This window comes from Pipistrellus kuhlii, unplaced genomic scaffold (genome assembly GCF_014108245.1).
Source record: "Pipistrellus kuhlii isolate mPipKuh1 unplaced genomic scaffold, mPipKuh1.p scaffold_m20_p_2, whole genome shotgun sequence".
Taxonomy (NCBI): Eukaryota; Metazoa; Chordata; class Mammalia; order Chiroptera; family Vespertilionidae; genus Pipistrellus; species Pipistrellus kuhlii.
In genome coordinates this window covers 151489371-151777728 of record NW_023425515.1, presented here as the reverse complement: position 1 = coordinate 151777728, position 288358 = coordinate 151489371, and the positions used below count along the sequence as shown (strand labels likewise).

At 41.7% G+C, this 288358-nt stretch overlaps 3 protein-coding genes, 1 long non-coding RNA gene, 1 other non-coding gene and 2 pseudogenes across 13 annotated transcripts in view; 3 read left to right on the top strand and 4 right to left on the bottom strand.

Moving 5' to 3' along the window:
* LOC118724238 overlaps positions 1-11273 on the bottom strand; it is a 21596-nt gene extending 10323 nt beyond the window's left edge. The window contains exons 1-2 of the long non-coding RNA XR_004989527.1: positions 11160-11273; positions 881-886 (exon numbers count right to left, since the gene is read on the bottom strand). This is a non-coding gene — a long non-coding RNA (uncharacterized LOC118724238). The remainder of the gene's footprint in view (positions 1-880; positions 887-11159) is intronic.
* Positions 11274-15037: 3764 nt separating this feature from the next.
* AK4 (adenylate kinase 4) lies at positions 15038-76026 on the top strand. 2 transcript variants are annotated; one of them, XM_045584502.1, is made up of 6 exons: positions 15038-15053; positions 15561-15837; positions 49404-49523; positions 70310-70482; positions 72748-72866; positions 74624-76026. In XM_045584502.1, exons 2-6 carry the CDS (start codon positions 15693-15695, stop codon positions 74736-74738), a joined length of 672 nt encoding a protein of 223 aa, XP_045440458.1. In that variant the 5' UTR covers positions 15038-15053; positions 15561-15692; the 3' UTR covers positions 74739-76026. The 2 variants fall into 2 exon arrangements, with proteins under 2 accessions (XP_045440458.1, XP_036299749.1); XM_036443856.2 differs by lacking the exon at positions 15038-15053 and adding an exon at positions 15164-15261.
* On the bottom strand, positions 31051-31659 carry LOC118722423 (annotated as a pseudogene).
* Positions 76027-84255: 8229 nt separating the features above from the next.
* Positions 84256-85057, bottom strand: LOC118722422 (annotated as a pseudogene).
* Positions 85058-100467: 15410 nt separating this feature from the next.
* Positions 100468-231574, top strand: DNAJC6 (DnaJ heat shock protein family (Hsp40) member C6). 8 transcript variants are annotated; one of them, XM_036443850.2, is made up of 19 exons: positions 100468-100679; positions 185521-185671; positions 186991-187040; positions 187144-187292; positions 197287-197409; positions 200372-200505; positions 201059-201253; positions 202167-202284; positions 204074-204153; positions 205310-205503; positions 205618-205698; positions 208688-209122; positions 211447-211581; positions 215888-215956; positions 216962-217096; positions 223343-223606; positions 226313-226455; positions 228256-228432; positions 229293-231574. In XM_036443850.2, exons 1-19 carry the CDS (start codon positions 100565-100567, stop codon positions 229392-229394), a joined length of 2850 nt encoding a protein of 949 aa, XP_036299743.1. In that variant the 5' UTR covers positions 100468-100564; the 3' UTR covers positions 229395-231574. The 8 variants fall into 8 exon arrangements, with proteins under 8 accessions (XP_036299743.1, XP_036299745.1, XP_036299746.1 ...); XM_036443852.2 differs by having other exon boundaries at positions 100469-100679; positions 216962-217081; XM_036443853.2 differs by lacking the exon at positions 100468-100679 and adding an exon at positions 112206-112409.
* On the bottom strand, positions 131220-131349 carry LOC118725139. Its single transcript, XR_004989880.1, has one exon. It is a non-coding gene; the product is annotated as a small nucleolar RNA SNORA9 (small nucleolar RNA).
* Positions 231575-232393: 819 nt separating the features above from the next.
* LEPROT lies at positions 232394-247013 on the top strand. The gene is made up of 4 exons (XM_036444757.2): positions 232394-232505; positions 236888-236963; positions 241532-241718; positions 244764-247013. Exons 1-4 carry the CDS (start codon positions 232490-232492, stop codon positions 244878-244880), a joined length of 396 nt encoding a protein of 131 aa, XP_036300650.1. The 5' UTR covers positions 232394-232489; the 3' UTR covers positions 244881-247013.
* Positions 247014-288358: the final 41345 nt, after the last annotated feature.

Here is a 288358-nt window from a genome sequence, read left to right as displayed (position 1 = left end):
AGAAGGTATTGATTGATTCACTCAACAGCAATTTTTAGCATCCAGTTCCTATTGCAGCATCTGGAAATACAGGCTGTATAAAGCAAACAAGGTCACTTGGACACGGAGAAGAGTAGGCTCTTCTAGATTTGAATCTGCTCTTCACTAGCTGCATAATCATTGACAACTCACTTACTGTACCTCGGTTTCAATCCCAGTAAAACAGGGATGATAATAGCACCTTGAAGGGTCCGGGTGTTAAATTATAAAGGAGTTAGCAATGTGCCTGGCACATGGTAAGCACTCAGTAAATGCTAGCTAATGAAGTATTTTTTCCTGAAGCTTGCAGTCTAATGTGGAGAGAAGAGGGCAAGGATATTTGCCTGATTTTATAAGTAAAAAACCCTGAGGTCCAGAGAGGTTATAAGTAAACTGCCTAAGTCAAATAGATAGTAGGGATGAAGGTGAAACTTCAAAGCCTACACACTCTCTGGCTAGCCCTGCAGACTCTTTCATGGGAGTCTTCTCTAGGGCATTCCCTACTATGAATTCCATGGGTTTTGAAGAGTTTGCAGTGGAGGACTTAGAAAAATCCAAGAAAACCATTTATAAGCCCCCAAAGCCCTTCATATCTTGGGTCTGTCCACTGCAAAGTCTAGCCTCTGTCTCTTTGGGTAAGCTAGTACATCCCTCAAACCAGTGGTCAGCAAACTCATTAGTCAACAGAGCCAAATATTACCAGTACAATGATTGAAATTTGAGAGCCAATTTTTTTTAAACTTAAACTTCTTCTAATGCTACTTCTTCAAAATAGACTCTCCCAGGCTGTGGTATTCTTTGGAAGAGTCATACTCAAAAGGCCAAAGAACTACAGATGGCTCTAGAGCCGCAGTTTGCCGACCATGGCCTCAAATCATCAAACAAGTGACCTGGAAGGAACTCAGAATGAGTCTCAGGAAACATGCCATGCTTGGAGGTGGTGACTGCCATTGACTCACTATAATATCAATTGGCCTTTTGCTTGTTTGTTTGAAATTTTGAAACTGTGTCATGATCTAGGCCAATGGTTGACAAACTGCGGCTCGTGAGCCACTTGCGGCTCTTTGGCCCCTTGAGTTTTCTAAGCAAAGGCCAGCTTAGAAGTACCTTAATTAAGTTAATAACAATGTACTTACCTATATAGTTTAAGTTTTAAAAATTTGGCTCTCAAAAGAAATTTCAATCGTTGTACTGTTGACATTTGGCTCTATTGACTGATGAGTTTGCTGACCACTGATCTAGGCACTTTTGTATGTAATGAGATTATCAGGTCAAGCACAACGGTCCCTGACTCTTCACAGTGAAATCAGAAACTCTAGCACAATGTGTTATATCCTATGATAAGTGTGATATAAAAAACCAGCACTAGGAGTTCTGAGGAGGACGTTCTTAGTTAAGAGCTATAAGGGTGAGATTCCAGAGGAGGAGATGGGTAAACTGACTTTGAGGCATGAGTAGGCACCCTCTCGTTGGATAAAGGGTAGCATATTCTGGTCCTGAACAAAAATCCTGAAGTCTGGGAGGGAAGGAGATGGAAGGGGCTGGAACACACCATTTAGGGGAAAATTCTGTGGCCAGGCAAAAGGTGGTGTGCCATGAGAGAAGGGACTTCCTTTACTTGTCCTGATGTCTAAAATGGTGTCTGACACAGAGTTGGTACTCATTTGTTACTGGTTGGTTAATGCAAAGCTAAAATATTGTATCTATTCCCAGAGATTCTGACTCAGTGGATCTGGGGTAGGGACAGGGTGCTGGTGTGGTTTAAAAAACTCTCCAGGTGATTCTCATGTACTTCCAGGCTTGGTACCATTAGAGCCATCTGCGGTTCTTTGGCCCCTTGAGTGTGGCTCTTCCACAAAATACCACAGCCTGGGTGAGTCTATTTTGAAGAAGTGGCAAGAGAAGAAGTTTGAGTTTAAAAAATTTGGCTCTCAAAAGAAATTTCAATTGTTGTACTGGTGATATTTGGCTCTGTTGACTAATGAGTTTGCCAACCATTGCATTAGACTAATTGAATGGGCTCAACCAGTGGAGATGAGAAAATGTGTATTTATAGTTTTCTGTGGGTCAGAAAGCTAAATCTTTGAAAATACCTAAATGAAAGTACAGTGGGATCTTATTTATTTATTTATTTAATTTAAGTGACAACTTCCTTTTTTTTCTTCTTTATATTTTATTGATTTTATTTTTTTTAACAGAGAGGAAGGGAGAGGGATAGAGAGTCAGAAACATCGATGAGAGAGAAGCATTGATCAGCTGCCTCCTGCACACACCCCACTGGGGATGTGCCCACAACCAAGGTACATGCCCTTGGCCAGAATCGAACCTGGGACCCTTGAATCCACAGGCTGACGCTTTATCCACTGAGCCAAACCGGCTAGGGCAGAACACAGTGGGATTTTAAATAAGCCTGGCAGGTATGGTGAAATATTAATGGTAGCATCTAGGTGATATGTTTACAGGTGGGTAAATAACTTTAAAAAATTTAGATGTATTTTAAAAGATTTTTTAATTTTTTTTTTTTTTAATGTTGGAGAAAGAAATAGCTTGAGCCAGAGATAAAACAGGAATTGAGTCTCACTGAGAAATGGAGAGACATCATTTTAGTTCAGCCTTCTTTGAAGAGGCAGAGAGGAGCAGCAGAAGCCTTCCGGTGCAGAGGCAGCGAGTGCTGGGCTTGTGTGGCATTCTGCTTGGCTGCCGCAGAAGCCGGCTGCTCTGCGGAAAGAACCCAGGATGTCCATTCAACTGGGGTCAAGGACTGTCGTTAATTGGGTAATGCCTGTGCACCTTCGTTTCTTTACCTGCTTACATGAGAGTCATGTTAATAGCCGTTTTACATACAGAACTCACAGAGCAGCTGTGGAGATCAAATGGTGCAAATGGCATGGATCAAATGGTTTTCAAAGACGGACACAAAGACTTTCCAAGAGGTAGGACAGCAGAGAGCATTTTAGAGGAATCAGTTCTTGGATCTTGTTTTCCAAATGTAATTTTGCTAGAAAAGATTTCTCCGAGAAGACGCTGTGTGTTGAGGTGTTATGCCAGTTTTCTTTCTCAATTCCACTTTCAGAACAGCCATATCCCACTTGATAAAATAAAAAGATTTATTTGTCCCCATCCTATTATGTACCTTGCACAAAGACCCAAAGAGACCATTCAAAACACTGGGCGAGGCTAACGCTTTTCTGGTCCAGACAAGCATGCACCCAAAGCAGGGCTTGTGTTTTTTCCCTGGCTTGTCCACATGCTGTGAAGAATGAAAGGCAGCATCTGGAATGGTCTATTTTGCCCCCGTTGTGATGTTTTGAATCCAGTTACACAATTTTTATTTAACTACCTCAGCCTTTCCATTCCCTGACTGTTGTCAAAGAACCTATCACTTCTGACAGAGAGTCTTGTGACAGCAGAAACACACACACAAACAAAAACCCCTAAACAAAAGTGGGACATTGATTAAAAAAATATTCAACAGAATTATATTTTATATATTCTGTTTCACTCGGGAACAAATTCTCTGCAGGGTTCTCCTCACTCTCCTTTTCTCTCTCTCTCTCTCTTTGAATTCAGAAGTGAGATGGTTGTCATGGGGATGTGTCTTAACATGTTTATTTGAATAGAAAAATGTAGTCAGATCTTTTCTGACAGAAAAATATCTGATTTGGCCGGCTGGTTTGACAGTGAGGGCTGACTTTGGCAGTTAGGTGGTAGGTGAATATTTTCCATAAATCAAATGAGCTGAAAATACAGCACCAAGATTTTTGAATAAATTATATTTAAACTACATAATTTAAGTGAGAAAAATTCCTTGCCAAAATTGTTATTAACTAAGGTATTTTGCAATTAATAATGGTTTTCATTTGCTAATCCTTTCTAAACATATCTGGATAATCAAAAAGGCTGCATGTGGAAAAGTAACAAGTATGATTTAATAATCATTTGAAAATTCCTGAGAAAGCTTTTTTGATGAACCTCCCAGAAATCCAAAAAGGTGAATGACTGAGATCACAAATCCTTTTTCATGACTGGGTAACAAAGCCTTTTGCAAGTCAGGTGCTTGTAGTCATTTTTTGCAACAGAATTAAAGGAAGAATCAAGTTTCAGCTAGTAGTTGACTAAAAAATGCACATTAATGATAGGTCACTCCATGAGTTTTGGAATATAATTTGGAAGGTGTTCAAAAAATTGAATGATATTGCTATGACAAAACTCCTCTTCCCAACCTCTAATTTATGTGAACAAAGTTTCTCAACATATATTTATATCATAAAAGGATATATTCTGCTGTTCAGTCGATAATATGCAAATCAATTGAACAGCAGAACGAACAGTCGCTATGATGCACACTAACCACTAGGGGGCAGATTCTCAATGGACTGCCAGAGGGCACAGGCCAGGCTGAGTGACCCCACGCCTCTCAGTGCACAAATTCCATGCACCAGGCCTCTCGTCAATGATAAGAGAGAATCATTGATCAGCTTCCTCCTGCACATCTCCCAAGGCATGTGCCCAGACTAGGAACCAAACCTGTGGCCTCTCAGTGCATGGGACAATGCTCAGCCAGCTGAGCCACACCAGCTAGGCAGGGAGTATAATTTAAAAGGTGTACCTAGCCAGGACCGGTTTGGCTTAGTGGATAGAGCGTCGACCTGCGGACTGAAAGGTCCCGGGTTCGATTCCAGTCAAGGGCATGTACCGTGGTTGCGGGCACATCCCCAGTAGGGGGTGTGCAAGAGGTAGCTGATCAATGATTCCCTCTCATCGATGTTTCTAACTCTCTATCCCTCTCTCTTCCTCTCTGTGAAAAATCAATAAAAAATATATTTAAAAAAGATAAATAAAAGGTGTACCTTGTTGGAGAGTCCAGTATCAGGACTGTCTTCTGAGAGTGCTCATGTTGTTTGTATAATTTGTCTTTCACATACTTTCATATTTTTGAAAACAGACATCTTGTCCCACATAGAACTTCTCTTCTTTGTGCTGAATATTCTGAATTACTTACTCAGCCATTCCTTAAGTAATATGGTATTCTACTAGAACTAGCACAATTGTGTGTATTTTGCTGCATGAGTAAGAAAGAGCATAAAGTTCTCCTGTTCATCCTCAAAAGATTTATAAATAGATAACAGATAAAAATATGTTTTTCTTAATGAAATATAATAACTAGAGGCCCTGTCAACGAATTTGTGCACAGGAAGGATCCGAACCCGCCCGCCCTGATCAGGTGATCGTGGGCAGAGCTGGCCAGGGGGAGAGGCGTGGACTGTTGGCCGGTGGCCCTGCCCCCTGGTCAAACTCCTGGTCAAGGGGAAAATTTGCATATTAGCCTTTTATTATATAGGATAAGAGCTAATATGTATAATTATAAATATTATTATGCTATATACTAGACTTCATTTTGAACTACACTAATCCCTAGGAGTTCTTGAATGATCCATCAAGGATCCCCAAAGAGGATGATACAGAACTTTCTACATAGTAGATTCTACTTCTGTCCGTCAAATATTCTGATTTCCTTCATGAAATAGCCCTCTCCATTCTGTTATCTCAGTAGTAGCCATGTGACTTACTTTAGCAACTGAAAGTAGAAGCTTTAAGAGCCAGAGTTCCCCATGTCCCTTTCTACTTTGCCACCATGGTCAGCAAATGACTTGAATCCCAAAGAAAGGTGACTCCACCTATATAAAAAAAACTGAACCATGATGGACATGTAACATGAGCAAGATATATATTTTTATTGTTGTAAGCCACCAAGATTGAGGTCATTTGTTATCACAGAACAAGCTAGCTTGTCTTTTTTGTTGTTGTTGTTTTGTTTATTTTTATTAATTTTAGTGAGAAAGAGAGAGGGATAGAGAGAGAAACATCAATGATGAGAGAAAATCATTGATAGACTGCCTCCTGCATACAACTCTTTTATTACATAGGATGTTTCTATGTCTCTCTCCCTCTCACTTCCTCTCTGAAATCAATAAAAATATATTTAAAAAAATAATAAATGAATAAAAAACTCAGGGCAGAGACAAATCACTGTGGCATGCCACTGAAGACCTTCCCTTAAGTTCCTTGTGATCAGCAATTTAGGAAGGTATAGGCAGGCACACATTGACTTATTTGTGCATCCTTTCCCTCTGCTATAAAATGTTTCTATTTCATCGATGTTTCTATTTCTCTCTCCCTCTCCCTTCCTTTCTCTCTAAAAAATCAATTAAAAATTATTATATTCCCTATCTACCCTTTAAAAAATGTTTTTATTCTAGAGAGAGAGAGAGAGAGAGAGAGAGAGACAGAAATATCCATGAGAGAGAGAAACATTGATCGGCTGCCTCCTGCACCTTCCTTCCCTGCCCCCCACCATGGGCATGTGCCTGCAACCTGGGCATGTGCCTGATCGGGAATAGAACTGGTGACCTTTTAGTTCATAAGTCAATGATCAGGGATTGAGCCACATCAGCTGGACCCTTTCTACCCTTTTGATTTGTCTCTCAAAATGACTAGCCCATAATAAGCCCTCAGGTAAGTGGAATCTATTAATATAACCTGGGCTGGGAATGTGAGCCAAGTTTGGGACTGGTGTGGTAGACAGGTGGTAATGGCAGTGGAGGAAGACAGCTGAACTTGACCCTAGCCTTCGTAGGTTGGCCTGTAGTCATGGAGTAAAAGACAAAGTGGGAATGCCAGTTGACAGCCAGATCGACAGTGAGCCACGTCAAAGCAGTCTGGGGGCAAGACCAAAACCTGGGACACAGCAATAATTTGGCAGGAGAAGACTGACAGATGAACTGGCAAATTCAGGAGGAAAGATGTAAGTTAAAACCTGTGGAGATTCTGGAAAAAGGGACTGACTAGTGGGAAGAACCTAGCTGTTGACATGAGTGGCTTTCTCCTTCCTGTTAGTATTTCTCTATATAATCTGGTGTAAAAATCTCCTGACAGTCTTAGAATCCTCTTTACTCAAGTACTAAGGAGACTGGGAAGAGTGGAGTGGTTATGTGCCTTTACCCTGATGCATAAGATCAAATCCCAGCTCTGCTTACTAACTGGCCAATGACAATGGTGGATAAGTCACCTAACCTCTTAGTAGTTTAATTTCTTTATCAATGAAATACAGAAATACAGTGTTACTCCAAAGGTTTCTGAATCAACATAGCACAGTGATTAAAGAGCATGGACTCTGGAGTCAGAATGCTTGGTTTATGTCCTTAATCTTCCACTTATGTCTATGGGGTTCAGGCAAGTTACCAGATGTCTTGCTTCAGTTAATAATCTATAAAGTGTTCACACACAATTGTTGGCTACCTATGGTATAGTACAGTGGTTGGTAAACCTCAGATCGTGAGCCACATGTGGCTCTTTGGCCCCTTGAATGTTCTAAGGCCACTTCTTAAAATAGACTCGCCCAGGCCGAAAACCGACTTCTGCGCATGGGCCACAAAGTTTCAATCGCACTGTACGTGCGGGCCTGCATGTGGTATTTTGTGGAAGAGTTGCAGTCAAGGGGTCGAAGAGCCGCATGTGGTTCGAGAGCCACGGTTTGTTGATCGCTGGTATAGTACTATATAATAACATATGTTCACACAATTATAGGCTACGTATGGCATAATACTATATAATAACATATATATATATATATATATATATATATATATATATATATATATATATATATATGGCCTGGTGCCTGAAATTCATGCGGGGGGGGGGGGGGGGCGGGGGGCGAGGGGTGTCCCTCAGCCCGACCTGCACCCTTTACAATCTGGGACTGCTGGCTCCTAACTGCTAGCCTTAGTGCCTGCTTGATCTCCCCTAACCACCTCTGCTTGCCTGTCTGATTGCCCCTAACTGCTCTCCTGCTGGCCTGATCACCCCCACTGCCTCTGCCTTGCCCTGCACCTGGGACCTGGGCTTCCTTCCCTCTGGCTAGCCATAGGCACCAAGGACCAGGGCCAGCTTTGCTTGGGCCGGCCACAGCCACCGGGGACCATCGGCAGGCGGCTTCACCTGGGCTGCAGCCACAGGTGCCCAAGATTGCAGGGCAGGCAGCTTGTCCCTCTCCTGGGCCGAAGTGCAGCTGCTGTCACCTGGGACCATGGAGACCGTGGGGGAGTGGCTTGTCCCTCTCCTGGGTCAGGCTTCAGGCACAGACGCAGCTGCTGGTATCTGGGACTGTGGGGAAGGCAGCTTGTCCCTATCCCGGGCTGCAGCCTGGCTGGTTCCCATCTCTCTCTCCCCAGTGTTGAGTGAGCCATTAGGCATGCATGATGACCATTTGCATATTAGCTCTTTATTATATAGTAGGTCCTCGGTTACGTGGGAGATCCATTCCTACTATGACACTCACATGGAGCATATACACAGCAGTAATGAAATGAAGCAGTAAAAAAATTTAAAAGAAAGATAACTTTCTGACCTTTACTTGTGGTAAATAAATAATAAAAAACATAAAGCATATACATATATACATACATACATACGTCAAAATGACAGAACTTTTTTTTTATAAATAAATGGGAGATAGCGAAGTAACCACAAAATGACGTATGTCTCAGTCCAAGGTAACCCAAGGACTGCCTGTAAAAAATTTGGAGACAAAGAGAGAGAGAGAGAGAGAGAGAGAGAGAGAGAGAGAGAGAGGGAGGGAAACTGGCTCGTCTGTAGCATAGCAAACACTCAATAAATGTTAATTATAAACTTTACTGCCCTTATTAGAAGACCAAACTTAGAAGACTTTCACAAGTGGGATCCTCTTTACCCACCCCACCTTGATGAGCTAGACTTGAGCAGGATAAACTCAATATTCAGTTCTTTTATTCAATTGGAGCAGAAAGAAAGTTGCACTTTTCCTGACAGTTAACTTTGCGCAGAGGAAAGACACACCCAAAGGCATCTGATCTCCAGACATGCCTACTAACCCCAAGGCAAGAAGGAATTCTACTCATGGTTGTGGTTAGAAAGGTGAGATGAAGGGAGGGAAAGGTGAGACACAGCTCTATTCATCCCTCTACATGATGTACAAACCAGAGCAAAGATACCATCATTCTATCATTATATTTGAAGGAAAGAACATAATGGATTGTTACTTAGCACCTCCATCATAAACTCTTATGCAGGAGCGATTTGTAAATAGTCTGTTGCTCATGAAGCATAAGGAGGCATGACAGGTAAACACAAAGAATGTTGATTTCTTTCCTCCAGTTCTTTTTGGAACTCCTCGGGGACTTGTTTGTTTGAGAGAGCAGGCATGTAAAATAAATGCTGCTGCCTCTTTTCAATAACAGTTAAGTATTTATAGGTTAATAACCATGTGGGCTAGTGAAATGTGGAGATAAAATGATTCTTTCACTTGTAAGAACAGACTATGATCACAAATAATGACATGTTAGTTCTTTATCCATATCCATTTATTCCCTCAACCATTTGGCTTCTTGAGTATTTAATGATTGCCTTCAGGCAGAAAGGAGCTAGGTATACTCAGGACTGAAGTCTTGTTTCTTTTCCTGTTATTTTCAGCTTTCTTTTTGAATCTTGGCATATCCAAGTCACTAGCCTTTCTTCTGTATATCCAGAGAAGCTTCACAGAGACAAAGAGAGAAATAACCATCCACTTATTTGTTCATCAGTGACTCACTCAGTCATTCAATGATATTTTATCTCCATGTCTGGACTCCATACCTAGCTGTGTAGAGGCCATGATGAAAAGATGAAGCCACTATATTCAAACATTCTATTGTTCTCACCAAATACAACAGAAATATGCCTAAAATTATTATGAAAAGTGACCAAGAGGTGATAGCTAGAAGAACTGGGTTTACTTTTTGAAGTAGGATCAGTGTCCTATCTGAACTGTGGTTGGGATGGTCGGTCATTTAAAAAATGCCAGTGAGCCGAAACTGGTTTGGCTCAGTGGATAGAGCATTAGTCTGCGGACTGAAAGGTCCCAGGTTCGATTCCAGTTAAGGGCATGTACCTTTGTTGCGGGCACATCCCCAGTAGGGGGTGTGCAAGAGGCAGCTAATCGATGTTTCTAATTCTCTATCCCTCTCCCTTCTTCTCTGTAAAAAATCAATAAAATATATTTTTTAAAAATGCTGGTGAGTTGCCGAAGCCGGTTTGGCTCAGTGGATAGAGTATCGGCCTGCGGACTGAAGGGTCCCGGGTTCGATCCCAGTCGGGGGCATGTACCTTGGTTGCGGGCACATCCCCAGTGGGGGGCGTGCAAGAAGCAGCTGACCGATGACTCTCATCGATGTTTCTAACTCTCTATCCCTCTCCCTTCCTCTCTGTAAAAAGTCAATAAAATATATATTAAAAAAAATGCTGGTGAGTTATATTAAATTACATTTCAAAGGTATAATTTGAGGTACAGTAGGGTATGTGACCTATATCCCTGGTGATGTAAGAGAAAATTTGGTATAGTATTAGAGATAGTTGTAGGTGGTACATGTGTGGTAGGTAGTTAGACGGATGTGAGCAGAGCAAGGACGATGGGCCAGGTATAGAAGGTCACCAGGGTGGAAAGCTGTAGAGAGCTGCCTGAGAAGGCACATGGACATTCTCTTAATTCTTATCAGCTGAGTCCGAGGGCACTGGCAGAATCCTGTAATCAGTACCGATTTCTTATCTTTATCCATGTGCTTGGAATGAGGAACAAATAGGACTTTGACTCACCCAGGTCTTGATATGCTAAATCTTATACCAAAAAATAAGGAACTTCCCCAGATTTTGATGAATGGGATCTGGGCACACCAAAACTCCTTTTGACCTTAAACTCCCAGTTGGAAGCCAATAAATATGCTGTGTTGTCTGTGGTGAGTGTGACTGTCTCTCCATCAGAGAGATGGCACCCACCTAGCTCCCAGCTTTATGAATCTATTTCTGCCTCTTGTCTCTTTCTTTCTCTAATGTTTTAATCCCCAGCTCCTCCCCTCAGGAACCTGTCTTTTTTTTCTGGGTGGGATGCGGAAAAAGGAGAAACACCACAGAAAGCCTCAGGGGCCTAGCAAGGGACAATCAATACTAGGGTGACTTTCCCCACCCTAGCATATTGCTGGTCATGACCTTTCCTCCCTAGAGATAACACCGGTGCCTCTACGTATTTCAGCTCTAGGCCAGGATAATTAATAAAATCAGCGTTGGCTGACATCAGATTCAGCTGCATTGAATAGTGACCCCTACCCTGGTGCTGGCCAATCAATCAATGGAGACCACAACCCTGAAAGGACACACCTGGAAAACTGCAGAATATTCTAGGATAGGGGTGTCGAACTCAATCAGAGAAGGGGCCAAAATCTAAAATCCAGCCTAAATCGTGGGCCGAACGGTTTACTGAACAGTCATAAACTCATTGTGATGGAAATGCAGCGGAGTGTAGTGATGACAGCGCGGTGCGGGCCACATTGCAAGGCCTGGCGGGACGGATTTGGCCCGCGGGCCTTGTGTTTGACACATGTGTTCTAGGAAGACCTTCTCCTGGGACCTCACCTAAAATCTCCACCCTTAAAATCTTGAGGCTGGAGGACCCAGTGTGCTCTCCTTCCTAGGAATATGTCCCTGCCTTCCCTTCCCTACTCCTCCCACCTCCCCTGCCTCCTCTGTGGCCCCGGTCACCTTACCATTGCCTTCCTCCCAAGCTCCAAAGGCCCATCTCTTCTACCTCTGTGATTTACCAAATAAATGTTCTGATACAGTTTGGATCTTGGCTCTGAATTCTTTCCTAGCCAGAACCCAAGTACCAACTTGGCCGAACCCAGTTATTTTCTGACCCCACTGGTCAGACACCTGGCGCTGTTCCCACTGCCTACAGCACTTGGATCTGGCTTTGGATAATATTAAACTGAATATTTAAAAGATGTTCCATTTCTAATTTCATTTTGAGTTACACAGTCACAGATAAACAAAGTCTCATTTAGATGCTATATGTCTTAAATACCTCTCTAACACTTGGTAAACAACCCACTTCCTTTATGTTTTAAATAAATTTTAAACTCAAACTCAATGGGTAGTCGGTCAATAGAGTCCAGTGGAATATGGTCCCCTATTTTATTTTTCTTGTGTCCATTTTAGTTTATCCTTTTATTTATGGTTTGTGAGTTATATATAGTTTCTTTTTCAAATAAATTATTTAAGCAAATTGAGTCGATCTAAAGAAACAGGATAAGCAGATCAGAGCCGAGGTGAAGTAAGGTCATGGCAAGATTATGAAGGTAGAATAGAAATGGCTGAAGTTTAACCAACAAGAGTGCTATGCTTGAAAGGAGAAAATCTGGGATTGAGTCCCTGCTCCACCACCTGCTAGCTGTGACCTGGGGCAGTTTACCTAACCTTTTCGAACCTTTCCCATCTATAAAATAGGAGCAAGAACATTACCTTCTTTGCAAGCTTGTGAGAACTGACGAAGGAAAGTGTCAATGTAGTGATGTTGCAGAGAGGCTATACCACTTAATGTGAAGTGTGTTGGGAGGAGGAGGGAGACTTCCAACATTAGCAGAATACTTATTACAGGTAAAGTGCAGGAGAGGATAATGAATAAAACTTGGCCGCCACCCTTAGAGTTTAGTTTTTCTACAGGGGAGACAAACACAGAGATGTACATTATTTTGCAGACTGTGATAAATTGTAAATGGGAATAAAACTATAGGCAAAGGAAATGGGATACATTGATTGCATGAGTATATGTGATAAGAATAGCTGCCATTCCTAAGGTCAGGGAGCCTGCTAGGTTCTTTGTCACATTAGCTCATTTGTTCCTAACAGTTTGGGAACTGAGATTGGAGAGGCTAAATAATTGTCCCATTTTTAATAATGGTGATAATATTTGTGGTGGAATACTTACCACTGTGGTACATCTTTTATGTGCATTATCTCATTTCAGCCTCATCCCCAGTCTATGGGATAAGTCTGTCTCCCTTGTACAGAAAAACAAACTAAGGATCGCAGAGCTCAAGAGGATTGCAAATTTAGTAAATGGTGCTGTTGCAGTCTAATCCCAGGGGTGTTTCACTCCAAAACCCATTTCGTCTGATTCTCCTGCTTCCAGTCAGCAGCTGAGTTTTGGGGCCTGATGTGACTATGCACAGGGAAGGTCCTTTGAGTGCTCTATTGTTAAATGCTAGGTTCCATTCCGGGCTGAGTTTCTCTACTGAGTTGACCTATGTCACTACTCCTCTTTCTGTTTCACAATATAATCTCCTGAAGTACAAAGTCCTAGGACCATATGAGTGGCAAACACCGCTCCACTATAAGGTGATGTTGGTAAGACATTTCAAAGGCAGGGAAAAGAACTGAGTGATGACAGGTTAAGGTTTTGGGGGAGGCTAGAAGCTGTATTTTCTGTAGGAACTCACAGAATTAATTTTTGATAGATACAAAGGGCCTAACATCCCACAACAGGCAGAGGAATCAAGAGACCACACGTCTCCCATGTTTCTCAATGCTTATTTCACTAGAGCAGTGGTTTTTAAAGTGTGGTCTTCAGAATCACCAGCTGCAGCATTACCTGGGAACTTATTAGAAATGTCCACCTTCGACCCACAGAATCAGGAACTGGGATGGCACTCAACAATCTGTTTTAATAAGCCCACGGAGTGATTGAGACAGGCTCAGGTTTGCAAACCAGCACATAGTATCTACTATAGATGATAAGGCACATGGCAGGAGAAGAGGGAAGATGTAACCCACTCTCCTCCCTGCCTCAGCTCCTCTTTGTTCCAGGTGAAGGGGCTCAGCTGAGGTCTACAGCAGCTTTGATACGTTAGAGAGAATTAATGCTGCCCTGGACTGGTCGTTCTTGTGTGCTCCCAGGTAGCCAGGCGCTAGGTGCCGCCTGGCTGTAGGTATGTGTGGAGAATAAGGGCTGCCAGGGGCAGGAAGAATAGGTGCTAGGCTCTTCCCCCACCCCAATCTCCCAATAGCCAGCTCTCCAGGAACCTATAGGAGGCTCCTCTCTACACTCCCTCCCCATCTGTGCGCCATGGTTGGTGGCTCAGAACCTTGCAATAGAGTCTCAAAGGCAGGAAGCCTGTGGAAGCAGGGAGGGACGAGAAGGGGAGCTGGTGGAATGCAAATGTATATAGAAGGCACCTGTTTTTCTCTGCCGGCTATTTTTACTTTATCCTGAAGGGACCATAATACCAGCGGTGGGGAAATAATAGAAATTCATTTGCACTTTAGCAATATCTCTGGCAGCTGTGAGGATGGATTGACAGAAGCCAGAGACCAATGGGCAGGCCGTTAGCACACTAGTCCCAGCGGGCAATGAAGGCTGTGTGGGGTGGGAGCTGATTTAAGATGCTATGGATCTGGATAGGCATGGGGAGGAGCGGAGAAGAGGGAGAAGATAGCACCCATTTGGACTTGATTAGTTGTAAGTATAGTGTCAATAGCTGGGCCCTGAAGTCCTGGAATCAGATTCCAATAGGATCCTGAGCGCAGGTGAGTGCTGGCCCCACCTCTTTCCTCCTGCCCCGAAGCCTTTGGCTTTGGAATCAGGCAGACGAGGGTTCAAAACACCCGCCGGAATGTGGCTTCCAGGAGAGCGAAATTCCGTCTCTGGTTTCAGCCTGTGTCTGGCACACAGTAGGCGCTCCATAAACGTTTGTTGAATGAATCCACGAATGAAAAATGAACGGCCACACGCCAGGCCTCCTTTCCCTCACCTGTGCATACCTGACCAGGCAAGGTCCTTGCCTAAGGAAAGCACCTGGCCCCACCTCGACGCATCGTCGGCCGCTCAACAAGTTGTGTTATTTCCCCTCCACAGTAGGTCGCGCGCCTGGACGACCCCAAGAGCGCTTTCTGTCTCTCGTGTCTTCCCACCTCCCTTCGCCCCTGAAGCCCCTCCTGGGTCTTGGGGAGCACGTGGGCCGGGAAGGCGGGGTGGCGGCGCTGTGGGCAGGGGAGCGAAGCCGGGCTCCCGGGCTTACGTGAGGCGCGGGCCCTGCGCGGACGCCGGGACCGGAGTGGGGGCGGCGGGCGGAGGCAGCCCCGCCCGGTGGGCTCCGGGCTGCGAGCGGTGGGGGCGCCGCGTCCCGGCCGTGGTGTGTGTCTCTGTGGCTGCTCCGGGCGGAGAGGCGCCGGCTCCGGCTCCGCGCGGCGGGGAGCGCATCCGTCCACCCGCGGCGGAGGCGGGCGCAGCGGCCACCGCGACTCCCGGGGATGTGACAGCCGCGGGGAGGGCTGGGGCGCCGGCTGAACGCCGCCCACGTGCGAGGACCCGGGCAAGGGGCTCAGCGCCCAGGCCGCCCGGTACGAGGGGCGACGGGGGAGAGGATGTGGGACTGGCTGGAGGGGGCCGGGCTGCCTGGCCCCTAACTCGGATGCGGGGTGGGGAGCGAGATGGAGGGATCGAGGTGGGGCTGCTCCGGCCCACCTCGGAGCCCCCAAGGCTGAGGGATGGTGCCTGGGGCGGGGACCGGGGACTTCTCCCGGCTCCCGGCTTGGGGCGCGGAGGGCGGGGAGGTGCGGCGTGGCGCCTCACTCCGCCTTCCAGCCGCCCCGCCGCGGGCTGGAGGGAGGGGCTGCCTTATAACTCTCCTTCCCCGCAGGGCGGCCGCCCAGTCCCCCGCGAGCGGAGCCGAGCGTGTCCGGAGCCGCCGGCGCAGGAGAAGCAAAGTTCCCGGTGCGTCCCCGAGGCCGCCGTCCGGCCTGCGCGCGGCTGTCCGCTCCCCGCGGAGGCGATGGCTTCCAAACTCCTGCGCGCCGTCATCCTCGGGCCGCCCGGCTCCGGCAAGGGCACCGTGTGCCAGCGCATCGCCCAGAACTTCGGCCTGCAGCATCTCTCCAGCGGCCGCTTCTTGCGGGAGAACATCAAAGCCAAAACCGGTGAGGGAGGGAGGGAGGGAGGTTCGGGGGACAAGGGGCTGGGTTGAGCCCAAGCGGGGTAGGCTTAGGCCGGGGAGGCTACACGGCTGATCGGAGGGGGGTTGGGGCTCCCCGGGCCCCGGGCGCCCTACCCCCGCCCGCGTGTGGTCGCGCAGCCTCCTACGTGCCGGGCCGCATGCAGCCGGTGGCCCGCGGCGGTGCGCCCGGGGAGAAGGCCGGCGCCCGCGGGGAGGCGGGTGGGCGGCGCGCGCCGCTGCTCCGCGCCCGGGCTCCTCCCGCCTTGGGGAGAAGCCGGGAACCACCGAGCTGTGGGAGCCGACAACGCCAAGCTCCTTCTCTGGCCCCGATCCCTTAAGGCAAAGCCGACCCCACTCCCCGGCGCCTCGCGTGGACCCGGGAGCCCACTCCGCTGGCCCGGGCCCCCGCGCCCCGCCGCGCGCCGCCCACCTGTGGGAGTCCGCCGTGCGCGCTGGGAACCTGTGGCGCCGCGGTGCCCGGAGCCGCGCGCTGTGCCAGCCCCTCCGTGTGGCCTCAGGTCTCCGGGCAGAGCCCAGGGTGGCTCTGAAAGGCCTGTCTGTTCCGTGGCCATTTGCTAAGGTAAATTCTCACCACAAGCTCCCCCCCTTCTCCAAGCCTGGGCCTGGCCGCGAGGAGACTAGATCTGATACATTGCATATTGAATCCAAGCCTGGGCCTGGCCATGAGAAGACTAGATCTGATACATTACACATTGAATCCAGTTTGCAAAGAGCTGGCTTTTCTGAGAATGCCTCCCGTGGCTAGCGTGATGATTTGGGGGATAAAGATCGCCTGATCTCCCAGGCTTTCAGGACAGCCCTCCTCCTTTTCTTTCCACCCCACCTTCACACGAGTTAATTAACTGGCATTGAAAGGCGAGAGGTAGCTGTTGTGCTGCCAGCGAGGTATGTAACCCTCCTGGGATGCAGATGCTTATAATTAGCAACTTCTTTATGAAAAGTTATTGCAAATGGGATACTTGACAATCGCTTCTCTTCCCCAATGTCCAAGGTGGTTATTATCCAGGGGTCTTTTTTATTTTGTTTTATTGATTTCAGAGAAAAAGGGAGAGGGAGATAGAAACATCAGTGATGAGAATTATTCATTGATCAGCTGTCAACTGCACGCCCCCTACTGGGGATCGAGCCCTCAACCTGGGCTTGTACCCTTGACCAGAAGTGAAGCCGGGACCCTTCAGCCCGCAGGGTCTACCCACTGAGCAAAACATTATCCAGGGATCTTGATTACCGAAGCATATAGTAGTTTGCAAAGTTAGGAATTAACCTATCTCAAAGACAGAGTTTATTATATCAAGCTGGTAGTATTTTCAAGAATACTCCCGTTCCCTCCCCGCCAACCTCCCCTCCCCTATCCATCCCTTGAAAGGAAGAGCCCTGGTTACACCTGAAATTTTCTCAGGGAGGTATAGTTACTTAAATTAGGTCTATTTTAATTTTAATACCACATTCAAATGCATCCTATTTCAGAGTTTGGGGTAGTTCTTTCTGTTTTGGGGGAGAGGAGTGTGAGAGGGAAGGCTGGCTTTCAAGGGTTTTGTGATGAGGTCCCTTGTCCATGGTAGGTAGATGAAGGCATAGTGAGGGGAGGAAATGCTAGAGTGGGACTGAGCCCATTTCTTAGCTTTCTCTATATCTGACATTGACTATAATAGTTTCCTTCTGGCATGAAGCACTTCACACCTTTCCTCCTGGGGCTGGTTTATAGGCTTTTTTCCTAACCCTTTTCTTATTTATTTATTTATAAAATGTTTTCAGTAATTTTTTATTTTTTTATTTATATATTTTATTGACTTTTTACAGAGAGGAAGGGAGAGGGATAGATAGCTAGAAACATCAATGAGAGAGAATCATCGACCAGCTGCCTCCTGCACACCCCCTACGGGGGTGTGCCCGCAACCAATGTACATGCCCTCGACCGGAATCGAACCTGGGACCCTTCAGTCTGCAGACCGATGCTCTATCCACTGAGCCAAACCGGTTTCGGCTGTTTTCAGTAATTTTTTAGAGAGGAAGGGAGAGGGTAAGAGAGACATCAGTTGGCTGCCTCCCCTTCCCCCCACACCAAGAATCAATCCGGTGACCTATTGGTGCACGGGCTAGTGCTGAACCAACTGAGACACACCAGCCAGGGCTCTTTCCATTTTTAAAGAAAATGTGATGGGAAAGGGCACATTTCTTTTTTTTTTTTTTTTTTTTTTTTTTTTTTAATAAGTTTTTATTGTTCATATTATTACAAATGTTCCTTTTTCCCCCCCCCCCCACCATTGCTCTCCTCCACCAGGTTCCCACCCCACCCTCTGCCCTTTCCCCTCTCCCCATTGTCCTCATCCATAGGTGCACAGTTTATGTTCAGTCTCTTCCCACGCCCCCCTCTCCCCTTTTCCCCAAGAATCGTCAGTTCACTCCCCTTCCATACCTCTGATTCTATTATATTCAACAGTTAATATTGTTCATCAGATTTTTTTTTAATTTCCTTGGTTTTTAGATTCACTTGTTGATAGTTACGTATTTGTTGTTCATAATTTTTATCTTTGTTTACCTTCTCTTCTGAAAGAACCCCCTTCAGCAATTCATATAATTCTGGTTTGGCGGTGATGAACTCCATTAGCTTTTTTTTATTAGTGAAGCTCTTTATCTGGCCTTCGATTCTGAGTGATAGCTTTGCTGGGTAGATTATTTTTGGCTGTAGGTTCTCACTATTCATCACCTTGAATATTTCTTGCCATTCCCTTCTGGCCTGCATGGTTTCTGTTGAGAAGTCAGCTGACAATCGTATAGGTGCTCCTTTATAGGTTACTACCTTCTTTGCTCTTGCTTCTTTTAATATTCTCTCTTTGTCTTTTGCTCTTGGAATTTTAATAATGATGTGTCTCGGTGTGGTCCTCTTTGGATTCCTTTTGTTTGGAGTTCTGTGCACTTCCTGGACTTGTAAGTCTAATTCTTTCACCAGATGGGGGAAGTTTTCTATCACTATTTCTTTCAGTATGTTTTCGATATCTTGCTCTCTCTCATCTTCTGGGACCCCCATAATTCTGATGTTGGTTCGCTTGAAGTTGTCCCAGAGGTTTCTTACATTATCTTCAATTTTCTGGATTCTCTTGCCTTCTAGCTTCTGTGGAGGAGTGTCTTCTGGCTCTTTATGTTCCAAATCTTTGACTTGAATCTTGCGATCTTCCCTTCTGTTTTTAGGACTCTGTAAAATATTTTTTATTTCAGACAATGTATTCTTTATTTCTTGTTGACTCCTTATTAATTCTAGTTGATCTCTTTTCATATCCTCATAGGCCTTATCCATCTTTTCTAGGAAATTCTTGAAAAACCTTGTAAGCGTAGATTTGAACTCTATATCCAGACGCTTTTTGTCCTCCATTTCTTTCATTTGTGATCTCTTTTGTTGTCTCATTTCGCAGTTACAGATGGGACGGGGTTTCAGGGTGGAGCCTGCAGCTTTGGCTTCTGTCAGCCCCGCCCTATGCGGGTCCTTCAGTGCTCGCTGCCGGCGCCTCTGAGAGAAAGGTGCCCTCGATTTTCGCCTGCTGCCAAACAGTCTATGCTCTCCCCCAATGAGCCCGGAACTGGGGTTCAGTTCAGTTGGAAGTGGAGTTGGAGGTGGCGTTCAGAGCAGTCTGGAGCCCCAGTCTCCTTCCCGTCAGGGCAATCCCGTGGCACAGCCGACCGTCCCTTCTCTGTGCGCAGTGTGCACACCGCTGGGACCTCCTTTCGCCACTTCCCCGGGGTTCTGCCTTACAGCCCGGCTCCCTATGGATGAGCCTGAGTCCCCGGGGTCTGGCTTAAAACTGGGGATCAGAGCAGTCGGGGGCCCAGCACAGTCGGAGTTTTATCTCCTTTCCGCTAGGGAACGCCCGCCAGGCACTCGGCCTCCCTCCTCTCCGGCTCTGTCCTCTCTGCGCGCCGCGTCTCCGCGTCTCCGTACCTTGGCTTTTCCAGCTCCTCCGCACCTCCTTCTGGTTTTCTCCTTGCTTCTCGCTGTAGAATTTCCAGTCAGTCAACCTTCCTGTAGTTCTGGGCAATGTCCTTTTTATATTTTAGTTGTATTTTATTGAAATTGTTGTGTGCGGCTGCGGCTAGGTGTTCACCTGGGCGCAGCCATCTTGGATCTTTTTTTTTGAAAGGGCACATTTCTGCTCTTAGAGGTTTTGAAAAATTTCCACTTGCTCTTTTCCTTATTCTCATTTGCTTCTTCATCTAACTTTCCTTTTCTCTGAATTTTAAATTTCAGTTGTTATTCTCTTTCAAATACTTTTCCCTCCCCCGTTTCTCCTTGGAATAAGAAGTGACTATGAAATGTTTAGATTACCTTTCCTTTTTTTTCTCTTGGGAATCAAATAATTTTTGCATGAACCCTTTTAGAGAAGAAAAATAAAGGACAGCAATTTGTAAAGTGGCTTATTTCTAGTAGATTTGGACACTGTTTTTGGATTATATTTCTCAGAAGGTCTAAGAGTCTTACTGCCTAGTAAATAAAACATTCCACAGTATTTATTTTTTTGTTACCTGCTGTTTTCTTTTAGCTCATTTCCTGGTAGAGAAGCACAACAACCCCTGAGTATGTACCCCCTTTATAGTTGAATGTTTGAAGGAGATGATGAAACAACAAAACCCCAGGAAATCAAACCTTGGGAGGAATTTGAATTGGAAAGGAGCTTGGCCATCTGCTCCGGCTTCCATTAGGGCACATCCCTGTCCACATGGCTCTCTGGCAGCCTCTGCCTGGTGAAAAGCTGCTCCTTCAGGGAAGAGCTGCTCTTTGCTTCTGGGAAACCTTCCTTCCTCCACCTACCCTGGCAGAATTGGCCTCTTTTCTGCACATATCTTGGTTCGGTTGCTGAGGTCACAGTTATAACAAAGTGCAACCTGTGCCAGTGTTTCATCCTATAGATACTTACTGAATACCTGCTATGTGTCAAACAGTGGTCTAGTGTTACCGGGGAGAAGAGGAGATAAGGATGAAATAGGACAACCAGTAGGTCTGGGCTGCCTGTCACTACTTGAGCCAATTAAGCAGAAGCAGAGTTGACTCATACATGGCATTTATTCCAATAATGCTGGCAGTATGGGAGAGCAGCAGGTCATCCCCCAAAATCTGTGCATCCCTCCTCGGTGAAGCAGACAAAAGAAATAAGAATGGTTATGCAAAATGGCTATTACTGGCAATGTGGGCTGGGGCAGGACTTGATTGGGCTACAAGGTTGTTAATATATAATAATAGGAGAATGGACTTCATTCCAAGTTTGACTTCCAGGGCCCAGGGGCATACAACCCCAGGTTAGAATGTACTTTCTTTTATTAGAACAATCAAGGTTAACAGCAAGATTTCTTATGTCTGTAGCTAGTCCCCAATATTTTATTTCTGCCCCTAACAAGGAGACTTTGGTTCTTGTCTTCCTGAAGGAAAGATTTCAATCAAGAGACAAAGTGTAGAAAAGTAAGCAAGAATTTATTGACCACAGCAAAAACATACTTAGGAGAATGAGACAAGGAGGAGCATAGGAGAAGCAGCAGGAGAGCCTAGGTTGGGCTGCTTAGCTCACCAGGAAGTCAGAACAGGGAACCTTGGAGACAAGGTTCAGGGAGTTAGTCTGGGATAAGTTGTCTCTCCCCATTGCTCCCCTGGTTGTAAGCCTCATGGGGTCCCTTAGAGATTAGGAGATACGTTTTTATTTCCAGGATTTATTTTATTTGGGGATTTAGGGGAAGGCTTAGAGTGAGTTAATAGAATACATTATTGATTTCAGGGAGAGGGAGAGAGATAGAAACCTCAGTGATGAGAGAGAATCACTGATTAGCTGCCTGTTGTCTCTCTGAGTAGGGTGATTTAAGCTATTTACCCTCTGGTTGGGGAAAAGTGCAAACCACTTATTCTTTTTCTTAAAAAATATATTTTTATTGATTTCAGAGAGGAAGGGAAAGGGAAAGATAGAAACATCAATGATGAGAGAGAATCTTTGATCAGCAGCCTCCTGCACATCCCCTATTGGGGATTGAGCCTACAATCTGAGCGTGTGCCCCTGACTAGAATCAAATATAGGACCTTTCAGTCCATAGCCTGAAGCTCTATCCATTGAGCCAAACAACTAGGGCTCATTTATTCTTAAGTATCCTTGGTTTAGGGAAGATAGGAATTAATAGGTGGCTGCAAACTGCTCTTTAACACTTTCTTAGTTTTCCTATTCCACTTGTCCTGGAATTTTACTAGCTTCTTGCTATTCTATGGCACCAGGTTCTGGGGGCTATAGCAATATTTGAGATGATTTTGTGCCCCTTGTCCTTTCTACTTTCACCATGTTTCAGTTCCCACTGGTAGAGGGATTTGCAAGCAAACAAACATAAAAGAGTTCAACAATGGGTCAGGAATTCTATGGACACTTTCCTCAGAAGGAGTCAAACAGCCACCAGCTAGCAAATCAATTCTGTTAATTAGCTCCGATTATTGGTAAAAGTTTGTACTTGCTATTTTGAGGGAGAAAATTTTTTCTTCTATCCTTTGTTAGAACATAGAATTGGCTTTATTAAGTACTAGAGGCCTGGCACATGGACTTATGCATGAGTGGGGTCCTGCCGCCTACCCTGAAGGGGCCCATCAGGCTGGGCCAGCCAGGGATTGGGGTCGGTTGATTGGCAGGCCCTATCTCCTGGTTGAACTTCTGGTAGAAATCCCTGTGGAGGGGACAATTTGCATATTAGCTTTTTAATATATAGGATTCATGAAGGGGCAATATCCCATCTAGCAACCAGAAGGGCATTCAGAAGGATTGGCTAAGGGAGCCATTAACAAAAGAAAACAGATTACTTTATCTTTTCTTTGGAAGGGATTGGGGATGGGGATCATGGAAAGGGTTTTCATCATGTACATTGTTTTTTATTTCTATATTAGAGGCCCAGTGCATGGCATTTGTAGGGTCCCTAGCTGCTGCCAGCTGCCTGTCGGTGCCTTTTTTCTGTGTTGACCCCTGGTCATAGCAAGTAATCGGACACCCAAAGGGACACTTTGCATATTAGGCTTTTATATATATATAAATATATTGGCCTTTATTTAAATAAAAAAATTATCTTCCAATTACAGTTGACATGCAATATTCTATTAGTTTCAGGTGTGCAACCCAGTGATTAGACAGTCATATATCTTGCGAACTGATCACCCCATAAGTTCAGTACCTATCTAATACCATACATAGTTGTTGCAATGTTACTGACTGTATTGCCTATGCTGTACTTTATATCTCCATGACTTTTTTTTTTTTTTAACATTTATTATTGATTTCAGAGAGCAAGGGAGAGAAGAAAAAGAGATAGAAACATCAATGATAAGAGGGAATCATTGATCCCGCCTCCTGCATGCCCCTTACTGGGTATCGAGTCTACAACCCGGGCATGTACCCTTCAGTCTGCAGGCTGATGGCCTATCCACTGAATCAAACCAGTCAGGGCTCCGTGACTTTTTTATAATTGAGGCTAGAAGCCCACTGCCTGAAAATTCATGCACTGTAGGAGGCGAGAACAACATGTGTCTGACCTGTGTGCTCAGACCAAACCTAGGTTATGTAAATATGCTTTACAAAGGCTATCTTCTATTTATTTTTCAGAGCTCCTCACATGTCTGTTCTTTTTAAAATATATTTTATTTATTTCAGAGAGGAAGGGAGAGAGGGATAGAAACATCAATGATGAGAGAGAATCATTGATCAGCTGCCTCCTGTGTGCCCCACACTGGGGATTGAACCACAACCTGAGCATGTGCCCTGTGACTGGTAACCGAACTGTGACCTCCTGGTTCATAGGTTGACACTCAAACACTGAGCACACATGCTGGCTGGGCTTATGTCTGCTGTTCTTAAAATTAATCAGCCTAAAATAATATCCCAAAGAGTCATATTTTGGTGTGACAAACTCTGCTTCCCTTCACTGTAGACTTGAGATTAGCCTTGTTAGCTGTCACATATTAGCTTTGCCTCATCTGCCTGGAGCTATGCAGGCTGAGACTTATCAAATACCTTACTTGAAGACTCACCCCAAATTTTTGGCTCACTGCATAAGTAAATAGAAAAGGGAGTTCTCTTAGATTGACAGGAGCTGGGCCCTCAGTCATAAGGAATATTAACGTGTGTGTGTGTGTGTATAGGATTGTTGTATGAGTGCATGTGCACACATGGACTCAGTTCCATTAACACTTTTTATGTGTAGTGAGAGCTTCCTTCATTCAGTGATGGTTGACTGGAACCTTCCTCTGAAGGATGTGAGAATCCTGTGCTAAGATTTGTACAAATAGTGGTGTATTGAAAATCACATTATCCTGGACTGGATCTATCTTAAGTGCAGGAAAGTTAGCGAATTTTTATTTGAAAGCATCCTGGATTTGGCTGAGGGAAAAGATGCTCAAGAGCAAGCCTGTTTCTGCTTTTACTTATTAGCTGCAGCTCTTGCTGGGGTTTGCAGATGGGACTAGCATTTTAAATTAGACTATGGTCTGAGTCTCTCTTCTCTGAAAAGATGACCTACTTCAGAGGGCTCAGGGTTGGGGGGTATTTTTAAAGGGTACTCATTAAATATAAGCGTGTCTTTCTGTGTAAGTGAAAACTTATATTTAAAAGATATATTGAAGGATAGAGAAGCTGTGTTAGACTCGAGAGACAGATTTTAACAATATACCTAAAACATATGGTTAGCCTTTGTGTACATCCTACAGGGTTCTTGGCTTATTATAGGATTTATAGAATAAGCTACTATATTCTATTTTTTTCCCTCCAGCTTGGTGAGAGCAGGGATGTAATCTATGCCAAGGAGTCTGACCAATTTTGAAGCATCTTGTCAGTCTGCAGGTCCACTCCACACCCCCTTACCTTCTGGTTCCTTTGAGAGTTTTCATATATTGTAGAGAACAATTTGTGACTTGAACGAATGGTTCCATGACAGTAGGTTTCAGCCACAGGAGCTGCTGAATCTTAGCATTCTTTCAGGGCTGTCATTTTTTAAAATATATTTTATTGAATTTTTATAGAGAGGAAGGTAGAGAGATAGAGAGCTAGAAACGTCAATGAGAGAGAAACATCGACCAGCTGCCTCTTCTTGCACACCCACTACCGGGGATGTGCCTGCAACCAACGTACATGTCCTTGACCGGAATCAAACCTGGGACCTTTCAGTCCGCAGACCGACGCTTCACCGCTGAGCCAAACCGGTTTCGGCAGGGCTGTCATTTTTTTAAAGTGGCTTTTTCTGAATAAAGCCATGCTTTTTAGAAGAATTAGTAAATGTGAAAATGGAAGTAATTGAAGAGGCAATAAAAATTATCCATAATACTAGTACCCTGACACCTGAAAATTGTTATTTTTTTTTTCTTTCCTGTGTCTTTGTTCCACTACCCCAAACAAACTAACTTGGGGTTATATTATTTGATAACATTTGCCCTCCCACTTAGATAGATGTAATTTTTAAAAAAAAGTATATTTTATTGCTTTTTTTACAGAGAGGAAGGGAGAGGGAGAGAGGGAAACATTGATGAAAGAGAAACATCAATCAGCTGCCTCCTGCACACTCCCTTGCTGGGGATGTGCCCGCAACCAAGGTACAGATTCAAACTTGGGACCAGAATCAAACCTGGGACCTTTCAGTCCACAGGCTAACACTCTATCCACTGAGCCAAACTGGTTAGGGCTTTGTCCAAAAAATTTTTTTAAATGGATTTTCTTTTATAAAAAGAAGGGAGAAGAAGAGAGGAACATCAATGAGAGTGAAACATTGATTCGTTGCTTTCTGCACAAATCTTCCCCTGCCCTCCTCCCACACTGGGATTGAGCCTGCAACCCAGGCATGTGCCATGACTGGGAATCATCTGGTGACCTCTTGGTACGTGGAATGATGCTCAACCAACTGAGCCACACTGGCCAGGACTTTTCTGTGTTTTTAAATCTTCTTAAAGCATTAAAAAAAAAATCCTCACCCAGGGATATGTTTTTTTTTTTTTTCTTTTTTTTTTAAAATATATTTTATTGATTTTTGTACAGAGAGAAAGGGAGATAGAGAGTTAGAAACATCAATGAGAGAGAGTCATGGATCAGCTGTCTCTTGCACATCCCCTACTGGGGATATGCCCGCAACCAAGGTACTTACCCTTGACCGGAATCGAACCCGGGGCCCTTCAGTCCCCAAGCCGACGCTCTATCCATTGAGCCAAACTGGTCCCGGCCCAGGGATATGTTTTTAACTGACTTTAGAGGGAGAGAGGAAGGGAGGGAGGCAGGAAGAGAGAGATGTGAGAGAGAAGCATTGATCAATTGTTGCCTCCCATACACATTCTGACTGAGGATCACACCTGCAACTTAGGTATATGCCTTGACCAGGAATCAGCCTACAACCTTTTGGTGTACAGGATGATATTCCAACCAATTGAGCCATATGGCCAGGGCTCTTCAAAAGCATTCTTAATTTCCATTATTCCATTTATTCAGCAGATATATTAAAATATATATATTTTATTGATTTTTTTACAGAGAGGAAGAGAGAGAAAGAGGGACAGAGAGCTAGAAACATCGATGAGAGAGAAACATCAATCAGCTGCTTCTTGCACATCCCCTACTGGGGATGTGCCCGCAACCAAGGTACATGTTCTTGACCGGAATCGAACCTGGGACCTTTCAGTCCACAGCCCGACGCTCTATCCACTGAGCCAAACCGGTTTCGGCTGTGTGCATATTATCTTTTAGTCCACACACAAATTTACAGAGCTCTTGTTACTATGTCACTTTGAAAATAAAAAAAATGGCCTCAGAGGTTGAGTTTCTTGCCGTAGGTCAAACAGCCAGTTGATAGAGAAGCTTGCATTCCAACTTGGGACTCTGTAGCTAGGGATAAAACTTCCCATGCTGCCATTCAGGTACTCCAATAACCAGTGAAATGTCCACTTCATGTCTCATACATGCCACTCTCGGACAGTGGACGGCAGGGAATTACTGTAGCCAGGTTATCCGCAGGTGCACAGAGGTTCAGCAGGTTCTTTAAGGGTAGGCTAGAGATACGTGGTTTGTTGTTGTTCTGTCCCCAAAACATTAAAAATCTAAAAAAGGAAACATCAGCTTCCTTCTCCCTCCCCCGAAAAGGACTATAAAAGGTCTAACAGAGAAACGGTATGTTATTGTGTGGAGGTAGAAGTTGCTTTTTATCATAACGGTGAGAGTTGTGGAATAATACCTGACTTTGGTATTTCATTAGTCAAGTGACAGGCCTTTCTGTGCCCACATTATGTGTAGGGAGCCATTGAAAAATAAAACATGGGCTCTCACCCACAAGACAATTATAATCTAAGGTTCAAGTTCTATGTTCTGTATTATGTTCTCATGAGTCATGGTGAGATATATGTGTGTGAGTGAAATGTTAAAATCATGGACCAGAAGGGGAGGGCATTGTCCAGATGTTACCTTTCTCCAGTAATGCCTTTCACACTCATCTCTTCAAGTCCCTTTTCCATTCATCACCTCCATGAGGCTTTTTCCACAGCTGTTGCAGCCTACATGTCATTTTGTTTTCTTTCTTTCTTTCTTTCTTTCTTTCTTTCTTTCTTTCTTTCTTTCTTTCTTTCTTTCTTTCTTTCTTTCAATATATGTTTTATTGATTTTTTTACAGAGAAGAAGAGAGAGGGATAAAGATTTAAAAACATCGATGAGCTGAGGCCGGTTTGGCTCAATGGATAGAGCGTCGGCTTGGGGACTGAAAGGTCCCGGGTTCGATTCCGGTCAAGGGCATGTATCTTGGTTGCGGGCACATCCCCAGTAGGGGGTGTGCAAGAGGCAGCTGATCGATGACTCTCTCTCATCGATGTTTCTAACTCTCTATCTCTCTCCCTTCCTCTCTGTAAAAATCAATAAAATATATTTAAAAAAATAAAAAAAATAAAAAAAATAAAAACATCGATGAGAGAATCATCGATGAGCTGCCTCTTGAACACCCCCTACTGGGGATGTGCCCGCAACCAAGGTACATGCCCTTGACCGGAATCGATCCCGGGACCTCTCAGTCTGCAGGCCGATGCTCTATCCACTGAGCCAAACCGATTTCAGCCATTTTCTTCTCTGACATTTCTTTTTATTACTAATCTGCACTTATAATATGGTATTCATCATCAGCTCCCTGTAAGATGATCTGTTTCATAGCTTTAGTTATAGTCTGTTGCCGTCTGAATAGGAAATCCATTAGTGGCAGATCAGTTCAACAAATTGTTTTAGCAGGAGGGAAGATGTGCTATATACAAGGGAAAATAATCAAGATAACCTTATCTTTCTTATGTCTTGGACCTTATATCTTGTGAAAGTACTACAAAGAAAACACAACAGTGCAATGCCGGATAGTGCCCAGAGCAGGCTGCTTTAGGCTGAGGAGTTGAGGAAGGTCTGAGCACTGAATGAGGGCAGGAGCCAGATGTGTGAAGATTTGGGGACAGAGGGAACAGCATGTGGAAAGAGCCTGCAGTAGAGTGAGCTTTCCATCGGTGGAGAGAAGAGGAAGCCGGTGTCTGGAGCCCTGAGGGAGGAGATGGTAGAAGATTTTTAACTCTCATTACTTCAGTGGCTTAGTAATTAAAATAAAATAAAAAATCAAGAATCTCAGCTTGGAATAAAATAAAAGCATAAGACCTCCTTTCCAGTAAGCTTATGGCTTTGTTTCAGTTTTCTAGGGTTTTTAGGAACTAAACAGTATGCATAACAATGAATGTGTTAAGTTTAATTATTTGTTCCATTGCTTAATGTCTTAGAGTTGGAAGGGATTTTAAGTTCTTCTGTCCAAGTGGCCATTCTGTGCTGGGGCCTTTGGATCCTTTCTATAGCAGCTGACAGCCAACTTGCCTCCTCTGGATCAGGCTCTTTCATTGCTGGACAGGTCTAATTGTTGGGAGATTTTTGCCTTGTACTGAGATGAAAGCCAACTTCTTGAAACTGCTACCCATAAACTGTCATCCACTTGTCCAACGTAAGTCTCTTGGAGCCACATAAATTCAATCCATTAGTTCTTTAGATAATTGAAAATAGTTGCTAGGCACCACCTTCCTGACTTTTCGGTTGTTTCCACCCCATCCTCCCTCCCACAAGAAAAGTAGTCCTAGTTCCCTCAACCATTCTTCCCATGATATCATTTCCAGATTCTTTTTTTATTAATTTTTTAAAAAATTTTAATTGATTATGGTATCACATATTTGTCCTCATCCCCCCATTCCCATCTCCAGATTCTTTTTTAGCCTGTTTCACTGACCCTTTTTTTTTTTTTAAGTTTCTTTATTTTTTTTAAAAAAATTATTTTTTAAAATATATTTTATTGATTTTTTACAGAGAGGAAGGGAGAGGGACAGAGAGTTGGAAACATCGATGAGAGAGAAACATCGATCAGCCGCCTCCTATACTCCCCCAGTGGGGATATGCCCGCAACCAAGGTACATGTCCTTGACCAGAATCAAACCCGGGACCCTTCAGTGCACAGGCCAACACTCTACCACTGATCCAAACCAGTTTTGGCTAAATTTCTTTATTGATTAAGATATCACATATTGAACCCTTCTAAGTTAAAAAAGAATAAAAGATATCACATATTGGTCCTCAATCCTCCATTCTAATCCCCCTCCCCCTCCCCACTTATGCCCCCACCCCCTATTGTCCTTGACCACTGGTTAAGATCATATGTATGCACACAAGTCCTTTGGTTGATCTCTCCCTTTTATCCCCACCCTCCCTCTGAGGTCCTATAGTCTGACCCATGGCTCCTTATCTCTGGGTCTGTTCTTTTTCATCAGTTTATGTTGTTCACCATTTCCCCTAGATGAGTGAGATCATGTCCTACTGGAAATATACTAATAAGAATAAAAAATGAAACAAGCAATAATCGTTATGCTGAAAGGCAAATGAATCAGTTTGTAATGAGTTTCTTTCTGGGCCAACAGCTCTTTTGAGACCCAATTTCAATGTCAAACAGTTCCTTATGTGTATATGTCAGCAAAGATATTTCAGTTCTGGGTGGTGGATCACTGACCCTTTTTGACGGCAACGTCCATCACCACTGACATCTGCCTAAATGTGGTGAGAGATTGTAGCTGAAATGGATTTATTTTTAAATTTTACCCTCTTTGTAAAAGAACACATTATTTGGGAGCTTTTGTGAACATTGCCCTGCAATGCACAGTGTAGCTCAATTAGCCTCCAAATACTGATAGTATTTGAGAGAATGTACCAGGGTCATCTCAGAACTTAATTACTGGCACCAGCTACTTTAGGCCACTCAAATCTGTAGTCCTGTCCTCTCTCTCTCTCTCTCTCTCTCTCTTTTTTTTTTTTAACTATCACTTTATTTTTTAAAATATTTTTATTGATTTCAGAGAAGAAAGGAAAGGGAATGAGAGAGAGGGAAATGATGAGAGAGAATTATTGATTTGGCTGCCTCCTACATGTCCCCCATTGGAAATCGAGCCCACAACCTGGGTATGCGCCCTGATCAGGAATTAAATTTACGAACCTCCTTGTTTATAGGTTGATGCTCAACCACTGAGCCACACTGGCTGGGCTGTGTAATCTTGGCCTTTTAAGTGAGGATCCAGACATACCTTCTCTCCTTGGCTCGTTCCAAAAGTTGGCTAAAGATTTAAGGGTTAAATTAGAAAAATTCCAGGAGTTTGGTGGGATTAACTCAGTGTAAACATTGCAGGGCATTGTTTGGAGGTGAATAAGTGAAGATTAAATTTGCCCAAATTGTCATTAATTATAGTTTATTTGGATTGTTTTCCACATATTAAAATTAAGGCCTGTATAGATTTATGCTGAATGCCTTAGTGATACAAAGCTCTGAGAGGCAGTATGGTGTCTTTAGAGCATGGGCTCTGAGCCACATAGCTGAGTTTGGAATATGACTTGGCTACCCTAGCTCTGTGGTCTTAGGCAAAGTAGCTGTTTTTGTTTACTCACTTACAAATGAGAGTAACTGTAGAGCTACTTTATAGGGTTTTCTGTGAGTAGTAAGTTAATACGAGGTGGCAGAGCTGAGGCAGAGTGTGGGCAGTCTTCTTGAGTGAAAAATTTAAGGGGGCACAAAAAAAAAAAATCCAAAATCCAATAATGAAGAAATAGTTTGAAGCAATAAAATGGGGGGGGGGGAATACCAATATTTTACTTTTTCTTTTTCTTTTCTTTTCAAATGATCTTTAATTGAATCCTTTTCCTTTGTAGTTCTTAACTAGCCGGACATTCCACTGCATCACTGTTGTTATCATCTATGATGTCATGAGGGTGGTGGTCATCAACATGGCACCCCACAAGACTGGGCAGTCCCCAGGATCTCTTTAATAGTTCCAGAGAGTTCTCTAGCTAAAGGTCGGTGCCGCATCTGTCGCAATGCTGATAATTTCATCGAAAGTGATACTTCCACTGTGCTTTATGTTTTTTGTTTGTTTGTTTGTCTTTCTTCTTTCTGTCTCTTGGTTCTTTGAGGGCTTTGATGATCAGGGCAGAGGCAGAAGGCACTACTTCAATCTGGGCCTGTCTGTTCTGAATGGTCAGTTTTGCTGTAATCCTCAGACCCTCCCAATCGCCTGTTGCTTTGAAGATGTCACCACCAACCTTTTTTGGAGACAGGCCCACGGGTCTGATCTTGGGGGCCAGGGCAGACATGGCACCCACTTCCCCACCGGTGCACCTCAGGTATACGACTTTGATCTCGTTGGGGTCGAACTTGGGCAGCATGGTGGAGGCAGCTGGTGTCACATGAACCTGGATTAGGGAGACCGAAGACAGTTGCACCTGAGCCTCCTCCGAGCTGAAAGCCGAAAGCAATATTTTACTTTTTATTTGCTGTTTTTTAAATTTAAATTTTTTTAATTTTTATGGAATTTATTTGAGAGACATTGGTTAATAAAATTACATAGGTTTAAGATGTACAGCTCTATAATACATGATCCATATATTGTATTGTGTGACCCCTACCCCATGTCAAGTCTCCTTCCATAACCATTTATTCCCCCTTACCCTCTTCTATTTCCAACAACCCCTTTTGTTTTGTTCATGCTAAATCCCTTAATCTTTTTCATCCAGCCCCCAGTCCCTTTCTCTCTGAAAGCTTTCAGTCTGTTGTCTGTATCTGAATCTGTTTGTTTTATTCTGAGTATTAGATTCCACATATGAGTGAAATCATATGGTACTTATCTTCCTCTGACTGGCTTATTTCACTTAGTATAATATTATCCAGATCCATCCATAGTGTCACAGAGGGTGAGATTCCCTTCCTTTTTAATTTTTTTTTTTATGGCCAAGTAGTATTCTATTGTGTAAATGTACCACAGTTTTTAATATCAATATTTTAAATAAATACTAGATTCAGTAGGACTGAGATTAAGGTATATTCAGGGAGTTGTACAAGTGCAGGGTTGGATCCTGTCTTTATTTAAAGTTTTTCATAGCCTTTCATCATGGTTATTTTGTATTAATTTTGATATTTTAAAATATTGCAGCAAAATGTTGTCTTGATTACTGGATGTGTCCCTGCCTCCCCTCGCTTCAACTCCCCCCCACCCCCCCAAGGTGAGTGCCTCACTCATCTCACCCAAGTAGCAGGCTGGTGCATCGGTGTTTGTTGTTGGTAGTGGGCTTCCAGCTGCCCTCTATGTCCTTTTGGCTGGACTAAGTCAGACTAACATGAGACAGATTAACAAGACAAGGAACCAGATTTATTGCATATGTACATATGGGGGTTCTTAAGAATAGGGGACCCAAAAACAGATGGGGCAGTTAAAAGCTTTTATGCCTTCAGGAGCTAAGGAGAGGGGGGAGGAGTTGTGATTTGGGACTTAAAAGGGCCGGAAGGCAATTCACATGGAGATTGAAAAGCAAATATTTGATAAATAAGTGTTTGCTGGGTCATCTTGACCATGGGAACTGGGAGGACTTGTTAGGTTCCTCCCTATCACACTTTGTTTGTATTAAGCTATAGTTATCTCTGATAATAATTCCTTCTTGGAGTAGATCCTCTCTCTAAATTTCTTTTAGACAGAGGGAAGGTCAATGGTTTTTATCGAGTTTGTTTCTTGAAAATAACCAGCTTAAAATGATCAATATCTCAAAAGGCGTATATATATATACATATATATATATATTTTTTAAATATTTTATTGTTGTTTTTTTTTTTACAGAGAGGAAGGTAGAGGGATAGAGAGTTAATAACATCAATGAGAGAAACATCAATCAGCTGCCTCCTGCACACCCCCTACTGCAACCAACATACATGCCCTTGACTGGAATCGAACTCAGGACCCTTGAGTCCCCAGGCCAATGCTCTATCCACTGAGCCAAACTGGTTAGGGCTCAAAAGGCCTTTTTTGGGGTGGCAGATGTTGTTTTATGTTAATTACAATGATATTTTGTAAAGGAAATGAATTCTAAGAGCCGAGTGGAAGGATTAATTTTCTCCCAACATGTTATTTCTATTCTCTCAGTGCCAGTCTAAATCTTATAATCAAGGTCAGTTTTAGGTTCTGAATGTCATGTTTCAAACTCTGCTGGAGCTCAAACCCCTGAGAATAAAAAATGGGAACACTTAGCTTATGTCTGGAGGAACCTAGCCAAGCCAAACAGCACTGAAATATTGCTTGTCCTTGATGGCCAAGGTTGTGAAAGACAGCCACAGATGGTGGCTGAGCCATAGCTGGAACTACTGTTAGTCTGTTCGAGATGCTCTAAGTGATAAGAGCCAGGAATCCACCCACCAGGGATGGGGGAGGTGGTGGGAAGTGGCGTTTCTAGTAGTTAAATTATGATGATAGAAATCTTTCCATAAATCTGGATCTATTCCAATTTGCTTTCAGTTATATAGACCTGATTATAAACATGTCTTAGAAATCTGTTTCATAATTAGTGGCTCTTGAAAGGCAGAAAAAAAAAGAAAAAGAGAAAAGAAAAAGTTGCAGAAACCATTTTTTAAAGCTTTATTCTTGGCAGTCCAAGTGTTACACAAAGGCAAGGCAGCTATCTGTTGGGGCATCATCCCTATTGCCGTGGTCTCTCCCTCCTTCCCTACAATTCTCTCTCTGATCCTTTTTTTTTTCTTTCTCCTTTTTTGACAGATTTATTCAATGATACTTTTCTGCACAAAATAGTAGAAATAGTTGCTCTTATATGATATTGTTGATGCTTTGTATAAAGTTAGGTAGAGGTGAATAAACTAATAATCATTGTAGCTGCTATCATTGGCTTTGGTTTAAATTTATCTGAATCTTCTCCTTTATTTTTTGTTTATTTTTTAAAATATATTTTTATTTCAGAGAGGAAGGAAGAGGTAAAGAGAGATAGAAAAATGATCAGAGAGAATCATTGATTGGCTGCCTCCTGCACACCTCCTACTAGGCACTGAGTCCGCAACCCGGGCATGTGCCCTTGACCAGAATCAAACCCGGGACCCTTCAGTCCATAGGCTGATGCTCTAGCCACTGAGCCAACCAGCTAGGGCTATCCTTTTGTTTTTAGATTTCAAAGAATGCACTTGAGAATTGGAATGAGTTTAAAACACAACTTTATTTTGTTGGCTGCTGCCTTGCTGTGGCGAGCTGACTCAACTGCATAAGTTTATTTTTCCCTTAAATCTTTTTATTGATTTTTAGAGAGAGAGAGAGAGAGAGAGAGAGAGAGAGAGAGAGAGAGAGAGAGAGAGAGAGATGTGAGAGCAGAACATCCACCTGCTGCCTCTTGCACGCCCCTACCTAGGTTCAAACCCGAAATCTTGGCATAGCCAAGATAGCCACACCAGGTTTCTCACATCAGGTCAGAGTGAGTTTGATTATTTTTAGAGACTCCAGGTATCTTCTGGCTTTGCATTAAAAACACAACAGGGTTGGGAAATTTTTGTCTCAAAAAGAATGTATGTCACCTTCTTTGTACCAATTTTTAGAGCACAGCTGTGGCAGCTGAGTTACTTATGCCTGCTTTGTTTTCCTTCTGTCATTGGGCAGGTGGAGAATGAGTGAAAGTTTTAAAGTGAGTCTAAAATTAGTATATCTGGTGCAGCCTTCAGTTTCCCATATATGCTATTTGGAATAGCAACATGTAGCAGAAGAGGAGACAGAGATTTGAGTACAGAAGAATCTTAGAGGTTGAAATCCAGGGGCCAGTGCAGTTTGATTCATGAAGGCAATATTCTCAGACATCTAGGAACTCATGGAATAGAAGCCATTGTGCAAATAGATTGTCTTACCCGGAAAGTGATCCTTGGTTTGATGGGCAGGGTTTAATGTTTCCTATTGAGTAATGTAGCAGCTCATCTCGAGATTAGTGAGTGAAGTAGGACTTCCTGAGTTGCAAATGAAATCCAATGCTTTCTCTTCTTTCCCACTACTTCTGCTCTGGGGCCAGTTTGGACTGAGTTAGAAGTTTGCAAACCAAAATCTTGGTTGTTAGTTTTGCATCATTATGAGGTGTTTCAAGGGATTGATTGCACAGAGTGGGAGTGATGTGCTCTTAGAGTGGGAATGACTGGTGACACTGGTTAACAGTCGGTGCCATATGGCTGGCCCTCCAGCATTAACTCTTGCATTAGTAAGATTTGGATCCCCATCACCTGCTTGGAAGGCATGTAGTATTCTACTCCACTCCACTGTCTATGCGCCTCTCCCTAATCACCTCTTTCTCAGATTTCATGCTTCTGGAGTGGAGTAGAATTCTTCACTTCTGCTTGCAAGTCTCTTGTAAGGGCTGCCCTTTCTGCACTCCTTCACCTGTGTTGGATACTACCTTTATTTTCCTCTCCTAAAGGACCCCCCATATAAAGTACTTGTATGGAGGATTTGTGGGTGATAAGGATTCTAGTCTGGCATATGTGAATGTCCCACGTTCCGCATGGTTGAGGGTTTGGGCTCTGGAAGAGGGGCTACATGCAAATGAAAAAGACAAGACGAAATAATTTGAAAATAGTTGGGGAGGGAGGGGGGAGCAGGCGGGAGCCCAGATCTAGAGGACTCCACTTGGGCACTGACCTGTCATCCTTTTATTCATTTTGGGATCCACCTATAGCCCTTAGGCAGGCAATTTCTAGTTATAGGCAGACTATCTTATTAGTAAGGATTTACATGACTGTCTGGTGGGAAAGTTGCTTCAGCTACCTTTGTCTGGACTAAACAGTGGGTGTGCAGCCTGACTATAGCAGGAGCTCAAAGGACACCAGCCTCTCGGGTTCGTTGTCCACACCTCTCTGTTAGTGAAGACAATGGGCGGCTTCCTGCAGGCATAGGCAGCCTCTTGACTTGTTTTATTAAACACCTCTGCCCTATGACCTGTCAGTCATTCCCTATACATTTTTCTAGCTCTGTCCCTCTCTCCCCTAACTTAGAGTTCGATTTGTTACTTTCTTGCACTTTTCCTTTCTGAAGAATTTGTTCTTTTTCTGATTCCCAGATTTCAATCCTCCAATACTTTCTTATCCAGAATAGTTCACATCTTCACTACTAACCCCTCAGTTGCATGCTCCATTCCCAGCCCTGGTTGGCGGGCTGGGGAGGGGTAGGGGAAGTACTTTGAGGCAACCAATCGATGTGTCTTTCATATCAATACTTCTCTCTCTGTCTCTCCCTCTCTTGTCCACTTTCTAAAATTCAATGGAAAAATAACCTTGGATGAGGATTAACAACAAAAGAAGACTGTTTCCCTTTGTCTTGGATAGACCCTCACGTTCAATGTTTATTACTTTTTTTCTTGCAACGTTTTATTTTGCTTTTCTTTTAAAGAAACAAAAAGAACAACCCATCTTTATTAATTTATTCAACTTAAAAATGATTGAAGGTTTCCTTAGCTCCTCGAGGCTTAGTGTAAGTCACTCAGGTGAACAAGACATGCTCTAAGGCACATGTGTCAAACACAAGGCCCGCGGGCCAAATCTGTCCCGCCAGGCCTTGCAATGTGGCCCGCACCGCGCTGTCATCACTGCACTCCGCTGTGTTTCCATCACAATGACAGTTTATGACTGTTCAGTAAACCATTCGGCCCGCGATTTAGGCTGGATTTTAGATTTTGGCCCCTTCTCTGATTGAATTCGACACCCCTACTGAGTCTAAGGTATTTAGAAGGAGAGGAGGCGGTTGGTGGAACAGAGGATTCCAGTGTGGGAGTAATTGGGAGGAAGAGACTAATTAATTGCTTGAGGAAATGGAGGAATGCTTTGGAGGCTGGGCCTGGGAAGACACCCGCTGTTGGCCTGTGTAAGAATGCAGCCTCTGGGATTGCACTGTCTGGGCAGCTGGCCAGCTAGTTGCTCAAGCACTACATATCTCTATTTCTTCCTCTACCACCAGCAACAATAATGGCACTGCCCTCTCAGTGTTGTTTTAAGAATTAAATGAGGTAATGCATACAGGGGAGTAGAGTAAGGCTTGGCCCAATGTTTCTGTTTGTTTTGTTTTTTGGTGTGTTTGTTTTAATTTTTTAAAATGTGACCAGTAATAATGTTGAAATACATTTTTCTCTCGGTCCAAGATGGAACCACATCACCACACTGAGACTTAGATAACTTTCATGTTCTGTAAATACTCTGCTTGATACCTTGGCTATTGTCAATATCTTGACTGCAAGGAACATGGGGGTGCATATATCTTTTTGACTTAATGTTTTCATTTTCTTTGGACAAATACCCAGAAGTACTTCCATTTAAAAAAATTTTTTTTGCGCTGGGTTTGGCTCAGTGGATAGAGCATCAGCCTGCGGGCTGAAAGGTCCCAGGTTTGATTCCGGTCAGGGGCATGTGCCTCGGTTGCGGGCACATCCCCAGTGGGGGATGTGCAAGAGGCAGCTGATAGATGACTCTCATCGATGTTTCTAACTCTCTATCTCTCTCCCTTCCTCTCTGTAAAAAATAAAAAAATAAATTTAAAAATATGTATAAAAAATAAAAATAAATATATTAAAAAAAATTTTTTTTTTTTGGGGGGGAACTTTGATGTTGTTATTCTTGCTGGGTGTTAAAGGATGATAACATGTCACCCTACCCAGTGGACCTTATGACCCCACTGGGAGCCCAGTCAGAAAAGAATATTAGCATCAGCTTTATGCCTCCTTCTCTTTCCCTTTGTTTGCAGGAAGGTCTGCTGCCAGCTCTGGTAGGCTGGTGAGCATGGCACATCTTTGGCGTCCTTGTAGCTCTCCACCAGAACACTGCTGGAGAGCTATGACTGAGGGAGGGAGGAGGGAGGGAGAAAGAGAGAGTGAGAGGGAGAGAGATGGAGGCCAGTCCCTCATGGCAGCAGTAGCAGCCCATCATCTGAGCAGATGGCACTGGAGGAAACAGCAGTTTCCCTGATCTGCAGCCAAGAACTTGCATGGAGAGGCAGCTGAAAAAGGTGTCTGGCAGAGCCAGACCCCACACCCTAGGCCTTCTGCAATGGGAAGGAATTTCTTTTTATGTTGCTTTAAAAGTGAAATTCCTCCCTGCCCTCTGAATGGGACTGGTAATGGGTTTGTGATAAGGTTATAGGGGAGGCAGAGAAAATCTAGAGAGCTCAAGAGATTTGAAGTATGGCCCTCCTCCTCGGGATTGAAAGTGCCTGGTGGACATCAAAGCAGACTAGCAGAACGTGGGCTTGAGGAGATGCTTAAACATTTTGGGTCTAAAATTCATCTGTGATTTTGGCAGACCTTTCAGATGACTTGCCATTTCCCACTTGTTCCCTTGCCCAGCGTCTGTTGCCTCCATCCCAATCTGCTTTTTCTCCTTTGCTGCTTATATAAGGCGGCACATGGTCCTACACCAGATGTTCATGGTGTACTTATGAATGTTCCTATTCTCGGCCAAGAAAATACTCCTGATGTAGGACATCCAATATTTTTCAGCTTATGTAACCCCAACTCTTTCATGATTTATTTAACAGCTTAAAATGGGATTACTGCACTGTTTTATTCTTTGAATCCGTGTGGAGGGTCAAATAGTAACGGACCTGCTGAAGGAATGAGAAAGCTTACGGAAGAAGAATCTGCTGGATAGGATTTGTGCTTCGATATTGTGTCACTGTCGTTCTCAGTAATGCTAGCCGCTTCCTTACCCATGCATATTTTTATCTTGGCTATTATAGAAACATACCCACTGCCAACACGTTTCTGGACCTAAAGTTACAAAATTAGATGGAGTGTAAATAACCAGTCTGGCTAGAGAGAAAAGAGCAAAGAGGTATCTCACAAAGCATTGGCCCTTATTCCAGAAAGTCTTCCAGGCAAGGAATGAGAGAATGCTGACAGATGATTCAGGTTGGAGTTCTGGTCCGGACTCCACTCCTCACATCTAGAATGGGTTTAATTATCCATGCCGTGGCTTCTCATGAAAGCAAGGAGAGTTCTTAACCTCTGAGGTCCCTTACATCACTGCAAAGGTGAATCTCATGATTAAGAGGACATTAGTGTGTACCCTGGCTGGTCTGCTCAGCGGTTAGAGCGTCAGCCCATTGATTGCAGGTCAAGGGCATGTACCTGGGTTGCAGGTTCGATCACTGGTCCTCAGGGCGTGTTGGGGAAGCAACCAATCGATGTGTCTCTCTCACATTGATGTTTCTCTCTCTCTCTCCCTCTTTCCCTCCACCTTCTACTCTCTTTAAAAATCAATGGAAAATATATCCTGAGGGATTAGCAACAAAAATAAATAAATAAAAGGGCACCAGTGTAGTTTGAGGCATACAGGGAAAGCTAGTCCACCTCACCTTCCCACCTGCCCACAAAGTCAGGGACAGGAAATTGGAATTCACCTCTGAGAGGATAGAGGTAGAGGGGTCCAGCTCTCTTGTGCAGAAGAGGAAGCTTGAGAGCACAATAAGTGAAGCACACTGATGTGTGCAGTCATGCAGAAGCAGAATTGAGAGCCAAGATTCTTGATTCCCAGTCTGATGTAATTCCTTGTATCATGCTGACTCTGCCTCATGATGAAGCCATTTCAGTGTTTTTAAAAGAGGGTTTTCCCATGATCAAAAGGCAGATAATAAGAATAAATCAAGTAAAATGGTACTTTCTATGTGGTATTTAAAAAACAAAGCAAAAGACTTCGCTGGTTTGCTCTGTGGATAGAGCATCAGCCTGCGGACTGAAGAGTCCCGAGTTCCATTCTGATCAAGGGCACATGCCAGGGTTGCAGAATCGATCCCCAGTAGGAGGCGTGCAGGAGGCAGCTGATCAGTTATTCTCTCTCATCATTGATATTTCTATCTTTCCTTCTCCCTTTCTCTCTGAAATCAATAAAAATATATGTTAAAAACAACAAAAATACCAAGCTCAGATTGATGGTTGCCAGAGGAGCGTAATGATGAGGCAAAATGAGTCAAGTGGGTTAAAAGGTACCAACTTCCAGTTATAAAGTAAATAAATCATGAGGTGTAATATACAGCATGGTGACTATAGTTAATAATACTGTATTGCATATTTAAAAGTTGTTAAGAGTAGATCTTAAGAGTTCTCATCACAAAAAAATAATTTAACTGTATGATGACACATATTAACTTTACCTATTGTGTTGAATATTCTGCATTTAAAATACAAATATCAAATCATTATGTTGTATTCCTGAAACTAATTTAATATTTTGTCAATTGTACCTTTATGAAAAAAATCACATAATTTTTTAAAATCTTACAATTAGTGGAAAAGAGATAAACATTTGTACTTTACATAAATTTGGGTTCAAATCTAGGTTAAAAAAAATTTTTTTTTCTATTAACCTTTTGACTTAGGAAACGATTAATTACATAGGTCATAGATTCAAATAATTTGAGCTACAGTTTCCTTGGGTTAATATTCTGTATGATAGGCTAAATATTGTCCCCTAAGATTAATAGAAACAGAAAGGTGTTGAAGACAGGTGTACTCTGTTTGCAGTCACTGTTCCTCCCGAGAGACATATGATCACTGAATTGGGGATCTTAGTCTGATGTGCAAAGGAACAAAGAATGAATAGGATTCAAGACTTGATTTATAGTTTACCAGGAGCCCAGCGTGTGATTTGAAATCACATGGTGCTGCCCACCCTCGAGTTGCTGGTCTGGCCCTGCCTTGCTCCCCGGACCCCACAGCAGCCATGGCCGCTGCTGATCAGAACCTCCCCCAGTGCAGGCATGTGGAGGCCCCTGTCACCCTATTCCCACCCCTAACGCTGCATGCACAACCTCCTCCTGTCTGGTCGGCCTATTACAGCGTCCGGGTTAATTAACATATATCTCTATTTTTATATTTATTTTATAGTATTATTTTGTATTAAATAAATTATAAGCCTATCCTTCTTACCTTCTTTAGAAATAGTTTACAATCCCTAATGTCTTGTGATTTATCAGAAAACCTTTAGGGTAAAGATTGTCTGTATCACCCAGACACCCAGTAGGAGAGTCAAAGACTGGCAGCATGGGATTTGGGTGGTCTAGTTTAGTATAAATCCTCACTGGGGGTGATAAACTTCCTGTTTCTTTTGTTAGAGAATATTTTGGAGTCGTAAACTCAGACATCTTTAAAAGTTGACTCATACACATTTTGTGGGCGTTTAAAAATGTCAGATAACTCCAGGAGGAGCGAGCGTCTCTTGTAGGAACAGATCTTTCTTGTTAGGAGGTCAGGCTTGGGATCCAAATGCAACCTGTGGAAATGCTCTTTCTGAACCAGCTTGAATAGGCTGAAGCAATCGTGAGAACTAAATGTTCATGTACGTAGACTGATCAGATAACAGTGTTGCTTAATTCAATACATTTATTTTACTCAGTTGTTTAAGGCCTGCCTGGCAAAAATTAAGATCATAAGATAACATTTAAAGGAAATAGTGAGGCTCATAATCCTCATTGTGTGGTTGGGACGATTTTTCTAAGTTTTTATTGCCTTAAAAGTCACCACTATGATTGTCATGACTGTTGAACAATACAGTAGATACAAGAAACGACAGGAGATGCAGTAAAAAGAGTTTCATCTAATTTGTTGGACCTTGGGTACAGGAAAACAGAGCCCAAAGATAATGATAGTATCTTCAAATAGTATCTCAAGTAGAATGGCCCTTATTGATCCTTAAAATAGTCTCTGCCCTCAAGGGGATTATAATCTGGTAGGGAGGATATGTAAAGTATCTCCACTTACAAAGAAGAGTGAGATGTAGGTACAGGTACAACCACATAAGGTTGTACAGAGATGTGGCAGGGCACCTGGCTAAGGGGTGTGTATGGGGCCTGCAGTCCAGCTTGGTTCTGTCCACTTGTTTCCTGGCACACAGTCGAGTCAGCCTGGGGAAGTGGGTATCTTCCCAAAGAGGCATCTTTTGTCTAATCTGTACAGATCATTTATAGACGCTTCAGCCCAGGTTCTGGTAGACTGTAGAAGAAGGGATTACTACTCTGAAGGAAGTAGAAAATTCATGGCTCTGAGGTGATTGGCACATGTAGTACTTGAAGGGGTGCCTCATTCAGCCAACTTTTGCTAACCCTTCAAATTCCAGCCCTAGGGTGGGAAGCTTTCCTTGGGTCTGAGCATGGATTGAGGTGTCCACCTCTGTATCTCTGTCCTGGGCACATCACATCAGAGCACTGTCTCCCTCCAGACCTGCCTTTCCTCCATGAGACTGTACACTGCCTGAGGGAAGGGAGCACAGCTTTTCTCAGCTTGTGCCTGGCACAGCGAAAGGGTCTGGGATAAAGGAACTCTGTGGTGGGAGGTGAGGCTTGTGGAATAGTGCTTCCAGGCCAGATGGGAGTGATTCTGAATGCTAGCCTAAGGAGTTTCCATGCCACCCTGTAGGCCAGGGAATGCATTGCTGGTGTTGGAGGAGGAAGTGACCTGCACTGACTTGTGAGTTGGGAAAGTTCCTCTGGAAGTTGTATGGAGGATGGATTAGATGAGGGAGAGCGCCCTGGCGAGAGGTTGACTAATTGGTAGGTACAGGATTGCAGGGTACTTAGAGTTTGGTAGGAAGTAGCTGCAAGGAAATGCATGCTGTCAATTTATTTATTTAGTTGAAGCTATAGTGCCTAAGAGAGCAAAGTGGTTGCACGGGGCAGGACCAGGTATTTCCCCACAGGGCATACTATCACTGAGTAGGTAAGTTTTGCCAGAGAAACTCACTTCTCACTATGCTCTTGTCCCTTTAGACAGGGGCTTCACTGTTCCAGAAGGTTAAAAGGTTCTGCACCCAACTTCCAATATTGGTGTGTGTGTAGAAGGGGCTGGGGTGGAGGGAGGGGGGGCAGTTTGCATATCACCAAGTAATTCTCCAGGACCAGCTAGGTGTCTTACATTTCAACTCAATTCTGACATTGTCTGGAGTGAGGGTCAGATTTGCAGTGGTCGGCAAACTTATTAGTCAGCAGAGCCTAACATCAACAGTACAACGATTGAAATTTCTTTTGAGAGGCAAATTTTTTAAACTTAAACTTCTTATAACTCCATTTCTTCAAAATAGACTCACCCAGGCTGTGGTATTTTGTGGAAGAGCCACATTCAAAAGGCCAAAGAGCCACATATGGCTCTCGAGCTGCAGTTTGCCTACCACGTGGTTAAAGGGTTCAGTCTTGTAAGTTCACCCTCTCATTCAGATTGTCAGGCCAGTTGGTCATCTGTGCTTCTGACCTAACTATAAATCAGAAGTTCCCACGACTTCTGCCTTGGGTTTTGCTGTGAGACCAGCTCACAGAATTAAGGAAATCCATTTACCTACGAGATTATCAGTTTATTACAGAATATATTAAAGGATAAAAATCAGCAGCGAGGTGAAGAGATACAAAGAGTAAGGTGCTGAACAAAGGAGCTTTTGTCCTCATGGAGTTTGGGGTTTGGCACGTTGAAGTGTTGTTCCCCAACCAGAAGCTCTCTGAACCCCCTCTTTATTTATTTATTTATTTATTTATTTCCCAGCCAGAAGCTCTCTGAACCCCCTCTTTATTTATTTATTTATTTATTTATTTATTTATTTATTATGAAGGCATATTGCATAGGCATTACTCATTGACTCATTGGCCTCTGATGATTGAGTCAACTTCCAGCCCCTCTCCCCTTCCAGGAAGTCAAGGGGTAGGAGTAAAAGTATACCCCTCTATTCATGGTTGTTCCTCTGGCAACCAGTGCCCACCCTTAGGTGCTTTCCAATAGTCACCCCATTATTATAAACCCAATTGTGGGAATAGGGCTTATTATGAATAACAAGACATAATAATTTGTGGGACCTTGGATACAGGAAATAATTTGAGATACTATTTGAAGATACTATCATATCATATCATCATATCATATCATATCATATCATATCATGTTCCCCATTTCACTTTTAGGGCTCCAGAACATTTTTAGGAATTAAGGAAAAGAGACCAAATATTATAATGAAAGATGCTCCCATTGCTCTTACTATTTAGGAAATTCCAAGGCATTGGGGAGCTCTGGGCCTCACTTTGGACCATATATATTTCTTATAAATCACAAATTACACATGTACTCTAACATTCAAAGTGCTTGTGTTCAAGGAAATGCTCACAAACATTCAGAGATAATGTAGTGTGACTAGTGGTAAAGAAAAGGAACTCTGGTACCAGCCTGCTTGAGTTTGTGTTCTGGTTCCACCATTTATTAGCTGAATTACTTTGGGCAAGTTATTTAACCTCTGTGCTTCAGTTGATTTATGAAATGGGGAAAATAAAAATTTAATCCTAGATATTAGGATTAAACGGGTTCATGTATATAAACTACTGAGAATAACACCTGCCACATAAGAGCAAAATACTATCTCCATATTTTTGAATGAAATTTGCAAAAGGGTATTATTCCAAGTCCTTTACCACATATTAGCCACATACAACTTTTAAAACAATCGTAGGTGATGGTATTACCTATTTACAGATAAAGAAACTGAAGCAAGAACACACAATGTGACCAGTCTTAAAAAGCCTTTACATGGCAGTGTCAGAATTTGAACCCAGGAAGTATGACTCAGAATGTTCTTCATACCTACCAATAGCAAATGTCACGGAATGATTAAAAACCGTATCTTTTTGTCATGAAGGAAAAGAAAGCATGCTTTTAAGCAAGGCCAACTGAAGGGTGGACACTGGACATCGGATATGAGTCATTGAGTTAAGTGCCGCCCCCCCCTCCTAAAATTAGGAGTTTCTTCCATAATTCTCACCTCTAAAGGTCTTTGGTATTAATCTCTAAACCAAGATTTTTTTTTTAACCCAAAGACATTCCTTAAAATGATCTCAAGGATAAATAGTTTAGAGAATGAAGTTTTTCTTTGTTTTATTAATCTTTTTTAAGTAACTACTTCAGTGTCAAAATATTCTTAAGAGTGAGGGGATAAAGAACTTATAGCTGGCAGAATCACAAAGCGATAGTTCATTTTGACCACTCCTCAGATAGTGTGTGTGTGTGTGCTTTGGCATTTTCAATGACCTTTTGAAGAAGGGCTGACACTGGGAGTGGCAGTGGTTTCTCCTGGTTCTAGGCAGCTTTCTGAAGAAATCAAGCTGTTTTTACAGGGTTCTTTTATTCTCAGTGTTTTCTGGCATGGACAATTAAAAGGACATTGCTCAGTGGTTGAGCGTCGACAGGGCACATGCCCAGGTTGCGGGTTTGATCTCTGGTGTGGGGCTTATGGGAGGAGCCAATCAGTGATTCAGGGATTCTCTTTCATCAATGATGTTTCTGTCTCTCTCTCCCTTCCTCTGAAATCAATAAAAATACTTAGAAAATAAAAGGACATTGAGTTGTTATCTGTTTCTGGTGATCTGGCTAGTCATCTTGGGGAATTTGCTGCTTTGTATACACTTGTCCAGTTCTGTCCAGTTTTCCCTTAAATTATAGGTGATCAGAACAAAAAAGACAATGTGTGCTTGTCTGCAGACTTTCTTTAGAATTTTACTTGAAAAATTGGAGCAGCCATGTGTTGTATCCAAATGTGCTAGCATTAGCGTTTACATAATAATATTGCTTTTCTTCCCAGCAAACTGACCTGGGAGGTGAAGGTCATGTTTCCCAGAATGGGCCTCTGTCTTCTGACCGTCGTTGTATTACTATTTGCTGTTAAACAAGGTCTTCATTTAGATGTAGATCTATTATTAAATCCATTTTGCTCTGGCTGTTGACCTATGCAGGTTTGCGTGATGGGGATTGAGAGATGTGGTGGAAGTTTGATTTTGGAATCAAATTGAGGACATGCCTATTCTGTCCGAGAGAGCCAAGGATGCCCAAAATAATTGGAAAACCATGTTGCCCAATCCAAGCCCAGTTGTCACAGTATTCCTTCCTAGGTGGTGTTTGAGTCTCCATTCAGACATTTTCTTAGGCAACTTCATTGAAACACTTGAAATTCCTACTACTAGTCCTAATTCTAAATCCTAGGCTTTGAATAAAACAATGCCCTTCCCATGTATCAAGTATCGGGTCATGGGTAAAATGTTATCATCTCCTTCTCTGGGTCTTCTCTTTTCCAAAGAACCTGCTATCTACTCTTTCCTCTTGGGATGTCTGGCGCCATTTCACATCTTGGTCTCTCACCTTGGAAGATGTGTACTTGTTTATATCTACCTTAAGGTTTGTTGGATGTGACCAAGAATAGGGCTCTGGGGCTGGTTGGCTTTGACCATTGCAGCGTAGGACAGCACCAAACTTGTCAGATATTCCAAGCCTACTATGAAAGTGATTTTTTTTCAGATACAGAACATACATACCCTACAGCAGTGGTCGGCAAACCGCAGCTCGGGAGCCACAAGTGGCTCTTTGGCCCCTTGAGTGTGGCTCTTCCACAAAATGCCTCGTGTGGGTGCTCACGCAGAGTGCGATTGAAACTTCGTGGCCCATGCGCAGAAGTCTGTTTTCTTCTGCCTGGGCGAGTCTATATTGAAGAAGTGGCATTAGAACACTCAAGGGGCCAAAGAGCTTCATGTGGCTTGTGAACTGTGGTTTGCCAACCACTGCCCTACAAGTATTACTTAAGAGAACTGAAAGCATATGTTCAGACCAAGACTTGTGCATGAATGTTCACTGCCGCATTATTCATCGTAGCCCTGAAGTGGAAACAAACAACCCAAATGTTCCTCAATGAACAAATAGCTAAACAAAATATGTTCTATCAGTACAATGGAGTACAGTAGTTGGCCATAAAGATGAATAAAGTACTGATACATGCTACACCATGAGTGAACCTTGAAATCATTCTGCTAAGTGAAAGAAACCAGACACAAAGTGCCACATGTTGTGTGATTCTGTTTATATGAGATGTGCAGGATAGGCCAATCTTTAAAGACAGAATGCAGGTTAGTAGTTGCCACATGCTATCAGGAGGAGGAGGAGATGGGGAGTGACTGCTAATGGGTTGATAAAAATGTTCTGGAATTAGGTAGTGGTGATGATTGTACAACACTAAGAATATATTAAAAACCATTGAGCTATACACTATAAAATGGTCAATGTTGTGTGTGTGTTATGTCTCAAAAAGCTGTCATAAAAAATGGCTGTTACCTTATATGAGGATGAAATGAAATGCCACATATGATACTTAAAGGCGCATAGTATATGTTAATGATCGCTAGTATTGCTTTTAAGGAAATTAATACTGCTTAAATATCAGTACTTTTCTTTACTGTCACCTCTCTAGAATATTACCTGTTACATAGTATGCAATCAATCAATATTTTCCCACTCATGTTCAGCCACATTCAAGAATGTGCTTGTCTTTTGTGTTCTGCTTCTTCAGGGAGTTATTGAATATGCATCTCCTGGGGCTTAACTGGGCTGCTTTGGTCCAGGAGGAGTGGAGTGATATGGAGCTCTTCACAGCTCATGTTTCAGTGTGTAAGTTGGAGTTAGGCGTAGACTCAGCCTTGAGAAGGAAAGGCTCTACCTTAAGTTCAAGGTGAAGGTGGGGGAAAATGATTCTTGATTTTCCCCACCCCCACCCCCACTCCCACCCTCACCCAGTAATATGATGCTGCTTTATGTTTCTATAAACTTCATTGGCTCATGGTTCACTAACAGTTCCCTAGAGAGCAGATGACTTAATTTTTTAAAAATTTCTTTATTGATTAAGGTGTTACATAAGTGTCCTTATATCCCCATTATCCCCCCAACACCCCCCCCCCCCCGCCCCCGCTGTTGTCTGTGTCCTTTGGTTTGGCTTATATGCATGCATACAAGTCCTTTGGTTGATCTCTCCCCCTTACCCTCACCCTCCCTACCTTCCTTCTGAGGTTTGATGGTCTGATCGATGTTTCTCTGTCTCTGGAACTGTTTTTGTTCATCAGTTTATGTAGTTCATTATATTCTATAAATGAGTGAGATCATGTGATATTTTTTATCTTTCTTTGACTGGCTTATTTCACTTAGCATAATGCTTTCCAGTTCCATCCATGTTGTTGCAAATGATAGGAATTCCTTCTTTTTTAGTGCAGCGTAGTATTCCATTGTGTAGATGTACCACAGTTTTTAATCCACTCATCTGCTGATGGGCACTTAGGCTGTTTCCAAATCTTAGCTATGGTCAGACCAAACTAAGATTTGGTCTGTAATACCTTAATCAATTGTGCTGCAATGAACAAAGGGATGCATATATCCTTTCTGGTTGGTGTTTCTAGCTTCTTGGGATATATTCCTAGAAGTGGTATTACTGGGTCAAATGGGAGTTCCATTTTTAGTTTTTTGAGGAGAAAAACAATGGCTGTACCAATCTGCATTCCCACCAGCAGTGTGCCAGGGTTTCTTTTTCTCCACATCCTCCCAACATTTGTCATTTATTGATTCAGATGACTTCATCTTGGTTAAATAAAAACTCAGTGCCTAGAAATTTAACCAATTTAAACTGATCATTTATTCTGCTGAAGCCAACTCACAAGTTCTACAAGTAAGGAATTGTTATTTTAAATTAAGTTAAAAGCATTTTTTCCCCTGAAAATAATTTTTAAAATTTCATTCTTTTATGAACTTGGCATTCCACTGATAACACTGACTTAGCTTTTTTTTACAATTATGTCAGCAAGGCGCTATTTGCTTATACTGAGGCTCCAGAAAAGATATAGACCTGTTGTGTATACTATCCAGCATTCTTTCTGGAAGAACAGTGGAAATGTTTTTTCTTTGGTCTCTAAGGAATGGTTGTGCTTCGCAGCTTCCTTCAGTCTTCTGTATACTAACTATGTCGTGTAGTTGGTCACTTTTCCTTGTTACCATAACTTGTTGGGAGGCTCAGTATCCTGTTTCTGGCTCACCTTCAGGGAGTCGCCAGAATTCCTCCCTGGCCTTTTGTGTACCACCCTCTTTCTAGACTCCAACTTTGTTTCCTACTCTTGTTTTCACATTATGTCTAATTTATATTCTTTTATGTTTATTTCTTCAAGAGCTGCTTTTGTAATTCTTTGGGAGGCAGTGCCTCCATCACCGTTAAAACTTTACTCTAAAACCTCCCCCTGCCCCCACATGAACCAGGAGGAATGGGAGAGAAGGCAAAACTGTCCAAAAAGAATTTGTAAGGTTTTTATTTTTATTTTTGAAGCCTTTTATGAGAATCTCTTTTCTCCGGTCTTTTTAACAGAAGTTGGTGATGTGGCAAAGCAGTTCATAGAGAAAGGCCGCTTGGTTCCAGACCACGTGATCACACGCATGATGCTGTCGGAGCTGGAGAACCGACAGGATCAGCACTGGCTGCTAGATGGTGAGTGGGACTCATGGGTAAGCTGAATTTCTGGGAATAGCTTGTTCCTAATAGAATTCCGTTATTGTTCCAGTTTGATGATGCCTCTTCTTTCCATGATGAAGTTGTTATAAGTATGTCTGAAACCAGAGGTTCTTTCATTCATAATAGGCCATAAAAATTTAAACCAGAAGTTACCATTTTTCACCTGTCAGATTAACAGAGATAGAGAATCTGAAAATCTTGTATTGAGTATGTGGGAAATAAGTGTTGAGTATACAATGCACAACCTTTGGAGGACGGTTTAACAGACTTCATATTTTTTGTTTCAGTATTTCTTTGCTAGATTTCTTGCCTAAAGATATAGCTTCAAGGATGTTTATTTTCAGCATTATTTATAAAGCAAGACATTGGTAACTATCTAAGTATCTATCATAGGAATGTCTCATATTTGGTATGTACCAATGTTATAATATGAATAGATCTCAACATAAATCGCCAAGTGTACAAAGCTAGTTGTAGTATAGTGTACATTGCATATCATTTATGCAAAAATAGAAGGATGGCATAATATTACTGTATATACTTAGAAACACATGCATAGCTGAAACCGGTTTGGCTCAATGGATAGAGCGTCGGCCTGCAGACTAAAAGGTCCTGGGTTCTATTACGGTCAAGGGCATGTACCTTGGTTGCGGGCACATCCCCGGTAGGGGGTATGCAAGAGGCAGCTTATCGATGATTCGCTCTCATTGATGTTTCTAACTCTATTTCTCTCTTCCTCACTGTAAAAAATCAATAAAACATATATTTAAAAAAAAAAAAAAGAAACACATGCATAAACTATCTTTGGAGTATAAGAAACTGGTAACAGTGGTTGACTCTGGGCAAGTATTAGGATTGGGAGACTTACTTTTCACCATGTATCCATACACCCTGGTACTGTTTGATGTTTAATATGTATTTAAACAATACATGGACCTGATCTGAAAACTGGGTGGTTCCTAACCTTTTTAGGCATTCTGGATCCCTTGATGACAAGTATGATATTTCACCCAAGAAAATACATACAGATGCTCACACACAAAACACTGCACAGTTTTATACTTGAACAAGCTGGAATTCAGAATCTTCTCCTTTAAGTTTGCTGATGAACATACTGCTTTCTATGAACAAAAAAATGGATTGTGAAATTTAGCTCAAACAAACCTCTTTCCACTGCAGGGCTGCTTTTGTCTAGTTCACACAGTGCACACATTTCTGTCTTAATTTGGTGAAACTGAAACCTCGAGAAGCTGACAGTTGAAACCTTGTTTGCCAGCTACAGAGAAACCAGAGGAAATGTCCCACATTCAAGCTATTAGGTTGCCTGTATTTTTCAGTTAAAGTCTAGAGCCACAAACCTCTAAAATGACTGATATGGGGGAGTATTTATTCTATGACATTGTTTCTCAATATATATATAGCATGCAGTCCTTTTAATGGCTAGATCAGAAAACAGACTTTGTGTTCAAATATATTTAGACTTTGTGTTCAAATATATTTCTGTTTAAATATTGATTGCTAACACTGTGTGTCGAGAATTATTCTGAACACTTGCAAGGTTCCATTACCTGCCCAGAATTGCTAGTAATGTCAAGGTTAACCAGTTTCCTTTACTTCAGGATTTTGCCAAACTTATTTTCTTTTTTATCCTCACTGGAGGATATTTTTCCATTGATTTTTAGAGAAAGTGGAAGAAAGGGAAAGACAGAGAGAAATATTGATGCGAGAGAAACCCATCGATTGGTTGCCTCCTGCATGTGCCACAGCCAGGGCCCCCGGCAGGGGAGGAGCCAGCCCTTGATTGGAATCTAACCTGGGACCCTTCCGTCTTCAGGCTTGCCAAACTTTTTTTTTTATTTTAATAATATATTTTTATTGATTTTAGAGAGGAAGAGAGAGAGAAACATCAATGATGAGAGAGAATCATTGATGAGCTACCTCCTGCACACCCCCCACTGGGGATCAAGGCCTCAACACAGGAATGTGCCCTTAGCCAGAATCAAACTCTTTAGTCCGCAGGCCGACGCTCTATCCACTACGCCAAACTGGCTAGGGCCAAACTTTTAATATGATCATGTGATTTAATGCTTCATGGAAGGAGACATTATGAGGTACTTTTAAATTTTACTTGACCCTAGAATCTCCTGCCTCATTCCCAACACCCATAGGATTTGTTCTGTGGAGCATTCTTATTTTTATTTTTATATATTTTTTGATTTCAGAAGGGAAGGGAGAGATAGAAACATCAATGATGAGAATCACTGATCAGCTGCTCTCCCGCACATATGACATTAGATTTGTGTCTCAGAGAGACTCTTTGCTTAGCAGCAGAGAAGGTGTAAGGTGCTTGGGCAGGGAGGCAGGTGGTGATGACTAGAAGCCAAAGAAGAGATTGGTAGAATAGTTGGTCCAAGGGATGTTGAAGGTCTGCATTTAAACAATAGCAATGTGATGGAAAGGAGACATCATCTGGGAGAAGAGTTTGAGCAGGAAGAATTGACAGCATTGTGACTGATGTTAGATACCACAACCCAGGGTTTTCTTTTATTGTCTTCCAAGCCTTTTGAGTTTCTTGGCTACCATCACTTCTTCAGCCAGGTTAACTTCTCCAGACACTATGCATTTAACTCACAAGAGTTAACCCTCCAATACTTCTTGGATAGGTATTTGCCATGACTGATAAACTTTGGCTCCACCACCATCTAACAGTAATTTCCCAAGTTTAAAATTCTTTAATGTAAGGCTTCTCAACTTATAAAGCAAACTTTTTTAGTAAACTTAAAAAAAAAATCTGTTTTAAAAGGGTATCGTCTGTGTTCCAGGTTTTTGGGAAGGTAGTCAGTGTAATAATAATTAATCCCAGGTCATACCAGGCTGCTCATTCCAAATCTCGGCTCTTTCACTTACTGGCAGTGTGTGTGACCTCGGGCAAGATACCTGGCCTTCTCCGCATCCTATTCTGCATGGCAAGTGGATTAGAAAAGGGTTTATAAGGATCAAGTGAGTGAATATATGCCAAGTGCTTAGAGGAATGTTTGCGTAGAATAAGTGCTATATAAGTTTGAGATTCTGCTGTTATTATTTATTCCTGATATTTCATGGTGACTTTATGAAGTGTTAGGTTCAAATGTAGATTTAAAAACGTTTAGCTATGTGAAGTCAAAAAGTCAGTTCAGCTATGGAGTGTTTTATATGTCTTTTCAGTGCTTTGCTTTTGCCATGACTTCCTCTCAGGGTGAAAAACTGAAGTTCTTTTACATCCTAGGTCTGTTTTTCATCAAGTACGTCAGTCTCCTAACTGACTTCGTTTGTATGTTTCTCCTTGAACACCCCATCTGGTCACTTCTTCAGTCGTGATTTTTCTGTAAAGCTCTGGAATAAATCCATTTGGCAGTGAGGAGTGTCAGGAATGCCGAGTTCTTGTGTTCAGCCTTAAACTCCGGGTGCAGGGCACATGCTCTCCCGAGATGTGCCTGTCGAATGTGCGGAAGGTTGCTGGGTGTGGAAAGGTCAAGCGAAAAATTCTGGATGATAGATGACTCATCATCTTGGTCCATATGGCTGTACAGAGGCATCCTGCAAATGGTGGGTGGAAATGAGTCCAGTGGATGCAAGCCAGGGGAACAGCAAGGGGGTTGGTTGGATGATGGGGTTGGTGAATGCTCTGTGGTTTGGTCAGCTGTGTCCTTGCTAAAAAAAGTTCAGCACCACCTCGCCTTCACAGTGTACTTCCCAGTTGGGAAAGAAACATTCTTTTTATGCATTAATATGTGTATGTATGTGTGGGTTTTCCCCTAAAATTTCCCTGGAAGTTAAAAGTGTGAGAGCAGTATTTAAGCAATGGTTTTCTTTAATTTTTAAGAAAAATATTCTACCAGAGGAATGTAATGCCCAAGATTTTTAAATTTGTTATAAGACCAAGTGTTTTTTAGTTTCCTGCTTACTGGGTGATCTTAAGGTGAAATAGAAACGAGGGAATAATAACCAGCTCTTTAAAACAAATACAAACTCCTTACTTTTCAAAAGAGGGCTGGCAATAAGAGGGGCCAGTAGGGAGGTTTGTGGTATTAGGCACTTTTCATTTCTAAACTTGAATGTCATCCTGTGCATTTAAACAGTAGTCCTAATTGATCGTCAGGTAGCAAGATATTCCAGAATTGCCTGCCAGATGATTTTAGGTGCAGTGACCAAATATTTTAAACTAGAGGCTTGATGCATGAAATTTGTGTACAGTGTTTTGTGTGTATTTGTTTTCCATGCAAAGGAGGGCAGTTGTGGACAATCAGGCCAGCAGGGAGGGCAGTTGAGGAAGACCAAGCCAGCAGGGTAGGGCAGTTGGGGGAAGGGGCAGGCCTGCAGGGGAGGGCAGTTTGGGAGGACTAAGCCTGCAGGGGAGGACAGTTTGGGGGGTCCCAGGTCTGCAGGGGAATGCAGTTGGGGGGGGGGGGCAGGCCTTCAGAAGAGGGCAGTTGTGGGCAATCAGGCAAGCAGGGAGGGAAGTTAAGGGTGAACTGGCCGGCAGAGGAGAGCAGTTGGGGGAGACCAGGTCTGCAGGGGAGGGTAGTTGTGGGTGATCAGGCCAGCAGGGAGGGCAGTTAGGGTTGACCGGGCCAGCAGAGGAGGGCAGTTGTGGAAAACCAGGCTTTCAGGGTGGGATAAATGGGGGAGGGGTGTAGGCCTTCAGGGGAGGGCAATAAAGGGTGACCAGGCCAGCAGGGGAGGGCAGTTAGGGGCAATCAGGCTGGCTGCAGAGCAGTTAGGGGGTGATCAGGCTGGCAGGCAGAAGTGGTCAGGGACAATCAGGCAGAGGCAGGCAAGTGGTTGGGAGCAGCAGTCCTGGATTGACAGACGGTTGGACATCCCTCAAGGGGTCTCAGATTGAAGAGAGTGCAGACTAGGCTGAGGGACATCAACCCCCCACCCCTGGTCACCCCCAACTGCCCTCCCTTGCAAGCCTGATTGTCCCCAACTGCTCTCCCCTGCAGGCCTGCCCCCCCCCCCCCCCCCTCAACTACCGTCCTTTGCCAGACATCTTGTGTCCACATGGGAAGCAGCCATCTTGTGTCTTGGAGTGACAGTCAATTTGCATATTACTCTTTTATTAGATAGGATTTATTGTCAAAGTTTGGTGTCACAGAAAGCAGACTTAAAGTTAGGAATTATAAGTGGAATATAACTTAAAGCCTTTTCAGTGGAGAAAAAGATACCTTTAGAATGAGAGTCCTCATTCATCCATGGTTGCTTGCTCCATATGTTCTTTTCTGCTGAGCAGTTTTGCTTTCTGGTGCTTTCAGTAGGAATTCTGGGATTTTTTTTTTCTTTTTCTTTTTCTAAAACAGACGTCTGAGCTGCTTGAATGTGTGCAGTGTTTTGTGTGTATTTGTTTTCCCTGAGGTTAGATGACCTCATATCCTGAACTATTTTAAGGTACATACTCACTCCGAATCCTAGGTGTCTAAATAAAGGCCGGCACCGCGAGACCAGACTACAGATGCTGGACCTGGAGTATTTTGTTCTGGCTTTGGAAATGAGTTTTATTGTGCTTTACATAACTGCTCTGACCTTATCCCCTCCATATTTTTCTTTCTGAATCAGATTACTCTGAAGAGTGTCAGATCCCACTGGGCAACACATGCCTACAGAAAAAAAGCCGATAATCACGTAACTCCTGATCACATCTTTGAAGAAATGCCAAGGGCAATTGTTTTTTCTGTTGCCTTTGTGAATGTAGGGTCTATGATAGGTTTACTTGGAAGGTCACTGAACAACAATAACAACAGAAAGCATCAGGCTTTCTCTCTCTCACCCTCACTTTGTGTGTATTTGTGTGCCTGCCCACATGTGTATGAGGGTAATACATTATGTTACTCATTTTCCTTCAAATGTGTAGTCCTGAAAAATAATACCATCAGATAACTTTTGTATCCTTTCCCCCCATCACCATTTATCCTCCCTATACCCTCTTCTACTTCCACACTACCCCCCCACCCCCCTCCACACACAATCTTTGTATCCAAGGTATTGTTAAGGCAATTATGTATATTCTGATACTCTGAATGCTGAATGGAGGATGGGAAGAAATTGGAACGGTTCCTGGAGAATGGAGAGCAATCATAGCATGGATGGGCCTCTGCTAGGCTACTGTGGCAGTTATGTCTCTGCCAAGCAGAGATTGAACAATCAGAATCGTTGATTCCTCACCAAGCTTGTCCTTCTGCCACACTCATGACTCACCCCTCATTGTAGTTCTGTTCGTTCATCAAACATTTTTTATATACACCTAAAAAGATGAAATACCTGTTACATTCTGGTTATTGCTAAAGTGACTTAAATATAGCTATTAATACATCTGACTTTGCAGTGGGATGGTGTCAGTGAAGAAAAAAAGAGAGGGAAAATTATTGGAGTGACACTAGATGTAGAGTAGACTCACCAGGAGTTCCTGATGATGTATGCAGCCAATCATGCCACAGATGGCATCTATTCTGAGAGATTAATGGCAATATTTTTTCAAAAAAGACATAGTATTCTTTTAAAAAATATATATATTTTATTGATTTTTCACAGAGAGGAAGGGAGAGAAATAGAGAGCTCTCTATGTACATGCCCTTGACCAGAAATGAACCTGGGACCTTTCCGTCCGCAGGCCGTCGCTCTATCCACTGAGCCAAACCGGTTTCGGCAAGACTTAGTGTTCTTGGTGAAAATGACAAAGTGGATGTGTGTATAATTAGTCTAAGTGCCCAGACATCACAGTGCAGCAAAAGGATGGGCAGGACCCGGCCCTCTTGGAATTAGAATCTAGTAGTGGCTCAATCTTTGAGCTACCCTAGGCAGTGAGGGTCATCTTTTATTTCTTTGATTTAAATACAAACTATATGAACTTGGATTTTACCAATTTTGTCAATATGAGGTCAAGAGTATCTAAATGAAAAGCAAGGTCTTTTCTTCATTCGGTTGGATTCCCTCCTGAGACCCTAATCCCATGTCCATTACTGATATATTTCTTTTGATTGATCTGATTTCTACCTTGGGATGAGGAACAATCTTAATATAGTAGACAATCCTGACTGTTTATTTGGTCTGTTTTTTTTTTTTTTTTTTTTTTTTTTTCAGAGAGAATGACTATTTAAGCATTAAGGGACATATGGAAAACATGTGTGTCCAGATATTTGAGCATACCCTTGAAAAACTTGGTTCTGAGATCAAAAGTGAATTGAGTGCACATTTTGTGTGTCCTGATGTGCTTGGCACTGGTCCATCTGAGGAGAGAAAAGCACTTGTCCTGACCTCATAGTCCAGGGGGAGCAAATGCTGCATAAACAGCTGCAAGTCTGGAATGTAGTAGGTGGTCAAATGGTAGATATGTGTTATAATTATTATCAATGTTAGGAGATAGAAATATATTTTTTATTTTTTATTTTCAAATTTAGACAGGAGATATTGTCTCTTTACAGTAGTAACCTCATGTACTTAATATACCTCCTTCTACCTACCTCCTTCTTCCAACTTTTGTTGGCTTTGTTATTAATATTTATTCTTCTGTATTTTTAATTCCCCATTATTTGGTCTTACATTAAAAAATTTAAATGAATGTTCTGTTGTGTTCTCTGCCCCCTTTCAAGCCCTCCCCGCACCTCACACCATTTCTCTGTTCATTTTGTTTTGATTAATCTCTTGGTGATATACCTGTGACTACTAGAAATCATTGCATTGTGCACTTTAAATTAATGAATTGTGTGGAATTGTATGTGAATGAAGCTGCACTTCTTTTTGGCCAAACATTTTGTTACTTAATTGACAGGATTTTTAAAGACAGTTTTTCCTTCCTTTTCTTTTTCCTTCCCTCCTTGCTTATGAGCAGCTATTGACATGAGGTTGCATGTTTGAAAACGTCTTTTTGTTGTTCAGCAGTCCTGTGTCCTTCAGAACTTAGTAGCCATTGTTTCATCTGCTCCTGGCCTGAATTATTGCTCTGTAGAAGCCTTGGGCCAGTCTAACCCTCGCCTCCACCCATTTTGAATAGCGTATTTTTTTCTATACAGACTTCCTGAAGAATTGTTTCTTCTTACAGAATGCCTAGTGTTCCCTCCTCCCTTCCCCCTTTACACAGTGTGTCCTTTTGATCCACAATTCAGCTCGTTGTTCCCTTTAGGGAAGTTCTCCTGTATTATATAATTTTTTAAAAATCCATATTGGATATCTGAATATTCTTTGTTTTTATTATATTTTGTTTAAATTTTTGTTCTGTGTTTCCTTCTGCCTTCAACCATGTTCAGATCTTTTACGTGAGGCTAGGGTTGAGCAAAGCTTTGTTCATATTCTATGGCTACTTTGTAATTTTTCTATCTGTTTGTGCCATGCATGCTCAAGCTGCAGAGCCTTCGCAGGTCCTCTGCCCTCTGCCTGTAGTGCTCTGAGTGCAGATATCCACATGGATTGCTGTGTTCAGATCTCTATTCAGATATAGTCAGCTCTGAGAGTCCTTCCTGTACCATCCTATCTTTCCATGCTGCCTCTATTCTTACCTTACCATCATGTGACTTTACACATTTATATGTATATTTGGTGTTGGCCACCTTCCTTATACCCTCACCCCCAAGGTAGGCCTCGGAAAGCAGATTATGTCTGTTTTGGCATGGCCATCTTGCCAGTACCTACAACAGTGTTTACTTTTTTTTTTTTTTATATATATAAATACTTTCTTTTATTGATTTCAGAGAGGAAGGGAGAGGGAGAGAGAAAGAGAAACATCAGTGATGAGAGAGAATCATTGATCAGCTGCCTCCCGCATGCCCCCTACTGGGATTGAGCCCACAGCCCTGCCTTGACCAGAATCAACCTGGGACTCTTCAGGCTGCAGGCTGATGCTCTATCCACTGAGCCAAACTGGCTAAGGCTACAACTGTGTTTGATACATAGAAAGACTGATAAATATGTGTCTGATGATAGAGAAGTCACACCTGCAGCCTGTCACTGAACCTATGCAGTGTGTCCTCAGCCTCTGTGTTTTCCTTGGAGCAAAAATATGGGCCTATGGTGAAATTATTTAAAATTCCTATTATGTTAACTTAGATACTATGGGGCCAGTCTTTCCCTCATTTGTTTATAAAAACTTATGTTTGAAGAACCAGCAAGCAGAATTCTTCAACAGAAGAGCCATTAAGAAAGGAATTTGCAGACAACAGATCCTTCCTTAATGCAGTGCGCCTCTCCCTCACTGGGAGAAGGGTTAAATGGTTTTAGTATACTGCCTTTAGAAGCAAAGGTTATAAGCTAGTGTTCACCTACGTCCTTAAACAGGAAGAACCATGCTGATGTCAGAGGCTCTCAATGCCATTTAGAAATTTCCCCGGAATGTCTAACTCATAGGAATTCATTATTTATTTTACGAAGCCTCGTCGAAGAGGCAGACATTTGGTGTAAAAACAAATTTTCTGGAATATTTATCTTCTCTTTATCAGTGAGTCAGTAAGTAGTGGTAATAGCATATCTAGGTTTTAAAATTATTTACCATAACGTACAAGCTCCTTTGGAGCAGGACCCATTTATTACTTAGAGTCTAGTAATGGAGGAGTCAACCAGTGTCTCAGGGGGGTTTCAGTGGGTCGGAAGTGGGTCCCAGGGCTCTCCGTGCAATGGAAATGTGGAACTCACAAAGTGATATGGTATGGCCTGAGCTCTGTTTGCCAACATCTGGAGCACAGCTGCTTCTTTTTCCCCTTCCGCCTGTCAATAAAAACTGGATGAAGTGGCATATGGATGTCTTAGATATTCTGTAAACAGATAAAGTAATTATAAAATGAGAGACAAGGTCTTCATAACACAGGTTTTGATGGGGATTACTTTTAAGAAATATGTATGTTTTTATTGAGTTAAGACAGAGAGGAAGGAAGAAGGAGAGTGAGAAACATCGGTGAGAGAAAATCATCAACGTCCATTGGCTGCTCACTGCATGACCCAGGCATAGGCCCTGGTCAGGAATGGGCCACACTGGTCTGGCCAATGGTGGATTACTTTTAACTTGCTATCGAGGCTTCGGGTTGAAAGCAGTCTTCCCTAACCCAACGGAAGACTGTGGAAGCATAACTGAACTACCTGCTTTCAACTTCAGCTAATCACTCGGTTATTAATTGGGATGAACCATGGGTTGCCTTTGCAATTTGGTTCTTGCTTTCCCAACAAACTGGGAAGAGATAGGTGGTCTCTTCCTTGTTGGCCCCAGATCTTTATTTTTTCAATTACAGTTTACAATTAGTATTATTTTTTTTAAATTAGTTTTAGGTGTATAACATAGCGGTTAGACAATCATAAACTTCACGAAATGTTCCCCTGATATTTCTAGTACCCCCTTGGGACCATACATAGTTATTACAATAGTAGTGACTATATTTCCTAGGCTATACTTTACATCCCCATGAGTATCTTACAACTACCAATCTGTACTTCTCAATCCCTTCACCCTTTTCACCATGTTCCCCAAACCTCGTCTCCTCTAGCAACCATCAGTCTGTTCTTTGTATCTATGAATCTGTTTCTGTTTTATTTGTTCATTTCTTTTGTCCTTTGGATTCCTCATCTCTGTGAAATCATAACGGTGTTTGCCTTGCTCCGGCTAACTTATTTCACGTAGCATAACACCCTCTAGGTCCATCAATGGTAAGACTTTGTTCTTAACGGAGGTAGGAAGGGGGCCTAATGTTGCGTGGCCTTTTCACAAGCTGCCCGTCTTAGGCGGATGCTGCCCTTCAGAATTGCCGTTTTGTTTTCATCGAGTGGAGGGAATGTGGCAGTGGACTCTGGCTCGGTGCCCTTCCTCTGGCGTGAATGCACTCCAAATTAGAAAAACAGAAGCGTCCTGGTTCTCTGTTTCCGTCCATCGCGACAGCTTGTTGCTGTGGCACCAGCTGCCCTTCTCTGGTGCTTGGTATGGGGCTGAGGGGAGCACTGGCCAGCACTTCTGGGAACTCAATGCCAGTTAGGAATGTAGTGACATCTTCCTGCACTTAGTGAATCTTTTTTTTGGGGTGATGGTGATGGTGGTGGTATCTAAAAATGCAACCTACTGTAGGAACCATAATTCCTGATAGAACATGCCAGATTTGGGGAGAAAGTTAACTGCATACAATTTTAGCTTTCAGTGCGGATTGGCTGTTTGATTAATCAGGACAGAGCAGCTTTTCTAGTCTAGGGATTTCCTAGCCTAGTACGGAACCATAAGGTCAGTTTTTCACACTCCTGGTGACAAATCAAGCGATGGAACAGTGTCATGTGTAGTTAATGGGAAGGGAAACAAGCTTTCTGTCTTTAAAATGTGATCTCTGTTTTACGGAGCCTATTGGTGTGGGTTTTTTTTGTTTTGTTTTTTTTGGCGTCCTCAACAATTATTAGACTATATGCTCTTAGAATAGGTTGTCTAAGGAAGCTGGAATATGCTAGTCATTTAGAAAGCACATCTTTTGAGGATTACTTTTAGTAAAAATAAAACCATACCAGACTTGGTTGCAGTTCTTTCTAAAAGGAAACATTATTAATGCTGCCACCTGTTGACAGAATTTGAGTGTGCATCTAGTCCACTGGGTCCGTAATCCTGCCCACCAGGAATACAATTTCAGGAATAAACACAGCCTCAGACCTCAAGGAGCTTCTGTTTTTTAATAGAGGCTACAGCAAGCACATTTAAAGAAGAATACACACCCTCAGCTGGAGCGGAAAACTCTCCTTGGGCTTACCAATGTAATCAAAGCCTGCCTACTCTAAATCACTTGAGAGATAATATCTTAAATACTTTTACACATGCATTGAAATACTTTCATGTTCAAAATGGCCATTCTGTTACAAGATTTGCACAGATCATGCTTCATTATAACACTATTGACCTGGTGCATAATTTGTGCACGTTGAAAGGAAATTAATTAGAAGGTGCCTGGTGGGATGGGACTGGGCAAGAAGGCTTGACATGCCCTGGAGTCAACCTTCCATGGTCCTTCCCCAGCGTCTGCGGAGTGGGTGGAGTCTCTCCAACTGGTGGGGTCCCTCAGCGTGGTCTTGGGGGATCTGGCCAAAATTGGCTCTCCAACATCTCCCGAGGGGTCCCAGAACGTGAGAGGGTACTCTGCAAAGTTTCTGTCATACCGGGTGTGCAGTAAACCAGATTTGGGGCCAACAGTGCCCCAGCAACAACATAAGCCATGGCTGAAGGTTTAATCACGTGGCCTTGGGAGGAATTGGGCTCCCTCCTCTCTGGTTTCAGGGTGCATCACCTGAGAACCATTGCTGCCAAGTCACTGCAGCTTGGCAACTCCTGCATTGAGCATCTGACCACTGGTGGTCAGTGTGTGTCATAGCGACAGGTTGGACAGTTGGACACTTAGTATATTAGCCTTTTATAAATATACTAGAGTAGGGGTGTCGAACTCAGTCAGAGAAGGGGCCAAAATCTAAAATCCAGCCTAAATCGCGGGCCGAATGGTTTACTGAACAGTCATAAACTGTCATTGTGATGGAAACGCAGCGGAGTGCAGTGATGACAGCGCGGTGCGGGCCACATTGCAAGGCCTGGCGGGACGGATTTGGCCCGCGGGCCTTGTGTTTGACACATGTGTACTAGAGGCTCAATGCATGAAATTCGTGCATGGAAGTATGTGTCCCTCAGGCCAGCTTATACCCTCTCCAGTCTGGGACCCCTCAAGGGCAGTTGGACATCCCTCTCATAATCCAGGACTGCTGGCTCCCAACTGCTTGCCTGCCTGCCTGCCTGATTTGCCCCTAACTGCTTCTGTCTGCCAGCTTGATCACCCCCTAACCACTCCCCTACCAACCTGATTGACACCTAACTGCTCTCCTGCTGGCCCAATTGCCCCTAACTTCTCTCCCCTGTCAGCCTGGTCCCCCCAAACTGCCCATCCCTGCAGGCCTTGTCACCCATAACTGCCCTCCCCTGCTGGCCATCTTGTGTCCACATGGGGCAGCCATTTTTGACCACATAGGGGCAGCCATCTTGTGTGTTGGAGTGATGGTCAATTTGCATATTACTCTTTATTATATACGTCTACTGTTTGCATATTACTCTTTTATTTGATACATCTACAATTTGCATATTACTCTTTTATTTGATACGTCTACTGTTTCCTTACAAATCCTAATATCCTAGCAATTCAAAGTACTAAGGAATTCCGTCTCAAAGCTGGAGTAGTTCTCTAGAAAAGAGCCTGGATCAGTGGATAGAAATTGTTAACTAAATGTATTTGAGAGCAAAATAATCATATCTCTTCCAAGTTAATATGACCATCTCATGTCCTGATGCAGGGACATTCTTGCTTGACAGATTCCCTCTAGTCTTGATACTGTGCTCTTCTGACATTTTCACTTTTCAAAATGTGGACAGATAATGATGGTTTAAAATGTGCTGGTCAGATTGTTCCTTATCTGACCTTTGTTCTTGGCAGCTAATCGATGTGAAAATTACACCTGTACTATCATAATTTGCTCAGCCCAATTTGAGACACTGGAGCTGCTGGGAGGCTGGAGCTGCCACATCTGCAGTTTCATACGGGGTGCCCTGAAGCCTTTGAGTTAGGATCTAAAGGCTGGAGAATCTCCTCAAAGTCTTGCAGACAAACAAACACTGCTATTCACTGCATGGAGCCTTTGCTAAATCAAGTGACAGAAAGCCTGACTCTAGACTGGTGACACTTCACCCCAAACTTTAGTGGGAGCCCCAGCCCATCCTCAGGGCCTTGATGACAACTCCAGAGATTAAGACACTACATCCACCTTGAAAATTATGCTGTTTGGGGCTAGTCACTTTCAAGTGTGCTTTCATCCCTGTGACACTAAATGTCTTTTTTGAATCCTCTTCCCATTAATGACTCTCCTTCTCCTTCTTCCTCCTGATTTTTGACTCTTTCACTGTCCCCTCTGGAACCCTCTTTCCTTATAGTTTTCTCCACGTGCTCCTTAGCTGTTTGCAGAAGGCTCCTTTTCTGCCTTAAAGGAAACCTGGTTTCCCCTTAGGTTGCGACTGTCTGTCTCTTCTGTTAAGATTCATTCTCCCACTGGAAGCTTCATGCTGCGGTGGTGGGAATTTTCTGTCTCCCTACTGCCTCTTTGGTCTCTGGCCACACTTTCTTTAGAGGTTAAGACCGTGGGCAGGAATAGGATAAACAAGTGACTGGTATTACTGAATCTGGAAAGAACTGGCCTCCAATTGGGACCTCCTTTCTTTGTTTTCCTCTCATGAAATGGTTTGTATCTGCTTAGAAGTGGTGTGAAGCTTAACCCACAAAATGGGGCCGATGAAAGAACTTACCACTACACTTCCACTATACTTGCCACTGAGAAGTTTGGTGTTTTTTTTTTATCAAACGGGGGAAATATTAGCTTGACCTGAATACTTTTAAAAATACCCATCCTGATCCTGTGCCTAGATGCAGCAATCTCGGAAGCCTGGGATGGAATGTGGACACCCATAACTTTTATGTTCTCCTTTAAATCTTCCCTACAATTTTTATGTGCTCCATCAGTTGGGAAGCCCTTGAAGTTGCGGAATGATTGATTTCTGTTGTTGGTACTTTGTAACCAGTGATTTTTCAACCCTTTTCATCTCATTGCACACATAAACTACTAAAATTCTGTGGCACACCAAAAAATATATATTTTTGCCAACCTGACAGGAAAAATTGGTATAATTTTGACTCATTCACACTAGATGGCTATTGTTGTGTTGAATATTGTTATATTTTTAGTTGACAAAGGGAAAAGAGGTCAGTGTCCATGACTAAGTGGTCAGGTGTTGCATATTGTAAAATGTCTTGGTGGCACACTGGCTGAAAATTGCTATTCTAAACTATTGAAATGGTTGCATTCCAATAATTTTAACTTTCCTTAGATTTTTGTATTTTCCATGGTTCTTTTAACTTGAACCTATTTTGAGGTTGGAAGGACATAAAAGCCACTGCCCTGTCAGAAGACCTCTAAGCCTCCAGAGTTAACTATTTTCTCTGTCCTTTGCAGTTCAGAATGTGAGTGCCCAGTAGGTAGGGGTTACCGAAAATACATTTCAAAGCTGTTCATTCTGAGTTCAGTTTATTTTGTATGTATGCGCATTTTCCAACCATTCCTCCAGAGGGCCCCCGACTTCAGAAACAGCTGGGAAGCTGAGCAAATTGGCTTGCAACCTCGTTAGACAAGAAACATTAGCCAGTAATAAGATTTGAGCTTTCATTTATTGGGACAACTCCTATTCTTTCCTACTCCTTTTTTCAGCTGTCAGCCTCTATCCGAAGGAGAGCAAACAATGTTTTCTTGTCAGGGTAGTGGCTTGTGATGCTAGAACACAGGACTATTGCGGCTGAGAAATCAGGCCTGTGGTAGCACGATCTTTAAAATTCTTTACTCAGACTTATCAGTATAAAAATGTTAAGTGTATACAACTTCAATATATAGAGATTTATGTGTAAATTATGTTCATACAATTTGATTATATACCTTACAAAATGTGTCTTCCAAACAGAAGCTTAAAAAGAATGAGGAAAAAAACACAATAGAAACTATTATTCTCCTTCTGTGCTCTAGTCAGGGCCACTGGAAGCTACTGCTTTACAAAATGGCCTTTTAAGAAAAGGATCTGAGAAAGGAACATTTAAAAAATATATATTTTTATTGATTTCAGAGAGGAAGGGAGAAGGAGAGAGATAGAAATATCAATGATGAGAGAAAATCATTGATTGTGCCTCCTGCACAGCCCCTTCTGGGGATTGAGTCCGCAACCCAAGCAAGTGCCCTTGACCGGAATTGAACCTGGGACCCTTCAGTCTGCAGGTCAATGCTCTTTTCACTGAGACAAACCAGCTAAGGCTGCAAAAACATTTTTAATACCAGCTGTCATCTTGAAGATTTGTGAAGAGTGGGTGATACAGAGAAAGGTGGGGTCTGGCAATCATTGAGAGAGTGCTTTCATGTGGAAGGCTCACTGCCTTCTCTTTATTGGGATTTCAGTGAAGAATGTACCAGTACCAGAAAGCTCATCTTCTAGGCCAGCATAGGGTGCAGTGTAGGGGGAGTGAGTCTAGACTAATAGACTAAACGAGTGGTCAGGAAACCATGGCTCGCGAGCCACATGCAGCTCTTTGGTCTCTTGAATATTCTAACGCCATTTCTTCAAAATAGACTCGCCCAGACTGAAAACCGACTTCTGCACGTAGGCCACGATGTTTCGATCACACTGTACGTGTGTGCCCGAACATGGTATTTTGTGGAAGAACCACACTCAAAGGGGGCCAAAGAGCCAAATGTGGCTTATGAGCCTCTGTTTGCCGACCACTGGACTAGACTAATAGACAGCATAGCACCAAGGCCTGCTCCCAAGGTTTTCTCTGTGGCATCCCCAATCCTGGATCTAGCGAGATGTTGGGGGAAGGAGTAGTTGAAAGGATCTGTTTGAGGGTGTGTGTGTGTAATATTGTAAAGGTATTTTCTGGGAAAGATAAAGGAGGCTTGGCTTTATCAAGACTCTTCTGAGTCTCTTTTCCCACCCTCCAGCATAGATTGAATTGAGCCCTGAGGGCCCATGTGGATCTAAATCATCTCCTTGATAACTCAGACAATCACATTGCTATCTTCCTGGTAGTTATTATATGTCTGGGGCCCAAGAACACAACCAGGTGCTATAAAGCCCCAATTATAAAACTCAGCTTGTTTTTAAACTTAATAATCAGAGAAGTTATTTAATAAATTGACATTTAAATCAGTCAAACCATTTCATTTCATATTAGAAATAATGTTATATATTGAGTTTACAGAGCTCAAAAGAGTAATATAATTTCATACGATTAAATTAGGGTTTTAAAATGAGTTAGACTGGTCAAATAATATGGTCCCTGAATGGAAAATTGGAAAAATGGAAAACCAGTGTTACATTCAAATGTTGGCCCACTGTGTGGCAGGCATTACTACCCAAGGCCAAGGTTTCCAAGGTGTACTTGATTTGGGCAAACACGAATTGACCTTCCACTTCCCTCAATGCCAGCTAGTCATAACTGGATCTAATAGAAATTATGTTGAGATTTTTAAAAACCTAAAAGTTAGCTATTCTTATTTTAAGAATTTTTTTTTTAACATTTTCATTAATTTCAGAGAGGAAGGGAGAGATAGAAACATCAATGATGAGCGAGAATCACTGATTGGCTGCCTCCTACACTCCCCACTTTAAAGAGCCCCACACTGGGGTCAAGCCTACATGTGCCCTGACAGGGAATTGAACCATGACTTCCTGGTTCATAGGTAGACACTCAACCACTGAGCCATGCCAGCCAGGCATAGTCAATAATTCTTTATTTTTTTCCCCCATTCTGAAAACACTATGTTCACAATTAGGGGGAAAAAAGTGTGGAAGAGTAGAAAGGAATCACACATATTTTGGTTGCAAAGGAAAGCCACCATGGACATAATTTTCCAGCATAATTTCCCAATGTGTGGGTGCCTTCATATGAGGGGGATGCTTAGCCAGAGGCAGTGTGACTGGGTGCTACCAGGTCAGAAACACAAGGTCTCTGTTGAATTTCTGTGTTGAAACCAGCCTGAATGCAAGCTGGGTCAGAAGAGGATAGCTATGAGGACATGAAAGCAGTTTCTTCTGATGCTATCTGTGAAGCTGGAACAACTGTTTTGCATAGGGGGAACACGTGTATACTTCGGGTCAGGCACATGAAAACCAGTGAACTGAGATGTTACCTGCAAGATAAGCCTTTTCCCACTTCTGTGTGAACTTGTTCTATCTTTCCTTGTCATGAGAATAGTGTTGGAACATACTGCATGTTTGGTTCTCTCTGTTGTTGTGTCTTTTTTTTGGGGAAGAGACGCAACTTAATTTATATCCCTTCTGTAATTCTAGTAAACACTATCAAAAGTTATATGCTAGTGCCATTGGATAGTTTACCTCATTGGAGAAATTAGAAAGGAAATCCCAAGGGAAATCCGGAACAAACTATCTATAGTGCAAGTTCAGTTTTATTTTCCCCCCAATTGATTGCAAAACAGTCCTTTGGTCAAATATAATAAAAACAAATGGCTAGAAGAATTAAAAATTCAACCCCTAACTGACTCTAGAATTGCTATGAAATTCCTGACTGCTTTTTTTTTTTGTTTCTGTACTTATTGTGACCCAGACTTGCCAATATTTGAATGTAGCAGCAGGGTAGTTGTCTTCAAATTTTCTACTCAGTAATCATACTTATTTGACTAGTCCAACTCATTTTAAAAGTCCTAATTTAATTCCATGAAATTATATTACTCTTTTGATCTCTGTGAACTACAACCTTATAATAAATATAAGCAAGTTTAACAGGGCATAAACTTTGGAAATATGGCCCTATACTAATTTGTCCATCTGTGCTGATTGTTTTAAGGAAGGTGTAGCAATGATCAAAAGTCCCTTATCTCAGGAAGTGATGTAGGGATAGAAAATAACACTAACAAATTATTTATAGTAATAAATAATAGAAAATAAAAAGAGTAATGAGATAGAAAATGGGAGGAGAATGGGGCTATTTTTAACAAATATATTTTTATTGATGTCAGAGAGGAAGGGAGAGGGAGAATGAGATAGTAACATCAGTGATGGGAGAGAATCATCGATCGGCTGCCTCCTTCACACCTCCCACTAGGGATTGAGCCCACAACCTGGGCATGTGCCCTTGACTGGAATCAAACCCAGGACCCTTCAGTCCTTAGGCCAAGGCTCTATCCACTGAGCCAAATTGGCCAGAGTGAGAATGGGGCTATTTTAAATTTACTATTCAAGAAGTCTCCCTGAGAGATATGCATATATGTCCCAAATGATAAGGAGTCAGATCTGCAGGAAGAACATTTTGGGAATACAGCAAGTGCAAAGGTCCTATGGCAGAGGTATTCTGTGGCACCTTCAATGACAGAAAAAGAGCTAATGAGGCCTGCAGAGAGCAATACCGAAAGTAAGCTGATGTGGCCGAAGGCAACTTTGGGCTTCCTGTCACTTGATAATAGGCAAATGAAGAATAAATTAGAGAAGGGTAGATAAGGAAAATGGTATCATAGGCAGCCTGAAAGTGAAATTGTGGGAACAGGTGAGCTGGATTGCAACTGGAAAACATGTAGAACCCAGGAAAGGCAGGAATTTCATCCATGACTTAAATAAAAAAGTCCTGCTATGTGGAGAGGAGGCAAGAAAGACTGTTTCTTTATGGGGAAGATGATTGATGTGGAGCCAGAGAGGGTTTTGGAGAGAGGGGGAGTCAATAAGGAAGGCTTGGAGGGCAGTACTGGAGTTTTCAGCAGCCGTTGGTACCTGAAGCTGGGGAGGATTTGATCACATTTAACCCATAAAGCACTCTGAAAAATCTTCACATTGATACCACTTTAGAATTTCAACACAGAACGTAAGACATTCATGATTGAACAACTGACTTCCTGCAGTAGGAAAAGGAGTTCTTTGAATAGCGAATGTTTCAGGGCCAGGAAGACCTTTCTTTACATTGCCATCTTGTTATTTCCATGGATGGAAAGGTGGAGATAGGCTGGTGTCCTTACCTGAGTGGTTTAAAAAGTTTATCTTCTGGATATTGCACTTCCTGTTATAATTTCCAATCAGCTTTCCATCCTCCTAACTCTCCTAAAATGTTGTAAAGGTCATTAAAAAAAAACCAAACAAACCTGATATTAGATACAGAAAGATTTCAGGAGCAGACAGCCTGAAGTGATTCTTCTTAGAAAAAAAATATACCACTGTGTAGTCCAAATTCACCCAGCCAAACTTGGAGTAACATTTAGTGTAGGTTAATCCCTGGGGGTAGAGGTAGGGGTGGGGGAGAGAACATAATTTGGAGTTACACACACTTTTTAAAAAAAAATATATTTTATTGATTTTGTACAGAGAGGAAGCGAGAGAGATAGAGAGTTAGAAACATCGATGAAAAACTGCCTCTTGCACACCCCCTACTGGGGATATGCCCGCAACCAAGGTACATGCCCTTGACCGGAATCAAACCCGGGACCCTTCAGTCCCCAAGCCGACGCTCTACATTGAGCCAAACCGGTCCCGGCCACACACACTTTTATGGAATAATATGCAGTGGGTCCTTGGGTTACGTCGGAGATCCGTTACTGTGGTGACATAATGCGATTTTCACCGTAAGTCAGAACCTACCTATATGAGCCCCTACATCACTCACATGGCGCACCTACACAGCAGTAATGAAGTGAAATAGTAAAAAAATTTAAAAGAAAGATAACAATTTCTGACCTTGTGGTAAATAAATAATAAAAAACATAAAGCACATATACATACATCGAAATGACAGAACTTTTTTTTTTTTTTAATAAATAAATGGGAGATGGGCCATGTAACCACAAAATGACATAGGTCGAGTCCGACGTAACCAGAGGACTACCTGTACTTAAACGTTTAGAGCTAAGAAGGCGCAAACACCGCTTTGACCCTTCACTTCTTTAGCGGAAGAGGAGCTGGGGGTGATGTAACTTGTCCAAGTCACACAGGTAGTTAAGAGCAAAGCTGGAACTGGAGCTGGGATTTGTCTAGTGACTTTTAGTTCATTGCACTTTCTACTTTTATCATGTGGCTCCTTAGCCCTGAGGACTCCAAAAGCTGGACCCACTTTGGAAAGTAGCCTTTTTTCTTCTCATTAATTTTGGGGGTGGGTTATATTTCAATGACTAATTGGAATTGAGAAATGTCTTGTGTTTGTTGTGTTTTGTTTGGCATTTAGGTTTTCCCATGACATTAGTTCAGGCTGAAGCCCTAGACAGAATCTGTGACCTGGACCTCGTGATCACTCTGAACATTCCATTTGAAACACTCAGAGATCGTCTCAGCCGACGTTGGATTCACCCTCCTAGCGGGAGGGTGTATAACCTGGACTTCAACCCACCTCTCGTGCACGTAAGAATATACAAAGTGCTCTCACAAACTAACAGGACAGAACCAAGACATTTTAGTTTTGAGAAGTGGATAAAGATAGGAAGGGACTATTGAAAAATGAGCAAATATACACAGCCAACCAATATTTAAGAGGCTTATTTACTAGTAGTTAAGGAATATAAATTAAAGTTTATAACATCAATTGCTGAATGGAATTTTAGAAAATTAAAACATTAAGGATGCCTTGCTAGCTAGAAGTTCAATAAAGTTCCAGTGAGTCTTGCTCATTTGGGCTGCGCACTAGTCTCCATTAAAAAAAAAAATGATATTCTTTTTAAAAAAATATATATTATTGATTTCAGAAAGGAAGGGAGAGAGATAGAAATATCAATGATGAGAGAGAATCATTGATTGGCTGCCTCCTACATATCCCCTATTGGGGGGATCGGGCCCGCAACCCGGGCATGTGCCCTTGGCCGGAATTGAACCTGAGACTCCAGTCTGCAGGCCAATGCTCTTATCCACTGAGCCAAACTGGCTAGGGCCTAGTCTCCTTTTTAAGTCTTCTTTTTAAATGTCAGTAGCTCTGGAATTTCTTTATCAGATTTCTTTCTCTTTTCCATCCCAAGAAGCTGCCAGCAGGGGAAAACACTGGGTGGGGAAGAACGTTCTGAAACGCATTGACGTTTAGCACAGATGCTTCGCATTTTGGCTCTGCCTAGATCTGCTTTTGCAAAGATTCTCATAAAATTTGAGAAGATTTAACACTTTCCAAAGACTGGGTTTCCCAAAAAGAATGCCTGCAGTTACATTGCCGCTTCCAAAGACGGCAGTAAAAGTGCTTGTCTGGGCCAACTCGACCAGCCCCTGGGGTCTGGGAGCTCCCCCAGAAGAACAATGCTGCTGCCCTAGATCCTCCTGCTCTTTCCAGAAGCAGCTGTATTTGCGGGTGCTCTGAAGACCTGGAAATGACTTCTGAACTTTGCAGCCAAACGTATGAAAAAAGAGGGGGATATAGGTGATGTGTAGCCTCTCCCCTCCCCATCGCTCGCCTGTTGTGTCAGGGTAGCAGCAGAGGAACACACACGTGGCTCACCAATAAGTCATCAGTGTAAACCCTACTTCATAAGAGCTGACATTAAATCTTCATGTACCAAGACCCTGAGCTGTAATGGAATTGTAGCGAGTCTCAAATTTATAGCCAGTTTCTGATTATCCAGTTGAGTTGCCTGAGCACTTTGGTTCTGCTCTAGCCTGCCTTTTGACAGATTTATTTCTTTCGACTATCTCCCCTGGTGCAAAATGGCCATGGACTTGGGAGGCAAAATTCTGATCTGTCCAATTTGCTATTTCTATGTAGGATTCCTAAGGAGGTTAAAATACATTAAAAAATCAGGGTTTTTTTTTTTTTTTTATTGTCATTTTTCAGTTCTCAGAATGTTTGTTCCTGATTATCATGAGTGTATGATTCATGCCTATTTTAATTTACATTTAGTAAGAAAATTCTTTTTTTAATCCTCTCCCAAAAATATTTTCCCCATTGATTTCTAGACAAAATGGAAGGAAGGGAAGGGGAGAGAAACATCAATGATGAGAGAGAGGCACATTGATCTGCCATTCCTCCACATACATTCCGACTGGGCCTGGGATTGAACCTGCAACCTAGGCAGGTTCCCTTGACTGGTAATCCAACCTATGGCCCTCTGGTCTCCGAGCTGATGGCTTAACCACTGAGCCAAATCGGCCAGGGCTAACTTACCTTAAGATAAACCATTATCTGATTTAGTAAAATAACCTGTGTGAGAGTGCTCTTAGAAAAGCTACATGATAGAATTTGAAAGTTAGCTGAGACAGGACTGAAAAGATCTTCTTGGTTAGCGCTTTCTCTGAGTAAATGAATTGTTTCCTTGAAACAGTTCATTTTCTATATTAAGAACTCAGGCTTTAGAGAGCATCTCCATTTTGTTGAAAGGTTGCTTGTTGGCAGAAGGAGGCTGCATGGAAATTTAAACTGAATTGATGGTATCATTTATCAACAGCACAGGAACCTGTTTGGAAAGATCTGAGAAGTTAATAAAGATTTAATGTCAGCTCTCATGAAGTAGGGTTTACATGCTGCTAAGAGTGCCATTTCTTTTCAAGTGCCTTCCCTGTTACCATTGGTGCCCAGGTATAACCATTATGTGGTGGGAATCAAAGGTGAAGACATGGTTTTCACAGGAAAGTGTTTTACTATGGAATGGCCTGACCGATGCCCATATTAACTGGTTTCTCTGGCATTTGTAGGGGGTTGATGATGTCACCGGTGAACGGCTGGTCCAGCAGGAGGACGATAAGCCGGAAGCAGTCAATGTCAGGCTAAGACAATACAAAGAGGTGGCCAAGCCTGTGGTTAATCTATACAAGTGAGTGCGCTTCAGTGTTTTTGTGGTAGTTGGCCAATTAGAGAGGTCTGGAGCCTTGTGGGAAGGGCCTTGGGTAGAAGTGGGGGGATGTTTCTTTCAGCGAAATAAGCCCTAAAAGCCTAGCACAGTGGTAGGCAAACTGCTGCTCTTGAGCCACATGTGGCTCTTTGGCCCCTTGAGTGTGGCTCTTCCACAAAACACCACAGCCTGGGCCAATCTATTTTGAAGAAGTGGCATTAGAAGAAGTTTAAGTTTAAAAAATTTGGCTCTTCATTGGCTTAAGGACTGGAAGGTCCCAGGTTCGATTCTGGCCAAGGGCATGTATCTTGGTTGCGGGCACATCCCCAGTAGGGGGGCATGCAGGAGGCAGTTGATTGATGTTTCTCTCTCATTGATGTTTCTAACTCTCTATCCCTCTCTCTTCCTCTCTGTAAAAAATCAATAAAATACATATTTAAAAAAAATTTGGCTCTCAAAAGAAATTTCAACCATTGTACTGTTGATATTTGGCTCTGTTGACTAATTAGTTTGCCGACCACTGGCCTAGCACATTCCCAGGATGAAATGCTGGAGTTGTTTGTGGGAGACAATGTCCAGTACAGGCTCTGACACCTGATCATCCCTGTCCAGTTGGAAATTGCATCTAGACTTAATGTCAAAATGTAAAGCATTATTTCAGCCATTTAAAAAGGAAAATGAAAATGCCACACACAAATATCTTATTCGGATATAAGATTAGAAGGGACTTTTTAAAAATATATTTTATTGATTTTTTTTTTTTTTAGAGAGGAAGAGAGAGGGATAGAAAGTCAGAAACATCGATGAGAGAGAATCATTGATCAGCTGCCTCTTGCACACCCCCTACTGGGGATGTGCCTGCAACCAAGGTACATGCCCTTGACTGGAATCGAACTGGGACCTTTCAGTCCGCAGGCCGACGCTCTATCCACTGAGCCAAACCGGTCTCGGCTAGAAGGGACTTTTGGCCTAGATGTGTCTGGAAGGAGTTTTACAAAGAAAAGCTAAAACTATAAGTTGTGGATTACAAATTCAAATGGGTAAAGGGGCCAGGCAGGTCCTGGAAATGAATGTCAACAGAGAGGGTGGTGGGGGGGTGGGGGAGGTAGGAGTGGGGGTATGCAGGGTCAGTTGAGTGACAGTTGAACTGTGTGGCTTCTATGCAGTTCCAGTCAATTATCACCACAGGGATCCCCCAGGCTCCGTGTGACCAGTGATTCCTGTTTTCCAAGAGAAGCAGACATCTGGCTCTTGGGTGGGAAAATTCCCGGTTTTTATATTAGCAACAATGAAACCCGTCTGCGGATCTGCATTCTGAACAGCAGTGGACAGCTTGTGCTGTGATCCATTTCTGGCCTTGTAGCCTCCAAACAACTTAGCCATCCTTTAGGTCAGAGGTTCCTGATCAGATTACTGTGACTCCTTCCATATTTTACCATCATGGCGGTAATTTGGGTTTTAGAGTACCAAATTTTGTCCGTGGTTCCCTTTTGAGAAATGTGTCGTGAGGCAGACTTAGGATTGTCCCCAAAGAGTAATGCTCTTCGATATGTTTTAAAGGGGAGGAGAACAGGGGGCACTGTGGCCAGCATGCCAGAATTGTGAAAGCTATGGCCTTGGTTAGACCCCACAGTGGGGGGTACTGATCACACGGGAAGGGGTCATTTGGGCACTTTGCAGCGTGGGATAGAGACTGTACAATGGTGCTGGCATTGTACCTACTGGGCTTTGTTTTTCAGGTCCCGAGGAGTGCTCCACCAGTTTTCTGGAACGGACACTGACAAAATCTGGCCCTGTGTTTACACGGTTTTCTCGAACAAGATCACACCCATTCAGTCCAGAGAAGCATGCTGAGCCTGGCCAGGGGAAGAACTCGGAAGATGTGATTTCTCCCCACAGGTGTTTCTGTTGTATGTGTAGTGTGGTCCCCAGTAGAAGCCAGCTGACATAGCTTGCAGTATCTTTTCTAGTTTAAAGGATGAACTGATGTGAAGACTGACGAGTGAAAGGAGGCCACGGAGAGGCTGTCCTCTGCCCTTTGGGAAGAAGGGTCGCCTGCACACGTTGAAGATGCCTCTGCACCCGCCCAGCAAGCCCTTCGCAAGGAAACAAGGACAGGCTGGATTTCAAATGCTGTATAACCCAAGCTCTAGCTGATTTCTGACCTTCATGTTGCCATAGTGGCAGCCTTTTTACATGTGGTGGTGGTGGTCTCTTGGTTCTCCCCCACCCCCTAATGGCTGTTGAACCATAGCACCAGTGGCCTGAGAATGGCCAGAGCTGTAGGCCAGGCTTTGTCCACGTTCGCTGGTAGATCCTCCCCTGGAGACAAGGAGGTTGAAGCCAACTGCTCGCAGTGGTCGCTTCTCTGACTTTGAGTGACTGTACCCACAACTCATTTTATTTTTTATTTTTTGGTTAAGAGAGGCATCTCCTTTGCATCCATGCTCCCTAGAAGCTCTGCTCTTCAGACATCCTGGAATGAAAGGATTTGGCTCCTGCTATTTTTATTAGATGGTTGCCTCCCCTCCCTTTCTCCCTTCAGATACTTACTGCTTTTAGCCCGCCGAGATTCCTTTGTAAGAGCGGAGAGCAAGGGGATGATGTCAGATCACCTGATGCACCAGAACTGAGCTCTTTGAGGGTCTACTTTACACTGCTGATCTGACTCGCATGGGAGGGCACTGTTCCTTTTTTGGCGGGGGGGAAGGAAGGGGGTGATAGTCCTTATAAATCCTCAAAGTAAGAAATACTCATCTACATAAATGTTAAAAGATCATATCTATGTACTAGATGTAATTAAGACCATAGGGAGTTACTGGACTAAAAGAATTGTTTACTTTTTATTCAAGATTTAAGAAAAAAAGTATTTTGAAAATGCTGCTAAATGTTGACGCCGACCGTGTTTTTCTCCCGTGAGTGAGGTGTTGGCGAAGGGAGTGGAGCCTGTGGGGTTGCCGGAGCACGTTGCACTAGCTGTGCCTAGACTAAGGACGACAGCTTTACAATGACGAGAAGACAAAATCTTAATTTTTTTTCTATTCCAAAGATTCTATAGGGTGGCCATAAAGTCTAAAAAGACAGACAACACTATTTTGTCATTCGCTGTAATATAACATCAATAAATCACTTGTTAATGCTTTGCTTGGTTTTCAGACTTGGTGGCCACCTTGTATAATTCTTGCTCTCCTCTGGGAAGAATAATGAAGTTTATTCCTGTTGCCTTAAAAAAATATATCCCTCTTCATGCATTGTGATTTTCCCCATCAAGGGTCCTTTACCGTTCATGGGAGGGCCTTCAGTGGACTTAGCGCCTTTGGCCTCTTTGGGAAAGGGAAGGAAATGACCTGATCCCTGATTCCATCTTTCTTCATCCTTCACTCCCATCTCCCTTCCAGGAAATAACAACTACAGCCTGTGACACTGTGTCCCACGGTGTTGCTGTTTCTGAGACTGCCCACCAACCAGGCTGGCCTTTTGCTAGGTGAGACCAAAAAAAGTCACACACCTTTTCCATGGTCTTTGGAAGACGATGCTTGTTTCATGCTCAGTGGTCTCAAAAAAATACATATTTCTGGTTTTCTTCAACACTCCTTCAATCATTTTGTAAAAAAAAAATTTGAAAATTTGAAAATATTTTGTGAAAAGTAAAATCCAAGGGACAGCTTTTCTTTTTTAAAAATAACTTTTAAAAATATTTTATTGATTTTTTACAGAGAGGAAGGGAGAGGAATAAAGAGTTAGAAACATAGATGAGAGCGAATCATCGATAACTGCCTCTTGCACACCCCCTATTGGAGATGTGCCCACAACCAAGGTACATGCCCTTGACTGGAATTGAACCCGGGACCTTTCAGTCCGCAGGTCGACGCTCTATCCATTGAGCCAAACCAGTTTTGGCAAGGAACGGCTTTTCTTAGTTTCTATTCTAAGGAGCCCCCAACACAGCTCCTTTACCGTTACGCAGAAATTGTTTGGATAGTCTGAGATTCCTCCCTTTTCTCACATGCTGGTTCTAACCAGCTCTCAATTCACTTTCTCTCCATTATCCTGACAGAGTCCCACTTGTTTAGAACTTGACCGTTGCTATGTTTAATACCCATTAACTTTAATGCAAGCATTAAATAGGTACCACTTATCAAAGGCCTACCGACTGACGTGCAGTTTCAGGGCCTTTAGTTGGGACAGAGATAGGTTTACAGCTGTTCATGGAAAATAACACAATAATAAAAAATGCAGGATCAAACTTTCATGCCCTCACAACTGTGACCCACACTGCAGTTCATCTTTCCAGCATCCTAGGAGATAGGCACAATCCCACATTTATAAGAGAAGGCAAGGTCAGAGAGGTGAGGGGTGTGGCCCAGGCCCCTGCTGCCAATAAACTGTAGCCAGGACTCAAGCTCAGGTTTTCCTGACTCTGCAGCCGGAGTTTGCTCCTGGATGTCAGCCATCTGTTTTCTGAGAGAGCTTGCTTGTTTTTTTTCTTTTATTTAAGAGTGGCCTCACATAAGAAATAGTCCCCTAAGTGACATTCCACATGGTACTGTTCTTAGTTTTCCCTTTGCTTACGCAAAGGAAGCTGCTAGAGGAAAGTCTGAGCCTTGATACTCCTCAGAAACGATTCATTTATAAACAAAATAAAAGGCTGTTACTGTAGGCTGGCTTGAGTCCTGGCTAATCTATGGAGAAGGGAAGCTTGTGTCCCTCACCAACTCTTCTGTGTCCATGATTTTGTGTCTTTAAAGGGACCATTACCCTTTAGCTACCCTCATTCATGTTGCTTGTTGCTCACAGGTAGGTCAGGGCTCTTGGGAGCCTCACTTCTTTCCTGAGATTAAAACAAAGCACTTGCTGTGACCCCAGACAAGGCCCTGATAAACTGGTCCTCCCTAAAGTGCTGGCAGGTGAACCAATGGTGAGTGTGCACCTAACAGGGTGACCCTGGCTTGACACCGTTGCTCTCTATTACATCACCAGGATTCTGAGTGCCAAATCCATACAGTTGCCTGCCATCTGATGTGGTGGGGCTGCTTACCATACACAGTTCTGGCCAATCGGGAGACTGGCTTCCTGTCCTCTCCACCTTCCCCAGGTCATTCCCTGTCCCCTCCAGGAGCCATGCTCAGATGTGTCCCCTTCCTTCTTTCCCCTCCTGTCCCCCTCCCCCTCCCCCCAACCCTCAGGGAAGAGAGGAAAGAAGAGCAATGAGTGAGAGAGGTGCTGCTGTAGCTTTTCTGCCACTCGAAATGTTGAGGCAATAATATTGGAAAGATTTTAGTTTACTGGAACCTACGTTCAGTATTTGACTGTAGCAGTTTGTCCAAACAATTCACTGGCATGCTGGGGGTATTTATAAGCATCACCAATTTCCAAGTGTTAAGGTATAGGCATTCTTAGCAGTTGCTGGTCATTGCTATTTCATGCTAGGCGCATTTCATGCATTGTCTAATGAAATCCTTAACAGTTACCCTAAATGATATTTCAATTATCTTGCCTCCTTGTATTTAAGAACGGAAATAATTCTGTTTACGTGAACTCTTTTCATGGACCTATAGGGATTAATCAGGCAATGAAAAGGGCCTTTTAGGTACCTTTCTTTAATGTGGGCTCTCCTTTCTCATTAGTAGGGAAAGCAACGTTATTTGCTCCCGCCTGGAACCTTTGTTTTTGGCCCTCTGGTGCTGAGACAGGAAATGGGCCCTCACGGGGTCCCAGTGGTAGTTGCACACTGTATACGTGGAGGGCACGTGTCTCATCTGTACTCTGCCTGTGTTACAGCATCTCGGGCGGCATCCGTACCTACCTGATGAATTTTGCTCATCACCTTTAACAGACAGCAGTTACATTTTCTTGCTGCAGTTAATTTTGCCGGAGAGGCCATTCATAAGGCAGATGATGTTCATCTCTTCCACTTCATTTTTAGTAGCTTCCTTGTGTCTGTTTGGTATCTTAAAAGAAGAATGTGGTCTTGTCATAAGTTGCCATCCCTCTCCACATATAACGGGCCCAGTCTGGTTTCCAGGGAGAAGTGTGCATGACTCAGATGTCAGGAACCCAGGAGGCCATATTTCAGCTGTGAAGAAATATCTGCTTCCTGCACCTGTTGAGGTACATTATAATTACAATTGTTTATAAGTGCCATATCTTATCTTTCTTTCAGCAAATTGCACAGTTCTTGCCAAAATAAATGCCATTATCTAAGTGGTGTGTGTGTGAGAGAGACAGATGGTAAAACATTTCCAAAAAGGAGAAAGCTCTGCTATGGCATTGATATTCCTTCCTTCCTTAGTGATAATTAGGCTATCCCAAGAAGTTCCGTATCTTTGAAATAAAATGATTCTCCCTGGGGTTGATTTTTTGCCTAACTCCATTCCATTAAAATTTCTTTCTTTATTTTGAAGCTTTGGATATGCAGGCAGAAATGTACCCAATAGAAACAAACTGAATTGTGTTTAATTTATAGAAAAGGGAAGAAAAACAAAAAGTCAGTCTTTATGTCAGCTCCAAGGCATCAAGGGTCAGATGGCCTTTCTAGTTTTATGAGAATTTGTACTACTGATTTTTATATAGTCTTGTTTTTTTTAGATGAACAGATCTCGGGGGGAAATTGAGTTCCAATGGCATTTCACTGTGATCCCTCTCAAGCTCAAATCAGTTCTCCAACCCAAGGACAACTTGTCTCTGGTTTGCTGCCCTGTGAACCCTCAGCTCGCTTTCCCAGAAGTCACGTGTTTACGATGAGTCAGTGCTTTCCCGCAGGGAGAGCTCTATGTGCTTAATGCAGACTATAGAAACCTAACCTGTAAACGTTCTAACTGTTCATTGTATTATTATTTTTACTTTCTTGCTTGAAGCTTATTCATACTTTTTGATTTGATAGAAATAAAGTTGTTTTCTGCTTATAACTAGTGAGTTCATTTAACATTTGGATAGCTTTTTACACTTGACCATCTACATCTTCACACAGATATCCTCATCCGTGCCACTGCAAGCACTCCATTATCCTCCAGCTTACCGATTGGGAAAATCGAGAACACGGTGTTGCCTGGATAAGTTGGTGGCAGGGCAAGAGTCTGAACCCGAGAGTCAGGATCCCCAGTCTCATTTTCTTTCCTGCTGCGCCATGTTGCCTCATTTTGTGTACCCTCTAGCACCTTGTTTGTCCAGCACTTTATTTTTCACATGTTCATGGACATGAAAACCTTATTTGTGAAACAACTGGATCATGGGAGCAGGTCACATCATCACATCCTACACAGATTCTATGCTATAGATTAGGAGACTGGATCAAAGTATGTGACTCTTAGGTTACAGCGTTTGGGGCTACCAGCAAAAGAAACCTCAGCATGCCCATCTGGTGGGGTTGGTTGGCGCTGGGGAGGAAATAGAGCCTCCACCGGAGGAACCCCCTACAATAGGGAGGGAGCAAAGCACTGGCTTCTCCCAGCCTCACACTCCCTTTTCTCCCGTGGGTGCAGAAGCAGCTGACAGAAGCCTGAAAACGTGTTCTACAGGTTTCCACGCCCCTGGAAAGTTGAACTGGATATGATGGCAACGTGGTGAATTGTATTAAAGTTCAAGCCCTTTTTGTTGTTGTTAATCCTCTCCCGAGGATACTTTTTCATTGATTTTTAGAGGGAGTGGAAGGGTGGGGAAGAGACCAAGAAACATCCATGTGAGAGAGACACATGGATTAGCTGCCTTCCCCATGCTCCCCAACTAGGGCAGGGATTGAGCCTGCAACCAAGGTACCTCTCCTTGATTGGAATCAACCCCAGGATCCTTCAGTCCGAATGCTGATGCTCTATCCACTTAGCCAAATCTCTGGGGCACGCCATTCGTATTTTAAGAGGATTTTTTATCTTTGCCCCATTGGCTTCTTGCTGGTGCATATGATTTGCTTTAGCCAATGGAATGTGAGAAGAAGTGAAGTGTGTCACTTTGAAGCAAAAGCCTAGGAGTTTTAAGAGCCATAATGTGGACACAAATCTCATTCTGCAATGAGCCTGGCAGGCTCATGGGGCTTTTCTTTCAACTCGGATCTTAAAGTGAAGACATGGAGTCTGGGATGCAGCCGATCCACAATGCAAAAATAAACCTTTGCTTTTATAAGCCACTGAGATTTGGTACCACAGCATATTTAGCCCAAACTGACTGATTGAAATGAGCCTAGTATATGTCATCCAGTTATGACTTTGATTCTTTATCAAGCACTATTAGGCTCTAGGGATGCAAAGACAAGTAAGACCTGGTTTTTACCCTTTACTTCCTCAGTCTCCTGGAAGAGATGGGCATATGATTACACAACTCTACACATAACCGTTGGATTTAGTCACTGGATTCTATCTGAAAGGACACGGAGTTGCTCTTGGCTGACCAGGTAGAGGCCAGAGAAGAGCTATTTGAGTTTAGTGATGCAGGAAGGAAAACCCAAGAGGAAGGTAAGGCAGGTCTGGGAGTTGAAGATAAGATTGAGTTGTATTGGGAAGTTGTGTGGACCTGTTCTTAACTGCACACAGTCCCGTCCTGTCTCTATGCCAGAAAATGATTCATCAGGTTTGCACAATGGCATTGTAATTGTACTAGCGGTCTGACTAGGATGTGGACATTCAACAAAAGGGAATGGTTCAAAGAGTCTCAAACGCCTCCAGGCGAGAAGTCTAGAAGCTAAATGACTGAAATGGGGACAAGTGTGAGGCAAGGGCTATGAGGAACTATTTCTAACTCGGGAGTCACTACTCAGCTCTGGATGATTGTTAGCACCTCAGGAATACTGCCCAAACATTCAATTTGTGAACAGAAACCAGAAATGTCTTCTTGGTGAAGTCTTATGTTTAAATGTTTGCAATTTAAATTTCATAAAACGGCACAGGCCAACTTATCCATGTTGGGGCTTCTGCATTAGAGACAGGAGGTAGGGATGAGAGTTTTTGTGACTAGATAGGTATCTATGAAGTAAGGAGGTAGGCGTTATAAGGGCAAAGTCTAAAGGGGAGAATTTTTTAGCTTTGACAACAATGACAAAATGCATGGTTATATTCTCTGCTTTGTCAGAGAATACCACCTATTCAAAGAAGTCACCTGAGTTTTTTACCCCAGAGTTAAATTGAGTGGGTTTTTCCCATATTCATTTCAGCCAGTTAGTACATAAACATCCAATACTAAATAAAAACCATACCTGTACTTTGGAGAAACTTATGTAAACTATATGTTTATGTGTGTTTTATATACATACTAGAGGCCCGGTGCATGAAATTCATGCACTGGGGAGGGTTTCTCTCAGCCCAGCCTGCACCTTCTCCAATCTGGGTCCCCTTGGGGAATATTCAACTGCAGCTTTAGGCTCAATGGATCGGGCTTAAGCCTGCAGTTGGACATCCCTCTCACAATCTGGGACTGCTGGCTCCTTAACTGCTTGCCTGCCTGCCTGATTGCCCCCTAACTGCTCCCTTGCCAGCCTGATTGCCCCCAACTACCTTCCCCTTTAGCTTTTCTGTAAATGGGAAAATTTCTAAATATTACCCATTAAAGATGCTATTCATTAAAAAAATTGCATTTCACTGTACCAACTGAAGAGAGCTGTCTTGAACTTACTATTTTAAGAAAATAGTAAGCCACCCTAATTCTTGTACCACACCTGTAGAAACACTTGGTCCAGGAAAATCCACATCTTGGAAATAAACAGAAAAGGGAAGTCAACATCCACACAAAGTTACTCTAAAAAGAAAATAAATTGAGAATAAAAATTCTTCAGCTGAAAAAAACAAGACCCAATCTTAAAGCCGAAGATACTATAGCATAACATTCCAGTGTGAACAAATGTTGTTAGACAAGCAATAACAGATATGAAAAAGCACCACAAATCATAAAATCACAAATTAAGAAGAGGATTGGGCACAAAACAAAAATACATAAAATAAAAATTGATTGAACACAGAAAAGAAAGTGAAGGAAAAAACAATCCTAATCTCAAAATTAGGATTAAATTAAAAGACGCACAAAAAAGTAAAAGTTTTAAAAAATATACAAAATAAATATGGAAAAGTGAAATGAAAATTTCCAAGATACTAAAACAAAAGAAAAAGCAAAAAGCTTAGAAAGCAAATATAGCTATAGAAAACAAAGATCTAACACAGATAATTAAATTCTCTAGAGAAGAAAAAAAAGTACATCAAAATCAAGATTAAAAGCTACAATCCAATAAAAACGTACAAAAACAAATAAATCCTGAATCTGCATATTGAAAAATATATAAAGTGGAATGATGAAATTGACTCAGTAACGTCAACATCAGAACATTCTACCATGTCCAAGAAAACTCCTATATGACTAGAAACAACAAAGAAGCAACATTTTCATCATGGAAGGAAATTCTGAATCAAGGATTTTATATCCAGTCAAGCTGACCTTCAATTATCAAACAAATGTGGCAAAAAAAAAAAAAAAAAAAAAAAAATGTTTATGGTTGTTGACTCTGGAAGAAGGGCACCAGAGGCAGTATTCCTTTAGCTTTTCTGTAAATGGGAAAATTTCTAAATATTACATTGAGGAAATTTTAAAAAATTTTAAATAAGTATTGACTTTTTATAGATCTCTTATTTCCTCCCTCTCCCAGCCCCTGACAACAACTAATTTACTTCCTGTCTATAGATTTGTTTATTCAGGACATTTTCAGTATAGAAATTTCTTTTATAAATCAAATCATACAAGTGGCCTTTTGTGACTGGCTTTTTCACTTAGCACAATATTTCTAGGTGTATCCATGTTTTACCATGGATTAGTACTTTCTTCTTTTTTGTGGCCAAATAATATTCTGTTGTATGGATGTACCATATTTTGTCCATTCATCATTGAACATGGGTTATTTCCACTTTTTTGTCTACAATGAGTAATGCTGCTATGAATATTTGTGTACACACTTTTATGTGGACGTATCTTTTTAATTCTTTGGGGTGTCTATATAAAAGTCAAATGACTAGGTCATATAGCAACTGTTTAACTTTTTAGGAATATCCAAACTGTTTCCCAAAGTGACTACACCATTTTCCATACCTACAAGCAATGAATGTGGGTTTCAATTTCTTCACATCCTTGACAATACTTGCTTTTGTGTCCTTTTGATTCTAGCCTTCTTTCTGTATGTGAAATGCCATCTCATTTTGATTTACATTTCTCTGATGATACTGAACATATTTTCATATTTCATTATTGGCTATTTGTACATCTTCTTTGGAGAAATGCCTATTTAAATCATTTACACATTTTATAACTGGGTTATTTGTTTTCATCATTGACTTGTAAGAATTCTTAATTTTTTTTTTTTGAGATTTGCTGTTTATTTTTATTTATTTATTACTCTTAGAAAATCTCAGTTTTGACTGGACTCATACTTAGAGGTAGAAGCTCTCAGAGAGGGCAGCCTATGTCTCTTGGCAATTTGTTCCTGGCATTTTTCTTTGGCCTAATCCATTCTCTTAGCTAAAAGTTTAGCATATTTTATTGCATTTTCCTTATTTTTTCTTAGTACCTTGTTTCTTTAGCATGACACATGGAGTAACAAGACACTGAATCTTGTGTGCTTTCATCCTAGGCTTCTTCAGACATCATCTTCTTCAGAGAGACTGAAAAGTTTGCAAATTCTGCTAGCTCTTTGGGCCCATACAAATAGTAGTATCAGTGAGACCAGGAATATCTCCCCCCACCCCACTTTTTTTGTTTTACCATGACCGAGCTGAGAATACTGAGATTGGCATCCACAATGCAAACCTCAAACAGATTTGTACTTTTCCCCCCCTAGCCTTCCTTGGTCTATAATAGGATTGCCCCTTACTAAGTAGCAGATGGACATGGATATGGATCAAGACACCCTGCTTCATGAGGAAACCTCATTTGTCCTTCCCACCACTAATTCGAACCACACATGTCTCCATTCTTCCCCCAGAGCATCAGCAGCAACTTCTATGGCCCCACACTTTTCATAAAAGGTACTAAGTTTGTATTCATTGACAACTTCAAGGAGTTTCTGGCAGCCAATGGTTAGAAAAGAGATGTTCAGCATCATCCTGAAGCATCCAACTGCCTCTGAGGTGCCACAAAAAAGAGAAGAATTCTTTATATATACTTTTATCTATACTAATATAAGGATAATATGCAAATTGGTCTGGACACCCTCACAGTAACAACCAAACAGCAGGCTGAATGGGGCAACCAGGCCAGCAGGGGGATTAGTCAGGGATGACCAAACTACTGAACAAGCAGACTGCATGGGGTGACCAGGTCAGCAGGGGGGTTAGTGAGGGATGACCAAACAACTGAATAGCAGGCTGTGTGGGGTGACCAGGTTGGCAGAGGGAGGCAGTTGGGGGCAACCAAGCCAGTGGGGGAGGGGTAGTTGGTGTTGATCAAACAAGCAGGGACAACCTGGCTGGCAGGGGGCAGTTGGGGGCAACCAGGCCCACAAGTGGAATTGAGGGGTGACTAGCGGAAGGGAGGGCAGTTGGGGGCAAACAGGCCGGCAGAGGGGGCAGTAAGGGGCAACCAGGCAAGCGGGGGAGAAGTTAGGGCCAATCAGGCCTGCAGGGGGGTCAGTTGGGGGTGACCAGGCTGGTTGGGGGGCGGGGGGGAGAGAAGTTAGGGGCAATCAAGCAGGCAGGCAGGTGAGTAGTTAGGAACCAGCAATCCTGGATTGTGAGAGGGATGTCCAACATCCCCTGAGGGGTCCCGGACATCCCTCAAGGGGTCTTGGATTAGAGAGGGTGCAGGCTGGGCTGAGGGATCGCCCCTCCATGCATGAATTTCATGCACCAGGCCTCTAGTCACCTATAAGATTTTCAACATTTTCTCTCATTATGTTGGTTATTTTTCACTTTTTTTTATCGTGTTCTTGAAAGCACAAAAGTTTTAATTGTGATACAATCCAATTTACCTATTTTTCATTTATTATTTATGGTTTTGGTGTCTAAGGAACAATTACATAAGTCATAGCCACATAGATTTGTCCCTATATTTTCTTCTAAGAATGTTATAGTTCTCACATTAAGGCTTTGGTTTATTTTGAGTTAATTTTTATATATGGTGTGAGATAGTTCGGGAGGGGTTTAACAATTCTTTTGCATGCGGTGATGTAGTCTTCCCAGCACCATGTGTTGGAATTGTCTTGGTACCTTTGTTGAAAATCAATTAACCATAGATAAATGGTTTTATTTCTGGAGTCTCAAGTCTACCTCATTGATCTATATCTCAAGCCTTATGCCAGTAGCTTTGCTATACATTTTGAAATAGAAAATGTGGGTTCTTCAATCTTATTCTGCTCTTTCAATAATATTTTGGCTTTCTCTGGCCTTTTGCTCAATGGATGGAAGGATCAGGGTTTTGATTCCCAGTCAAGGGCCTAAACCTTGGTTGCAGGCTTGATCCCTGGCCCATTGGGGCACATGCAGGAGGCAACCAATAGATGTGTCTCTCTCACATCAAAGTATCTCTCTCTCCTCTCCTCCTGCCTCCCTTCCACTCTCTCTTAAAACAAATAAACAAACAAAAATCAATGGGAAAAATATCTTTGGATGATGATGAAAAATAAGAATGTTTTGGCTCTTCTGTGTCTTTTGCATTCCTAGAAGAATTTTAGGATCAATGTCTCCTTGTCAATTTCTGCAAAAAAGACAGGTGGGATTTTGATAGGGATTGTGTTAAATCTGTGGATCCATTTGTGAAGTGTTGCTATTTTCATATGATCTTGTCTGATTCTGGGTCTTCCTTTCCTGTTAATCCAGAGGTTCACCCTGCTTCTTCTTCAGTCCCAGGATTTGTTTTGTTGCTCCTGCTTCTCACCAATGCACTAGAATGTCTGAGAGACTGTCTATGGCCAGCTTCCCAGGATGATAGTTCAGAGACAGGTCTCTGACACCCTCACTCCAGGACCTTGCAAAATCTCTATTCTCACCACTTTCTCTCAGTCTCTCTACTCCCCACCTCACATGGAAGTGTCCAAGGGTAGGGAAAATGACAAGTGGACAATCACTCTGTCCTCAAATCCTCTACTTTTCTTATTTATTATGTTTCTTCAAAGGCTTTATATATACCAGGATTCATTCTCATTCCAAAGGTTTTAGACTTTTGAAAACCAAAGCCAGGAGAAGACGCTCACAACCCTCTATATATATATATATATATATATATATATATATATATATATATATATATATATATATATTGTTTTTTTTTTTTTCTCTTCCTTCTCTCACTGTGGCAATGAGCATAAAAGAGCCGAGCTGAATAAACCAGAGAATTGTAACAAGGGAGGCATTTGCTTAATATTTCAAAATATTTTCTTGTGATATGTTTTACCCATACTTATATTGATGTAGAAGAAAGATCTGGAAAGGTATATATATTAAACAGTTAATAGTGACTGCCTCTGGGGAGGCCATGAAAAATGGGGAGCTGCACCTGCCATGTGCCTGGAGGGAAACAGAATTTGACATCTGTGAGCCCCATTGATGACTTCACATACTCCAAATTAGAGGCTCTGAAAAAGCAGCATGCACAAGAGGTATGCCTCTTTCCACTTTGTGCTTGATTATATATATGCTACCTAATAAAAGAGAAACATGCAAATTGACCATACCTTCACTACACCCACCACCCACACCCACCAGCCAATCAGGGAGAGTATGCAAATTAACTCAACCAAGATGGCGATTAATTTGCATATCCAGGCCAGAGCACAGACTGAAGACAGTGTAGAAAGAAGCCAAATGCTGCAGAAGGGAGTGAAGCTGCAGAGAAGCAAGCAAGCGGAGCAGGCCGGGAAAGAAGGGAGGGAAGCAGACAGGGTGGCTACCACAGCAGGAAGCCCTATTGCAGGAATCTATATCTATCTATATCTCTATATCTCTATATGTCTATATTTGTATCTATATCTCTCTATCTCTCTATATATCTCTATCTCTATCTCTATCTCTATCTCTATCTCTATATCTATATCTATATCTATATTAGAGGCCTGGTGCATAAAATTTGTGCACTTAGTGGGGGGCTTCCCTCAGCCCATACTACACCCGGACTGCACCCTCTCGTAGTCTGGGAGCCATCAGTAGGACATCCTTAGTGCTGCTGCAGAGGCTCCTACCACTGCTGCTGCACTAGCCAGCCATGAAGCTCAGCTTCTGGCTGAGCGATGCTTCCCCTTTGGGAGCACACTGACCACTAAGGGATAGCTCCTGCATTGAGCATCTGCCCCCTGGTGGTCAGTGAGTGCCATAGCAACTGATCGTTCTGTTGTTCGGTCAATTTGCATCTTAACATTTTATTATATAGGAAGGATATATATATATATATATATATATATATATATATATATATATACACACACACACACACACACACACACACACATGTTTTTATTGATTTTTATAGAAAGAGGAAGAAAGAGGGATAGAAACATCAATGATGAGAGAGTCATCCATTGGCTGCCTCCTGCCTGCCCCCTACTGGGGATTGAGCCGGCAACCTGGACAGGTGCCCTGACCAGCAATCAAATTGTGACTCCTGGTTCGTAGTTTGATGCTCAACCACTGAGTCACACCAGTCAGACTGCTTGTTGATTATTTACAAGGAGTGTGGGTATCCCCTGTCTTTCACCCTCTCCTGACTGGGTATATGATTAATAAGTAATGAATTCATCAAATGAGTTTCTGATCTATATTTAATTTCTAATTGGAATCTTCAGTGCACCCCTCCCACCCCCCGTATTTTATATTCATTATTTCAAACTCCTCTTGTGTTGAATTTTGTTTTTGTCACCAAAGCTATGAATAGTAAAGTAAACTGATATGTTCTCTCCTTCACCATTCTTGACTGTCTCTTGATTTTGGTGTAAACAGGGAGGTGAAGGAGGGGGAAAGCAAAGGGTTAGGACCCAGTAGAACATGTAGTCCCAGAACAACATTCCTGCCAAGACAGTACAAGGGAAGCAGATCTATGTATCTGGAGCAAGGTCACATTTGCTTCATGATATACAAGCCTCTGTTCTTGGCCTTGGATGCTTCAGTGACATGGAAATAAAATCATAGTGACTATGTGCACTGTTGGGAGGGATCGCTGTCTCGATAAAAGACTCAAAATTTCAAAAGACCTTGAGTCTAGGTCAAAACAACAAAATGTAACTTAATGGAAATGAATGCCAAGTCTTACATTTAGGTTTTAAAAATTCAGTTGCAGAGTATAGAATAGGAGTAACACAGCTTGTAACAAGTATTATGAAAAACACTGTGAGATTTTAAATGACACTATACTAGTCCAATCTAATGCTAAAAAACCCTCCATCACTGCCCCCTTCCCTGAAAAACAAAAACAAAAACAACAACAACAACAAAAAAACAGCAACTAATATAATTTTAGCTCCTAGAACAGTAAAGTAGAATTGGGTTCAGATTAATGGAGGCATCATATCATATCACTGTACTCAGCTTTGGAAATATTTCCAGATTTGTTGTTAATGAAAAATATGCACAATATGCAGCCTATGATATCATTTATGGGGAAAAAAGTATGTGTGTGTAATTTTATAAATGTAATCTCACTTTTCATCTTTAAACTATTCCTCTGAGACATAGTAATGTCCCAATTTTACAGGGGGAGAAAACTAAGTCACGGAGAGGCCACTAACTTGCCCAGAAGTGATCAAGTCTGAGCCTTTAATCAGTCTTCTCCACTGCTCCTAAGCTCCAGGTAGTCTAGGAAAGACAGGAGAGGCAGATTCTGAGGTTTCTTTGAGGAGAATGCGTGGGCCACGTCAGGCTGCACATTAAGATCCAGGTCAGAAAACATTTTGAGGCGGAGATGTTTCTTCTCCTAGGTATCTCCTTGGTTCCAGCTTCTGTCTGGTGACCCCAAACCCTGGATTGTCGTAACTCCTTCTTTTGCCCTTCTAGCCCAGAGCATTAGGGACTGACTTTCTACTGTTGTCATTCTCAGACTAACTCAGGACCGCCACTTCCCTGCAATAAAGTCTCTTTGTTCTGATTTAAATTGAAGACAGAGCACATATATTTGTTGAGAACCTACTCTTCGCCAAATCCACTGCTGACTGCAGGGAAACCTGTGATTTAAGCCCAGTGTCAGATGCAAGAATGGGGAGCCTTCGTCTGTGAAGGAAAGACAGATGTTTAAGCACATATTTTCAATACAATATGAAAAGATCTATGACAGAGCTATGTGTAAGGTTTTGTGGGAGCACAATGTCAAAGTCCATTGGCCAAGCAAGAGCAATGGCCATCTCATATATCTTCCATCTGTCCTCTGGAGGCCAGTGAATGATAAATCATCACATCTAGGCCTTTTGAGAGCATGGATTCAATTCCTTCTTGTTACAGAGGAGGATCTGCAGGCCATATTTCCTCAAGGTTGACTATCCCCCACCCCTGTTTGCATCATCCCTCTCTGCCTCATAAAAAGGATAAGAATCTGTAGGATAATAATCCCAACTGTTCATTGACTCTGTACAACTTTTGTAGTTACCTAGCCTCTCTCAGCCCCCGTTTATCCATTAATTAATGGATCAGTAATGACTCCCATCATTTGCCGTTGGCTCCCATTTCACTCATCGGGAAGTTACAGCCTTGCAGAGGCCTACCAAGCTCTCCTCAATCCCTCACTGTGGCAACCTCTTCTGCAGCAGACTTCCCCACCTCCTCTATCCCACCCACTCCTGCCCCCTGCTGTTCCTCAGCCCTACCAGGCTGCTCCCAAGCTCCCAAGGTGGGACCTTTAATGCAAGGGATTTTCTGCCTGAAATGCTCTTCCCTGCAGTGCTGATTGCTGGTTTATTTCTCACCCTTGAAGACTTTGCTCAAATTTTCCCGCTCAACCAGGTCGAACATGACCACCCTACTTAAAACTTCAGCCGGGCCTAAGTCCTCCCCACCAGCATTCCTAGTTCCTGCACCCTGCTCTACTTTTTCTTTTATTCATATCACTTACTTCTTCTGTCAAACTTCACAGCCTACTTACTTTACCTATTGTTCGCTGTCTTCTCTCCATAGATATAGGGGTGTCGAACTCAATCAGAGAAGGGGCCAAAATCTAAAATCCAGCCTAAATCGCGGGCTGAATGGTTTACTGAACAGTCATAAACTGTCATTGTGATGGAAACGCAGCGGAGTGCAGTGATGACAGCGCGGTGCAGGCCACATTGCAAGGCCTGGCGGGACGGATTTGGCCCGCGGGCCTTGTGTTTGACACATGTGCCATAGAGGAATGTGGGCTCCATAGAACAGGAATCTGTATCTGATTCATTCCCCATGGACCCCAAGAGTCTACAACAATACCTGACACACAGTAGGTACTTAGTTGATGCTCATAGGCTGCTATCAATAAATAAGTCATGTCTGAGCCCTGGCTGGATATCTCAGTTGGTTAGAGTGTTGTCCCAATACAACAAGGTTTCAGGTTTGAGATCATTGCATATCTGAGCATCAACCAATGACTGCATAAGTGGAACAACAAATCCATCTCTCTCTTTCCCTCTCTCCCTCCCTCCCGTTATCTTTCTCTCCAAAATAAATAAATAATATTTAAAGATTAAGCCATGTCTGTAAAGTTCTTAGCCCAGTGCACAACATCAGGTATTATAAAAAAAAACTCCGGCTCACACTTATTCATTGCCAGGTGCTGTTCCGAGTGTTTACACACAGCTCATTAAGTTTTCACAACAGTCTTAGGAAGTGGGCGCTTATTTTCCCATTGCCAGGTGAGAAATTCGGCGCAGAGATGTTAATGCAACTCTCTAATGTCACCGTGCCAGTAAACTTTAGTCAGAAACAGTGTGGCACCAGGGTTTGTGCTTTCAATAGCTATGCCATAACGTCTCTCTCAATAAACATTTTTAGGTCAATTTAAAAATGAATCAACATTTTAGAAGGCTTGAATTAGTACTATAACAAGGCATGTTATATCAACATTACGGTATAATGCATGCAGTAAGCACACAAACGCCATACTGGACTTTTCTACCTCTTTTTTCTTCGTCCCTTCACATTCCATCTTTGCACTTGCCACCTGCCCTGACAAATCTGCATTGCAGGAGAGGGGTTCAACCCACCCCTATGGTCCCCACCAGCTGGCGTCAGGCACAGGTGTGCCAGAAAATGATGTCTAGGGGATTTGTTCCCTTTAAAGTTCTGAGATCTTAAGAGTCAGTGCATTAGCCTACCTAATAAAAGAGTAATATGCAAATTAATCACCACTCTGCTCAAGCCACATCTACCAGCCAATCAGAGTGAGTATGCAAATTAATCCCAATCAAGATGGCTGCAACCACAGAGAGCAGTTGAGAGGCTCGGGTTTCAATAGAGTAAGCCAAGCTTTTCACACACCCTGGCTGGCCTAGGCCTCCACTCAAGGATACAGTTTCAATTATAGAAGATACATAAAACCAAATAAAAATGGCTGTAGCCATCGAGCAAGCAGGAGGCTTGGTTCTGCTCCAGGCTACAAATTTCAATTGTAGAAGGTAAATAAGTTCCAGATACTAGGGCCTCTCTCTCTCCCTCTTCTCCCTCCTCCACTTGGGTCGCCAGGGGGCATGGTTGGCCTGCAAACCACCACAGGCCCCTCTCCCAGGCCGACCCACATCCCACGGGAACCCCCACCTTGATCCGGGACACCCTTCAGGGCAAACCAGCTGGCCCCCACCCATTGCCTCTATCCTATCTCATAAAAGAGTAATATGCAGACTGACCATCACTCCAACAACACTCAAGATCCTGCCCCCATGTGGTCACAAGATGGCCAGCAGGGGAGGGCAGTTGGGAGGCAGCAGGCCTGCAAGGGAGGGCCGTTGAGAGGGACCAGGTCTTCAAAGGAGGGCAGTTGGAGATGATCAGGCCAGCAGAGGAGGAAAGTTGGGGGCAAACAGGCTGGCAGGGGAGCAGTTAGACATCAATCAGGCTGGCATGGGAGTGGTTAGGGGGTGATCAGGCTTGCAGGCAGAACCGGTTAGGGACAATCAGGAAGGCAGGCAGGCAAGCAGTTGGGAGCCAGCAGTCCTGGATTGTGAGAGGGATGTCTGACTGCCCATTTAGGCCCAATCAATGGGATCAGCTCTAAACGGGCAGTTGGACATCCCTTGAGGGGTCCAAAATTGGAGTGGGTGTGGGCTGGGCTGAGGGATCCCCCCCCCCAACCCTGTGCATGAATTTTGTGCACCGGGCCTCTAGTTTATTAATAAAACATTTGTAAGGTAGTATATTGGATTGTCAACCGAGCACTTTCACACGTGCTTTCATTGGAATCTCCCTGCATTCCAGGGTAATTGGAAACGTCCTGTTGTGAACAAGAAGGCAAATGTTATTATCCCCAAGTTACAGATGAGGAAAGTGAAGCTCAGCTAATGAAGTGACTGTGTGAGGACATTAAAATGGCAAGGAAACTAGGCTCAATCCAGGACTTTGTTACCAAGACTGGGATTCTTTTCACTTCATTCAGTGAGAGAGAGACACGAGGTTTAGTTTCAGCACCATAGGTGCTCAGGAAAGATTTCTATGACTTTAATGTGCAATATGATTGTTGCCTTTGGATGATTGTCCCCTTTTTATGCTCATCTTCCCGTTTAGTGGGCCTTTTGCAGAACCCCAGTTTCTGTGAGGAGAATACATTTAGCTTCTGCTCTCTATGAGGTCTAACCCCACATATTGTTGGATGGGGTTATTCTTTGACTGGTGGGGGCCTGTGCTACCTAGTCCCTGAAGGTGATTTCAAATTACTCTGCCCTCCTTGTATGTGTATGTCACTCACCCTTCCAAGAGGTGAAGCCTATGACTTCTCCCTTGAACAGCTGATCCTGTGTCTGAGTTGATCAATAGAATGTGCAGGAAGTACTTCTGGAGACTTTTGAGCCAAGGCTCTAAGAAGCCTAGCAGTTTCACCTTTCTGGGAGTGACAACCGCCCTACAGCAACATGCCTCTTACTAAGCTTTCCTTCATCCCGCTTCGGAGGAGAAGAAGAGGAAACACAAGAAGAAGTGCCTGGTGCAGAGCCCCAGTGCCTGCTTTGTGGATGTTAAGTGCCCAGGATGCTATAAATCACTGCCCTCCCTAGCCACGCACAAGTGCTGGTTTTGTGTTGGCTGTTCCCCTATGCTCTGGCAGCTGATAGGAGGAAAAGCAAGGCTTACAGAAGGAGGCTCTTTCAGCAGCATGAGATGAGTGGGGAACTGTCCCAAGAAACACATTTTGCAAAAACAATGAAAAAAGAAGCCTAGCAGTTTCAGCTTTTTTTTTTTTTCCTTCTGGAACCCAGCCACCATGCTGTGAGGAAGTCCAAGCAACCATGTAGAGAGGAACCAAGGCCCTTGGCGGAGCTCCCGGCTGATGCCAGTACCATCTTGTGAACCATGTAACAGAGCCATTTTAGAAGTGGATCTTTGAGCCCTGAGCAGCCTCGCTCACCTCCATCAGAGCAGAAACAGGCTGTCTCCTCTGAGTGCTGCCTAAACTGCAAAATCTTTTGCCAACAAGTGATTGCTGTCTAAAGCCATTGAGTTTGGGGATGGTTTATTATGCAGTGATAGATGATTGAAACAGATCTCCCAGAAGCCCTGAACACATTTCCCGTGAGCAGTTTCCCCTCCTTTCACACTAGACACAACTGCCGAAGATGTGGTTGGGAGGCTTTCTGTAGGTACTGCTCTTTATCTTGAACACATCATAATCTTGTCAGCTTGGAGAACTTCAGATGAAAAAACAAGTTTAAAGTGCAGCGTGCACTAATAACAGTCCTATTGGCATTGCCAGCGGGGTAACACAAAACACCGGAAGGCACTCAAGGTGACTTTAGGTGGTGCAGCTTTGTTTATATTCTGGAACTCTCTGTAAGGGAGGGTAAGTAATAGGAAGAGGCAGAATAAGACACACAGGCATAATAGGAGACCCAAAAAGTAATCATGAAGTTTGAAGAGTGTGACTTCCATCTAAAATTGAGATATTCCCATTTCTCTTTTTAGAAACACACACACACACACACACACACACACACACACACACACAATTATTTGTTGCAAAAGAAGGTGCCATTTGTTTATCTGTCATTGTCTCAATAGAAACAGTATTATAATAAGCTACCATTTATTGAATCTATTCAATGCTTTACACTTAATAGCTAAATTTAGCACAACCCTGTGAGGTAGGAACTACCCTGTTTTCCCGAAAATAAGACAGTGTCTTATATTAATTTTTGCTCCCAAAGATGCGCTAGGTCTTATTTTCAGAGGATGTCTTATTTTTCCATGAAGAAGAAGACGGTACACATTTATTGTTAAATGAAAATAAAGGAAATGTATTACCTGTATACAGTACGGTAGTACCGGTAGTTGTCAACACAAACCAGATAAACTGTGAATCCTCATTTATCAAGAATTTACTCATTTATTCAATGACAATCATGTCATCATCTTCTGGAACATCATCATAACAATCCAATTCCTGAATTTCCTGGTGAATTTCTTGTGACTCCATTTCTTTCAGAATCAGTGGACCAAATCTCTCATGTTTAGCAATAGCTCTGTCTTTAAATGAGTACTTCTTGTCAAGGCAGCCTGCTCGCAGTGCATTTTCAATGCAACTGTCAGTGATTTTCTCCCATGAATTCTTCACCCAAGTCACAACTTCTTGCAGTTTAGGTTCCACAAAGTTTCCATGTTGATTTCTCTCCATTCTATTTTCAATGTAGTCATTAATTTCCATGCGCAAATTGTCTTTGACTGGCTTGTTTATTGCAATATCAAGAGTCTGGAGATAGGCCGTCATTCCTGCGGGAATCATTATCTGATCTATTTTTCTTTCGTGAAGAAATGTCTTCATGTCTTTAGAGCGGTGAGTGCTGGCTGCATCCCAGACTAGCAGACCTCTTTGGCTCCTTTGCATAATAAGTGGCAGCATTAAATTGACCCACTTCCTTATAACTGCTTGTGAGGCCCAAGCTTTTTCAGTTTCAAGAATAAAAATGCCCAAAACACGTTCAATCTTTTCCTTCTTGCCCTTAGAAATGATTAAAGGTGGGATTTTAGTGCCATCCAGATGAATTGCCAAAATACAGGAAACATGTGCACTTTCATAAGCAGTGGAGGGAATGCACACTAAGGAGGCACCCCACTGTTCAATTGTTGTTTGAGATGATTGGCCCACAAACACTGCAGTTTCATCCATAGCAATCATGTTGGAAAGATTGTATTTAGAGAAGTCAGCATCATCAATAAAGGACTTGAATGCAAGTGCTCACTTAATAACTGGAGTATCTTCCAACCTAAACAATGTTGTAGATCTTCTTAAAGACAGCTCACTTCACTGAAGGAAATTATCCAGCCAGTGTTGTGATGCTTTGAAGTCTTCGGGGGCTCTGTCAAACTGTGGTGCCATTGCAAGGGCAAATTTTTGAATCTGAGCCCTATTCACAACCAAAGCCTTTGCTCTCCTGTCAACAACCCATTCACAGATCAGGTCTTCCAGCTCGGAAAATACTGGTTGATGATCTGATCCACACTTGCGCTTTTTAGCATTTCCCTTGTCCACTTGTTCAATGAGGTTACCATACGCTGCTCGCCATTTTCGGACCAATCAGATACTCAACATCTCTTTGCAGAAAGCAGTAAGATTTTGGCCCCAAGAGTCTTCCACGATTCCTTTCTTGTACTCCACGAAGTAGCTTTTTCTTTTTGTGCTCATTTCTAGGGGTAAAAAAAAGGAATTTGGGTATCAAGGTGATCACTTAAAATGACATGGAGGGATCAGAGGGGGGGAATCAAAATGGCACAGGAGAATCAGAGGGGGGATTACCATTTTAGTAACCCCTTTTGTTCCTCCTGTGTCATTTTGATTGCCCACTCTGATCCTCCTGTGTCATTTTAAGTGATCCCCCTCCCCCCACCCCTGTGCCACTGAACACCTTCACCAGACATCCCCCCTACCCCTTTATCAGACATTTACCCCCTGGGGCCTGCCTGGGGACTGTCACTGGACTTGCTGGGGCCTGGATCTGGGCTGGAGCAGGGTCTGCCACTGACTGAGAACCTTCAGTCATCATGAGGGCAGCCGTGAGCATCAGGTAGTGAGTGTTACCAGAGACAGACAAGCACTCACCACCTTCGCCGTGTCCCGTCCGCTCTAATCCTCCTGTTCTTCTACATGCATCTGCAAAAGTCTCCTCCTCTCTCCCGCCCCGAGCTCACAGCTCACTCCGACCTCTGCTCAGTCTCCACACAGCAGTGACGTCAGGACTCCACTTAATGTCACTGGTTGCTAGAGGCCAGTCGGGGCGGCCCTAGCGACCAGTTTATGGTAAATTAATTTTCATTCTGAGACAGAGCCTGGAGGGGCCTTATTTTCGGGGGATGCCTTATATTTCACACAGAAGGAAACCTGTAAGTAGGTCTTATTTTCGGAGGATGTTTTATTTTCGGGGAAACACGGTACTTATTGTCTTCATTGTGCAGATGGGAAAACTGAGACTTAGAGAAGTTAGGGAAGCTGGGTACGATCACACAGTAAGTGGCAGAGCCAGGATTCACTAAGCTTTCTATTTGGAAAGTCTAGGTCATTTTTCTTTTAGCCCCTTCCTCTCTTTCTCACACACATGTGCGCGCACACACAAAGAAGAATCTTGTATCTCATAGACTTTGAGGACTGTCAGTTTCATATTTCTGGATCTACCCAATAGCTTCATAAGCACAATTAAGTGAATAAAATTCAAGGTTTTTGTTTTGTTTTGTTTTGTTTTCCCCTTAAGCCCAGTGAGCCAGATGTACAAATAAGCGGGCTTGTTTTGCATGTGTGACATTTGAAAAGAAATTCCATGTTGCTGGTACTCATGAATGTGCCTCAGGGGCACTTGGGTGTTTCTGCTCCGATGGGAGGTCTCTCAGGCCGCATTCTTTTCCCATGGACTCGGAAGCCTGTGGGAGACTCCCCGCTGGATCTGCCTGGAGCAAGCTGTGACTGTGGGAGTCAGAGGCTTCTGGCCTTGTTTAGCTCCAGGCTGGACGAGTGCCACGGAATCACATGATGTTTGGACAGAAAGGGCAAACCAAAGAATGTTTCTTTCATCCTTCCCGGACCAGTGAATCTAAGCAGTGAGCGGGTGGGGCCCCCCCAAGGAGCTGCTCTGATGCACTGGATGTACCAGGACAGTGGAAAAAAAGATGGTTCTCTAAGCCCGGCCCACTGGGGACACTAACACTTAGCAGTATTCCAAAACCAGTTAGTGCGAGTCAGTTAGGGCATCCAGGGGAGGATGGTGGGACCCTGGAAGGTAACGTCTGTGTCATCTTGTTAAACCCCCTCCATTAATGGGGCTGAGGTGATGGTGGAGATTAAAATAGGAAGCCAGGAGGGGAAGGGACAGAACCAATATTTCCCGGATGGTTTGGGTAACCAGGACTAGGTTCTAGGTGCCCTAACCCCAGGGACGAGTAAGAAGTCAAAAAGACAGAGCAAAACCCTTGTCTAGGGCAGTGGTCGGCGAACTCATTACTCAACAGAGCCAATAGCAACAGTACAACAATGGAAATTTCTTTTGAGAGCCAAATTTTCAAAATTTAAACTTCTTCTAATGATACTTCTTCAAAATAGACTCACCCGGGCCGTGGTATTTTGTGGGAGAGCCACACTCAAGGGGCTAAAGAGCTGCATGTGGCTCGAGAGCCGCAGTTTGCCGACCTCCAATCTAGGGTATTAGTTGGTGGTATGTAGCCGCTATTCCTGACTAACTTTGTTATTTAGGTTATTTCTTCTAAGAACCTATTTTTTTTCAGACTTCAGTCTGGATGCCATGGTGTAGAAGAAAACTCAGCCTATTACTGACAAACACACACAGAGAGGACACCTCTCAATGCCCACCCTCTTTTTTTTTTTTTTTTTTTTTAAATATTTTTATTGATTTTAGAGAGGAAGAAGAGGGAGAGAGAGAGAGAAATATCAATGATAAGGATCGTTGATTGGCTGCCTCCTGCATGCCCCGTACTGGGGTTGGAGTCCGCAACCTGGGCATGTGCCCTTGACTGGAATCGAACCCACGACCCCTTAGTCCACATGTGTCAAACACAAGGCCCGCGGGCCAAATCCGTCCCGCCAGGCCTTGCAATGTGGCCCGCACCGCGCTGTCATCACTGCACTCCGCTGCGTTTCCATCACAATGACAGTTTATGACTGTTCAGTAAACCATTCGGCCCGCGATTTAGGCTGGATTTTAGATTTTGGCCCCTTCTCTGATTGAATTTGACACCCCTACCTTAGTCCATAGGCCAAAGCCCTAGCCACCGAACCAAACCAGCTAGGGCTAGACGCTCTCCATTTTTATCTGCCTCCACTGGTGATTTTAATTTTGACCATCTAGTGAAGTTATTGTCTGACATTACAATACAAAAATGGCAATTTCATGATTCAACCTAACATATCACCTTTATTAATGTTTTATATGTGTAACCTGACCCCCATGACGCTATGCTTCTTTCATTAATTAAGCGTAGATATTAATCATTTCTCTTTCATGAATATCATTGGGAGAGTTAAATAAGGTAATGTATGTAACATCTGGCCCATGAAAAGCAGCCCACAAACATAGCTATTATTATTGTAACCAGGCCGTAATAAAGGAACCTTGGTTTTGATCTTCCTCTCAGACTCTCCCAATTACAAGCAACACCAGGACAGAGACAAAATGGTGGGAACGGAGGCAAAGGGAGAATGGGAAAGGCCTCCCACCCCACAGGTGTGCTATGAAGCCGAATGACATGATGTAACAGTGCCCGGCCAGCACGGCCAGGGTGGCTCTGTGGTTGAGCATGGACCTATGAACCAGGAGGTCACGGGTTGGACTCCCAGTCAGGGTATATGCCTAGGCACATGCAGGAGGCCCTCGAACAATGATTCTCTCTGTCATCATTGATGTTTCTCTCTTTCTCCCCCTCTCTTTTCTTCTCTGAAATCAATTAAAATAAATAAATAAATAAATAAATAAATAAATAAATAAAGTGCTTGGACACAGAATAGGTTCTCAAAAGAAAAAAAAATCACGGCTGAGTCATAACCTGTTGCACGAGGAAAACATAAATAACTGCCAGACTTAAACATCGAACCTAATATGAGATCCTTCTCGGGCAGTAGTGAGGTATGAACAACTAGGGTTTAGGGCCAGGACTTGAGAATGGTCACCCTTTAGCAGGTGTGTGATTCTGGGCAGACTAGAGAAACTCTTGGAGCTCCCATTTTTATCGTTTTTGGGGCAAAAAAAAATCACACCCCTTGAGATTTTCCCTGTTCATTAATGATGCGTAGCAGTTCTTGGCTTCTGCATGCACATCTCCTGGACCAAAGACGAGCGGCTAAAGCCTCCCCCGTTAGGCGGCCAGGCACCAAGAGCTGCCCAGCCTGGCGCGGCACAGCAGCGCCCACGCCCAGGCCGGCCGCACCCCACAGGCGCCGCCCCAGCAGCTGTCCCCCCTCCTCCCTCCTCCCTCCTTCTCTCTTCCCCCCCCCCCCTCCCACCCGCCCGGCCGCAAGCTCCTCCCCCGGCGGCCGCGTCCACCCGGGAGGCGGCCCGGAGGCGGACGGCACCTGGCAGCGCGCGGGCGGCGGGGGCGGCAGCAGCGACCCTCGGGAGGGCGGGGAGGCGCGTGGGCGCACCGATGGGAGCCACTGAGCCCGGCGGCAAGAAGAGCCGGAGGCTGCTTTCCTCTCTGCGGCCCTGGAAGGCCGCCCGGCGGCTGTGGAGGACGCGCTCGGCTCCCAAGGCGGCACAGGGTGAGTGTGGGCGCGGCCGGGGGACCTGGGACTGTGCGCGGCCGGTGCCCGCTTCCCAGGGCGGCAGCGCGGGCCGCGTTCCCCGACCCGGACCTGCGGGCGGCGGGCGGCGTGGCCAGGAGGTCGGGCCGGGCGATCCGGCACCCCGACCCTCAGCCGCGGGAACGAGACAGGTCCCCGAGCTCACCCGGGGCGCGGGGTCCGGTGTCGGCGCTGTCCCCGCGCCCTCTCCGCTCCTCGGCCTCATAGGCGTCTCCCCTAGGCCCCGGTGTTTGCGGCTTATGGCCCGCAGAAGTCCCTGGCTGTGTATTTGGCGCTGGATCGCAGGGATCAGGGTGCTTTGGGGACACAATCTTAGGTTTGCATCCGCCGCCCCGCCTCCTCCCGCCCAGCACCTGGCAGGCACCTGCATTGCAGAGCCCGTTGGGGGTATGAATCTGGACCCATGCTACTACCTTCAAGGTCCTTCCCCATCAGACCCTCCCGTTTCCAACCTGCCTGCTGTGACTCCTTGTTATCTCGTAAGCTCAAGCCACAATAAACTATTTCCCAGACACATCCCACCCTGTTCTCACCAGGGCCTTAACTCACATTTATTCAGTCACTGATTCACTTCATTCATTCATTCATTCATTCATTCATTCATTCCATAATTTGTATCCTGCTCCCTCTGTGTGCCAGGGCCTGAGCGAACCACAGAGGCAAGGCCCCAGCTCATGGAACTACTTTTAGAGGTGGGAAGGGACATTGCACATATAAAACAGGTTAAAAATCTCCCCGTCATCTGGGAGAGGAGGAAAGGAAATGGCAGGTGGATAGGGAGAGCGCTCTCTCTCTCTCTCTCTCTCTCTCTCTCTCTCTCTCTCTCTCTCTCTCTCTTTCTCTCTCTCACTGAGGCAATGGAAGTCGAGATCTGAAGTCTTATTAGGAGCTACTCCAGTTTGGAGCCCAAGAGAGCAGTCCAGCCAGAGGGAATAACTGCTGGAGAGGTCCCTGTGTGTCCCGGGAAAGGGAGGGAAGCAGGGTCTGGATCAGGGTCTGGGTAGGCCACGATGAGGTGTTTGGAAGCCATTAATGTATGCTCTGCAGGGACATGACATGAGCTGCTGGCTCACCGCCTCCTTTCTATCTGCAACAGCCCATTCCTAACCATCTGTTAAGCCTAACCCGTGAAGCCTTTCCTGGGGTTCCTGCCACCTGTAACCCCTCTTTTATCATCTCATCACCCACTGGGCATGTGTTGCTGTTCATCTGTGTTTCAGATTCCATGTGACAGGCTCCCCTCGGCTCCCTCTCTACATTCCGCTTTAGGCTAGCTGAGGGCTTGCAACTTTGTAGATACCTGTTTGCATGTGTGTTTACATATGTGTGTTTACGTATGTGTCCTATCTTGTCCTTTCCATCTGTTTCCATCATCTCAGGATTCTTCTTCTGAGACACCCACACGCCTTGGCTTCTAAAATGGCCGATCTGAAGGGGGCAGAGGCTAGATTGCACCGGAGCCCTGTCGATGCTGTTGTTGTCAACCTCTCAACCCTCGGGTTGTTTTGAGGATAAAAAGAATGAATGAGTTAATAAATGTAAAGTGCTGACACATAGTAAGCATTCTACAAATAAATTTGACAAAGGGCAGAAATGATTATCTCCCGGATATTTATTGCATTAGAAACAAGCTTTTCTATTGTTGGTAGTTGTGGGGTGGGGGTTGGGGGGTGCGGGGGAAGGGAGGTGAGGGGAATGGGGGAGGGATTGGCACTGTCCTCTTGCGGCTTTCAAAGGATGTGTGATTACTTTCCTCAAGACAGCAATTAAGCTCCTTCCCCACTGGCACCCAGAACTGTTGCTGAAAATTAGTAGGACTGAAGGCTAACCACCAGTTTGTTTAGCTTGCCTGAGTAGTTGAACAGATTGGGAATTGCAACAAGTATTTTTTGAGTGATAATCACATTCCTAGTCCAGGTGTGTGTGAATATTTTCAGAAGAGGAATAAATGGATATTGCCACTGTGCTAAATCAAGTTACAATTAGTTTCCTAGTTTTGTAATTAAAAAAAAATATTTTTCATTGATTTCAGAGAGGAAGGGAAAGGGAGAGAGAGAGAAACATCAGTGATGTGAGAGAATCATTGATCGGCTGCCTCCTGTCCTCCCCCTACTGGGAATGGAGCCCGAAACCTGGGCATGTTCTCTAGATGGAAATCAAACTTGGGACCCTTCAGTCTACAAGCCGATGCTCTATCCACTAAGTCAAACCAGCTAGAGCAGTTTTATAAATTTTTTAGGAGAAAATGGACAAGTTTCCATTTATTTTATTTTTTAAAATGTATTTTTAAATTGATTTCAGAGAGGAAGGGAAAGGGAGAGATAGAAACATCAATGATGAGAGAGAATCACTGATGGGATGCCTCCTGCACACCTCCTGCTGGGGATCAAGCCCAAAACCCAGGCATGTGCCCTTAACTGGAATTGAATCTGGGACCCGTCAGTCCGCAGGCAGGCACTCTATCCACTGAGCCAAACCAGCCAGGGCCTAGATTTATAATTTTTAAAACGAGTTCTATACTGTATATGCAGCCAATCTCTTCTCTCTTCCTGTGTTCCTCTCCTAGAGTTTGCCCATTGCCATGCTTTGCCTCTCTTTCCTGCGTTAGGATCTTGGCTGCTCACTACATTTCTCTACGTCCCCATCCCCTGTACAGCCTGGAGGTGAGGTCATTATAATGTCTTTGTCATAAGACACGTTACAGTTTACAGAATAGGTCAACCACAAAATCGTGTTTAGATCTTGACAATGCACCATGAAGGAGGGAGGGCAGATGATTTATTTTTTCCCCCACTTACAGATGAGAAAGATGAAACAATTTAATAAATATCACCCAGCTGTGTGGTTCAGTGGTAACACTGACCTATGAACCAGGAGGTCACAGTTCAATTCCCAGTCAGGGCACATGCCTGGGTTGTGGGCTAAATCCCTAGTGTAGGACGTGCGGGAGGCAGCCAGTCAATGATTCTCTCTTATCATTGATGTTTCTATCTTTTTCTCCCCCCACCCCCTTCCTCTCTGAAATCAGTAAAAATATATTTTTAAAAAATTAATAAATATTATTCAATGAAGGAAATCCACATTCTAATTTCATTTGATTTTCTTAAAAGGTAGCCTGAATTTATCATGAGGGTGTCACCATCACTTTAGGCGTCTAGAATCGCATGCTTTAGCATCAGACAGACTACGCTTTGAATCTGCCTCTAATAAGTGCCATATTAATAAGCTGTGTGATCTTGGGCAGGGTACTAAATCTTTCTAAATCTAAAACTCCTTTATATATCATATGTGAATGAAGGGTGCTAATGCCTATGTCATCGTGTTACTGTGATGATTAAATGAGTTTATGTATATGAAATGCCTTGTTCATAGTGGCTCACAAGGTGGTGGTTATTTTTATTAATATTACTTCAGATCTTCCCACATATGATCATATCCCAAATATGTTCAACCATGGGGCTGGAAAGTTCAGTGGGCTATGGGAAAAAACCATGGCTAGAAGTTCCACTGGGGCAACTATCCCTTCTGGACTAATGAGAAGGCCTTCCATATATCACCATTCCTCTTTCCCACTCCCCGCCCCCCCCCCCCCCCCCCCCCCCCACACACACACACGCACACAGAAGGCTGCAGTTCTGTCTGTGAGAAGTAACAAATCTTTTGGGGACTCTTGACATCTTTTCAGCCTAATGCTGTTATGAACCAGAGCAGACATTCAATTCAGAAGTTTGTAATGAATGAATCCTCTAGGGCTGTGGTCGGCAAACTGTGGCTTGTGAGGGCTCTTTGGCCCCTTGCGTCAGGCTCTTCCACAAAATACCATGGCCTGGGCGAGTCTCTTTGAAGAAGAGGTGTTAGAAGAAGTTTAAGTTTAAAAAATTTGGCTCTCAAAAGAAATTTCAATCGTTGTACTGTTGATATTTGGCTCTGTTGACTAAGGAGTTTGCTGACCACTGCTCTAGGGGGTACATACAGGGTGTCCCCCCAAAATGTATACATACTTTAACAATTCTGAAAATGAAATGTATCTTAATGAACACTGCCTTGATCATTATTCAAAGTGTGTATTTACATTTTTTTGGGACACCTTATATATCTTCAAAGAGAATGAGTCTGAAATGTAACATTTCAAACATTGCAAGTATAGGATAAATACCTAGAAGGATAGTTAACTGGGCTAAAAGGTATTCACTTCTTTTTATTTTTTTTAATTTTATTTTATTGATTTTTTTACAGAGAGGAAGAGAGAGGGATAGAGAGTTAGAAACATCGATGAGAGAATCATCGATCAGCCGCCTCCTGCACACCCCACACTGGGGATGTGCCCGCAACCAAGGTATATGCCCTTGACCGGAATCGAACCTGGGACCTTTCAATCCGCAGGCTGATGCTCTATCCACTGAGCCAAACCGGTTTTGGCTGTATTCACTTCTTTAATTTTGAAAGATGTTGCTAAGTTTACCTCAGTATATTTTAACTAATTTACTTCCCTCCAGTAGTGTATGAGAGTCCTGGTTCCCTGCTTCCTTGTTAATACTGAATGCTTCCCAGCTTTTTAGTGCTTGCCAGCTTGATGGGTGTGAAATGGTACTGCATGGTTTTATATTGAATTTCCTTGATGAATAATGAAGCTGGAGATTTTTCACATCGGCCTTGTGTGATCCTCTCTGAAATGTCTGCTCGTGTCTTTTCCTAATCTCCACCCCCCTCACGCTCCCCCCCACCCCCCGCCTTGGAAGTTTGTCTTTTCCTTACCCACTTACAGGAATTTTTCAATAGTCTGGATACTAATCATTTACTGGCTTATATTAAAAACTTGAAAATACACCTAACAGTGCAAGTGTTTCTAAATGGGAATGTGAGCAAAATGTGCCCAGTGGAAATTTACTCCCCATATGCTTCCATCCTTTCAAAAAAAAACAAACAAAAAAAGTATTTTGATCAAATATCAAAGCTTTTAGGTGACAGAAAAGGGAGCGAGCAGCTGGTGGAAGGATTCTGTGAGCAGATTTGCCTAGCTCTCGAAGCCATGGTGTGCAATGGGTCTTGAGAACCTGCAGTTAGAAATTACCTCCTCCAAATCCCGCTGGGGGAAGAGCCCTTTCCCAGCTCTGGGCTTCCCTGGGAAGACACAGGTTGGACCTGGAGTCAGTCTCTATCAGCAATGATGCTTTCCAGGACAAGTTAGTTGGAGAAGAGGACGGAATACTTGCCAGGTGATCTGTGGTTTGTTTCCTCACTGCCATTTTTTTTTCTGGCCATATGTCTCTAAAAACAGATCACATTGAATGGAAATAATGATCACTACCTAGTGATATTGGAAAGACCAAATGAGATCATGAATGCAAAAGGCTATGTAAACACGTGGCATATTTTCTAGGCTCTGGAAGTAACTAGTGCCCTGACCCGCGGGGCAACAACGAGGGCACGTGGAAATCACCTAAGAGAATGAAGCAAACAAGGAATGCAAAGAACGGAGGCAAGACAGGGTTCTGATCAAGCCTCAAGATTTTTATTCAAGAACATCGGTATATAAGCGCTCAGGAGGGGAAGGGAGGGGCAAGAGAAGGAGTTGTCCCAAGGTGATTGGCTGGGTGCTGGGTACTTGTGCTTAGCTGGTTTTGGCGCTCTTGCTCAACCAGGAAGTGGAACTGACCAGAAAGCGAGACTGGACTTTTTCTTTATGGCTCCCGACAAACTGGCACTGCCAGAGTGGGAAAACCTTGTTGAACTATAATCTTTGGGCCCCATCCCTTCTCCTAGCACCTGTTGGCCATTCTGGTGCATGACCACAGAGCAGTAGTTTTCCCAGTGTGGTCTCTGAGCCAGCCTCATCTGCATCACCAGGAATTGGTTGGAAATGCAAATTATTTGCCCCACCCTAAGAGCTACTGAATCAGAAGCGTTTGAAGTGGGGCCCAGCAATCTGTTCTAAGGAGCCTTGCAGTAATTCTCACCTGTGCTGAAGTGGGAGAACCACTGGCCTGGTTCTCCCACTGGGTATGGGTTTTAAATCTTAACTCTCCCATTTGCCACTTGTGACACTAGACCCCTGTTGGGCTTACCAGCTCTCATCAATAAAAGGATGTGGTATCTCCCTCCTGGGATTGTGGTGAGAAAGAAATGATAGGAAGAATCCCAGATCTGCTACTTGTTAGCTGTATGTCCTTTGGCAAGTTTCCTTGCCTCTTTTTTCTCATCTAAAAAGATGAAATGGCCAAAACCGGTTTGGCTCAGTGGATAGAGCGTCGGCCTGTGGACTGAGGGGTCCCAGGTTCGATTTTGGTCAAGGGCATGTACCTCTCTCATGGATGTGGGCATGTACCTCTCTCATGGATGTTTCTAACTCTCTATCTCTCTCCCTTCCTCTCTGTAAAAAATCAATAAAATATATTTAAAAATAAATAAATAAAAAGATGAAATGGCAAGAGTTAACATATATGCACTGCTTACTATGTAACAGCCATTGCTGGCTTATATGTCCAAACAATTTAAAAAATATATCTATCATATGCACTGTCCCAAACCAGTGCATATGTTAATTTTATTTAATTTTTACAATAACCCTGTTTTACCATCTCTATTTTACAAATGGGAAAACTGAAGCACAGAGAGGTTAAGTAACCTTTTATTTTCTCTTTTTACTGTCCTTTTATTGATTTTAGAGAGAAAGGGAGAGGGGAGAGGGAGAGAGAGATGAAATCTAATAGATGAGAGAAAATCATCGATTGGCTGCCTCCTGCAGTGTCTAGCCTGGGGATCAAGCCCATAGCCCGGACATGTGCCCGGACCAGGAATCAAACCAAGACCTCCTGGTTCATAGTTCAATGCTCAACCACTAAGCCATGCTTGCAGGCTAAGTAACATTTTCAGAGTTACACAAAAGTTACACAGCTAATGAGCTGGAATTCAAACCCAGGCAGTGTGCTGTGTAGTGTCCTTGCCTTAAAGATAATACTTGGAAATAATTGGTTCTCAGTCCTTGTGTGATGATGGTGATAAGAAGGTTGCCTGAAGCACAGTAGGTACTTCATGGATTTTACTCCCTTTCCCTTGCCTTGTGGCCTGGCTTCAGGAAAGCTTGCTGAGCTTTCCTGGTAGTTGTGCAGCCCTCTTCGGCCCTGACTCTACTTAAAAACCGACACCCACCAGTGGGCCATTTTTCTCTTCTGACTCTTTTATGCTCACTTGGACGCTCTGAGCAAACCAAACAGGGACATGGCTTGATGGAAGAAGACTGGATGAGGCGGTTTAGGTGAAGCTACCCTCCAGTCATGGTCACCTCACCCTATGTGTCTTGGAAATGAATGACCAAGCCAGGAGAGGTTCCAGGCAGGTGGAAGCTCATTGGGTCTGCCTAATTTGGGATGCAACCTCCAAATTTCTTTTGCTCTCCAATTTCTAAGAGAATGTAAAAGCGTTTTTTTGTTTGTTTGTTTGTTTGTTTGTTTTTTAATTTTATTAATTTTCCACAGAGAGGAAGGGAAAGAAATAGAAGGGAAAGAAATAGAAATGTCGATGAGAGAGAAACATCAACCAGCTGCCTCCTGCACACCCCCTACCGGGGATGTGCCCGCAACCAAGGTATATGCCCTTGACCGGAATCAAACCTGGGACCTTTCCACAGATGCTCCATCCACTGAGCCAAACCGGTTTTGGCTGTAAAAGCTTTTTTTGTTGTTGTTTCCTTTTTGCACAGTTTTTCTTCAAATTAAAATCTACAACTGGGAAGTTTAACTCACAGTATTACAGCAACGTTTTGTTTTGTTTTGTTTTTTCTTTCAAAAAAATTTTTTTTGGGGCCTGGGACAATAAAAAGCTTGTTCTCTTTCAATTCAGGCCCCACCGATTGTTCTTAAAAATTCCTTTTGGTTTTGCTTTCAAGATGGCCTCCCCTGCTGGGCATGACTCACCAGCTCGGTGACTCAGAAGTGGCTTCTAACAAGACCAGGACTGTGCAGAGCAGGGAGGGGACGTGGGGGCCTGTGGAGCCCACCTGGAGCTGTCCCTGAACCCGGTCGATGAGGTGGAGCACCGTTTTCATGAATGCATGTTCATGTGGCCTTTGGTGCCTGTTTGTTTGAAGTCTGAGGTCTGCCAGAGACATTGCCTTGCTCTGGAAAGCTCCAATGCTCGAGTCCATCCTTGTCCCTCAACTGAATGTGGCCTGAGGGTTACTGTGGGGCATGACAGAGCTTAGGGAATGTACCTGACCTGGCTTGGAATGGCCACAGAATCAGGAGGTCTGTAAATATTGGGCCAGGAGGAAAAGTAAAGGTTCTTGTTATTTGGCGAGGTCTTCAAACATCTTTCAAGTTAATTTTTAAAATAAACTATCAATTAAGGATGGATAGAGAGATGGGCGGATATGCAATAAAGAAAATACAGCAAAATGTATTTGAAGAGGCAGTTCATGGTGCAATTCTCCCAACTCCCCCACCCCTCCCCCCCACCTTCTCAATCCTCATCCAAGGACATGCTTAGAGATAGGAAGAGGAGGGAGGGAGGGAGGGAGGGAGGGAGGGAGAAACAGAAACACTGGTCAGTTGCCTTCATACACTCCCTGACTTGGGATCAAACCCATAACCCAGAAATGTGCCCTGAACCAGGAATTGAACCGGCAGCCTTTCGGTGCACGGGATGGGAGCCACTCCGACTGGGCTCTTCCAACCTTTTTATGTTTGAAACTTTTCAAAATGCAATGTTGTGTAAAATGCCCCACACTCTCAAAAAAAAAAAAAATTACTTCCTCTTTAATATAAATAGCTACCCTTCTCACACTTTCTGACTCCCCAGCTTTGGCCTTTTTCCCTGGGAAGCCTGCTTGAGGCTGGGCTGAGGCTGGCGGGGGGTGAGCTACTCCTTTATGTCAAGGGCTTTGTATCATTCCTGATTTGTAATTCTCAGTACAGTAGCTCTGGCTAGTTATTATTTTCTGCATTTTATGAGGAAACTGAAGTGCAGAGGGGTAAACTTGCTCCAGCTTACCGGGTACTAATGTCAGTCTTAGAGCATCTATGGAGCCCTTTACTTTATGTGTCAGGCTGTGTGTTACGTACTTAACTTGCATTAACTTGTCTGAGCCTCTCTCAGGCCTAGGAGGCAGGTACCATTATTACCTCACCCGGGAATAGAGACTTAGAGGGGTGCAAGCACACGTTTCAGCTTCCTCTGGGGGCCAGTAAGGGGCAGGACCCATGTTTGAATCAAGTCTCTTCTGCTTTAGAGCCGCTGCCTCTCTCCGCAGGCCCGGGCCTTGGCATTCCTCTTCCTGGTTCAGTAAATCAGCATACCTTCTGGAACCCTCTTGCCCGGAGACCACAGCTCTTTGAGGACAGAGAATGTTTTGTTCAGCACTGTGTTGTTCCCAGTGTTCAGAGCAGTGCCTGGCACAATGAATATTTATCGAGTGAAAGGGTGAATGAATGGTGCCTTCTCACCACCTACTTCTTCTCTAACCCCCTCAGCCTCTAAGGGTGGGGTGGTCCTGCTAGGCATGTTGAGGCTGTGCCAGACTTGGTCCTTGGAGACAGAGATGCCTGTTCCTTTGACGTGATATGGGCCAACATGGCTCATTTGGTAGCAGCAAGGAATTTTAATGAGAGTAGATTTTCTTCATTGGTCTTATGCTGTCTGAGGTGCAGAAAGGTATTACCCCACTGCCAAGTAGAGAGGGGAGCAAAGATTAAATACTTACAATTTCCCCCAAATTTCTGGGAGTCCTTAAATTGTGGCAGCTAGAAACCAACTCTATAAACCCTAGTGCCTATGATAGTTTTCATTCTCTAGCTGTATTTAATATAGTAATGAACTAGTGAACACTAGCAATTAGTTCTTATAAGTGTGCCCAAGCATGTTGGTAATTGTATATTGTGTTTCTATAGTGCTGAGTTACGAAGTATCAACATCTGTTTGCCCTTTTGATCTTCTGAACAGCCTGGTACCTACAGAGGCAGGCCTGATTAGCCCCACATTGCAGATGAGGAAACTAGAGTCAGAGAGGCGAAGCCACCTGCCCTCCACCACTCAGTTAATAGTGGTAGAGATAGGCCTTCAACGCTCTTGCCTTAACTCCTGCTCCAGCAAATTTTCCACGTCAGTATTGTATTTAACCCAGCAATTTCGGGGGGCTGAGAGCAATAGGTATGTATATATATATTTTTTAAATTATATATATATATATATTTATTGATTTCAGAGAGGAAGAGGAGAGAGAGAGGGAGAGAGAGAGAGAGATACAGCAATGAGAATCGTTGATCAGCGGCTGCAGACCTCATACTGGGGATGGAGCCTACAACTGGGGCATGTGCCCTCAACTAGAATCGAACCTGGGACCCTTCAGTCCACAGGTTGACACTCTGTCCACTGAGCCAAATCAGTAAGGGCTATATTTCTTTTTATTGCCCATCATCCAACTTAGTGAGGCCCTCAACTGGGTCAGTTAATCTTTTTGGATATCAGTTTACCAATCTGTATAATGGGGAATAGACAGCACCCACCAGTGAGTGCACTGGAAGCAGAGGAGTTTATGAGGATTCCAAACTTAAAAAAACAATCTCAGAGTGAAGATGTTTGGAAGGGACCATAATGATCCTAACCAATTTTTCATAAAATAAGTTAAATATCAACTTAGCCTGGTTTACTTTATAAAAAATGGCACTTCTGCTCCTTCATAATTATGCTTCATTTTTCTCCATATTATTCATTGACATTCATTATATGTTTAAATTGGCTTGTTTATTGTCTGTTTGAATCCTTCCACCAGAGGGTAGTAGCCATGAGAGCAAGGACTTGGTCTGTTTTTTGTATTCCTGTGTTGACTAGTGCCTGGCGCAAATACCATTTAGTAGGAAGTAAGAGAGGGGAAAAGGGAGGGAAAGAAGGAAGGAAGGAATGAAGGAAGGAATCTTAGCTATGTAATGATTGAAAGTAAGCTTGAATTGGATGATTGAAAGATTCACTCAAAACTTCCTTGCCCTCCAACAGAGGTCTGGGATGCATGATCTGGTTTCCTCATACTCATTTCTGGCTCAGTGACTCAGTGGCTTAAAACCAATCAAAGCCTCCTAGAGTATCAACTTACCTCAGGGTGAAGTGGGTTCAGGAACCCGTGTCCATGCAGCATTCATAGGTCATTGCATTGTACTGTATGCTTCTATTGTAACATCTGAGAGCAGCTGGAGGACAGAGCCTGGTCCACAGAAAGGTAAAAGAAATGTTTTATGAATGCATGATTATGTAAGAGGAAACAAGGTACGGGGGTCTTCATTCCCCTCCAGAGTTAAGGTCTCTATTTGAAAACAAGCCCAGTGCATGACACAGACATTCCCCCTTGAACTTGAACCACATCTCTCCAGAGACAAGGAGGTGCTGAACAGCTGGTTTCTTAACCTCAGGGAAGGAAGGCATGCCCAGGCTCCAGATCCAATTCCATGCCATGTTTTGGAAGTTGTGTTTACGTCTGCCTTCACCTCTATCCTTTCGCTCCAGCATAAGCAAAATTATAACCCCGCACCCTGACTTGCATGCAGTTATCCGAGCCCCGTGCTCCCGGGTTGAGGGACTTCGCCCCCGAGACTGCTGTCTGTGAATGACAAATCGAAAGTCAGGGTTGGAGGATCGGCCGGACTTTCCTACCCATTTGCAGCAGAGGGAGGAAGGAGAGGATGAAGGATTCTGAAAATAAAGGTAAGGGCCCAACGGCAGAGGGGAGTCAAAAAGATGCTAGAGATGTGACTGCCCTCCACAGACCTTAATGTGTATTAATGGCTAGTTTATCATTACGGTGCATATGTCATTTTAACAGCCTTAGTTACATAATAAACACGACTTTTTTGAAGACTGGCTTCAAAAGAAATATCAAACATTAAAACGAGTGGCTTTTGGTTTCCAAATAGTGTGTCATTCCATTTTCCATTTTTTTTTGGTGTGTGACAAAAAACCGTATTTTTGCATTCTTCATTTCACCTTAGCCCAGGAACACATTTCCATTTCGCAGATTTCCTAATGCCAGCTATGGGGGTTTTGGGTAATTTTATACTGGGAGTGTTCACAGTACTTAACGGCAGGTTTTTCAGTGCATTATTGGAGTTGGAATATCTGATATACTTTGGACTTAGGTCGTTTGGGTTCTCAAGAAAAGCGATGGCTGAGGATCCCTGACTGAACATTCATCTTTTCAGGAGCGCCCCGATGGGGCGCTTTCCCTGACCTTCAGAACTGTTTACCTTGCAGAGAGAAATTCGGATGCAAACACCGCCCCCCCCCCCCATTCCGCCAGCTCCCACCCCCTAGATCCTCGGTCCGTTAACATCCCACCTCACCCCCTGTCACTCTAATTCCCAGGGAGGTTTGATAGAGGAGAGAAACGGCTTTAAATTCTGAGGCTGCTTAACATTTCTGCCGCAGTTGGGGGAGGAGCGATAGACCCCAAGGACTCAGGAGGCTCCCTGTGCTCCCTGATCCTGTTTCCAGGACAGAACCCCCCCCCTCCCCCCCTTCTGCTGCCTTGGTCCAGCTCCGGGGGCGGGGGCGGAGGCAGCGCAGGGGCCGCGGGCTCCCGGGCAGCTCCGGGGTGGCCGCTGGGCGGAGGACGCCATCTCTGCGAGCCTGTGCCCTGCCGCTGCTTCCTGAGCGCTAATTTTAGGGTTTGCCTGCTTCTCCCCTTTTTCTCCCCCTGCAGCGCCCCCGCTTCCCTCCTCGCACACTTTCGGTGATCCTCTCCCCGGAGCTACTGCGCATCCATTTGCACCGGACTGTGCCTGCTGCGTTGGGAGCTCGGGCGCTCTGCCCTTGGGGACCAACCAGGCTGGGGCTGCAGGTGGAGGCTGGCCCGCGGCTGCAGGCGGCCAAGTGGAGTTATTGGGGTGATCCCTGCAGCGCCTCCTTCCTGTGCGCAGGGCCTTGGCCTCCTGACCAGTCCCCAGCCCCTGTCGATAGCTAGTTATAAGATTCCAAATTAAAAATAAGAAAAACAAACGAAAACCGTGCACAGCCTGATGTCAGCGGAGAGATGGCATTTTAAGCCGCCACGCTGTTTGTAATGCAGGCTCTCAGCCACCCCACTGTCAGCAATCGAGGCTTAAGAGCGGGCTGGGGAAGCTGCTGTTGGTAGTAGTAACCTCTAGTAGTCTCTGGATCATTCATATGCACTATTGATCCATGTGGTTGGGATGTTAAAATTTTAATGAAGCAGCCCCAGCAGAGAAGAAAACAGCTATGCATGGGCCTGGTAAGTGGAAAGAGGGCCTGCCCACCCCCGTTTCTAAGCCAGCCTCTGACAGACAGACAAAACCTGTGTGTGTGTCAGAGAAGTATTTTAAATGAACTCAAGAAAAACATCGGCTTTTCCTGTGTTGTTTTCAGTGGCTGGAGAAAGGGTTACTAGAAAGAGAAAAATTGTTTATGTGCCATGTCATGCTAGGCCAGTGGCATGGTTTGGGGGGAGGGGGAGTGGGGGGAAAGGAAGGCTGTCTGAATGGGAGGCTGGGGCTGTGGTTAATGTTCACCATGGTTTGGAAGCGAAGTGCTCCCAGTTAACAGGCTGTTTTCAGTTTCTGATCCCAGCTGCTCTTTTGAAGTGAGGTGGTAGTTAGAACTTTTGTTTCACTTTGTTTGGTTGTGAGTCAGAATAATTAGGTTTCTGGCTTGTTTGGCCACAAACTCATTCATGACCTATTTGTTTTTTTGGATCTCGGTTTCCTTATTTCAAAAATGGGGAAATGTTAGACCAATTCACTGTTCTTCAGATTGTGGGCAGTAAAAAAGCCATGCAGTGAGCCTGAAGCAACATTTAGAAAGATGAAATTGGATAGAAAATGGTAGAAACTGTTGCACATGGTAAGGGTAAATATTATTTCTGGAAACTTCTGTTTTAGATATTTACATTTGTTTTGCTATGTAAGTATGGGCTCTATTGGTGTTAGATTCTGTTTCCCACTGTGCGTCCTCACTGAGTCAAAAGGAGAAACACTGAAATAAACCATAGGTTTTTTAATTTGGTTTGCAAGGAGCCTGTGAAATGCAATTGTATATGCATATCCTTTATTGCTTACATATGAGATATTTATAGTTTTCTTCAGATTTTCAAAGGTGCATAAGCCCCCAAACACGTTATAAACTATTATATTTTTTCCAAACCTCTTCCTAGCTAAACCTTTCATGCTGGAAGGGTTAAGTCCCACATTTCAAGTGTTGGCAGAGACCAGATGAGAGTGTGATGTGATGCAGTGTGTGTGCATGTTGAAGAGAGGGTGTGATCCTGCTAAACATACCATGAGAACCCTGTAGGTTTGCAAAGAATCAGTTGGAGATCTGAATATGAAACATAAATATACTAAAAATTAGAGTCTTTGTGCTGAAAAGTACTACAGAAAAATTATTAAAATGTTGTGAAATTTTCAGAAGTCAACTCTCCTTGTAAAGACCAAAAAAGGAAGAGAGGTAACATTTAAAGGGTTTACAGAGGCAAAAAAATACTCAGGATGTTGGTAGGAGAACTGAATTTTTATAAGCTACCATCACATGACTTATGTTCAGTAAATGTTAAAGTAGTTTAATAAATGTCATTCTTTGTCCTATTTTTGGTATATGTTGTCTTAAGACAGTTTGGTGAGGCTGACTTTTTTATTTTTTTAAAGAAGAATTTTCATTTTTGACATACATTTTTATTGATTTCAGAGAGGAAGGTAGAAAGAGAGAGGGATTAAAACATCAGTGATGAGAGAAAATCATTGATCAGCTGCCTCTTGCATATCCTCTATTGGGGATTGAGCCTGCAACCTTGGGCATGTGCCCGAACTGGTAATTGAACCATGACCTCCTGGTTCATAGGTCAATGCTCAACTACTGAGCCACACTAGCTGGGCTGAGGCTGTCTTATATAAGACACGTTGTGTAACATTTACCTAGCATATCTCAAAATGCTTTTTAAGCTAGAAAAAAAAAATTGTATAAGACAACTAAGAAGAAAATAGTTGAATGAGTTACTAAGTGGGTATTGGCAAACAGTACAGCTAGTTATAATAATAACCATAGCTCCTATTTAATTGACAACTAGTACATGAAAAGCTTTCTGCAAAGAGCTTTACATATTGTCACAACATTGGTAGGTAGGGGGTATTTTATATGTAAAAAAAATGGATTGAGAATTTTGTACAGTGGTACAGCTAGTAAGTAGCAGAGGTCATTTTATCTCCCAAACCATTCATTCGCATGGTAGACAAGGCTTGAGAATATGTAGCATGGCGGCTTGCAGAACTTTTAATAACATTTTCAACATCATTTATTATTAGAATTCATTTACTTATTATAAAAGAGAAATGTGAACCTTGGAGAATGATAGCTTTTGACTAATTTTCTAAATTGTGTTCATTTGCAAAGACATCTTAAGTCCAGCTCCAAATTTTTCTTTTATTTAGTAAGTTTTCTGAGTATTTTATACAACAAGGTTTTAGAAACAGATATGAAAAGATAAGAATGGAGAATTTGAAAATTTGGGTGGAGATTTTTTTTTCCTACAAGACTTCAGGACAAATAGTTCTTTCAGTTTTTCTGTTGTTTTTCTATATTTTATCTTAAAATAGCAAATGACATTTTGTAAGCAAATAAAATTATGGACAGCATATTTTAATGTGATAAAACTAGGATTAGAGCATTGGTCTATGCTAGTGGTTCCTGAAATAATTTGATTTTTTTTATTTTATTGAACTTTATTACAGAGACTGTTTGAAAATTTGACTATGGTCAGGTCCAGACTTTTAGGCCCTAAATATTAAAGATTCTGGTGTTCATACCCATGTCTGTAATTCAAAATAAAATAAGTATAAGGAAGTCCAAAAACATTGTGTGTGTTTTTAACCATCACATCCACTTTGAAACTTTTAGAGAATTCAGATTCTTTCCAGGATTTTTTTGTTATTGCTTCTTGTGACTGTGTGGGCTGAGGAAGTGATGTTTTGGCTGGGGTGATCTGTAAAATGGCTGTGATTTTCTTTTGGTTTCACAGCTAGTTTGTGATATAGCTGGTTTTACAGCATGGGCAAGTCTGGTGGTTCTCAAATGGGCATGGTACTACTTCCTGAGGGAAATTGGAAATATGCATTCCCTGGGAAGGCTCCAGAAATGCTCGATGTACTGGACTGTTCCAGATAATTCTGTCATATGACAATTTATCTAATGTTTGTGCAGCTTTTGAGTGTTTTGCTGAAGAGGTAAGTAAAAACCTTCTATAATTTTCTGAGCTTAGAACATAAGTTGGTTTTACATATGCTGAAATTACCAGGATTAAAATTGCTGTGTAAATTGAGGAAAGATTATACTTAATTTTGTTCAGAACACCACTTACCCAAACTTACCCAAAATGATACCGCTTGCATTTGACACTACAGTATAACACACCTGTCTCATTCAATGTACATACAAGTGCAGGTATGTGACTACTTTATTATGTTCCCTGATATAGTCCTGCTTGATTATTTACATATTGAAATGCATATTGTTTTATTATAAACTAGTGGTCCTGTGCATGGATTCATACACATTAAAGGAAATTAATTAGGAGAAATATTTTAATATCACTATTCGCCCTTTCTCAATAACAGAAGTGTCAATCAAATTCATGATCAGAAATATAAATTAGTACAATAGAAGAAATTTGCAAGTTTTCTTCAGAATAATCAGTGAAGAACCCATTAATGCAGCAATATTTGAAATTAGATAAATGGTTATATTAGGAGCAATTAAGTATTATTATTTGGAAAGAAAGAGTAACAGATATAAATGAATAGCTACTGCATACAGTTGTCTATAGTGCCTAGAAACCTTGTTGATAAACTTGATATTGTGGGTAAAGTACAAGTGAAGAATCAAGAATGATTCGACTCCTCTAGCATTCCCATGATGCGAATATTGGTATGCTCTAAGTTGTCCCAGATGCCCCTTACACTGTCTTTTTTTGCTCTTGTAATTGGGTGTTTTTTGCTTCCTTGTTTTCCAAATCACTGATTTGATTCTCAGCTTCCTCTACTCTACTATTGATTTCCTGTAAATTATTCTTCATTTCAGTTCGTATATCTTTCATTACTGACTGGTCCTATTTTGTATTTGATGTTCTTACTAAACTTATTAAGTTCCTTGAGCATCCTTATAACCATTGTTTTTGACTCTGTATTTGGTAGTTTGCTTGCTTCCATTTTATTTAGTTCTTTTTCTGGAGATTTATTCTGTTCTTTCATTTTCAATGTTGATTTTTATTTTTTTTAAAAATATATTTAATTTATTTTTTACAGAGAGGAAGGGAGAGGGATACAGAGCTAAAACATCAACGAGAGAGAAACATCGACCAGCTGCCTCCTGTGCACCTCCCCTCTGGGGATGTGCCCACAACCAATGTACATGCCCTTGACCTGAATTGAACCTGGGACCTTTCCGTCTGCAGACCGATGCTCTATCAGTGAGCCAAACCGGTTTCAGTTCAATGTTGATTTTTAAATTGCCAGTGCATGTCGTATGTACTGGCTGGTCGGTCAGTTGGATGGTCAGATGGACGTCCAGTTGGTCACTTACTTTTTATAGAAATAGATGTCTTTCACTTCTCTTTTATATTCTAGTTGGTACATTATATATCTTATTTTTTCAAATTTTGTATTGGGTAGGTTATTTTCTATTTGAATTTTGAGATACTAAACAGGGAACTACAAAATATGTACTATATTTACGTACATTTGTGTTACTTGGAGTTTATAAAATTACTTTATTTTGGCCTCCTTCACATATTGCGGACCAGTAGTTTTATTGCTAGTTTCACCCAGTGGCCAGATAAGTTCCTATTGAATGAGTACAAAAAACATTTTACATAAATATTAAAGACACGCTTTGAAATTAAATACTTATTGCATTTTGAAGTTACTTATTACATATTCTTATAAGCTAATATCTTTTTAAAGTATGATACTTTGTAAAACACTGTGTAATATGAAGTGAAAATTCTGTGATCTGTCTGAAATGTGTTAATGTTAAAAAAATTTGACCCAAAATTAAAACTTTTTGAGATTATACACTCAATTATATATTTAACTAGAGGCCCGGTGCATGAAATTTGTGCATGGAGGGGTTGTGTGTGTCCCTCAGCCCAGCCTGCACCTCTCTGATCTGGGACCCCTTGAGGGATGTCCCTCTCACTATCCAGGACTGCTGGCTCCCAACTGCTCGCCTGCCTGCCTGATTGCCCCTAACCACTTCTGCCTGCTATCTAGATCACCCCCTAACCACTCCCTTGCCAGCCTGATCGATGCCTAACTGCTCCCCTGCTGGCCTGATTGCCCCCAACTTCCCTCTCCTGCAGGTCTGGTTGTCCCCAACTGCCTTCTCCTGGTGGCCCAGTAATCCCTAACTGACCTCTCCTATAGGTCTGGCTGCTCCAACTGCCCTCCCCTGCCACCTAGTCACCCCAAACTGCTCTCCCATGCAGCCTGGATGCCCCTAACTGCTCTTCCCTGCTAGCCTGGCCCCTCCAACTGCCCTTCCCTTCAGGCCTAGTTGCCCCCAACTACCCTCCCCTGCTGGCCTGGTCCCCCCCAACTACCCTTCCCTGTAGGCCTGGTTGCCCCCAACTGTCCTCCCTTGAAGGCTTGGTTCCCTCCCAACTGCCTTCCCCTGCTGGCCTGGTCACCCCCAACTTCTCTTCTCTGCCAGCCCGGTCACCTCTAACTACCCTCTCCTACTGGCCTGATCGCCCACAACTGCCCTCCCCTGCCAGCCATCTTGTGTCCACATGCAGGCAGCCATCTTGTGTGTTAGAGTGATGATCAATTTGTATATTACTCTTTTATTAGATTGGATAGAGGCCCAGTGCATGAAATTCGTGCATGAGTAGGGTCCCTAGGCCTGGTTGGTGATCAGGGCCAATTGAGGCCTTCCAGCTGCCAACCGGGGCCTTCCTTCATTCCGCACCACCCCCTGGTGGTCAGTGCACATCATAGCGAGTTGTCAAATTCCTGTTCTCCTGGTTGAACTCCTGGGGGGACAATTTGCATAATAGGGTTTTATATAGATAGATAGTTCATTTAAAAATATTTAGATTTAATTATAGCAATGAGATTGAGCTGAGCACAACCTAGCCTCCTTTTAAAAAAAAAAAAATATATATATATATGTATATATTTATTGTAGAAGGCATTACATATGTCTCCCCTTTCCCCCCATTGATCCCTTCTAGCTCCCCCAACCCTGTCCCAGGCTTTCACCACCCTATTGTCTGTCCATGGACTATGCATATACGCATACAAGTTCTTTGATTGATCTCCTCCCACCCACCTACTCCTGCCTTCTCCCTGAGATTTGACAGTCTGTTCCATGTTTCTATGTCTCTGGATCTACAATATTTTATTCAACAGTTTATTTTGTTCATTAGATTCCACATATGAGTGAGATCATGTGATACTTGTCTTTCTCTGACTGGCTTATTTCAGTTAGCATAATACTCTCCAGGTCCCTCCAGGCTTTCTCAAAGGGTAAGAGATCCTTCTTTTTTACTTCTGCATAGTATTCCATGGAGTAAATGTAGCACAACTTTTAAAAAATATATATTTTTATTGATTTCAGAGAGGAAGGGAGAAGGAGAGAGGGATAGAAACATCAATGATGAGAGAGAATCATTGATTGGCTGCCTCCTGCTCATCCCACACCAGAGATCGAGCTCAAAACCTGGGCATGTATCTTGACGGGGAATCGAATAGTGACCTGGTGGTTCATAGGTCGACCCTCAAGTACGGTCCTACACCAGCTAGGTTGTACCACAGCTTTTTTTATCCACTCATCTACTGATGGGCACTTGGGCTGTTTTCAGATCTGAGCTATTGTAAATTGCACTGCTATGAACATAGGGGTGCATACATTTTTCCTGATTGGCATTTTGGATCCATTAGGATATATTCCTAGAAGTGGGATCATGGGATCAAATGGCAGATCCATATTTAATTTTTTTGAGGAAACTCCATACTGTTTTCCATAATGGCTGCCCAATCTGCATTCCCACCAGCAGTATACTCGGGTTCCCTTTTCTCCACATCCTCACAAGCACTTGTCATTTGTTGACTTGTTGATGGTAACCATTCTGACAAGTATGAGGTGTTACCTCATTGTCTTTTTCATTTTCATCTCTCTGATGATCAGTGACTTTGAGCATTTTTTTTTCATATGTTTCTTGGCCATTTGTATGTCCATTTTGAAGAAGTATCTATTTAGGTCCTTTGCCCATTTTTTTTTTTTTTGATTGTTTATCTTCCTTTTGTTAAGTTGTATGCGTTCCTTATATATATTTGGATATTAACCCCTTTAACAGATGTATCATTGCAGAATATGTTCTCCCATACAGTGGGATCTCTTTTCTTATGGTTTCTTTTGCTGTGCAGAAGCTTTTTATTTTTATGTAGTCCCATTTGTTTATTTTTCTCCTTAGTTTCCTTTGCCTGTAGGAGATGTATCCTTAAACTTGTTGCTATGAGAGATGTCTGAGATTTTGCTGCCTTTGGCTTCTGCTAGGATTTTTATGATTTCACAACTTACATTTAAGTCCTTTATTCATATTAAGTTTATTCTCATGTATGATATAAATTGGTGGTCTAGTTTCATTTTTTTTTTTTTTTGCACATATCTGTCCAGTTTTCCTAGCATCATTTATTGAAGAGACTGTCTTGACTCCATTGTATGCTCTTGCCTCCTTTGTCAAATATTAGTTGAGTGTAATGTCTTGGGTAGATTTCTGGGTTCTCTGTTCTGTTCCATTATGTCCGTTCTTGTGCCAGTACCAGACAGTTTTGAGAACAGTGGCTTTGTAGTATAGCTAGATATCTGGTATTGTGAGCTCTTCAACTCTGTTCTTCTTTCTCAAAGTTGCTGCAGCTATTCAGGGTCTTTTAGATTCCATGTAAATTTTTGGAGCATTTGTTCTATATTTTTGAAACATGCCATTAGTGTTTTAATAGGGATTGCATTGCCTTGGGTAGTGTGGACATTTTAATGATGTTAATTCTTACCAACCCACAAGCAACTTGTTTATATCTTTCTCTGTCTCTTTTTTCAACATCATGTAGTTTTTTGAGTATAAATCTTTTACCTCCTTGGTTAAGTTTATTCTAAGTATCTTAACTTTTTGTTGCAATGGTAAATGAGATTGTTTGTTTAGTTTATCTTTCTGAGAATTCATATTGGTGTATAAAGATTTTTGGATGTTAATTTTGTATCTTGCTACATTGCCAAATTCAGTAACTAAATCTAGTAGTTTTTGGTGGAGTCTTTAGGGTAGGGGTGTCGAACTCAATCAGAGAAGGGGCCAAAATCTAAAATCCAGCCTAAATCGCGGGCCGAATGGTTTACTGAACAGTCATAAACTGTCATTGTGATGGAAACGCAGCGGAGTGCAGTGATGACAGCGCAGTGCGGGCCACATTGCAAGGCCTGGTGGGACGGATTTGGCCAGCGGGCCTTGTGTTTGACACATGTGCTTTAGGGTTTTCTATGTACAATATTATGCTATCTGTGATTAATGAGAGTTTTACTTCTTCCTTTCCAATTTGGATGCCTTTTATGTTTTCTTCTTCTTGTCTGATTGCTGTGGCTAGGACTTCCAGTACTATGTTGAGTAAGAGTGGTGAAAGCACAACCCTGTCTTGTTCATGTTCTTAGGGGAAGTGATTTTAGTTTTTGCCCATAGAGTATGATGTTTGCTGTACATTTGTCACATATGGCCTTTTTCATGTTGAGATAGGCTCCCTCTATTCCCACTTTGCTGAATGTTTTTATTAAAAATGGGTGTTGGGATTTTGTCGAATGCTTTTTCTGCATCTATTGATATGATCATGTGATTTTTAAAGTATATATTTTTATTGATTCCAGAGAGGAAGGGAAAGGGAGAGAGAGAAACATCAATGATGAGAGAGAATCATTGATTGGCTGCCTTTTTTGTGCCCCCCCCCACCCCCCAAGGGATCAAGCCCACAACCCAGGTATAGGCCTTAACTAGAATCCAACCCAGTACCCTTCAGGCAGCAGACTAATGCTCTATCCACTGAGCAAAACCATCTAGGGTTGATCATGTGATTTTTGTTTTTTAATTTGTTAATGTGATGTATGACGTTTATTGATTTGTGAATATTGTACCAGCCTTGCATCCCTGGAATAAATCCCACTTGGTCATGGTGTATGATCTTTTTAATATATTGCTGGGTCTGATTTGCTCATATTTTGTTGAGGATTTTAGTATCTATGTTCATCAGTAATATTGGCTTGCAACTCTCTTTTCTTTTCTTTTTTAGTTCTCTTTCTTTGCAATGTTTTTTTTTTTTTTTTTTTTTATCTAGTTTTGGAATTAGAATAATGCTGACCTCACAAAAAGAGCTTTGAAGTGTTTCTTCCTCTTGGATTTTTTGGAATAGTTTGAGGAGAATAGGCGTTAGTTGTCCTTTGTGGTAAAACTCCCCTGTGTACCTCTGTAGACCTGTGCTTTTGTTTTCTGGGAGTTATTTGATTACTGCTTCTATTTAATAATTTGTTATTGGCTTATAGAGATTTTCTGATGGAGTTTTGGAAGATTGTATTTTTTTTTTTTTTTAGGAATTTGTCTATTCCATTCACATTGTCCAGTTTGATGGCATATAGTTGTTCATAGTTTTGTTTTACAATCATTTTGTATTTTTGTTGATTCTCACATCAATGTTTCTCTCTTCCTCTCTCTTCCCTTCTCTCTAAAAATCAATAATTAAATAATTTAAAATTAAATTAATTAAAAATATGGACTATATTAAAAAATAATATCAGCAGAGCAAAACACCAAGCAAGATACCAATGACATTTTCAACATGTTATAAATAATAAAGGGTATGTATAGTTGATTTCTAGTTACTGTTTCTTGCTTAGTCAAAGCTTGCTTGTATCTTCTTTTCCCATATTTTCTCTGAAATAATTACAGATTTTTGTTGCTTTGTTCCAGAAAATATGGACTTCTTCATTTTTGTGACTCTGACCCTACATTCAAATCTTTAATATTTTTTTGTGTGTGTGTGTGTGTGTTTTTTTATTTTATTATTTTGGAATTGTCAACTCTTACCTTCCAAGTTTAATGAAATTCTAAAATTTACAAAATATCTTGAATAATTTAGTTACAAAACATTCCATAAAACCTGTTACCATAGCTTTCATCCAGCCTTTTACCAGAGATGAGTATGTATTTTTTCAACATCCTTCCCAAGATCTAGGTTTATGTATAGGTGCTGCTGGTCACACTTATGGGCTTCATGTCACATTGCCTATGTCCTTAGTCTCTCAAATCCAAGATCAGTTAATTCACTCATTCATCTCATTTTTTTTTTTTTTTTGCACTGGACTCTCCTTCCTTCTCAAATATACACTAAGATAGCTCTAGGAGATAGGTTAAGGCAATAAATAGCTCTATTCAAATGTGACCTAAAACTAAAGGGTGACCAGGTTGATTGGTACCTTACTCATATGTGGGAATGAACGCTTTCTATGTTATCCCAAATTTCGTATTAGAATTAATACAAACAAAAGGCACTTACTTTTCAGATGTGTCTCTTTACTCCAATGCTGGTTTTTTAGGCACATTCAGTTTGTGAAAATTCATTGGGCTGAACACATGATTTGATCCACACTTCATATGTCTATTACACTTCTGTGGAAATTTTTAAAAGAATTAACTTGCTATTGTTAAAAAAAAAAAAAAAAAAAAAAAAAAAAAAGAATGAAAAAGTGCCAAGGACAAAAAAGCTTGGGAACCACTAATCAGGTTCAGCTTCCAATCCCAGAATGATTAGGGATGAGGAAACTGAAGCTTGGAAGGGAAAACATACTTGAGAGTTGGGGGAGTGTCTCATATAATAGGGACTGACACTCAGGCCCCTGACTCTAGTTCTGTCTTACTTTTTCTTACCTTTCAGAAAGGGGATGAGGAAAAATCCAGTGCGCACTAACAGCGGAGCTGGATGACATTCGCAGAACCCCAGATGCATCCTTCATAAGTCATCACTTAACTTTCCTACTATTTTTCGCCAGCTTCAACCTCTTCCCTGGTCATTTAAAAACAGATACTTTTGTCTCATGAGAACTCGGGGATGGTTATTTTATGACCTAAGAATTATTTGATTACATATGCTTAGAAAAAAAAGGGTAATTCATTCCTGTGAAATCTATCAGGAGCCCAGCACAAGGTAGTCTGTTTCCCTTTCTAAGCCATTTTTAGTTTGGTGCTGTATGGTTTAAATTTAGAATACTTTTTCCAAACTGGGAGTGGGGGTGTTGGTGCAGAGAATGAACTCAGCTGTGACTCCCGCTGCTGCAAGTTAAATGGTAAAATCTGGAAACCAGTGTTAAAGGAGAGGACTCTCAAGAGAAAGGGGATGCAGGAGAGCAGTCTTACCTTAATTGGAGTGGTGGTGAGGGGTCAGTAAGGAGAAAGAAACAGTGGGAGATATCTCCTCTTTTCCTCCTGCTTCAATGGGGCATGGCTTATTGAGGATTTCCCCTCCTCTTTGACTCAGTTCTACTCTTTCAAATAGTAGCTTGAAGACTTTCTCTGACTCCAGGTCCCTTCCCTGTCTTCTGCTTTATAACACCTGGCATATGCTTGACACCTACTAGGTACTCAATATATTGTAATTTAAAAGTATATGTTTCCCAAAAGGAAATTATGAAAATTCAAAAAGCACAAGAAAAACTGTGAACCTTCTATCATTCCATCCCTTAGAGATAACTGCTGGTAAAGCTTGAGTGTATCCCCATTCTATGTTATCTTTATATATCCATACTAGAGGCCCGGTGCATGAAATTTATGCATGGGGTGGGGAGAAGGCGGGGTCCCTCAGCTCAGCCTGCACCCTCTCCAATCTTGGACCCCTCTAGAGATGTCCCACTGCCCCAAATCCCTCGCACAATCCAGGACTACTGGCTTCCTGATTGCCCCTAACCACTTCTGCCTGCCAGCCTGATCACCCCCGAACCACTGCCCTGCCAGCCTGATTGATGTCTAGCTGCTCCCCTGCCAGCCTGTTTATCCCTAACTGCCCTCCCCTGCAGGCTTGATTGCCCCCAACTGCCCTCCCTTGCAGGTCATCTTGTGGTGGCCATCTTGTGTCCACATGGGGGCAGAATCTTTGACCACATGGAGGCAACTATCTTGATCTTGTGTGTTAGAGTGATGGTTAATCTGCATATTACTCTTTTATTAGATAGGATAGAGGCCTGGTACTTGGATGGGGGCTAGCTGGTTTGGCCTGAAGAGTGTTATTGATCAGGGTAGGGATTCCTTTGGGGCATGGGACGGCCTGGGCGAGGGGCCTGTGGTGGTTTGCAGGCAGGCCATGGTCTCCCCACTCCCACCCCTGCCATGACCCAAGTGGAGGCCCTGGTATCTGGGATTTATTTATTTTCTATAATTGAAACTTTGTAGCCTGGAGTGGAAGCCTAAACTGGCCAGGGCAGATGAAAAGCTTGGCTTTCTCTGTTGCCAGGGACAACCCTAGCCTGCTCTCTCCAGCTCCATAGCTGCCACCATTTTTCTTGGGATTTATCTTCTATAATTGAACCTTTGTACCCTCGACTGGAGGCCTGGGCCAGTCAGGGTGTGTGGAAAGCTTGGCTTCCTCCATTGCTGGGGTAACCCAAGCCTCCCTCCTGCTCTCTATGGTGGCAGCCATCTTGGTTGGGGTTAATTTGCATACTTGTTCTGATTGGCTGGTGGTTATAATGAGGTGATAGTTAATTTGCATATTACTCTTTTATTAGGTAGGATATATGCTTTACTTTGTTGAGATCATATTTTTCAGTTAACATGACTGCCAACTTTCTACATTTTTTAGTATCTGAAAAATATTACAAAATTTATAATATTTCATAACAATAACATGGCCTTCAGTTATTAAAAGAAGGTTTAGATACTGGCACTTTTAACAATTCAAACTCTAGTTAACAGGAAAATATGCTATTCATTTAGGAGGCTAATTCAAGTTTCAGAGTAAATAAATGATACAGTGGATAGAGCACACATTGACCTTCCTTCCTTCTTTCCTAAGCTTCCTTGTTTATTTTGGTGGATTGAAGATTTATTTTAGATTTTTAAAGAAATGAGGCATTTATGTAGAATGAAAAATCCATTGTTCTAAAAGTTAAGACATCTGAAATTTTCCCACTTACAACCCAGACATTAAATCACCTTGAGTCAGTCATTTCCCACTGCACTATGCCTATCACAAAGTTGATGCCCAGGATATTTTTATGGAATCATCTAATGCACACTGTATCACCAGCAACTTGGGGGAATCAGAGAACATGTGCTACACAAAACTGACTTACTGTGTGTGTATTATTCTCTCAAAAAACCAGAACCTGATTTCCATTTGTTAATTAGTATTCTGCATTTATCATTTGAATAGAAAAATTCCAACTTAGATAGAACACTGGTCATCTGGTTTTGTTTGCTTTTTGTGACCATCTGTAGATCACGTCTTAGGATTGAAAAGCCCATAAACCATCTTTTTCATCTTGTTTGATAAATGTCAAAAACTACAGCAGACTGATTAGAGGAATGTGTTGGGCTTAATGTAACTCCAGTGAGGTGATGCATATAAATTTAAAATAGATATAGAAAGTAGGTTATTAATACATTTAAGAAACCAGTTGTAGGGACTTTCAGTCAGGATGGCAATATAGGTAAATGCAGTACTCACATCCATCTTTCTTGAATAGAAAACCAACACTATTTTGCCGGCAAAGATTTAAAGGTTATGGAAAAGCTCTAACTTTATCTGAATAGTGAGGAGCTTAAAACATACTTACCACAACTTGGGCAGTTTGTTCCTGTAATTTGTGATCTAACCCTTTCTTTGGAGAACTTCTACATTTAATTTTTCAACAAACACATGGTTCCCTATCTCTGTACCACATGAGCATGGTGATTTCAGAGCCAAAGGTGAAAGTGTCATGTTTTGTTATCCATAAACACTATTTGGCCCAAAGGAAATAATCTGTAAAATGATGAGTCATAATTCTTTCAGGAAAATGATTTGCAGTGTATGAATTTTCTACTAAGATAAAAAAGTGAACATTTTCAAACTAAAATGATTTCAAAAGGTTCTAAGGCTGTGTGTTTTCCTTAACCCAGTAGAAGTGGTTTTATTTGCATAGGAAAATAGTTACTGCTATTTATAGTTACCAGATTCATATTAAACAGTGTGATGGAATACTAATAACTCTGATATGAACTGGTGAGTCCTTTATATATAGTTGTAGCACTGTGGCCTTATGCAGTTATAAATGCAATGATTAACCTTTGTTGGGTGCTAAACATATACAGAGCAGTTTCCCATATGTCTTTCATGGACTCTTCCAAGTAGCTTTAGTCATTCATTTAATAAGTATTTATCAGGCATGGAGTTAGGTACCAAACATGGCCCACAATCTGATGTGGGGAGTCATATATGTAACGGGAAATTTCAGTGTAGTGCATTGTAAGTTTATGTTCAAATATGTACAACGTTCTATGGGACCACATGAAATCATACCTAACTTGGTTTTGAGAACTTTGATGATTTCTTGGTGAAATGCTATCTATGCAGGGATCTGAAGGGCAAGTGGGAATTGGCCAGGCAGGAGATTACAAAGAAGCCCTATGGACTTTAAGGCAGCATGAGGAAAGGGGGAAAGTGGAGAGGGCTGAGTCTTCGAATGTGAAGGGTCCATTACGTCAAATACTTCAGACTGAGGGTGGCGGAAACCCTCGAATAGTTTTAAGCTGCTGAGTCACATAATTGGATCTGCAGTTTTGAAAGCTCAAATGTGAATCAGTTTGCTCATTTCTCTGTCTCAATTTTCTTATTTCTAACTTGAAAGGGTTAGTCTACCCTTTACAATTCCTTCCAACTTTAATATTCCAGAAATTTATTGTGTTTTGGAAAAACTCAATTGCAGACTGATTTCTAGATTTCTTGGGTAGCAAGGCCTGAGATCACAACTAGTGCTTGAAGAGGTAAGTTTGTGGGGCTGGGGAGGGTGTGCTGAGAGTGGGGACAGGAAGTTGAATGGACTGATATGTCATGTCTACTGGGGAATAAGAAAACTGACAGTCTCCTCAAAGACCCCTGGTGGATAGCTTTAGCTTCTCAGCAGACAGATTAATGTCACCTTGTCCTGTTTCTAGTGCAGAGAAAATACAGTAGGCATTTTACAAACATTAAAATGCTATATACTGAGCTATTTACTGATGAAATGATACAAAATCTAGAATTTGCTTAAAAGTAGTTAGGTGTCTATATATGTAAAACATGATTGGCCATGACGTGGTAATTGTTGATACTGAATGATGGGTACAAAGGATCCATTATATGATTTTCTGTATTCTATATATGTTTGAAAATTTCCACAATAGAAAGTAAAAGAAAAAAACAACAACACACAGTACAATAAGATGCCCAACCTGTCACTCACACTTCCTCATTTTTAGCACAAAAGACAAGTCATACTCTCTCATTTGGCCATAGTGAAGTAAATAGACTCAGAATTACTATGGCATAAGTGTTGACACTTTGCTTTAAGTTCTGCATCAACTTTGATGGCTTAAAATGTCCCAGACTGCACTGAGATTATTTGGGCAGACCAAAAAAAGTGCATTCCAAGGAAAGGGCAACTCTTCCAGGGCGTTCACTGATGACATGGTCAGAGTTCTGCAGCTCTGGGTAGCTCTGGCCAGGAGGGCAATATCTCAGCAGAGTGAGGTGGAGAGATCACTGGCTTTGGATTTATGCACAGTGGACCCAACCGCGTATCAGTCAAAGGACAATGACAAGACATAACAAAGGTCACGTTCACTGAACTTTATGTGGCAGGCACTGTGCTAAGCTCTTTATGTATTTTATAACATACAATTCTAACAGCTGCCCAAAGATGCTACTATTTTACCGGTGAGAAAACTGAGGCATAGAGAAGTTAACTAATTTGTCCATGAACACATAGACTTTATGTTGTTCCTAGCAAATGTTGTGGCAAATAAATAAAATACAGTGTTTAGCTTGTAGTTTGTATCCTAGTTAGGATTAGGTTTGGGTGCACATAACAACAACAACAACAACAAAGCAAAATAAAAACCACTTAAGACAAAATGGTTTGTTTCTCTCTCACCTTTAAGAGTCTAGAAATAATCAGTATAGGGCTGCCATAGTTCTCTAGGGATCAGGGTTCTTCTTTCCTATTGCACTTCTAACTACACTTATTTCATTGTCAAAAGTCCTCCATTTCAAGGTCATCTCATGGCCCAAGACACCTGTTGGAGCTCCACGTTTTACCAGAAGAAAGAGAAAAGGAATGGGTTCTATTAGCCTAGAAGGCGGAAAGGGACATTGGGGATCACTGACAATCACTGCTTTGCCCATGCTTAGCTGTATTTCAGAGCCCTGTCTCCATAGGTATGACATGGCCATGGTAATCCTCCTCAAAAGACCTTTCACAGTTAGATGAGTAATACATGAGAAACCTAGGCTCTTAATTTAGTGGTGAGGAAATTCTGGTTCTTTCTCTGCCGTTAGATGTAGTCAAGTGGGCAGCAGTGGGTTGGTGTCTTAGAAACTGCCTGGAGATTCAGCACCCCAAAAATTGGCTCTGTATGCATTTGGGGTTCACCACTGCCTTCCTCAGCATCATTGCAGAGGATTTGCCACATACTCTAGGGCTCACAACCTTTAGGCACAAAATAATTATATTTTAAGGATCTACAGGAGCAGAGTGCCACAACGAAGATAAGACTGCAGACTCCGAAGTCTATAGGGAAGACAAAGAAGGCAGACTCTGGCCAGAGTGAAGGCCTGGGTCCCGAGTACTGGAGGAAAACCAGTGCTGGAAGCCAAGGGAAAGAAGGCTTATTGCACGAATCTCTTTGTGCAATGGGCCTCTAGTCTTATATAATGAGCTCAGGGCCAATCATGAGAGTATCTAGAATTTAGGAAAACATTCACTTCAGTGTATATTTGCTTCTGACTTTGGAAAACTGTTCACCATGCAAAAATTTTGAGTCTTGTTTTCCCCAGGATTGATTGCAGTTGAGCACAGAGCTAGCTTAGTCTGTTGGTGTCTGTCTATTTGAGAAACTGAAGTTTCCCTGCTTATAAGATGACAGATGAAAGGGACAGGCGCTTCCATGAGTTATCTTTAAATGGTAATGTAGGTGTAACTTTGTTATACCAGGAGCCTGTCCTTGAAAAGTCAGACTCTTGATCCCAGGAGGCGTCATGCAAGGGGCAGCCAATCAATGTTTCACTCTCAAGTAAATGTTTCTCTCACCCTTCCCCTCTCTCAAAAAATCAGTAAAAATAAATAAATAAATAAACTTATATATATATAATTAATATATATAATTATATATATTGAATATATTAGGGAAGACATTATTTATTTTTGTTGTTATTGTTTTGTGTTTTGTTTGTTTTCATTTGCTTTTTTTGTGACTGTCTGAAATTTCTATAACTGCTCCGGATGCAGCAGGACAAGGCCTCAAACTGTTCCAAAATGTTCTCACAAGCATTGTAGGAATGCACAGGGTCACTCCAGACCCAAGCACGCTGGAGGCTTGCAGAAAAAATATTTAAAAAAAATATATTTTATAGGTTTTAGAGAAGAAAGAAAAGGCTGGAATAGAGCCTGGGATCCTTCAGTCTGCAGGCTGACTATCCATTGAGCCAAACCAGCTAGGGCTAAAAATATTTAAAATAAAATAAAATAAAATAAAATGCATGATTTCTTAGATGTGATGAAATACAGTATTTCAGTACGGCTTTAGCATTTATCATATGCTTTCATGTACCCTATTTCATCTGATTCTTCCTATGAGGGAGGCAAAGTAGTCTCCCCAATTTTATATAGAGAAAATGAGGCTGATAAATAGATTATAGAAAAGTTACATTGACAGGTCCAGAACTTAAACATAATTGTACTTTCCCCCCCAAAGCTAGTGGTTTTCCACAATGACTTGATGTCTTCTTAATTTGCATACACACACACACACACACACACACACGTATACACATACATGTGCAAATACAGAGACCAAGCTTTTTTTTTTTTTTAAAGCTAGAAACTTGCTTTTAATTAAAATAAAGTTTTTTTTTTCTACTAGAGATTTAAAATGAGGCCAAAGACTAGCAAAGTATCAATTTTCAGGAGCACAGCATACAAACTCCTCTAGCCCAGATGGTTACAAATGAGCCTGCCTATTGGGAAGCCGCAGTAATTGAAAACTTTCATGTTTCACCGAGCAGAACTGATAGCAAAGCAAGGGTAGGTCCCACAGGGTGTCCAAACCATTTCTCACTGGCCACACTTAGGACATACCAGGAATGACTGAGGCATCCTCTGGCTTTCACTTTGCCCACCAGAACCACCTCTTCAGTCTGGTGCAGTGGCCAGAGCATGGACAGTAAGACTGGAGTTTGAATCCTAAGTGATTGGTAGTTCTGTGAGCTTGGGCAAGTTACTCAACCCCTCCAGTTTGCCTCAAAATAAGGATAATATCTTTGCAGAGTTGTTGAGAAGGTGATAAAGTAGTTAAGGTACCTGGCAAATGGTAAATAACCAATAGCAGTTGTTTTTCTTATTATCAGAGCTTTAAGGAAGCACAGGTTTGGGGGAATTGTCCCCTCAATCCCCAGGGAATTATCTTAAAAAATATATCCTGCCTGGAAAAATGTGTCCTATTTTTCTGGGAAACTTAGCACTTCCATCAGGCACCCAGAACAGACAACCTCAGTCCTCAGGAATATTGTGGGAATAATTGGGATTTTCTTCTATTAAGCATCAGCTCACTCAGTTTTTCCTAGCATACTTCCTTGTCTCTCATTGTACTGCTCTGTGTCAGCAATTTTCAACCTTCTTCATCTCCTGGCACATATAAGCTAATTACTAAAATTCTGTAGCACACTAAACAATTTATGTTTTGCTGATCTGACAAAAAAAAAAAGGTATAATTTTGATTGATTTACAAAAATAATAATTACCTGTGTTTTTTGCTCCAAAGTAACTTTTTAAAAAATCATGTGCTTCTATATGTATATAAAGATTTCTGTTACCAATAATTAATTAATCAGATGCAATTTTGTATGCAATGTGACCAATAAGTTGCATTTCTATTATATGACCTATCTATTAATAAAAGAGTAATATTCAAATTGACCATCACTCCAAACACACAGGATGGCTGCCCCTATTGGAAACAAGATGGCCGTCATAAGATGGCTGGCAGGGAAGGGCAGTTGGGAGGGACCAGACCTCCAGGGGAGGGCAGTTAGGGGACCAGGCCAGTAGGGGAGGGCAGTTAGGGGTGACCAAGGCTGCAGAGCAGGACAATTGCGGGGAGGGGACTCAGGCCTGCAGGGAAGGGCAGTTAGGGGTGACCATGCCTATAGGGGAAAGCAGTTGGAAGTGACTGGGCCTGCAGGGGAGGGCAGTTGTGGTGACCAGGCCTGCAAGGGAGGGAAGTTGTGGAGAACCAGGCCTGTAGGGGGGGGCAGTTAGGGGCAACCAGGGCTTCAGAGCAGGACAATTGAGGGGGGGGGGCAGGCCTGCAGGGGAGGGAAGTTAGGGTTGACAAGGCCTATAGGGGAGGGCAGTTAGGGGTGACCTGGTCTGCAAGGGAGGGCAGTTGGGGGCAACCAGACAGACAGGGGATCAGTTAGGTGTTGATCAGGCTGCAGGGGAGTGGTTAGGGGGTGATCAGGCTGGCAGGCAGAAGCAGTTAGGGGCAATCAGGCAGGCAGGTAGGTGAGTGGTTGGGAGCCAGCAGTCCTGGATCAGGCTTAAACCAGCAGTTGGACATCCCTCAAGGGGTCCCAGGACACTTCCCCACCATGCATGAATTTCGTGCACCGGGCCTCTAGTATATTTATGGTTCAAGACAGAGCATTCACACCAGACAGGTATTGTTGTTTTGTTGGTTGCCACTTTTTTATTTGACAATCTAAGGGAAAAGAGGTCATTGGCCCTGACTAAACAGTCAGGTATTGCTTGTTTTAAAAATTCTGGAGGCACACTGGTTGAAAATCACTGCTCTATGTGTAACTCTTGTCAGCTGTCACTATTTATGTGTATGTTCTATAGAAAAACTCAGATTAACTGGGACTTAGCTACTGGAACACTTAAATGGTCATGTTTTTCCCCCTCTGGGCTTTATTTGAAGGAGAAAGAGGAAAATGACAAGTAAAGTTTTAAGAAGAATAGGAAAATCGTGTGATTTAACACCTTCCATTTTATTGCTAAGAGAAAGAGAATGATTATTAAGGCCACTCTGCTTATTAATAATAGAGGAAGGAGAGGATTTCCAGCCTATTCCCAGTCTTTCATTTGGACTGTGGCCTGTAGATGTGGCTTTTGGCACTTGTCTTGGTGGTGTTACTCCCTGGCTGTGGCCACTACACTGTGCAAGGTCTGACTGACGATGGGAATGAGCGGGACAGACTGGGTATCATACACTGGGAAGTGGTGATGAAATGTGGCACTCAAACTGAAGCCTATCTACCTTCTGTGAAGGCATCTAAATTAAAAAAAAAATTGTTTTTTTTTAGGTACAGGACAAACAAAAACTGGTCTGAGGGCCAGTTGGAGCACCTCGCTTTTAGTTTCAGTACCTTGTACCAACTATATCCACAGGCCTTCTTCAATAAGGAGATCATCTGAATTATGGACCTGAGGCGTGTTGCCAAAGGAAGTTTCAATGCTATTCATTGATTTATATGAACTAAAGCAGAAAATTGAAAAAGTGCATTTTAGAAACCTAATCACAATGCATTTTGCAGCAGAGAGAACACAGTAGAAGCTCTGCCCTCATTTGCTATCTGGTTAGCTAGAATTCTTTGTTGTCCAATTATCCAAGTAAATTCAGATGTCACAGTGTAGAGGTCATTAAAAATTGTGAAAACTACCCCTGGCTGGGGGGCTTAGTTGTTTGGAGAATCGTTCCATACACCAAAAGGTTGTGGGTTCTATTCCCTCTCAGGCACATACCTAGGTTGTAGGTTTGATTGCCCCGTTGGAGCACATATAGAAGGCAACTGATCCTCTCTCTCTCTCTCTCTCTCCCCCTCTCCCCCCTCTCTTCCTCTCCCCTCTCTCCACTTCCTCTCTCTCTAAAATCAATAAAAACATATTCTCAGGTGAGGATTAAAAAATTAGGGAAAACTAGGACCTCTCAGTACTGGAGGTTCTGTCATATATAGACATTCAAACATTTAAATACAGGGACCCATAGTGAGAAATACATTTATGTCATTTTTGAGCAGAATCACACACACACACACACACACACACACACACACACCCCAGAAACCCAAAATAGTATTTGAAGAAACAGTATCTTACCATATGCCCAAACTGATGTTTTCCAACCTGTTCCATTTTTATTAAAATAATGGTCATGAATTGCCATGCTTATTTTATATCTACTAGTAGATCACAACATTTAGTTTTTAAAAATCATGAGATGAGGTGATTGATGCTAATACATTTTTATTTACTCATTAAACTTATTAATTCAAGAGATATTTACTCAATTTCTAATGAGTGTGAGGCGGACAGGGACAAAACATGGATTTTTGTCACCAAAGAGTCCAAAGTCTAATGGGAAAGACATGCAAGAAAATGCCTAAAAACTCAAAGCAGAACAATCACTTCACATTTTACATGACACTTTTTAAAATTATTATACATCATAATGATAATCTTTTAAGTAGGCAGGACAGAATTTAGCCCCATTTTACAGATAAGAAATTGTGTTTTTGAAAAAGTGACCCATACAAAAATAATAGAACAACAGTGATAATAGCATTTGCTAAGCATTTACTATATTTAATTTTCACTACCACCTTACTTTTATGGTACTTTTACACTCATTTTACAGAGGAGAAAAGTGAGACAGAGAGGTTAAGTAACTTGCCCAAGGTCATAGAGAGTTCTGGGGAACTAGGGTTCCCCATAGATTCTGGGAAACTAGGATTCAATCCTAGGAAATATGGTTCCAGAACCTCAATCGTAACCATTGTGTTATAGTTCCTGGAAATCAGAAAGCAAAGATAATAATCTCTGCTAGGTTGTGTAATCTATTTGTCTTCTACCCCCACCAAAAATGTAGTGTGAATTGAGCCAGAAACCTGGGCATGTACCCTGACCTGAGCATAGGACAATGCTAAACCAACGAGCCAAACCAGCTGGTCTGATATGCTCATTATATCTCTAATTTTGTAGGGTTTTTAAGAGTTATTATAATTGACTTTGTTAATATTAAATTAAAAGTAAAATTAAAAAATAAAGTGGTCCCTGTAACCCATTCATGTTTTTTCTTTAAATTTGCAAACTGGGGAGATAGTTATTTAAAAATATGTTTCACCTAAATATATTCCAGCAATATGTCTGCAACTCTGAAAAACGGTTCAGCAAAAATAACTGAGTGTGCTCTTTTTGAAAAAAATTTTCACTTTTCAAAAATGATCTTCTCTAAATTCTCTTAATCCTGTGATTATAAATCCAGAATTTGACAAGGCACATGATGAACTCTGGGTATTTATTCTCCCTGTGGATTAGTAATGAATTAAATGAGAAGGAAATGTGCAGAAAAAGATTATTTAATATAAAATTGGAAAAGATTTACTTAAAAAACTGGAAGTATAAAATTTGTGTTTAAAATTTTATTACAATTTTAACCGTCATCACTCAAGTTGTTTGATGTTGTAAATGAGCATTAACTGGTTTGGGATTTAGGTCAGATCATACTTTCACCAGGTAATGCAGTTAGGAAAGCAGCTGGTCAGGGGCTGGAGGATAAGACAGCATTTAAAAAAATTGAATTTATTTGGGTGAAACTGATGAACAAAATTATACAGATTTCGGCCGCACAATTCTACTACACAATCTAGGCCTCTCTACTGATTCATCCTCTTCCTACAAGGATTTGCATTTGCGTGATCCTTGAATAGAAAACGTCTCCCAACCCGTTTGATTTATTTTATGTAGGCCTATGTAGAGCTCGAGCTTCCAGGAAACTCTTTGGATCCCAAGTGATTTGGACTGAAGTGTCTTGGAATGAATAGTTTGAGTTTGTGTCCTTAGGAGACCGAAATCATAATAGCTAAAGAAAGCCAGGAAAGGAGAGAAGGCAAAACTAAGATGTAAGAAGATTTTACACACATGTACCTATTTTCTTGTTTTGGTGATGAAACTCTGTCAGATGACTTTGGAAAAGTTTTTCACTTAGCATTCCAAATCCTTATAGGGAAAAGGTTCCTTTTTATTAAAAAATTTCACTTGATCTTCTCCTGAAATGATGTGAATGATGGATACTTCTGCAGTCTTATTAATTCAGGTGAAAATGGACATTTGGTAATTTCATTTTAAGAATTACAGTTACATCCAGGTTTTATAAGGCTTGAAACATATACAACGTTGGGGTCCACTTGAAGAATAAAAATATGGAATGACAAATGTTAGATTAGGTACACAGTCTTGTAAGGGGCTCCGGCAAGAAAGGGGCCTTTTTGATCCCTGAGCTTCATTGCCTTCATGATAAATTCTCTAACAATGAGTGACTGCTTTCTTTGCCTCACACGACAAAAGAAAAAACAAAACAAAACGGGGAGGGGCTAGAAAATGGAAAGAAAGTCCTTGTTTAGCTTGCTTCCCAACTATCCCCTCAAGCCAGCTGAGTGGTTTGGTCCTTTCTCTGGGTCCCAAGGTAAATGAGGTCAGATCTGAAACTGCACCGGATTCAACTGTGCGTCCCTTTCTTCTTCTTCCCCAATTTATTCCTTCAACAAATAGTTACTCAACAGTCACATACATCCACTAGGTGGAAGAGACCCCAGTTGCCTCCTAGCGTTAGCGTTAGAATGGCTAGCTCTTCCATCTCTCGCGTAGGGGTCATGCCCATTATGTGAAATGTGCACAAAACAACCGCTGTTTCTCTTCTAGCGGACACTATAGCCAGTTCATTTGAGTGACAGGTCAGCCCTCCAGGACAGTAACCGTGCGGGAGGGGGGGGGCAGGGGGGGGCCTTTGACTTGCCGAATCTTCCAGCAAATGTAGGTTAAGTGATACGAAATGGGCGTGTCTGGATCTTACCAAGAAACCCCTTCATCCCCAAAGCTTTACCAGCCAGAGGCACCCAGCCCCCTTTCTTCAGCTCAACACTCCAAAGAAAACACCCTCTACTCCTTCCTGGCCGCAGTCGTCCCTCCCCCTCCCATCCCGCCCCGTTTTCCGCCTTCAGCCCACCTCCCCGAGAAGCTCCCCTCCCGTTCTCCCTCTCTTGTCTTCCTTCCCGCCGGCCAGGCGCGCTTGGGGCTGCCCTTCTGCGCGGGGCGACACGGCAACCCCTTTAGGGTGGCTTCCAGGCGGGCACTCTCCAGCCGGAGCGTGGCTGGCCCGGAGCCTGGAGCTCGGCGGGCCCGCGGCTCCGCCGTGGCGGCTCCGAGGACGCGCGCGCCGCCCCCTCGCTCCCTCCCTCTCTCCTTCCCTTCCTCCCTTGCGCCGGGCGCCCAGAGCGGCTGGTCTGCCCAGGGCGGTGGCTTCTTGCGCCCCGCAGGGCACAGCTCCTCTCCCGGAGGCCGCTCCCTCTTTCCCTCCTCTTGGCGTCATGTCGGGCAGTTGATCATTTTTCTTTCTTTCTTCCTTCCTTAAAAAAGAAAAAAAAAAATCTCTCCTCTAGTCCTTCCCACCTTCCACCTCTCCATTCGTCGTCTCCCAGGTTGATTTCTTTCCTCTTCTCTGGGCTTGCCCATGAGCCTCCTCGGGAGCTACCGGAAAAAGGCCAGCAACGATGGTTATGAATCCTTGCAGCTGGTGGACAGTAACGGGGACCTAAGTGCCGGGAGCGGCGGGGGTGGCGCCAAGCAGAGAGTGAATGTCGGGGCGGCGGCGGCGCGGAGTCCCGCCCGGCAGCCTGCGGACCGCGCCAGCACCATGGACAGCTCAGGTAGCGCCGCGGGCGGGCGGGAGTGCCGGCCTCAACTCCGCGGGCCCTCCAGGCCCGGCCCAGTCCCCTAGCCCGAGGCCCCCACCCCAGCCCTGGCCTGCGAGAGGCCCGGGCACCTAATACCACCAGGGTGTCGCGTCTTTAATTTCTCTAATCCAGGGAGCTAGGAAATGTTAGGTTGGTCTGGAGGCCCAGTGACCGTAGTGAGCGCCTCTTGATCTGGCTTAGGCTGCTGAATTCACCTGCTGGGAGCGAGCGGGGAGAGGAAGGGTGAGCAGGGGAGGGGAAGGGGTGGCGCGACGAGCGGCTGGGAAGGAGGGCGGGGAGAGGCAGCTGCTTTCACTATCCTGCTAGGGGAGAGCGGGAGAGAGGAAGGAGCAAGTGCTTGATTGTGTTTGCAGCCCGGGGACGGTATTTATTCCAGTTGTTCTGGTCGTGCGGATGTTACCTACTTGCAATTGTGTAAAACTCTACCCACCTCTCCATTCTGCTCTCTGCCAGGGTTGATGCTGTTTCTTGAGAAGTTTTTACCTGGGATCTAGAACCCTTTTACAAAGCTTTCATGATTTGCACAATGACACAATGAAAGTTTTTTTTGGTTTTGTTTTGTTTTTGTCTTTGAGCTTTTTAAAATTTTTTTTAGGCATTTGCATTGAGTGTATTGATATTTCATAAACCTTTACATGTAAGGAAAATGGGAATGCTTCCATTGTATCTGGGCTTGCAACCATCTTCTATAAAGCAATTTAGCAAGTTGAAATTTGCTCTTGAAAATGCTTTTTTAGTGACTTTCATAGCAAAACAGTCATTTAATATATCCATGTTGGACCAGGAGTAGTGTTCTAGTTGTTTTCTTACTTTTTCAAGGAACCAGGACACAAGGTGTGTTCACAGAGAGATAATTTATAATTGAAGTGTTCAGTGGTTTCTGCTACATTGATAACTTTAATATGGGACAACTGAGGACTCCAGAGGGAAGATTCATGTTTGGTCGTTTGGAAAGTAATGAAACTTTAAAGTTTAATTCCTGCATTTTGCAAACAAATGCTTACTTCTTTAATTGTGTACCCTCGCTGGGCTGCCATTTTCTTTCTCATCCCATAAATGGGATGAATATTGTTAACACATGTTCCAGTGCCCTGGCCTGAAAATGAATTTTACCCATGCAAACTCTTACTGAAGTTAAATAAAGTATTGGCAGGATGTTCTCTCAGGATCATTTTAAATTGAAGCTGAGATGGGACTGATGGTTTCAAGAGCTTTGGTATTGATGTTGTACATGGTTATTTGACTTATGTTTTTCCAAATCTGTGATTCCTCAAAACCCAAACCATCTTTAAACTAGATATTGTCTCATTTAAGTCTTAAAGATTCGTGTATTCCAAATGATACCACTGTAATCCCTTCTGGAACACAGTGGACATGTAAACAAATAAATGAAATGAAAATGAATAGTTTCCAAATGAGTATGGAGAAGCCGCACTTCAGGGAAATGAAAGAATTATGAAATTTTGTGTACCTAACTTTTATAAGGATTTTCACTTTTGGAATTGGAATTCTTTTTTAAGTATATTACATTCTAGAATAAATTCAACACGTATTTCCTGAGCTTGTTATTTGCCAGGTACTGTGCCAAGCACTGTGCGGAATTAGAGAGAAACTTTTGGCCTCTAGGGGGCAGTAACTCAAACACACAGCCCCCAGTGGTAAATCCTGGTTCTTTAAAGATTATCTTTTTCAATAAATCAGTTTTTCAATAAATTTAAAGAAGAATGAACTGCCTTGATAAACTATTATAATGGGAAAGCATTTTATTATTAATATTGTTATCTCTAAAATGCTATTATTTGGAGTTGATTCTTCAGCTTAATCAAACTAGCACTATATGAAGAAGTTGCAGGGATTCATCCCTATCCCTCTCCCTCTGGTTAGGGGGAATGCTGTGGCTTTGTATTTAATGACTATTTTGGTGCATATTTGCAATTGAGAATGTAATTTAGGCGGATGCTGTTTGTCTGGTTTGGATGAGGGATTGGGCCCAGAAAATGGGGTTTCTCTCAGTGGGTAGCGTGTTTCATTTACTAGTGCAACTATATCTGTCTTGTCTAATCATAGTCTTTTCTTGTAAGATCCTCAATGAGTGGCTTTATGCAGTGTAAATGTATCCATTTGTTTAAGATATTTAATTAAACTCATAGATCATTTCTAAAGGAGCAGTACTCTGCCCATTCATTCAACTGATTGTACTGTGACATGCTGCATAAGATTGGTGGTTCATGGGGCTTTTGCTCTAACAGGAATGTTTATGAATGGAGAAAAATGTGTCGAGGTCCCTCTAGAGAATTTAAAGCTTAATCTTAACAATACCGTATACCTGTATGGCTATTTCTAATAGATTGAACACTTGGACAGTAATCTCATTTCATTTACCCAGCATTCTAATAGGTAAAGTAAGCAGCATGTGGATGTGCCTAGGGATTTGGGATTGAATTTCTTCACAATTGTTACTAGCTATAAAATCTAGAAAATAATTAAGCTTGTTCCCCATTATGAAAGGAGAATCATAATAGAGCTTTACTTTGAGGCTTAAAACAACATGAAAATATATTTGCAATCTTTCTTCTCATTACTGTCTGTGCCCTTCCAATCAGATGAGGAAACATATTCTTAGAGATGGCAGGAGACTGGTTCAGGGTAAAATAGCCACTTAGTGATAGCTAGATTGTTGAAAAACAAAAACAAAAACAAAACAATACCTACTTCGACTTTCCCCTCTGCTTTAAATGAAAGAGTGACGGATGTTTAGAGAAGTGTAATGACTTTCTAAGTCAACAGATTTCCAAGTAGTAGATTCCAGAATGACCGCCTAGCCGTATGTAACTTGCAGAGCTTTCTACCTGCCCTGGCTCTATTTCTCTTCATTGGAATTTTCACTAGAAAAGATTGTCATTCAAAGGTAATCCTCTGATATCCCAATGGCACTTCAATGATCCCAATTCATCAGCTCAAAAACCCCATATTTCTCTTGTATGCCTTTCACCTTCTTTAGAAAGTAGATCCGGAAAAGCAGAACTCCCAATCTTAAGTCACTAAAGTGTTCCAACATTAGGCTTTACTTACCAAATTCATAATGACAAGCCATAAAGCAGTTGTTTAATTAAAAGTATAAGGATAAAAGTATAAGGATAATGGCCCTGGCCGGGTGGCTCAGTTGGTTGGAGCACCATCCCATACACCAAAAGGTTGCAGGTTCAATTCCCAGTCAGGACACATACCTAGGCTGTGGGTTCTATCTCCAGTCAGACCATGTCCAAGAGGCAACCAATGGATGTTTCTCTCTCTCTTCCTCTCTCTCTAAAGTCAATAAAACCTATCTTTGGGTGAGATTTGATTTTTTAAAAAAAGTATAGGATAATGAAGAATGTTGTATTACTTTCTTATTTAGTATAGATCTGATTGGAAACAAAAATTATTTTTAACAAATACAGTGGGGAAGAATTGGCTTATGGTTATTCATGTGGAAAAATAATATAATGATTAATAAATAATAATACAAGAATAAAATCTGTGTTTTGAGTTCTCACAAATGTATACCTACTTTTGCCCCACCCTGTGATGTCCACATTTTCAGGTTATCACCTACTCCATTCTTCAGGACCTGGCTTCAGTATCCTGAAACCCTATAGCAGTGGTCTCAAACTTTTGGACCTCCAGGGACCACCAGTTGGTGACTGCTGCCCTATAGGTTGCATGAGAGGGTCATTATCCCTGATCCTCCAGCAGCCTATACATCCCTATCACAGCTGTCATCACATTGAGTTGTCTGTGGCTTCTCTCTCCCTGTAGACCAGTGGTCAGCAAACTCCTTAGTTAACAGAGCCAAATATCAACAGTACAATGATTGAAATTTCATTTGAGAGTCAAATTTTTAAACTTAAACTTCTTCTAATGCCACTTCTTCAAAATAGACTCACCCAGGCCATGGTATTTTGTGGAAGAGCCACACTCAAGGGGCCAAAGAGCCACATGTGCCTCGCGACTGCAGTTTGCTGACCTCGGCTCTAGACTATAAAGGAAGTACAGAGTCAAGCTAGGTCTTATTCACCTTTGCATTCTTGTTAATTCTTGGTATTTATTAGAGCCTGATAAATACTGGTAGAGTGAATGAAAACATGAGTAGATTTTGAATTTTTTAAAAAGGGCATTTATAATGAAATACGTCCATCCAAACTAGAAATAATCATACAGCTAGATTTTAACAGAAATGAGGCCAGACTCGAAATAAATTAAACTGCTGGCAGAAAGCTAGACCAATTCAATAATGAGCATGCTTTATGTGCAAGGACCCTAGAAGTGGGAGAAAGAAGTGAATACATAGGCCCAGACCCCAAGAGTTTTATAATGTGGAAATGTAAAGAAATTAGCTCTTCAAAAGACTGGGCTTTTTTGATGCTATCTATTGTGTGATTCATCATCCAGATAATGTGTTTCAGCAGAAAAAAAGAAACACCAAAGATATACTTTTTTATTTTTTATTTTTACAGACTAATAATAGATGGCTTTTATCTGTATATCTGTGGGTTTTTTTTGTTTTTTCCCCCATCATTATCACAAAGTATGGCTCTTAGCTATTTTCAGGTTTAATAGTAAAATTTTTTTTGTTTCATCTTTGGCTGTCTGTAGTTATATGTAAGCTTTATGGTGACTTACAGCTTTTTATAACCTGTACTCACCATCTTGAACCTCTTTAGGAAAAAATATGTAATTTCGAGGTGGATTGAAAAATACTGGAGTTTACATTGTACATTTTCTTTTTTTTTTTTAAATAAATCTTTATTGTTCAGATTATTACAAATGTGATCATCTTCCCCCCCTCAATTGCTCCCCTTCACCAGGTTCCCACCCCACCCTCTGTCCTTTCCCCATCCCCCATTGTCCTCATCCATAGGTACACAGTTTTTGTTCAGTCTCTTCCCGCACCCCCACTCCCCTTTTCCCTGAGAATCGTCAGTCCACTCCCCTTCCATACCTCTGATTCTATTATATTCACCAGTTAATATTGTCCATCAGATTTTTTAATTCCCTTGGTTTTTAGATTCACTTGTTGATAGCTACGTATTTGTTGATCATAATTTTTATCTTTATCTTCTTCCTCTTCCTAAATAACCTCCTTCAGCAATTCATATAATTCTGGTTTGGTGGTGATGAACTCTTTTAGCTTTTTTTTTTTTGTGAAGCTCTTTATCTGTCCTTTGATTCTGAGTGATAGCTTTGCTGGGTAGATTATTTTTGGCTGTAGGTTCTTGTTATTCATCACCTTGAATATTTCTTGCCATTCCCGTCTGGCCTGCATGGTTTCTGTTGAGAAATCAGCTGACAATCTTATGGGTGCTCCTTTATAGGTCACTACCTGCTTTTCTCTTGCTGCTCTTAATATTCTCTCTTTGTCTTTTGCTCTTGGAATTTTAATTATGATATGTCTTGGTGTGGTCCTCCTTGGATTCCTTTTGTTTGGGGTTCTGTGGGCTTCCTGGACTTGTAAGTCTATTTCTTTCCCCAGGTGGGGGAAGTTTTCTATCACTATTTCTTCTAGTACTCTTTCAGTATCTTGCTCTCTCTCTTCTGGAATCCCCATAATTCTGATGTTGGTTCGCTTGAAATTGTCCCAGAGGTTTCTTACACTATCTTCAACTTTCTGGATTCTTTTATCTTCTCCCTTCTGCAGAGGAGTGTCCTCTGGCTCTTTGTGTTCTAAATCTTTGTCTTGATTCTTGCGATCTTCCAGTCTGTTTTTAGGACTTTGTATAATATTTTTTATTTCAGACAATGTTTTCTTCATTTCTTGTTGATCCCTTATTATTTCTAGTTGCTCCCTTTTCATATCCTCATAGGTCTCATTTATTTTATCGGCCTTTTTTAGGATATTGTTGAATAACCTTATAACTGTAGTTTTGAACTCAGTGTCCAATCTTTTCTTTTCCTCCATCTCCTTCCTTTGTGTCCTTCTTCTTGTCTGCATTTTAGTTGTTTCCCTGATTTGATGGAATAGCTTTGTGTGCTAGGTGTTCTGGTAGAGCTCAGTAGCACAGCCTTCCCAGTTACCTGCAGTGGACAGTCTTGGTGTAGCTCTTTGTGGGCTGTGTGTGCAGTCTTGTTGTTAAGCCTTGCTTATTGTTGGTATCACTGGGAAGCGTTGATCTCCAAGCCAATTGGCTGTGAGGATCAGCAGTGTCTCAGCTAGGAGGGTTTCCGTACTCTGCTTGAATAGGGCGGGGTCTCGGGGTGGCGCAGACAATCTTTGGTTCCCTGTCAGTCTCGCCTTAGAAAAGTCCTGTTCGTGGAGAGTTTTGGAAGATTGGTTGCAGGCGCTCCCGCACCTCTTTGGTAAAGGCGCAGACAAGCTTTGGATTCCTGCAAGTCCGTCCTTAGAGAAAGCCAGCCTCTGGGAGAGCTTCTGTGCTCAGCCACAGGTAGGGCTGAGTCTCGGGTTGGTGCAGACAAACTTTGTTTTCCCTTCGGCTCCTCCCCAAGTCCCGCAGTAATGGCCTCTGGCTTCACACACCTCCAAGAGATCTCTGCCCACTGCCTGACAGTCTGGCCTCTCCCTGTCTGGGGCCGTTTATCAGAGCAATACGGTGATTCTGTTTTCCTCTCGGACAAGAAAGCCAGCCGCGTTAGCTGTTTGCCCTCTCCGCGCCAGGAGTAAGCCAGTAGCGAACTCAGCCCGGCCTGCCCTCTCTGTGTGCAGGTAGTAAGCCAGCAGCAATCTCTGTCCGGCCCTTCCTCTCCGCACCGGGATTAAGCCAGCGCCTTTTCGCGCACACAGTTCTCCGTACCTTCACAGTTCCTGAGGTTCAGCGTGCCTTCTCTCTCCTTCCCAGATGGCAGAGCCACCTCTCAGCCAGCCGACTGGCGCTTCAGGGCAATGCCTCCCCTGTTTTTCAGTTCTATCAATAAATTCAAATTTGTTGTGGTAGGCTGCATTCGGGTGTCTACCCTATGCTGCCATCTTTGTTTCTCCTACATTGTACATTTTCTTATTGGCAAACTTGTAATTTAGGAAAAAAACTAAATTGCAGTTGTTGCATATTAAACAACATCTCCTGAAATTTACTTGGAAGCTTTTGACAGAACACCTCAGTATCTGAGGAATAAGTCCTCCACGGTCCAAAGAATTAGAAAATTTCATGGCATGTGTCAAGAATATGGCAGTTTTTACTACCTTCAATTGCTTTACCTGACATGTATAGGCCCTAGTCTAGACTAAAATATAATTTTATTTCAATAATTCATCAACATACAACTTTAAAAGGTACTAGGGATAGAAATTAAAATTCAGCTGTGTGTGGTGTTAACCATGCAAATAACTGCACCCAGGAAGCAATCAGATGACTCATGGTGTTCTGTGCAGTGTTGGGATTGCATGAGTAGAACGTGACTCTTAGCGTGTTGCGGTAGTTTTCTACCTGAATTTGTTTGGCATATGTTATAAGCCACTTCCTGATGTTATGTTGTGAGAGAAATACCCATTAAAATTGGATATATTTGGCAAACAACGGGGTGAATAAGTGGTATAATAAGAGTCATATAAAATGCTGTGGGGGTGCAAAAGAAAGAGCCATAGTTTCAATCAGGAGAACTAGGGAAGCCCACCATGGAATGTGATGTTTGAGCCAGAAGTTAGTAGGTGTGGAAGGAAAGGAAGATTATTTCTGGCTGAGAGCTAAGGCACAGTGGAATCACATGCATGATGTGGTGAGAGAAACCGCATTTAGGCCTACCGGCTGGAGCTCACTAAATAGGAAGTTGTATGGTGGGTGGCGCTGGGAAGAGAGATTGAATCCAGATCAGCGTGAGCCTGCCGAGGAAACTGACTTTCATTCTGTAGGCAGTGGGAGGGCACCGAAGATTTGGGAGCAGGGGTGAGGCAGGGCCAACATATACAACAGGCACAGTGTAACAATAATCTTAAGGACCATGAAAATGTTTTAATTTTAATTTCTTTTAAAAACAAGAATTTTATACTTGCTGAGAGCCACTGTGGTCTATACTCCCAGGCCTCCAAAGAAATTAGCTCACCAAAAGACTGGGCTCTTTTGATGCTATCTATTATGGGATTCATCATCCAGATAAAGTTGCTCTTGACTACCATGTGGAATACTTTTCATTGAAAAGCAGTAAATGACAATAAAGCCCCATCAAAATGTGCCCCGTGATGATACTAACGAATACAAAGAGATCAGTTTTCAACTGCTCTTCTCAGGAGAGACAAGCTAAGGTTTTATCTGCAGTAGGGAGAGGAAAGGAGAGAATGAAATAAATGTTTGATGCACACTTATTTGTAATAATCTCTATATAGCTAATAACTGGAAAAAGGTGTTTTTTTTATTTATTTTAATGTAGCAACTGACTGAAAAATATTGGTTTTCGTTATTCTTGCAATAATGGGGCTCTTCATATTATGAAATTGACATCTTTTTACCTATTAATAGCATTATGGCAGGGTTTACTGTGCTTAATCTCCCTGGACCCTTTATTGGCTAAGACAGCAAACTAGACTGTAGTTGGCTCGTCTCTAAAATTAAACTTGAATACATTAGGGATAACAATTATGAGACACAAATGCTTCCCCTCTCCTGGTGAGAAAAATAAATAAAAGACACCAGAATTTTAAAAATGAGTATAACAGAAATTATTATTCTTTGTACAAATGCAGTCAAAATACATAATTTTCTAATGAGAGAATGAGCACTCGAGGACAAAGTGCCTCGGGCCCACGAAAGTCTTGCTGCAGCTCCAGGAAGAAGGAATGGGATGTGTGGGTCCTGGGGACGATGTGCAGGCGTAAAAGTTGAATCCCATCTTTGGTTCCCAGCTGTGTCCCGTTTCCCCGGGAAGCTGATGGACATGCAGATTCCTGGGCCCAGGAATTTCTGATTTAGATAGGAGGGAGGGACTTCCTGCCTGGAGAACAGGGAGAACAACTGAGAAACAACAAGCACCCACACCGGGGTAGTGCCCGTGGGGCTGTGGGAGAAAGAGGCAGCTCTGGAAAGCATCACACAGGAGAATGCACAGACTGACAACTGACAGGTCATGGGGTGGGAGGTATCGGGGAAGCTGAAGGCATCTAGCCTGGATGGCAAGAGAGGAGGGAATAGTTCCAGTCTTGTCCAGAAAGGGAAAATGTGACCCACTGGCTTCCTACGCTGCCACATGCACCAGGAGCCCCTTGTGGAGGAGCTGAATGCACACTGTCAGCTTGGCTCGCGGTTTCACCAGGCTTTCAGCCTTTGGTTGGCTGCCCATGAGGCTGTGCAGCTCTCGGGGGGGAAGTGCTGTGGAGAGGGCTGGAGGCAGGAGCAGGCTCTGTGTTTGCCTGGGGGAGGGGTCAGGTAATCAGTGGAAATGCTAGAACGGAAGCTCTATGGTACTGGGCTGAGTCCAGGCCTGAGGCCTCAGGCTAGGACGGTGTAGGGTAGCCAGCCTGCCCTTATGTCGGTTCTCCCTGGGCGAGCCTCCGGTTCCTTGTCTAGTGTTGGGGGCACAGGAAGAAAGCTCAAAGAGCAATGAAATTTGGAAGATGATTATTGATGCAGGAATTTTTGGTTTCTATGGAAACAGACAAATGCCTGGCAAAAACCCTGACCCCAGGATTGCCTTGAATTCGCATTTGCATTGCAGCAAAAATCTTAGCAGGTTAACAGTCCTCATTTCTTCCTGCCCCCTAAATCTTCTTTTACCACCTCCCTCTTCTGCAGTCCCTTTCTTCTTGACTCCCTCGTCCCCCCTCTCTCCTCTGTTCCTGCTGCTCCCCTGTTCTCTCTCCTCCTGCTCTTTCCTGTGTGGGTCTTCTCCCCTCCCTCCTGCCAATGAGTCAGCATATTTGGGAGACTTGGAGCCATAAGGTGTGTGGATGACTGTAGTTTTGGGGGTTGTGTGTGGGTGTATGTATGACTTAGATCCCAGCTTGCTGCGTGTGGCCTGGGGTGTCACTTTCCAATTTGGGTAACTGTATCTGACCTACCTAAAATTCCACTTACTGTTTCAATTAGCAGAATGTTCCACACACCAGCTTGGTGATGAGAGGTTTCATAAGCCTCCATCCCAGAGGCAGCTGCATTTCTTTCAGATGAAGGAAATAATATTGCTTACAAATTCACAACAAGGCAATGCAAAATAATAGCTCACCACTTTCCCCTCTCTGTCTCTCCAACCTCACCCCTGCAGGTCTTTGCCTTCCTCTGCCCTATTGCTGAAGCCTAGATAAATCACTCTATTCTCAATCCTTCTAAGACCAATTTTTGGATGCTGCTGAGCCATGGGGTTATTAGGGATGCATGAGTCAGAAACCTAGATATAAGCTCTGGCTTTATCATTTACAAAATGAGACTTTGGGCAGGTAATTCAAGTGAGAAAAATTATTCTGACCCTGCCTGTTTCATAGGCAAGGTGAAATGTGAGAATGTAGATGAGAGTACTCTACACTTTCATTTCATAAATGTCTCCTGACTGCCTACTATGCGTTGGCCTTGATCTAGGCACAGGGATAGAGTGGAGGATGAGACAGATGAGGCCTCAGCACTTGTGAGCTTATAGTATCCTGTAAAAGGTACACCATAAGCCAGGAAACCAAGATAAAGGATGTGTGGAATGTTAATGCTATCAGGGACTGGAGTGAGGTGACAGTAACTCAGGGAGCTGGTGGGAGGAGAGGGGCCTATTCTACAGACCCTGATCAGGAAAGCTTTTCTGAGGAGTCACATTTGAACTGACACCTAAAAAAAAGTAAAAACAAAAAACACAAAACAGAAACAGGCAGGAAAAGAAAAAAAAAAAAAAAACGAGAGGGAGAAAGCAAGCTTCGCAGGACTTAGTAGGTAAGTGGTGGGACTGGCATTTGGTGAGGGAATTACTGCAAAGGAAGTCCGAGTTGTGTTAATAGAGCATTTAGGCTGTTCGCACCTTGAAAGATTCAGATGTGGCTTTCTAGGGTTCCAGATTGGATTTGCGTGGCACAGATGAGGTCAGCAACTGGACTGCTCAACATTAATGGCCAGCCTTCATTTTCTTCTTTTCAACATCAAGTGAACTAACATTTCACAACATCTTATTTTTGGCAACATGCTTTTTGACACTCTATTATAGTTAGTTGTTATGATTATGCAGTGAAGTAGGGGGCATCCACAAAACATTTTAGAGGTGAGAAGCTCTGTTAAGTTCAAGAGCTGATATACAGCCAAGCCAGCAGAGGGCCCGGCCTTCTGACATATTGGAGAGTGGTGGAGACGGCAAAGGAGGAGACTTGAGGTCTTGCACCCTGTGGCCAAGATGGATCAGATCTTTAGGAGGAGACTCGTGGGCGGGATAGAGCAGGGAAAATTGGGTTTTAACTGCTGGGGAAATTAGTTTAGGTTGCCCCAAAAGGGAGTAGCAGGATTTCACTTGACTTATTGGTCTTAATTCCCCTAACGGGGTAGGAGCTGGCTTTGTCTCCCAGTGAGTGCCAGGAAAGAGCTGTCTCCATTATGCCTCTTACTGGTACACAGAACCCGGAGCCTTTCACACACTGTCTTGTTTTGTGAGCATTTGCAGTCTTAACAGAAAACCATTCTCTTTCATGTGCTGCTTTGTTTTCAAACCCTTGCGTGAGACCTGGGCTTCTTGTATCTGAAGAACCAAACCAAACCAAACCAAAACAAAACCCTGTTTTTGCTCATAGCAGTGATGCATGTTTACGAAAAAAAAAAAAAAATTAAAACAACAAAATTCAGAAAGTGAAATATAAATGAAAATCCATTTCCTTCCTTCCCCCCTCCCCCAGCTTTTACTAAAAAAAAAGAAGAAAAAATACTCTAGATATAATTAATGGTTTCTTGGATACTTACAGAGTTTTCTATGCCTATGCCTATGCAAGCTTATATGCAACCACATAGACATAAGCAGATTCCTGCATACCACACATGCATATATGTACACATTCATATACAATGTATACCTGTATGTCCTAGAATCCTGTACATACTATTATTTCACTTGTTTTTATTTTATTTTATTTAACTCTATGTCTTTGATAACTTTCTACAATTGCACTGTCCCAGCTTCTTTATTGATAGGCAGTAGATACCTTTGAGCATCTATTTTGGTAAGCTGTTTTTAGAAGTGGATCATTTTGTCCTCTTTCTTTGTTATATTCATTCTGGGATTGTTCACAAGCTTTAAGAACAATTTGTGGTCACCCTGTAGTCCACCAGTCATCAGGCTTGTTACGTTATGGGGTGCTCAAGATAGCCAGTTAAGGGGAATTTTGAGGATGCAGGATGAAACCTAGGAACTTTCCAAAAGATGAAGGGAAACTAGAACTTAAGTTCTAAGCATAATTACGCATTGCTTGTTTTTTCTCTATCTTTATTTATCCCCACCTCCCCCAGTGTTGCTGCAAAAGCTAGTCTATGTAAATGTCAACAGTGTGAAGGTTGAGAAATCCTGATATAAAAGAAATGGCTGTATTGATTATGAGTTGAAGATAGCAAACATGGTGAAGTAGGGATCCAGGCCCATCAAGCTCATGCTACTGGCCAGTGCTACCAATTAAACCATATCTAAAAGAAATTTCTTCCTGGCTGCATGAAGTTCCTTTGCTTTTCAGGAAGATGGTGTAGAAAAGGACTGTGTTGCAAAATGATTCTGTTAGGTTGAGTTATTACCCGGAGGCAACCAAAGTCCTAGGAAGTTCAAGTATATGTCTCAGTTTCCATGGAATCCAAGATAGACTTTCTTTGTTCATTCAAGCATTTATTCATTCAGCAAGCACCACTAAGTGACAACCAGGTCCAGTACTGTGCGATAAAAAATAGAAGGAAACTAAAGCCATGGTCTCCACCCCAGAGGAGCTTAGAGACAGGATTATTGTGGTTAATGACTCACATCTGGATCTGTATTTCCTGGTCTCAAATCCTGCCTCTGCCACTTTTCTCATTTTAGGGTAAGGTAAAGAATATCTATCTCACATGATTATTGGGATGATTAAAACACCGACGTAGCCCTGGCTGGTGTGGATCAGTTGGTTGGAATGTCATCCAGTGCACTGAAAGAATATAGGTTCAATTTCCAATGAGGGCACTTACCTAGATTGTGGGTTCAGTCCTTGGTTGGAGCATGTACAGGAGGCAGCCAATAGAGGTTTCTCTTTCACATCGATATTTCTCCCTCTCCCTCTCCCTCTCCCTCTCCCTCCCCCTCTCCCTCTCCCTCTCCCTCCCCCTCCCCCTCCCCCTCCCCCCTCCCCCTCCCTTTCCCCCTCCCCTCCCTCTCCCTCTCCCTCTCCCCCTCCCTCTCCCTCTCTGTTTTTTCATTCCTCCCTCTCCCTTTCTTTCTCTAAAATCAATAAGTTGCCTGGTTGGTGAGGCTCCTTGGTTGAGCATTGACCCATGAACCAAAAGATCCCTTATTTGATTCCTGGTTAGGCACATGTCTGGGCTGTGGGCTTGATTCCTAGTAGGGAGCATGTGGGAGGCAGCTAATGAAATGGTGCATTGTTCTTACTTCCCAAAGTGAGAATAGGCACACAGTTTCCATAACTATAACATGATTTATATGTGGGTGTATGTTTTATGGGGATTATTTGATGAGGTGATTCCTAAGATCCTCTCCAACTTCAATATTTCAGAGGCCTGCTCTCTTTAATCTCAGTAATGTCAGCAACTAATTTATTTTAAAATACATTTTTATTGACTTCAGAGAAAAAGGGAGAGAGAGAAACATCATTGATGAGAGAGAATCATTGATTGTCTGCCTCTTGCACACCCCACACTGGGGGTCAAGCCCGCAACCCAGGCATGTGCCCTGACCAGGAATCAAACTGTGACCTCATTGTTCATAGATTGACACTCAACCACTGAGCCACACTGTTCAGGCAGCAACTAATTTATTGTATAATTACTTATTTTAAAAAAAACATATGTTTTCCTTGATGAGAGATAGAGATAGAGGTAGAGGTAGAGGTAGAGGTAGAGGTAGAGGTAGAGAGAGAGAGAGAGAGAGAGAGAGAGAGAGAGAGAGAGAGAGAGAGAGAGAGAGAGAGAGAGAGAGAGAGAGAGAGAGAGAAAGGGGGTGGAGGGAGGGAGAGGTTTTATGTTTCTCCTTAAACACAGTAGCAGCTTGAGCTCTCTCCCTATTCTTCATCCCCAACACCTTTGTTTCAGTAATTACTTTCTTTGAAAAACTTTTATCTGCCCCTTTAAATCTGGGTCAGCCGCTGCCGCTTTGGGCTCTGATTATACTCTGTATTTTCCTCATTGTGCACTTTTCTCATCTTATCTTTGCTCACAGATAATCAATACATATTAAATGGGCAGTTGAGCCTGATGAGTCCTTTTCCAGCTTCTGGAGCATCCAACTACCAGCTCTTTTGCTTCTCCCTCTTTTTGAGTAGCACTTCACAGTGTTCATGTGGCCAGCCTAGTTTACTTTGGCTGTGCCACTGCTTGCCTGGTCCCCAGATTCCAGCCTTCTACCTACTGGTGCCGATGCCGGGATGACTGACTCTGATCTTCTGAGCTCTTCACAATTTTCTCTTTTCCTTCTCCATTTCTGAAGCTAATATGTTGTTGATGACTACAGTAGGCGGCTACGAGCCTAGCACTGTGCTATGCACCTGACATATATTATCTCCTTTAACACAATATATCTCAAGTTATGTTTTACTATCCTGGTTTTTAAAATGAGGAAATGTCATGCACCTTTCTTTGGAGACAAAAAAAAAAAAAAAAAAAAAAAAAAGGTGCATGACATGTAGCCAACCAAGTAAGTGACAGAAGTGCCTTGAAATCCAGGACTGAAATCCAGGGAGCTGAGTCTGTTTTAACTCCATGGTCCCCCCAAAACTCAGCACTTCCTCTAGGGACCTGTCTGGCTTCTGACTGAACTCTTCCAGTCAGATAACTCTGGACTTCGGAGGCAGCTGTTATATTTAGGGACAGGAAACATCACAAGGAGTCGTCTTTGGTGTTCAGTGGAAACCTTCCTTCATGCTCTCAGTGCTAGATTTACCTGGGTTGTAGTTCTGTCCTGTGGTGTAGCATCCATTCCTCTGAATCTAGAGCTCCCTCAGGCTACAGCTAGAAGGGATTTTAATGATTTTTCTGGTCTGATCTCTTACGGATGAGGAAACTAGAGTGCAGGGTGAGGAGCCTTGTTCAACTTACTACCCTTGAAACCTAATTCTATTGCTCTGGCTTACCTTTCTCCTTCTAGCTCTTACAGTCTCTCCTCAGGAGATGGCTTTTTTTTTTTTTTTTTTTTTTTTTTAATCTTTCATTGCTCTAGTCATTCTCCCATTGGCCCTCTTGTTTCTGAAGCTGATCTCAACATTCCAAATTTAAGTTGATTACCTGGAGTCCTAGAGAGGATATTTAATTCTGCAAGTAATTATGAGAACCTACTGTGTGTCAAGGTCTATCACATTCTGCTTTTCTTTTTCTTTTCTCCACATCGACCATAATACTTAGAAGGCTGTTAGTTTGGCTGCATGTTAATAAAAGCCATTAAAATTATGGCTTAAACAGATGACACCTTATTTCTTGCTTATATAAAAGCCTGATCTGAATGGCAGCTTTATTCTTTAAAATGACTAGCTCCTAGGCTCCTTCTATCTTGTTGCTTTACACTCCTTAGGGTGTTACTCTCTTTTTTTGTTACCTAAGATGGCCAATCTACACATTTGTTTCCCAGCATACCTCTTTCTTCTAAAGCAACACTCTGGAATTTCCACTCTCACTTCCATTGGTCAGAACTTAATCACATGGTCAGAGCTTCAATGAAGGGAATCCTGGGAAATGTAGTCTTTTATTCTGGGAGGCCATATGACCAGCTAGAAACTATTCCTAAGGAAGAAAGGCAGAATGGATATTGGTTTGAAAAATAGTAGTCTCTGCTGCACTCCCCCTTGTATTTCAGCTCTAAGAAAGCAGGCCCTGGGTTGGTGCTCTAGAGCCAGTGGTCTCAGGATTATAAAGTTTCATTCCTAGGAAAGATGGCAAAACAGGACCTCCCTCTGAAGTCAAGAGAAATTCTCAGAACTTCATGCAAGACTGAAATTCAGAATCTTTGGTGAGGGGGTCAAATGGTAAAAATAGCTGTGGTGTATTTGGGACTTACTATTTATTTGCCATACATGTGTTAAATACTTAATATACATTATCTTATTTAATTTTCAGAAGAATCCTAGGAGATAAGTACTATTATTAATTCCCAGTTTTTTGGCTTTTAAATATATTTTATTGATTTCAGAGAATGGGAGAGGGAGAGAGATAGAAACATCAATGGTGATAAAGAATCACTGATTGACTGCCTCCTGCATGCCCCATACTGGGGGTTGAGCCCACACTCCAGGCATGTGCCCTGTCCTGGAATCAAACCATGACCTCCTGGTTCACACTCAACCACTGAGATATGCTGGCCTGGCATTAATCCCCAGTTTTACAGATCCGGTTTTCCAGAGAGATGAATAACTTCTGCATGATCACATAGCAAATACATGAGGACATTACCACCCACTCATCCTGGTGCCCTGAGGCTCAGAGATGTCAAAGGACTTATTACATGTGGTGGAGTTGGAATTTGGCTCTACATCGGTGTGATGCCAAACTGGAAATCTTAATTTGCCCACTGTCCCTGTCCATTATTTTCCTGGGCCTGAACTCTGTTTCCTCATGCTCTGGAATCTCCAAGGATGCCCTGGTGCCAGGCCTATGTTTGCTGACCTTGCTATGCTTGGTTAGGCATCACAGACCTTTTTCTGTCCCGATTTAATGAATGCCTTGCTTTTTAACATTTGTTTTTCGACTTCGAAGTGTGGCAAATGGGTCATGCATAGAAATACTACCCATGAGGCATTCTATGAGGTAACCATGCCTCTATGGTCAAGTCCCTTTTCCAACTCCAAAACAGGGCATGCTCATCACAGGAGGGGCACTCGAACCCTGGCTGTTTCAGAATAACAAGATATTTAGCAATTTGAAGAGTGGAGGTGGGGGCTTCTTTAGCGCTGGTGGGCGGGAACACCTTTCCGAATGGGTAGCAGCATTTACAGTAGAATATTTGGGAGAATGTGAAGGAATCAGTCCTGCAGAGAGCCAGGAAGAGGTTCTTAATAGAAGGAGTAACAAAAGCAAGTGCCCTGAGTGGGGAAAATGGAAAAGAGTCAGGAAATGAAATTAATATTGTTAAGTCGCCAAAGGAGGAACGCACAAGGCCAGAGTGGTGAGGGATTACGAATTTATTTGATCATCCACACGCCAGGTGGCTGAGGCTGGATGGCTCCAGCACCCAGTGATGGGAGTCTGAGGCTTTTAAAGGACTTTTGGCAGGCTTCTTTTTCTGGGTGGAGACTTTTTTAGGGGAGATAATAGAATGTGGTCTCCACAAGTGAAATGTGGTCTCAGCAAAGGGAATGTCCGTAATGAAATGATCTGAAAAGCCAGTTCCTGGGGGAGGAGTATTGATTCAATTGTTCAGTCAAATCTACCAAATGTCTTGTTTGAGCTTTATATATGGTAGTTTGTTTGTGACAGGAGGGGAGACAGAGCTCATTGTGAGTGGTGCTCCCCTCCCCTACCCAATGGAGAATTAGTGGCCATTTGTTGGACAAGCCTCAGGGATGCTGGGGTAATATCTTCCTCTTTGTCAATTCTCCCTTGCTAAGGTGTATTTGAGAGAATGAGCAACAAGTTCCTTGATGAATCATTGTTCTCTTTCACTTCGCTAAACTCATCTTTGAAAGTCGTCACATTGACAATGTTCCTTTCAGAATTCTTTTTAAAAGATACGATTGACTGCCCTCCTGCACATCCCCTCCTGGGGATCGAGCTGTAAACCTGGGCATGTGCCCTAACCAGGCATCAACCATCATCAACTTTTTGGTACATGGGACAGTGCCCAACTAACTGAGCCATACTGGCCAGGACCAGAATTCTTTTGAGATCTCCTAGGGGCTTTGAGGATAAGAAAGGAACAATATTTTTTATATTAGTAGTTGTTTATAAGAATATTTAGCTTACCTTTTCCTCTTATATGCAGTTAAAGCACTTAAAGGGGATGGAAATCAGATAATTCTATTAGTCTCAAACCTGGAAATGATAGAAAATTGGAGGACATTCAAAAGCTGTTCTCTTGGCAGAGAGGCTGAGATGCTCTGAAAACAATGGCAGATTCTTTTATTTATAGTTGTGGAGCCTCAAAGATGTGCATCAACTGGCAGCAGTCCATCCATCACCAGCAGATTTGCACATGGTTCCAGTTTGGGCACTGGGTTTCTTAATCTGATTTTAATTCAGCTATTCATTTAAAGGTTCATAACATACATACCAAGATGTTATTATTTTTCTAAAGCAAGTACAAAGGACACAAGTCTGGTAATTAATTGTGGGAATTTGATAGTACTGGTACATTCTGGGCTTATTTATTTGCCCAGGCTCACTAGAGGAACTTTAGATGTACTTCCAATAACAACAAAAACGACTTGGTAAACTAAACGGTTTTTAGGTGAGGTTCTAGGAAGAGCTTTATCTTCTAATTGCATTGCTTTTCGGCATTGGCCACGAGCAGAAACCATCAATGCCTCACTTTTAGTTTACATCACATCATTTTACATCACCGTTACAGCTGCCTGAGGAGCTGAGTTTAATTATCTTTGTTTTACGGCTGATGAGACCAAGGCTCAAGAGGGCTAAGTGACTTGCCCAGGGTTACAACATAGCTAGCAGGGGACAGAATGAGGACTCCAGCCCAGCTGCTGTTGTACTTATACTTTTAACTCCTGAAAAAACAGAGTAGTTTTAAAATTTAAAAAGCGTCAGTGCCATCTTTACGACAGTGTCTTTAAGATTTCCTCCATGAGTCTTATTTAAATATTTTAAGGAAAGAATTGCAAATTCTGTTCCAGACTAACTCTAATAATCCTATCTAATGAAGAGGGAATATGCTAATGCTGCCCTACCCTTGCAAAGACAGCAGTGCCCACAGCCAATAAGGAGAGACTGTGCTAATTGACTGTCACACCCTCAAAGATGGCAGTTCCCACAACCACAAGATGGTGGCACCAAATCCCCTCAGCCCCTCAACTGCCCAGGGCTGTCCCAAGGCTCAGGCAAGCCTCAGATGTCAGCTGCCTACCCACTCAGGGCTGCCCAAGGCTTAGGTAACCAGGGCCGGCCAAGGCTTGCACTGCTGGTAGTGGCAGCAGCAGAGGTATGATGGGGGCACTGCCTTCTCCTGATTGCTGGGTTGCCTCCCATACCTGAGGGTTCCCATACTGTGAGAAGGCTCCCATACTGAAAGAGAAGGTAGGCTGGGCTGAGGGCCCCCCCCTCCAGTGCATGAATTTTCATGCACCAGGCCTCTAGTGCTTTCTATAATGTCCCTGAATCCAGAATTACTCAAGACTATTTGATGTTCCTCCAAGCTTTACTCTTTAATATTACCTTGTGTTTGGTTATATCATATTGAGCACAGAGCCTAGAGAGTCATTATTAAGGAGTTGTATGTTGTTTGCATGACCTTTTTAAAGAAGAAGCATAGGTAGTACAGTAAGTATGAAAAACAGTATAGAAGTTCCTCAAAAGATTAAAAATAGAGCTACCATATGACCCAGTAATTCTATTTCCAAAGCACTAATTTGAAAAGATATATGTACCCCTGTGTTCATTGCAGTGTTATCTACCTAATAAAAGAGTAACATGTTAATTGACAGTACCTTCACAACACCCACCAGCCAATCAGGAGTGAGTATGCAAATTAACCCAACAAAGATGGTGGGTTAATTTGAATACACAGGTGCCAAGCAGCCAGGTGTGTTCCGCACCACCCTAGATGCTCTGAGGGCCTCTGGGCAGTGTCAGAAGGTGGAAAGGCGGCTTTGGGCTGGAGCGGAAAGGCGTCTCTGGCCAGAGCAAAGGTGGTGCCAGCATTCAGGGGAAGGAAGGCCCATTCTTGCACGAATTTTCATGAATAGGTCCTCTAGTTTACAATAACCTAGATATAGAAGCAACCTAAAGGTCCATTGATAGATATATGGATAAAGATAATGTGATACATACATACAATGGACTAGTACTCAGCCATAGAAAAGAATGAAATCTTACCATTTGCAACAATAGAGATCTAAAGGGTATTATGTTAAGTGAAATAAATCAAGTCACAGAGTAAGACATACGATGTGACTTTCACTTGTTTGTGGAATTTGAAAAACAAAACAAATGAACAGACAAAAAAGGAACAAACTCATAGACACTGAGAACATATTGATGGTTGCCAGATGGGAAGGGGCAAGATGGGTGAAAAAATTAGAAATACAAATTTCCAGTTACAAAAATAGTCATGGGAATGTAAAGGACAGCAAAGGGAATATAGTCAATAATGTCATTATTTATGGTGTCAGATGGGATAGCAAACTTATGGGGTGGTGATCACTTCATGAATTATATAAATGTGTAATCACTATATTGTACACTTGAAACTAATACATACAATGGAATATAAACTAATTGAAAAATAAATTATAAAAAGAAGCATAGATATGAATAGAAATAAATTTTAAAAATCTCTTTCACAAAGTAACCTCGTCTTCGGCCATGTCCGTACCTGATCCACTCATTATATAAGAAATTTCCTTGAAGATATGGTTCTAATCTCTTCAACTAGATAACTGAGGGACAAGATGGCAGTTTGGTTGTTAGGTTAATTTAACAATCCCTGCTTTGGGAGAGGGCCTTGGCAAAACTGCAGCAAAATATACAGGAGACTCCCAAGTGAGATTGCATGTGAAAGATTTTCAGGGCAGATACAGACACTGCAAGTGTAAGATGTAATCATGTTTGACACAAGAACCTGGAGAACATAAACTACAAAACATCCTTAAGCTGACAGCCCCTGGCTAGGTGGTAAATAATGTGAGGTCTTTCAGAATGGCCTTTCTTAGGACCAGGCACAGAACGCAGCACAGTGTAACACTGGCAGAATTGCTGCTGCAGAAAAGACAACCAAAATCCTGGAGACAGCCTCGGACACCTGGGCACCTGGGAAAGAGCTTGGGCTGGAGGGAGACTGCGCGTGGTTCCCTGGGACTGGAGCCAAAAGCTAAGGACAGGGAGGCACACAGGAGGTGAGAATGCAGAGGTAAGCAGATCCCAGGGAGTTCAAGGCTTTTAAAATTCTGTTACCAGAGCCCCTGAAAGTTTCTAAGGAGGGGAGAGATCAGATTAAATGTGCATTTTAACAACATCCCTTTGGGGAGGATTAAAAGGGATCTGGGCTGGCAGTAAGGAGATGAGCAATTTGCTGGGCCGTTAGGAGACTGCAGATGCAAGTGGCCTGAACTAAGGGACCAGCCAGCCATGATGTGTGGAATGGTGGAGTGGATTTAGCATTTGCCTATAGGAACAGTGGGAGGAGACAAGGTTAGCTCAGATTTTTTTGTATCACCCATTCCTACCCCATTATCTCCTGTGCCATAAAACCTTTGTTACTAGTATCTTTCCCAATAACCAAGTCTTTCCAGCCAACCCAAGTTGCTAATACCCTTGGGGCATTATTACGAAAAGAACCTTGAGGGCAAATGATTGCCTTTGTGTGTGTGTATTTTCATATCTCTTCATACAGGGACATTGTATTCCAACCCAGAAAGAAACTGTCTTAAGTGACTAATAAGAAAGATAAATGGTTCAGCTTCTTTAATTGGAAGGTGATAGATCTTCTAACATATATACCATACAAACACTAAAAGCATCTGTTTCTTTTAATATGGCAGTGAAAGTGGTAAGAATGTGATTGTAGACCAATGAATTAGGAGATCACAATTGGATTCTTGGTCAGGACTCATACTTGGGTTGCAGGCTCAATCCCCAGTACGGGTTGTGCAGGAGGCAGCCAAATCAATAATTCTCACCCATCTTTGATGTTTTTATCTCTGTCTTCCTCTCCCTTCCTGTCTCTGAAATAAAACATATTTTTAAAAAAATGGTAAGAATGACTATAACTGAAATGTGCATACCTATTCTATGTAGCTTGAGGCTTTCCATCACCTACAAGGTAGAATTTGAGTGTCTTAAAGGGGCATATAAGCATTTCATAATGTGGTCCCTACTACCCCACCACTTGCTTAATATTCTGTGAAGTATTGCTGATTAGTTTATGGTTCAGAATTTAAGGTCAAAATAAACAATATTCAGCCAGAAACTTTGAAGAAAACAGTGCCCCAAACAAACCATATCTATTCTATCATGGAGCTCCTTTTCTAGTAAGTGCAGGCAGAAAAAAATTAGTTTAAAAAAAAAATACTGTAAAGAAAAATAAACCAGAATAAGGAGGTTCAGGGAGTTGGGGAGGTGAGTACACTACTTTATATAGGGTGATCTGGAAAGCCTCTCTGAAAAGAAAACATGTAAGCAGACTTGCAGGAAGTCTGAAAGAAAGTCATGTGGCTTTCTGGGGGAAGAGTGAGATAGTAAGTGACAAGGTCCTGGGGCCGATACGTGTGTATATATATATATATATATTGAATAGAGTTGTAATGAGGCTGCAGTCAGACAAGGAAGGAGAGGTAGGAGATAAGGCCAAAGAGGTATACAGAGCTCAACCAACCCTTTAAGAGCCTTGTAGGCTGAAATAAGAACTTGGATTTTTACTCTAAGTGGGATGGGAAGCCACTGAAAGATTTTATGATTTGCCTTATTTCTTAAAAGAATACCATTGTTGCTCTCTAACAGACTGCAGGGAGGCCAGGGTGGAGGTGAAGATACCAGTTACCAGGCTACTTCAATAATTCAGGTGAGAAATGATAGTGACTTAAATCCATGGTTGTCGGAAACACTGTAGGCAGTGAGAAAAGGTGGAGTATATCTATATGTGTGTGTGTGTGTGTATATATATATAAATATATATATATATATTTATATATTTATATATTTATATATTTATACACACACACACACACACACACACACACACACATTACTAGAGGCCCGATGCAAGAAATTCATGCAAGGCTAGGCCCTCGCAGCCCCGGCTTCATCTGGAAGGTCATCCAGAAGGTTGTCCAGATGGTTGTTCCTCTGTTCGGCCGTTTGGTTGATTTGCATACTATGCTTTAATTATTATAGGTATACTAGAGGCCTGATGCACGGATTCATGCACTGGTGGGGTCCCTCAATCTGGCCTGTGGGGATCAGTGGACTTCCATGCCACAGCAGCCTGACCTTACTCACCAGCTTGTGGAGCTCCAGCTTCCTGTCTGTGTCAATGCCACACAGCACAAAGTAGTGTGGGAAGCGGCAGGCAACTGGGGAGGAGCCAGAGCCTGGGCTGGGCACTGTGCTGCTCCCACACATCCTGGCCGCACTGTGCCTGCTACTGCCACTGCTTGGCACACAGGAGAAGCTTGCACTGCTATAGCTGCACTTGCCAGCCACGAGCCTGGCATTTGGCGCCCATGTCAGCTGAGCAGCACTGCTGTGGGAGGGCATTGACCATCAGGGGCAGCTCCTGAGTTGAGCGTCTGCCCCCTGGAGGTCAGTGTTCATCATAGCTTCTGGCCTGTCATCTGGTAATTTAGGCTTTTATATATATATATAGATATATAGATTATGGCATATATGTTTATTGCATGTAAATATATAATAATTTTCTAATTTCAAATATATATTTAAAAATAGGAAGGGGGAATAGCACAAGTACACAGCAGAAACCTATGTCCCTGTCACCAAGATTTAATAGTTATCTACTTATGACCAATCACATTTCATCTGTACCTGCCCTTGCCTCTCTGGATTATTGTGAAGTAATTCCAGCCATAATATAACTCCATTCTTAAATATTCCAATGTGTCTCTAAAATATAAAGGCTTCCTTTAAAAGCATTATCACAACATCCTCATCACATCTAGAATATAATAGTAATTCCTTAATATCATCCAATATCCACTCTATTCAAATTTTCCTAATTCGTTCACGTAGGTGTCTTAATTTTTCTTATTACAGTTTTTTGAACAAGGATCCAAATAATGTTTTCATTCTCTTTATCTTCTAAAGTTTCCCTTTCATCTCTTTTTTGTCCCTTTGCAATATATTTGTTGGAAAATCAGATTATTTGCATCGTAAATTTCCCCGAACATCTGGATTTTGCTGGTCCCTGTGGTGGCACTGAGCCTATTTCTCTGTTAGATCTAGGAGCTTGATCAGGTTTAGTTTCAGATTAGATTTTTGTAAGACCACCTCCTAAGTTGTGTTTGATATTTCCATTGGGGATACATAATGCATGACTCTGCTTTTGTGATCACTGCCTAATTTCATTATTATATTAGAAGCTGCAAGGGCAGGAAAAGACTTGGCTCTTTCTCTTTTTCAGTTTTCAAAACAAACAAACAAATAAACAAACAAACACTGATTGCCTTCTCTTCTCCAAGGGTGACTAACAAAGCTTTTCTCTGTTTTCCTCTTTCTCTTATTATGACCTTCCATTTGTGAACATGTAGTTATGTTGCAGTCATCATTGTTACTGATGCTTCACTGGACCGCTCTCTGGCAGTGGGAGCCTCCTAGGTTACCTCTGAGTCCTGACGCACCGCAGTAGTCATTGACTCTTCCTTTGCTTTCTGGTGCCACACACCAGGCTCATGGTGTACATGTACCACCCCAACATCGGAATCAGTGGTTTTCAAAGGGCCCTTGTTCCTTTTAGAAGGCAGTGGTGTTTCAAGACCACAATCTTGGTGTGACGGGTACTCAATGCTACTGCTGTGGTCTTTGTGTCTAGCCCTTTTCAGTGGATAGAGTTAGACACAAGTTTTTTTGTTTGTGTTTTTAAGATAAAAATACTGCAGGTATACTGAGCTCAGTCCTTGAAGAGCCTTGTATGATTCTGGGCACTGGGCCTCTAGTATATCTATAATAATTTTATAATAATAAAAGCATAATATGCAAATGGGATTCATAATGATTATTCCACCTCATATTCAGGAACATGTGGTTTTTTCAAAACTTAATTTCTTCAAATTAGGTTTCTCTTATGTCTTAACTCCTTCCTCCCATGCCAAGAATCCCGGTTCTCAATTTCACCAATATAATTACTTGTTTGCTTATTGCCATAATACACAGTCATAGAAGAAGAACGCCAACACTGCCACCCTCCAATGTGCTGTTAAGGTTGATTGTATCTTTGTGTGTGTTTTGGTTTTTGGACTAGATATCTGTCTCTTTAAGACAGTTACTTTGTGTCTTATAGTCACTTGAGATAGTTTCTCTGTGTGGCCACATCATCAATTTGATACGGAGTTGGGTTTGTTTGCCTCTCAGTTTGTAGGGGTTGCTTTTCAATTTGTGTTTGTTATTAGGCAGAGTATTTACATAGTTACACATTCAGATATGTAGAATAAGTTGTATTCAAAGAAAGCCACCTTCTATCCATGCCCCCTCAACCTCATAGGTAGTTTTGGGAATACATGTATATTTTATATATACACATACACACACACACACACATTATATATATGTTTTTATGTTTTCCCCCATGCCTCTCTACCTGTCTCAGACAAGCAGGAGTTCACACACGTTTTGGATACCGGATAAAATTTGAAGGTAGTATAGTCAGTACTGTATTTTCCAAAACTGAATGTGAGATATGAGAAGAGAGTCAAGGTCGATACCCTGGCGAATGGCTTAATCAGCAGATAGAATGGAATAACCTGGCCCTGAATGCCCTTCACTCATCTGTCTCTCCAGCCTCACTTCTTTGCAGACTCTGTTCCGTTTTCCTTGCCCTCAAGTGCTCTTTGCTGGGTCCCAGTGCTATCCTGTGTGTGATAACATCGCCCTTCCCACACGGTGTAAACTCTTCTTGTTTATGTTTGTCTGATCATTAGACTATGAGCCGCTTGAGGGCTGGGATTGTGCTTGCTTCTGTCTTCCTACCACCTAGCACAAAGCTATTTACTGAGTAGCAATTCAACATGCTTCTGAATAAATTACTAGACCAGGCACAACAGTAGGTTCTTTAACTGGCATTTATCTCTGATCTTCAGCATAACCCCACATGGTAGATGTTGTTAGCCCATTTTACAGATAAAGAAACTGAGGCAAGGGAAGGTTTAAACAGCTTGGCTAAAGAAACAGCTAGTGAATTGCTGAGCTGGAGTTTGGACCCAGGTTTGTCTGATGCCAAAGGCACATAGCCCCAACTGTTCTCTAGGTATATCCATTCAACAAGTTTGTGGGAAACTTTCCGAGTTGTCTTTGTTAACTGTGTGACCTCAGCAAGTAAGATAGCCCCCCCCCCCCTCTCTCTCTCTCTCTCTCTCTCTCTCTTTCTCTCTCTGTTTCCACATCTCTGCAATATAAGATAGTGATAATACATGCCTCACAGGGTTGTAAAGCATTTGGAACAATGCTTGGTACATAGTAGGCACTCAAATGTTAGTTGATTTTAGTTAGTTTGCTATTATTTTAGCAGAATACTAGGATACTCTAACCTTCTGTGTCCACTGCTCTGTGCTCTGCACTGTGTATGCAGTCTTGTCTAATCCACCCAGCTTGCCTTCTTGAACTGTACTTTGAGTTAAAAAGGCAACATGCAGCCTGGTTTGGCTCAGTAGACAGAGCATCAGCCTACAGACTGAAGGGTCCTGGGTTCTATTCCCGCTAAGGGCATGTATCTTGGTTGCAGGCTCAATCTCTGGCATGCGTAGGAGGCAATCAATCGATGTTGTCTCCTCACATCAATGTTTCTCTCTCTGTCTCTCCCCTCCCTCCACCCCTAAAAGTCAATGGAAAAAGAGACTCGAATGAGGATTATCAACAACAACAACAACGACCCAAAAAGGCAAGATGAAGATGTTTAAAGGTTATAAAAATGGACAACCAGTGAGTGGGGAGGGGTCATTCAGTTGGAGAGTAAGGCATGTTCAGTGAAAGAGGACAGAAGGAGTTTGCAGCTGACCAGCCTGTTACATAACAGCCCTCACCATGGCTTCCCAGGCAGAAACAGAAGCCTTGAAGTGACTGACTGCTTTTGCTCGACTGATGCCGCCCTTAGTGGCAGTTAAAATGTCCTATCCGTTTCCATGGGGCTCCTTCCCACACCTTGCCCTGTAGCAAATGCATAGATCACAGTGTAACTCACGTTTTATAGAGTCTTTGAATCATGAGTCACCCCGCGTTAAAGGACCTTGGAGAGTAGCTAATTCCACCTCCTCGTTTTGCAGAAGAGATTTCGCCCAGAGAGGGAAAGCCACGTGCTTCCGGGCGCACGGGGATTTGGAACATAAACTTCTTTGGTTAGATCACGCACATTCCCAAATGCCGGGACTTCAGCCTGGGAGACCGTGGGTGCCAGAGTAGAAGTGCATGGGGAAGGGGGATGATGGCTCCACCTACTGCTGTCCCCATTGTCTTTGGCAAATCTAGGCTCCGCTCCTATGGAAAGCACAGTGACAGTGGCTGCGGAGGGAAGATTGGGCGCCCCCAGGACATTGCCTTGTCTGCTGCCTGTTATACTGAGCGAGGTCTGTTAAAGGCCCACCCACCCATGCGCTGTTGGTGATCACAATGAGACCCTGACTCTCCCTCAAACAGGAAAGGGAGAACGTGGTAGTGATGGATTTAGAGCCAGGCAGACCCACTTTACGTTCTGACCCTCTATTCAGGCGTCCTCAAACTTTTTAAAGTGGGGGCCAGATCACGGCCCCTCAGAGAGCTGGAGGGCCGGACTATATGAACTACTAATTCCTACTGTAACACCTTGGCTGCGCTCACTGCCCAAAAAACCTGGCGGGCCATATCAGACTCCTCTGCGGGCCGCATGTGGCCCGCGGGCCGTAGTTTGAAGACGCCTGCTTAGCTGTGGGACCTTTCTAGATTGAGTTAACTTTCATGGGCCTCAGTTTCCTCCTCTGTAAAATGGGCATGGTAGGCTGTTGTAAGGATTAAATAGGATAGCATAAAAATAAATAAATAAATAAATAAATAGGATAGCATAGGCGAAGCCAGCTAGATAAAAAGTGCTCAGTAAATGGTCCCTCCTCTCTCTCTCTCCCTCTCCCCAACCCCTTCATTTAAGATCTCTTACTCTCAGTGAGGAAGTACGACATAGGTCGTGTTGCTACACTTCCCTGTTTACCAGAAGCTCCTGAGGGGGGTGGTGAAAGATGCAGTCCAGTTATGCTAACACAGACAGGCTTGCTCGAGGGACCACATGGCCTGAGTTCAGATACCAAAGGGCTGGATCTCCCTTTTCCATCTGCACACGCCAACCGAGACCCCGTTTCCCCCTTTTAAAGAAGGAAATCAGACCTTTAAAATGCAATTGCCAAACCGCTCTGACACCATTCTTTGGGTTTTGCAGAAAACATGTTACTCATGATGGAAGGCCACCCGCCTTCAGCCTCTCACGCTGGCCCTCCTGTACCAGGACCCTTTGGGTGGTTGTGTCCGTCTTTGAAATTGCAGAGCCTGTGAGCTCTGATCATGTGATTGGGATCTAACAGGCAAGAAGGAAGCATGGGCCGTGCTAATGATTTATCGGCTCTGTCAGCCGTGGCCTTTTCAAAGAAGGCTGTGACCCTCGGTTTGTCAGCACTAATGTGCTTTCTCCTTTAAAGGAACCTGACAATGGGCAGGTCTGCTAAGTCTGTAAGATGGTTTTCTGGGGGAAGATGGTGCGCATGCCTGTAGGTGGGTGGGTGGCACTGGGCGGCGAGAAGAGACGAATCTAAGAAAGAATACCTTTAAATATTTATGTATCTGCTGACATAACATTAGGTAAATTTGACGTGTACAGCATGTTGACTTGATACATTTATATATTGTGATACGATTGCCATGCTAGCAGTAACACCACTAGCATATCACATAATTATAATTTCCTTTCTTGTGGTTTGAATAATTAAGATCTAGTCTCTTGAGAAGGTTTATTATGTACAAGTGTGATTATTATCACTGCTGTTGTCTATAATCACTATGTTGTACATTAGGTTTCTAGGACTTACCACGCATTGCAGGTTTGTGGCCTTAAGTATCTCTCCTATCCCCTGACACTCCAGATCCTGGTCATCACCTTTTTACTCTCCGGTTGTATGAGTTTGGCTTTTTGATATTCCACATCTGAGTAAGGAGCACCTTAAGCTGCTGCTCCCTTTGGGAGACTAATTCCACACGAAGGACCGTGAGCACAGCATGGTCTTGGTTATCCTTTGCTGCCTGTTGCAGTCTGAGAAGGTCTTTTCTTTCATTTGTGCCTTTGCAGCCACTAATGGTGAGCAGTTTTCCTCTCCTTAGCGTCTGGTCTTAAAAGTGTACTTGGATCCTATACAGAGCAGACACCAGACCAGGATCTGGCTTCTCTAGTCTCTAGCAGGGCTTTCTGATTTGATTGTTTCCCTTTATGATGAAGACTTTTATCTAGTGTGTGTGTGTGTGTGTGTGTGTGTGTGTGTGTGTGTGTGTAGCAGCAAAATAGATCGTGGGCTTTGGTGTGAGACAGACTTGGGGAAGAGCCCTGGCTGTGTGGTCGTATTTGTGTCTTGGGTCCTCAGTTTGCTCATCTGAGCACTTCCTCGGCAACATAACTGTGAGGATTAAATGAGATAATGGATATAAAGCTCATTGTCTCAGTTCCCAATAATCAGAAGGTGATTAATAAATGATAGCTACTGCCATTTTATCTTGCAGCATTTCACTACAATTGTAATTGTGTTAAGGCTGAGATGGGACTTGTGCTTTTTTGACACATTTTATTCAGTTCAATTCAGTGTCTTTGAAGATGTTCTGCTTAGTGCTTGGAACAGATATGGTATAAACTGAGCGCTTCTTGCTCATTCCCAATGAATTTTGTTTTGTTTCAGCTTCCAACAAAAGCATTGTGACATCCCTCCCCATAATCCTAAATAACTCTGTGTTCTCCTTTGAAGGTTAGTTTGACCTTCAAGCCTTTTGGGATTTGAGGACCACTGGGCCTAGTGTCCCCTCCCTCCCTCTGTAACACACAACACATGCTCTGCATCCTCCCAGCTCCCTAGGGAAACTGCATGCCCTCCTGGTTCCAGTGCCTAACACATATTACTTGCCAGCTCTGAGTCCCTTCCTTCCTTCTCGGTAGTGGAAAAGATTGTACCTCCTCTCAGGGTGGGGAGAGGAGTCGTGCCTGTAAACAATTGTCCCAAGAGAAGATGGACCCCCACAGACCAGACTGTGGGAAACAGAAGAGACGTGGAATCTGTACCTGCCAAGGGCCAAGCAGAGGCAGAAGCTGCCCTGAACTCAGGGAGGTCCTGGGTGCACAGTGATCGGGCTGTGCCCTGTCCGGTGCCATTTCTGCAGCTTGCAGAAGAGAAGCCACACTCTTTCCTGTTTGCCTTCCCCTCCAGGCTCCTTATGATAGTGGGTATGGTGAAGAGGGAATAATGATAAGGCTACTTTTAAAAAATGAATCTGGCTAATGGGATGAGATTTTCCTCAAAACAGATCCTGGTATCTGCTCTTGCGTTGCTGCAAAAGGTTCCCGACCTTGTGCTGGGGGGAGGTTTAAGGCGATATGCTTTCCTCCTTGAGTTTTTTTTTTTTTTTTAATTTTTTTTAATTTTTATTGTTGAAAGTATTGCATAGGTTTTCCTTTTTCCCTATTAACCTCTTCCAGCCCACTCCCATCCCCCCACCCAGGCCCTATCGAACCCATTGTCTGTGTCCACAGGTTTTGCATATATGCATACAAGTTCATTGGTTGATCTCTTCCCCCCACCCTCCCCTGCCTTCCCTCTGAGGTTCAACAGTCTGTTCAAGGCTACTTGTTATTGAACAGTTCATACACACACACACACACACGTACATACATATATGTACATACACATATGTATATGTTTGTATATATGTTTATATAAATATATAATATTTTTGTTTTAGTATATTGTATATAGAAATATTTTATATATATATATATGTATTTCAAAACTGAGGTTCAAAGAGGTTATCTGGAACCCTTGAGCACGTAGGAGACAGGGAAGATCTGAAATGGGGGTGATGGACTCTTCAAAGCATGACTTCAAACTCTTCTGATGGCTGGAAAGTAGTATGCCAGGAAGTAGTAATCAATTATATATCTGACTCCTCAGTAACAGCTAACGTTGGCTTCCTTGTCATTGGTGCATTTCAGTTTTCCTGCAGGTGAAGAAACAGGCCTCAGAAAATGTAACCCAGCTGGCAGTGTTCTGCCCAGGATTCAATTAAGCCCATGATTTCCAATTAATGGGCCCTCCTGCTCAGATTGAGCTCATAACATTAATCTTGCTTTATTTTAGGATTGCCATTGTCATGATTGATAGCCAGTCTTGTCAGAATTACTGGAGCATAATTAAGCCAGAGAGACAGCCAGAGCAGGTAGTTAACATGGGAGCCAGGGAGGGACTCTCTTTCTTTGCCTGCCTCAGGCAGCACTGTGAGGGTTTCCCTCCGAGACCATTTCCCGGATGTCTCCTCTCTGTGCACTTCCAGTCCCCATAGGATAAAGCACCTCCACACAAGGAGAGGGTTTGAGAGTCCCAGTGGGTGATCCATTGTGAGCAATGTTCTAGTTAATTCAGTGACACCACAGCCACCTCCGCCTCAAGTGACCACTTGCTAAGCTGTGACTATAACAGTATGTTTTCCCAGACGGTGCAGCGAATCTTTGTGACGAATCTGTGAGGAAGTAGCAGAGGCTTGCTCTATGCATAAGGTTCTAGACTAGGGGTGTCGAACTCAATCAGAGAAGGGGCCAAAATCTAAAATCCAGCCTAAATCGCGGGCCGAATGGTTTACTGAACAGTCATAAACTGTCATTGTGATGGAAATGCAGCGGAGTGCAGTGATGACAGCGCGGTGCGGGCCACATTGCAAGGCCTGGCGGGACGGATTTGGCCTGCGGGCCTTGTGTTTGACACATGTGTTCTAGACTGTGATGGGCTTTTCTCAGAATCAGTGGGAGGACGTGGCACTTCCTAGGAGCAGACCTTTCCCTTGTGCCTGTTTCTTTCCTTTTCTCGTGGTTGTTTTTCCCAGAGACTTTCGTTCACTCTCCCATTTAGGAGGACGAAGATGGGCATGCATAGGCAAATACTACTTATGATTGGCTGTCATTATCTCATTGAAACCTCTTCACAAACACGGAATGAAGATGTGATCTGCCCCCATTTTACAGTGGAGGAAGCTGAGGCTCGGAGAGATTACACTGTTACAAAGGTAGTAAGGAAGAAGGGCCAGGGTCACAAATCCAGGTTGGCTTATTTGTAAAGCTTCTCTTCTTGTTGTTACCAAAAGCTCCTTCTCTTTTCCCGGTTTATTGTTGAATTGAGACTCTTTGGTGCAAGTAACACATGGAGAGTCATTTTCTGAGTGGGGGGGTTGCTGAGTCACCCATTCTGCTCCCTGGCAGTGAAGGGTGTGCCCTTGAGGTTTTGCGGAGGCTCCCACATCTGGCCCACCCAACCCCCATTGTTGACTTTGAATTTTCTCAGTGTTTGGTTTCCCCACTGGAGAGGGTAGTGGTCAGACCTCTATGAGAATGTTTCCACCAGCCAGCCCACACCAGACTTTGTCCTTGAGATCATTGGAACAAACGAGCTGCAGGTTCTCTTTGCATTAGGTAGCAGCTTTTCCTCCAAATGCTTGCTGAGGAGTTTTTCTTTTTTTTTTTTGCTTTGTTTTTTTGTTTGTCGCAGGATTCACCTTCAGAATGTTTCTGCATTCCCCATTTAGTTCGCATTTACATGTGTCCTCGCTGAGTTTGCTTCGGGTCATTGAGCATTTTTATGCTTGGCACTGCGTATTCACAGACTGCCTGTCAGAGGTTCCTATGAACACATTTATCTGAGGCTGAAGGTACTGCCTTGAAATTTCCTTCAGGTGCCCTCTGATGGAACGCTGGCTTTTGAACTATGCCCTTAAGTGTGTGCTCTCCCTGGGAAATTCCACTTCTCCGAGGCATTATTAATTGGCTCTGAGAATAGCTTCCTGGAAATCTGTTGATGACCATTTTTTTTGTCATTTGTTATGTTGGTGTGACAACCAAACCCCACAGCAGTTATACTGAAAGCAGGCAAATGTTCTTACTGTTTAGCTTGACCCTCAATCATTCTGGGACTGAGGACCACTCACCTTCCCAGTCTCACCTCCCTTTCTCTCTAACACATTCTTTGCCTCCTGCCAATACTCCAAAGAGAGAGCATGAAATCCAAGCTCTAGCATGGTGTCTTGGACAGTTCGTGAGGCCCCTCCTTCCTCATCAGTTTATGGACAGTAATGCCCATCTCTCAGTACTCTAGCACAGTCCCTAGTGCAGTTCTAACTGGTGTCAGCCATGGTCCTTTTCCTTTCTATGCCTGTCCTGACTTAGTGGTCTGGAGGCTCCCCCCGCCATCCCCCCTTAGCTTGAAATGCTCTGTATCCCATTTCTACCCAAATTGTAACTCACATGCCATCTCTTCCATACAGCTTTTCTCTTTTCTACATCCAGCTACCTGTATCCCTCTCCTTAAGCTGGAAATAAGTTTCTCTGAATTGTCCACTTTATAGGCATATATAAATGCCTATATATATATATTAGAGGCCTGGTGCATGAAATTCATGCACGGGGGTGGGGTAGTGGTGGTGTCCCTCAGCCCAGTCTGCACCCTCTCCAATCTGAGATCCCTCTCAAAATCTAGGACTGCTGGCTCTCAACTGTTTGTCTGCCTGCCCGCCTGATTGCCCCTAATTGCTTCTGCCTGCCAGCCTGATCATCCCCTAATAATTCCCCTGTCAGCCCGATTGCCCCCAACTGCCCTCTCCTACTGGCCCAGTCACCTCCAACTGCCCTCCCTTGCCAGCCTGGTTGCCCTTAACTGCCCTTGCTTGCAGGCCTGGGTCCCCCCCAACTGTTCTCTCCTGCTGGCTGAGTCATCCCCCAACTGCCCTCCCTTGTAGGCCTGGTCTCTCCCAACTGCCCTCCCCTGCTGGCCTGATAGCCCACAACTGCCCTCCCCTCCTAGCCATCTTGTGGTGGCCATTTTATATCCACATGGGGGCAGCCATCTTTGACCAGATCGGGGTACCCATCTTGTGTGTTGGAGTGATGGTCAATTTGCATATTACTCCTTTATTAGATAGGATATATATAATACTTGGTGAGTCTGCATAAAGAAAATCAGTTAATAGTTTTATTGCAGATCTATGGAGGGAGATATTAGAGGAAAAATATTAATGACTTGGAAAATACTTTTCAGTATTAAGTGGGAAAAATGGCAGGTACCAAACTAAATATAATATGATCTTTCTGTGTATGTATTTGCAGAACACAGAATATATCTGTGCACATTGTCAACTGATGGTCATTGGCACAATTCAGCACTAACAGGAATCCCCAATTTGGTGTGTAGGGAAGAAGGAAACTTTATTCAGTCAAAACAGCTCAGTTGTGATACCCAACGGCTATGAAAACAGCACATCCCTCTTGGGCTAGACAGCTCCACTCTGCTCCAGTGAGACATCTTCCATGTTTCAGCTCAGCCAGGGAAACACAGTTCTCAGTGGAAAGGGAAAGTGCTCTCTTGGCGTTGGAGGAGAGCTGGCTTATATAGACAGAAGTCCCTGCCCCTGATCCCTGATTGGTCTGCCCTCATGCAAATGAGAGCTCCCAATCCTTGCAGTTTTATTGGTCCAAAAGGCACTGTCCTGATTGGTCAGAAAAGAGCTGTTTGTTTGGATGTGGGAAGCCTCATCCTATTGATTGAAATAGGATCCCAGGAACTCGTTTATGAAGACTGGCTCAGATGGCAGAAACACAGTGCAGGCAGGCAGTTCAGTGCAGGCTTCTCCCTGAAATGCAGTTTGCCTGAGAGGCTCCAACTAGGCTTATTTATTAATTTATTCTTTTAGCCCAATTAGCCACCAGAAGCCCTCCTTAATATGTGTTTTCTTTCTCGGGGTTGTCAATGTACAGAAAAACACAGAACTAAAACTACAAGGATATACAGTTCTCTAACGTGTTAACAGTCGTTACCCTTGTTTGTTCTTGCTTTGTTTTCCTTTCTGTTTAAATTCCCTTTCCTTGGTTTTGGTGAATCTCAGGTGCAGAGAAATGAGTTACTCATACCGCCTTTCTGCAAATACATACACAGAAAGATCATATTATATTTAGTTTGGTACCTGCCATTTTTCCCACTTAATACTGAAAAGTATTTTCCAAGTCATTAATATTTTTCCTCTAATATCTCCCTCTCATAGATCTGCAATAAAACTATTAACTGCACAAGGCCACTTTCTGGTTTGATTTCCTTTTTTTCTCCCTTCATTCCCAATCCATCCTCTTTTCTAAATCTTTTGCTTTTTTTCTAGAATGATCTTGACTTATTTCCTTAGATGTTTCCAGATTTTCCATATTGAATATGAATCTACTGTGTATAACATATAACAAAATATGACATAACAAAATAATGTTATATGTAGTACATATATTATATAAATCTAAATGAAAGCCTTTTTAAAAGAAGAAATAAGAATTCTTCTCTCTGTATGGTTATCTCCTTTCATTCTCTTCCCCTCATCTCACAATCTCTCTCTCTCTCTCTCTCTCTCTCTCTCTCTCTCTCTCTCTCTCTCTCTCTCTCTCTCTCTCTCTTTCTCTCTCACATACATACACACAACTTCTCGACCAATTGCACTTCCAGCTAAAAAATCCCAGTATTCTTTATTACATATTGGTTGGTCCCTTCCTTGAGTTCTGTGATATATGGCTATGCATGGAGTTTTCACGGTGACTTGTACCAAGTAAGCAAACACAGTTTCTACTTCTTAGCATAGTACAGAACCTTGCAGATGACAGCCATGTTCAGATCAATAGCCCTATAGGACCAAGGGTGACATGTGGTGGCTCATGTATTTGTCTTATCTTCTCCCAGTCTCGGCTCTATTCACAGAAATGACAAGAAGAACACAAGCTTTAGAGTTTAAGAGGGGGGAGGGGGTGCGTGCATAAGTGTGTGTGTGTGTGTGTGTGTGTGTGTGTGTCCATACACATATACACTGAGTGGCCAGATTATTATGATCTCTGAACACATAATAATCCGGCCACTCAGTGTGTGTGTGTATATATATTTGACAAGAAGACCAGAGTGAAATTTTATATATATATTAGAGGCCTGGTGTATGAATTCATGCATGAGTGGGGTCCAGCCAGCCTGCCAGGGGGAGGGAACATGGGTGGTTGGCCGGCCTGCCTGCTGGTTGAACTCCTGGTCCAGGGGACAATTTGCATATTAGCCTTTTATTATATAGGATATACACTGAGTGGCCAGATAGCTATGCGTTAAAAGATCATAGTAATCTGGTCACTCAGTGTATTTCAGCACTTAAATGTCCAGTTCCATGGAACTTGAATATTAGTCGTGCAAATAGCACATACCATACGAGCTCACTTAGAGATGGCAAGGGGCAACGCCAGAGCGATAAGAGGTTCCCCTCTGTTCAGTGTCTGTGACCCTGACCTATCAAAGGTGAAGAGTTCGTGAGAGCCGTAGTGGAGGCTCCACAAGAGATTCTGTCCTTGTACACATCTCTAATTAGGCTTTGTCAACCCTGACATTGAACAGCGTGGCCTTTTTTTTTTTTTTTTGCTGAGGCTGCCTGGCTTTGCTGGAGACAGCATGTCTCATGGTTGTCTCCTTTCCATGCCTAGAGCCACCTGGCCGCTCTCATTCCCTAAGTGTGGACAGCACCCCTGGCACTGTGTTAGGTTTTACCGAATCCTCACCACAGCCCTGTGTGATATTCCATGAAGGCTTACATTTTACCACTAAGGGTAAATCATAATTTGGATTGGTTAACTGGCCTAGACTGTACACCCAGCTAGTAGCAAACATTGAAGCCAAACCAGCTCTGGCTGAGGGAATGCACATCTTCCGACTGTGGCAGCTTTGTTTCATGCCTAACCTTTTGCTTGGTGGAGGGAGTGTTGATTTTTCTCACTTGCTTTTGTTTTTTCCATGAAATTATTATTTCTAGTTGGATTCCTGGGTAGTCTGTGGCAGGTCATCAATCGAATGACTCATTTGCATGTGAGCTGAATTTCTAAGAATTCAAGTGAAAATTCCTGATTGTGTTAGAAAATTGCATGACTTTAAAACCACATTCACATTCATGGTCACATTTGATCCTTTTGATGCTCTGAGACACGTAGAGAAATCTTTGTTCTTAATTTGTCCCAATGTCTGAAGGGAGAAGAGGCTTCAGAGGAGTAAAATACCATGCTTAAGGTCACAGTCTCTAGGTGGAAAACTAAGTCTCCAGTGTAAGATCCTCTACCCCCATGTCCATCCTCTTTTCTCTAAGCTTCCCAGAAGTAGGATGAATGGGAAATGAGGTTTAAACTGTCTTTGACTCCGGGAGCTGAGGCATTGGGTTTTTCTGAGGTATATCTCATTGGGATCCCCAAGCGATCCATCTCTCTAATTGTGGAAACCAGAAAAATGACAAATCTCTTAAACACAAGGAGAATGAATCCTTCTGTGGTGACGACCCTGGTTCTTGCACCCTTGCTAAGTTGTGGAGAAGAAACAGCATTTTCCCAGGACAGTGCATCTCTGCAAGGTCCCCTTAGTTTTGGGGTTTTCTGTCCTGCAATTGCCATCTTTGTAGAAGGCAGGAAGAAGGACACTTGTAACCCTGTGTCACTTAAATAGCCACAGAGGAAAATGTCCCATGGGTGAAAAGGAGCATGAACAGGAACCGATCATCAGATTTTCAGTCATCCCTTAAACAGGCTGATCCTGAACACTGTGGAATAACAATAATAACTCACAGGTACTAGCATTGGATGGCATTGACTTTCTAGAAATGGGAACGGTGATGCTCTGTGGAGGTGTCTTTCTAGAGGCTCGGAGAACTCACTGAGGAAGGTCGATGTCCTGCGAACCTTAATCATTGCCAAGAGTTCTTTTCCATCTCACATATTTTTCTTTTACAAAAATGAGATTATACTGTACTAGTTTATATTCTGCTTACTTTTTAAAAATATATATTTTATTGATTTTTAAAATTTTTTTTACAGAGAGGAAAGGAGAGGGATAGAGAGTTAGAAACATTGATCAGCTGCTTCCGCCACACTCCCTACTGGGGATGTGTCTGTAACCCGTACATGCCCTTGATAGAATTGAATCTGAGACCCTTATGTCTGCAGGCTGATGCCTTGTCTACTGAGCCAAACCGATTAGGGCTATTCTGCTTATTTTTACCTAGCCCTTTATCATGAGTATCTATACTCTTCTACATAGTGACTTGGTAGCTAGTTATGTAGAAGAATACATCAGTTATAGTCTCTTGCCTCTATGATCAATATACTTCAACAAACAACACCTCAATGGATTTCTTTTTTTTTGCTAAATATTTGCATATGATCCTTTTCTTTTTATGACAGTACTTTATGGAGGAGCATCTCTTCTTAGGGGTTACCACGTAGAATTGTGTGCAACTGAAGGTGTCCTGGGTACTTACTGTGTGAGCAGTGGAGCGTATATGTGGGGAATCACTACTGTGCATTATGGACTCTGTAGGACAAGGCCTTTGTCAGCATTTTCCTGCTTTCTCAGCACTTCTCATGGGGTTTTGCCTTCAACTGACAGCCATATAAGATGTTTATGAAAAGTAGGCCACACTTTTTTTCTATATTTTTAGTTACATTAACGAAATTAAGATCACCCTTAACATTTGTGCCAGTCTTCTTAAAAATATACTTTGTTCCGGCCCAACTTGGTGTTGCTTAGCAATGAGCGTCGACCCAGGAACCAAGAGATCGCTGTTTAATTCCTGGTCAGGGCATATGCCTGGGGTGTGGGGTGTGCAGGAGGCAGCCAATCAATTAGTCTTTCTCATCATTGGTATTTCTATCTCTCCCTCTCCCTTCCTCCCAGAAAATATATATTATTTTCCAAAGAACTATCAAATCACTTCAAGTCACTTTTGGAGTGAAGCTTGATTTAAAGAAATGAGCAAACAGCTAACTAATAGTCCAGAAATAAGCAGATTCTCTCTCAGGACAATCAGATTTTATGTCACCATACTAGTGAGAACTAATCAGGTTATACAGAGGTGAGCCCCCATGACTTGGGAGGAATTGGATGCTGCTTGTAGTCTCATCACCATTAGGAATCCCAAGACAGCTTATTACACCCTTAGAAATGATGGGGAGGGCAGGACTGCACCCTCTGATGCTTGCCTGGTGGGCTTAGGCTTTACAATGACAAGATATCATGGAACAAGAGTCTACCTGGAGCCTTAGAGGCACAGATATGGATCCTTCTCTTTGGATAGTGCCCTCATGCTTTCACAGTTCTGTCCTCATCACTCCCACCTCATCTGACACCATCAAATCCTGAGTCCTCTTTATTAAGATTCGGTGTGTGCCTTCCCCTGGTGCCATTTTAGCCAAAGCATTTAGCAACATAGCAAAGGTGACAAGCTCTGGATCCCCAAGAATGGAAGTCTTTTAAACCATCTAGTGCAGGGATTAGAAGATGTCATCTGGCCTGGCTGGTGTGGCTAAGCCATTGAGTGTCTGTGAGCCAGAAGGCCATGGTGCGATTCCCAGTTATAGCACATGCCCAGGTTGTGCGCTCAATTCCCAGAAGGGGGCATGCAGGGGGCAGCCAATCAGTGATTCTCTTTTCATCATTGATGTGTCTATCTCTCTCTCCCTCTTCCTTCCTCTCCGAAATCAATAAAATATATTAAAATATTAAAAAAAAGAAAAGAAAAGAAAAGGAAAACGTCTTCTGTAAAGGGCCATAAATAGTAAATACTATAGGTTAGGGGACCATACGGTCTCTGTCACAACTATGTAACTCTGCCATTGTAGCATGGAAGTAGCTGCAGGCAATATATAAAGGTGTGAGTTTGGCTCTGTTCTCAGAATACTTTACTTACAGACACTATCATTTGACCTTCGTATTGTTTTCACTCTATCAAACCTATTTTTTGGACTTTTTTTTTTACTCATTTAAAAGTGACAAAGCCGAGAAACCAAGATGGCGGCATAGGTAAACACCTAACTGCAGCCTCACATAACAATTTCAAAAAAATACAACTAAAATACAAAATGGACATTACCCAGAACTATAGGAAAGTCGACTGACTGGAAATTCTACAACTAGAAGGAAAGAGAAAACCAGAAGGAAAATCAGAGGAACTATAAAAGCCTAAGGTTGCACACATGGTGAGAGGACAGAGCCGGAGAGGAGGGGAGGCTGAGTGCCTGGATGGTGTTCTCTAGCAGGAAGGAGATAAGAGCTCTGGACTGTGCTGAACCCCAGTTCCGACAGCACTGAACCCCAGTTCTGGGCAAGACCCTGGGGACCCAGACACATAGGAGGGAGTCTGGGCTGTAAGGTGGAAACTCAGGGGAGCGGCGAAAGGCAGTCCCAGAGGCGCGCACATTGCGCGCAGAGAACAGACAATTGACTGTGCTGGTGGATTGCCCTAGCAGGAAGGAAACAAAAGCTCCAGGCTTCTCTGAAGCCCATTTCCAACCCCACTTCCAACTGAACTGAACCCCAGTTCTGGGCTCATTGGGGGAGAGCCTAGACTGTTTGGTAGCAGGCAAAACTTGAGGGCACCTTTCTCTCAGAGGTGCTTGCAACGAGTACCAAAGGACACTGAGGAACACTGAGACTTAGGAACCTCATAGGGTGGGGCTGACGGAAGTCAAGGCTGTGGGATCCACTCTGAAACTCTTCCCCATCCAAGCTGATCACAGAGACTTTTGCAATTTGCCAAGTCTAGTCAAATAAAGCTGTCTCCTGGGGCACAGCCACAGCTGATCCTCACAGCCAATTGGCCTGGAAGACAGTTCCTCCCAGTGATACCAACAACAGTCAAGACTTAACTACAACAAGGCTGTACACAGAGTCCACAAAAAGGGGCACTAGTAGTGTCCACCTCAGGTAACTGGGAGACTGACCCACTGAACCATATAGGACACCTTAACACACAAAGCCACCCTACCAACTCAGGGAAGCTGCAAAAATGCCAAGACAAGGAAACAGATCACAAATGAAAAAAATGGAGGACAAGAAGCGACTGGATATAGAGTTCAAAACCACGCTTATGAGGTTTTTCAATAATTTCCTAGAAAAGGCCGATAAAATAAATGAGACCTATGAGGACATGAAAAGGGATCAACTAGAAATAATAAGGGATCAACTAGAAATAAAGAATACATTGTCTGAAATAAAAAATATTATACGGAGTGCTAAAAACAGAATGGAAGATCGCAAGAATCAAGTCAAAGATTTGGAACATAAACAGCCAGAAGACACTCCTCCACAGAAGCAAGAAGACAAGAGAATTCAGAAAGTTGAAAATAATGTAAGAAACCTCTGGGACAACATCAAGCGAACCAACATCAGAATTATGGGGATCCCAGAAGAAGAGAGAGAGCAAGATACCAAAAACATACTGGAAGAAATAGTGACAGAGCCGAAGCCGGTTTGGCTCAGTGGTAGAGCGTCGGTCTGAGGACTGAAAGGTCCCAGGTTCGATTCCGGTCAAGGGCATGTACATTGGTTGTGGGCACATCCCCTGTAGGGGGTGTGCAAGAGGCAGCTGGTCGATGTTTCTCTCTCATCGACGTTTCTAGCTCTCTATCTCTGTCCCTTCCTCCTCTCTGTGAAATATCAATAAAATATATTAAAAAAAAAAAAGAAAAAAAAAGAAAAGAAATAGTGACAGAAAACTTCCCACCTGGTGAAAGAATTAGACTTACAAGTCCAGGAAGTGCACAGAAACCCAAACAAAAGGAATCCAAAGAGGACCACACCAAGACACATCATAATTAAAATTCCAAGAGCAAGAGACAAAGAGAGAATATTAAAAGCAGCAAGAGCAAAGCAGGTAGTTACCTATTAAGGAGCACCCATACGATTGTCAGCTGATTTCTCAACAGAAACCATGCAGGCCAGACGGGAATGGCAAGAAATGTTCAAGATGATGAATAGCAAAAACCTACAGCCAAAAAATACTCTACCCAGCAAAGCTATCACTCGGAATTGAAGGCCAGATAAAAAGCTTCACAAATAAAAAATAGTTAAAGGAGTTCATCACCACCAAACCAGAATTATATGAATTGCTGAAGGGGGTTCTTTAGGAAGAGGAAGAAAATAAAGATAAAAATTATGAACAACAAATACATAACTATCAACAAGTGAATCTAAAAACTAAGGGAATTAAAAAATCTGATGAACAATATTAACTGGTGAATATAACAGAATCAGAGGTATGGAAGGGGAATGAACTGATGATTCTTGGGGAAAAGGGGATTGGGGGTGTGTGGGAAGAGACTGAACATAAACTGTGCACCTATGGATGAGGACAATGGGGGGTGGGGAAAGGGCAGAGGGTGGGGTGGGAACCTGGTGGAGGGAAGCAATGGAGGGGGGAAAAATGAGGAACATTTGTAATAATATGAACAATAAAGATTTATTTAAAAAAATAAAAGTGAAAAAGCCATTCTTATTTAAAAAGACAGTGGACTGGATTTTGCCTAGGAGATAGCTATAGTTTGTTAGCTCCTGATCTATCGTTATAGTTATTATTATTATTTTTATTGCATCACTTTCTGACTGTACCATTTCCTCTGTGGTGTGTCGTTTTTGATACCTCTCTGCCCTTTCTCTCAAGGAGCTGAGGCTCAGCTATTTTTTGCAAAATCTGTGCTTCTGGCCTTCATGTACCTCAGCAGGGAGAGACAGAATCCCTATCCAAAAGGACCGTGAGGCCAAGATTAGATCATGCCCCTCTTCTCTTTTTTGTGTCCTGGCTAGTTTGACATGTAATTTCGGAATAAGAAGGTCACAGATGTATTCTGACCAGTGGGTCTGGTTTCTGCAGGGTTCCAGTGAACAGAGCATGCTGTCTGAATAATGACGAGAGTCAGGTTTTTATATAATCGAGGTTATTTATATCTTTTAATAGGTTGATGCCATGGGGTTCTTTTTAAGCCTGAAACTGAGAGTCAGAGAGAGGTCTGGATAATAAATTCAGCGTCATCTCTTAGAACAATAATATATCAGGAGGGTATCCAGGCTGGAGTGTTTTCTTGTGATGGAAACAGGGGAATTGTAAACATTTTATACTGCTCTATTCTTGCTAAATTTAAAATGAAAACACGATACAGATTTTTTTTTTTTTTTTATGTGGAGTGTGTTTAAAGGGAGATAATGTTCCCCTGTATTAGAGGGGAACAGAACCCAGAACATTCTCAGCTTTGTAGCTTTGGCTGTAGTCTGTGGAGCCACCCAGCAAACCAGTTTTTGGTCTTTATTCAGTGCCATGAAGCAGCGAGGGCAGGCGACAGAGGCTCAGGCGCCTACAGAAAGAGCTGGTTTGGTTGGTCTGACAGCTGCAGTGATTTATGAGAGTGCTTGTTAAGGACCATCTGCTGTTGAGAGCCGCCAAATGAAAGGCTCACAGGAGGAGATCAAGGAATAGGAGGGGGAGGGCTTGTACAAGGCAGGTAAGGACCATCGTAATTACAGCTGTTAGAATTGTGAATTGATAGGGAACTGTAGAATAGTTTGAGATGGTACAAGTAGCACGGGCTTTGGACTTGCACAGACCTGGCTCTACATTAGGTGAATTGCGTCCCTTCTCTTGAGTCTCCATTTCTTCATCTATAAAATTGGTATAGTAGCCCTAGATGGTTTGGCTCACTGGATAGAGCGTTGGCCTGCAGACTTAAGGGTCCCAGGTTCAATTCTGGTCTAGGGCACATGCTGAGTTTCGGGCTAGATCCTTAGTGGGGGTTGTGCAGGAGGCAGACAAATCACGATTCTCTCTTATCATTGATGTTTCTATCTCCCTCTCCCTTCTTATCTGAAATAGATAAATAAAAATATTTTTAAAAAATGAAATGGGTATAATAAACACTCTCTCCCTCTCCTGCTGTGTGAAACTCTACTAACATAAAAGTCCAAGTGGAGTTCCTGGTGCCTAGGAGAGCTCAGAAAGTGGTAGACGTTATTAATGTTTGTCCATGTGTCCATTTAATTCGCTGATTCATCAGCATTAATTCTCCTTTGTGATTTCAGATAGAGACACCTTTTCAAATAGATGACTGAGCAGCAATAGCTCATGTGATCAGAATAGAAGTATAAAACAGTCAACATGCATTTATAGGTATATGTATAAGCATCTAAATGGCACACAGGAGTGCAGTAGGTACCTCAAATATGATTTAATATACAGCCACCTGGCCAATAAATACAATAAAAGAGACATCACCTCACTCACTAATAATAGGGGAAATCACAGAATAAGACTGAAATGAGATTTTGCTTCACACGCACCAGAATTGTAAAAATTTTAAAGTCTGATAATATCAAGTGTTAAGGAGAATATAAAGTGAAGGAACTCGCCCTAACCGGTTTGGCTCAGTGGATAGAGCATCGGCATGTGGACTCAAGAGTCCAGATTTGATTTCAGTCAAGGGTATGTACCTTGGTTGTGGGCACATCCCCAGTAGGGGGTGTGCAGGAGGCAGCTGATTGATGTTTCTCTCTCATCGATATTTCTAACTCTCTCTCCCTCTCCCTTCCTCTCTGTAAAAAAATCAATAAAATATACTTTTAAAAAAAGAATCCTTTAAAAAAAATAAAGTAAGGGACCTCATATACACTACTAGTAGGAGTTTAAACTGACATGGCTACTTTGGAAAATGATGTGTCAATGTCTAGAAATTTGAAGATGTGCATATCCTATCTACTAACAAATTTTGTTAGGTATAACCGAAAGAGAGTCTCCCACATGTAGTTAAGTTGATGTGTTTATAACTGTATTATTTTAGCAAACAACCTTGTTATCCATCTTAGTGGGAAACCTTAGTGTCTAACCTTAGTGGGTAATGGATGCATTCTTTAAGGAGCTAAAATTACATGTGGTACCAGCATAGGTGAATTTTAAATAATGGTGGGGAAAAAAAAAAGAAGTTGCAAACAGAAAACCATTTATATATGGCTTGAAATTGTGGAAAACAATATTGATATATTGTAAATGTTTACCTACATCTATAATAATAAAAGGGTAATATACCAAATTAGATTGAACATCCTTCCAGACAACCTTCTGGATGAAGGCAGGGCTGAGAGGGAAGCCTGGGTCCCAGGTGCCAGAGGAAAGCCAGTGCTGGCGTCTGGGGAAGGAAGGCCTACTCTTGCATGAATTTCGTGCATTGGCCTCTAGTATATAATAAAAGTCTAAAAAAATTATTTGGCTCTAGCTGGTTTGGCTCAGTGGATTGAGCATCAGCCTAAAGGGTCCACAGTTCGATTATGGTCAAGGACGCATGCCTGGGATTATGGGCTTGATCCCCAGTGTGAGGCGTGCAGGAGGCAGCCAATCAGTGATTCTCTCATATCACTGATGTTTTCTCTCTCTTCCTCTCTGAAATCAATTTTAAGAAATTTAAAAAAGAAATTATTTGGAATGGTAAATATTAAATTCAGGGTAGTATTAAGAGAAAAATGAGGGAGTGGTTAGAAAGGTTGCCTAGGGCTCAAATCCCAACTCTGTCCTTGGCTTACTAGGTGAATATCCTTAGACAAGTTTCTGATCTATGAAATGGAATAATATTACCTACCTGATAGGTATGCTATGGATTAAATGAATGAGTACAGGTAAAATACTTAGAATAATACCTAGCAGATAGTAAGTGCTACATAAGTTTTTAGTGCATAATAGTAATATTTCTAAAGTCCATTACCCCTAGGTATATTAGGAACTATGCTAATAGTTTCTGTGCACTCATTTCACCGTTTCCTATGAAATAGGCATACCTGTGCTATCTAGTAGACAGAGACCAGGGATGCTGCCAAACATCCTATAGTGCACAGGGCAGTCCCCCTCCCTGGCAAAGAAGTATTTGACTTCAAATTCGGCAGTGCCAAGGCTGAAAAATGCTGAGCTAACTCCAGGGAGCCAGCAAGTACAGTTTTAAGAAGCTGGAAGGGATGAGAACTTGAACTACTTGACAAATAGCACCGATGACCATCATGCATCCTCAGGCCTTAAACGCTGTCAGAAAGGCCCTCCTGAAGGTATTTTCCATGATGGAGGAGAACTATTACTTTGAGGGATAGCCATGTGACGGCTCTTCTAATGCAGCCAACTCCATCAAAGGGCAGAGGAGACCCCTGGACTCACTAATAAGCTGCCCCCTGCTCTTCCTTGGCCAGGTCTCTGAAGCCGCACCCTCTGAAAGACGTATAATGCTGGCCACATCTATAATTTCAAGTTTTCCAGTATCCACATTAAAAAAGTTAAAAGGGACAAATGAAATTAATTTACTGGTATAACCTATTTAATTCGGTATACCCAAAATGCTATCATTTCAACATGTAGTACGTATTGAGATCTTTTACTCCCTCCCCCCTCGCTACCTTTGAAATTTGATGTGTATTTTATGTTTGGACTAGCCACATTGCAAGTGGTGAGTTGGGACATGTGACTGGTGCTTCTAGTTCTGGTTGTGCTGCTCTGGAAGGTTCTGCTCCTGGGACTTAGTGAGGGACTTGCCTTGGCCCTGAAGCCCAGCGGCACTGCTGTAACCCAGAGTCAGTAAGCTGAGAGCAGGATGTGACTTCCAGGAATCCCTGGCCCAGACTGCCGAAGGAGGTCTGCATGCGTTCCAGCATCAAAGTGGGGCTGGTTTTCTGTGTGGTCTGTGCCGTCAGCTCCTTTTCTGTTTCTCATTGGCAGGTGCCTCGTCCCCAGACATGGAGCCCAGCTATGGGGGAGGCCTCTTTGACATGGTGAAAGGAGGTGCCGGCAGGCTCTTCAGTAACCTGAAGGACAACCTGAAAGACACCCTCAAAGACACATCTACCAGAGTTATACAATCTGTTACCAGGTACGTGCCTTCTTCCTGGTTGAGTTAATGGACCTTTGTGGCCCCAAAGGATCTGGTTACCTGCCAACTATTGTAGTTGTGTGGCTCAAAGACTGGCAGTTTTGTGATGCCATTTCATGGGATCTGATTGCCTGAGCAGGGTCACCAAAGCCATAAAGTGGAGTCCTGAAGCTACAAGCACAGGCGGGAGGCCCCAGCTCACTGGTACATGAGAGCACAGTGGGTTGTCATCCCTGGCCTTTGAACACAACATCCTGAGTTCTAATGCATTTTCTGCTCTTGTTAACCGTGTGACCTAAGGCAACGTCATCAGCTTCTCTGAGCTTTGCTTTTATACCCTGGTAGGATTTGTGCCCTTGGGTGATTGAGAATTAAATGAGGTAATCATGTCTATGCAATCTGAATAAACAATACTCCTGTATTGCAATCAAAACAGAATTTTGTTTTTGTATCTTAATAGTCGTTTAGAATTTATTTACTGGGAGAAGTTTTCTATTCTTTCACACGTATGAAAACTTCTACCAGCAGACCATATGAATTTTTAAAAATTATTCCTAGTTATTAGAAAGTTTTAGGGTCACTTTAAGTTACAGTGTGCCGTTTTAAATCAGAAATTCAAATGTCAAGGCCAGTTTTGGCCAGTTTGGCTTAGTGGATAGAGCATCGCCCTGTGGACTGAAGGGTCCTGGGTTCGATTCCATACCTTAGTTGCAGGCTCGATCCCTGGCCCGGGCACGTGTAGGGGGCAACCAAGCGATTGATGCTATTCTCTCTCTGTCTCTCCCGCTCCTGTCCACTCTCTCTAAAAGTCAATGGAAAAATATTATCATATGAGGATTAACAGATTCAGATGTTAAGTCCAATTATTGATCAACATTTTAATCTTCGTTCAAGGGTAAAACTTACCCTTTCCCTCCAGTCCTCAGCCAGGGCCTGGCAGACAGAAAAAGGATGTCCTTTGTTCTTCCTCCATCACTTCCTGCCCTGACACCTGGGGGCGATACTTCCCTCTGGGCAGAGAGCCTGGAACAATGATTGTTAATAAATAAGCACTGTTTTCTGAGTGGATTCTATTCATAAATGGAATCTGTTTGTACAAACTATGGGGGTGCACAGGTTGGAACAGTACATGTAAGCTACTGAGGGTGTGGGATGTCTTCTCTTAACAATGCTTCCTTGTTGGAGGGAGGTTTGAGGGACCTCAGAATAGGCTGGCTAGCGGGAAGTGTCCCCGGTGATGATGTGAAAGTGATTGAGAGAGAGCAACCATGGCATATGTAGGTCATTTTAATGAGTGCCCTTCCTTGTCTCGCTTTTAGCTACACGAAAGGAGATTTAGACTTCACTTATGTTACCTCCAGGATTATTGGTAAGTTTCTCATGTGCATTTACTGCTCAGATTCAGCTTTCAGTTGCTGCTCATCACCACCCCCGAGCCGTTTAACCCGCCTTCTTTCTGTGTGACCCTCCAGTGATGTCCTTTCCTCTGGACAACGTCGACATAGGATTCAGGAATCAGGTTGATGACATTCGGAGCTTTTTGGATTCCAGACATCTCGACCACTACACGGTGTACAATCTGTCACCCAAGTCCTATCGAACTGCCAAGTTTCATAGCAGGGTAAGCAGTTTTCCCTCTGGGATCACATGGGTGAAGACATAACAGGATATTTCTCCTCTTAAGAGCTATCCCCAAAGCCTTTGGCCTGTGGCACATGAAGCTGGAAAACGACACACTGTGCATATTTCTAGTCACAAAGTACTTATTAGGCATTAATTGTATATTCTGAAGATTTTTGGGAGGTGAAAATATTTATCTGTCGATGAAATGCCATCTGAGTTGGGGCCTCACACCAGTGTGGTTGGTTGCTCAGATGTTAGGGCTCATTGCTGTGAGGCTCAGTTGGAGCTTGAACTGCTACATAAAGCATTTGGCTACCTTTTTACTACAACACTCATCAGGCCTGTACCTGTCCTTATTGCTACCTGGCATCATGATGAGGCAGTGTAGCTAGACCAGTACAGACATACTAGTATTAATGGGAATAGCCTTCTGACATTCAGTAAAATTGCTTCTTCTAGAAGTGAAGCTAGCACATAAATAGCCTGCACTGTAGGTTTGGTAATCCTATTACTAATATTAATAGTAGTGAGTGCAGCAGCCAACACTTAGAGAGTGTGTACACTGCGCTAGGGACTTGCCATGCAGTATCTCAGTAAATTCTCTCAACAGCCCTCTGAAGTAGATGGAGAAACTGAGGCACAAAGAGGTAAGGTAACTTGCCCAAGACCTCACCGTTAGTGCTGACACTGTTTCGGGGGAAAGCTGGATTGCCCTCTAAAGGAGCTTTTTGCAGATAGGCTGAGAAATATTCCTCGTTCAGGAGCTTTGAGAGCTGGCTTGGGTTTGAATCTAATATCAAGCCCAATATTCCTGGTTGCTGAATTCCTTTTGTTTTAAATTACATTTATTGGGATAACATAACTTTATATAAGCTTCAAGCGTACAATCCTAGAATACATCATCTGTATATTGCATTCTATGTGCACCACCCAAAGCCTGGTCTCCTTTACCTGAATTTTTGATTTACTCACCAAGATAAGGCTTTTTCTCTCTCAAGAACATCTTCAAATATTTTGACTTAGCCTTTAGATATGTTTGTTTCTGCAACTGCATTTGAGTCTTATGATAAATAGGAAGGGTTTTCTATACATTGGACCCTTTAATATATATATTTTTTATTGATTTTTTTTTTTTTAGAGAGAGTAAGAGAGAGGGATAGAGAGTTAGAAACATCAATGAGAGAGAATCATTGATCAGCTGTCTCCTGCACACCCCCTACTGGGGATGTGTCTGCAACCAAGGTACATGCCCTTGACCAGAATCGAACCTGGGACCTTTCAGTCTGCAGACTGACGCTCCATCCACTGAGCCAAACTGGTTTCGGCTATACATTGGACCCTTTAGAAGTGAAACTTGATTTCTTATATTTAAGATGGCAGCTGATGGTCTATGCTGTGTATCTAGCACCTCAGCTTTGATGCCAGAACACATTGTACTCCAAATCCCAGTTGCCATCCATCGTGTCCAGGCCTCCATTTCCAGAGCTGAGATTGATCTGCATGCTTTCTAAGATTCCTGCCCCAATGTTCAATATGAAAAGGGAGGGTTTTGTTAAGGACTCTGTCTTCTCAGAGTGTTCCCCAAATAGCAAGAGGTAACTCAGCGGTTCTCAAACTTTACTGTACATCAGAGTCACCTGGAGGGCTTGGTAAACACCCAGGCCCAGCACTGCCGATTCAGCAGGACAGGGTTGCAGTGAGATTCTGCATCGCTAACAACTGGTGCTACTCCTCCGTCGCCATGGGGACCACTCTGAGAAGCCCTAATGAAACCGCTCTGAAGTGGTTTGTTCTAAACTGGCATTTTCTAACGGAGAGTTTAAGTGCAGCTCCTTCAAATCCTCTACTAGGGGTGTCGAACTCAATCAGAGAAGGGGCCAAAATCTAAAATCCAGCCTAAATCGCGGGCCGAATGGTTTACTGAACAGTCATAAACTGTCATTGTGATGGAAACGCAGTGGAGTGCAGTGATGACAGCGCGGTGCGGGCCACATTGCAAGGCCTGGCGGGACGGATTTGGCCCGCGGGCCTTGTGTTTGACACATGTGCTCTATACTATCTGCTCTTCCAACGCTTATATTACCTAATGCAGTGCAAGTGATGTCAAACAAGATGTGGGTAGACATTCTGTTTCTAACTCAGATGCAAATCTTTTGAATTGATTTTTTTTTCTTGTTTGGAGACAAAGTCAGTGCCCTCATTTTTAAAACGAAGGGACTGTGGAACATCCTGCACAATATTTCATAGAAATTTTATTTGATCTGAAAAGATTTGTGATAGTCTGGAACATTTTCCTTCTGGAAGTAAATAAAGATATAGTATCATTATAGAAGCATTCGTACATATGAAGATGTCTCTTTGGGTAGTATTTATAAAAGCAGTCACGATAAAGATATTTAAAGAAAGCTGTCTATTAGCGTAACTACATATTTTGTGACCATTCTTAACAGTCTTTCCAAAGGAATCAGGAATTAATTACACATTGATTTAAAAATGCCACAGGTTGCTAGCTCTCACTTGCCTTAAAAGGGCAAGAAGCATGTTTATTTGATTTGATACCTAGAATAGTGCCTGGAATGGCTAAACATGTCTCAGACAAATGAATGTGTCAAGGACTGTTAAACACACAGATATAAAATAAATATTTGGTTCTTGTTCCCAAGGCACGTATGCCTAGTTGGAGAGAGAATCCAAGACATTCTAAAGACAACTGCAAATAATATGTTCAGTACCTACTGAGGGAAATTAGCGAAAGGAGACAGCAGTGAGAGCTGGACCTTGAAGCATGAGTAAGTCTTGTAGAGGTGAAAGGTGTGGTGTTATTTCTATTTTTATTTTTTAAAAATATATTTTATTGATATTTTACAGAGAGGAGGAAGGGAAAGAGATAGAGAGCTAGAAATGTCAATGAGAGAGAAACATCGACCAGCTGCCTCTTGCTCATCTCCCACTGGGATGTGCCCGCAACCAATGTATTTGCCCTTGACCGGAATCGAACCTGGGACCTTTCAGTCCACAGAACAATGCTCTACCACTGAGCCAAACCGGTTTCGGCTATTTTTTATTATTATTATTTTTTATTTTTTTTAAATAAGTTTTTATTGTTCATATTATTACAAATGTTCCTCCCCCCCCCCCCACCATTGCTCTCCTCCACCAGGTTCCCATCCCACCCTCTGCCCTTTCCCCACTCCCCATTGTCCTCATCCATAGGTGCACAGTTTATGTTCAGTCTCTTCCCACATCCCCCTCTCCCCTTTTCCCCAAGAATCGTCAGTTCACTCCCCTTCCATACCTCTGATTCTATTATATTTGACAGTTAATATTGTTCATCAGATTTTTTTAATTTCCTTGGTTTTTAGATTCACTTGTTGATAGTTACCTATTTGTTGTTCATAATTTTTATCTTTATTTACTTTCTCTTCTGAAAGAACCCCCTTCAGCAATTCATATAATTCTGGTTTGGTGTTGATGAACTCCTTTAGCTTTTTTTTTATTAGTGAAGCTCTTTATCTGACCTTCGATTCTGAGTGATAGCTTTGCTGGATAGATTATCTTTGGCTGTAGGTTCTTACTATTCATCACCTTGAATATTTCTTGCCATTCCCATCTGGCCTGCCTGGTTTCTGTTGAGAAGTCAGCTGACAATTGTATAGGTGCTCCTTTATAGGTAACTACCTTCTTTGCTCTTGCTGCTTTTAATATTCTCTCTTTGTCTTTTGCTCTTGGAATTTTAATTATGATGTGTCTTGGTGTGGTCCTCTTTGGATTCCTTTTGTTTGGAGTTCTGTGCGCTTCCTGGACTTGTAAGTCTAATTCTTTCACCAGGTGGGGGAAGTTTTCTGTCACTATTTCTTTCAGTATGTTTTTGATATCTTGCTCTCTCTCATCTTCTGGGACCCCCATAATTCTGATGTTGGTTCGCTTGAAGTTGTCCCAGAGGTTTCTTACATTATCTTCAATTTTCTGGATTCTCTTGCCTTCTAGCTTCTGTGGAGGAGTGTCTTCTGGTTCTTTATGTTCCAAATCTTTGACTTGATTCTTGTGATCTTCCATTCTGTTTTTAGCACTCTGTATAATATTTTTTTATTTCAGACAATGTATTCTTTATTTCTTGTTGATCCCTTATCATTTCTTGTTGACTGCTTATTAATTCTAGTTGATCTCTTTTCATATCCTCTTAGGTCTTATCCATCTTTTCTAGGAAATTCTTGAAAAACCTTATAAGCGTAGATTTGAACTCTAAATCCAGTCACTTTTTGTCCTCCATTTCTTTCGTTTGTGATTTATTTCGTTGTCGCATTTCGCAGTTACAGATGGGACAGGATTTCAGGGTGGAGCCTACAGCCTTGGCTTCTGTCAGCCCCGCCCTATGCGGTTCCTGTGTCTCAGGGTCCTTCAGTACTCTCTGCAAAGCGCCTCTGAGAGATAGGCACCCTCGATTTTCGCCTGCTGCCAAACAGCTATGCTCTCCCCCAATGAGCCCGGTATTCGGGTTCAGTTCAGTTGGAAGTAGAGTTGGAGGTGGCGTTCAGAGCAGACTGGAGCCCCAGTCTCCTTCCGGCCAGGGCAATCCCGCAGCACAGCCGACCATCCCTTCTCTGTGCGCAATGTGTGCACCGCCGGGACCTCCTTTCGCCGCTTCCCCGGGGTTCCGCCTTACAGCCCAGCTCCCTCTGCATGAGCCTGGGTCCCCGGGGTCTGGCCTAGAACTGGGGTTCAGAGCAGTCAGAACTGGGGCCCAACACAGTCGGAGTTTTATCTCCTTCCCGCTAGGGAACGCTAGCCAGGCACTCGGCCTCCCTCCTCTCCGGCTCTGTCCTCTCCGTGCCACGTGTCTCCGTACCTTGGGCTTTTACAGCTCCTCTGCGCTTCCTTCTGGTTTTCTCCTTGCTTCTCGTTGTAGAATTTCCAGTCAGTCGACTTTCCTGTAGTTCTGGGTAATGTCCATTTTATATTTTAGTTGTATTTTATTGAAATTGTTGTATGCGGCTGCGGCTAGGTGTTTACCTGGGTGCAGCCATCTTGGATCCTCCCTGTTTCGGCTATTTTTTAAAAATATATGTATTTTTTTATTGACTTCAGAGAGGAAGAGAGAGATAGAAACATCAACAGTCAGAGAGAATCATTGATCAGCTGCCTCTTGCACATCCCCTGCTGGAGGTCAAGCCTGCAACCAAGGAATGTGCCTTTTACTGGAATCGAACCTGGGACCCTTCAGTTTTCAGGTCAACACTCCATCCACTAATCCAGCTAGGGCTGTTGTTATTTCTTTTCCATGTAAATTGTAGAATGTGTCTTACAAGGTTCTTCATGATCTGGCCTCTGCCTGCTACTCTGGCTTCATCTTTCACTGTTCCTATGCCCAGAAAACCCAGGCTCCAACCAGGGAACACACACACACACACACACACACAGTCTCTGCATGAGCTGCTCTTTCTCCCTAAAAAGCCATCCATCATCACACCGCCCCAACCCCTTCCTTGTTTACCTGACTTCACTAAGAGGAGGATTTCCACAAAGATTTCCCAACCGTTTCTCTCTAAAACACAGGAGTGCGTAACACCTTAACTCTTTGCAGATAGTCCCAGAACTCTGCCCAATAGATCTAGACCCTCTGGCGGAGCTCCTGCAAGCTTCAGTTGCCTATCAGGGAGACAGTCCCAAAACCTTGGTCTATTCTGCTTGGTTCTGTTTCTGATCTGGCTTTTTTCAAGTTCCTAGTTCTTTCTCTCCTCACTATGGGCTCGTTTGCATCTCATTGTTGCATTACTTAGAAAAGTTCTCTTACTTCTCATCTTCCAATCCATGAAGCCGGAAACCATTTCCTCCTTTCAGGTCAGTGGTGGGCTAGGTCTGCAGTTAAATATTATTTTATTAAGTGCATATGGCAGAGTGTTCCATAAATAGCCAGTGTTGGAAAAGACTAAATAGGAGACTGGTTTTATTTACAGACTCACAGGAGTCCTACTCTGTCTTTATTTCCAAACTCAGTTACTTTACATTTGTATTATGTGATATGTGCTTGGGGATACGGGCAGTAGTGGCAAAGACAAGCTGTTTCTATGCTTTTGTCAATAAATGGAAAATGGGATGAGTGGCCACCAAATCCAGCCTGGCTCTAAAGTTCTAACATCTAACTAATGCGTTCCAGTGCCTCTTAGAGCTTCCTTCTCCTTCTGCAGGAAGGAAGATGTGCTGTTGGTAGCATAGAAAAAGAACCCCATTGGCTGGCCGGTGTGCTCAGTGGTTGAGCATCAATCCATGAACCAGGAGGTCATGGTTTGATTCCCCATCCAGGCACAAGCCAGGTTGTGGACTTGATCTCCAGTAAGGGGGAAAGGGTGTAGGAGGCATCCAATCAGTGATACTTTCTCATCATTGATGTTTCTACCTCTCACTTCTTCTATGAAATCAATTAAAAAAAAAAAAAGAAAAAAAAAAAGAACCCCAGCTGATTCTTTTAGACTCTCCCTTCATGTTGCCTTTTTCCAACCTCATGTTCTTGTAGGATTTCTTCCCTTTGGGGAATGACTTGATTGTTTGAAAATATATTATCAACTTGGGCTTCTTTAAGAGGTCATGATTGTTTGCAGGTGAACCCTCCCCCACTTTTCTTCCAGAGTTCCCAAAGTTCCTCAGTGTTTCTCTTTGGTTTGCTGGTTGGTGAGGGGGGTCAACTAAGGAGCAGTGATGCCTCATCTTCCCCGCTGCCACCATGCATTGCTGTGAGGATGGGGGGGAAAGGGGTAGAAAGAAATCCTGGCCTGGGGGCCAGAGGGTTATGGATCCCCACATCGTAGCTCTGTCAACTTTGGTGACTTGAATGTTTTAACTGTAGTAAAATGTGACCATTACATGAAACCCCACAAACATACAATGGGATTGTAATAAATACTCGTTAGACAGTGTGGTATAATGGAAAGCTCCCAAATTTACTGCTTTTATAACATACACAAACTTAAACTTCAGAAATGTCCCTAAGTTCCTATCTCAGCTGTTCCTCTTCCTGGACAAGGTACTTTACCGCACTTGAGACTCAGTGTTCTCCTCGGTAAAATGGGGCTGACAATAAGAATACCTGTCTCACTAATACTCAGGACATGTTCTCTAGGTTTGCATAAGAAGGAAGTTTGACAGCAGTGCCTGCCCTAGAGTAAGCATTCAGTAAGTGGTAGCCATGATTAACATGGGTAATAATAAAATGCCGCAATAAATGATCGACTGAAATACCCTTGTCCTCCAAAAATGGTTTCAAATTCTGAAAACACTTGATATGGCTCTTCAGTCTGATTTTCCATAGCAACTTGTGCTCTAAATGCTTAGCGAATTGGATGCTTGTGCCGTCTTATCTTGTGCTTGGGGCGACAGACAGATGAACATTGAATGGCATCCAGCCCGGGTTCTGTTTTGGCCTCTTTCCCCACTGGGTGACATCATGGCAGCCTTGTAATCCATATGGCGTGTTCTGTGCCCTGCAGCTCCGGGAGGTGGTCAAAGGGACTGGAGACAGTACAGTGAAGTGCTACCAGCCCTAAGACAGTGGTGCTTACTGCGTGAAACTGTGAACCAGAGAGAGAGAGAGAGAGAGAGAGAGGGAAAAATAGCTTGCAGTGACTGAATTCCTTTTTAGAATGTTTAGGCTTTGTTTATGGCTTAATGTTTTTTCCCCTTTAGACAAAGCACATGCTTTAAAAAATTCTAATTGTATGTTTGCCCAATGATGTACAATTATATGTCAAGTAAATATGTAATTATAGAGCACTTTAAATTAATATTATTTACTTGATTGATTTAATTGTTCTGGAGCTGTTAGTCTATTGTGCTAAGAACAATTTGGCAACTTTTAGCTGAGACTCATTATAGATAGTAATAGTGTTTACATGGGTGACATATAGTTTCTAAGAAGTTTAGAAGTATTATTGGGGAGTCCTAGCTGGTTCTGCTCCATAGATTAAAAAAAAAAAAAAAAAAAAAAAAAAAAAGGGCCAGAAACAGCCCTGAATAATGTTGAGTAAAAGGAACGTGTTGCGGAGTTTAAGCCAACAAAGGCCCAATACTGGGTGACCCTGCATTGTTTGGTAGCTATGTCAAGCATTTCAACCATTTTGTTTAATAAACCATATCTGTCATTCCTAAAGGTATAGAAAAGTGGTTAACCAGAAAGGTTCCTTATAATCATCTTGTAGAAAGAAGTTACAAATTAACCGAAAAGAATGAGCTTTCTTGGCAGCCCCTGAGAGCGAAACATCATGTGTGATTATTATCTGGTTACCAAAAATGGGCAAGCCAAACAGATTGCTTCTACGTCCCTTGCTCCACTGTGAAATATTAGGAGTTTGAGACGTTTGGGTTTTCTTAGGCCAGTGGTATTAGTGTTGTAGAGCACTTTCTGATGACAGCATCCACACAAAACCTGCTCTTTCTCCAGAATTCCCGACATCAGCAAATGGCACCTGCTCCCATTCTTTTATCCAGCCATTCATGCTGGAGGCCTGGAGTCATCCCCAACTCTCTCCCATTTCTCTTTTAAGTATACCCCTCCTCACTCATGCACTGCCACCATGAGATCCCTCACCTACTCTTGTGTATAGGTATTCCATTTCCTCTTTACTCCTTAATCCCTCAAGTTTTTTGCACCTGCTGCTACTCATCTAGGCCTAAGTCCCACCATCCCTCCCTTAGACCTCTCAGCAAACTCCTCACTGATCTCTCTGACTACCCTCATGTAATTCATACCCATTACTAATTCTGGATCCTTAAGGTTCTTTGGAAAATGCAGATCTGAGCATCACTCTCTTACTTTACCCAGCTCCTAACAAGGTCTGACCCCCTTCAGTTTACACTCTCACCATACAGGGTTCATTTATTTTTCCCCCTGTCTGACCTCAGGGCTTTGAACTGGCAGTTACCTGATGCAGTAATAGTAATAGCTACATTTATTGATCACATTGTGTGTGTCATATGCTGAGCTAAGCCCTTGAAATACATTCTCATGTAGTACCCACAACCCTGACAGGTAGGTAGATAGGTATCATTTACCACATTTCATAAAGAAATGCTCAAAGAGGTCACAAAGGTTGCCCAAGTCTAAGCTTCTCTTTGTTATTTATTAAATTAGTGAATATCTAATCAGTTGAAGGTGATGTCTAGTATTTTGAGGGAAACAATAATCTCAACCAGTGTATACAGCAGTAAAATTATTTATAGTCAGAAAACCAAGTTGCAGTGCTGGCACTGACCAGCAGCATGATTTTAGACAGGACAACCCCTGAGAAGGAGTTTTCTCACCTGCAAAATGGGCTTCATATCACTGCCTGTCTTAAATGATTGTTGATTGGATTAGAATAGAGACAAGCCGAACACAATCAGGGCTCAATGACTGTTTCAGTTCCCATTGACATGCAATAGGATGTGTTAAATGAATATGTGTGTTAGATGAATACAAATGTTGGAGGTTGGCCCGATGGTGTTGTGAGTCCCTTCATTAAGAGAGAGAAATAAGAGCCCTGGTCAAGGTTTGGCTCACTTTCATGTGCTCATTAGAGCTGGTATAAAATTAGGAATAGTCCAATATTTATAAGATAAACCTATACTTAAACATCTAGTATTCAGGTAAAAACATTTTATACTTAACAGTCATTAAATTTAGAGCTTTATGCAGTGGGTAGTATTATAGCCAATGAGGTATATCTGAGACGTAATTATTGTTAATTGGAATAAAAATTTGGGTAAGCTTATAAAATACAAATAAAATCCAAATATATAGTTTAAGTGTTCTTGCTGAATTTAAAATGTATTTTAAAATGTGTTTTCATACCCTTATGGAAACATAATTTTTTTAATGAAAAAAATTGCTGGATTAAGTTCTTCTTCCATTCTCAATTGTTCCTGAGGATAGAGTGTCACTCCAAGAAGCAGTTGTTTGGTGTCCTACCTGTTGGAGAGGAAGTCACGAAGGGAATTCATTTCCTTTCACTGTGTTTCCTTAGGTTTCAGAATGCAGTTGGCCCATTAGGCAAGCCCCCAGTCTGCACAACCTCTTTGCTGTGTGTCGGAATATGTATAACTGGCTACTGCAGAACCCCAAAAACGTCTGTGTTGTCCACTGCTTGGTGAGTAACCTTTATTGTTGTCATTGTCTGCAGTTATTTGGTATAGTTCGGTCAAATACAGCTTGCCCTATGCAGACTGATGAGCATTTAAGTTGAATTATTATTTATTGAGATCCTACTTAGGAGTTTGGTGGTCTTCATAAAAATGAAGACCGACCTTATTATTCTTTTTTTTTTTTTTAATATATTTTATTGATTTTGTACAGAGAGGAAGGGAGAGAGATATAGTTAGAAACATCGATGAGAGAGAGTCACCAATCAGCTGCCTCTTGCACACCCTCTACTGGGGATATGCCCGCAACCAAGGTACATGCCCTTGACCGGAATCGAACCCGGGACCTTTTAGTCCCCAAGCCGACGCTCTATCCATTGAGCCAAACCGGTTTCGGCGACCTTATTATTCTTACCTTAAAATTTGAGTATTAGTGGGAGAGGCAGACATGTACATAGATTGCATCATTCAGAGCCTCTAGAATGTGTTAAGTATTACAAAAGAGGTAGAAGCAAGGTTGTATAGGTAAAAATCTCATTGACTTGACATGAGTAAAGTTGCCATAAGTACACTGGAATATTTAATTTTCCTTACTCTTTTAAAATAATTAAATAAAATTTTCAATTACAGTTGACATGCAATATTATATTAGTTTCAGATATGGGACACAGTGATTAGCGATTTATAGAACTTACATAGTGATCACTCTGATAGGTCTAATACTCATCTGACACCATACATAATCATTGCAATATTATTGACTTATTTCTTTTGCTTTCCTTACTTTTTGTGTTTGAATAAAAATGAAATAAAATGACACCTATGCCATTGTAAGTAGTCACAGAAAATATGGACTGTGTTTTATGGCTTTGCTGACCACTGACTTTATACAGTCCATTTTTCTAACCCTTTTTTTCCAGAGACCTCATACTTATTGTTTAAGACTCTACTTTCAATAAAGTCTTTTTGAGTATTTTCACAATATGGATATTTCCATTATATATCTAAGTGCTTCTGTGGCATTTCATGCATTGCATCATCATATTGGAGAGCTCCTACTCTACCATGAGTACCTTACTAGGCAAGAACTGTATCTTTCTTTGCACCCAGATATGAAGGGTTTTGAATAAACTGCTGACAATATAAGCAAATGAACACACAAATGGAATCTGAGCATAAATATTGGAAATATTCATTGCTTCTGTAAACTTCAGGGTCTATATATTTTTACTATGATCTTACTTAATGATTCTCCCTTTTATTCTTGAAAGCCAGTTGGCTAAGAGGGAAAAAAGCAGAATACCTTTTCTTCTTTCCACTTCAAATACTTAACTTTTAACATAAAAACTAATAAAAATTTGTAAAAGACCAGCATGGCAAATAAAAGAAGAGACCCATATCTAAGCACCTAGAGCATATTAAAAGAGTGTCTGGAGGACTAAATCCTAGAGAATTAAGATTGAGAAAAGTATATTTTTTAAAAGAAAAATGTCCTTGGAATAAGGACAACAATAAATGCTTGAGGCACATGGTATAATCTTATCTTAACTCATTTATGCTGTTCCTTTATCAGCAAACAAATGTCAAGCAAGAAAGGGTATAGCAGTAATTAAGACAAAGCTGATAGGTAGTGAGATAGTAAAAGAGCCTCACAATACTGAACAATATCCACTCTCTAGACTTAAATTATAGAAAGAATGCCGAAAGCACAGGGAAAGCAATTATGGATCCGTTATGTAATATGAGGAAACTAGAAGAGGTGCCAGGCAAGCAAGGAGAGATTGCTTCTAAAAGACAGAGGAGGTTAATCCTGGAAAGTTACATCTGGTGAGGCTGATGGCAATTCAGGCAACATTTTCATATAAATTTTTCACACATACTTTTGCACAGATGATTTTTACCTCTTAGAAAAACACCAAAAAGTTTTCTGAGGTCTTTCTCAGCATCTGATAGGGTTCAGGAATCTGGAAGAGGGGCTGTGCATAAATGAATGAAGAGGCTAGAGAAGAAATATGAATTTGGAAGACATGAGGGAAAACCAGACGGAAACTTAGTTCTAGTTACTAAGTTATCCAAATATCTGGACCCCCTAGCTTTTTTTTTTTTTTTTTTTTTTTTTTTACATTTTTTAAATTAAATTATTATCTGTGTACATATTTTAACATTGCCCTCCCCATACATACCCTCCCTCCCCAAGAACCCCTAGCTTTTTATTAACACATTTTGCCCTAATGCAAAGCAGATATACATATCAAAGGTAAGTTTTGGTAAACAGTAAAATATTATAAGGTTGGGGGAACTTCCCTCAGCTGTATAGAAGCTGGCAATAATATTTAGATCTTAAGCCCTGCTGAAGCTCCAAGTTCCATCAACCTTTTGATGAACTTCTTGCATTTATGACCTGTTGGAATTAGCCTCCAGCAAAAGTTATTCATTATGAACACACATATCAAACCACCTGAACATTTTCAAAAAGACTAATATGTTAGTAGAGACAGTTTATTGGATTTCTGCAAGATATTTACCCATTTCTTGTAATCAAGTTGGAGAAACTTGGACAAGGTTGTTATACATTTAGTGAAATCATGGTTAATATCTGCTTCCAAAGGTAAATGGCTAATGGATCTGCAACTTCCCAAGGTTGCATTCAGTTGCCTTTTTAATTAACTTTTATTGGTTTCAGAGAGGAAGTGAGAGAGAGAGAGAGAAATAGAAACATCAATGATGAGAGAGAATCTTTGATCAGCTGCCTCCTGCACGTCCCCCACCAGGGATCAAGTACCCAACCCTGGCATGTGTCCTGACCCATAATCGAACCAGTAACCTCTTGGTGCATGGGTTGATGCTCAACTACTAAGTCACACTGGCCTGGCCTAATTCCTCTCTTTTAATGGCAAGAACAGCCAGTCTCAGTGGTGAGTGGCTGATTGGACCACGTTTATGACAAGTTTATGCATTTTCTTTTGGCAGGATGGACGGGCAGCATCGTCAATTCTGGTTGGTGCTATGTTCATTTTCTGTAATCTCTACTCAACTCCTGGCCCAGCTGTTCGATTGTTATATGCAAAGCGACCAGGAATTGGACTCTCGCCATCCCACAGGAGGTAAAGTAAGCTTAGATGTAGGGTAGGCACAAACATACTCAAATTGGTGCCATGTGTTTAAAAACACACACACACACACACACACACACACACACACACACGCCTGTTTAGATAATTGACTTATCTTCTCTTTAGTCAGTTTCATCCTTTCTCTTATTTAAATTGCATCTCCTTGCCTTTCTTTTGGATCAAAAGTGCTTCTGATGATAGAATTCTACAAATTTTTCAATGCCAGCCTTTAACTGATAAATCTGATCTGCTAAGTCAAATAGAATAGATGTTCAAATATTGAGCCAGTACTAAGCTCCCATAACCTTTTGCATTTAATAAATACCTCTTCATCAGTTCTCTGGGAGAAGTATAGCAGTGTCACTAGTAAAAGCTTTCCTGCATTATTGGTTGCATTCTCTTTAGCTAGTTATGTTAAAGAAATGAGCATAGTAAATTTTTATTATAAGTTAATAATTTGCAAAAACAAACATCATAGCAAAGATCAATAGTTTCTTTCTTCTGGTGTGGTGGGCGCCAACAGAATGTACATCTTCTGTCTCAGGTACCTGGGCTACATGTGTGACCTTCTAGCAGACAAACCCTACCGGCCCCACTTCAAGTCTCTCACGATTAAGTCGATCACTGTCAGTCCAGTCCCCTTTTTTAACAAACAGAGAAACGGATGTCGCCCGTACTGTGACGTGCTGATTGGAGAGACCAAAATATATACGACCTGTGCAGATTTTGAACGGATGAAGTAAGTCATAATTATTTCAGTTTTTGTGAACTGCTCTATTCTTCTGAACATTATGAGGGCCATGTCATTGTGAAATGATTGAATTTTTTTTTTTGTAAAGTGTATCATAAGTGGTAACCATAAAAAAGCACATAAATCAAGGATGGCATAGCTCCCTTTTAAATGGTGATATAACCTAAGGGATTAACAAGAGCTGTAACGAGGGTTAAGGCACTGCTATGGAACAGAGGACCTGGATGTTTTAAAAAGAGATTTGGTGAGCATAAAGGAAGTATCAGGGAAGAACGGGGTTTCCAGGTGAACTGTGAAGTGGATGGTGATATAGTTAAAGACATTATAGAATCTGAAAGAGCAGCTGCCAGTAGAAGGTGGGAGGGGGTGTGAAGAGAAGGGAGTGGATGGTAACATGAAATGAAATTAGTTTTGAAAAGACTGAATTTGTGGATTAGTATCCAAGACCCTCACAGAGGGTCAGAGAACCTGGATGTTTTAAATAGGGATGACCTTGATGAGCATTTCAGTGCTATTGATATTTCTATACTGATCTCTGTTGGACTTTTCATTCCCTCTACCTCTGTTTTTACCACTCACTTAAAGTTATGTAGAGGCAGATATGTCAGGGCTAGATGTATGTGAAGAATTGAAACCTGTGTAGTAGAGATGGCGATTATTTATCTAGAAGTCCAAATGGGATGGAGAGAGAGGCAGTGGCACCAGATCAATGCCATCCATCCATGAAGGACCAGTTTGCACCCAGTTGGCCCAGGCTGTGCTTCTACTTTGCTAGAGACAGGAAATGGTTCCTGGGCCCAGACCTGGGCAAACAGGTCCCTTGGCCAGAGCCATGGTGTCTATACCTGTGCAGTTATACCAAATGGGACTCTTTCATGTATGTTGTTGTCTCTGTTTAAAGAGAATACCGTGTCCAAGATGGGAAAATCTTCATTCCCTTGAGCATCACTGTGCAAGGAGATGTGGTCGTTTCCATGTATCACGTGAGGTCAACCATCGGGAGTCGGCTACAGGCCAAGGTATGGTTTTATGGCATAAGCTCCTCAGAGCATTCAGTGGGAGTATTTCAGTCTCTCTTTTTCATCACTTTGGGCTTGAGTGTATTATGTATTAGAATCAGAAGGAACCGTTAAAGATTGCTGATGCCCATCTTCCTCATTTTACAGGGAAGGGAACTGAGGCTCAGAGAGATTATGACTTGCCCAGATGACTTTGCTAGAAGGTGGCAGCCCTAGAACTTCTAGCTAATCTTGCTCTTTAGAAGCTTGTGCTTTTTTATAGTATCCCATTTGGACCAGCATGCGGGGGCTTATTTCTGTTAAGGAAGTGGGATTAAGTAATTACATATTTTTAGTGCAATAAAATTCGCCCATTTATTTATTTATTTATTTATTTTTAATATATTTTATTGATTTTTTTACAGAGAGGAAGAGAGAGGGATAGAGAGTTAGAAACATCGATGAGAGAGAATCATCGATCAGCTGCCTCTTGCACACGCCCCCCACTGGGGATGTGCCCGTAACCAAGGTACATGCCCTTGACCAGATTCGAACCTGGGATCTTCCAGTCTGCAGGCTGACGCTCTATCCACTGAGCCAAACCGGTTTCGGCAAATTCGCCCTTTTAAAATGTACAGTGCAGTTGCTTTTAGTATTTTCAAAGGGTTGTACAGCCACCAGTACTGTCTAAATCCAGAACATTTTTATCACCCCCAAAGGAAAACCTATGCTATTAACAGTCACTGCCCATTCCCCTTCCTCCATCCGCTAGGGCCTAGGCCATTATTATTATACTTTCAGCCTCCATGGATTTGTCTATTTTGGGCATTTCTTATAAATAGAATTATAGAACATAAGGTCTTTTGTGACTGGCTCTTTTCACTAATCATAATGCTTTCCAAGTTCATTTATGCTGTAGCATGTATTAGTACTTCATTCCTTTTTATTTATTCACTCATTTTAAAATCTTTATTGTTGAAAGTATTACATATGTCCTCTTTTTTCTTCCATTGAACCTTTATTGCCCGCCCCCACCCCCTACCCCAAGCCTCCACTATCCTATTGTCTGTGTATGCATACAAGTTCTTTGGTTATATTTTTCCACCCACCCAAGTGTTTCATTCCTTTATATGGTCAAATAATATTCCATTATATGACTATACTGCCTTTTATTAATCTCTTCATCAGTTGGCTGGCATTAAGGTGATTGCCACTTTTTGGATATTACTACAAGTCATTGCATTTTTAATTCATCAAATATTTGCTAAGTGCATGCTCTGTACCAGTCACTGCCTAGGAGTTTAGGACTGAGAAGAATAAGACTGTGTCTCTGCCTTTAGAAAACTTAGCCTAGCAGGGGAAATTCACACATGTACAAATGTCCACTGCCATGTTAGGGGTTGCATTAGATGCTATAATGGGAGCAATTGGCTTAGCCAGTGGTGACCCAGAAAGGCTACAGAGGGGCTATGACCATTTAAGGCAGGCTGTGAAGGTTGAGTTTATCAGGTTGGAGCAGGGGTATATTGGATGGAAGGAGTGGAATGAGTCAAAGCATAGCAGTATGCAAGCACGTGGGACATTCGCCGATGAGGAAATGGCTTGCCTGGACAGAACTCATGGAGAGGAGAGGCTAGAAATAAAGCGAGGCCTGTTCCAAATAGGGGGAAGGATGTCATTTAATATTCATAATTCATCAAAGTTCAGACTTAGAAACAGTTGGAGGTGCATGGCTCCTCAAAATATAGCCTTTTGGTCTGATTCCCTTTCTGCTGATTGATTGAAATGTGCTTCTCTCATGTATCTTTAGGTGACCAACACTCAAATATTCCAGCTTCAGTTTCACACTGGATTCATACCACTGGAAACCACAGTGTTAAAGTTCACCAAGTGAGTGCTACTTGGGCTGAAATCCCTTTTCAATTCGTGCAGCTGTAAAATGCTGGGAGCCAGTTGCTCAAGGCTCATTCATGCTGTGCTACAGGGCCCTTGAAGCTGCCGCAGGACTGTTGAGTTTAGCTTAGCAACACAGAGAGGCTGGCCTTGTTTCTCTGTGTTTTTTTCAATTAAAAAAATGTTTTTATTGATTTTTTAGAAAGAGAGGGATAGAGACAGAAGAGGGAAAGAGGGAGGGAGGGAGGGAGGGAGGGAGAGAGAGAGAGAGAGAGAGAGAGAGAGAGAGAGAGAGAGAGAGAGAGAGAGAGAGAGAGAGAGAGAGAGAGAATCATTGATGTGAAAGAGTACCCCCTGCATGCCCCCTACTGGAAATCGAGCCCGTAACCTGAGCATGTGCCCACACCGGAAATCAAACCGGTGACCTCTTGGTGCATGGGATGATACTCAACCAACTGAGCCACACTGGCCAGGGCAAGGCTGGTGTTTTGATTTGTCTTGAACACAAATTGTTCAAGAGACTTCAAATACGAAGGCCTAAAATTCCAAGTGAAGGAACAAGGGGGAACAAAGGAATATCAATGCTGTGGTCCTTTGCATCTGTGTGTCCTTTTGTGTTTTTCAACAGGGGTGGCAGTGTCAGCAGTATGATATGAATGATAGCCCTTCAAACTGGATGTCAGACCACAGCATTGAAGCAAGGTTTTAGGAGACCCCCTCGTGCCAGACATTAACCCTTAGTTGATGTATTAAAGTGTGATCTAGAGAGCTCAGGGGGGTGGCCAATGCTGGGTCAGGGGAGGGATAGGCATTCAAGAGCTCAGAGTGGTGGCCTTGAGCCTCTTTCACTATTTTAATAACTGATTTGGCCGTGCTGGTTCATACTTGCTGTATATATCTCCCCTGCCTTCTGGAATGTTTTCACATGTGGTAATATCCAAGTTCTTTGAGTAGGCATTATTCTCCTCTTTTCTCTAGAGGAGGAAACTGAGGCTCAGACCAGTAAAGTAGTTTATCTGGTTAACGATTGCATTTTCCCTAGAAATCAGTCTCAGGGTTAACTGAGGAGTCAACCTCCAATGGTTTTTGTGCTGGACATTGTACTGGTTCCGTTTGTTTTTCACTGATCTTATTCTTTTACTTCCCTATTTAGGCCTGAGTTGGATGCATGTGATGTACCAGAAAAATATCCTCAACTATTTCAGGTGACTCTGGATGTAGAACTACAGCCCCAAGACAAAGCGGTTGACTTAACCCCACCCTGGGAACATTACTGCACGAAGGATGTCAATCCCAGCATCCTCTTCTCTTCTCACCAGGAGCATCAAGATACGCTGATCTTAGGAGGTATGAGTCACCTGATGGCTTTGTTTTCAGCAGGAAGGCTGGGTGTTGGTGTTATTTATCACATAGTCCTATTTCCCGTGTTTCATTGTTTCTGCGTGGCCTTTTGTCTTGCAGGACAGCCTCCAATCGATATCCCTCCAGACAACCCCAGGCATTTTGGGCAAGGTGGCTTCTTTTCCACTCTCTGTTGGCAAGGTACTTGCAAGCATTTCTTTAAACTTACACAGTTAGGTGATTGTCTCATGGCTCTTTTGTAAAGGTGGTGAGTTCTCCAAGCAGCCTAAAGTAAAGCAGCACATTGACGAAACCAGTTTGGCTCAGTGGATAGAATGTCGATTTGCAGACTGAAAGGTCCCAGGTTCGATTCCGGTCAAGGGCATGTACGTTGGTTGCGGGCACATCCCTGGTAGGGGGTTGCTGGAGGCAGCTGGTCAATATTTCTCTCACATTGATGTTTCTAGCTCTCTGTCCCTCTCCTTCTCTGTAAAATTCGATAAAATATATTTAAAAAAAAATAAAGTAAAGCAGCAATTAGAAGTTATCCACAGTCCTTCTTATTTGATACTGTCTTGGCTCATGCCTTTTTTAGGTCAGGCAGCTTCCCCCTTTTCAAGTCCATAAATGCTTAGATGGATGCAAAAGGCTATTGTAAGCCGAATGCTACCTTTTCTCTCGATGCAGTATTTTGGATCCCATTTTTTCCTGGGTTTACAAATAAGCATGGTCTTTTTTAGGATCTCCCTTTACTCTGCTGACACACACATTAACTCTATCTCCTGTCCTCAGCTAATATTCTAAAACTATAAAATCTGGCATTGCCCCCAGAGGGCTCTAACCATTCACGGGGTAGAACTGAGCTTCCCTGGTGCAGGGAAGGCAACCACTGTGCCCATACTTGCTACTTGGCTGTAACCACCATGGCGGAAATTGGGTTCCAGCACAGTATTGTTTTTCTGCTGAACCTGGAGATGTTTCAGAATCTTTCTAACATAACACTTCAAATTACTGCCAGCAGTAGATTGGCATTCTACTGATACCCATCTGTCATCCTGTTACCAGCTGGGGTTCTTGGGTCCCCCAGGATAGAAATAAAAAGGAACCACCCGAGATATTCCTAAATGTCATTGGACTTGCACCAGGTGTGAGGGAGATAGCACAGGAGCACAGGGTTCCCAACTGGCACCGCAAGTGGCTTTGTTGGGTTGTTTTTAATAGGAGGTGGATAAAGTGGGCATGCATAAGAGTTGGGCAAGGCATAATTTTTTCTATGTCAGGCCCAACCATTTTTTCATTCTTTGGGTTGCTTAGCAGCAGTCTGCTCCGTAGGGCAAGAAGGTGGTGTCGCTCACTACTGCCACCCTAGGAAGTTTATACAGTGGTCAGATCTTAATTGCACATGTGGATCAGGGGTTTCCAAGACTTCAAGGAAGTGGAGGGATGGTTGCATTTATGTGTTTATTTTATACGGTGTTCTTTCTTACTATCTGGCATTCCTTTGGCTCCAGGCCCAAGTCCCTTTGCTGCTCAATCCTTGCTTTTAGGGCTTGCTGAAATTAACTGAAATAAGGACTCCTTTTATGAAATGGGTAGGAAACTGGCTTTGGCAATAGTCTATACTTACAGTTTTCTTGATGGACTCTCCTCAGCTGGCTGTGTGAGCATAAGACATTTTCTCCATTGCCTATACAGAATTTCCCGTGTTTGGTGAAAAAAAATTGTTCATAGAATTCTGTTGAATTGAAAGGCTTATATTTAGAAACAGGACCAAAAACATTTTTTAAAAAATGGAAAATTCGGGAAATCTAGACAGCAGGTAGATGTCTGAGTTCCCTCTTGTTCCCCCATATCTTGTTTTATCACACAAGGGCTTTCAATAAAACCCCATGTTTACCTATTTCCTGCAATGTTAGTAAGCAATTTAGAAATCGTTCCTGTTAGGCTCTGAAATAGGTGGTTAACACAAACGCACAATTTCTTTTCCTGACTTTGCAGAGCCAGGTGTGTTTAGGAATGCAGAACTTTTTGGATTTTAGTGAGTAATATGGTACGTACATTGTATCTGACTAAGCATTCCTAGGGGCATTTCTGACAACAACTTGTAATCAAACCTACTAACACTTCTACAGTGAAACATAAAGAGTAACCCTGAGTGGAAATAAATTGAGATTTATAAATACTTTCACACCAGGTCTGGTCATATTGTTCTACCAACTTAGTTTGCACCAAACTTAGGAAAAACCTTTCCCTTTTCATAGCTTTCTGCATTTTGGAATCGGGGATAAGGGATGTGCATCTACTTAATCTGAATGTGGATCTATCTATCTGACATAAAATGATAAAGTTCCATAGGAGGAGCTGTCTCAAGGAGGGCTGGAAAATCACTCACCAGCATCTCTGTTCCTTCCCCGGAAGATGCCTCTTTCCTGCTGCCTATTTTATGCTGAAAGTACCTTTCAGGTTGGTGTAAGGACCATACTAAGCAGAGTCATTCCCTCTATTCCTTCATTAGGTGTGTGGTTCACTCCTGCTCCAGAGTGGGGGAGAAAGGCCTTGCTTTCGGCTGCAGGCTGCAGAGAAAAGTAAAAAAAACAGAGAGAGGAGTCAGCAAAGAAATAGGAGCTAATGTTTTGTGTGTTTTTTTCAAAGCATCCAGCATAGTGCCTGGAAGATAATAATAGTGGTCACAACAGTAATAATTATGATTAATAAAAAATGCTATAAACACTTATGTATTACTTTCTATTGATCCTGAGCACTTCCTGTATGTATATCATGTCATGTGATTCTCACAGCAGCCGTGTGAGTTCGGTAGTATTTATTACCCCCATATTGCTGAGAGGCAAACTAAGGCACGGAGAAGTAAAGCAACTCTCTGAGTTGTCACAGAGCCATTACGTAGTGGCGCTGGGATTCAGATTCCGGATATTTGGCTCCAGAGTTTCTGCTCTTCACCCCAGTGCTGTATTGGACTCTTAGATGTTCAACAAGAAATAACTGAACGTAATGTGAAGTACATCAGGTTTTCCCTTGGGAAGGGTCTAAGAACATTTTTTGCTCCAGAGCTGTTCCTCCTCTCTTTCTGGAGTGTATATAAATTATAAAAAATAAAAACAAAAAAACCCAACAATGATAGCAATGCTGTGGCCAGTAGCTAACCGTTTATTGTCGTACTGGCCTTTCTTAGATCAGAAATCAGAGAAATCATTCTGCGAGGAGGACCACGCCGCCCTCGTGAATCAGGAGAGTGAGCAGTCGGATGATGAACTCCTGACCCTTTCCAGTCCCCACGGCAATGCCAGCGATGACAAGCACCATGATACCAAAAGGCCCAGCAAAAAGCAGCAGGAGCCCGCTGCCCCTCCTCCCCCTGAGGACGTGGACCTGCTGGGCTTGGAAGGGTCTGCAGTGAGTAAGAACTTCTCCTCACCAGTGGCTCCTCCCACCAATTCCGATCTGCTCGGTGACCTGTTTGGGGCTGCAGGTGCGGCCGGCCCTGCCCAGACTGGACAGTCCGGGGTGGAAGATGTGTTTCACCCAAGTGGACCTGCTTCTGCCCAATCAACACCACGCCGGTCTGCCACTTCCACCACCGCATCGCCAACCCTACGAGCCGGAGAAGGTAAATGTTTCCACGCTGCACTGTACAGTTTCGGAATCTAACCTTTGGGCCAAGCAGGTAGATTTGAACCTTCCTAATAAGCTAGACTTTTCTGGTCTCCCTGGAAGTTCCTCAGGAGTTTATACATTTATTTAAATGGGGAACCCAAGAGGAAGTCAAAGGTAGGAAAGGGTAAGAGTGAATATTTGGGCTTCTCACCCCTACTTTAATTTTTTTAGGGTTTAATACCTGAACGTGGAGATGTAGATTGATAATGACCATGGGGTATTTACTATTTGCCAAACATGGAATTTAACACTAACCATTGATTCAGTTCTTATAAAAACCCAGTAATTAGATGCTGTTATTATCTCTGCTTCATCATTGAGGAAATAGAGGCTTAGAGTCAGATTAGTAGCATACTTTTTTTTTTTATACAGTTAGTAATGGATTGGGCCAGGGTCCAAAATTAGGCCATTTGACTCCAGAGCTTCCCCTCAGTTTTTCCTGTAATGCCTTCCTGGAATTGTAGTTTTCTGAATACATTTTTGGCTGCGCAGAGAAGTACTTGGCTACTTCAAGGCATATTTGAGGGACTCATGCCTGCAGCACAGCTGACTGGAGCAGAGCTGTTGGAGCCCCATGTGGCTCAGGTAGCTTCGCTTTGTTCATTGCTGCAGACTCCACCCTTCTGTGGCTGGATATCCACAATGTTTTGACATTTGCAAGACAGTGTAGTTGAGTAAGCGGAGGTCCTTTATAGCTAAGAACCATCTCCCCTTGTTACCAAGATGACATCCCATGATGAAGAATAAAGGGAAATGTCTGGACGTTCCAGGCACATGGTAACCTGTGGAAACTTTCTTTCCCAAGCTTATCCTTCACTTCTCAGAAGGCCTTGATTCATGGCAGTTCAGCAGGAGGCTTTCTTTATATAATAAGAGTGAGCCTCAGAATCATAGAATGGATAAGCTAGGGCTCAAGCTCCTACATGTTATTGGTAGAGCCAGGATGTGAGGTGCCTTGAATCTCAGGATATTTCCTCTCTACTTCACTCCAAGTGTTCTGTCTCCTACAAGGAAGTAGAAAGAACACAGTCCAGAGTTAAAGACCTGTATTTGACTCCCAGGACTGACATGTAACCATCTGTGTAGCCTTATTAATAAAACCTTAATTTTCTTGGTTGTATAGGTGGTTAATATTTACCTATCAGCATTGTTGTAAAGACTAAAATTTGAGCTTTTGTCTTGTAGTGTTGGGAAGTTCACTTTTAGTGAGTGGAGAATGCCTCTAATTTAACACAAGTTGCCATTAAAAGGGTACCAAGTACCCTTTTAGCAAGATTTTAGAAGATTTTAGCATCCTACAGTAGTTGGCATCAAACTTAAATGTAGAAGAATTAACTCAGTGTCCTCTTATAGTTAATGCTATAAATATGGTGTTCTCACTTTAGAAGAAATAAAGTTTAGTGAGTATTAAATGATAAAGGATATACATTGTGTAACAGAGTCACTGACAGATACTTGATTTACTGGTGCTGCACAAGGTTAATTCATTGCCCAGCAAATTATAGGAGAACATTGTGGCATTGAAGTCATAGCTGAACACATCAAACCATATATACTGCCTGGGCTTTCAGAGTGGGAGTTATTCGTTAACTTGTTTGATTCTAGTTGTCCATTCCTAAAGAGGTCAGTTCCACTCCAGGAAGCAATTAATTCACTAGTGTGAGACTTACAGAATAGGAAGTAGCATCTTAATATAAGGCACTACAGGGAATTTTATTCCTTGTCCAATAATGAGATATTAAAGGGCAATTACACACATGCAGCTCTGCATGGCGTTAATCACATTCATTTTACACCTTGAGAAATGTGAGATGCCTTTGGGAAATCCTGGAATTTGGAGTCAGAAGACTTGAGCCTGAATGTCAGCCCTATTATTTACTTGATACTGGACTTTCTAAACCTCAGTTTCCTTGACTATATAATGAAAATAGCGCTACTATTTTTGTCTGATAGAAGACAGGGGTATTGAGGATCAGCTGAGGTATTCTTTATGAAGGACACTGTGAATCCTAAGAAATGATACAGTATTAGTGTTGTTACATTGCTTCTGGAAACATCAGATGCCCACATTGTTCTAGTCCTCTTAGTTCATTCGCAAACTTTTGTTAGCCCTGGGGGACATTTAAGGATTGGATGGGCCTGTGGAATAGCCCAGGAGGCAGGGATCATCCTGCTGTTTCAAGTATTTGGCCTAGGGCCTGGAAATAGTGATAACTCTTCAATATTTATTGAATGAATGAACTCATAGGACAAACGCATTTCTCTTTTATTTTCTAGGTGCCACCTTTGACCCATTTGGAGCACCTTCTAAACCATCAGGCCCAGACTTGCTGGGTTCTTTCCTGAACACAGCCAGTGCTTCCAGTGACCCCTTTCTTCAGCCTACAAGAAGTCCTTCACCTACATTGATGGGTAAGAAGTATTTCATATTGTGAAATAGATTTCCGCACAATACCCATAGGTACTTAGTTTTAAAAGCATCATGTAGGTGTTTGGGGGTGGGGTGAGGCGAAGCTACATAATGCATCTCTCTCTTTTGGATATTAGCAATTCATATTAAAAGCTCTGGGTGTCTTATCATAAATAAGCCTGTTTAACTTTATTTTACTCAGCTTTTCTAAAACTTATTTAACTGTGGAATTCTTTTTTTGTATTAGAGCTACATGCATAGAATTATGATAGCATTGATTGTAGGGTGTTTACTTATGTACTGATAAGGAAGAAAACAATGCTATTGCTTTTAGTTGATTGGAAGATGCATCCTAGTTGAAGACATCTTTGAAATGTGGAAAAATATGACTAAAGTAATAAAATGTGACATGAGCATCCCACAGAATCAGTATGTTATAGAACAAAGTTTAGAATATAGCACCCTGATGAATTAGAGATATTCTATCTAATACAAAGTGGCTATTGAGCACTTGGTATTTGGATAATCTATTTGAAATGTGCTCTAAGTATAAAACAGCATCCCAGATTTCAAAACTCAATATAAAATAAGAATGTAAAATATCTCATTACTATTTTATATTGATCACTTGTTAATATTTTTAATACATTAGGTTAAATAAAATATATTTCTAAAATTAATTTAACCAATGTCTTTTTAGCTTTTATAATGTGACAATTAGAAAATTTAAAATTACATCTGGCAGGGTAGTTCAGTTGGTTAGAGCGTTATCCCTATATGCAAGGTTACTGATTCGATCTCCAGTCACATACAAGAAGCAACCAATGAATGCAAAAATAAATGGAACAACAAAATCAATGTGTTTTCCCCCCCTCTCTCTTTTTCTTCTTTCCTCTATCTAAATATCGATAAGTCAATTAAAAAAAAAAAAAAAGAAAATTTAAAATCACATATGCAGCCCACATTATATATTTACTAGAGGCTCAATGCACGAAATCCAGCTGCCAGCACCAACTTCCCTCTGGCATCTGGGACCCCAGTTTCCCTCGCAGCCCCATTCTCCAATCTAATTAGCATATTAAACTTTTATTATTATAGATTAGTTTAGAGACTTAGGTTGTGTGAAAAGAATAGTGATCACATCCATTTGTACATGCAAAACAGATTAAAATGGGAGCTCTTCAATGAAGGACAAATGGCTTTGATCTAGAGAATTGTATCTCATTCTTGATATTGAAGGCTATTGAACATTAATGGCTTCCACCTAGAAAACTATGTATCGTTCAAGGCACCCTGGGCTTGTCTGGAGAATGCAGTCCAACCATCAGCTTGATTTCATGGACGTTAGGCCAATGGAAAAGGAAGATGAGTTATGTAACACAGGTCAGACTGTAACTTGACTGAAATAGGAATCAGTCTAGGAATAACCTTTATGGGTGATTTCTAATTATTCTTAAATCTCAAACTATTTGAGGTGGGTCCACATGGACAAGAAATGTACCTCTCACTCTTCTGTAGTGCCCACCTAAGAGAATCTCTTGATTGGAAGTTGGCTTCTCTGGGGAGAACGATGCAGGGATGGAGGTCAAAGCTGTTGTTTTTGCTCACTTACTTAAAATGTAAGTCACATCATTGCTCAAAATAGCTCCCTATTTCACTTAGCATGGCAGCCAAAGTCCTCCTCAAAATGGCCTACATAGGCCTTATGTGCTCTAGCAGCACAGTGACCTCATTTTCTATTTTTCTCCTCTTGCTCTCTTTATTCCAGCCACACTGGTCTACTTGCTTATTCCACTGGCTATCCCCTCATCCCCAGACATCACATGGCTAACTCCTTCACCTCTTTTGATCTTTGCTCAACTGTCACCTTCTCAATGGAGTCTACTCTGACTGCTCTGTTTCATATCCCAACTCATCCCCCTTGCCCTTACTACAGTTTCCTTTCCATGGTACTATCAACTTCATTATAGTTAATAGTGTACTTACATCTTATGTCTCTCTCTCCCACCAAGGCAGGGATTTTTGTTTGTTTTCTCATTATTGCTTTCCTAGCGTTTAGAAGAATTATTGGCTTTCTATCTATCTTTCTATGAAATATGTAAATATAAAATGATTAAACTCATTTTTTCCTATCTATGCTTCTTTGATGCATCATGATAGAATTAATAAGGTTATATATTTTCCTGATTTTGATACTTTGGATTTATTATTCTCACAAGAGTTCTACCTTTTATGTTTATACTTCAGCATGGCAGTTCTGGATCTGGTTCTGTTTCTTTTGAGCTGGTTAGAATATGTTATTACCTAGTGTAGGCCAGTTTGTACCCCCTTTTTTTTGTCTATGTAGCCATTTTTGTCTATGTCTTGCCAGTGAGTGAAAGAATTTTCCACTCTCCTTGCTTGGAAATCAATGATCATTCCATTAGTAGTAGATCATTTGCATATTCTTGGTATAGGACAGAGGTCGGCAAACTCATTAGTCAACAGAGCTGCAAACCGCGGCTCGCGAGCCACAGTTTGCCGACCACTTGAATACGCTAGCATATATGTGAGACTCAGATGTCAGATTGGGCAGTCAGAATTGCTCATCTCTAGAATTCCCTACCTCAGCAAAAAGCACCTGTTCCCATTCTTTTATCCAGCCATTCAAGCTGGAAACCTGGAGTCATTTTCCTGTTTTCTACAAGGCACCACCAATCTTTTCTGAAAATCAAGAAATATTACCTTTGAGCTCTACAAATCTTTATTGAACATCTACTCTAAAGAAAATAAGCACTAGAGCATAGTGTTCTAAGAAAAAATAAACAAATAACTGTAATGAAAGGCAAGATGGAGAATAAAAATATTAGGTAATTACCTTTAAATCTATATCTTTCCATCTCCAACAGATTTTAAGTTTATTGAAAACAGGCAATGTGTCTCTTAGTTCTCTGTTCCCTGGCCTATTGCCTTGCATATGGATTTTTGGGTTTGATTAGTAATGAGGTTGAAATTCTGACACCCAGTTCTACTCCTAGTTGGATGTAACACTAAGATCAGTGTGTAAAGGAAGTCAGATAGCAAGGGTTGGCAAAGTGGTCTAATTTCCACCTTAGTTTTCAGGGATTACTGTGGAATAAGAATAGAAAGGAAAGAACTGTAATTGCTAATAATGGCATGTTCTTTTTAACTTAGTGATGGGAAGGTAGAAGACATCTTGGTTTATACTAATCAAACAAGAAAATGTAAGGCTTTGTAATGCTAATCTTGGTGATTTCATGATTCTTTTGATGGTGGTGATGATGATGGTGGTGGTGTGGTCATGGTGGTGAATGTGGGTATGTATTAAATACAAATTGCAATATTTAGTATTTGCATTTTGCTCACTGATTTATGGACAGAACTTAGAGGTGCCTTAGAAAGAAATTCTTATGAAATCTTGTTTCTTATTTGGATTTTATAGATTCAGAAAAAACTTAGTACCAATGTGTATACATTGTATACACATGATTCTCTTTAGCTAAACATTTTTAAATTCTACATTTGGAATTTTGAGAAGTGCTAGGGGGTCTGTTTTGAGTGGGGGCTGTACAGAGTTTGTTGTGAGTGATAATAGATACACCTCTAACATGAGCATGGTGTATGGCGTATAGTCAGTGCCTAATATGTGCTCTGAAAGAATGATCATTCTCAATTCATGTCACAGCAAAGAATAAAACAAAAGTTCAGTTCTAAATTGATCATGCCTTTCATGCCAACTTAAGACAAATTGAGTTGCTGTGGGTTTTATTTTTCACATTTTCTTACTGCCCACCGACTTTCAGATAACTATAGAAGTGGGACACACATTGATGAATCAGGTAGTTCCTGCCTTCAAGGAACTCACAATTTAGTGAAGACAGAATATGCACAGTTGTATTTCAAAGTGTGTGGTGGATATGGAGGTAAAAATTGAGCCAAAGCAGAAACAGAGATAAACAATATACTAAAAAAATGTAATGTATACAGACTTTGGTTGCCATAATTCATTCCAATGGGTTAAATATGAAAAAAATAAATAAATAACAACCATCAGTTGAACTATCAGCTGTTAAATGGTGTATACATTTTTGGGGATACTTATATGGCTTTTACCAACCCTCATGTAAGTCACCAAGGAGGAATTCACAAATTACCAAGTGCTGCAAAATGTGTTGAGAGCTCAGGATCCCTTGGGACCTTGGGAGGCCATGAAGATCTCATGGATGGCATAGCACTTGCCTGTGTGAACTTAGAAAAGCAGGTTCTGAGCTGCCATTTCTTAATTATTTTTTTTCTCCTAATTTTTAGCTTCGAGTACACCTGCTGTGAATATTCAGCCAGATGTTTCAGGAGGTTGGGACTGGCAGGCTAAACCAGGTAAATGTCAGCAGGCTATTCATATGCATATGTAACCAATTGCTAAAGCATGACTGTTCACCCAGAATGAAGTGACTACTTACAGAGCCCACCTATATAATTTGTGTTGATCTTTCTTAAAGACTTGTATTCTTGTGGAACATTCCCATTGCATTTTATGACATGGTAGTGCTGTGTATTGCACATTATTTTACTTGTCTCATTTGCTGAATGTCTGTTTTGACGCTAGAATTTGGCAGATTTGGTATATATCTAACTGTGCCACTTAGAAGTTCTTGGATTTTTTTTTTTTTAACAAGTCTGAATCTCCATGTTGTTGTTATCTGTGAAATGGGATCCATAATTCTTGTCCCACACAGTTATAGAGTTTAAGTGAAATAACTTATTTGAAAATTTCTAGTGTAGGATAGCTGCTAAATAATTTGGATGGTCTTCCTTCTTCACAAAGGACCTGTTCCAGGGCTATATTTGTCTGTGACAAATAAGTTGTCTTTCTCATGGCTAGATGGTGTTTACTGAGAGCAAACTTGTGTGATTGCATTCTCAGCACTGTGCAAGACACACACACACACACACACACATACACACATATACACAATGTGCTTATCATGGCAACTTTCTGAAGCAGTTCCTATTTCTTAACAAATGAGAAAATGTTGAAACTCAGAGAAGTTAAACAATGTGTGCAAGGCCATTCATTCATTAAATAGCAGAGACAGAATTCAGATTTAGGCCTGACTACAAATCTCATAGAAAGAATGAAGGCAGGATGACAGGGAAGGTAAACACTGGACATAATAGTTCACAGGTATGGCCAGGAAACAACATATGCCTTTTTTTGTGCCTATCCCTGCTCCAGGACAGTATTCACTTAAGTTCAGAAAAACAAGGTCTACCAACTTCTAACATATTTCCAAATCCTGTCCTAATTTACCTTTAGAGACAAAATCCAGGATTTAGCCTTGGTCAGTTAACTCATTTTCAATCTCCGTATTTCCTTTTCAGGAGGTTTTGGAATGGGAAGCAAGTCAGCTGCCACCAGCCCAACGGGATCCTCACATGGAACTCCAATCCATCAAAACAAACCCCAGACTCTGGATCCTTTTGCTGACCTTGGGACACTAGGTATAAACTTAACAGGTTAAGAAATTTATGTATGGCTACAAAACCTCAATTCTAAATCCTTACTGTTATAATAAGCTGGTACCTAAAATGTTGTATATTCTTAAGGATATACACTTTAAACCCAAGATTGGCTTCACACACACACACACACACACACACACACACACACGGCTTTAAGTAGTCAGCCCACTAACTAACCCCTATTAATCCACTTTGGATAAGTTGGATGAATAAAGTTAGAATTTCTAGGAGCATCTGACAACAGAGTTTGCAGTAAAAGTAGCAAGAGTGTAGGGGAACATGAGAGGTGAGACTGGTCTGGTAGATTTGAGCCCCCCTGGAGCCAGCTGCGCATAGGTCTTCTTGTGATGTTACCAGTGAGGTCTTCACACTGGTACCCCTCTTCTCACGATCAATACATACAAAAAATAGACTCTCTGTATAGTATTTTCAAAGTGGTTTTCCTCATGTGCTCGTTGTTATTAGAGCACATGTGTCAAACACAAGGCCTGCGGGCCAAATCCGTCCCGCCAGGCCTTGCAATGTGGCCTGCACCGCGCTGTCATCACTGCACTCTGCTGCATTTCCATCACAATGACAGTTTATGACTGTTCAGTAAACCATTCGGTCCAAGATTTAGGCTGGATTTTAGATTTTGGCCCCTTCTCTGATTGAGTTCGACACCCCTATATTAGAGGATAAGTGTTACATGAGCAACTAATTTCTGAAACACTGGGTTTAGTGGACTTTGATTACTGCAAAAACTTCTGAGAATAAATGGTCATAGTGATGCTTGCCAAAGGGTATACAGTTTGCAGTATTCTTAGACTCTTTCACCAAGAAAGCATTTTTGCAAGGGGTAGTTCATTTGATGTTCTGAAGCCTCGTCTCCCTCTCTTTTCCTTCCTCCTCTGGGCAGTGCAGAGCTGTTAAACAAGGGTGGATGGGCCCTGACAGGAAGGTTTAAATTAGCCAGGTGGATAGTTCAGGTTCTCAGAAAGCCCTGGGGTATTTAGAGCCAAATTATCTGCAGGGAATGAGAGCATGCTACCATTTTGACAGTAATTGGATCAGATTCTTGACCTTTCCTTATACATGTTTTAGAATTCTTTTAAGAACTCTCAAAATTATTTTCCCTTCTTTGTATCCTAAGGTAAGCTTAGCATTTTAAAATAACAACATCAGGTGAAATTATACCTCAAATCAAACATGATTGGGGGCTCATTTTCTTCCGTTTATTCATTTCACAACTATTTAGTAAGTGTCTTCAATATGCTAATACTGTTTTTTAAAAAATATATATTTTATTGATTTTTTACAGAGAGGAAGGGAGAGAGATAGAGAACTAGAAACGTCAATGAGAGAGAAATATCGACCAGTTGCCTCTTGCACACCCCCTACCGGGGATGTGCCCACAACCAAGGTACACGCCCTTGACCAGAATCAAACCCAGGACCCTTCAACCGACGCTCTACCACTGAGCCAACCCGGTTTCGGCTGCTAATACTGTTTTAATAAAAACCAACCAACCAAAAACAACAACAACACAATTTCTGTTTTTTAGAGCTTATATTCTAGAAAAGTAAATAAATAGTAAGTGAATATAATAACTGTTTGCTGGGGGAGTTACTATGTGCCAGGCACTCTCTTAAGTGCTTTACATATATAAATTTGTTTAATCTTCCCAATAATCTTTTGAAGTAGAGGCTATTACCAGTATAATCCTCCTTTTGAGATGAAGAGTAACCATTATAAGAGGTTCTTTTTTAAATCCAACATTATGTCTTGCATTTAGCTCTCATGTCCTTTAGGCACTGTTAATCTGGAATCATTCCTCAACCTTTCCTTGCCTTTTATGACATTGAAACTTGAAGGGCACAGGCCAATTACAAAGTCTCAATTTGTTAACTTTAATCACTTGCTTAAGGCGATGTCTGCTAGTTTCCTTCATTATAAAATTATAATTTTCCTCTTTGTAATTAATGAGTAATCTGGGGGAGATAATTTGAAGCTATCCTACTTAAGATAATCCTATTAGAGAAGATTACATTCTCCATCTGACTTTTACCCACTAATTTTAGCATTCATTAATGATTCTTGCCTGAAGTAGTCATTGCTATGATACTTGCAAAATTGTGATTTTTTCTGATTCTTTCTTTCTTTCTACATGTATTAATTGGCATTTTACTGTAAAGAAAAAAAAATATTTTCTTTTCTCTCTCTTTTCTCCCTCTCCTCACATCAGAATGGACTAATGAATTTTTTTTTTTTGATTCAGTGGGTTATAATTCATTACTGTCATCATTTCCTTTAATGTTCACATTATCTCAGATTTGATTTATTAAAGTCCCTTTGCTCTGGCTTCTAGGCCCTTTTTATTAGATTCCATGAGCACCTATTTTCTTTATAGTATCGATACAACAAGATGTTCCCAGCTTATCCTGACCTTTTTATACCCTAGTTCTGGAATCAGTCATTCTCCAAATATCTTCACTCCCTTTCATGGGGAATGGTATTTAGAAACCAAAGTCTGTACACTTAGTATGTTCACTGGTTCTGAAGTGGGTGTCATTCTCTACCTTTCAGGAGATATAGGAGATGAATGGGTATGCATATATAGAATTCCACCCAGTTCCACAGGATTCTTCCTTGCCTTTACCTAGCAGTGGTCGGCAAATTGCGGCTCACTAGCCACATGCGGCTCGTGAGCAGCAGTTTGCTGCCCTATTGACTAATGAGTTTGCTGACTACTGATCTAGACTTACAGACTATGGTTCCTTGTGATTAAGCCCCTATCCAGTGGTCAGCAAACTCATTAGTCAACGGAGAGGCAAACTGCAGCTCATGAGCCGCAGTTTGCCGACTACTTCCCTAATGTATATGTTTATCTTATTTTTCCCTGGATCACAATATTAATAGTCTGACAACAAAAATAGTTTGAATGGCTACACACATTACACTGTAAAAAATCTACCAGGAGGAGTTCAAGAGTTCTCTGCCAATTGTGAAATGCAGTAATTTTTACAACTTCTGGAGAAATTGGTCTCCCAAATTCCTCTCTCTAGTCACATAACTTAAGAAAGTTAAGTAACTTTCCTAAAGCCACACACTCAACAAGTGTATGAGCAAGGGTTATAAGCTAGATTTTTAACTCCTAGATAATAACTTTAGAATAAAAATTATAATTTCAAATTATATACCTGCAAGTTATTTATTTATTTATTTATTTATTTATTTATTTTTGTTAATCTTCACCCATGGATAAATTTTTCCTTTTATTTTTATTTATTTATTTATTTATTTATTTTTATTTTTAGAGAGAGAGAGAGAGTGGAAGTGAGAGAGGAGATAAAAAGAAACATTGATGTGAGAGAAACGTATCGGTTGGTTGCCTCCCGGATATGCCCTGACCAGGGCCAGGGATGGAGCTTGCAACTGAGGTATGTGCCCTTGACCAGAATTGAACCTGTGACCCTTCAGTCTTTGGCCAAAGCTCTAAAACTGGCTGAGAAAACTGGCTAGAACTACTATATCTGCAATTTAGAATGTACAAAAAACAGTGTTCTTCTCTTTAAGACGATTTAATTGATTGGGCTGTGATTTGGGAATAAGGAGTTAAAAAAGCTCCCCAGGTGATTCTAATGCACAACTAAGGCCGTCAACCATGCTTTAGCTTTTAACGAGGATAGCAGTGGCCTCTGGGTTTTTCCGCTTCTTTGTTTTTCTGTGAGTTCTCCTTTTCAGTAGCATTAAGACATAGAATTGTTGGACATGAGTAGAAATATTCTGGAAGGGTAGACATTAGAAAGTCTTACCCTGTTGATAAGCCCCTTGAGAGCAGGGTCAACATCAGCCTTTTTACCATTGTATCTGTAGCCTGGCATGTAGAAGATGTTCAACAGTGTTTCAGAAATGAATTTATAAATGACAATGTTATGGGAATATGGAAGGTTTTTAAAAATTCTCTAGGCTTGTCCATATTTACTGGATTTCTTGTACACATACACCCACCACACATACATACACACTAGAGGCCTGGTGCATGGATTTATGCATGGGTATGGTCCCTGGGCCTGGCCAGCAATCTGGGCAATTGGGGCTGTCTCACCCAGTCCCAATGGGGGCTGATGGGGGTCGCTAGCTATGGGGAGGGACCACTAGAGGTTGGCAGTCCCTGATCAGGTTGATGGGGTCTGTCTGGCAGGGGTTTGGACAGCTGCAGGAGGTTGGCTGTGGAAGTGCACTGACCACCAGGGGGCAGCTCCTGCATTAAGCATCTTCCCCCTAGTGATCAGTGAACGTCTGGTCTTCTGGTCCTCTGATCGTCTGGTACTCTGATCATCTGGTCATAATAGTCGCTTAGGCTTTTATAGAAGATAGTAAGCATCCCTTTAAAAATAAAATGGAATCTCAGTGTAATAGAATGAATACCGAGCCTAAGGTGTGTATTATGTTGATGTCCTGTGGGCAGGTGGGCCCAAGGGCTCATGAAGAGACACTTCATGCTCTGCATTACAGTCTGGGAGGGGCCAATACCAAGCTTCAGAGTATATGCCCTGTCATGACCTTTCCTGTTACCTAGTATTTATTGAGTCCTTATCATGTACTAGTGTGTGCTCGCTATTGCGGGGCATATGCACTTCCATTATTTTATAATGTGGAATGCCTCTTGATTCAAGATTTTTGAAATACTTTCATATAGCCACTTTACAGTATTCCTGTGATGTATATGTAATTATACTTTTACAGATGAGGGGTTGAGGCTAAGAGGTGAAGTTTTTCATGGAGCTTCAGAAGTGAAAGGATTCTGTATAGATTGTTTTTGGCTCTGTTCCCAGTGCTCAGCGCAGGATCCGGCACATAGTAGATGCTCAAAAAAACTGATGAATGAGTATATGAGTGAATGAATGAATGAATGAATGAATGAATAAATAAATAAATAAATAAATAAATAAATAAATGCAAGATTGAATTGGTGAATGAGAGACAGAGATGAGATTCCAGCTCAGATTGACTCCAAGTCCAATGACCATAAAACAATATTCCCAGTGGGGAAAGAAGGAGGAATCCCAGATGATAATAGAGGTAAAATGTCTGTAGAAAGAAGAAAGAGTAAAAAAAGGATGACTTATAGTGAATAGCTCAGAAATTTGGGGAGGAATTAGGGATTTGGGTGCAGCCAATACGTATGACATTTGGAGGTAGGATGTGTGTCATCACTTCCCCTCCCCATTAACTACCTGGGTGATCATGACTATATTAGTAAACCCTTTGAGGCTTGATTTTCTCATCTTTAATGCGGGACCAACAATACTACCTATTTCCTCAGAGTGTTGCGTAGACCGAAGGCGATGATATACATAAACATATTCTGTAAACTCTAAAGAGCTCTTAGTTATTTTAATGTCATCGATACTTTGGGTTTGGTGAATGAGAGGATCCCAGGAGATCACAACTACAACTGGCAGTTTCTCATTTTACCTCTTTACACACAAGCCACAGCTGGTCTTTCTATTTTAGAAACAGCCCAGCATGTATTCGGTGAATACTTTTAAGTTGGGGGATTATGGAATCAGGATTCTACTTAGATTCCTGGCACAAAACAATATCATGTTTAAAAGGTTGAATAAGATCCTTTGTCCTGTTCAAAGTTGGCTGCGTTTACTCTCCTGCGATGAAATCCAAGTAGCGTGAAACTGAAACCTACTGGTGAAATTTCAAAACATATTTGTTTACTCTTGAGCATTAACCACGCTTGCACTTATAACAAACAATGATTAATCCCGATCACCGAAGTTTAAAAAAAGCACCTTAATGAGTAAACATGTTTTATTTCCTGTTCTTATTATTTGGTAATTTTCAGTCCAGTCAAGAAATAGAATCTGCTTTGAAGATGGGATGGAGGAGAGGGAAGGCACAGAGAGAAGAGCCAGGGCTCTTCTGGCTTGGAGTCAAAGGCTTGGATTCAAATCCCTGTCCTGTCGCTTGCTGGCTGTGTGACTCTGAGAAAACCAGTTAACTGCTCTGAGCAGTTTGTTCACCTAAAGAAAAAATGGGGCTATTAATACATACCTAAAAATGTCATGTGGGGATTAAAGGAAATAAATACCTGAGTTTTTTCCTAAGTATTAGGAAGATTAGTATTGCTGCTAGTCAAAGCAATTTCCATTAAAGCCATTGCAAACAATGACTCAGGATACAAGAGTTAAAGGCTACTCAAAACAGCATTACTACCTTACTTCTTCCCCCATTTTCCTACAGGTAGTTCTTCATTTGCCAGCAAACCCACCACACCAACCGGACTGGGTGGGGGATTTCCACCTCTCAGCTCACCACAGAAAGCTTCTCCCCAGCCTATGGCTGGAGGGTGGCAGCAGGGAAGTGGCTGCAACTGGCAGCAGACACAGTCTAAGCCCCAGCCCAACGTGCCGCACGCCTCTCCCCAGAACCGGCCCAACTACAACGTGAGCTTCTCGGCCATGCCTGGGGCCCAGAGTGAACGTGGGAAAGGATCCACTAATTTGGGTAAGGATGATGGTATGGAGCCTGGCTGCAGCGTGGCCTGTGTTATCATACTACCTGGATGGATGGATGTCCTAAGAAGGAGACAGAAAACAATTCCAATGGTTTCTGAGGCAATCGTACAATTGTAGAGACACAATATGAACGCTGCCTCCAAGTCTGTGCCTGGAGTACCTGGGTTTGCCATGCTCTGAACATTTTATCATTTTATGACTGTTGCTTCACTTGTGTTTCTCCCCACACTGAGACCAGATGTGTCTATGTTTACTATGTTATCACTAGCACATAGCATAGCACTTGGCTCAGCATAAACATTACATCGGGGTGGGGAATTTTTTTTCTGCCAAGGGCCATTTGGATATTTATAGCACCATTCATAGGCCAAACAAAATTACCAACCTGAAAATTAGCCTGCTATATTTGGTCAAACATTTAATTAACTCATCCCTAATGCCTTGGCATGCCCAGACCAAATGGGGTCTGGGCCTTATATGGCATGTGGGCCAGACATTCCCCACCGTGCACTAAATGAATATTGAATGAATAGTGGAGGGGTGGGTGGATCTTGAAGCTGTCCTTCCTTTGAAAGAAGGGGTAGAAGAGAAAGATTGGGAACTTTTTAAGCACTGTGTTCATATTTGCCTTTGGGCTCTGGTTAGAGTGTATCTGTCTTAGACATTGAGTCTTATGCTGCATAAGCAGGTAATCCCGAGGCCATTGGGTTTCCTGTGATGGTTTTCCCTCTCTTCTGAGAAGAAAGTGAAAAGAACACAATGTGGGTCAATAGCTAAGACTCTCGGATATTATGAGTGGGCTTCTTTTTTTATTTTTAACTTTTGAATGGCATGGTTGATGAGTAAAAACATTTTGCATAGCAGTGGTGGTTAAACTTGGTTAAAAGTTTGATACAGTTTGCATTCCAGTTGATCTGATCATACCCAGGAAGGAAATGTATAGGGACATGATGAGGAAACGGGCCTTTCCCTGTACGGAATCCATAGAGAGACATTCTACTTTTCCTAGTAGCAGTAATTAACAATTTTGAATACTTACTTACGTTGTGTCAATTGCCATTTTAAACAGTTTTCATGGATTATTTCATATAATCTTCAAAACTAACCCTATGTTGTAGGTGAGGAATCTGTGACAGAGCTCGATAAAGTAATTTCCTAAATTCATACAACTTGTAAGTGACAGAGCTAAGATTTGGTCCCAAGTGATCTGGCCCCAGAAAGACTGCTCTTGCCTGCCACATTCCGCTGGTCATGACGTAGGTGGCTTCTCACAACACTAACGCGATAGGGACTCTTTTATTGGGAATAGGTAACATCACATTTGTTCTTTGGTGAGCAGTGAGTATTCTTTGGACAATTCCACGAGTCTTGTGGCTTTCTTCCTGTGTTTATTTTGAGTAGATGTGTGGTGAGTGTCTTCACCAGTAAATATTTATGGAGCATCTTCAGTGGAGAAAACACTGTGGATACAGTAGTGAACAAAACAGGTGAAATCCCTAGTCTCAATGTGTACATGTGTGAATATGTGTATGGAGGGCCTTACAATATAGAGATGGCAAATGGGTTTCAATTCAGACATCAACTTTGGTTGCTGTGCATTGATGGCATTATTGCATGGACTGCTGTGTTTTGGTTCTGTTGTTGTTTTTTAAATATATTTTTATTGATTTCAGAGAGGAAGGGAGAGGGAGTGATAGAAACATCAATGATTACAGAGAATCATTGATCAGCTGCCTCCTGCAAGCCCCCTACTGAGGATCAAATCTGCAAGCCGGGCATGTGCCCTTGTCTGGAGAATCGAACCCGGGACCCTTCAGTCTATAGGCCGAATGACATTCTATCCACTGAGGGCTCTGCTTTGTTTTAATTTAACAAACATTTAAATAGCCAGGTACTGTTCTAAGTACTTTAAAATGCTAACATCAATTATCACACAACCCTATGAGGTAAGTAGTACAGACTGTGCATGGAGATGATAAGTAACTTGCCTCAAAGTAACATTGCTAAAATAGCAGAGTTGGAATTCAGACTCCAGAGAGTCTGTCTCCAGAGTCTGCACCACCAGCTAGGCTGCCTCTCCAAACAGAATGAGAACAATTGAGGCCACAACAGGGCTTGGAGGAAAAGACCATTATGATGGACTGTGAGCTGGGCGTAGGAGGGAAAGTGGTGGCACGCATGGATTTCAAGCACCAAGACCCAGACTTCTTGCCATCATAGATACTAATGTTGTATGACTGGGAGAGAGCATGGGGAGAATCAATATTAGCCTCATCTATACATAGATAGTCCAGTGGAACACAGTTATGGAATTGGATTTAGTCTAATGATCTAGCCTCAAGTCCTAGCTTTGCCATGGACATGGTATATGATTCTGGAAAAAAATCTCTTCAGTTCCCTAGACTTCATTTTCCTCATCTATAAAATAAGCATGGAAGTCTTATATTCTACTCACAGGGTAAATGTGGGTATTAAGGGGATTTATGCATGTGAAACAACTTGAAGATTCTAAGTGTTATGAGACAATGGTCTGATACTTTAAGGGTAAAAACTATAACTATTTTTTTTATTTTGTAGTTTCTTTTCTTTTTTAAAAATTAATTTCTTTATTGATTAAGGTATCACAAATTTGTCCTCAACCCCCCCCTTTTAAATCCCCCACCCTATAATGATTTTTTTTAAAATTATATTGCAGAAGGGAAACAAAAAGCAGCTGACTTTGAAGACCTACTTTCTGGTCAAGGTTTCAATGCACACAAAGACAAGAAGGGGCCTCGAACAATAGCTGAGATGAGAAAGGAAGAAATGGCTAAGGAAATTGATCCTGAGAAATTAAAGGTGAGTCCTTAGTCCAGTGTGATTATCCTGTATGACAAGGTTGTGTGTGTGGAGCTATCCGGTTCCTAGTCCCCAGCTTCCGCAGTGCTTTCCTCCACTTTTAACCAGAGCAATTCTGCTTTTATCTGCTTCTGATCTCGAAGTCTAAGAATATTTGACTTGGAGAAAAAGAATGTTTCTCTATTTTTTTTTTTTAAAGTTTGAAAACCAGCTCTTCTAACTGTCTTACTTCACAGATGAGGAAACAGAGGATAGTTCATGGATGAGGCTGCTGTTGGACAAGGGGCCCAGGTTAGCTTGGAAACAAGAGTGGTTATGCTGATGAGTTGTGTGAGGTAGTGGAAGAGCTTATAAACATCAAGAGAATAGGAATGCCCTTCAGAGAGGGAGAGGTACAGGTCCTATGTGACAAAATACTGCATAGGCTGCCACTATAACAAACTGGAAGATGAGGGTCCAATCTGTTACTGCTTCAAAGGACTAGTACAGCCAGTCCATCATTTGGAAAAAAATATAACACATTTCTAGACAGATTTGTACGTTAGTTGAGGATGTATAGTTAGATTCTTGGATACATTTTTAAGTACAGTATTTGTATTTGCTTTTCTCTTCACATAACATCACAGAAGCTTTATGTTCCTTCCAAAAAGTTTGTGCTCCATTGTAATAACTTTCGTTCAGTAGGCAAACTGACCTGGGCATGTGCCCTGATGGGAATCAAACCATGACCTCCTGGTTCATAGGTTGATGCTCAACTGCTGGGCTTAACAAACCTTTTTGAGCTCTATTCTGTGCCAGGAGAGTTATTTGGTTTCTGAGAAACGGTGTTATGTAAGAAATAATACCTTTCTTCAAGCAGCTCTGCCTCATGCAGAGAAGGATAAACACACAGACAATTACAATGAAGTGTGGCACATCTATAATAATAAAAGGGTAATATGCTAATTAGACCAGATATCCATCTGGATGTCCTTCTGAACAAAGCCATGGTGGCAGGGGCTAAGGTAGAAGTAGTTAGGGGTGACCAGGCTGGCAGGGGAGTCAGTTAGGGGTGACCAGGCCAGCAGGCAGAGGCAGTTAGGGGTGACCAGGCAGGCAGGGGAGCAGTTAGGGACATAAGGCAGGCAGGCAGAGTGGGTTCAGGGTGATCAGGCAGGCAGGTAGTCAGGCAGGTGACTGTTTAGGAGCCAGTGGTCCCGGATTGTGAGAGGGACATCTGGCTGCTAGTTTAGGCCAGATCTCACAGGGGTTGGGCCTAAATTGGCAGTTGGACATCTCCCGAGGGGTCCTGGATTGGAGAGGGTGCAGGCCAGGCTGAGGGAGCCCCCCATGCATGAATTTTGTGCCCGGGGCCTCTAATATTATGATAGAAACATATTTAAGGGAGTAGCCTGGGGAAATTCTTTTTTTTTTTTAAGGGGCTTTTATTTTACTGTATATTAGTATGCCAGATACTGTATCAGACAGAATTGGATAGCAGGAATGAAAATAGAAAGGGTGTATGTCCCCATGGAGTGTATACTTTAGGAATGAATAATTCACTCTGGGGTGGGTCAGAGAAGAAGGAATTCAGACTCTCAAAGGGGAAAAGTATGAAATTCCTCAGCAGGCTTTTGAAGGATGATGAAGAGTTAACCAAAAAGAGAAGGCAGGAAGTGGAGGTGGAAAAGCTTTCCAGGTAGAGGAAGCAGCATGGAGCACGCAGGGGGCCTCGGGTACTTTGATGTTGCTGGAGCAGGAGGGACTCCTGAGAGTCCCAGTAGAGACCTTCTGAATTTCTTAATTCCCCTGCTTTTACAGATTCTGGAATGGATTGAAGGCAAAGAGAGAAATATCAGAGCACTTCTCTCCACGATGCACACTGTGCTGTGGGCTGGGGAGACCAAGTGGAAGCCAGTCAGCATGGCAGACCTGGTAACGCCAGAGCAGGTGAAGAAGGTGTACAGGCGGGCTGTGCTGGTGGTGCATCCAGACAAAGTGAGCATAACCTACCCTGTTGTATTGCCTGTTTGCTCCTCATTTCATTAGTTTATAAACTTGCATTAAAGCAGCATACCTTCTTCTTTTAAAAAATTGCTTTTATTAATTTCAGAGAGGAAGGGAGAGTGAGAGAGAGAAGCATCAAGGATGAGAGAGAATTCATATACTGGCTGCTTCCTGCACACCCCACACTGGAGCTCAAGCCCATAACCTGGGTATATGCCTGTCCAGAATTGAACCATGACCTCCTGGTTCATGAGTCGATGCACTACCACTGAGCCACACCAGCTGGGCAAAGCATCATACTTGCAATTTGCTGTTTATTGGGCCATTTATATGATAAAATAAAATTCATGGACTAAAATCCAGTATTTAAGCAAACGTTATAAAGTGGATAAAAAAAAATCACACTACGTATTACAAACAGCGTAATGGGGGCTTTCCTTAGAGAGGAATAAGATTCACCAGTGACTGATTTTTAGGATCTCCAAGAACTTAGCTACATTTAGAAATGAGAAAATGGGAGTTTAGAAATACAATGAATTGGAGACAGGTTGTCATAATCCTTTGTCATTTGGTGGATGATTCTGGAAATCTTCTAGAGACTAGAGAAGAATCTTTTCCTGCCCAATAAGTTCTCTGTTACCTACTCATTGACCTACCATATGTGAATTTCTAGGGAGAAGGCATACTGTGGAGGTCATAGTAATTACGGTCACATCGATTGGGCTGTAAGAGGAGAAATGGCTTCAAAGGAAACATTTCAGTAACATAGAGTCCACATATTAGCAGTGAAAATTTAATATAAATAAGATTCTGGTCTGTGGTATCTAATGTGTGTTTCGTTTTTTCTATAGGCTACTGGGCAACCCTATGAACAATATGCAAAGATGATTTTCATGGAGCTCAATGATGCCTGGTCTGAATTTGAAAACCAAGGCCCAAAGCCCTTGTATTAATTTATGAGCTTTTCCCTCTCTGCTGCAGACCTGTGCTAATGCTTAGTGTATGTCACAGTTCTGAGATTTTCAAAGGTGAACCAAAAACTCCAGTAACGTGTATCCAGTACTAAACTGTTAAATTACTCAGTGAATTAGTTCCTCATTGATAAGGAATGTGGATGTTCCTTTTCTCAAGTCTCCACCATAAAAGGTCCAAAGCAGGAGAGGACTTTTTAGTCAGCTGACCTTGCAGAGTTACAACATTCCAGCCTGCCCTTTGAGGAGCCTACTCAACATATGGTGGGGGAATGGAAAACAGAGGCCACCAGAAACATAACCCCCATCTCATTGTCTGGGAATAGGATTAATGAGCAGAAGTTATGATAACAGGATTACATGAAAGATTTTAACTAATGGATTTTAGATTTTCTTGGAAAGATATAATTTGAGCAAAGGCTTTAGACTCCAGGAATACAACCACCTAGGTTTTTTTTTTTTTTTTTTTTTGTTTTTTGACATTTACTATGATTTTAACATAACACTGTATACTTTTGGTCAAGAGGACTAACAGATGCAAGTGAACTTGAATTGTGGGAAGTGATTATACTACAATCCAGTGATGACCACAGACTCTTAAAATTAGAGAAAATGTTGGATAAAGAAAATAGGGACTCTAAAAAATTTTAATCCTGGTCAGAAAGGTAGGCTGCTACCTTATTTTCCCTTTAGAAAACTGGTTGCTTAATAATAAAAAAAAAGTCTTAATACCATAACAATAACTCAAACTGATTTGAAAGAAACTTATGATTCTGCCATTAGGCTTAATGTTCTTCCTTTTGCTTAGCCGAGAACATGTTCTTAGTTTGACGTAAAGCAGTTTGGCACATTCACAAGTTACCAGGACCGATCTGGAGAGGGAACTGAATGTCCTCTAGGTTTGTGAGTGGTTGTGGTGGGAGAGTAGAAGACAACACTGAACACAGGGATAGTTGCAGTGAGGAAGCTGGGCTGACCTTTAGTCCCAGTCAGATGGCTTGTCAAGATTTTTAGGTTCCTCTCCCCAGTTGATACACTGAATTCCTTGGGTTATCAGTGGGGTTTATTGCTTTAAAAGTTGTTGGGGATCCACAGGAACAGCATTCATCCTGGGACATCTGTGAAAGCAAAGCAAGAATGAAACCTTTACGGACTTTAAGTGGGTTGGATTTCAGTTCATTGTTTTGGCTGTTTGTGGTTTTAAGAGGTAAGCAGGTGTGATCCTGTGACTATAGTAGATCTCTTTGGTGCACACATACACAGTGAGCATATATATATATATGCAAAGCAGATGGGCAAAAAGATTCCCATGCTAATATTGTGAAAGCTTTCAAAAATTGTTTTCCAAGACAATCATTTTTTTTTCTGTTTTAATTTTCTTGTGGCAAACTGTACCAGAGAAGCAGCATGTCAAAATGCTTTATGTTCCAAATTAGAAAAAAAAAGAAAAAGATCTATGTTCCATGTAAAACTCTTTTTTTTGTTAAAAATATTTGTTTTCTATTTTACTTTTTACTGACAATGTGAAACTTGCAAAAAAAATATGTTCTTTTTAAGTATACAGCTATAAACTGTTCAAGGTAACCATAACAAACTAGGTGTTATTTATTAACATATTATAAAATAATGTTTGATCCAGTATGTGCTTGTCTTATTTAAAATTGGAATGTGAGACATGTTGCTGTGACTTGTTTTTTTCTTCTTCTCATTCACATTTGTAGATATTGTGTGAACTACAGTATATAATGATAATAATTAAAAGGATATGTGAATGCCACGTACATTTTGAAATGATAGAACTATATTAACTTTGTATCATGTTTGGGTAATTCATCACTGATCACAGTTTAAAACATCATTAAACATTATGTATTTAGCAATGAGAAAGAATCTTACCTAACTTAATTTTGGGTCTCCCCCATCTCTTTTCCAAATACGTTATAACTCTGGACCCCTATTTATCTTAAAACCCTTAACATAAGCAGTCCAACAGGTTTTGGCATTCCTTTTAAATATCTGGTTGTGACAGAGCTTCTTGTTGGTCAAATTCGCCGTTTCATTCATTCATATTTATTGTAATATATTTTTGTTTTGTAAATATGTTACACATAAAATGTGATTGTTTAAACTATTTGTAATGTATATTAAAAGGCTCAAAAATATGTGTAGAAATCTGTTATTTTTGCACTCATAGGAATATAATGACAAGTTTGAATTATACCTTCTGACATGATTTACATTTTTAAAAAGTTATGGGCAGAGAATATGGAAAGCCTAGAACCCATTTGTACCAAACTGTAATCTGACAGGATTTCTGCATTTATACTCTACCCACCCCGACTGCCACCCTGGCCCCATAGCACACACAGTTGGATCATGCTACATGAATACTATGTTTCAAAAAGGATCAGCATAGAAATCCTGGTCTCCTAGCTAGAACATTGATGGGCTTCAAAGCTTCATTTGCATGCTAACGCAGAGAGATTGATCCTGGGAGTTTTAATAAGTGCACCTTCCATCTATGAGGAGACATGGGAGGAGCGAGGAAAATAAACAAACAGGTCATTAAACATGTGTGGAGACTACAGTATGCTCAGTATGCAGTTTTGAAAAAGTAGACCGAGCAGGAATCTGAAAGGTGGTGGTGGGGTGAGAATTTGTACTTCTCAGATAGCCAGGGAAACCCCGGATTCCCATGAAACCCGTTATCTTTAACTTTTGTTGAAAATTAAGCAAAAGCTATCGAAGATGGACAGGGCAATGCAAAATGACCCTCTGCGTTGGGCTCAGGCCCTGGGAGATACATGACGGTATAAGGTGGGGGTGACTGAGCTAGTGGCTTTGCAGGAATGGCCCAAGATGTGGATCCAGAGGCAGGTGCCCAACTCCGGGAGATGGGGGCGGAGCTACGCGAGATGGAGGCGGAGTTTACGCGAGATGGGGGCGGAGTTACGGGCGTAACGGGGGCGGGGCTATGCGTGGCGGGGGTGGGCTCGACGCGCGGTGCCGCCCCTGGCCGGGCGTGGGCGGGGCTGTGGCTGGAAACCGGAAGCAGCCGCGGCCCCAGCTCCGGAGACATGGCGGGCATTAAAGGTACCTCTGCAGCCGGCCGTGGTCGCCGCTCGCCGGTCCTGTGTGAACCTGGCGCTGTGCTTCCAGCGCGTGGGCGGGAAGCGGCCTCCCCCATCCCGCCGCGCACCCCGCCTCCCCGGGTGGGAACGCGCGCGCCCATCCCCTGTCGCGTCTTCTGGGGTTGCGGGTGGAGGGTGGGTGCGTGGGGCACCGCAGCCCCGCGTTGTTTTGCTAGGTCACTGGCCCGGCCCGCGCGGGGAGCGGCGCCCGCCTGAGGGACCCGGGGAGCATCCCCTCCCGGCTCCTCCTCAGCCTCTTCGGAAGGTCTCCCCATCCCACCCCTTTGCACCACCGAGTCTTTTAGGAGGTTCCCACTTCCTGACTTGCGCCCCTTCTCCTTCTCTTCCTGCGGCTCCGCGAGCCTTTGTCTGCAGTGCTCTCGGCTTTGGGACACCTAATCCTCTCGCTCCTTGGTGGTTTTTTTCCAACGAGGCCGAGTCCACTGCAGGCGGGTGGGTGTTCGTGGAAAGCACCTTGAAAAGCTGCATTTCTCGTAATCGTGGAGAACCAATTAGGTGGAATTTTATTATTACTTTCATCTTTCTTTGGGCACACGAGAAAGGGGTGTTTTGTGCAGTGTGTATTTTTAAAGGGTGCGGTTGATTAAAAAAAAAAAAAAAAAGGAGGGGTGGTGTGGCTGATAAAACGGGGGTACCAAGAACACCGTTTCCCTTATCTGTATGCCTCCAGAGGACTGGGGCATGCCAGCGTTGGGAGAGGTGATTGGAAGGTTTCCTGTTATTTTTGGGAGGAAACCATGAGATTCGTAATCTTTTGAATAGAGGGCATAACTTGTTTCTTTGCTGGAGTTCCTATTTTCTTCAAAATGTGTACCCAAAGATCCCCCTCCCCACCTGCTAGTAAACTTGTATACCACGTAGTTTTGCACACATGAGTATGTTCACCGTGAAATTTACACCTGAGCGCGTGAGCTGTTGGCAGCAAATTTTATCATCATTTCTGGGTGACCTTTTATATTCGACATCAGTTTAGTGAACATGATTTATCTGGATAGTGACATTGGAAGCCAGTGGAAGCCAGTGCTGGAGACAGTTGACAAAGTTAGTATCTGTATTGCACTGTTTAGTCATGCCCAGAAACTATCAAGTAATAATGTTTATGTGTGAATGTGTTAGCAATGGTGAAGGAAGCTAGGTTTTGACATGGAAAAGGATTAAGGGAAGGCAGTTTTTGTAGTGAACTCGGGGATTACTGCCTGCCCCAGACTTGGCATAAAAAGATACATGGGGAATTGTTGGGCAAGGGAGTTGGAAATAGTTACTATGTTCCTAGCTAAGGCATGCTCAGATACAGTGGGAGCGCAAAGGTGGTGTTTTGGTGGAATCATGTCTCTCAAATAGATGTGTTCTGACTCCCAAGGACCTGTCAAGGTGACTTTTTCTGGAAATAGGGTCTTTGCACATGCAATCAAGTTAAGTTAATACTGGATTTGATTGGGCCCTCACCCAAAGGCTATTATAAGAGAAATTTGGACGTGGAGACATGTAGGGACAGCATAGAAAAACAGCATATGAAGTTGAAGGCTGAAGGAAGAATAAGGCAGCTGCAAGCCAAGGAGCATCAAAGGTTGCCTGAAGCCACTGGGACAAGGACACCATGATGGACACCAGACACCTTCCTGACACAGTGAAGCCTCCAGAACTGGAGGAAATGAATTTCCGTTGTTCTGAGCCACTCACGTTGTTACTACACTTGATCTTAGCCAAAAGGCCGAGAAGCGATACATTGTTAATAGCAGCCCTAGTAACTAATAGAGATGGGATCTCTTGGCCCTGCTTTGGGGACTAGGAGGACCATTTCTACAGAAGAGGCAATCCTTGAATGGAAGCGAAAAGGATCAGTAAGGCTTCGCCTGACAAAAGCTGGGGTGAGCATAGAGTTTATTCCAAGTGGAAAGAACAGCGTGTGACACAGAGCAGAGGGCATGAAAAGAACACGCCTGTTCTCTTCATCTGTGTTATTAAGACTGGATCTTAATGGGAGAGTGGTAGGCAGTCAGGGATCAGACCAGAACAAAGTGTTGGCTACGGAAGCAACTGCCAAGGGGCGACACCAGCTTTGTATATTTGGGAAATCACTGTCTGCTGTGTGGAGGGTGCATTGGCAGAGAGGCTTAGAGCCAGGCATGGGATGATAAGAGCCTGCTCTAGGGCAGTAGCAGAGGGTGCAAGAGAAGCAAGCTGCTAGAAAGCGGGTGGCTTGAACAAACATTTGTTTTCTTACTTCTGGAGTTTGGGAAGTCCAAGATCAAGATGTCAGCATTTTTGATGTGATGAGGGCCTGCTTCCTGGTTTCTAGACAGCTATCTTCTTGATTCCTCACATGGTGGAAAGGGTAAGGGAGCTCTCTGGGGTCTCTTCTGAGGGCACTAATCCCATTGATGAGGGTTCTGCTCTTGTGGGCTAATCTCCTCCCAAAGGCCTTGCTTCCCAGTACCATCACGCTAGGCCTTAGGATTTAACGTGAGTTTTGAGGGTTGAGGTGAGGCTGGAATACAAGCTTTCAGTCTATAGGAGTGAGGTCTGGGAGATTAAGTCACCTCGATTTGCTGTTTTTCTGAAGGACGTAGTACAATGATGGTGTTGGTGTTTCAAAGTAGAACCTTCAAAGGGAAGAAATATATGTGGTGGGGGAGGGAGTAGGGATGTTCACATCTTGAATTTGAGGTCCTTGTTGGCTACTCAGATGGAGAAGACAAAATTGGAGTTGGAGGTGCAGCCTTTATGTGGCCAGACCCTTGCAGTGCTGGGGAGCTTTGGGTGGAACGCTATGTTTCAACAAGAGTATAGAGTGGAAAAAGATGAAGTTGGAATTCTGATTTGCTCCAACTTTAAGAGGAAGAGAGAATGCAATTTCTGGGGGGAAAAAGAGGGGGGAGGGACTAAAAAGAATCAGCCAGAGATACACAGTTGTGAGCCTTGAGGAATTGGTGACACAGACCAGAAAGAAGAGGTCTGCAGTCCCTAGCTTTGAAAACTGTCCTGGAGGAGGGAGCAGTGCAGATAGATGGTCAGGCACAGGGAGGGGACAAAGACAACTAGGAAGAGATTCTCCTTAATGAAACAATATATAAAAACTTACTTTTGTACATTTTTCTTTAAAAAGTGACACCTACCAAATGGAAAAATATACAAATTAAAATTATTCTTTCCTTTTCCTCTAATACCTACATACTTCGAGGTGTTTCTTAAAAGCACTTTGGCACCTTCCTATAAAACATTCCTTCCAAATCTCTTAATGTAACAGTAAGCAGTGAGAATGTTGGTTAGTTTAATCAGTGACTAATTTTGAGTGTTGGGTATTTTTTTCAGAAGGATATTTGGATAATATAGTGTCCTATGCTTCTGATTTATACCATTTCAAAGAACATTGCTAAAATGAGCCGATACATCCATCAACATTTACTTATTGAATCCCTCCTTTTGCCAAGTACTTTACATAGATTATCTCATTTAATTACTATAAGCTCCCTAATAAGGTGGTACCATTATACTATTTTACAGGTGCGAAATCAGATTTAGAGAAGTTTAGCTTCTACACAAGTGTACACAACCAGTTGACAGAGAAGATTTGAACAAATGTTGGTGACTCAGAGCTCAAGAATTTTTTAAAACACATTAGCAGCATAAGGATAGATGTGTTACTCTCCCCTCAGAGATTAGTGTCCTAAAGATGCCAGGAATAAACATTTTATTTAGTAGTTGAGGATAATTTTCTATAGGGAGGCAAAAATGACCAAAGTGTATATATTTCAGAGAAACAGTTTTGTATATAATTTAAGGAAAGCAGGTTTTAAACGTTTAGAAACTGTCAGAAAGAAATGACCTGCCTCAGGTGGTAGTGAGTTTCCTTTCACTGGAGTTGTACAGACTGGCTGGCTGCCCTCTTCTGACAAATATAGAGGGAATTAATACAGTAGATAGAAGTTGGGTACTGGGAATTCTTGAGACCTTTCTCCACCTAATGATTTCAAAGTGGTGGGCATAGGCAATGATATGCTAGTTGAATATAACATCAACTAATGAAATAAGTAAATTGCTACATTTGCTAAAATTGTGGACTTACTTTTTTAATTAAAAATTTTTATTGAGATACATTCACATACCACAAAATTATCCTTTTCAAAATGTTAAATTTTTTGTTGTTTTTTCTTTTAATATATTCACAACCATCACTACTATCTAATTCCAAAACATTTCATCACCCCCAAGAGAAATTCTGTACCCAATATAGTCACTTCTCATTCCTCCCCTCCTACCCCAGCCCCTGGCAACCACTGATCTATCGATAGAACCTGTAACTCTTGGCTTTATCTTTCACAGCTCTTGTGTTATTATCCTTCAGTGGGGCTATTGGACTGACATTTCTTATGCTGGGATGTGCCTTAGAGGATTATGGGTAAGTTATTTAAAAAAATATTCTTTTGTGTATTCGTCACTATTTTGTATGTATGTGTCATGAGTGTTAGGGAGTTTGGTCAGTTTAACACCAAACTCCAACCAATGAATTAGTGAAGCCCGAATTATGAACCCAATCCCTTCATAGGTCAGTTGTAGCTATGAAGAGAAAAGCTTTTTTTAAAATTGATATATTCATTTAATTTAATAAGCACTTACTGAATACCTTCTCTGGATCAGCTGGGAATGCAAGAATGAAGAGACAGTGTCCTAGCTGGTTTGATTCAGTAGATAGACAATCAGTCTGTAAACTGAAGGGTCTCGGGTTCAATTCTGGTGAAGGGCATATGGGCGGGTTGTGTGCTCAATCAATCCCCAATATGTGCAGGAGGCAGCCGATCAATGATTCTTTCTCATCATTGATGTTTCTATCTCCCCCTCTCTCTTCCTCTCTGAAATCAATAAAAATATATTTAAAAAGAAAAAAAGAATGAAGAGACATAGTCCTGTCCTCAAGAGGCTTACATTGGGTGAGAGACAGGTAAACTATCTAGTTAGTAAGACAACTGTAGTGGAGATATGGGAAAAGTACAGTGAAAGCTTTGAGAAAGTGCATCAGAGAATCAGAGTTTTCCTGGGACAGTTGGGGAGTGCTGCACAGAAGTTGTCTTTTTAGCCAAGACTTGGTGGATAAATGAGAGTTTATCAGGAGGAGTTGTGAGGGAACAATTCAACATATTTCTTTATTCACAAGTATTGGTTGAGTGCTTGCTGTTTTCCTGCTGTTGTTATGGTAACTGGGGATCCTGTATAATAAAAGAAAAACATGTAAACTGATTGTATTCTGCTATGCTCATCAGCCAATCAAGAGTGAGTATGCAAATTAACCCAACAAAGATGGCGGGTTAATTTGCATACACAGGTGCCATGCAGAGAAGAGCAGAGTGGGAGAGCCGACAAAGAATGGAGCAGCTTGGAGCTTGGGGAATTTGGCAGAGCAGGAGGCCATGGGATAGAGACAGAGCAGGAAGGGAAAACCAAGAGCATGGTGAGCACCAGGAATGCTGGGAATCATAGTTCAGGTGGCAGACGATCTCCTAGACACTAGAGCAAAGTGGGCCTGGAGCAAGTTACTGTTACAGTGGAGGATGGAGGGAAAGCAAAGGAAAATCAGAGTGTCTAGGAAAAATTAAAGGGAAGATATCCTAAAACTTCCAGAAAATCTCCATTAATGAAAAAAAAAAAAAAAAAAAAGCCTCTATTATTCTGTGAGCAACAAACCATTCTGGGCTGAAGTCTCAGACAATTTGCTCATGTGATTGCAAAGATAGATAGAAACTCCCAGATTATAGAGGGCTCCCCTGAGGGCTTCCAGATTGGAGAGGGTGCAGGTCGGGCTCCCCACTTCCCCTCCCACCCCTGCACAAATCTTCATGCACCGGGCCCCTAGTTAAGAAATAAGAAAACACGAGTCCTGCTCTGTTGAAGTCTGTATTTCAGAGGGGGAGACAGATGGTAAACAGATTTTGCAATGTGCATGCTGCCCGGGTTGGTGCAGATCAGTTGGTTGAGCATTGTCCCATGCACCGAGAGGCTGCTGATTTGATTTCTGGTTAGACACGTGCCTGGGTTGTGGGCCCAATCCCCAGTAGGAGGGTGAAGGAGGCAGCCAATTGATAGTTTTCATCAATGTTTCTCTCTCTAAAAATCAATAAAAAAAATATTTAAAATAAAATACCCTTGCTATCAGAGGTAGAAGTGTTAAGAATAAAGGGTAAAGGACACAGGGGATGGTGGTTATTGTACTGAAATGTTGAACCATTGGGGATGGAACAATATAACCTGGAAATATGAATTGAGACCAAATTTTTCCATAAGTGAAGATTAGATAAATGGAAGTTAGGTCTTATGGGCCTTCATTACAAAAAATACTCTGGATCATTTCTATCCTGTTAACTATCATGATCCAAGTTTTGCCATTTGTTTCATTTTTCTGTCTTTTTCATTTATTATAACACATATATAGCTATACAAAGACTATTATCAGATACATCTTCATTAATCATAAGCAGTTGGACTATTAGCAAAACCCAAAGAACAAATATATTATTATAACATATCATTAGCATACAGGTAAAAACAAACAAACTGGTTTCTGAGTTTAGCATTGATCTGAAGATATACAGACACAGGCCTTGTCAGTGTTTTGGGATAGCTGTCTATCTCTGATGTCAGTGGCTTCTCATTCTAGAGGAGTCTCTGATGTCTGTTGTAGGCGGACGCAAGTATCAGAGATGGCTAGATGTCTGTTCGCGGTTAGGTGCTGATAAGGTCCCATCCAGTGAGGTTGGAGAGTGTGTTTTATTTGATGTCCTCTCCAGTAAACTAGGTGGTAGTTAATGATTCTTAGTCTTTGTCTTCTGGTTGCTTCCTGTGAAAGGAAGTGGTTACCTATTCGGCATTTTCTGGTAGTGACTTTATCAAACCTTAACAATAGTGTAAACTGTCTCCTTTCAATAATGTCAGCTCATAAGTTCCTTCATCTAATCTAAGTCCAGCTTGAATGCACTACGAGGCATGAAGGAACGTATAAATACTGAAAAAAAATGGTGTTTTCCAGGGAGCCTCAAAGAACCAAGTAGCTATGTTGGGTTTCCCATATCCCCAACTATTCATTTTATTTACAGCCATTTTTCACCTTGGTAGCATACCCTAGAAGTCTTTTATCACTTATTTTACAATTAAATAAATCCCATGCAATTTAACAAAAACAAAAAAAGTCCTGATTAGTTTAAAGCATCTCTGTTGTAAGAAGAGAGAACAGGTCTTTTTAAGTTGTCCCAGGGTTCATTTTGGAGCATAGTAAAGTTGATATTTTAACCCTTACAACCTTAATTTCCAGTGAAAACTAAGAAGTCAAATTTATGAAGACAGTTTATAAACTCTAGAAACATTTCATAGATGTATAAGTCAGTTATTAACATGGACTTATTTTTATAAAACCCTGGATAAAACATAATATAACTGTATTATATTTAAAATATCAGCACAAAAGACATGTCAGTTCTACTTAAACCATCAAGATTAAACTAGCTTTTATTTACTAAGGGTTAATCTTAGATCATGTGAACTTACAAAGCATCTGAGTTAGTTTCTATACTTCTGAGAATTTTGAAATACCCAATTGCAAGTGTTTGCCTTTAAATTAATTTTAATAATACCATCCAGAGGTGGAAAATTATCTCACATTTTCAGTGTTCACATGTAGACACAAACAGAGACCTTTGGCTATGAGAAAAACTCACTAGTATGTAAAAAATCAGTTGGACCCAAATTTTGTTTTGAGGCATTTATAATTTATATTGTTAATGTAAGAAATGTTTAAATCTGTGAAGAATTTTTATAAGTCTTTATTTAAGCCAAAACTGACAACAATTGCTGGAAAGTAAGATCTCAAATGCTTGGAAGAATAATAGTTTTTACAGTTTCTTTTATGCATTTAACATGTAAAGAAAATTACCTGAAGTTGGGATAAAACAAGATCATGAGCTCTCTTGAGGGGAGCTATGCTTATTTCAAAGGTGTATTAACCTAGATGCACAGAAAAATAGACAGGGCTTGCTTACGGCAAAGTTAAATCTTTCACTAAAGAAGTTATATGCTGCCCAGTCAGTGTGGTAAGTGGTTGAACGTCGACTCATGAACGAGGAGATCATAGTTTGATTCCCAGTCAGGGCACGTGCAGGGTTGTGATCTTGATCCCCAGTGGGTGTTGTGCAGGAGGCTGCAGATCAATGATTCTCTCTTATCATTGATGTTTCTATCTCTGTCTCCCTTCTGCTTCCCCTCTGAAATCAATAAAAAACAAACAAACCACATTTGAAAAAACGAAAGTTATATTCTTGGAGCGTGACTACCCACCATGACGGCTCATTTAAGATTTTATGATCAGATCTTCCTGTGAGATTATTTTTCATCACTGAACTTGTAAATACCGCCCCCCCCCCCTTTTATTTTTGTCCTCAACGGCTTCCTGTAAATGGGAACATAGATTTTCTTCAGAAAACTTATTGTATTCTAGGAAGAATTAAGAGTTCTTTGCTGTGGATATGTCAGGAAGCAGCTGGGTCTAGTCCGGTCCTTTTTTCCAATCTGTGTCTGTTTCCTCACTTGTCCAATAATGGCTTTAAACTAGAAAATTTCTAAAAAACAAAACAGAACCCTGACAATATTGTTTGGTGATTCTTTTTGAAAAAGAAAAGTTCTTATTGAGTTCAGAGTGGAAAGAAGAGGGAGAGAAGGGATCATTGATTGGCTGCCTCTTGCCGGCCCCCCACTGAGAATCAAGCCTGCATCCCAGGCTTATACTCTGACCCAGTATCAAACCATGACCTCCTGGTTCATGGGTCGACGCTCAACCACTGGGCCATACTGGCTGGGCTATTGGGTGATTCTTGAAATATACTGTATTTCATTAAAAATAATATTTAAAATAATATCAACTATGAAACAGTAGAATGTCTTAACTGTAACTTTTCTTTTTGCATTTCTCCTGGTTTCAACCAACAGTGTTTATTGGCCCTTGTTCGTCCTGATATTTCATGCCATTTCTCCCATTCCACATTTCATTGCCAAAAGAGCAACGTATGACTCTGATGCAACAAGCAGTGCCTGTCGGGAACTGGCATATTTTTTCACTACTGGAATTGTTGTTTCTGCCTTTGGATTTCCTGTTATTCTTGCTCGTGTGGCTGTGGTGAGTTTTGTTCTCTATTGATTTGCCCAGTTGTCACTGCGTTTACTTCAAAGGCCTCTGTCTGGACCACAATTTCATTTGCATTGCTTAGACTTCATACTCAAAGCCAGGCATATTTTCAGTCAATCTAGTCTACATTTTAGATCTACCTAACAATGTCTTGGCCATATTTGCAGAATGTCTTTCTTAGTTTCTCTTATAACTTTTAGCCAGGCCAAATGACTTCTTGCTTTTTCTACTTTAAGCTATTATCTGGAATTGTTCTTGAGTCCTTGCCTTTTATCTTAATGGCAGTCCATAGAGACTACAATAACAATACTTTTCTAGTTTCAAAATGAACATATAAATGAGTCTTGATCACCCAATTTAAATATTTGTGGAGTGGGAGTCTCCCCTCCCCCCCCCACCTCCAACGAGCAATTTCTAACACCAGCTGGGCGTCCAACAATTCATCTTGATTCTAACACTGTCTCTCCCAAAATAGTACAGTATTAGATGCCACGTGTTAAGGATTTAGTCCCACATGACTGCACTCTGTTTTAGTTGCCAATCAAAAGTCCAGGTTGTCACTTGAGTTTCTGACTGGCTATAAATCAGAGGTCCTCATAACCCTTATCTTCCATTTAATTGATGTGTTCACAGAATTCAGGAAAGCCATTTACTCACTACATTACTACAATAGTTTAAATATAAAAAGAACAGCCCGATGGGAGAGCTGCTTAGAAGAGTTTCCAGAATGTTTCACTCTGTCCCAATCACCAGCCTAGAAGTTCTTCAAATGCCTTCATTTTGGGTTTTTATGGAGTCTTTATAACATAGGCATGATCTGTCAAATCATTGGCCACTAGTGATTGAATGAATCTCCATTCCCCATTTCCCTTCCCCAAAGGTCAAGGGAGAATGGGCTAAAAGTTTTATTCTTCTAAGCACATGCTTGACCTTTCTAGCAACCAGCTCCCATTCCTTGGTACTTTATAAAAGTCACCATCTATATAATAAAAGCCTAAGATGTTAAGTGTCCAGTCGTCTGTTTAACCAATCAAAGTGTAATATGCTAACGATATGCTAAGGCCTTTCAGCTGCTCACTATGATGTGCACTGACCACCAGGGGGCAGATAGTCGACCTGTCAACCAGTTGCTATGACGTGCACTGACCATAGGAAGCAGATGCTCTGACTGGTAGGTTAGCTTGCTGCTGGGGTTCAGCTGCTCAGGTCTGAGCGAGATGGGCTGGATATGCCCTGGAGTTTTCCTGCAGACCTTCCCCAGCTGGCTGACCTCCTGCATCCCTCCCTGCCCCGATTGTGCACCAGTGGGATCCCTTGGCCTGGCCTGCGCCCTCTTGCAATCTGGGACTCCTTGGTTTTGGCCAGATCCCCCAGGCCAGGTTAAGAGACCCTACTGGTGTAGGAATTAGTGCACTGGGCCTCTAGTATTAACATAATAAAAGTTACCTTTATCACTGTTATCACTTAGGAAATTTCAAGTGTTTTAGGTGCTATGTTCCAGAAAGGAGAAGATCAAATATGCCCTATCTATATAATAAAGAGGGAATATGCTAATTGACCCTCATGCTGTCACCAAGATGACAGTGCCCACAGCCAATAAGGAGGGAATATGCTAATTGACTGCCCCACCCTCAAAGATGGTTGCCACAAGATGGTGGCGCCCAGTCCCCTCAGCCCTGCCTGCCTCGAGAGTTCCGCAGTCCTCTCAGCCCCCCAGCTGCCCAGGGCTGGCCCAAGGCACAGGCAAGCCTTGGATGGTGGCTGCCCAGCTGCCCAAGGCCACCCGAGGCTCAGGTAACCAGGGCCGGACAAGGCTTGTGGTGCTGGCAACGGCAGCAGCAGAGGTGTGATGGGGGCATTATTATAAAACACAGTATTATTATAAAACACAGTAACACAATATCATATCAAATTCTTCTTCAATAGGATTATGGACACAATTCTCAAGTCAACACAGTAGGTATATGTTGAGGGACAACTAACTATATAGCTATTAGGAATAGAGTGAATAAAAAACACATCTTGGGTATATTTATTCCATTCTTTGACATTCACTGTCTTTTATACTCTTTATTTTTTTTAATGGTGATTTTTTAAATGGTGATTTTTTATACTCTTTGTTTTTATTTCCCCAATTACATACTGTTTCAATTTTATGAAACTTATTGGGACATTGAATATCAGAAATGTACAAGTCTTATTTATTCATTTAATAAATATTTTTGTAACATTTGCTATTTGTCAGACACAAAGAAAAAGAACCAGATGCTGTCTCTGTTCCCAAAGAGCACAGAAACTACCCTGATGGATAAGCTTATACTAAATGCACTGTGTGGTTTGAACTCTTTCTAGATAATAGAGAAGCATTAGTGGTGTTTGAATGCAAGATTGTCATGACCTTATTCTTTTTATACCTCAGACTAAGTGCTTCTTAAATTTTTCTCTAAAGATTTGTATTTTTACCTTTCATTACCACATCATGTTATATGAAGCAACGTCCATTGATGTTTTCTATTGGTTAAATTAAAACACAAAAATGCCCACTAGAGGGTACTCTCACCCCCAGCTGTACCTCTGTAAAATCATCTGCCACACTGGAAAGCTATTTTCATGTGCATGCAGATTATTTTTAAAAATCTTTTCTTGCCTAGAAAAGAAACAAATCCATAATTCTCTAATTCCTGTTTTTGTGAAAGAAGGCAGTGTGTATAGAACTTTCAGTACCCAATGTTGCAATTGGACCTTTAATAATATGCTGCATGTATTTTACTTCAGGCCATCATTGTCTACTGAAAGCAAGTAGAGAAATATGTCTAATGGAGAAAATTTTACGGATGATACTAGACTTAATTAACAAGCATCATGAAGTAATTAGACTAATTACTGAATAGTTCACTGTCTCCTGCCTGTTACATTAAGCCTTTTAGCAGTTTTATGTAATATTTCATTGAATTTTTCTAATGCAGAAAATAATAGATTTGCAAAGAATGTAATATGATGAAAGTAAATATTTAATCCTTTTTTCTTGTGTTTCAGATCAAATGGGGAGCGTGTGGCCTTGTTCTGGCAGGCAATGCAGTCATTTTCCTTACAATTCAAGGTTTTTTCCTTGTATTTGGAAGAGGAGATGATTTTAGCTGGGAGCAGTGGTAGCACTGTATTCTATAAAACACATTTAATTTCTTATATTTCATACTATATGTGTGTGCACATGTGGCCTTTTGCTATGAAATTCAATATGCTGGGTTTTTTTTTTTTTAATACTTTTATATCATGTTCACTTTAAGGAGGACTATTTGAGAAAGATTTGTTTTATTACCAGCAAATAGACCACTTCATGTACTCAAGTTGAATTATGTTACTTGGCTGTTCATATAGTCATGGTGCTCTCAGAAAATACATTAACACATTCTTGTAGCCAGCTATTCACATATGCAATGCACCTACACCTTTGGCCTGGGGATGTGCTTGGATAGGAGCAGGTCTCAGTTCTGCTCAGGATTTCAAGATACACTTGTGGCCAAGAGAGACAGAGGCGGCTCCCTCTTTGTGTGGTAGACCCAGCTTCTCAGAGTGTGGTCCATAGACCAAGAGCATCGGCATCTTCTAGGCATTTACTGCAATTGCAGAATCTGAGGCCCCACTCCAGACCCAATGCATTTTGATGAAACCCCCAAGTGAGAAGTGCTGTCGTAGATGACTAAGTATCATACACAGTTTCCTTTTCTTCCCCCTTGCTAAACCCCTTAACCTGTCTGGGTGTTAACTGATCGTTTATGAAAATTGTTTCACTGCCCACATGTTGAGGCCTTGTTCAGACTCTCTTCGGTATTTGTGAAATGTCCTCACCTGCAATGTATAGGCTGTTCCTCAAATTTATGAAGTGTTCTCAGGAACCAGTCCCTGCTTTAACAGTGTCCCTTTATTATCTGACACTACTGTCCTATTCCTTCCTGTGCCACTCCTCCTCCTCTCCCAAACACACACTATCAGCAGTTCTGATTGGTCCTTGCTTCTTCATGGCTCTGGTCTCTCCTTTCTACAGAGACATGGAACCAGGTAAGCAAGCAGAGGGTGAGCTGCTTAATTTTCCTTACATGCTGATGTACTTACTGTCTTTTATGTCCTGTAGGACTTTTTATATAGATAGTAACACTTTAGGCCACTTTTAAATGAATCATGAGGCATACATGTCATGCTGGATCCTATAATCAAAGTTTTTCTAGCTCAACTTGATGTCCAAGAGAAAGGGAAATATGGGACTTAGAACCACTTAATCAGAATAGTCGAAGCAGTGATTTTTAGAGTATTGTTAATGTGTGATAACTGATGTACATTCAAAACACTGACCCTTTAAGTTTGTAATCTGAGTAATTAGCATATCCCTTCATATTCTGGAATCATATTGAGACCAGAAGAAGATAAAAGTGATTCCAAAAAAGACAGTATGCAAAGTTACAGTTAGACCTTGTGCATGATTTTATGTTTTCAGTGTTCTGTGTCCGTATAGAGTTGTTGAAGTTATTGTTTCCAATATTTATATTAGAAAAATTATATAGATACTTTATAATTTTAACCAGCATTTTTAACAACACTTGCACTTATTGTATTATAATAAATTTCACTTTAAACACAAAAGAGAAGTTTACTTTAAAAGTCTTTTTTTCTTATGTAGCCTTACTTAAAAGACAACAAAAAAGTGAGAATTTCTTGGTGTTCTGAAATGGACGGTTTTGAGTGATAATCTGCCCTGCAATAGAATAATAGCAATAAGAGTTAAGATTCCATTTTGAATGTCTAGTTGGCTAATAATAGCTTTTCCTAAGATGAAAATAGTGTTTAATTTATGTTACCTTTTGCAAAAAAAAAAAGTCTTTGTTGCTTGCACAATAATCCAGGTAGCCTTAATGTGTAGCCTTAAAGTATTGCCTCTTGATTGTATTTCCAGGATATAAAGTACTTGCCTATAGAATATTTGTAGCTATTCCCTAATAATGTAATGGTTTGTCGAGGTGATAGATTATTAGATTTACTCTGTTGACTGAAAACAGACATTTCATATCTCTTCCTAAGAACAAGGTCTTTCTTCTATTTTTGCAACCCTCTCCATCCCCTTATGCCTTTAGGGCCCAGGTATACTCCTGTGAGGTTTGCTGGCCTCCTTTCCTGGATCAGGGCCCTTCTCCCAGCCTTCTCTACCTACTGGGGTTCTTCATATTCCAAAATCATCCACCTTCCTACTACCAATCAGTTTTCTTAGTATAGTTGGTACCATGTGGTGATCAGGCTGATATGTGGTGATCAGAAGAAAACAATCTGATCAAACTCCTTTCCAAGAAAGAATGAATGACTTGGGATCATCCTCCCCTCATCTGAAACTCACTAATACCTGCATGGTGCAGTTGCTACACAATGCTGCAGCTGCATTTTTTCAAGGTCATGCCTCAGAACCCAGGGCCTTTCCCAGACAATGGCAATGCTTCAAAGTAAGGTGGAAAAGCATCCCAAAAATTTATAGAAGGGTAATAATGTTTTGGGGGCAGGGGCAACCCTGTCACATTTCACCCCTTCCTCAGGGTGAATTCTTAGCTGGTCCTACTTTCCATAGTTTTTTTTCTTTTACTCCACTTAAAAACCCACATATTTTATTATATTGATTTTAGAGAGAAGAAGAAGGAAGGGTGAGAAAGAGAAACATTGGTTGACTCATGCACACTCCCCCACCAGGGATCGAGTCCACAAATTGGGAATAAAACCACCACCCTTTGATGCACACAATGATGCTTCAACCAACTGAGCCACACTGGCTAGGGCCTCAGATTTTTCTTACCATCTCCTCTTAGGTACTTTACCTCTGCGGTATCTTCTTCATGAAGAGTCTTCCGAGTGTAGCTGAAATGTTTCATTACATGAATAACCTTCCTTATACTTTCAGGGAAATGCTTAGATGTCACAAAAACGTGCTTTTTGAAAGTTTGTAAAATTTACATTTTACACCATAATTTAACTGACATATTTATGAGGGTGCTAGCATTTTCCAAGCATAGTAATTAGTTCACAACTGAGAAATATTTCTGTAGATGAATGTAAGTTGTGCAATTAAATCATCTTCTTGACATTCTGCTTCATGAAGTACCTTATTTGCAAAAATTCCGGTGTGTAATAGCTCATGACTTACTGGAAGAGAGCAGTGATACATGTGGCCCCAAGCATAATGTGAAAAACCCCAAGACTGCTTTAGAATACTTTATTATATGTGTATAATGAGGACGATTACTTTTTAAATAAAACTTGTCATTTATACTTAAAAAAGACTTGTATGTACATTATTAAACTAACATGTTTGTGTTTTGCTTTGGGATACATTATATTTAGAAAAGAGACCAGATTTATTTTCCAGTGTTTCTGTTTGGGTAATCTTCATGTGAATTCAACTAGTGTTGAGCCTATACTTACTGTAGTTGAAGCGAAGCAGTCCAGGAATGTGTGCTAACTGGAAGGAATCTAGTCCCTAATTATAGCTTTGCTGTGGCTAACACTCCCGGGTGGAGATGGGTGTGGGAATGTGGTTAATCAAGAGTTTGCTGCATTGGAAAAGGGAGACAGACTCAACACTTAAAAAAAAGTTCCATACCTGTCCTGAAGAGTCGTCTTGTGCACTACAGAAAAGCACCAACGTAAAATACTACTTAAGAAATAGGTGTCCTTAGGCATTAAACGTGGGGAAGGCCTGATGCACCGCAGTTGGGCTTAGGCAGCTAGATTAGGAAGAGACTGAGTTAGATATTTGTGTTGCCCAACCAAGCGTAAAGTTAAATTTTTATAGAAATTTGATAACACTAACATAACTGGAAAATGCCCATAAGAAGAAACAGTTCCTAAGAAGATGTCTAGTCAAGGGCTTGTACCTAATGCATTTTCATTTATACGGATGAATCTAGGTACTTCATCTGGGGCTGACAGTGAATGTGAATGTGTCTGGAGGAAGCATTTACCAGCCTATTATTTAAAAATAGCACCTGGCCCTAGTCAGTTTGGCACTTTGGATAGAGCATCAGCCTGTGGACCAAAGAGTCCCGGGTTTGATTCTGGTCAAGGGTACATACCTTGGTTGCAGGCTCTTCCCTGGCAGGGGCGCATGCAGAAGGCAACCAGTTAATGTGTTTTCTCACATTGATGTTTCTCTCTGTCTTTCCCTCTGACTCCCACTCTCCCTAAAAACAAAAACAAAAAAATCAATGGAAAAATATCCTTGGGAGAGGATTAACCAAAAAAGTAACAATAGCATCTGTTCAATATATACATAAAATTTTTTGGGGGGAGGAAGATTAGCTAAATGTGAATAAAAAAGGCTTTTTCAGTAATTATAATTTGGAAGATATTTCTCTCTGCAAAGTAAACTTTTTAAGTTTTATTCTCTTGTTTTTTGCAGAAATAGAAAACGTCATTTTTTTTTTAAAGTTGGTAAAGAATTTACATTTCAAGCATCTTCCCACATTTTTAAAAAGTAGAAAATAAATTTCAATTCCTTTTTGTTTCCCTATAGTCATCAGGAACAATTAATAGATGACCATTTGAAATAATTATTAATTTTTATATTGGGCATATAGACAAAGTGGCCCTAATTTTAAGATTCCTTATTTGGAGAACATTCTTAAAAGACTGCACAGTGTCTCTTTCCTGTTGATTATCTCACATCAAAATTGGATAATTATAGATGTTTTATATACTTCCAAATTAATTATTAGATATGAAATCAAAACTTGTATATTTAATATTTGTTCTTATAATAACTAAATAAAGCCATCACTTTATTACTAGCTTTGGAGAAGATGTTTCATTTTGGTTATGAAAATTTTACAAATTCCTTTGTCCCAAACCCATTTCTAAAGTTGGTTTATTAGAATGTGCTGTGTGTTCTTATCCCAAAGATTCTCAACCAGACAGTTTGGGAATTGGATTGTACCTCTTTCTCTGAGAATATGCAAACTTTCCTGGTCACATTTGGATCTTTCTTACTCTTTTAAAACTAATCGTAGTGAGATTTGTTATGGCTACTGCTTATTTTAAACTCCCCTTCAGTAACTGAAGAAAACCGTGTCACCGTTTTTCTTTTTGCATCTTTTCAATTTAAGATTAAAGAATCATATTCTGTTCATTATTTTCATGCCCAGCACTAAGATAATTTCTTTTTTCATGAGTTCTATATAAGCCCTCTCTTTTCTCCCTTCTTTTGTCTTTTACATTCTCTTATTTGCTGTCCATAATCATTGCTTGTCTTTAAAAATAGGAACTGTAGCTCTGATCGGTTTGGTTTAGGGGATAGAGCGTCAGCCTGCGGACTGAAAGGTCCCAGGTTTGATTCCGGTCAAGGGCACTTAGGTTGGTTGCAGGCACATCCCCAGTGGGGGGTGTGCAGGAGGCAGCTAATCGATGTTTCTAACTCTCTGGTCCTCTCCCTTCCTCTCAGTAAAAAAATTAATAAAATACATTTTTTTAAAAAAGGAACTGAATATAACCTGATTTCTCTTGTGCTTGGGGAAAAAAAAAATCTATCCACAAATGTCTAAAGCTCTTAGAAAAATAAAAAGAAAACCATTCAACTGAAGCAAAGGAAAAAAAGATAAACCTTTCACTTAAAAGATACATGCTTTGGGAGTGACCTGCCCAGTTAGAAATTTATGATCAGATCACCTGTGAGGTTACTTTTCATAGGACCCTTTTTTATGTTCACATATTAATTTCTAGCCCAGGTTTCTCTAAATCCCAGAGTTGTATATCCTGCCAGCAATGTAAACTCACCACTTGGATGCTTAATAGACATCTCAAACTCAGCTTGTCCAAAATCAAACTCCTGACACACCCTATCAGTTTCAGAACTCATTATTGCACATCCCACATGCAATCCATCAGGAAATCATTTTGCTTCTACTTTCAAAAATGTATCCAGAATCAAAACACTTCTCATACTTTCTCTACCTCTATTGGTTCAAGACACAGTGTGTCCCATTTGGATTATTGAACTAGCCTACCTGTCTCCCTGCTTTGACCTTTTCCTCCTTCAGACCAGTCTCAACGCAGCAGTGAGCCCGTGAAATGTAAATCAGGTCATGTCAGTCCAATGGCTTCCCATCTCATTTCAACAAAAAGAAGGTAAACAACACATGTTTTAATGGATAAAAGGAACAAATAGGCATATTTCCAAAGATGTACAAGTGCCAATAAGCACACAAAGAGATACTCAACATTATTAGACGTTATGGAAATGCAAATCAAAATCACTATGAGAAATCACTTCACATCCCCTAGGATGGCTAGAATAGAAAAGACAGACAATGGATAATGAAAGGTTGTGAAAAATTGGAGCCCTCATAAATTGCTGGTGGGAACGCAAAATGCTGTAGCCACTATAGAAGAGTTTGGCAATTCCTTAAAATGTTCAATATTGAGTTAACCCTGTGACCCACAAACTCTATTCCTAAGCATATATGCAATAGAGATAAAAACATATTAGTATATCTCACAAAAACTTGGAAATGAATGTTCACAGCAGCATTATTCATAATAACAAAAAAGTGGAAACCTCCCAAATGTCCATCAATTGATAAATGAATAATGTGGCCTATCCACATAATGGAATATTTTTAGCCATAGAAAAAGATGAAGTATTGATACATGCTACAACATGCATGAACCTTGAAAACATTGTAGCAGGGTGTGTGGTGGGGAAAGCCAATCACAAAAGCCCACGTATTGTCTAATATCACTTATCTGGAGTGTCTAGGATAAACAATTCCCTAGAAGGAGAGTGTATGTACGTAGTTTCCAGAGGAGGGGAAGAGAAGTGAGGAATGACTGAATGAGCACAGGGTTTCTTTTGGGATGATGAAAATGTTCTGGAATTAATGGCTCTTTAAATATACTAAAAGGCATTGGACACTTAAAAAGGGTAAATTGTAAAGTATGTTAATTTCATGTCAATAAAAAACTCAGCCTGGCCAGCGTGGCTCCGTTGTTGAGCGTTGACCTATGAACTGGGAGGTTATGGTTTGATTCCTGGTCAAGGTTGCACATTTGACCTCCAGTGTGAGGCATGCAGGAGGCAGCCGATCAATGATTCTGTCATCATTGATGTTTCTATCTCTCCCTCTCCATTATTTTCTGTGTTCAATAAAAAACAACTTCCCCACCAAAAAAAAAAAAAAAAAAAAAAAGTCAAACCAAAATAAAGTAGAAACAACTCAAATATCTAATTAACTTATAAGTGTGGTGCAAACTTATCAGTGGTGTAATTGTTCTAAATTGATGGTGGTAATATTTGTAGAACTCTGTGACCTAAAAACCATTGAATTGTATGCTTTAAATGGGTGAATTTTATTATATGTTGATATATTGCAATAAATCTGCAAGCATAATGAAAGAATGAACTAATATAGATATATAAAATCAGTTATTCCAGGTTTTGTAGGACAATATCTTCAGGAATCCAGCCAATATCAAAATAATAAAAATTATAAAAGTTTTTTTTTAATTTTGCCAATATTGTCATTTTTTTAGATTTTATAGTATTTGTCTTATTTATCAGATTTTTTAAAATTTGAAAATGTTTAATTTATTTAAAAATGGTTATTTTTTAAAGGAAGCCCCCAAAATTATATGTGTCAGGTTCCACAATATCTAAGACTATCCCTGACCAACACAGATAAAATCACTTGCCACATAGAGTTTATATTTCAATGAGAGAAGAGAAATAAAAACTGGATAAAAAATAAAATACTATGTCAACTGTAATTGAAAAGTAAAGTGAAACACATGTTATGATAGGTGGCATGGGGGAAAATATAATAGGGAAGGGGATAGTTTGTGTGCCTCGTAACTTTGGATAGATAGTCCACATAGGCCTCACTGTGAAGAAGCCAGTTGAGTTCAGACTCAAAAGAGGAGAGAAAGAGCTATGTGGGTTTCTGAGATAAACATCAATCTTTGTGAATATCCTTTAAGATGCATATATATATATATATTGTGTGTATATATATATATGTGTGTGTGTATATATATATATATATATATATATATATATATATATCAGATAATAGACTAGCAAAAGATAATCCTATGATTTTAAACTTTGTTTATGTAATTTTCTACCTACAGAATTTTTTGAGTTTTGTGTAGTCCAATTTGTTAATTTCTACCTCCACCTACCCCCTCATACCCCACTTTGAATTTGTGTGTATTCTTAGAAAGGTCTTCTCTATTCTAAGAGGCGAAAAATATATTCTCCTAGACTATATACCGGTTCATTAGAAATACCTTTATCTCTAATCCACCTAGAATTTACTTGGGTAAATGATATCAAGCAAGAGTATTTGGCCAGTGTGGGTGTGCCTCATCCAATTCTTGGTGGCTTGAAGATATCCTGATATCTTCAGCCAGGAAGTAGTAAGTTGGTTAAATAATTTGTTTAATTTCAAATATCACCTTTAACATATAGTAAACATTTATATTCATATAGTTTGTTTCTGGGTTTTCTCTCGTGTTCTTTTTGATTTATGTGCTCCTGAACTGGAACCACATTTAAAAAAAAAAAGTGTAGCTTCATAATATGCTTTAAATTTGATAGAATAAGTCTGTACTAATTTTTCTTCTTTTTTATTAAAAAAAGATTACTACTAGCTTTGGCTTTTATAGCTTAAGAAATGAAAGGTATAAAGGAAACAATTCTTAATCTCGGAAGTATAATTATGAGGTAGATGGTCACTGATAAAGGAGAGAGGGTTGAGTTGGAGAGTAAGTCAAGTGACCCTCATAGATGGATGCAGCAGTAGCTGCTGGTTCCTGAATTTTAGTGACTGTTAACATTGAGGACTAATTAAGGCAATGTCAGAAAAATTTTTGATTTTATTTTTTAGTCTTTTTTTTTAATTACCCAAAATTATCCTCTTGCAGGTTGGGAACTGCTGATAATAGTTGAGTTTTATGGGCGTTTTTATTCTAAGCAAAACCTGTACAATTACAAACCCCATTGTTTTTGAGACAAATCAAGTAATTATGCAGGTGCTCAAAAGCTTTTAGAGAACTATTGAATCTCATGTATATCTGGGCCACATTGCAATTAGAAGTGTTTCATTTCACATGCTTTATCAGGTGAAATTGATTTCCATTTGGATTTCTTTTTTTGGAGTGAGAAATATTTTAGTCAGGTCAAATACAGCTAGCACATAGTGGGAACTCTGAATATGAAATGACAATTTAAGTCCTGGCTGGATTTCTTAGTTGGTTAGAGCACCGCCTTATATACCAAGTTTGTGGGTTCGATCCCCAGTCAGGGCACATATAAGAGTCAACCAATGAAAGCATAATGGAACAACAAATCCATGTTTTTCCCTGTCTCTCTCTCTCTCTTAAAAAAGGTAACTTAATTGATACAGAGTTTCTTAGTGTAGTAAGATTTAAATAGCTTTAGCTAAAAATACGTTTATTTTGTTTAAAGAGATTCCATTGTGACCTATATTTTAGCCTCTGCTTTTTTAATTCTTGGCAATTTAGGACTATGTGGCGTCTTACTAAAAGTGTCTTTAATTGATTTTCAAGTTTGTCTCTTCAACACAATGAGAGAGGGTTGAGTTGGAGAGTAAGTCAAGTGGGTAGCTGCTGGTTCCTGAATTTCAGTGACTGTTAACTTTGAGGACTAATTAAGGCAATGTCAGAAAAATTATTTTTATATTTTTTAAGACTTTTTTTTTTTAATTACCTGAAATTATTCTCTTGCCGGTTGAGAACTGCTGATAATAGTCAAGTTTTATGGGCTTTTTTTATTCTAAAGCCAAATCTGTACCTTTTTTATTCCAAGCTAAATTCTCAAATTCTTCCTTAGCAGCTTGTTTGGGTGTGACACAACTCTTACCAACATGTGAGCTAATAACTGAATCTATTAACTCATAGGTAGACTGGATATTTATATGCTTTGTTGTGCTATCTTGATAATATTTTAAAATGCATATTCTTTTGTCTTCAGCACTGTTTTAAAAATGCAATATTGGGGTTCATTTTTGATAAATTGTAAAAAGCTTCTACAATTTCTTTTCCTTCTCGTCTACACTAACCTTTGGATGTATGTCTTCCTGAACATTCAGAAAAGTGATTCTACTATCCTAAGTGTGAATCATAGTCTAGAATTTATCTCACAATCATCTCCTGTGATGGGTAAGTTAACTGGCCATGGGGTGCTCAGATATTTGATTAAACAATATTCTGGGTGTGTCAATGAGAGTACTTCTGGATATAATTAACATTCTAATTGGTAGACTAGAGAAAAGCAGATTGCCCTTCCCAGTGTGGGCGTGCCTCATCCAATTCTTGGTGGCCTGAACAGAATAAAAAGGGCAGCAGAACAAGGGAGAATTCTTCCCATCCTCCCTCTCTACACCCCCCATAACACACACAGAGCTGGAGTTGGACTGAATCATACTATCAACTCTCCTGATTCTCAGACTTTTGCCTCTTCTTTATCTCCAGCTTGCTAATTGCAGGTTTTAGTACTACTTCTCAACCTCCATATTGACATCAGCCAATTCCTTACAAATGTCTTTACCTATCTCTATATTTCTATCTCTGTATGTATCCTATTGGTTCTGTTTCTCTGGAGAACACAGACTAATATATCTAATTTACTTATTTTTCTTATATAAATTTCTACTCTATGCCTCCCACCTCATTGGACTGAGAGAAAACTCAACTTCAGTTCTCTTGGAGTTGGAACCAACAACAACACAGAAGACTCAGACCTTAAGCCAATGAGCAAGTTTCCTGCCTCACCCATTGTTGATCCTTACCCACCCTCAGTCTGTGCTGACTCACTGCCTCCAATTACACAAGTTCTTTAAGACCCGTGGTTTCTGCACTTTGGGGGCCACCATTGGCATAAAGGCTTCTGATAAGGCTTAAAACTATAAAGCTTCTTTCCCTTTCAGGTCTGGCCAACTTCCCAGAGTGCAGCCAGGGATAAGGTATGGATCATCCCTGCTTATGGGGTCTTCAGATATACATCCTGGAATGACTTGAATTAAATATTATTAAGAGATCAGTTCTCTCTACACTGATCTATAGATTCAATATAATCCTAATCAAAATCCCAGAAATATTTTTAGCAGAAATTAATACCATTTTCAGACTTATTCTAAAGTGGTACATTAGTTCAGACAATGTGATATTGGAGAAAAGACACACATATACATCAATGGAAGAACATTAAGGGTTCAGAAATAGATCCACACATAAGTGGTCAAATGATTTTTTATTTTAAATAAAGAAGCTGAGGAGACATAGCAATGAACAGGAAAGAATCTTTGACATCATGGAACTTACCTTCAAATGGGCAAGACAAATAATTAATTCTTTAAAGAAAAAGAATTTGAGCAATAAAATTTGATCATAGTGAATGCTATCTATATTAATAAAAGGAGAATATGCTAATTAGACTGGGAGACCTTCTGGAGATCTCCTGGACTTCCTTCCAGATAAAGCCATGGTAGCGGGGCCAAGGTAGAGGCGGTTAGGGGTGATCAGGCAGGCAGGGGATTGGGGGGGGGCAGTTGGTGGCGAGTAGGCAGGCAGGGGCAATCAGGCCAGCAGGCATAGTGGTTAGGGGCGATCAGGCAGGCAGGTGAGTGGTTAGGAACCAGTGGTCCTGGATTGCAAAAGGGATGTCCAACTGCCGGTTTGGGGGCCTAAATTGGCAGTCGGACATCCCCTGAGGGGTCCCAGATTGGAGAGATGCAGTCCAGGCTGAGGCACACACTCCCCCTGCCCCCCATGCACAAATTTCATGCACTGGGCCACAAGTGAAGAAATAAATCAGAATACAGATATAGAGAACAGGCAGGTGATCATGGTTTCCATTCACATCAAAGTGGCTTACTCAGAAGATGGCATTTGAAGGAAGTAAAGGAAATATATGCAGTTTTGGGAGGTGCCAGTGGGCAAAGATGATCCAAGAAGAGGAACAAGCAGGTGCAAAGATCCCGAGGTGGAACACACCTGGTGGCTAGCAAAGAGCACACAGGAGGTGAGTGGAGGGAGATGGCATGCATGGGGTGTAGACAGTTTAATGGGCCTTATGTATAGGTTACTATAAAGACTTGGACTTTTGCTTAGAGATGTGAAGCCCCTCGAGGGATCTGAGCAGGAATAGCACAAAATGACTTCTCTCTTAATGGGAGTCCTTTAATTGTGTTTTAATTAAAACGATTTTATACAGAAAAGAGAGAGGAAAAACAATTTTGCCTTTCCACATTAACTGTGCTTGTCTTTGAAAGGAGGGGGGAAAAAAGAGACCAACAAACCACAGAAAACACAAACAAATGCATTTTGTTCAGGGACATCCGGCTGAAGCAACGGGGTGACTCACCATCGCAGAACATTTCTTCCTCCCCTGCCAACTCAAGCTCATTTTGTTTTGAAGCTGTAAGGTGGAAGAAAATTGTTCCCAAATGTGTGGTGGAATTGGGACACTGAGGTGGCGATCCTTTGTTTATATGGTAGCACTTTTCTACCTCCAAGGATTTGGAACGCTGACTTGAAAAAAATTATGATGTGGAAAATATTGCTTAACAGTTTCATGAAATTCTTAGCAGCATTCTTTATAAGAGCTCAAATCCAAATGCTTATCAACAGTGCTATGGGTAAGTAAATTGTGGATATGTAAAGTGACAGCGAGAAGACGAAATGATCTATAAACTCATGCAAAGCTCAGAATGAATCTCATAAACATAATTTAGAGTGATCCAAACAGGTACGTATCAAATGGTTTCATTTATAGATTCATTTGATATACAGTTCATTTATAGACAGCACAAAACCAGGTAAAACGAAGCAAGGCTGTTTACTCTGGGGGCTGTGGGTACAGTCGGAGAGCATAAGGGGCTCTTGTAATCCTGAAATGTTCCCTTTCTTTCTTTCTTTCTTTCTTTCTTTCTTTCTTTCTTTCTTTCTTTCTTTCTTTCTTCCTTCCTTCCTTCCTTCCTTCCTTCCTTCCTTCCTTCCTTCCTTTCTTTTTTAAAGAAAAATTTATTTTATTGATTTTTATAGAGAGGAAGGGAGTGGGATAGAGAGTTAGAAACATCAATGAGAGAGAAACATCAATCAGCTGTCTCCTGCACACCCCCCACTGGGGATGTGCCCGCAACCAAGGTACATGCCCTTGAACCTGGGACCCTTGAGTCTGCAGGCCGTCGCTCTATCCACTTAGCCAAAAACAGTTAGGGCTCTTTCTTTCTTTCTTTCTTTCTTTCTTTCTTTCTTTCTTTCTTTCTTTCTTTCTTTCTTTCTTTCTTTCTTTCTTTCTTTCTTTCTTTCTTTCCCTTTCAAATCCGCTTTTATTTTCTTTTTTTCCTCCTCACACACAGAACTTCTCCCCACACATTTCTTGCAGCTGTGAAGTCACTTCATGTTGGTCAGGTACCATTTTACCCCTAAAACTTGGTTGGCATCAATACATGACAGCTAACCAGTGTTAAATCTATAAAATATTTACATGGCACAGCACATTAAGCTTTAAATGTTCTGTTTCTTGAGCTAGCAATGGTCACAGAGCAGTTTTAAATTTGTGAAAGTTTATTAAGTTGTATACTTACAATATATACTTATAATTTTCTATGTATGTGTAAAGGAAACCTAACTTGTGTGTTTACTCTGTCAATGTAGAAAGAATATGCAAACCTGTAAAGATTTTTTTTTCATTTTTATTTTTTTTTATTTTTTTATTTTTTAAATATTTTTTTTATAGATTTTTTACAGAGAGGAAGGGAGAGAGATAGAGAGCTAGAAACGTCGATGAGAGAGAAACATCGACCAGGTGCCTCTTGCACACCCCTCACCGGGGATGTGCCCGCAACCAATGTACATGCCCTTGACCAGAATAGAACCCGGGACCTTTCAGTCCGCAGACCTACGCTCTACCACTGAGCCAAACAGATTTCGGCTTTTTTTTTTTCATTTTTAAATATATTTTTTTAAGAAATGTTTTTTAAGAGTTTGAGACAAAACTGACAACTGCCAGGAAACAAGATCTCAAATGCTTGGGTAAATGACAGTTTACATTTCTTTTCTTTTTTCTTTTTTGTTAATTCTCATAGGAGGATGAGAGAGAGAGAGAGAGAGAGAGAGAGAGAGAGAGAGAGAGAGAGAGAGAGAGAGAGAGAGAGAGAGAGAATATGAATCATCCCATTGGTTGCCTCCTGCAGGGCTGGGGATCAAACCTGCAACCCAGGTACGTGTCCTTGACCAGAAATCAAATCTGAGACCCTTCAGTGAGAGGGCTCGTGCTCTAACCATTGAACACACCGGCCAGGTTTTCAGTTTCTTTTATGCATTTGAAACTAAGGAGTGAGTGAAAGGAAGATTGCAAGAAGGTGAAAGAAAGCAAAATGGAGATTGGATTACATGACAATTAGAATTATGTACTCTTAAGGGTGGTTACATTTTAGGAGGAGGGGTCTGAACAAAGGCATTTCAAAGGTGTGTTCATCTAAGATCTATGGTCGGCAAACTGAGGCTCACAAGCCACATGTGGCTCTTTGGCCCCTTGAGTGTGGTTCTTCCACAAAATACCACAATCTGGGAAAGTCTATTTTGAAGAAGTGGCATTAGAAGAAATTTAAGTTAAAAAAATTTGGCTCTCAAAAGAAATTTATATTGTTGTACTGTTGATATTTGGCTCTGTTGACTAATGAGTTTGCCGACCACTGACCTAGATACACAGAAACAATGATCAGGGCTTACCTAGGGTAAAGATAAGCCCTTTGCTAAAAAGGTCTCATTCTGGGGAGAGACTACCCACTATGACCTGCCCAGTTAGGAATTTATGATTTATACAGCACCCCTCTCTCAGCCCCCAAACCCACCCTCCTCCTGTGCAACATAGGTTAAATGCCCTTTACCCAGCTACAGAGATGGCAAACATTGCCCCTGGCTGCATTTACTGTGTTTTTCTTTCTAAGCCACCAGTAAATAACTTAATAAAGATGAACTCAGAATTGAAATTCATTGTGTAAAAAGAATGCCATTTGTTCAGGGAGAGGTTAATATGCCGCATGTGGGGCAAAGTTGCTGCTGATTGTCACTCTCCTTTTGTCTGTCTACTCCCATTGTCCAATCCAGTGTGAGTAAGGCAACCCTGGGAGCTGGCTGTAATTTTATCTTCCTCCTGGAAATCCTTTATAATGTGAAGATAATGAATAGAGCTGTGGTTAAACTCATTACCAGGAGCAGTCAATATTTGTTTTCCTGTGGAGCTTCTGGCGATTACATTAACGGAACAGAGAATTTTCTTGAACTGCAAATCTGTCAATATATTAGCAACTTTAAGGTTAGAAGTCTCTAACCTGTAAAGATGTTGAACTTTGTGTTATTTTTTAAAGTGCCATCTCTGCAAAAGAACAAGAAAATGTCAACTTAAAATATAAGACTAAATAAATTGCTCATTTACGTGTTTTAAATTAATTTGCTAACTCTCACAGGTGAAACTCTCTAAACACTGTAAGTACATAAAGTATCAAATATGAAATTTTTAAAATTATTTAAAAAAATTTTTATTGATTTTTTTTACAGAAAGGAAGGGAAAGGGATAGTTAGAAATATCCATGAGAGAGAAACATCGATCAGCTGCCTCCTGCACACCCCCTACTAGGGATGTGCCCGCAACCACGGCACATGCCCTTGACCAGAATCGAATCTGGGACCTTTCAGTCCACAGTCCAACACTCTATCCACTGAGCCAAATGGTTAAGGCTCAAATATAAAAATTTAATACAAAAACATGAATACTATTGACTTGATTCTCTTCAACATCACTAAGCTTAATTTTAAGTCCTTTTGAGGATAAAGTTGTTTTCCAACTTTAAAACAAATGTAATGTCAAGTAATATGGGGAGATATTATTTAAGCAAATAAGACTGCATAATGATCAGAGGTATTAGCGGAGTTGCTGACTGTATTCTTGACTGGGCACCAATGAATCTTTTTGTTTGGTTACATATTTAGGAACAAGTTTTCTAGGTTGAATGGTGTTTGTGTGTGTTTAACTTTGTTTTCCAAGTAGCTGTACCATTCTGCATTCCCATGAGCAATGTATGAGTCCAGTTCTGCATCCTCACTAGTACAAGGAATCGCCAGTTTTTAAATTTCAGCTTTTCTAATAGGCATTAGTGGTATCTCCTTGTGGTTTTAATATGAATTTCCCTAATGCCTAATGATGTTGAGAATTTTTTATGTACTTATTTTTCATCTTTATATCTTTATTTAAGTGTCTATACATCTGTCTGGCCCATTTCTTTATTAAGTTGTTTGATTTCTTAATATTGAATTTGGAAAGTGCTTATCAATATTCTTGATGCACTGCTTTATCATTTGTGTGGTTTGCAAATATTTTATCTGGCCCATGGCTTGTCTTTTTATTTTCTTAACAGCACCTTTGGAAGAGTAGAAGTTTTACATTGTAATAAAGTTTAATTTATCAGATTTTTTCTTTGATAGATCATGATTTTGGTCATCTTAGAAGCCTGCCTAACCTAAAGTCATGAATTTTTCTCAAGGTGACCATAGTTGTTAGAGATTACTTCCAAGGCAAAGAGAAAGTTTTATTAGGCAAGGTTAAGCATATCAAGCATCTTTTCATGTGCTTATCAAGCACGTGCGGATTTTCTTTGGAGAGAAGCCGATTTAGATCCAGGCTCATTTTAATACTGGTTTGTCTTTTTATTATTAAGTTATGAGGTGTTTGTTTGTTTGTTTTTTACTATGTCCTAAACAGAGTCAGATAAATGCTTTGCAAATATTTTCTCCTATTCTGTGTGTTAGTGTTCTCTTTTCATTTTCTTAATGATGTCTTTGAAAGTGAAAAGTTTTAAACTTGTAAGTCCAATTGATCTATTTTCTTTAGGTTTTAAAATTATAGATTTAATTTCTTTAATAGATAAAAAAACTGAGTAATCTCTTTCATTTTGAGTGAGTTTTGCCAGTTTGTATCTTTCTTTTTCATTTTAAAAAATATTTTTATTGATTTTAGAGAGGAAGAGAAAGAGAGAGAGAGAGAGAGAGAGAGAGACAGAGAGAGACAGAGAGAAACATCACTGATGAGAGAGTCATTTATCAGTTGTCTCCTGTACACCCCACACTGGGGATTGAGCCCACAATCTAGGCATTTGCCAAGAATCGAATTGTGACCTCTCGGTTTATAGGTCGTTGCTCAGACACTGAGCCATTCTGGCCAGGCCAGTTTGTATTTTTCAAAAACTTTTTCATTTCATCTAAATTGTAAAGTTTATGGGATTGGAATTGTTTGTAGGATTTTCTTATTATTGTTCAATAACTACAGCATGTATAGTGATATTGCCTATTTTATTCCTTTTCTTTAGGTCAGTCTGTTCACTAGTTTATCAAGTTGTTTTTTTTTTTGCCTTAAAATTATTTAATAGGGGATTTCCTTTTGCTTCCATATACAGTTCTTTGTTTATTTTAGATATCACATGTTTTTTGTTCAGTATTGAATAATAGAACATAATCTAAATCCATAGATATAGAAACTACTACTCATATAGTTTCAAAGCTAAACTATGGTACATTTGTACCTAATCTAGTGACTTTCAACAGCATGGGCTTTGAATTCTCACAAGCAGTAGTTCCCTTTTTCTTCTATGTGCCTTGGATAGTTTACTACTATGCCTGGTTGTAGTGTACTACTAAGCTCCCGATATTAAGCTTTTGATTGCTGAGGAATCTATCTTGAAAGACATCCATCTCAAATAAACATATTACCAGCTGAACACAGCGACCAGCAAAACAATCAGATAAGGCACCAGGCTGGTTATACCTAAAAGGCATTTGAAAAAGAGGATTACTCTGGCATTTCAAAGGTGCATTACCTAGAAGCATGTAAACAATGGACAGGGCTGGCTTAAGACAAAGATAAACCTTTTACTAAAGAAGTTATAGGCTTGGGGCATGACTAACCATCATGACCTGCCAAGTTAAGAATATATAATTACTTTCTCTAGGACCCCCTTTTCATCCACAATAGGTAAGTGTTTTCCCCCATTCCAGCTTCTTTCAATATTTTCTATTTGTCTTTGTTTTTCTACAGTTTAGGTATGATATGCCTACATGTAGATTTATTATTGAATCGGCAACTAAGTAATTGCGGATTTTTAAAAGAAAATCAAAGACAATTTTTTCATGGAACTATCAATAGTATTTACCCTGTTTTGTGTTCTCTGAGCTTTCTGGATCTTTGATTTGGTGTCTGATATTAATTTTGGAAAGTTCTCAGCCAATATGTATTTAAATATTTCCTCTGTTCCTTTTTCTCTCTCTTCTCCTTTTGTTATTCCCATTAAACTTACGTTACACCTTCAATAAGTATCCCACAGTTCTTGGATATTTGTTCCCTTTTTTCCCTTTAGTCTTTTTCTCTTTGCTTTTCAATTTGGGAAGTTTCTATTGACATATCTTCAAGGTCACTGATTCTTTCCTCAGCTGTGTTCATCAAAGGCATTCTTCATTTCTGTTAGATATAATTAATCAGATAAAAGTACTGGTGTAAATATAGTGGAAAGTTTTGTGTTTATCTGGTTAGGAGGTCAGCATGTATACCTGCCTCTTCACCTGCTCTACTAGATCTTCACCTGTGTTCCGAGAGCAACAGATTGTTATCCATAGTATGTGACTCAAGTCTCCTGAATGGTGAATTTAATTTTGCTAAGATGCTGGCAAGTAGAAAACCACTTTGTATGGCTGGCAATCACTGGATGCCAACTGGGATTGTACTGACATTTTCTAGGAAGTTGACTTCTGAGAGTTACTCTCTGGGATGGTGGCAAGACTTGCTAGGAAGTCACCTGTAGGCAGTTGTTGGAACTCATGTGGAGACTGCCCTGTGGGTAGGAGGCCAAACTTACTAGGAAATCACTCTTTGAAATGCTAGCAAAACTCACTGAGAAGTACCCTATGCCTATCTAACTTGCTACTGGTAGTTGTATGTAACAAAACAAAACAAACAAAACAAAACAAAACACACTTTCTGCACTTCTTCCTACAATGTCCTACCACTGCCCTCTATTGGCAAAGCTTAATATAGTGCAACTAGCAAAATAAAGTGTTCAAAGGATCTACATTACAACTGTGGGCAAAGTTATCACAACTCTGGGCAAAGAAGGATGAACTTCGAGTGGAAAGGTAATAACTTGATAACTACCACAACTTCCTATTGCACATAGAATATATTAGAATTCTTTACCAAGGTCCACAAACCCCTGCAATGATCTACCCTCTACTTATTTCTTCACCCTTACTGGCATACTACTCTGCCTACTTTACATGGACCCAGCTGTCCTCTCTGTTATTTGAACACGTCCAGGTCTTTCTTACCTTAGAGCCCTTGCCTTTGCTAAACCCGATGCTTGGATCAATCTCCCCTCAGACCGCTGTGTAACTAGCTCTCTATTCAGATTTGAGTCTTTGTTAAAGGCTACCTCCTCATTTGGTTTTCCTTGACCTCATAATCTGAAATAGAGCTCAAATGTCTCCAATGCCTTCTGCTGTTTTTCTGTTTGGTTTTTCCATAGTACTTACCACTGTTACCTTTTTTTTTCATTTTCATTTTTACTATGTTCCTTTGTCCCTGACCACATAATATAAGCCAAATGAGAGAGGACCTTAATCCATGTTACCCACCACCAACAGGAGTGCCTGGCATGCAGTAAGTGCACAAAGAATAGTTGGTGAGTGAATGAATGGCCTTTCATAGCTGAAGACACTGAGCCTCAGAGAGATGAAGTGACTTCCTCTAGAACACATTCAACAAAAGCCAGAGTCAGAATTCTTCTCAGGTTTGCCTGATAAGATCTATGAACCTGGGCTCTGCTGAGCCAGGTGGGCCAATCTATTGGAGCCAGAGCTTTGCCTGTGTCATGTAAAGCATGGGGTTACTTAGTGGAACCTTGTCTATGGCAACATCAGTCTGTGAGAATAAATATGTGAGCTGCTGCTTCTTCATTTTTATTTTTTAATCATCACTTGAAGATATTTTCCCATTGATTTTTAGAGAGAGTGGAAGAGAGAGGGAAAGACAAAGAGAAATACCAATGTGAGAGAAACACACTGATTGGTTGTCTCCTGCACGTGCCCCAACCAGGGCCCGAGCAGGGGAGGAGCCTGCCACGGAGGTATGTGCCTTGATCAGAATTGAACCCCGGAGCCTTTGGTCAACAGGCCAATGCTCTATCCACTGAGCCAAACTGGCTAGGGCTGTGAGCTGCTTCTTGAAAGTTTGGGACAATATAGAGAACTGGAGGGTATCCGTGGTGAGTAAATGTTGAGAGAACATCACAGAATGTTTTTAAGGGGCTGGATAATTGGAGTAAGGATTCATGATGAGGATATTTTATTGGGCTAGAAAGTTAGGTTGGAGCTAGATTATAATGGGCCTGGGCATTTGGACTTTACTGTTCACAACAGATGACTAGTTTTCAGGTTCTCTTAAAGAAACATAAGGAAGAAATCAGGAGCGCTCCTGAGAAATTTGGCATTAACTCATGGACTTACCAGCCAGGAAGAATGAGGCAGAGTAAATTAATGTACTGAGTCTAGTTAGAATAATTGGGCTTAGGTGAGAGTGTCCATTAGGCACAATTAGCCAAAGAGTATGAGTGTGTTTGCCCTTGTGTAGTTCTATGGTACATAATAACATTTCTAACTGGGCTAGGCTGACTTATGTGGGACCAGTCAAAACAGCTCCCATGGGCACCCCAACTTTATATCGGTAAGCAAACGCTGTATTCCTTCTCATTCTCATTCCTCTCTTAGACCCCAAGGATTATTGCTCTGAGCCAGAGTTGCTGAAATGGAGAGACCCATGCGTGACCTGTGCACTGAGCACACAGCTGTGATATTTGTTATGAGATTAGGTCAGAGCCAGCCAGGAAGTCTTCTTAAGTGTGTCATGCAGCCAACAAAATGAAAAGCGTTTATTTGGTGCTTGGCAAGGTGGAATTTTCCCCTCTCTGTCTGGCTGTTCCTTTTTACCCTCCCTCAGGCATCCTTTTCCCTAAATTCTAGTCCATAATTTTTATTGGTAACTCTTCAAATTCCACTGAGCCACTAGATGAGCATATATCTCTCTAAACCACATGTGTCAAACACAAGGCCCGCGGGCCAAATCCGTCCCGCCAGGCCTTGCAATGTGGCCCGCACCGCGCTGTCATCACTGCACTCCACTGCGTTTCCATCACAATGACAGTTTATGACTGTTCAGTAAACCATTCAGCCCGCGATTTAGGCTGGATTTTAGATTTTGGCCCCTTCTCTGATTGAGTTCGACACCCCTACCTAAACAATAGCAATATATTTCAACCTCTTGTTCCAATGCTGGCATTTTAATAGCCCAAGAGGGACTGAAATAACTACTCCCACCTCACTGCCATCACCAAGGAGATCACGTATCATTTCTGTGATTTATGGTAAGTCCCTCATGGTGAAAGCACAAAAACCAGAGACAAAACAAAACAAAACAAAACAAAACCACAAAAAACAAACAAACAAACAAAACACACCTAACAACTGGCAGTTACGTATGTTAAATAGGATATTGCTTATGATTGGCTGGTTCTTTCTAACAATAAATTAAAGTTGGTGTTTTGTTGCTTACATATATTAGTTCTAGTTCTGCCCAGAGGGGCAACTCAGACAGCTCTAACCTCATTACTATAATGTGAAAGAGCATATATTAATACTAGCAACTAGCCTAGACAGTGTGACTCAGTAGTTGAGTGTTAACCTATGAATCAGAAAGTCATGGTTCTATTCGTGCTCAGGGCTTATGCCTGTGTTGCAGGCTGGATCCCCCATGTGGGGCGTGCAGGAGGCAGCCAATCAATGATTCTCTCTCATCATTGATATTTCTATATCTCTCTCCTCTTCCTTCTCTGAAGTCTCTCTCTCTCTCTCTCTCTCTCTCTCTCTCTCTCTCTATATATATATATATATATATATATATATATATATATATAATAACAACTATTATCAACCTTGATGATGTAAATGTATAGAGTAAATCCCAAGGAAGGGCCCTTTCCAATCTCTTGCTCACTTCCTAAATAAGCAAATAGAGGGAAATTTCTGATTCTAGTCATGATGATATACCACTGATAATCCAAAGATGCTTATGATTTACAATTAATATTTTTAAAATATATGTTTTTATTGATCTTAGAGAAGAAGGGAGAGGGAGGGAGAGATAGGAACATCAATGATGAGAGAGAATCATTGATCAGCTGTCTTCTGTATGCCCTCTACTGGAGATCCAGCCTGCAACCCAGGCATGTGCCCTGACCAGGAATCCAACCATGACCTCCTGGTTCATAGGTTGAAACTCAACCACTGAGCCATGCTGGCTGGGCTGCATTTCATATTTATAATGAAAACTCCTATGACTGTGTGATAGGATTTAAACTCTATTTGGAAACTTAAATAATGACTATTCTTGATATTTAATCGACTGTTTTCTCTATCCAAGCAATAGGATTGGGAGAAGGATTCTACCTTTATTTCAAAAATGCTAAATTTTTTTGTAATAATTAATTAATTTAAAATACTTATCAAGGACCATTTGAGAATTCAGAAACCCAAGCACAAGAAGGATTTGATTCAGTGCTCTTCACTTGAAGATGGAGGGGGCCATGTGGCAAGGAATGTGGGTAGCTCTAGGAACCAAGAGTGGTTCCCAGCTGACAGCCATCTGGGAGAGGCAGACCTTGGGCCTACAATCAAGAGGAACTGAATCCCACCAACAACAGAAACAAGCTGGAAAGCAAATATTTCACCAGAGCCTCCAGACAACACTTTAATTTTAACCTTGCGATATCCTGAGCAGAGAATTCAGCCATGCTGTGATAGACTTCTGACCTACAGAACTGTGAGCTACTAAAGGGGTATTGTTTGAAGCCACTGAGTTTGTGATAATCTGTTAGGCAGCCATAGAAAACTAATATGCTGTGCTTAAAAGTGTGTAGAGACACTCATGCATTAATTTATTGCCAGTTGGCATGTAAATAGATATAACCTCTATAGAGGCAAATTAGTGATAAATATGAAAATTAGTTGTTATCCATTTGACCCAGGAACTCCACCTTCAAGGATTATTTCTACAGATATACTCACTCGCATATGATCACATGCAAGATGATCTCTAAACAGTATACATTGCAACATTGTTTATAACAGCAAAAGACTGTCTGCAACCTACATACCTATCAATAATAGGCTGGTCAAATATGTGATTGTGTGGCCCCTAGAATACACTAATACAGAAAGAGCTCCAGGAATTTTTTATTTTTGTAAAACATGTAAGGTTAAGGTAATATATAGAATATTACTATTTATGTGGGACCAAAAAATATATAATCAGATGTTAGTAGATGCACAGAATATTTCTGGAAGATACACAAGAAATTGGTCTCAAAGGTTGCCTTTAAGGAGGGAACCCCCGATGACTAGAGGACAGAAGAAGGGGGAAGACTGTTGTCTTTGGGAAACAAAGAAAGTGTATGTGTTACTTGTTCAGAAAAGGAGTACAAACAAAAGAACACGATTAGCTCTGCCGCTGTGGTTACTTAGACTAAAACAATACTTCTTTAAAGGAAGGGCAGAGACTGGTGAGTGTGGCTCAATGGTTGAGCCTTGACCCATGAACCAGGAGGTCACAGTTTGATTTCTGGTCAGGGCACATGCCCGGGTTGTGGGCTTGATCCCCAGTGTGGGGAGTACAGGAGACAGCTGATCACAATTGATGTTTCTCTCCCTCCCTCTCCCTTCCTCTCTGAAATCAATAAAACAATATATTGAAGGGGGTAAAAAGGACTATTTGAAATTAAGTATGGTAAATAAAGTGGATGATTGAAACACCTGATAATTATTTGGGGACAAAAAATAAGGGTATTCGTAAAAATGAAGACAGTCTTCCTTAACGTGGTTTAAAACAGCTTCTGAAAGCAATTCACTCAGAGGAGCTCCAAATGTGTTTTAATAAGTGGTAATAAAGAAGACAGTACTCGTGAAGATTGGTAATCAAGGAATCCTGGATTAGAAAGCTACTTGTTTTATAATCAAATATCCCCTGCTACTATAAAAGTTTCCATTTATGTATTGTTTTGATCAACCTTAATTTACCTTGATGCAAACAGAAGCATAATTTAGACAAGATCCATTATTATTCCATGATTGTTTATTGAGCATCTTGTCTGTGCCAGGCATTCAGGGTAAGACGTACAACAGGTGGACTTGGTCCCTGACCTAACAGATCTACGGTAAGAATGGGGTTCAGAGTATGGGAAAAACAAAAAGCAACCTTTGAGGCAAACTGATTGGAAACCAGTGATATTGGTTAAATATGCTCACATTCTGAGTTGAGTTTTTCCTTTTTCCAAAACAGTATCTTGACAACATTATAGTCCCAGGGAGTATTAGGAAACACGGTAATGAAATTGTGGCAGGCCTCGTGCCTTTATAATGTTTACATTGCCTGTGACCTTTGCCCGTGAATGTTTTTGCCCACTTGGCCCGCTGAAAAGTGACCCAGTTGTCCTGCTATTTCGAAAGACCTTTGAAAGAATCTTTGATGGACAAACAGAGAATCATGCCTTCAAAAAGGATCTACTTATAAACAAAATTTTACAGTGTTTTACTTTTAAGCAAGAAATGTAAACCAAAATTAAAAAAAAAGCAGTAGTGAGGAAATGAGTTGAACTTTTAACTTTTAGAGGAAACTACCCATTTGAAATTTAACTGGTATTTATTTTTGCTTTGATTTAATGCTGTAAAAAGCTAGACTGTACTAGTTCATTCAACAACTATTTATTGAGTATCTACCATATGCCAAACACTGTGCTAAGTGTTGAGGTATATTAGAAAACAAGATGGAACTGATATGTTATACTTTAATATGCAACTACAAATTTCGAGGAAATATGGGAGAAAAATGGAAGAGTTCTAGGAAAGCATGGGGAATAGAAACCAAATGCAAAGTAGGCAGGAAAGGCTCCAGGGAGAAGTGAAACCTTTTAGCAGAGACCTAAAGGATGAGTAGAAATGGTCTCCTTGGGAATGAAGGGAAAAGAGTCCCCGGCAGTAGGAGCAACATGTGGGACAGAATGTATTTTGACTAATAAATTTTGTATTGTGAAAAATTTCCAAATTCCAAAATAGACGCTCAGCATCCCATGATATTAGAAAACATCACCACTTCATTTTAGACTGTAACTTCCAAGAGGTCGATATCATCTCTCTGGCTTGTAAACAAAATGCTCCAAACACTTCCCCAATGTTTGAGGTCAGTTTGCAATTGCTTTTTCTTTCTTTTTTTTTCTTTTTCTTTTTTCATTTTCCCAGATGAACTTGCAGACTTTAGTAACATAGTAAAACTTTTTCGCCCCTGCCTTTGTAAATAAACACACTACTATGAACTCTGATTCAAAAGATCAAACAAAGAGCAACGTGGGCCTTCAAAACATCATGTATTAAGAGGTATTACGAAACATTCATTTAAAAAAAAGAAATAAAATCAATCACTGATGGCATGCTAGTGTGAGGTAGCAACTCAGACCAGCAACTGCACTCCATAAACAGGGCTGTTATTTGGGAGAAAGGGCAATGGTGTGCAGTGGTGAAAAATGTAACGTGGGGTCATGCAGGCATTCCATTTACCTTCTCTTCAACTAACTCGGTTCTTCTGGGTCCTATAGCAGTAGTATGATTGATGCCAAAGTCATCTACCTAACAATATAAAGAGTGCCCACCAGGCTGGGATTACAAATAGACCTTTACCGTATCAGACTTCTGGAAAGGGTGTGCCCTCGAGCCCAGTGGGGAGTGGGTAAGATGGTGATATCAGGTGGCTCTGTGCACCCTCACCTCACTGCTACAGTTCAGAACATGGGACCCACTGGTCCATCAGCACCGGATGGAAGAAAGCACAAGCTCTTATTCCAAATCTCATCTTTAAAATACTTTAATCCCATGACCCCTCCAGTGTAGTATTTATATATAAATTGACTAAATGCCCCAAGGGATGGAAGTTCAGTCTCTCCTGAGGCTGCTAATTCTCTTTCTGACAGCTGTCATTTTTAAAAATATATATATTTTATTTATTTTTTTACAGAGAGGAAGGGAGAGAGATAGAGAGCTAGAAACGTCGATGAGAGAGAAACATCGACCAGTTGCCTCTTGCACACCCCCTACCGGAGATGCACCCACAACCAAGGTACATGCCCTTGACCGGAATTGAACCTGGGACCTTTCAGTCCGCAGACCAACTCTCTACCACTGAGCTAAACCAGTTTCGGCAACAGCTGTCGTTTTTAAAGGCTCTTGCTCATAGTGAGGTAAGGTCCGTTTTCCTTTAACTTCCACAAAAAGCAGAAATAAAATTATCTCATGAGCACTTCTGTGTTCCTGAGCCATGCCAAGGAGCTTCCCATGAATGGTTTTTAGCGCTTCCAACAACAGTGCCAGGAAAGGATCGCCCTATGAATTGGGGGAAGGAAACTGATGCACAGCTTAGGGGCTGGATCCAATCTGGCTGAATACGATGCCTAGGCCTCTTCCTCAACACCACGCATAATTCTTCTCTCAAATTTGTGTATTTGAAGGAATTTCTTAAATTTTTCTCTCAGTTTCCTCATATTTCATATCACATGCTTTTAAATGCTCTCAAGATAAATGGTGACTATATCTATATAAGAGGTATATGTAGTTCAGATTAGGTGTGTCCTGCTTCCCTGTCTTCTAATTCACTAATGCAGTCCTCCACTTCTCCTAGGCTACTGTTGAAAGCTTCCATATTGTTATTAATTGTAGCTATATCACTCTATTTCCTCCTGATCCTTACATCGCTTATTGATTTTCTCACCCTTCCGTTTTATGTATGGTATGACCCTTATGCTGAATTCTTTTTCTGACATATTGAATGCCTCCATTTCATTTAATTCTTTTTCTGGGGATTTGTCCTTTTCTTTCCTTTGGGGTTGTTCTCCTGTCTCCCCATTTTTGCTCTCACCAAAAGATTTAGGTGTCAAGTCATGCAGAACCTGTGGCTGTAGCAGTGGGCTTGGTGGTAGGTTGCATCCTTCAGGGGCAGCTGCTCCTTGGGCAGTTGCGGAACAGCTTCTTCTTGTGTAAAGTCTCAGGGCTGCCACTCTTTGCATTGTCATGGAACAGCTGCTCCTTGCCCAATTGCGGGTGACAGCTGCTCCTTTGGGGATCATGGGGCTGCTGCTCCTCCCATGGTTGCAGACAGTGGCTTCTCCTTTGGTGGTAATGGGAATTGGTGTCAGCTGCTTCTTTGGCTGCTGGTGCAGTCATGATGCCTGGAGCTGCTGTGTGAGGCTCGGCTATTCTCATGTGAGGCTCGGTTATATTCTCATGCTAGGTCACTGATCCCAGGGCTGCTGTGTAAGGCTTGGCTGTTCGTGTGCATGCATGTGTCTGGCTGGGGAGAAGGGAGTGCCCTACAGAATTCACAGGAGCCTTCATCTGGGAAGGCTGGAGTCCTGGTGTCTGTGATTCAGCAGCCAAGGCAGCAGGTCCCTGGCCAGAGTGGCTGTAGGATTCCGGTTGGTATCTGAGAACACCCTGAGTGGAGGTAAGGCTGGGCTCCCAGTCAAGGCAGCTCTTTCCTTCAAGATGGCATGGCCTCTGTGGCACCAGCTCTGCCACAGCTATGTAAGCCTAGTCTGCCATCCCCTGAAGGTCCTGTGAGGTCTAGCTGTCACACACACACACACACACACACACACACACACACACATCCATGCACTCCTCTTTTGCTCCCTCCCTCCCTCACACTCTCTCCCTCACTGACATCCTGGCAGTTGCCATCTTGGAAACCCTCAACAGATGTGTCCAGAAAAATATGTTTGATGAGTAGGACCCTGAATGCTACCTAGGTTGTTTGTAGAGGGCACTGGGAGTCAGGAGCCTTGCAACACTAAAAGTTCGTAGGGCCATTTGGCTAACACCAGGTGCTACACATGAAAGCAGTGCCATACTGAAGAGACCAGCTGCCCTCATACAGGTTCAGTAGGAAGTTTTAAAAACATGCCCTTCCCTGGCTGGTGTGGTTCTGTATTTGGAGCATTGGCCTGTGCACCAAAGGGTCACAGGTTCGATCCCCAGTCAAAGGCATGTACATGGGTTGCAGATTCAATCCCTAGCCTTGGCTGGGGCATTTGAGAGGCAACCAGTTGATATGTCTCTCTCACATGGATATTTATTTCTCTTCCCCTCTTTCTATCCCTTCCACTCTTTCTAAAAATCAATGGAAAAAAATATCCTTGGATGATGATTACAAAAAAAAAACAAAAACAAAACCACATACAACACACACACACACACACACACACACACACACACACACACACACGAGGCCCAGTTACTCGTTTTAGAATTTAAGCACATAACTTGTCCACATTAGAAATTCTGGGACTTGTTCAGAGCTATGGCCTAGTTCCTCTAGTTCACATCTTTCTACCACCTAGATTGCCTAATTTTTGAACTTTTTCATAGCTGAGTATTGCTTTCAGTGCTATTTAGTCATTTCCCACCACTCTCTATACCTTTAGAGTAGCTTTTAAAGTTACTTGGGCCATTTAGGGTAGAGGACATTGGATTACTATTTTTGTATAACCAAATAAATAGAAGCCTTCTTGATATTATTGATGTTCAAAACAAGCAACCTACACTGATATTATTCAACTGGAGATTGCTTTGAAGTCATTATTTAATCACAAAATTTCCAAGACAGAAAGTATATTTAAATATAGAAATTTAGAACTACTGGTAAATACACAGAACAGTATAACAGGCTTTTTATAAAAATTATGAGGGTAGCAAAGTTGAGTAGAAAAGCACCAGGGTTAGGATCTGGGTTCCATTAATAGCACCAGGAAATGGGGGAACTCATCTGAACTCCCAAGTTTTATTATGTGAATCACAATAAAAACTGTAAAAAAAAAATCTGTAAAGCTGTAATAATTTTCTTAAATATTGAAGAATGACAGTAGGTTGGTAGATAAGGGTTTTTTGAAAGATTCTAGATATATATTAGTACATTATATGTATATACATGAATATGGCCAATAATTACATAATTCATGTTCAAAATAAATAGTATTTCTACACATCAATAAGCGAGAGAGAGAAAGAGACAGACAAAACCATGAAAATTTACTCAAGTTCATTAGCCATCTTGAAAATGCAAATTAAAACCACAATGAAATACCATTTCAGAAAGATGCCAGCCAGAAAGGATGCACTCTAAGTGAGTTATATTTAGTAGTTAGAAACTACTGGGGTTAAAACTCTTGGTTTAAAATTGCTTGAGTTGAAATTTCAGCTGTGCCACGTGCTGCTTGACTTGGACAACTTACCTCCTCTAAGTCTCAATGTTCTTATCTATAAAATAGGAAAGAGTAATGAGAAAATACTTAGAAAGCAATGGGCATGCTGCCTGGCACTTAAGAGAACACTCACTGCACGCTGGTTGTTATGTAAATTTTCTAACTAGTGTACATTGTGTGCTCACTACAGGCCAGGCATTGCACTGGGCTAAACATCTTACGTGCTTTATTATCTCTCTTAATCATATGTGTTGTGATTATATCCTCTGTACAAGTGAGGAAACACATAGGGTTGCGGGGTCAGGCCCAAAGTCTGCATGTAAAACTCTTGGCCATAGAGAGTATTGCCTCCACTATGGATACAGATGATCTTGAAGGTCACTTACATAAATCCTTTATCTCTATCACAGACAGACACACACACTTAGAACCAGCCTGTTTCCCTTTCTGGTTAGAAGTTGTGTCGTTTTTCAGTATTTCCAACCCCCCCCCCCTGAAAAACAGATTAGCAACAACAGATCCTATAGTGCTCCTATTACCAATTTGTACAGTCAGCCTGCAACATCACTTATAAAAATGTTCTTTTGGAACCACTATGGGTCTCTGAACATTTCTGCAATGTCATCTGTACAGAGAGTACATGTGGGAAGAATGAAGATGGGGAATACGGTAATTAAGCCTGTTAGAAAGCTCTCTCTCTGAGGTATACTGGAGGCTCAGATGTAGATATTATGTTTCTAAACTCCATTCTCTGAAGCTCTGTTTTGAAATTTAGAATTAAAAGGGATTTTAGCAACAGTATATTAAGCAACTACTATATGTGACTGTACTTATTATAGTTTCATTATTTGCCTGTCAGTTGTCACTTTTTGCCTCTAATAACCTTCCTTTTCTATTTGCTTCTTATTAGCAGTGGAATACAAAACAAATGGGTTACCAAATGCTGAGCTCATGAGCAATAGTGAGTAAAAATAAAAGTTCGTAAGCTCTGAGTGTGGGCCCAAAGTACATAGTGTTTACTATATTATGGGTGCAAAGAGAACATTTTGCCAACTTTTTTTTTTTTTTCCTCTGAGGTTCTGAATTTTGAAGGCATAGTAAATTAATATTGGATAACTGGTGGTTTTATACATACATATATTCACATATTTTATATACATGTTTATCTATCTATATACTATTTCTACACCCAATAGTGGGGAAAATTTGATTATATTTAAATAAATAAAATTGGTTACATTTATAGACCAAATAATGTACTTGGGACTTTTTAACTAGAGGCCTGGTACATGAAAATTCGTACACTCAGGGGCGGGGGGGGGGGAGGGGGTCCCTTAGCCAGGCCTGCACCCTCTCACAATTTGAGACCCCTCAGGTAGGGTCTCTAGGCCTGGCCTGAGATCAGGGCCTATGAGGGCTTTCCGTCTTCCTTCTGCAAGCAGCTGGCCCCACCCCTGCAACTGCCAATGCTTGCCATCTGTGCAACACTGCCCCATTCCTCCTGCAACTGGTGGCTTCCCTCTCCAGGCAACAAGTGTGGGGTGTGATGGCGTGGCTGGCCTGGGGCTCCCTGGGGCAGTTGTGGGGGACCAGGCCTGCAGGGAAGACAGGTGGGGGGACCCTGACTGCAGGGGAGGGCAGTTCAGGGGGACCAGGATTGCAGTGTAGGGCAGTTGGGAGGGGGGAGACCAGGCCTGCAGGGTACAGCAGTTGGGGTGGGGCCAGCCCAGCAAGGCATGGACAGCAGAATTAATCTCTCTTAATCATATCCTCTGTACAAGTGAGGAAACACATATGGTTTCCTACCTGCCTACCTGCTCTCCCCTAGCCACTTGCCTGCCTACCTGATTACCCCTATCCACTTTCCTGCCTGCCTGATTACCCCTAACCACTCTTCCTGCCTGCCTTTTTACCCCTAACTGCCTGCTTGGGGACAGGGTCAGCCTGAAGAGGGGCCATGATGGTTCTGGTCTCTGGTGTTCCTGTCATTTTGCTTATGGTAACTAACCTTTTATTATATAGGGTTGTACATCTTGAACTTTTTGACCATTCATTGGGTTTTTTAATGCATTTCTTCCATCCCACTCTTCAACCAAATCAACCAACATTTAAACACCCATTTCTAAGCTGTATTTTTGTAATCCCGATTTCAGTGGGACCCTAACCCTCATCACTTGTGGGTTCAGTTTTAGGGGTGAGAGAGAACATAAGAAAGAAGATACATTTTAATAATAGTTTAAATGCCAATGCAATAGCCAAGTTTATACTTGATCTATCCTGCATTTTCACCAGTAATAAGAACAGTATGGCACTAAGAAAAGGGATTTGCGTCCTGGCTCTGCTACCTGTCAACCAGTACAACTTTTCTGCAATTCTTCTTTATATCTGAGATGAGGTTAATACGGTACTACCAACTTACCGGAATTGCTGTAAGGGTTAAAATACTTAATGCCTCAAAACTATGTAGCATAGTGCCTGGCACCAGGTATTGTTCAACAGGGACTAGCTTTTATTGTTATTTTTATTACTGTGAGATTCTGCTGTCCATGCCTCCAAAAAGAAATACAGAAAACAACATGCAAGGTAGAGAACTGAGAGAAACATTTGATAAGAGTGTAGTCCAAGTTCTGGTAGGCCTGCTGTTAGTTTTTAAAAAAATCTTAAGAATTTTTCAGTGGTAACACAATATATTTTAAGGTTTGTCTTGGGGATAACATGAATTTTTCTATGAAGACTATGCCAGGCTCCTTTTTCTGTGAGAATAAATCCCACTGTGCTTCTAGAATTTCTGTTTTCTTGGTTGAGTTTGTTTTCCCTAATATACTGTGGGTTTTCTCAACTTTTCCCCTCTCAGTCCTAGTAGTTTTAATCTGGGCTGTGGCATGAGTGGTATTTAGAGGAAGAAGACATGAGAAATGACCGCTGTTTACAGTGAACACTGTGCTTTAAGATCCCTGGATAATCCTATGTAATAAAAGAGTAATATGCAAATTGACCATCACTCCAAGGCACAAGATGGCTGCTCCCATGTGGTCAAAGATGGCTGCCCCCATGTGAACACAAGATGGCCTGCAAGGGAGGGCAGTTGTGGGCAGTTAGAGGTGACCAGACCAGCAGAGGAAGGCAGTTGGGGGTGACCAGGACAGCAGAGGAGGGCAATTGTGGAGGACCAGGCAAGCAGGGAAGGGCAGTTGAGGGGGACCAGGATTGCAGTGTAAGGAAGTTGGGAGGGGGGAGACCAGGTCTGCAGGGGAAGACAGTTGGGGGGACCCAGGCCTACAGGGGAGGGCAGTTGGGGGGCACCAGGCCTGCAGGGTACAGCATTTGGGGGTGGACCAGGCCTTCAGGGGAGGGGGGCAGTTGTGGGCAATTAAGCCAGCAGGGAGGGCAGTTAGGGGTGACCAGGCCAGCAGAGGAGGGCAGTTGGAGGAGACCAGTGGAGTGAAGGGAAGGGCAGTTGTGAGGGGGGGAACAGATCTGCAGGGGATGACTGTTGGGTGAGACCAGGCAGCAGGAGAAAGCAATTGGGGGGCAGGGAACCAGGCCAGCAGGGGAGAGCAGTTAAGGGTGACCGGGCCAGCAGAGGAGGGCAGTTGGGAATGACCAGGCCTGCAGGGGAGGAGAGTTAGGGGCAATCAGGCTGGCTGGGGAGCAGTTAGATGTCAATCAAGCTGGCAGAGCAGTGTTTAGGGAATGATCAGGGTGGCAGGCAGAGCAGTTAGGGGCAATCAGGCAGAGGCAGGTGAGCAGTTTGGAGCCAGCCATCCTGGATTGTGAGAGGGATGTCCAACTGCCTATTTAGGCCCAATCCCAGTAAAAAGGCGGTTGGACATCCCTCAAGGGGTCCCAGATTGGAGAGGGTCCAGGCTGGGCTGAGGGACAAATTCCATCTCCCCTCTCCCCCCCGCCCCCTGTGCACGAATTTCATGCACCATGTCTCTAGTTCTACAATAAGTTCTATCCCTTTGTAGACATTTTATGGAACATAGCCTCCTGTGCTTTTTTAATCTTTGGGTCTAAGACAAAGTTCTAACTAGCCAACTCTATGCCTTGCAAGCCGAAATGTATCTCGATCTTCACTCTCTTGGGTGACTTAGGGAAGTATTTTCAACCTCCTTCCTGAATGAATTTCCTCAGATTTAAGCTAGGCATTAAAAAAAAACAAAAAAAAACAACAACAAAAAAAAAAACAACAACGATGACAATATTTCAGAAATGTAAATAATTGACCGAGTTTATGGAACACTGGACCAAACTTACTGGGAGGTTGAGGAGTCTAGATGCCAGTTGACTGTTAATAATAGGATAGCCCAGCTGGTGTGGGTCAGTGGTTGAGCATTGACCTATGAACCAGGAGGTCACAGTCTGGTTCTCAGTCAGGGCACATACCCAGGTGGCAGGTTTGATTCCTACTGTGGGGTGTGCAGGAGACAGCCGATCAATGATTCTCTCTCATCATTGATGTTTCTATCTTTCTCTCTCCCTCTCTCTTCCTCTCTTAAATAAAAGAATAAAAGTGTGTGTGTGTGTGTGTGTGTGTGTGTGTGTGTATCACAAAGCTATGATTTCAAGATGAAAAACTATTGATTGAACAATATGCAATCATACATATATGTATAATTACATAAGTAAATAATTTGCTTCCATCACCTTGCCTCAAATAAGTCCTTGTTGCTGGCAGCGAGATTGGCTCAGTCTTAAAATTTTGTGGCTGCTAGTTCAGATGTGAAGTCATATACTTTCATGTTTGTCATATATTTAAACTCTTTTCATGGTAATTGGCAATTATTTTCATATATACACAGAATGTATCAGGAGGTTCAAAAAACTCCAAGGCTCCATCCCAGTTAACAGGTTTGTGTCTGTACTTAGATTGCAACATTTAGAGACTTTTCTCAAAATACACTCATGTTACTCTGAAGAAAGACATGAGATTTTTTAAAAGTAAATATCTCACTAAGTAATTCATTAATGCTAAGCAACGGACTATTTAAGCTAAGCAAATACCGCGCTTTTCTGTGCTGTAGTTGAAATTTTCAGAGCGGTGTTTCAGATTTACCAATGTGATTCACTGTCTGCATATGTCTGCCAGGAAAGAGCCTCTTTCTCCTTGGATTGACTGCTCGGGGAACCTCAGGAGATCTCTGGTGTGAAGAACAAGCATCCCGCTTAACAAGTAGCCCGATGTAACAGCAGGAAGTGCCGGTATGTAGATCATCTTGCTTATTTTACTCTCCATCAGGGCAGAGACGGAAGCGCCGTGAGCTGGAAACATTGAGTTCCCTTTTACCAGTATCCTTGCTTTAAAAGGCATCTGTTAGGAGCACTTAAAGTCAAATGGATTGCTTCTGAAATTGTGAGATAAGCTATAGGGCAGCATTTCTGCTTAATTAGCTTTCTTTCTTTTTGCATTTTGTGCTGAGAAAAACGAAGTGGAACCCAAGCGCTTCATTCATTGACGCATCAAAGTTGCTTAGAATCCTTGTAGGCAGCTAAGAATACCTATGGCCTTCCAAAAAGTCTATCTAGGTAATTTTAAAATTCAATTTCTTGTCAGTTGTAATCTACTTATTATTCTCCTTTCTGTACTGTGGATAATTTTCTAAGCTCAACCATAGTTTATACTGCTAATGAGAAACATTCACAGTAAAAAATAAAAAAAAATATTTTCTATGCACAAGTGGGGGTGGGAGACTCATTATCTTCTTCTTCCACTTCCAAAGCACTAAGGTTCCAGGCTTCAAAATCATGTTTTTCCTCCCTTTCTAATCTATTATTAAATCATGTTGATTTTCTCTTAAAATTTTTCCTCTTTGTTCCCCTTTATATCATTGCCATTATCTTAGACCAAGTCCTTTTATTTCATTTTTTTATTAAATGTTCCTTTATTATGAAAAATTGATTCATTCAACAAACATTTATTATTCACCTTCTATGTACTAGGCATTAATAGCTGGGAATTTACACTCTATTAGTAATATTTAATGAGTTATAATAGTCAAGATGAAACCTTCTGTTGGGTACAATCTTACCCAAGTCACTGCAAAAGCCTTTACCTATTTATTTATTTAAAATATTTTTATTGATTTCAGAGAAGGGAGAGGGAGGTAGAAACATCAACGATGAGAAAGAATCATTGATTGGCTACCTCCTGCATGGAGGATTAAGCCTGCAACCTGGGTATGTGCTATATTGGGGAATCAAAAAGTAACCTCCTGGTTCATAGGTCAATGCTCAACCACTGAGCCATACCGGTGGGGCACAAATGCCTTTGAACACGTTTTATATATTCTCTCTCTCTACATCATATTAAAAATACTATTGCCAATTTAATGATGTTTAATATTTCATTCTGACTTCTTTCCAGGGTTATCCCATATTATTCTCTTATTTCCCAGCATTTAGATGATTCATCTGCTGGTGTGTTACTGCGATCCCTGGCCTTTCTGAGCTTCAGTAACTATATTGTTCTTTTCACACAGAAATACCCTTTTGCTTCCATCTCCCATATGACAAAATCTGCTCGTGTTGGAAAAATCACTTTCTCCAGAGTTTTCCTGATCTCCTTCCTCCCCTCTTTGGCAGATCCTTAGCATTTGTTCTTCAGCATTAGCCCCTACTATCCAGCTGTCCAGACTCGTCCCCACACATTCTGAATTGTTTACCTAGCCACCTAGAAAGGGAGCTACAGATGCCCAAAGCAGTTGTTGGCATCTGTAGCTGCAATACTTTATTTATTTATTTATTTATTTATTTATTTATTTATTTATTCATTTCTAGTATGCTCTTGGACTCTGCCAATTCTTCTTGGACTCTGTCAGTTCTTTGCCTATCTCTGTCTTATTCTCTCTATACAATTCTGTGTTTTTTGTTTTTTTTCCTACTTGTTCTCTTAGCACTGGATAATTTATTCTCCATAGTAGATTTAAACTAATGTGTGTGTGTGTGTGTGTGTGTGTATGTGTATGTGTGTGTGTGTGTGTGTGTGTGTGTGTGTTTGTACTTGCGTATATGTTTCTAACATGGGTATTCTTGGGTATAGTCTTGCTTTTGCTTCATTCTCTTCAGAATCTAATCTTTCCTGGGGCAGAATCAATGCTAGCCTTCCTCTCTCTATTCTCCTGAGGCAGGGGTGAGGGTTTACACAACAATGAAAGTACCTAATGATCAAGTTCTCAGAACAAATCTCATCATTCTGGGTGCATTTTAACCAGATACCATTTTCCTGAAAATGCATTTTAACATTTCTTGCATCTCCAGTTCTGCTGAGATGAATTCATTCCATTTTGTTTAAGAAGGTTTTTTTTTATTTCTCTTTCACTTTGAAGATTAATTCCATAGGACATAGAAATTTAGGTTCTTGATATTTTATATTAATATTTATTTGGTTGCATGGTTCCTGATTAAAAGTTTTTGTGATTCTTATCCTTGTTTCTTTATAGATAAAATCTCCCCCTTACCTTTTTTTTTTCTTCCAAAATTTTATCTTTGCTTTTGATGGTATGCAATTTCAATATGACATGCCTAATTTTTTTTTTTTTTTTTTTTTAATTCAGGCTGCTTGGTAGTCTCTGAACTTCCTGGATTTATAGTTTCACATCTTTCATTAATTTGGGAAAATTTTCATCCTTTATTACTTTAAGTATTTCTTCTGCTCCATTATCACTTTCTTCTCCTTATATCATATATTACCTTTTAGAAATTACCCCACAGATCTTAGATGTTCTGTTTTTCATTTTTTTAATTCCCTGAATTTCTGTTTAAGGAGTTTCTCTTGACTTACTCAATGTATCTAAGAAATGGCCAAACCTGTAAAAATTTTTATGAGTTTATTTGAGCTAAGCTGACAATTGTTGAGAAGCAAAATTCCAATGAAGTGAGGAAGTGCTCCAGAGAATGGAAGCTTTGTACCTTATTTTATAAATTACAATCAAAGGGGGAGGCATAAGGAGGGTTACATGAAATTCATTAGTGGTAGATCAGGAAGGTGGGAGAAAGCAAAGTGGTAGACTGTGATTTTTTTAGGACAGGGACCCTATCTGTTTTGTTCACTGCTAAATGTCCATCCATGGGCCAGATCTTGGATAAGAGAAAGTGTTCAACACTCTCATTGTATGATATAGTGAATTTGGGGCAAGGCACTCAATGTATAAGATTTTCTGTTTCCACATCTATTAAAGTAGGAAGAAAAGTCTCACTTTACTTTCTTATTATCTATGTGAAAGGTATTTTTTTTTTTAATATTTAAAACAAGCAAGGACATGTAAAATTAGTTCTTTTATACAAAGCCCTGATTCAAACCACTTAGATTTGAAAGGGAATATGCAGCCCACTCTCACTTTCTGTTGTGTACCTGTCAAATAGTTACTCAGCTTCTGCTTGAGAAGTCCCAGTGACTAACAACCCAGAGTGTTTTAGTGAGCTTTGTTCCCCTTTGAGAGTAGTGATATATGAGATGCAGTCCTAGGACCAATAGCATCAATACAACCTGGGATCCTATTAGAAATGAAGAATCCCAGACTCCGTGTAGCACCTTAAGAATTTATATTCCATAGGATCCCTGCCATGCTTCATAATATACACATTAAAATGTATGTGTTTTTAAAAATATTTTTATTGATTTCAGAGAGGAAGAGAGAGAAAAACATGAGTGATGAGAATCATTGATCAACTGCCTCCTGCATGCTCCACACTAGTTGAGCCTGTTCCCTGACCAGGAATCAAACTGTGACTTCCTGGTTCCTAGATCAATGCTCAACTGAGCCACACTGGCCAGGCTAAAAAATTTATAAAATTTTAAAATATATTTGAAAGCTTATTCTTTATAGTATCCATTCATTAGTCTTAATTTGGTTTCTTGCAACTTGATGTAGGTCTAGTCCAGTGCTCGGCAAACCGCAGCTCGTGAGCCACATGCAGCTCTTTGGCCCCTGGAGTGTTCTAACGCCACTTCTTCAAAATATTCTCGCCCAGGCCAAAAACCGACTTCTGTGCATGGGCCATGAATTTTCAATCACACTGAATGTGCGGGCCTGCACGTGTTATTTTGTGGAAGAGCCACACTCAAGGAGCCAAAGAGACGCATGTGGCTCACAAGCCGTCGTTTGCCGACCACTGGTCTAGTCTGTTCAAATATTTGAAGGTAGAATCCAGGTTGTCCATTTGCTGGACTCTTCTTAGACTGCTCCAGGCTGAAGCCCTTCCTGTCCCAAGCTTTTCCATAACATCTTTATCTCATAGGGTTGTTTTAACAAGAGGGGAGAAGGGTTGGGAGACTAGGTGAAAAAGGTGAAGGGATTGAAAAGTACAGATCAGTAGTTACAAAATAGTCATGGGGATGTAAAGTACAGCATTGGTAATATAGTCACTAATATTGTAATGACTACATATAGCGTCAGGTGAGTACTGGGTATATCGAGGGCAACACTTTGTAAAATATATGATTGTCTAACAACTTCGCTGAAACTATTATACATCCTAACCTCATACAAAGTAATGTTGACTGTCAACTGTAATTGAAAAGAAAGAATATCAGAGTCTGTATCTGAAGGATTTATGAAAGGAAAGGTTACCTCATCCCTTTGTCCTTGTGATCGGCAGAATGGGAATAAAAAAAAGAACATTTGAACTGATTGTTTATACACTCAAGCCTTAGAACATATAAACAGGAAGAAACCATTTATTGCACACTTACTGACTATTTCCTACAGATTGTGGTATTTTCCTACATTTGCTATCTTCTCAGAAACAGTTCTCTAAACTCGGCCTTCTCTTTTCCCAACTAAAACATCCTGTTCATTCAATTGCCTCTTGCGTGGCAGGATTAGAAATATGAACTTTTTTAGATATGGGAAAAAAAGTCTTAGGTTTTTGGTTTTGTTTGTTTGTTTTTAATTTCAAGTTATATCAGTGCTTACCACATAATATACTCTTAATAAATATATATTTTAAAACACAGAAAGACAAAAAAAAAAGAGATAAAGAAAAAAAAAAGAAAGAAAAAAAAAAAACAACAAAAATTCTTTGAATATACAAATGAATTAACAGAGTGGGAAAACATGGTTGCAAGACCTTGGTTGCCATTATATGAAAACACATCAGTCTTTGGTGTGCTACTGTGCTGCCAAAACGTGGCATCATGAACTGGGCAGAATACTCCATATATTGCATCACTATTATAGAGTCTTGGTATTATTAATTGCCCTAATTTAGACTTTTTTTTATGAACTCAGACTAAACATGACAAAAGAGTATAATGAGTGCCATCATTATGATTACCCGTGTTTAAAAAGACAAAATAGACCTCTTCAGAGTTGCTTTAGCTTATCAACAAGTTGTAATTTTTTATTTTTATTTCTTTTAGAGATAGTGAGAGGGAGAGGGAGAGACAGAAATATCGACGTGAGAGAGACACATCAATGGCTGCCTCCTGTACGTGCTCTGACCAGGGCCTAGGTATGTACCCTTGACCTGAACCTGGGACTCTTCTGTCTGCTGGCCAATGCTCTTTCTATTGAGCCAAACTGGTTAGGGCAGTGGTTGGCAAACTCATTAGTCAACAGAGCCAAATATCAATAGTACAATGATTGAAATTTCTTTTTTTTTTAAATATATTTTATTGATTTTGTACAGAGAGGAAGGGAGAAAGATAGAGACTTAGAAACATCAATGAAAGAGAGTCATTGATCAGCTGCCTCTTGCACACCCCCTACTGGGGATATGCCCGCAACCAAGGTACATGCCCTTGACCAGAATCTAACCCGGGACCTTTCAGTCCCCAAGCCGACACTCTATCCATTGAGCCAAACCGGTTTCGGCTGAAATTTCTTTTGAGAGCCAAATTTTTAAAACTTAAACTATATATGTAGGTACATTGTTATGAACTTAATTAGGGTACTCCTAAGCGGGCCTTTGCTAAAAACTCAGGGAACCAAAGAGCCACATATGGCTCCAGAGCCACAGTTTGCTGACCACTGGGCTAGGGCAACAAGGTGTAATTTGTTTTAAATGGCAGTTTCAGAGTGTTTTTGTTTTGGATCTGAGGGGCTTTCTAAGTTAGAAAGGCCCTTCTGGCTAAATAAATGCTGAGGTCTTTTCTCCTCACCACCTTTCCATCATCCTTTGCTTCCTGATTCCTCCAATTATATCTGCAGCCATTGCCCTCATCTGAAATTACTTTTTCTCTAAGTAAGTATTACCAGGAAGAAGTCTGTGAGGATGGTAGAAAGTGCAGAGTAGGTGGATAAAAATAGATGATGGTAAAATATAACATTTTATGGTGTTCGATATGATAATGGGTAGAAAAAGAGGAATGGGAAGAACAGACTGGCTCCTCTGCCATGGCAACAATAAGTGCATTTATTACATAAACAGAAGGAGGGGGAAAGCAATTATTTGTTCCCTGTGCTCTTCTTTCCTAATCCTCCAGTGTTTCTGTTTTTTGATTAAATTCTCAAAAAAGATGGCAGCCAGTTACCTTGCATGACGTTGATCATTTCCTTAAATGCTCATGATATGCAAGTATACACTTGAGTTCACAATATTCTACTAATTAAAAATAAATAAATCAAGGATTTCTTTAAAAGTCCATCAAAGAATAGCTTGTGTCCTATCTCATCAAGCACAGAAAAGTGTCCTCTTTAAAACATTGTATCTTTATTTTGATAGAATAAACGTACAAGCAATAATCAAGGTACCATGTACTATTTTCGTTCCAATTCAGTGTCATTAAAAAATAGTCTGATTCATTCATGTATGTCTCAAGGGTAAATGGCCATCAGTAAGGGTCTGACAGAGAAACACTAAGTGATTCCATTTCAAAAGGAAAGCCAATGTGCAGTGAGCAGCAGCACTTCATAATTCAAAAGGACACTTTTCTTTATTATGTCAAAATGCACCTGATGTTCTCTGGTTCCAGTGGGGAAAAGAAAGCTATTAAATGCTTATGATAGCGAAGCACTGTATTTTAGGAGATAGGAAAGATTGGGGGGGGGGGGATATATGGCAAACCAATTGCAAGCCAAGAATACAGTGAATTTCCCCAAAAGAATCGCTGTGTTTTCACAATATTCTTCCCATTTTGGAGGAGTTAGTAAAGTGTTTAGTGCCGTTTAATAACTTTTCCAAATAATCCAAAATTTCAATAGGAGCTATAGAATGGATTGGGCTAAACTAATGAGTGAAAAGCCTAAAAATATATCTAATGTCTTGGTGCAAATATTGGCCCCACTGTTTGTTGCCTCTGATCACAGTCTCTACAAGTATACAATTAGGATAACAAATTCTACTACAGAGAAGTGTCAGGTTTAGTGCAGTGACATAGAACGCAGAAAGTGGGGGACCTGGCATATGGTAGAGCTTCAAAAGTAGGGATACATTTCCATCTCACTGTCACTTTAGTTCAGATCTTTAGAATCTTTCCTTTGGACATTTTAACAGTTTCTGGTTTTCCTTGTCTACAGTCTCCCACTATTTTTCCATTTTGCTTATCTACCAGTATTTCAACAATATCTTTCACACAGCCTTCCTAATATAATATTGTGGAATGTTCTATTTTAGAGAACTTAAAAAAATATATATATATCCTGTTTCCCCAAAAATAAGACAGTGTCTTATATTAATTTTTCCCCCCAAAGTTGCGCTAGGTCTTATTTTCAGGGGATGTCTTATTTTCGGGGAAACACGAAAATATATATATATACTAATGACTTCGGAGAGAAAGGGAGAGGGGGAGAAAGATAGAAACATCAGTGATGAGCCGAAACCGGTTTGGCTCAATAGATAGAGCGTCAGCTTGGGGACTGAAGGGTCCCGGGTTCGATTCCGGTCAAGGGCATGTACCTTGGTTGTGGGCATATCCCCAGTAGGGGGTGTGCAGGAGGCAGCTGATCGATGACTCTCTCTCATCGATGTTTCTAACTCTCTATCTCTCTCCCTTCCTCTCTGTACAAAAATCAATAAAATATATTAAAAAAAAGAAAAAAGAAAAGAAACATCAGTGATGAGAGAGAATCTTTGGCTGCTGCCTCCTACATGACCCCTACTGGGAACCAAGCCCACAACCCAAGCATGTACTGGAGTCAAACCCGTGACCCTTCAGGCCAACACTTTATCCACTGAACCAAACCAGCTAGGGTGAGAATAACTTTAAATATATATATATATATATATATATATATATATATATATATATATATGCAGGATTACATGAAATGCTGAAGGGTATTCTTTAAGAAGAGGAAGAAGAAGAAAAAGGTAAAGGTAAAAATTATGAACAACAAAAAGACATCAAATACATGCCTACCAACAAGTGAATCTAAAAATCAAGTGAATAAAAAAATCTGAAGAACAAAATGGACTAGTGAATATAATAGAATCAGGGACATAGAAAGGGAGTGGACGAACAATTCTCTGGGGAAGGGGTCTGAGGGGTGCGAGAAGAGATTGGACAAAAATCTTACACCTATGAATGAAGACAGAGGCGGGGGTAAGGGCATAAGATGGGGTGGAGAATCAGGTGGAGGGGATCTATGGCGGGGGGAAGAGGAACACCTGTAATAATCTGAACAATAAAGATTTATGTTAAAAAATATATGCTTTTATTAGAGAGAGGAAGAGAGACATCACTGAGAGAGAAAAATCATTGTTTGGCTGCTGCCTGCACACCCCTTACTGGGGATCAAGCCCACAACATATGCCCTGACTGGGAATTGAACCAGTGACCTCTTGTTTCATGGGTTGATGTTCAACCACTGAACCACACTGGCTGGGCTAGAGAAGAACTTTTTATCAGAATATTAAAGGACATCCATGATCTGATCCCAAATAACATTTTCTTATAAAGACCTTGTTTACTGTTGGCCATTCCTCAACATGTCCTGATTTCTCTCTCTTCATAATTTCATTCAATACAGTCTAACTATAACACTTCCCATTTCTGTGTGTGTGTGTGTGTATATATATATATATATATATATATATATATATATATATATATATTGCATTTTAGTTCTTTATTGGTTAAGGTATTACATATTTTTCCTCATCCCCTCATTAACCTTTCCCCAAAAATCCCAGCTTCAATGACATGTTCTCCATGAAATCTTCCTTAATCCAAAAGTGATCGCTCTACTTCTGTAACTGCCTAATATGATAATTCCTTGTAATATTAATATAAATGCCACACAT

Coding starts and splice junctions, on each gene's coding strand:
- AK4 (XM_045584502.1), top strand. CDS start 15,693: ATGGCTTCCAAACTCCTGCGCGCCGTCATCCTCGGGCCGCCCGGCTCC. Junction 15,838..49,403: donor GAACATCAAAGCCAAAACCG/GTGAGGGAGGGA, acceptor TCTTTTTAACAG/AAGTTGGTGATGTGGCAAAG. Junction 70,483..72,747: donor TCAACCCACCTCTCGTGCAC/GTAAGAATATAC, acceptor TGGCATTTGTAG/GGGGTTGATGATGTCACCGG.
- DNAJC6 (XM_036443847.2), top strand. CDS start 138,532: ATGAGCCTCCTCGGGAGCTACCGGAAAAAGGCCAGCAACGATGGTTAT. Junction 197,410..200,371: donor TCTGTGTTGTCCACTGCTTG/GTGAGTAACCTT, acceptor TTCTTTTGGCAG/GATGGACGGGCAGCATCGTC. Junction 205,699..208,687: donor TTCCACTCTCTGTTGGCAAG/GTACTTGCAAGC, acceptor GGCCTTTCTTAG/ATCAGAAATCAGAGAAATCA.
- LEPROT (XM_036444757.2), top strand. Junction 236,964..241,531: donor TGTGCCTTAGAGGATTATGG/GTAAGTTATTTA, acceptor TTCAACCAACAG/TGTTTATTGGCCCTTGTTCG. Junction 241,719..244,763: donor TTCTTGCTCGTGTGGCTGTG/GTGAGTTTTGTT, acceptor CTTGTGTTTCAG/ATCAAATGGGGAGCGTGTGG.